Source organism: Pteronotus mesoamericanus, unplaced genomic scaffold, assembly GCF_021234165.1.
Source record: "Pteronotus mesoamericanus isolate MK-2021 breed Mesoamerican mustached bat unplaced genomic scaffold, CSHL_Meso_final contig_78, whole genome shotgun sequence".
Lineage (NCBI taxonomy): Eukaryota > Metazoa > Chordata > Mammalia > Chiroptera > Mormoopidae > Pteronotus > Pteronotus mesoamericanus.
Window position 1 is genome coordinate 21,244,441 of NW_026555258.1, and position 288,358 is coordinate 21,532,798.

Sequence of the window (288,358 nt, forward strand, 5' to 3'; positions counted from 1 at the left end):
CCAGCGGCTCCCCCTGGAGCCAGTGCCGTGGGCCCTGCGCTAGGACTTTTACCTGCAGCTGCTGCCGCGCCCCCCACCTCCCCAAAGCAGAGCTGAGGCCTCAGGGCAATTCAGATCCCTGGGCTGCGGGACAGGTTAGTGTCTGTGTGATGACTGAACAGTGAACTTCTGAAAACAAAACAGAAGAACAAAGCGGGGAAGAAAATAACCCACGGTCATATTTCAGAATCCTAATTTCCTACGCGCAGTTGCTAGGCAGCTTCCTGCTGTGTGCATTCCCCGTGGTCTTGAGAACTACGACGACCATGAGGGAAGCAGGTGTCAGGGAGGTGTGCTCTGTGGTCTCCAAGTTCTCTGGAATGGAGGGGCTGTTCTCCTTGGGGGGCCAGAAGTGGTACAACTATCCTGAGAAAGAAAATTAAAAGGGACTGTCTTCTGAGCCCTAGTAGCCCAATTCCACCCCCAACCACTCACTACACCACAAGAAAAAAATATGGTGGTCCTTAAATATCTTAGGGATGTACCTTCACATAAGTCAGGAAACTGGGTCACGTGGGCTTCTCCCTTTGTGTTATTCAGTAGGTCACTGGAGCCACTCCTGCCTCCACAGCCATGTCTGTACCCTGATTAGTCCAGGCCAGAACATCGCCACCCAGGTGTCTCTGCGTCTCCAGCCTGGGCTATTTCCTCCAACACAAATCTAACTCTGTCACCCAGTGGCAGAGGCTGCCTCCTAGCCATCTCTCTGGACCAGTGCCAAGCCCAGAGAAGGTGCTGCGTTTGTGGTTGCTGAATGAATGAAATCTCCAGCACGATACAGATTTCCAGCCTCCGGGCCTCTGGCCCAGCTCACTCATACTACAGATGAGTGAACTCAGAAGCAAATTGGGGAAGATATACAGCTTCCCAGTTTGTGATCACTCAATGTCGGGAAAGGTCTTGGACATTTATAACCTGAAGTTTTACATTGTTTTCAGGTTCACTGTCAACTCCCCTCCTCCGCCTTCGGTTTCCTGCAGCTCAGTCGGGATGTGCTATTACTTGTCTGCATTTAGACCTGCCTAGAGATGCCAATGGCTGTGACAAGTGCCCCCAGCCTCAGAAAGTAATATTTTCTTTCGTTTGGGACTGCCAGTTAGGGTCATCTTGATTACGAGCAAGAGATCTACAATCTAACTTGAGAAAACCAAACCAAGGAAACGATTTACTGGAAGAGTATAAGTGAGTTCACAAGGATAAACCAAGATTCATGGCAGCCTGGAAGATCTCGTTTGCAGGAAGCTGTGGATGGGCTTCTCATACCGCAGCCCCTGGGATGAGCTAGAGCTAATTGTATTCCTCCTTGTGGAACCGTGCTCAGGGCTCCTGGGAGAGAGACTGAGACTTAGACTCGGTCAGGAGTCTCCCCTTGGCCAGGAGAGGGGAGACGCTCTGATCAAAGGTCCCACTGAAACTGATGCTCGGTCCCACAAAGACAACGGTTGCCCATGTGGGATCTGAGTGATGCTATGAAAAGAGGAGGAACAGGGCTCTGGGGAGCCAATGCCTCCCACCACAGAGCGTCTGTGTCCTCCAGGAGGGCTAGAGAAAGCCTGGCTGTGTAGGCCATTCCTATTTAGGGCGTGCTATGCCTTCTTTTCCAGTCGTCTGGGGGCGATGGGGAATCAGAGGGGAGAGATGGGGGAGGTGGCCACAAGGCTTGGAGTGTGGATGAACCCGTGGGGAGGAGTGAAGGGTTGGGTATTCACGATCATCTGAGGCTGGGCAGCAAGTGGGGAAGGATCACCCTGGCTCCAAGGCAGAAGGACAAAGAGGAATACGTGACAGGGGTCCAGCCTTTTCTTTGCTCTGATTGTCTGGAAACCTGAATTCTGTATTGGTCAACATGCCTCCCTGCATCAAACTAATATGAGGATATGGGAGGATATTTTCAAAAGATGACATTCCTGGCCATTCAACCAAGTGAGCTTACCCTTTGGCAACAGTTATAAGATTCTTGTAGCTCAGAGGGATCAGGGTGGGCAGGACCAGGTCCTTTAATGTCTCACTGAGCACCTGCCGCTCACAGCTCCCCACGACTGTGTCCCCAGCTCTTTCTTATAAAGGAATATGATGCAATGCCTTGGTGAGTGCATTGTGCTTTCTTTCCATTTATAATATCCCAAAGGCTTAGTAAAAAAAGGAAAATGTTCTGCATAGAAACACAGATACCACTCCCAATTATAAGCATCAAGTTTGAAACTTGGCGGATCTTCATTCTGAACACCTGGGCCATTCCGGCTGCTGCCAGTGGCTCAAGGAATGTGCATCTATTTCAGTACAGCCCACACAATAATTAAAAGGACAATTTGCTTCTACATAAAGAATCACAGAATGCAACCCCAAACCACATAAAAGCCGTTTCTGCGCTCGCTGCAGTTTGGCTCTCCCCGGCTGGCCACAGTCTGTCCTGGGAATAGTGGCTGCTTTGTTTAGTGACTTTCAGAGGTAGCAAAGTGGTGGGGAACGTCCCCAGGTCCTAGTCCTTACCTTGCGCCATGATTCCCATGGAGCCATTCCAAGCTGAAGTTTCCCACCTGCAAAATGGAAATAAGAATACAAACTCTGCCTTTCTCAGGGTTGTGGTACAGATCAGAATGAAGAAATGTGTGTGAAATCACTTCCAGCAATATAAAGTCTCTGTACAAATAAACAATCTATTGCTTTGACTTCTGTGAACATAACACTAGGATTTCTCCAGAAGTACACACAAAGAGCAGATGGCGTGGAACTCAAAAGTACCTTGGGAGGAGGGGGAGAGAATATTATTTAGAAAGCATTGGCACAACTGTGGGTTCCCCACTTGAATGCAACCTTAAGCTAGGGGCGTGTTGGTAAATATTTAACTGCCAGCTCCTTAGAGGGCAAAAAAGCCTCTGCTCTTGCAAAGACCAATTTCCATGGAATACTACTAACCAGAGCCAGTGTCGAGATATCAACATGGCATCAACTGGCTAGCAAAACTCCTGGGAATTTAACAATTCTCATATTCATTCTCATTCTCTCTCTCTCTCCCCTCCTTTCTCTGCTCCACCCTTCCACCACCACCTAAAGGAGCTGTCTCCAGCACACCACTATCCTAAGACCATACAAAGATTGTCCTCCATCACAGCAGCCTTACCTAGACCTGCTCACCTGCTGAATTTCAGAGTCCGCTGACTGACAACAGCAGAAATTAATAACTCTAAAAGACAACCCTTCTCCTTGCTGTGCATATGAGGGAATTGCAAGAATGAGTCCCTTTCCCCAATGACATTGATGTGGGAGGGTCTTCCTCAGTGAAGGACTGTCTGAGGAGAAGGCGGCTCCCAGGCTAAAGGTCAGGCTGACCACTTGACCCCCAGGACCAGGAAAGGGGAAAGTGTCCTCAGGTTTGCATGTTTCATTAAGCACTTCATGTTGCCTTATACTACAAGCACTGTAGTTCAAACGATCAGCAAATTATATGACTTTCCCCCTAAGGAGAGAACCATGGCAATGCAATGAGAACAGTGCTGTGGTGGAGAGATACACAGAATGTTCTAGAATAATTCATCCAAGCTGGGAGATTGGGGAAGACACTGCAGGTTTTGCATATAAAAGCATGCCTAGTGCTAATAAACAGCCTTTGTACAGTGCTGTGGAGCTTGGGGACACTTTCACATCTGTCACCTTGTTTGATCCACACAGCAGCTGGGGAAGCAGTGAGTGAGGACTCACATACCTCCCTCCTCCCTTCCTCTCTCTAGTGGGCAGAGAGGCAGGGAAACAACCTCAAGTCTGGACAGGGATAGCAAGAATGAGTTGTAGTACAGACACTGAGCCAGCTGATAGCAAAAATTGAAATTTTATTTTGAACTTTTGTATTGGTTGTTGCTTCTTCCTAAAATTAAGAGAAATGCTCCAGGTTGGTGTCTAATTGGCATTTGGCTGCTTAAAGGTCTCTGGAGGTCTAACTGTGGACTAACCATGGAGTAGGAGCACATTTAGAAATGGCCATAAGTAGGGCATTTCTTTCTCAATTTCTGGGAATAGTATAAGATTTTCTGAAGGTGCCCGTATCCTTTTTGCCGAGAGCTATACCCTGGAGTTCTTTCAATGTTCCTGCTGGTGTCTTTTGGAGCACTTTTTGTTTTCGTTTGTCTTGACCTCTTTAGGTGATTGAGAAGTGGGGATGCCATGCCCTGCGTCTCAGAGAGCTGTGACATTAGTGACATGCATGTGCGTGTGGCTGGCCGGCACCTGCGCAGTGAGCAGCAGGCTGCACACTCCAGTTACTCTTTCTGCTGCCCTGGTTCTTCTGCACTACTTGGTGACTCCAGAATCACACAGTTGGTCAGTTATTTGTCGTCTTTATCAGCAACCACTTGACAAATTTCTCCTGGAGGATCGTCTCAGAGGCAGCTGGAGTATTACCAATTTCTGCACCGTTGGGACCTGGATTTCTAGGTGGGCTATGATATCAGGACACAGGAAAGTGGAGGGTCTTTCAGATCCTAACACTGACTGCCTGCGAACAACTAACAAGGCAGTTGTTCTGGGTGTCCTGAACCAATGGGTCTCTCTCTCTTTGTCTCTATGTCTCTGCATATGCAAGATGCAAGACACAGGGATCCAGCCCAAATTCAAATCCTTCAGACCCCCAGGGATTCCTCCTCAGTGGTCTTATTGAAGAGGAGTCTCTGGTTTCAGGCATGAAAAACAGGGGCTTAGGGGAGAAGCCTTGGTCCACTCCACACCAAGTGGAGATGCTTCCTGAACAAGTCACTGGGAATCTCCAGATGGGAGATGATTTTAGCCCCCAAAGCCCAGCCAGGGCAGGAGTTACTGCAAAGGAGAAATTCCTTCTCTCATGCATCATTCAATCAATTTTTCTGGAAATTTTGACAACACACCTAGACCAGCTTGGACAATGACCATGGGTTTAGGAAGAATAGAAGTGGACAGTCCCTGCTTCACTTGCCTTCCAGCCTTAACAGTCCAGGTTATAGCACTTTTCAACTGAGTCATTTGGGAATAACAGCCCATTGACATTGTCTCTATGTAAATGAGACCCTGGACCCACCTCAAACATGGAAAGAACATGTGTGGTTTTGTGCTTGATTTGGTGAGAGGAAACTGAGTTTTGAAGTCTGACTCTAAGCCTTGGTTTTGGGTTGGCCAAAAAGCCCATTTTTCCCCTCCATAGAGTGGCTCTAGGCATGCTTAGTTGTCTTTAACTTCATTCAAAACAATTTTGTTAGATTGTATTGTGACAGCTGTCGTATCAGAGTGCACTTAAAAAAACTTATCAAAATTGGTGAAATTTTTGTGCAGCCATTTTAATATTAAAGATGGAAGAAAATAGGCAACACTTTTGGCATATTCTGCTTTATTAGTTCAAGAAAGGTAAAAATGCAACTGAAGGGCAAAAGAAAGATTTGCAGCGTATTGAAAAGGTGCTGTGACTGATTGAACCTGTCAAAAATGGTTTGTGAAGTTTCTTGGTACTATTGACATTTTGGCCAAATAATTCTTTGCTGTGGGGCTGTCTTACACCTTGGAAGAGGTTTAGCAGCACCCCTGGCCTCTACCCACTAGAAGCCAATAGCAGGAGACAGCCAACATACTCAAAATATCCAAATCAATAAAGTTATTGATGAAAATGAAAAAAATGTACCTTTTATTTTACGTAAAAAAACGTCATGGACTTTCTGGCCAACCCCATAGTAACAACCTCTGTCCTGCCACCCCAGTGGCACTCTGGAGAGGGTCCCGGGAAGTCAGCGCGCTGCAGTGTCTGTACACTGTAAAGTATTGTACACGGAATGAGCAGGCTGGCCTGAGTCCTCCAGTACCATTCCTGAGCAGTGCTTTTCCTACTCCGCTGCGATAGAAGTGCTGTCCAGATGAGAGCCGTGCTGTGAGGGCCAAACTCCTAAGTGCACCTATAATATTGTGATTTATATATAAGAAATATATGTCATTGTTCCCCATCCCAGTTTCTGGCACAGAGCCCCTAAAACCCTTAGAATTTCCTAAGTGATGAGAGCAGTAAAAAGGACCTTTTATTATGTTAATGAGGTGACTTTTGAAATACCCCTAGGTCCCCTAAGGATAGGGATTGACCTCCAGGAAAGGGAGAGGGGCCGGAGGTTAACTTCAATCACCAATAGCTGATGAGTTCACAAGCATGCCCCTGCGAGGAAGCCACCATTAAAACCCCAAAAGAATGGGTTCCGAGAGTTCTCTGGTAGGTGAATCCATGCAGGCACTGGCAGAACGGTGTGCTCAGAGAGGGCACAGAAGCTCTGCCCCCTTGCCCCATAGTTTCCCCTGTGCATCCCTTCCAGCTGCCTATTCCCGAGTCATATCCTTTAATAGTAAACTGGCGATCTTGTAAGTAAATGTTTCTCTGAGTCCTGGGAGCCACTCTAGCAAAGTAATTGAACCCTAGGTGGGGAGCCATTGAAACCTCTGATCTGTAGACATTTTGGTCAGAAGTCCAGGTAATAACCTGGTCTTGCAAGTGGCATCTGAAATGGGGGGACGACAGCCTGGCAGGACTGAGCCCTTAACTTGTGGGATCTGGTGCTTGCTCCAAGGAGACAGCGGCAGAATTGAGTTGAATTGTAGGACGTCCATTCGGTGCTGGAAAATTACTTGGTGTGGGGAAAACCCCATACATTGGCATTGGGAGCAGAAATACAGCATCTCAAGCAGTTTTTACATATGGGTCATGTGGAAGAATACCAGAGGCTTGATGCTCACAGGAGATTGGAGTAGTAAGAACTATTGGGCAATTGTTCCTTAGTCATCCTCATAGCAAAGGCATTCAAATCACGGTCCCTGGCAAGCTCTTGGAAAGCTGGTATTGAGTAATGAGTTCTGGCTCCTGCCAGCTATCATTGCTTGGTACGGGCTAGCAGTCCAAGCAGAAGGGTTAGCAGGCAGCTTGAGCCCAGTGGAAAGGAGGTCCAGGCCAGGGTACCCTTAAACAAAGTGTAGAATCGTACTCTAGAACACGGACTACCTCACTGATTGCGTTTGGTACAGGGCAAGAGTGAGAGTACTCCTGTAAGCCTAGGGACGATGTGTCCGAGTCTGGGCAGCCGCCCAGGGAGGGTGCAGGCCAGCTCTGGGAACAGCTTTTGGAGACACGGTGAAAGACAGTCTGCGTGCAGGGCCTCTGGCCGGAGGGAGGCACTGGGGCTACCAGGGGACCACCCTGCTTCTTGCCCTGCAGATGCCCTTACCTGGACTTCTACAGGAGGAAGTATGGGAAAGGGAGAGAAGACTTTCCATTTACCGAGCACCTACTGTGTGTCAGGCTGTGCCAGTTGCTTCATATGTTTGATGTCACTTAGTTCTTCTAAAAATTCTAAGAAAAAAAGCATTAAGTCGCAGTGAGGGGAGGAAGGCCTGAAGCTCAGAAATACTGAACAACTTCCTCAAATTATTGAGGGAGGGAGACAGCAATCCAACCTGTGTTTCTGACTCCAAAGGCATGGTTTTATCTTCTCTGTGAAGGCTGAAAGGGCTCTCACAAGCTTGCAGACGTGGTTTCTGATCATAGAGAACATTGGAATCACAGGAGTGTAGGGCATTTAAAAATTAACCATACCCATACCCCATCCCTAATGGTTCTGTTCTCATGGATCTGGGATGGGGCCTGGGCGCTGGTATATCTTAAAATCTCCAGATGATTGTTAAGATGCAATTGTTTTATTTAGTTTTGTTATAAATCATGTTCAGAAAAGCTTCTAGTTCATCTAGAGCTAGCATAAAGTATTCTTCCAAGGGGGGATTTATTCATTCATTGACTTACTTATTCTTTGAGGAGATCTCTAAGACGACAAGGGTCAGGAGCAAATAGAATTGATCTGTAGGAATTCGTCTGCACTTGGGATGTGACAGGGCATCCAAATGGGACTGCCAGCGGGGTGCCTTGGGAGACGAACTAATACTGCCTCTTTTAAAATGACCTAACGGTGTGGCAAGAAGTATCTGAGAACACTGTGGTTTTTAAGAATTAAGTGCACACACACAAACATGCTGAATCACCATTAGTGACAGGAAGTGTGGGCCAAGGAAGTGGTTCCTGGTTCTTGTCAAAAGGCAGGGAAAACAGAGGTGCTTGGAGTTGTGAAATAGTAACAGCAGACTTCACTGGAAATATTTGCATCAGTTATCCATCCCTGGGAAATATTTTTCCGGCCCTCTCTGTATCATTTTCTTCCTCCCCGCTTTTCTTCCCCTTAGCCTTTTCTTGTTTCCTATCTGCTCATGTGTTGCTGTCTGTCGATGATAAACAAGACCAGCACACACACGCACACAGAATGCACAATAAGAAGGAACGAAGTTCTTTTTCTCTTTACTCAAACTGATCTGATTGTCTCTCTCCTATCTATAAACTTCCCCAAGGCCCTGCTTTTGCCCATTAGAGTGTTGTGGTCGGAAGCGGGAAGCTGGAGCCAGACTTCGGGTTTGAATCCTAGCTTGGCTCTACTGTACTGTGTTAAGCTCAGGCAAGTTACTTAGCTTCCTCTTGGTTTCAGAAAGGTAATAATCGTTACTATCTCATAGGACGTTTGAGTGTTAGAATTAATACATGCAGAACACTTAGACGTGCATCTGGAACACATGAAGCACCCAATAAATGTTGTTGCTGCTATTGTTATTGCTGTTGTTATCACCAAGCCTTCTCTTGTCTTTGCTCCTCTGTCCAGTTTACATTCCAGCCACGTGGAACTACTTGCAGTTACTAGGAATTACCATTCTCTCTTCAGCCTCAAGGCTTTGCTTATGCTTCCATTTGGTAAACCTTTTCATTTTGTCAATTTCCTATTGATATTGTAACAAATTATCCCAGGCTTAGTGGCTAGAAAAAACACCCATTTATTATCCCCCAGTTCTGGAGGTCAGGAGTCCAGCGTGGGTCTCAATGGCTGACGTCAAGATGCCGGTAGGGCTGCGTTCCTCGGCTCCTTCCTCCATCTCCACAGGCAGCGCTGGCAGATTTGAGTCTTCACGTCACATCCCTCTGGCTGTCCTTCCACATTTGCATCTCCCTTTGACCATGGCTGGACAAGAAATGTTCCCCGCTTTTAAGAACTCATGTGATTTTTGGGGGACCCACCTGGATAACCTAGTCCAGTTTTCCTGGCTGAGTTCCTTAATCTTAATCACATTAGAAAATTCCCTTTTTCCACGTAATGTTACATATTCACAAGTGCCAGGGATTAGAATATGGGTATCTGAGGGTGGAAGGAGCATTATTCTGCCTACTATACCTATTAAATTCTTGCTATCTTTCAAGGCTCACCTCAAATATTACTTCTCCTGAGCATTTTCTGATTCCTCAGGCAAGGAATTTGTTTGTCCTCTCTGTACTTTGAAAATGTGCCATGTTGCTGGCTTTATCACTATGTTTTGCAGTAATGGCTTGTAAATGGCTGACCCCATGGAGCTCTGAGAGCAGAGACAGGGTTTCATTTATATTTTTACTCCCCGTGCCTGATATGAGCCTCAGTGGTGCTTGCTAAATAAATGAAACTTCAATCATATGATTTCGTGCTTCTCTGCCAATGGAAATGGTACCCAAAGCATGAGGCAAAAAGTCTGGTTTGATATTTCATGGCAATATTTAACAGCTTTTTTGTATCATACTTGGTGTATTCATATCTATGGTCTTCATCTTGATCACAGTCTTACACTGAAGGCAACCAAGTCACCATTTAGCATTTGAGAAAACTAAACGCAGAGAAGTGCCTGGTCCGGTCATTCCTACAGCTGTTTGTTGACAGAGGAGGGAAGGATCTAGGCCCCATCTTCAGATCTAAACCATACGACTCATCAATTCTGTTTAGCCCGAAGAGCAGTACTGTAATGACGACGTATTTAATCTGGGAGACATTTTCACGTTGGAACCTCCTATGGCTAAAAGTCATTAATTTGGAGCAATCAGATTGGTGGGGCAGTAAAAATAAGTAACTGGGAGAGTACGTACTTCCAGTAATGACCAAAGGAACGTGTCTATTTCAGACTCCTTGTGTATAAAAATGGTTATTTCACAATATTATATAATTCAATTATATAAAAATTTAAGGATCTAAGTACTTTGGGTGGACAGAGGAAGCAAAGGTGAACCAGACAGCAGTTCTAGTCTAATGGGAATCATATGACGGTAGGAAAGCTCAAATGCACATGAGTGTCTACAGTACAAGATGGTGTGGCATCCATGAGGAGGCACAGTGCGGTGCTATGGGGCATCAACGCTAGAACAGGTGTCATAAAAAGTCCTTCACATACCAGCCTTCAGAGACGAATAAGAATTTATTAAAATTGAGTAAATTTATGTATTTTTAATTGTTTAGAATTAGTCCCTTTTGGTGGCCATTCAAAAAATTTTCTCCTTCAAGCAGGTAAAATATCAACTTAGTAATTGTGTTTGTTGTCATTGGTTTGCTTGTTAATCATTTTTTTTTCTCAAAGATAAGGCAAAATAAAATTGTCAGTCGCTGTTCATATTATGAAATTCCAAAGCAGTGGCTCTCAGATGGACGTCAACCGCATGGCCAAAGAGCTGTCTTTGCTGAACAGGTAGACGTTTGGTGATCACCTGAGTGTGCAAAATATAAAACCACATAACTGAGCCTGAAAACAATACTCTGAAAACTTCTGTTGCTCACCAAATGTATTGAGATTGACAAGTGAGGATGTGGTCTTACATAGGAAAAGGAATAAAGCGTTAGAGTTATCCAGTTTCTTAGGCTGTACTGAACATAATGGTGACAACCTGTGGTAAAGAGCGGGGACGAGGACCATCACCTGTGAGGACTACGCCCTCCCCATCCCTCCCCCTTTGCATTACACAGAGTGCTGGGCAGTGCTCTGGGCTCATTCGCTTTCAAGGATCTTGGCCTTACGTGGGTGGTCCTTCTCCATACCCTTCAAGACTCTTCTCAAATGTCACTTCCTCTGTGAAGCCTTCCTGGGAGCGTCTGCAAAATGAATTGCTTTTTCTCGGTGCTCTCACAGTCCCGTGCTGATTTCATCATCTCATTAGCCCTTTTTGAATCTGTCTTCCCCGCTACAGAGTTCCTCAAAGGTAGAATGGCCTTTTCATTTCTGTATCCGCTGATTCTAGCCATAGGGCATGGCATAAAGAGGATGCTTAATCAATGTTTGCTCAAGTAAATTATATTATGGTTTAACATCATCATCCCAAAGGTCTGCCCAGAATGCCGCATTCCTTTAATAACCATTTATAAACACAACTATGCACATACACTCCCCGCTGTGTCATGGGATTTCAGAAGCTGAAAAATCGTAATTAATGAGACACAGATAAACAAAGCGTTAAGTGTGCAGGATAGACAATCTGGAAGCCAAGGAGAAAGGACTCTCCTTTCCACTTCACTGACACAGACCTACTCCAGGTGACCACATGTGGGTCATATCTGTCATTTTGACCAATGTGCTTTGTATTTTTATGATTCAATTATCTTTGTCATAAAAAAGAATGCAATTACAGAGTGACTCCTGCCTCGCTAAATCAGAACTGGGCTGGACTCCAGGGGTTCGTTTCTTGGTTACTTTTTTGGAAACACGTACCATTCTCTCAAAGGAGCTTTCTAAATGCGTAACTTCCCAAACTTCCCTATGAAAATCTATTTAACTCCTTTATCCCTACCAGTGCTTTTAGGGACACAAGTTCAATGACACTGAGTAGCAGATGGAAATGTGCTTGCTAATATGGAAACAGTAGCCGGATGCAGAAAGAAGCATGGTTGGAACAGGTTTACTCTTCGACTCAATTTAAGTGTCAACTCCACTAGGAAATATTCCCTCACCCCAAAATATTCCCTCATTGGTTGACTCCTTCAGCCTCTTGGGCTTGTTTTTCTCTAAGCCTAGGATCCTTGGGCTTGGATCCCCAGTGCCAAGAACAGAACCCAACATATGTAAGGCTCTGCATAAACGAATGACAAAAAAAAAAAAAAAAAAAAAAAAAAAAAAAAGATCAAGTCTGGGTACCAGTAACTTATAAATCCTCTTATCACTTGAGGTTCTGTGTTAAGATGCTATAGAAACTAACTGCAGTCAACCTAGGTCAAACAGAATTTACTGGGATGAGAAACTGTAGCTAACTGCTCAGACCTGCAATGGGGGGAGGCTCTTGAGAGACTCCAGGGAAGAGGTCAGACAACTAGACAGACCTTCAAGTCACTGCCTTGGGAGGCGGGGGGACTACTAACCATTTTATTCAGTCCTTATGTGACTCTGCTTAAGATTCAAATTCCAGGGAGAATGAAGGATCGGCTTCATGGGGTTTAGGAGAGGTGGGAGCATCTTGATGGATTTATCAGGACTGCATCCAATGGAGGAGAAATAGTTCCCCAAATAAAAAAAAAGGGGGGGGTGGAGATCGGGGAGTGCTGGGCAGGGGCAAACACAGACTTTGAATACTGGGGGTCATGTGCAAGGTCAAGCTTCCGTTTTTCCTGTTGCATCCCTGACCAAGGCAGGGCTTCTCCAGCAACAGGGAGCAGGAATTGCCTTCCTTATGCAGTCAGTCCAGCCTTTTCATTTTTCTTCCAGATCCTCTGGAGCTTACATGTATATTCCTTTCATTGAGCTGAAGTCTGCCTCCCAGAAGGTTCTGCTCACTTTTACCCCTCTCCACATCCTGCATGATTTTCCAGCACAAATTAACTCCTTCCTTCCTAGGGCAATTTTCTGAGCCTTGACCCTGTGCCTTTAAGATGACCTGGCTTCATACCTCCCCACCACACAGCCACTACAAGTACAATGCAATGCCTTTTACCAGGCTGGACCCTTATTACTGCTCACACATACCCCTCCCCCACTTCTGGCCTGTTGGTGCTGTCTAAGGTATGTGCCGTATCTTTTCCTGGCCCTGAGCACCCTTGACTGATTCATGTACTCCAGCCCACCTGTCCCAGCCCTTTCTACCAGGGCACCCTCCCCACCGAATGCTCTCATTCTTCCTTGCAGTCAGGGGTGTTGGCTTGGCTATTAGACAGATCTTGTTCTTATCTGGCTCCACAGCTTACTCTTCCTATTTCCAGAGAGCAAATGCTTCAACTCATTTAAACTCAGTTTCTTGGTCCATAATATGACATAACGCATGCCTTTAGCAGGCTGCTCATGGGTTGTACGGGATGACGCACTTAAGACAATTTTCATGATGCTTTGAAGCTAGGTGCTTAACAGATGGTAGCTGTTACAGTTATCCTTTTAAATATTGATTTTACCATTCTCAAAATTATAAAAGTTATACATGTATCTAGTTATATTTTTTAAATCAAGCCATAAAGCAATAAAAATGAAGGTAAAGAGCCAAAATTAAAAAGTAAAGAATCTTTCTTTTCCTAAACTCACATGTCCTCCCAAAGTTAAGCTCTAGTATACACTCTTCCAGAAAGTGAGTGTACAGTCCAGGGCTGTCTCCTTGTCCATAGCCATGTCTTGCTTTTTCAGTTTAGAATATGACTGAGAAAATTTTTCATGCCAATATGTATATCTCTCTCTTATCCCTTTCAGTGGCTGTCCGATATCCCATAGTACATACATGCCATCATTGACTTAACCATTTCCCCTCTGATGTACATTTCAGTTTCCTCTGTTTTGCACGTGTGCATATTTCACAGAGATTCACTCCTAGGATGGCACTGCTACACCAAAGAATTTGCACATTTTAAATATCAGTGAAACTTAAATTATTTTGAAAATAAATGTTATCAATTATATTCATAACTATAATATACAAGAGTTACTATTTCTCCACACCCTCACAATAACTTGATATTATTAGCAGTTTTTATGTTTTGCAAAACATGTGGACTAAAAGAGGGATGTGGTAGATAGCTTTATGTTTTACTGATTACTGAGTGAAGTTCACTCTCTTGTGTTCAATGGCCACTTGTATTTTCTAGTTTGTGAACCACCTTCTTACATCATTTATCTATTATTTTGATTGGGCCACTTTTTATTTATTGAACTCTTAAAGCTCTTTACATATCTATGTTAAACTTTGTTAATACTTTTAATATTACTATTAAAATATTATTAACATGAATATTTTCTCCCAGTATGTCTCCACCTTATTCAAGTGAATTTTTTCCAATAAAAAAGCAAATAAATTAAGTTATATGTTTTGCTTTTTTTCTTTTCACTTCTATTTTTTTATGTATTATTTAAGGCTTACCTATCCTAAGAATATATTTTCTTAAATATTATTATAGTGGTTTTTAAATATTTGAGTTTTTAATCCACCTGAGTGTATTTTGAAATTGTATTAAGTGCTGTACGTATTTAATGACTGCTTAGTTGCTGATTTAAAATGCCCCTTTTACTTTGTACTAAATTCATACTAAATCATACACTGGAGTTCATTTCTAGGTTCTCTACTCTCTTCCATTGACTTATATGGATGTTCTTGCACCAATATAAAAAAACCCTCTGATATAGCATATATCACATATTGTATAATCTCTCTATATATTACATATTATATATTTCACATATAATCCACACACATGCATGCACATCCAAATTTCAGGGTACTGAGTAAAGACTATGGGATTTTACAGGTAAAAGAATTTATTTGAAATTTAGAAAATCATAGAACAATTTGAAGTGGTGGCATTTGAACTGTACCTTGTTGTGAAGGTTGGTCATAACTGACAAATAAAAGTGCATTCCAAGAAGAAAGAATTGCTTCATCAAAACGACAGAGGCTATGACCCTGTCCACCACCAACCAATAAGAACAAGTGTTGTAGCGTGGTTGGAATATGAGGAACGCTCGGAAAGAGAGATGTTGGAAATGAAGTTGAGAGAGTCAGATTGGGGCAGGATCATAGAAGCCCCAAGTCCCAGCTGAGCAGAATAAGTCATCTTGATTCTGGGGGCAATAAGGGGCCCTGGAAGGGTTTAGCAGTAGTATGACCTTACCTGTGTTTTAGAAAGATGATGATGGGTGACAGACTCAAGGAAAGCCAGAACAGAGATGGAGAGAACAATCAAGTCATTGTTGGCAGAGTTTTAGGCAGACGATAAACAGGCCTAAAGAAGTAGCAAAGAAAAATTTCAGCATTAATTTGCTGAGCATTTTCTATTTCCTTCCTAATACATGGTATTAAAGAAGCTGCTTGGAAATTGCAGGACCCAAAGTCTTATATTTATGTAACAAAGTAGCAAAGGCAACTTTCCCACTTTTTTGTCCCCTAAGAGGCTTTCAAGGTACTTAAAGTATTAAAATTTGTGCAGTCTGATTATAGCTGAGTGTCCTTGCAAGTTTTGTTGTTGTTTTTATTCCTTTGTTTTGTTCTGTTTTGTTTTTTGAGAGCAGCTTTGGCAAGGGCCACTCTCTTGCTCAGGGTTTCTCAGCCCCAGCCCTGCTGACATTTGGGGCCAGAGAGCTCTTTGTTGTGGGGGCTGAACTGAGCATTGATATTCAGTAGCATCCCTGGCCTCCATCCACTAGATGCCAGTAGCATCACCCAGCCAGCCAGCAGATTCACTGCAGACATCTCCAAATGTTCCCTTGGCTAGTGAGCCCTTCGAGTCAAGTTCTCTTTCCTGACAAATTTTGTTTCAGGTCCAAGAAGTTAGAAAAGCTGAGATGGTGGACAGCCCTTGAACTCTGACATTGGCACTGACCCAAACCCACTACTTAGTAACCAAGCTTCATGCTCCTCACTAAGAAAATGAAAATAATAACTAATTCACAGGATTATTTTGAATATTAGATGAGATAATGCGTGCATAGGACAAATGCAGTTCTTGGCTCTCTGTCGTTGTTTAATAAATATGTGCTGACTCATATGCAATTATCCTCACTGCTTCAATGAAATTTTTCTTAACTCAAAGGGAGACTCTTATCTTTGCCAAAAAATGCTTTTAAATGCCCACTCTTTGATACGAGCTAAATCCCAGGCTTCAAGAGCTTGCTCCTTTTTTTATAGGAGCCCCATGAAGAGTGTTGAGTTGATAACCAATAACCCGGGTATAAACCCATGACCAGTCAACGTGGGGGAGCCACCTCCATGTCAATATCAGAAGTGATATTGTTCTGAGTAATGCCATAGCAACCACCATAAACCAGCCGCAGGCAGAGCGGCTGAGGTGGCTCTGTTAAGATCAGAGCCTCTGGAGTTTTAAGGATGAGAATGTGAAGAACTGAAAGCAGTGGGCCTTCATCCTGCCCCTAGAGATTCCAGATGGTATTTTCTTCAGAAGTTTTATATGCATGTGACTCTACTTTTCCCTGTTCTGTGGTCCTCCTAAGTCTTCTCTCTTTACTAAGAGTTGATTCTTTCTCCCCAACTTTTGTCCTTTTCCCCTCACTGTCTATAGGAAATTCTGCATTTATATTATGGATTCCATTCCCTGCTCTCCTTTGTGGTTTCTCCATACCATTGCCCCCTTCTCTACCTCTCAACATCTTTCTCTTAACTTCACATTGCATATATAGTATTTACTTATTTAAAAAAAAAAACCTAATCTTCCTGTTCAGAATTTTAAAAGTAGAAAAATTGAACATTAAATTAAATCTCTTTTCATATTTTAATCCCATTTTAATAATATGTACGTTTTTAAATCTTCTGGATCCCTGAGTAGGAAGATTTCTAGAACTCTGATATAGTTCTCCAATTTCTTTTATCACTGCTCTTCCAGAAATCTACCAGGATTGTTGTTAAGTTTTTCTTAGCAACTGTGGGGGAAGGGGTGATTAGAGCGCAAGTATGTGAAAAACACTGGGTATTTAGATACGACTGCTGTTTCAAGAATCTCTGGAGAGCTTGGTTACTGTTAATGAGAATAGAAATGGAATCATTAACACTCACCTCAGCTGGATTTCTGCTCAAAGAGAAACAATTAACACCACTTCCCTCCAACACAACTACCCTTTCCTTCTACTTCCTCATTCCCTTTGCTTTCTCTGAGCCAGACTTCCCAGGACCCTTTCTCTCTTTGATCTTTGTCCTGCAGCTTCTGATGGATGGTGGATGGTAGATAGTGAACAAGGTGCTGGAAACCAAGGGCTGATAATGATCTTGGATGAGAGCCCAGGAAAATCACCTTATGCCCATAGTAGGCACTTGTTATGGGATTGAATGGAGGCCACACAGTTGCCCCACAGCCGTGGGTGGAATTTGTATCTTGAAACAACTCCCCGTGATTTAATCTTTAGTACCTTGTATAACATGTATACATACCAAATAAACACAACGCAGAAGGATTTCAAAGAGGCACCGGCCTTTGCTGTTTTCATAGGTTGATCAAACAAGGGTGAAAAATAAACCAGAGCAATGGTAAAGTTTGCTTAGGAAAGTGCCCACCAGTTTCACAGGAAATTTTACTGGTCTGGGCCAGGCCCAGGGCTTGGGCTTTTCTGTAGAGACACTGCCCACCCCAAACCTTATAGGAGAAGAACCAATACACAACCAATAGCATGGGCTTGCATGAGTGACCTCCATTTTTGGCACCCAGGCTAGATATCCACCCCCCATTTGTGAGAACTTCTTTATTGCTCAGAGGAAACCCACTTGCTTCCTTCCCATTGATCTCACAGCATTTTGTCTGCGCCTAGTTTATTGCTCTAAATATGCTGCCTTGTAATGTGAGCTACATGTTAAACCTGACAAGCTCAGGAGAGGCCCACATGGCAGCCTTACCAACTTTAGGTCATGGCAGAGACCTAAAGTAGCCACATACGATGGTCTAAAATGAAAACTCCATGGCTAAAAGCAATTTCTTAGAAGATAGTCATGTCCTAGGTCAGTACCTTTCTTGACAAACGTCAGTCTTTACCTTAAATGTGCCTTTCTTAATTGTCTTTTCGCGTCTACGATAACATGCCTTTGGAAAGTCAGGGCAAGTTTCTCTTCCCAGACACCTCAGAGCACAATGTCCCACCAGAGCAAGAGACCACAGAGCCCCTCATTTTGTCATTGTTATCACATTAATTGTTAATTGTTAACTATCCTGTGCCCACCTGTATCAAAGAAGTATGCATTTTATTCATTTTACTTTTATTCAACCCCAGAGATTTCCCTGCTTTGCTTTTTCCCACCTCCCTAATCTACCACCAATGAATTTCATGTAACCCCCTTACACCTCCTCCTTTGATTGTAATGTATAAAATGAGGTGCAAAAATGCCATTCTCTGGACTGTTCTCCCAATTCATTGAGATTTTGCTTTCTGGCAGGCAGTTTCATCAGTTTGGCTCAGATAAACTCATAAAAATTCTTACAGGTTTGGACATTCTTTTTCTTTTGTTGACAATCCCTTTTCTTATCTCTTCCAGTTCCTTGAAGGCAAAGACAAAAAAATGTTGTTCTTCTCTCTATCTGTACAAATTCTAGCACCAAGTCCAGGCCAGACAATGACTGATCAAACAAACAAACAAACAAACATACAAACAACCTCATATGGAGGGCCAGACCCTATCTACCATCTGTTTTTTAAGTAAAGTTTTATTGGAACACAGCCATACTCTTTGATCAAGTATTAACTATGGCTGCTTTCCTGCTACAATGGCAGAGTTGAGTAGTTGCAACAGAGAACATATGACCCTCAAAATGTAAACTATTCACTATCCAGCCCTTTGCAGAAAAAGTTTGCCAACACTTCGCTATGGCACCTAGCCAGCTGAACAGTCAACCAAAATGTTGTCACGAGAATGTTAACTAGAATTAGAGAAGCCAATCTGGAGTATCACTGAAATGAGACAGTCCATTCTGTCTTTTGTCATAAAGACCTTATCTTTCACATCAAAAAACCTGGAACTCATTCCTCTTTTTCTTTTTCTGCATTACGTTTTTGTCCTCATTTTCCACCTGTGTTTTTCTTTAAAAAATGTTTTTTTCTTTCTAGTCATGTAATACGATTTATCCACTAAATATTATTTTTGAAATATCCTTTATATCACAGTAAATAATACAAATAACACCAAGTGAAAAAAAGCAAAATATACAAATTGACATACAGATTCCAGCCAATGTTTTCCAAAAGCAATGTTCAGAGACAAAAAGGGAAAAAATCCACTACACGGTCCGGAGTGGTTGCTCCTATAGAGCTAAGTTTGAATGATTTTCACTCTTTCCTTTGTACTCTGATATATTTGCAATGGTAATGAACCTATCCGATGTGCCAGGTGTCTCTGATTTAAGCAGTTCTGAATTTGGTGCTTCTGTTCTTAGAGAGACACTGTCTCTAACAGGCTCTCCCACATTGCTACATGTTAGACTCACTCATCAATTCTACCTTTGATTCATTTGCATCATATCTGTGAAACTGCTTTGGGTGAAAAGTCTCTATGTGTGTACAAAATTTTGTTAGCTCTGTTTTTTTACAATCTTGTAAAAAAAAAAATCAGGTTGTCCCCAAAGTCTCATTTGTGATGTGAATTCTACTTATCAGATCTATTTAAAAAGACCGATTCCACTTTTCAGCTCTTTCCTTTCATTAAGCTCTTTCTAGTCCAGATTTCTGCCTTCCTCCAGGGGCTAAAAGAGAAAGTAGCATATAGAATGTTGGGGAGGTGGAAAGACATTGAGGTGCAGTGCCTCCCAAGGTGCGGTCCAGCTCCAGCTCTGCTACCTCCTAATCCTGTGACCACGGGAAGGTCACTGCAGCTCTCAGAGCCTCAGTTTCTTCATCTGCCAAATGGGATTACTAATAATGCATTGGGTCACAGGGAGGATTAAAGTGAGCAGTCTTCATATAAGCACCTATGTCAGGCTAGTAACCTAGTTCATGCTTGATAAATGGTTTTCTGTGGAGGAAAAAAAAAAGAAATGATTTTTAATACAGTGAAAGTGCTTGTTATGAAAGGAAATGCAAGGTGCTTCCAGTGGAAGAGCCACAAGAGGAAATGATACTTCCTGTCTCTCTGACTCAGCCAAAAGCAGGAAGAATCTTCATTCACATGCTCCACTAATTACACTCTGTAATCTCTTTGAAAGAGCCCTGAAAGATGAATCAGGGGACCCAGGCCCAGCTTTGGCCCTAATTTGCTGTGCATTCTTAAATGTTTGCTCATCTGTAACATGAAGGCTTTAGACAAGTATCTCTCTAAGTTTTTAACTTTCAATACAATGATGCTATAGATCAAAAGATTGCAAACTTATGTCTTATTGACCAAGTAAGCCAATAAAGTTTTAAAAAATATCACCTCTACTCTTTTATATCTGTGATTCCAGGGACAATCCTGGGAGCTGGGAAAGGGGAGTATTATAATCCATGCAACAGAGAAGAAAAATAGACCCATGGTCCCCCAGCCAGACCTAGATATGAACTCAGATCTGTCTAAGACCAACCTTCTGCAAACTTTCTACTCCACCAGAAAGAACACATTTCAATTCTGGTTGTTGACATTAGATGATCTTGTTTCCAGTGAATTCTTAATTACTTTACCCACATACATTTCATTTGATTGTAGATCTTCCTCGTTCTGCTCTAGGATTTGCCAGCATGGGAAATTCATTTGCACGGGGTCATCCTCACAATGTCCACAGTCTTGATTTTATTAAGGGGAGTATTCGATTGAGAGGCGCTCACACAGAGTACAGCCATTGGCGTCAGGAGCCGAAAGAGCAAGCTTGGGAAAGGCTTCATGTTTCACGGCCTCAGTGGAAGCTGGAGGAGAATTACCCCAAACAGCACCAGCACTGGGTCCACACACGGGAGGGGCAACTGCTCTACTAGGAAGTAGCCTGGACAGGAAGCTCAGTGCTTGGCAACTTGGGGCAAGCTGCCCCCTCCTCGGCGTCTCAGTGCCCCATGAGCATATCTGTAAAATAAATCCCCAACAAACTTCTTCTTGACTTGAACCAATAAACTCATATAGCTATTCCCCTAAGAATTTTTTCCTGGTTCATCCAAAAATGATCATAGATCTTTCTCTCTATCCTGCATCTTAGCCTTTGTTGAATACATTATCTACTTTTCACATGTATTATTACTATAGGTTTACTTACCTATCTATCTCTTCCACCAGACTGTGAATATATATATATATATATATATATATATATATATATGTATGTGTGTGTGTGTGTGTGTGTGTATCACACACACACACACACACACACACACACACACACACACATATATATATATAGAATATATATATATTCTGTCTGCACTGTTCAAGTCCCCTCAGTATTCCAGTATTCAAACTTTGTGTTTGCTATATTATACCCTGGCAATATCTTCACAATGGCCTCAGAGACCTTGCAGGGCCTCCCAATCTCTTAGCTCCCTGAGCTTCCATCCTCTGTCTCTGCATTACTCATTTCACTAGCCTCCCTGGCCCCCTGGCTATTCTGCTGACACACAGGAGGCCCACTGCTGGCTTGGCTGTGTAGGGAACAACTCTCTTCCTGGAATGCTCCTCCCCCAGAAACCTGCAGGCTCACTTTCTCACCTCCTTCACGTCTTTGCTCTAATCTCACTATCTTAGTGACGCCAAAACTTAAACCTTCTATTTAAATCTGGATGCCCTTTCCATGCTTCATATTTCTTCTCTTCCACAGCATCTACCACCTTTGAACGTACTCTTCGTTACTCTCACTTCAGTCTACCATCTGTCTCCTCCTCTAGAACGTAAGCTCCATGAAAGAGGGATTCTTTGTTCTGTTCACTGGTATACCCCACCTCCCTCAAAAAGTACCCCGGCACTTAGTAAATGCTCACTTATAGTTGCTGAATTGAATTAAATCTAGCTATCTACTTTTTTTCCTCTTTCATCTATTTCAGTTCCCCAGATCAGTCAGGCTGAGCTCTTCCAATGCTTCGGACCTATGCATTCCAGCTGGTCACTTTGATTATCTGCTGGTATTTATGTAGACATGACCTTAACGATGTAGAATCCCCTGGCATAGCTTTGTGCACAGGAAGCGATTAGTCCTTTAACAATATAAATCTCATCAAGCTATTATACAGAAATTGCTTTTGCCTCTTAAAAAAAAAAAAAATCTTGTGTCTCCTTATACAATAGTTTCAAAACTGAAATTTCAAAATGGATGGAGGCATTCCAGACCCCTCTTCCCTGAAGGTGGGACAAGCACCCCTTAAGTGGAGAGTATGGGGCTGGAGCTGAAGCCCCTTGCAGTGGGCTCATCTTTCCCACTTTCATTGTCTTTCCACCTCTACGAGTCATAAACTACACTAATCGCAACTATAACAAAACTAATAATTGCTTCTTGGAACATTGTGTAACCATGGAATGTTGCCATGGACCTCTGAGAATCAGCCCCTAATTCTACTCAGAGTGACTTCTCAGGGATTTTTACTTGCCTGACTTTAAGCTGAATGTTTATCATTTTCCTTTTTATTGTTTCTGGCTCCTCCCAGGCCTTTGAAGTTTCTGAAATCTTTACGCACTTGGCTGGTCTCTATACACCACAGGGTCTTCTCCTTCAAAGAGGGCACCTGGCCAAGAGCAAGGAATCGGACTCCTCTCTTGGCTGTGTCTATAAAACAATCAGATTGCTCCACAGCCTGCCATGTGAAACATGAGCTGTGCTAAGAGTACAGATAAAGCAGTGTGTTCCAAGGAGATTAGAATATCCCAGTGGGATTTGGGTGAATGGAGAGGGAGAGGAGTGAGTCCTCCACAGGCAGGGTAACCCGCTCTTCTCCAGACTGCACGTCTACAAGGAAGGCCAAGGCCATGGACTCACTCCCTCTCCGTCTCATAACCACTCTGATTTGTGAAAAGTTACAGGACGGCATTTTCTATGAAACTATTTGTTTGTTCTCTTCCATACTATTTGGTAACTGCAATCAATAGTTATCCTTTTCATGGTCTAGGCAATCCCAGGTCCCAAGGCTTTCTCACAGGGGAAGAAGATCCTCATGCTATTGTCCTTATTCTTCCTCAGAGTAGTGAGATTTCTTCACTACCTTCCACCCCTGCCCCCCAGGGTTTTTTCACTCTTTTGACAATTTCTGGGAAAAGGGATAGTCTCTAACCACTCTGCCATGACCCTGGGTAGCACAGCTCAGAGCCCAGAGTGAGCATTTGTATTGAAGAGAAAACTTACCATATTTTTGAAGGTTAATTCTCATGAGTAAGATCTGGGCCAATATAAGCTTTATTCTTTCAAGAACTCAGTCAAAAATTAGGAAGCTAAAAAAGTTGAGGTGACTGGCCTCACATAACTCCAATGCCAATTTTTTTAACACATTTTTTTTTAACCTTCATGGTGTATGTTTGTTGTCCCTTCTACATCACCCCTGGAGCTCAAACTTAGCCTCCCATGGAACCAGCAGCACCAACATGAAATTTGTGTACCTGGTAGGAATGATAGGAGGAGACATCCTTCAGATAGAGTCAGGTGAGGCAAATGCTGGTGGGGCTTAGAGTGTCACATAATGCAGTGTGAGTGAAGAGATGGCAGGGCCAAGCCTGCCTGGGACATATCCCAAACCTCCAATAATATCATCCCATACAATGAAAGCTGGGTGGCCCACACAACTGAGGAAACTCTACCTACTCAAGACAAAGGGAATCTACCTGGGAGTAGTAGAATTCTGAGCCTTTGGTTTTTCCAGCATCAATCCCTGTCACTCATTAGTAGGGACTCAGGATGGAGACTTATGAGGAATATGTCAAGTGACAATGAATGCTCTCTTGTAGGGAAAAGTAGCAAATGCCCAAATGTCCCTTCCAAGCTCATACTCCAGTTAGTTATGGAATCACTGATCCCCAGGAATTGAAAAGGTCACCTAGTTGATTCCCTTGCTCACACAGCTGACACTGGAATCCCAGTTACAATGTCTCTGATACGAGCCCCTTGCATCTCTCCATCGATGGTAAGTCTCCGATCCAGTCCTCAGAGATAGCCAAGTTTATAAGCATGCACGATATTTTCCTGGACTGTTTAGATTATTAAAAAGTGTGATGATATGGTCTGAATGCCCATTCAAATGAATGCCCACTCCCATTTTGATGGATACTGTTCAAGTAAATCTTTTTTAAAAAATTTATTTATGGATTTTAGAGAGAGAGAAAGAGAAAGAAAAAAGAAAACATCAGTTTGTTGTTCCAGTTGTTTATATATTCATTTGTTGCTTCTTGTATGTACCCTGACTGGGGAATGAACCCACAACCTTTGCATATCAGGACGATGCTCTAACCAACCAAGCTACCCGGCCAGGGCTCAAATAAATCTTTTGAAGATACTGTATAGAGGCTACTGTAAAGTCTTGCTTACTGAGCCTCTGTGTGCATTTGAGCTTAGTCATGTCCCCTCCTTCACTAGGGTGTTTTATCCAAATGGCCATCAAGACCAACCAGATCACCTCCCAAAAGAAGATACTTTTATGAGCAAACCTGGAACATGTCTCCCAGTTTTGTAGATGCTGCTTCTCTTGAAAGGCAGTGCACCTGTAGATGAAAAATTGACCGTGGAAAACTCCTCTGCACAAATACAAACTCAAATAAAGCTGCTTTTACTTTCTTTATAGTAAACAACCCAAAGTCCAGAGAACTATCAAATCAGAACTTTTATCTCTGTGGGTATATTTTTATTTAATTTTCTAGTAACAACAACTAGAGCCCTGGTGAACCTATAACATAATTAGGAAATTTCAAGGCATTGCCATTTTGGTTTTTATGAGTTTTAATAGCCCAACATTAGGTTCTGTTTTTTCTCTCTCTGTCTCTCCTCCTCTCCCTTTCCTCCAGTAAATAAAAGCATATGTTTATTTTCCTTTCTCCCTATATCACCTTAAAAAGCAGAAGAGAGAAAACCTGAAAGAACAAAGCTCTTAAGTCAGAACAACTCTCATGTCTTTGAACAGAATTGACTGTTTCCTCTGACACCTGCACGGTGGTAGCCTCCCTGGTCCCCCTTCCTTCCTCCCCGTAACTGTGGCCCTGCCAAATCCCTTCCTCTATTCTCTCCACCAGCCTCTGCATCTTGGCTTAAGAATTCGTTTCATTATTTAGTTGTCTACTGTTCCCACATAGACAAAGAAATGAATACAACCACATTTCTGAGCACTTACTAGGTATCTGGTATCTTCCATCCATCATCTTATTTTAATCCTCACAGACTCCACCTCCTTACCCTGTGAAGTAAAATTATTTGTCCCATTTTAGATACAAGAAAACTGAGGTACAGAGAAGCTCAGTGACTTTTCCAAGAACATGCAGCCAGGAGAGGAGCAGAATTTGACATGGGACTCATGTTCACCTATGTCTAAGTGTAATAATTTGTCCTACCCTAGTTTCTATATGCTTTGGGTCTTCAAATTCCATGTGAACACTGGAGAATGTTAAATCTTTCTGAGACCTCCTCACCCCTCCACTGGTGGTCCAACTGTGGAAAAACTCATGTTAAGCACATAAAATCTATAAAAAGAATCAACAACATATACTTGGAGAAAAAGAAGTTGCCATCTTACTTCCTTTAGAAATGTCTGTTGATACACTGGCATTAACATCCACTCTGAGTGAGATAGAAAGAATTCTTTTTATGATTTCCACAGAGTGATTTTGTAACACATGTTTTTAAAAACATTTTTAAATATATTGTTCAATCAAATGACAACCCCGATGGTTTGCAACTCAAGATGTCACGGTGGTGAAATATTCATTAGTCACCTGCTATAGAAGTCAGTGGAATGTGCTGGGACACAGAGTCTGTAAAAGCGAAGAGAGTCTTGTTAATCTGTCAGGTCACATAATGTACAGCCTCACACTATGACACTGTCATCAGGAAAAACGGCTTAGATTGTGTGCCTCACAAACGCAGAAACTGGTTTTTGGAAGCCTGACTTCTCATTGAACGCTCTTTAAAGCTGAGTTAATATGTTTCCTACTGTTATAACAACGACATGTGAGTCACATATGTGGTTTTGAGATTCCTAAACTGGATCCATACAGCTGCTGATGTAATCAGAAATAACCTCTGGGTCTCTGAGACTAGAAGATTCAAGAGGAAAGCTGCCCAGCTAATGGAATTGCTGATTTTCATTAGTGCAATCACCAGCATTCCAGCATTCAAATCTCCTTGGGAAATTATTCATCAATACTCTGTTTTCATTTGGAAAATGTTTTTACGACCAAGGCAAAATATGTCTGGGATTCAGCCTGTGAACTTATCTTGACTCACCATGTGGAGGTAGACTGTTATGGGGGGAAAAACCCTGAGGTTTACATGTCAGGCCGATTCATATTTGCATTCCAGCTCTGCCCCTTACCAGCTGTGTGATTTCAGAGAGGTTACTTAACCTCTCTGAGCCTCGAGTCTCTAAACTGGGAAGTTATTCCTATCTCACAGCATAGTGAGAATGAAGGTAGACATAGAAAAACACCTGGTAACCTAACAGGGCACAGTGCAGACAAGGAGCTGTTAGGACCCAGGTTTACCCATAGGGAGCCTGGCTTGACTAATCCTGTGTGGCCCAAAGACCTGTGTGGCCAAGACAGGAACCTGCACTAGTTCTGCGCCGTCCAGACCCTGCTCCTCTCCCAAGCCCCTCACCTAAGGATTCATTCAAACATTCCCCAGGCCTTCACAGGAAGCAAGAAGAAAGGGAGAAAAGGTAGAAAAGGGAGGTAGCAGTGTTGAGCCAGCTCTTGCAAGAACAGTCTTTCCTATGGGAATGCCATTTATTAGTCATTAAGATTGCAAAGCAGCAGGAGTATGCGACTGAGAAGTCTGACCTTCAGAATTCCTTCGAGCAGCTCTTTGCATTAGAAAAAGAAGGGGGAACGTCAGCTGTGTAAAGAGGGTCATGGAAATGCTGCAACTTCATGTGGGCAGAGGTCTGGGCAGTTCTGAGAGCTGCGGATAGTTCACTGAGCAGGAAAGAGGAGGATCCTCATGTGGTACTTCAACCGCTCAAGGAGAAGGGAGCGTGAAGGATCTGCTCTGAGGACCACATCATAGTACTTGTGTCCTCAGTCTTCTTCCCATTAAAAGCTTTTGCTTATGTGCCGTGTATTATTCTGAGCTTCACTCTATCACTACGAGTCAGGAATCCCCACTGGAGAGCCGAGAAACTTGAGGTATAGAAATGCTATGCAACCTGATAATTCTCTGAGATCACGCTGGAGAAATAGCCACATGATGCCCAGTGTGATAGGTGTCCCTTGGTTTACACTTTTCCTTAATTGCATCATGAACTTGGGTTATTTCCTGAAGATCTAGGGAAGGGCATAGGATGTGATCCAGTTCATAAAGCCCTTTCATGTCTCAGCGGTTCTATTCCAACAGAAGCAAGGTTGGGGGGGCGGGTATGGTGGGGAGGAGGGTAATGGGGAGGAAATGCAAAAAGAAATGATATGTTGCATAGAAATTCTGTAGTGAAACTCAATGACATGGGGTAGCTATGCCCTTAAAAGTTTATTAAAAAGAAATCAAGAAAAATCTGTAAGAAACAATAAGCATCTTTATCTAATCAAAGGCTGATACGCAAATGAGAAATTGCTTCCTCTTTCTAATAATAATAATAAGTGCTTATCATATTCTAGCAGCAAGCAGTTTACATTCATTATCCCCTCAATCCAATGGAACAGATACTACTATCCTAATTTTTTAGAAATGAAGAAAAGAATTGAAGAAGTTAAGTAACTAGCCCAAGGACACTCAGCTGGCATGTGGCAGAAACAGGATCTGCACACATTCTGGTGCCAGACATGTGCTCCTACTCTTAGCTGCCACCTCCCAGAAACTGGCAGATCACACACATTTTTTTTCACTGAATTATGAAAAAAAAAAAAAAAAAAGCACCTCATGAGATAGGAATTACTCTAAATTCTCAGATAAGGAACTTGAAGTTCAAAATCCTTATGTAACTTACCCATGGCCACACAACTAGTCAGAGGACTAGTCAAAATTCAGGCCCAGGACTTCTCTGTGCCTCAGACTGTTGCTCCCTTACTATCTGGCATTGTAATTCTTCATGAGAAGAAACTGGGTTAGGACAGAATTTATTCCTCCATGAGAAAAAAATCATACATTGTACAAAGACTTACAGCAAATGGGACCACACCACTTGCTGTCAAAATACTCATTCACTCAGCTGTGAGCCAATATTTATAGAGTATCAGGTATGTACCAGGCATTGCCGAGTGCATGGAGTACAGAATGAGCAAAGAATTAAAAGTAGGTCTCTACCCTCACAGTGCTTTTTTTGGGTCCCATGTACCTTCTTTTCCAGACACACCCAATATTAGTGGAGAAAGAAATCCAGCTCTATATCTCAGTTGTTTCCTACTGAATTTCTCCTGAAAGCCCCATTGCCTTTGAGATAGCCTGGCTGTTTTCAGAGGGTTCTACAGAGCTGTGACCCCAATGAGGCTGGTTTTAGTGACATTTTGACAAATTCTTTAGATCCCTCTCCGTCACTAGGCTGGATCAGCAGTACGTCCTAAGGAACTCTGGCTGCAGCCAATACCAAGCAGCCACCTCTGAACACAGACACGTGCCTCGATGTCATTCTGAGTGCAGGCACCTGCACAGGAAGTCTCTTTGGGCCTTTCTTGGAATGGCTTCATTTCTACCGGGAGATCACTTTGCTGGGCCCTGTGGATGAACTGCGTACGCGAATCTCCAGCATTTCTGCTGCCGGGAACAACTGCCAAAAGGAGATTCCTTGGAGTGGTGACGAGAGTGTATCTTGTTTATTTGTCTTCCCTGAATGCAGGGAAGGACTGGAAAGAGGCGATCAGATGGGACGACTGGCTGTTAGCAGTTTCCAGCTGCCTTTGCCAGGCCCAGAGAACTATGACCTAACCTCTGCTTCAAGGAGACTACAAACAAATGTAAACAATCAGTTTCCAAGGCCGGTGTCCAACTCCTAGTGTCTTGGTCCCCTCTGCATTGTAATGTATGTCTCAGTATCCTGGTAACTGCTGAGAGAGGCTTTCGAAAGTTGAGATGAGCAGTCCAGATTGCAATCTCAATAGAATGCAAGGTCCACGTGTGCACATCATTTTACAGTTAACAAGATCCTGCTATTTCCAATGCCTCACTCAATACCCATAATAATGTGGAACAGCAAGCTTTGCTATTCTCATGTCACAAATGAAGAAACTAAGAGTTAGTGGCAGAACTGGAGCTAGATACTAGGTTTATCAACTATTGGAATTATTTTTCATCTTCTGCTTTATCATAAGGTGAGTGCAATAATAAGAATACCTTCCTTGAAAACTTTTTTGTAAGGTCTAGAGATTAAGCACATTAAATAGTGCATATATATCCACCATATATATATATGTATATATATATATGGCATTTAGCTCTTTGCCTGGCATAAAGTAGTCCCTCAGTGAGAAATAGTTTGTTGTTTTGTTTGTTTTAGGTAAGGCAGCATAGTATAATTGTTGAGACACGGTTTCTGACCTCAGGTCAACTTAGGGTGATATCATGACCTTTGTCAAGTTACTGAACCTCTCGGGTATTGGTTTGTTTATCTGAAAATGGGAATGATACATTGAAAATGGGAATGATACATTTTAAAAAATGGTACAATTTTTAAAAACCAAAGGTTTGAATGAGAGTTGTATAGCTAGACAGTAGGAATTTGCTCCACAACACTGAAATAAAAGAAGCAAGCCACTACTTTGATGAGGCGGAGTTAGGGGAAACTCTTGTCTCCTTCCTAAGCTGTGTACAAAAATCCAGGAGTCTTCCATGATGTCTGAACGGAAGAAAGAACTCTATTCTTAAGTCCATAGCTATTCACTGAGATGTTAAAATGAACATGTTTCCATTCACAAATAGGGAACTCTTTGTCCCTGTGCTAAGTGTGAGCATGGGACTATTTTGCAAAGGTCCCCAAACTGACTCTCAGTGGCCAGTTCTGTGGTATCCATGTACCACTCCATGAGAAATCCTGGCAGCATCGTGGGATGCTGTGTAAGTTTCTGTCACTCACGGGACTTGCCACAGCATGCTCCCCTACCCTAGGCTTTAGGATAACATTTGCTTACCTTGTAGGGCCAGTTTTGCCTCCTTCTCCACACCAAATACCAACTTCTCTCAATGAGTCCCTCAAGCAAAGGGAACAGGTGTTAGGTGTCTTTTAGATGCCTTATCTTTGAATGCTGCAACACAGAAGGCTTTAATAATTCTGTCAAGGAGTAATGCTCTAGACACATGTTTTGAGCCTCTTATCATGGAAAACACAAATTAATATCCAAATATGTTTTTGCCAGTAATAATATTGATAATAATAATGATAAAATAAGGGGAAAGAGGAAAAGGAAAAGAAGAGGGAGTGGGAGAAGAAGGAGGAGGAGGAAGAGGAGTAGAAGGAAAAATAATATATGTAGCATCAACTATAGTATGATATAGTATGGCATATCGTAAGCACTTAATAAATAGTAGTATAACTATTGCACAATTGCAGTTTTATATTACTGGTGCTGCCCCATGATGCTTCAGTACTTCCTTTCCATGCCTTGCTAAAATATGGAAAGGATCTTGGAGTGAGAAATTGTGATATAGAAAAAGGACTTTGTCAGATGATCAATGACCAGGTTCCCCAAAATGAATAAAAATGAGATCTTGAAATCTCATCTGGGCCTTTATTTGTGAACCTACCTTACTTTCTTAAAGTAGTTTGACTTCACTCAAAAAAGAGAATGCAGCAAATATTAATGTGGGGCAATATCATTTGTGCAAATACATAAATAAAATGAGGAGATCCAAACCAGTAGTATCTTAAAAGAATAATAAACTCTGACCAAGCAAGGTTCATTCCAAAAGTACAAGGATGGTTCAATACTGAAAATGTTGATAACTGCAACCATCAATACATCAGATGGTAAAGGAGAAATAATAGATCATCTTGATGAAATTTACCATACTGACATGATTAAGCTAGAAATAGTACAGAAGGAGTTAAAGGATGGTTCTCATGTGGTAAAGAATATGAGAAGTTAATTTCAAACTTAAAAATTAAACACTGGGTACATTACCATTAAATTCAAGAATAAAACACAGATGTCCACTATTACCTGTTTATTTAACTTTGTTCCAGAAACTTGAGTGAAATAAAGTACATAGAGATAAATTATTAAAAAGTAGATTTAAGCCCTGGCCAGAGTAGCTCAGTTGGTTGGAGCATTGTCCCATAGACCAAAAGGTTGCAGGTTCAATTGCTAGTCAGGGCACATACCTGGGTTGCAGGTTTGAACCCCACCTGAGGCATTATAAGAAGGCAACCAATCAATCTTTCTCTCTCACATCTCTCTCCCACTTCCTCTCTCTGTAAAAGCAATGAAAAAAAAATGTCCTCAGGTAAGAATTTTTTTAAAAAAGGAGATTTAAGAATCAATTATTTTCTGTTTCTTAAGCCCAAAAGAAAAAATACTAAAAACTTTCCAGTTTAGAAGGATTACTGGCTACAAATAAATACATAAAAATCAATAACTTTTTAGTATAACTATAGTAAGTAATAAAAATATTAATAGAAAAAAGGTAATTCATTTTATCTATTTATTTTTACAGATTTTATTTATTTATTTTTAGAGAGTAGGGAAAAAAGGGAGAAAGAGAGTAAGAGAAACATCAGTTTGAGAGAGAAACATTGATTGGCTGCCTCTTACACATGCCCCAACCAGCAACTGAACCTGTAATCTAGGCATGAACCCTGACAGGGAATCAAACCAGTGACCTTTCAGTTTGTGGGACAATGCCCAACCAATTAAGCCACACTGGTCAGGGCAAAGATAAATTCATTTTAAAAATCAAATGATGTCTTTTGCCTCTCTTATTCAGTATATTACTGGAAGTCCTAGCCATAGCAATCAGACAAGATGAAGAGATAAAGCACATCCAAGTTGGAAAGGGAGTAGTAAAATTGTCTTTATTCACAGATGACATGATTCTGTATATAGAGAACCCCAAAGATTCCACCAAGAAACTACTAGAACTAATAAATGAATTCAGAAAAGTAACGGGATACAAAGTTAATATTCAGAAATCGTTTACATTTTTATATGCCAATAACAAACTAACAGAAAAGGAAATAAAGAAAACAATCCCACTTACAATTGCTTCAAAAATGATAAAATACCTAAGAATAAACCTAACCAAGAATGTAAAAGACCTGTACTCAGAAAATTATAAGACACTGAAGAAAAAAATTGAAGAAGATACAAATAAGTGGAAGCACATACCATGTTTATGGATAGGAAGAATTAACGTCATTAAAATGTCCATACCACCCAAAACAATCTGTAGATTCAATGCAATTCCTGTCAAGATTCCAATGACTTATTTCACAGAACTAGAACAAATATTTCAAAAATTTATACGAAATCACAAAAGACCCCTCATGGCAACAGCAGCCCTGAGAAAGAACAATGTGGGAAGAACCATGCTACCTAATATCAAACTGTACTATAAGGCCATAGTATTCAAAACAGCATGGCACTGGCATAAAAACAGATATATAGATCAATGGAACAAAATAGCTCAGATATGAACCCACACCTTTATAGTTCATTAATAGTTGACAGAAGAAGCAAGAACATACAATGGGCTAAAGATAGTTTATTCAATGAATGGTGTTGGGAAAATTGGATAGATATGTGCAGAAAATGAAACTAGATCACCTTCTTACACCGCACACAAGAATAAATTCAAAATGGTTCAAAATGACTTAAATGTTAGACCCAAAATCATAGAAATCCTGGAAGAAAATGTAAGCAGTAAAATCTCAGACATTGCTTGTACCAATATTTTATCAGATATATCTCTCCAGGCAAGGGAAACAAAAGAAGAAATAAACAAATAGGACTACATCAACTAAAAAGTTCTTGCACAGCAAAGAAAATCATCAACAAAATAAAAAGACAACCCACAGAATGGGAAAACATATTCGCCAATACATCTGATAAGGGGTTAATATCCAAAATTTATAAATTACTTACAAAACTTAACACCATAAAAACAAACAACTCAATTAAAAAATGGCCAAAGGACCTGAATAGACGCTTTTCCAAAGAGGACATACGGATGGCCACTAGACATATAAAAAGTGCTCAACATCATGTATCATCAGTGAAGCAAATTAAAACTACAGTGAGATACCATCTCATACCTGTCAGAATGGCTTTCATTAATAAATCAACAAACAATGAGATCTGGTGAGAATGTCAAGAAAGGGGAAACCTTTTGCACTGTTTGTGGGAATGCAGAATGGTGCAGCCACTGTGGAAAGCAGTGTGGAGATATCTCAAACAATTAAAAATGGATCTGCCTTTTGACCCAGTGATCCCACTTCTGAGGATATATCTGAAGGAACCCAAAACACTAATTCGAAAGAACATAAGCATCCCTATGTCCATTGCAGTGTTATTTACCATTGCCAAGATATGGAAGCAGCCCAAGTGTCCATCAGTAGATGGGTGGCTAAAACAACTATGGGACATTTACACAATGGAATACTACTTAGCCATAAAAAAGAAAATTTTACCCTTTGTGACAGTATGGATGGGCCTAGAGGACATTATGCTGAGTGAAATAAACTAGTCAGAAAGACAAGTATCATATGATTTCACTCATATGTGGAATCTAATGAACAAATGGAACAAGGAAAATGGGGACAGACTCCTAAATGGACAGCAGGATGGCAGCTGGTGGTGGGGGGAGCTTAGGGGAGGGAGGGATTGAGCAAAAAAGAAAAAGGACTCATGGACTTGAACAACAGTGTGGTGATTGCTGATGGGAGGGAGGTATAAAGGGACCAAAAGGTGATGTAAAAAAATACAATGAAGATAACAAATAAATAAAATCAAACAATGTCAACCATCTAAAAATAAATGTAATAAAACCATATATAAAAATCCTCAAAATTGTATAGATATAAATGTAACTGTATACAGTTACTGTGTAGATACAGCAGTAACTGTATATGTTTTAAAAGAAAATATGGTAGTAAATTTTAATTTCTGTGGGTTTGGCAAAATCTTCATCAAATCTATATAAGTATGACACCAAAAGCACAAATGACAGAAGAAAATAAGATAAATTGGACTTAATAAAAATTTAAAACTTTTGTGCCTCAAAGAACACTGTGAAGAAGATGAAAAGATAACCCACAAATAAAGAGAAAATATTTACAGCTCATTTGTAAATATTGACAAGGAGCTTATATCCAGAATATGTAAAGAACACTTACAACTCAATAAGAAAATGACAGCTCAGTTTAAAAATGTAAATGATCTGAATAGACATTTCTCTAAAGAAGCTATGCAAATAGCCAATATGCACATGAAAAGATGTTCAACATCATTACATGCAAACCAGAATCACAATGAAATACCACTTTACATCTACCAGGATGACGTGTGTGAGAACTGATTACTCAATTACCATATCAGGATAATGTCAACAGATGAGGTTGAGCTCAGTAGATGTCTCAAACTGACATATCAAAAAGCAGCATAAAAATTTAATTTAGAAATGTAAATAACAGTTAAAGTAGTTGAAATGTCCAAATATGGGATCAGAACTGGTAAGTAGGGACAAAGAGAAAGAATTACTATTCTTTACTCTAAGATCTTTAGTCGTAGTTGATTTTTTTTAAACAATTATATTGATGCATAACATAGTTGACAAAATAAAAATTGGGATGATACTCTGTACTCCGTAGGACTGCAATGTGGATGAGAAAATATACGGAAACTCCCTGCCTCAGGCTGCCCGATCAATAAATGCAGCGACGTGCCCCACGCCTTGCTGGCACACCCCAGCCTGCAGACCTCCGACAGGCCTCCGTGTGAGTCCTCGTGCTCGCTGCAGTTGGAATTTGTTGCTTTGTGCACATTTTTCTCAGGGAAGACATATAGAAGTTATCATGGCCTTTTCTCAATATATCTGCTTTATAGAACCATCACCTTTGTCTCTGCCTGTCCCCTGACATTCTGCCTTATATAATCATATATTTAGTACATCTAAACCTATGGCTTCACTAACCCAAGGGGACACTTCCATAAGCTCTGAGGCATTGATAAAATAAGAATACTTTGCTGCCAGTTGGTGCCAGACAGCTGGCAATGCTGAATCCCACCCTCTAAAGGTGCCCGTGCCCTCCCCAAGGAGTAGCTTCAATGACGAGTTTACATGCTCAGTGCCCAGTTCACATGCTCAGACTCCCCTTTCATGGTCTGTCTGTCACTGCCTGTCCCTGAAGGATGGGAAGTAGATGGCCACGAGTGGCTTCCAACTAGCCCCGTCGATGTTCCTTTTAGTTTGAGAAAGAGCGAGGTTGAGCCCAGAATGGTTTTTGGCAGATAATGGCGGGATGAGTCAAGGCAAAAAGCAGAACTGAGCCATGGTGAACTTTAGTCACCAGAATGGCATTTGCTGTTCAACAAACATTTATCGAGCTGTGCTGTGGGTTGCTGTCTTCTCATGTGTCACCTCACCAAATACTTGTTACCCCATGAATAGGCATTCTCTCCTTATTTTACAGATGGGAAAACAGACACAGAGATGTTAGGTAACCCCGTTAGGCCCGCAGCTTGTCACTGCTAAAGGCAGGATTGAAACTGTCCTCCAAATAATTGTTTCTTCCCTGTTACAGCTACTTCTGCTTCAAGTAGCAAGTGCATCAATGGATCCTGCCTATGGTAACCTGAGAAGGTCTAAGGTTAAAGAGCATAAGGTTTGGAATGTTAGGTTTGTGCTTTTCTTAGGACACTATCACCCCAGCTCTAAATGTTTTTTCATAAATTCTGCAGTGAGGTACTGAACACTTCCCATGTGCCTGGCGCCATGCTGGTGCTAGAAACACAGAGAACTAGGACATAGTCTCTGATAACACCATAGCCTTAGAGAAGAGCAGAGGATAGATATATCTAACCAGTGTCTACCAAATGGGAAAATGCAAGTGTAGCTGTCAGCTCCCCCCTTTTTTTTCCTAAACCAAATAGGCTTGGGGTCAACCATGCAGAGTGGAAGAACGAAGACACCTGACCCAGCAGTCTCCTCTGCAGATCTTCACTGTAGACCTCAGTGTAGGTGGGGCCCAAACCTGAAACGGGACATATGGATAGGTGTCTCTTTCAGGTTGCAAAGAACAAGAAATTAGGTTGCTTCCAATACAGAGATTTTTGTGGAAAGATACTCGGCAAAGTAGGGAAGTTCCAGAAACTGGCAGCTGTTCTGCCAGGCCTCACGGAGAACAGCACAATGATACCTCATGGCACGAGAGACAGCAGCAGCCTAGAATTTTCATCCTCCTTAGAAGCTGTCATAGCGCTCCTTGTTCTGGCGCTCCTTATTCCTGTGCCTCCTTTCTGTTTCCCTATGTCCAATTGCTTTTCCCTCTACTCACAGGTTTCTCTACTACTTTTACTCTTTTTCACTTAGTTTTCTCTATGTATCACTTTCATAACTTTTCTAGAGAGATCCTGACAGTGTCCCTGTATCAGCGTATAGTATCGGCAATTCCTGTAGGGCAGATGCTCAAACCAGATTCTCAAGGCTGCTGCTCATTCCCTGATGTCTAGATTCTAGCCAGAAAATGAATCTTTGGTCTTACCAGTTGTCACTGGGGTAGAGGAATCCCAGTGCATAGAGAATCACAAGTTATACCCAAGGCACTGCAGCCTCGTAAGCAGTCAGAATCCCTGGCATTCCCGTTCGTCATACTGCATCAAGGACTGGCCTCATCGCCTCTCCTTGTTAGTTACCCAGCCAAGGAATCCAAAAGGATCCCAAAGTCTCAATGAGATCCCACCATGCCTTGCAGTCCAGCCAAGTTAAATGACCACAATTTAATCCATATAAAGTAGTTCTCTATTTGTTGTGGAATGGACCTAATGCTAAGAAAAAGAAGCAGCCATCTGGCTTTTTTCAATCACTGCCCTTCTTTCTGGTTCATCAGGATCCTAGTTTCCTGTTTTTTCACCATATTTTTCATCCATCTCTTATAAAGAAACAAACCTGATTTCTCATGAACTCATTTAGAGTCTTGGCGTCCATTGCTTTCCTAAGTAACTCACTCCACATGTTTATCTCTCTTGCCTGATTAAGTTCTCCTGGAGGACCTGACTTTATTTATTCTTTAGCAAACATTTCTTAGCCTGACCTATGAGCCAGGTGCTGCAGTGGGATTCGGGTACAATCGATTGCCAGCCTCATCAATATCTGTTCTTGCCAGCATCACTGCCAGTCACTTAGCATTTACCAGGGGGCAGGCACAAGGACAGGCACCTCCCAGCCATGTATCATTTAATGGAAATTGACTCCCAGAGAATCTGAGTGAACTTAAGAAGATAAGATCAACTTGCAGCCTTTGGAATTTACAGGTGGCCCACTCAGTGGGAAGGGCAGACTGCCCTATGGCTTGGATCTGCCCCACTAATCTAAATATGATCTGACTGCTTTTACTATGCCAACCTCTGTCGGAAACGACAACACGGTTCCTTTCATAATGATAAACGAGGTTACTTTACAAGTCTCCTCCACCCCTGCCACTCAAACAGCAAAACACGTGGGACCAACACAGGCCATATGAACCCACATGCTACATCTTCAGGGTGCATTTTATAAACCCATGGGAATAATGGTCCATATTTTTGTGGTACCTCATCATTTGTTCTGCTCTCATGCATTTCGTATTTTAACCGCAAAGACTCTTCGTGTTCATTAAGGTCAGGCATTGTTATTTCCATTGCTCCCCTGATTTATGTGTTCATTTATAGCTGCATTCATTCAACAAATATTTCCTGGGTACCTCCCCTGTGCCTGCCCCTGTACTAATCAACAGAGGAACATGGTGTGAATAAGGCTTGTAAATCTCTCAAGAAGCATAATCTAGTGGTGGGTACAATTCCCCACGCAGGCAGTGACTTCTGAGGGACTGGGTGTGCTACCGTATTGTTGTTGTGACTGAGAACACAGGGAACTGTGCCCAGGGAAGGCACGATGGTTTCAAAGAGGAGGCAGAATCAGAGGGGCTGGGATTCACAAGGGGATACCTCGATGTCAGGGGAAGGGGTCTGGACTTTATCCTGACCCCCAAGGGACATAGGCTCAGAGCGATAACAGAAGTTGCCTGAACTGCAGGGATGCTCTCTACCAGTCATGGCCTTTCATAAAAGGACAAGGTCATCCAGGAACTTCTCCAGAATGCACTGATAGGAGGAACTATGCGAGCCACAGCAGGTCTGATGGAAGAGATCAGGTGAGAAGAAATTCACTATTTGCTAGTGTGCTTCGCATAGGAACATGATTTTAATCTCATGTTAAAAATGAGGAAAGATCCAGAAATCCTGATTTCAGGCCCGGGTTTTACCTCTGGTCGAGATCTTGAGCAAATTGCTTTACTGATTGGTGCACCAGTTTCATCCTGGATGAAGGATGGGAATTAGGGATTAATAGAGGTATTAATAATACGTGGAAAATGGCATTGGATATTCCAAAGGCAGCACAAAGGCAAGGCTCTTGGTTTGTTGGTTAGGGGATGCTGACAGAGCACTCCGAGGCCCATCTAAGATGAGAAAACTGATGGTGTACAAAGGTGAGATTTGGGGAGCTACAGGGGAGAGCAGAGGAAGGAGAAATGGACTTGGGTTACAGCTGGGAGTCTGATCCCTGTTTACCAGGTGAATGTGGGTGTGTCTCTTCATTGTGGCCTCTTTTCCATGTGGGGGGGAAAAAAAGGGGGAGCATCTTTCCAGCATTGAATGTCTATGAGCCCATAAGACAGAGAAGGCGTTAATAGCTCTGAAGATAGAAGAGTAAGTAAGTGGAGGGGGAAAAAAGCAAGTTCTGTGCACATTTACACAGCATTGGAATTCCTTTCTGTTTCATGCAGACAGTCAGTTGGTTAGTAGAGGTTTACAGGAAAGCTGAGGATCCATTTTCTCTCCACCTGGGAAAAGAAAAACCCCTGTTGCATTTAGAAAAAAAATAAATCTTCTTTACATTTTCAATTCCCTGTTTGGGTGATTAGCATCCCCCTCTGTCTGGCTGTCTCAGCTGGACACCAAGCAATCATTCCAGTTGCTCCCCCGCCCTCCTCTCCCGACTCCAGTCCCCAAGCCCTGTGGATTCTCCCTCCCTAACCACTCTCCAAAATGGTACATCTCCTTCCTCTCACTCTGGGTGCTTTGGTCTCCTCCCTCACCAGTTTTCACCTGATCTATCACAATTGCCTAAATGGACTCCCTCTCCCTCCTGTCTCCACACACCCACACTATCAGAGAGATCTTGCATTCACACCACTTGTGCCTACCTCACATCTTTTCAACCCATCTTTCCTCCAGCCACTGCTGGGGGTAAGGAGTAGAGCATGTGAGGCACTGTACCCAGGCTGCACCAACACCTGGCTCACTCACTGCCCTGGGCTATCTGCCACATCATGTAGTATGGCATCCATGGGGAACCTGCTTAGCACTGGTGCTAGGAAAACTATGAAAATTCAATGGAGATAATATCCCATGGAGCAGTCCTTGGCCAATGAGAGAGGGAAGCAGATGGATCTCCCACCTTCAGACAAACAATTCTGAAGCACCTCCTATATGCCCCTTAGGGTGTCCCAGCAGGATTAAGCCCCCATAGTGATGAGGAAGACAGCAGGAAGGGAGGGAAGGAAAAAAGGGAGGGAAGGAAGGAAGGGAGGGAGGGAAGGAAGGGAGGGAAGGAAGGAAGGAAGGAAGGAAGGAAGGAAGGAAGGAAGGAAGGAAGGAAGGAAAGAAGAAAGGAAGGAAGCTGAAGAATTAAAAACCTGGCCTGCAAGACAAAGACTATACTCCTCACATTGGCATTCAAGTTCCTTATAGTCCGATGTAAGGTAAGTGACTCCTTACCTTTCCAGTCATATCTACTTGCTCTAGAAGGAACTTGAACATATAACTGCCATTGCTTTTCAAGAGTGCCATGCCATCTCACATCTCCTTCTCTTACCCCACTGAGCCCTCTGCCTGCTGGACTCTTACTCCTCTTCCATCTCCCAACCCAATGTCACCTTCACTGCAGTGCTCTCTCCAAGTGCTCCCCCACCCCCAACACATATCCACCCCCTTGAGTGGCTCATGGCAATGCCTTCCCAGCCATTACCATTCTCTTCCCACTAAAGCACATTGACTGAGCTCTGACAATGAGGCTTGAGCTCTGAAACTGCTTTACATCAATTGGCTCATTTTATCTCTTAAAAGCCTTTTAAGAATACAATCATTATGATACTGAGGATATAGGTCCAAATGGGGAAACTGAGGCCCTTGGAAGTTTGGGAGCTCGTGATAGTAGAGTGTGTTCCTGTGATTTGCACAATCATGTGATTATTTGCATGTTCTCTGACCAGACCTAAGTGCTGTCAGGGGGCAGGGATTGAGTCTTATACATCCCTGTGGTCTCCTCAAAGGAGAGCCCAGCATGGATTTCAGCACATCCCATCTTACCCCACCCCGGGACTGGACTCTGAGCCTCCTTTCTGCTTCCCAAGTTTCTGTGTTTCCCTCTATGTGAGAATAATTGTTAACTTTTCTTGAAGACTTACTACAACTAATTTAATTCTCAAGTAAGCCTATGAGCTTCTTTTGTCGTCATAGCTTGATCATGTTGCATTACATAATAGGCTCCACCTTTTGTGAGAGCCTCTGAAGGTCTCAAGAGGAGGGTCCTTCTTGGCTTTGCCTCTGTGTCCACGGCCTCCCACCCAGGGCTGGGCACAGAGAAGTGCTGTAACAGTGCAGGGCAGGGCCATTGGGATAGGCCTGTTAGGTGTGGTGGCCTAGTGTTTTCCCCAGCTGGGCGCAGGCCCTGTGGCCCTGTGGCCAGCCTCAAGGCTGACCTTCACATCTCAGACCTGCGTTTGGATCTGGCTTCTCCCAGGAGCTCAGGTTTATAAACAAAAAACAAACAGAGAAAATAAAAACATTATCTCATTGGTGCTTGAGTCAACTGCTCCAGATGTCTTGGGGGGGAATGGAAAGGGGGTGCTGCAGAGCCAGCTGGAGTCCAGCACTGCCTAAAGTGGGGCTGTAGCCGGGTGCATGTGCAGTGAAGACGACTCCTTGGGTTTGAGCGTTTGTAATCAATGGGGCTGCCTTCACTGACATCCCTGCCCCAACCCTGACCCTTCCAGTTGGCCACGAAGGATGCCTGCCACCACCTGGGCATCCAGCTGGCACTTCTGAATCCCTAGAGGAGGTCCAGGACAGCCACTCAGTATGATAAATGGAGCTGTTGAATTAGGTACCTTGTCTCCATCATCTCATTTCATACCCACAAATTGCCAGCAAGGTCAGGTTTACCAGACCCTCTTGACAGATGGGAGGCTGAAGCCCAGCAAGTTAAATGATGTGCCCCCAGTCAGGAGCAAGCAAGTGAATCTGGACTTTACCCAAGGTCACTTGCCCCTAGCTTCTGAGCTTGTTCCAATCACCCCCACCCCAACCAAGAAGATGTAATGACCTCAGAGCTAATAGTGGACTTAGTTCTAATCCACTCTGCTGATGACATTTAAAGATGGTAGGGGAGACAGTTAAGAGAAAAAGTCAACTCGTGTTTCCAGAACCCATGTTCCTCCTGTTGTTGAGTTACAGCAGAAAGAACACTCCCCTGGGGGTCAGGGAACCCAGGTCTGAGGACCGGACTCCCTTGCTACTAATGTTCTCTGTGCACTCAGCTAAGTCACCTCTCCTCTCTGGGCTGTAGTTCCTCTGATTGTGAGTGAGTATATCTGAGATGAGCCCTGACCCCAGGCAACCCATATGACTATTACTTCCTGTCCCATATTAGGTGTTCCACATTTTAGAGAAAACTTTGACACTTTCACCTCTTCTAAACCATCCACAGACACAAAATGTCAGTTCACGCAACCCCCACAGAGCAAAACTCAGAGCACAGGGAGGTTCAGCAGAGCAGCCTTCTGGCTCTGCCCATGCACATGGATTTTTCTTTCCTCCCAACCATGTTGCAAAGACACAGAAACTCCAAGGAGAACTGTGCTCCATTCTCCTATTTTTCTCATGTGTTTCAGGATTTGGCTCTCTCTCCAACATTTTATTCTCCAGACGTGATTCAGAGCAGAAGTTCCAATACATCTTGACATTTTCCACCCAGTCTGAAGGTTCTGCATGCGGACCTATCCTGAGGCTCTCTTGCTGTTTATTTGGTAACTAATTAGAGCTGGTAGAGGAACAAGTGTAGCCTCAAGGTTATTGCCAAGACCAACAGCATCCAATTCTAGTGGAGGTAAGAGGAGGTGTGACAAAGTCCAAAATCTAGCAGAGGCCAACAGAGCCAGGCCATGTTGTGGCAAGGAGGGGAGAGAAGGTGCTGGGATGTATGTGGGACGGGCCAAGGATTTGGGAGGAGGGTACCTTGCAGGAGAGAAATCTAGCTGGACTTAGAAGAGAATTTAGACAATGTCATGAGCGATAATTTCTCCTCTCCCTTCTGTTTGCTGACATCACATGTCTTGGATTAACCCCAAGTTGTACCATGTGTGAGATTTTTTTTTAGTTGGGGGTAGGCGGGAAATCTGTCTTTGTGGGTCAGGCCAGATGAATGGAAGGCCTTTATTGCTACAAATATTCAATTCAATAATTTCATTTGCACTTGCTGAATGAGCCTCTTCTCTGCATTGATAGCATTGATGTAGAGGCAAATGACTTATGGCCCCTCATCTTAAAAAACTGACCAGACAGAGGAGAAGCAGATGGGGAAATAGACAGGAGGCTCAGTGTGAGAATGAGATGACAACATGTTGTGTAAGCTCTAGGTGACACAGAGGGAAAGGGACCTGGCTCTGGCTAGGGATGTTGAGAAAGGCTCCCTGGTGGAAGAGGCATTTGTGATGGGGCTTGAAGGCTGAGTGGGGAATAATGGAAAAGAAAAAGCACTGAGGGATTTCCAGACTCTGCACTGTGTAAAACTGAGAGCAACCCCTCCTTGAGTTGTATACATCTTTTGTCTTGTTCTAGTCCCAGTGCTTAAAGTAGCTCACCTGGGTCAGGATGCTGCAAGCGGCTACAGGCAGAGGATGGGTGATTAGAATACTCTAGACTGAATGAGAAGACAGTGCCCAGGTCAGGAAGAGTCTCATTATCAGGCTAAGGACTTGGGATTTCCTACTCTAGATCCACAGTGTCCAATGAGGCGGTTACTGGGTACACAAGGCTATGCAAATTGAAGAAAATGAAAAATTCAGTTCTTCAGTGGAACAAGTAATATTTCAAGTGCTGAATAGCCACATGTGTTTAGTGGCTACTGTGTTGGACAGTGCATATATAGACCATTTCCATCACAGAAAGTTCCACTGGGCAGTACTGCTTTAGACAAAGGGAACCATTGAAGGTTTATAACCTGAGAAGTAAGAGGGTCAGACCTGTGACATCCGAGGTCTGTCCAGAAGGTGTCCAGCCATGTAATTATGAAAAATAGAAGCATTTATTGAAGAAGAGACAAGATACAAGAAACATTGTACATGGGATAATCACACCTCAGTCCCCTTCAAAGTAGGCACCTTGGGACCTCACACAGTTCTCCCAGTCATTATCAGCTGCCTCCTCATATTTTCCTGAATCTCATTGATAATCTCAAATCTCTTCCCTTTCAAAGGTGATTTTAGTTTTGGGAAAAGCCAGAAGTCACAGAGTACCCAATCTGGGCTATAAGGGGGCTGATTCACCTGGGTGATTTGATATTTCACAAAAAAAACCCACATGAGACATGATGCATGAGTGGGTACATTGTCGTGATAAAACTGCCAGTAACCAGTTGTCCATAACTGTGGCCTTCTAAATCATCTGAATAGTTTCTGCTGAGGAATATTCAAGCTTAACTCAAAATTTGATGCAAATTCAGTCCTGTACTTGCTCAGTCATTTTGAATGCAACGACCACACAATATACATTCTCACTCAATGGCGCCCAGTGCTCCCACTGACTAGTACAGCAATGTCATCATTGTTCATGCATGTGCATTCCTGTCCACTCTCCTTGGCTGCCAGGTTACATCGATATCATGCAAAACATTCTCTTTATCTACCACAATAGCCAGACTTTCTCTGGACAGGCCCGTATAAGGGTCTGGCTGTAGGAGGAAGAGAAGGCAGACAAGTCATCTGGGGTTCTTTACTGTTAGTCCAGCTGAAACTTGATGAAGATGGTGAAGAGAAGGGGATGGAGGATAAGTGTGATCCTTCTATTTGTACAGGTGAGCCTTGATGAGGATGGAGCATAGAAGGGGATGGTCAATGAGTCTAATCCTTATTTCTCCAGGTAAGCTTTGATGAGCATGTAGAAGAGAGGCAGAAAGTGGCAGGAGATTGGCTTACCTTTCTATTAGCCCAGGTGAGGTGAGGTGAATATGGAGAAGAGAAGAAATTCAGGGACGAGCTCTTTTAACTGGGAGACCACGTCCTTTCCAGGCCTGCTGCCTTCTAGAGCTGATGAAATAAAGTGCTCCCCCTCCCATTAGGGTTCAGGATCTTCTCCATGGCTACTCTCCTTCACAACTACAGAATCCTGAGGCTCAGCCACATCTGCTGGGACTCAGATGTAGACTGTCTGTGTTCAACTCTCACTGTAGCACTGGTTAGCTGTATGATTCTGTGAAGGTTTTAAAACTCTCAGCCTTTGTTTCTTCATGTGTGAAGTGGGATTGATAACGGCACCTACATTGTAGACTTATTGAGGGTCAAAGGAGATAATATTTGTAATATACTTAAAATGTAATCTGGCTATCAAAGTATGCCTCAAAATAGGCATCAGCTGGTGTCATGAGCAAGAAGCAGTGTGGTCTTGGGGTTCAGAGCATGGACTCTGGATTGTTTCTTGTTTACCAGGAACCCAGCTCAGTCACTCTCTAGCTGGTAGCTTTGGAAAATATATTTCAAATTCCCTGTGCTTTCATTCCTTGATCTCAGAAACAGGGCTAGTACTAGTACCTGCCTCATGAGGCTATTGTGAGACTTCAGTAAACTCATGGATGCAATAGACTTAGAATACCACCTGGCACACGTGAAGTGCCCCTAAGTGTGAACTCTCCTCGTTACTATTAGTGTTACATTACATCAGTGTCTTTGTGGGTATACTCAGGGAAGCAGGGTGATGTTCTGGTTCTCTCATATCCCACTCCTCCCGTGTAGACTCCCTCAAAATGTGGAAGAAGTAGGAACTTGAGTTAGAGATCTTTTCCATGAACCTCTCAGTCCAAGTTTTTCTTCTTCCTCTTTGTATTTCCAGGAGCCTATCCTGCCTCATATTCCAAGTTTCTCAGAGTAAAACACACTACAAGTAGGTCTTGAGGGGGGATATCAAAATCATTTTTGTTCTCTTCTTAATAAAATCTACTTTCTGAGATTCTTGACTCACTACAACCAGGGGAAGATGTTAAAAAATGGACACAACGCTGCTCTTCTCTTTGTATTATTGTTGGGGAAAAAAATGTAATGCTTTCCCAGGGGAATGAATGCCTTCACCTACCTGGGGTAAGAAGGTTCTGTGCAAAGAAATGTGGAAAAGAACATACCCTGATTCATTTCAGAAGTATACTAGCCTGTGACGCATGTGTCTCATGAGTTCATACTTCAAGGCCCAGTGTTTCAGGTCCAAAGTCTGGACCCAGGATGAGTCAACATGCCCCTTCCCTCTGCTCTTTGCAGGTTGGTGAGGGGAGCATCCCTTACAAAGGGCTTATCAGTAACCTCTCTGAATTTCCCCTGGGCCTTTTCCAAAATGACAATCTCAGATAGACATCATGTACATATCAGAATCCCCTAGCACATGGCGCACATGGCGCACATGGCTAGGGAACTGCTGAGTAAGGGAATTGACAATGGTGTTTCATAAAACCCTTTGATTCCTATCACTAATCACCCTGCATTCTTCTCTGCATGGTCGTGCATATAAATCAGATATGATTATGCCATTTACCACTTCACTTCTGTCAATCACCCTGACATGGATTCCAGGATACGTTCTTGCTCTCTCTGCACCAAGGAGAGCTTGTGGGGACACTGAAATTAATTTGAGGTTACTGACCCCAGAGTGTTTGTGAAGGAGAGGCTGGCCAAGGAGGTATGCCTGCCAGGCATGAAATGAGACCCTCCAGCACTTTGTACAGACCCCCTCACTTACTCCAGGCCGCAGTTCAGTGAGATGGGCCTTCTAGTCCTTGATTTACAGGAAAGGACACCAAAGCTTGGAGACCTGATGGTGATGCAGCTTGTCACCATCAGGTGAGACAGAGCTCAAGTTTGAATCTGTATGTCCATACCCCCAAGGCTCTGTGCTTTGTGGAATGTCCCATTGTGCCTTCTCCACAGTATGGAGGAGCCCAGGGAGTGAATAAAGCCAGAAAAGTCAGAACTTTTTGAAAATGTACTATGTGCCAGCAATGTGTGAGGAACTGTGTAAGGGTAAGGAAGACAGACATAGTTCCTGCCCTCAGGAAATGGGAATAAGGACAAAACACAAGCCATCCCAAATGATAGAATAGTTAGAAATTGATCATTGACATGAATGGATTCAACATGGAATTAATAGTGAATAAATGCCCACGTGTCTATGAGGAGGGTCTTGCCTTGCCTTGTCCAGCTTCTGGTGGCTGTCAGCATTCCTTGGCTTGGGCCTGTGCAACTCCAGTCTCTTCCTCCATCCTCCCATTGCCGTCTTCTCCCTGTGCATCTCTGCATTCTCTCCTCTTCCTATAATGACATCCATCATTGGCTTTAGGGCCCACTCTAAATCCAGACTGTCGCATCTTAAGATCTTGAACTTAATTATATCTGCAAAGGCCCTTTTCCCAAATACAGTCAACTTCACAGTTTCCAGATGTTGGGGCATGAACATATTTTTTTTTGGGGGGGTCACTACTTAATCCTTTCAGTGGCCAAGAAAGGACTTTCTGAGATGGAGACATTGATGTAGAAAAGTGTGGCTTGGAAAGAACAGGTAAGAAGGACAACTCACCTTGAGATTCTGAAATAGGAAAGACCTGTGTGTGTCTGAAGAGAAAAAGAATGCAAGCGAAGCTGAGACCAGGGCACAAAGTGGGAGAGGGGCTCGAGAAGACCTTGGAGGGCCAGGTAGGAGAGTCCCGAGTCACAGGTGGTCAGGCCGGAAGGGGTCTCAGAATGACTTGCCCCTGCCTCCAGTCTCATTCTCTGTCCAGAGTTCTCCCTTTCACCTGCCCACTGTTCTGGAAGACTTAGTCTCAGTGCATGACAATAGCCCCAGGGCCTAAGGTGACAGTCTGCACTGCAGGAGGAAGCCCTTTTATGCTACTGAAGTGTGTCATCCTGCTGGAGTGGCAGCAGTTTCATAGTGCCATAGCGAGCCTGGATCTCAATGCCAACTTCTAGTTTCGATGTGACATGCCCCATCAGGCCCCACTGGGAGCTGTTGGCTTATGTCTTTGAACAGCCCTGCCCGGCTGGTTTCAGGCCACACAGGCAGCTGTGGTGTTCGGGTGTGAGCTCAGGCCTGGAGTCCGGGGAGCTGAAGGAGGTTGAATCCCACCTCAGGCTCCCACCAGCTCTGTGTCCTGGGGAGAGTCAGGTAGCTCCTCAAAACTTGGGTTTCTTCACCCATAAAATGAAAATGACAAACCCGGTCTCACAGCAACCCTGTTACACTCAAGTAAGAGGATGTGTTTGAAAATGTTTTATGAATTATCCAAGGAGATGTTACCAACCGCACTGAAGACCTGGGGGTCTCTAACGACCTCTGTGGAGACAGGGGGTGCTCAGGGTTCCACCACATCCCCTCCGAAACTTGTATACTTCTGCACCGAAGGCCGTGTGCCACTGTCACTCCTCAAGGGGTTAACACACATCATGTCCCATCCAGATGTCATCTTGGAGCAAGCTCCCGAAATGGAAAGAAATGAAATTCCAATTTGTCTCCCTATAAAAAGCAGCCCGCCTTTGAAACTTGACCCCGTGGAAAACCTACTGAATTGAACCAGGAAAAGGAGAAGAAGGAAAGAAAAAAACATGTGAGTAATTAATCAGCATTTTGTCCAACCTAATTTGGTTTTAAAGGACATTCATCAACACCAACATACCTGTCCAGGCCAATTCGGGGAGCCCCGTGAGTGGCCGTGTGGACTTGACCTCCCCGCTGTCTGCAGTCCACTCATTTGCAAACTGGTTTCAATGAAGGTAACAGTTTGCGGTAATGAGAACCATATGGGCTGGTGGCTGCTGTCAGTAAAAATAGCCGACATGGCCTGTGTGGCCAGATACAACCTCAAGCTAAGAGTAGGAAGACAAAAGCTGTGTGAAGGAAGGAAAAAAGCTGTTTCAGAGAACTAGAGACAGGAGCCCTCCTGCCGGGGAGGAGGTGCCAGGGACTGGGACACGAAGCCTAGGGACTCTCAATGGCAGAGGCACAGAGACTTAGTGTGAAACCCCAGCCCGCCCCAGCCTGGTTTTCCACACTCTCATGGCCCAGTTGAGAGGGAACAGGGAAGGCCGTTGGGAACAGAGCCAAGGCTCAGCACACATGCAGAACTGTGTAGAATGTGTGCTGGGCACAGAACCCCTCCTACCTAACCACCCCGATAGATGCTGGAGCCTGAAGGAGAGATGCACGGAGGTAAGGCCAGAAAAACAAATTTAAGCATAAATGTTAGGATCCTTTTCAAATGTATCCTGTTTTCTAGCCTAATAGAGTATGGATTTGGATATTGTGAGACCTGATTTAATCTGACCATAAACACATCACTTGTATAGACATAAGCAAATTATTTAATCTTTTGAAGTTTCAGTTTATTAGTCTGTAAAATGGAGATAATATAACCAATGGTTGTTATCATGCTCTGATACTTCTTTTAGTAGAAAGACCTGTTCATTCATTCATTCATTCATTCAACACATATTTATCAATCACCTACTAGGGTCCAGGCATGGTTACAGAGAAATAAATTAGTGAATTTATTTTTAAACCTGCTTTCACAGAATTTACATTCTAGTTGTAAGTAAAATACAGAATGTTGGAATGTGAAAAGTGCTACGTACATAAACATAGTAGGGAAGAGGATCAGGAATTAGGGTGCAGTATAAATGGGGTAGTCGGAGAAGGCCTTGCTGAGAAGGTGATATTTGAACAAAGAATGAAAGAAGTGAGAAAGCAAGACATGGGGCTATTTGGAAGGCTAGTACTGAGAGGGGAAACCACTTGAGTCAAAGTCCCAAGCAGGGGAGAGCCCAGGGTGCTCAGGGGCAGCAAAGGGACAGACTAATGTGGCTGGAGTGAAGGCAGCCGGAAGTCAGAGGGGGATGAGGCCCAGCCATGCTGGCCTGGGGGGCTAGCATCGGAACTTCAACTTGACTGTGTAGGAGTGGAACATCTTGAGAAGGTTTTGAACAGAGCACTGAAAGGATTGGATTTATTTATTTTTAATAGGATGGCACCGGCTAATGTGATGGGAAGAGTAGAATTCTAAATGAGTAAGTGCAGAAGCAGAGAAGCCAGTCAGGAGGCCATTGCAAGAATCCAGGTAAGAGCAAAGGATGCCTTGGACTGAGATGATAACATCAGAGGTGGTGGGAAGCGGTGGAGTTCTGGAATATATTATAAAAGTAGGGAGAGCCTCCAGCATTTGCTGATAGTTTGAATGTGGGTTTGAGAGAAGGGGAGTTAAGAAAGACTCCAAGGTTTTGAGCTTAAACAACTGGAAGGAGCTGCTATTCACATAGATGGGGATAATTATAGGTGAAACAGTTTGGGGAGGGAGGATGGGGAGTTTGGTGTTGTACATGTTATGTTTGAGATGCTTATTAGCCATTCAAGTGGAGGTGTAGAGCATCCAGTAGATGAGAATCATAAACATGTAAATGGTATTTAAGATCATAAAACATTAGATCATCATGGGAGTGAGTGAAGATAGAAGAGGAAAGGTAGAGATGCTTCTCCATGGGGCATCAAGATTTACAGAGCTTAAGATCCTTCTACACAACATCCCCTTCCAAATGCATGAGCTACAACAAAAGCAAATATACTGAGTATCTATGTAGACATGAAACCTTCCAAGATAAATGGCCCTATTATTATTTTATATACAAGAAAAGTAAGAACCAGAAAAGTGAATTAATTTGCTCGATGTCAGCTAGCTAATAAAAAACAGAACAGGAATTCAAATCCAGGTGTCTTGACCCCAATTCTTGTGCTCTTTCCACTATAGCCATCTGCCCAGTGCCTTCTAAGGTAGACATGCATCTTCGTCCTCAACATATTTGTCATGCTTCTCCAAGTTTGAAATCAAAACCAGGTCATTCTAGCAGTTAAATTCTCTTGTTTTCCAAGCTGGAGGTCTTGCCAGCCTTAGAAAGTAAAAACATATTATGAAAAACTGTCTTTGGCAAAAACCAAAAACCAAAAAAACCAAAAAAAAAAAAAAAGAAGAATGACAAAAAAATAAAAAATAAAAAAAAAATTCCGGTCTTCCATTTTTCCCATAGGAACTCACTGTCTCCTAGACTCTAAATCATCTCTTCTGTCACTGGAGGAGGTAGATATAAGGCAGATACAAGCTTCTCTGTCTTCTAAATTAGGCACATGGGAGGGATAGAAAAAATAGTGATCTATGTGGGGGTCACCAAGCGATTTGTGAATGTGACTTGGAAGAGGTCCTAGTTATTTTCTACCACTCCATTTCCCTAGGGCCTACCTAACACTGCTTTATACCCTGTGTGCAGAAACTGGCAAAAATAAAATAATATTTGAGAATTTGTAAAGCTCTTTTAATCCACTCTTGATGTAAAACACTTTCTGAGATAGCTATTGTCTATGTTAACTTTAATTTTAAAGATAAATAAACATGAGTTGGAGTAATTAAATGATTTGATTAAGGTTACTATCAAACAAAAATATGCAATTTAAAAAATGTGATTATAGTCACTAGAAAAAGAGTCTGCATTTATTTTTAAAAATGCATGTCACTTGGTGTTTACAGAGCCTACAACATTTAAGCCCAGTTCTGTTTTGACATCACTGTTTTCTAGTGTGGTCCAGAGTCTCATCTGCATCTTCCTTCTCTCTTTTCTGTTTGGTTACTATCACTCCTTCTTGAGAACCACCTTAATGTTGTTCCGTTCAAAAGAATGGCCTGTGTCTTTTCAATCCTGGTACCTCCAGTGCCTTTCTGGTTTCCAGGCATGACAAATGTTGGCTAGGCTGCACTGAGCTGAAATTGGTGAACTGAAGAGGAGGAGAAATCAGGTTATAACTGCAGATTGGAGTAAGACCACACGGGGCCTTGAATGCCAAGCTGAGTTGTGTGTCTCTCCATCTATAATTAGCAGGTTACCAGGGCCACCGCTTTGTGTAGCTCCCAGTTTCTGCATCTCCATGCTGGGGTAGCTTATAGAAAGAGGGGGCTTGCTGAGTAAATAAAATGGGGATGAATGTTGTCTTCCTCACAAACCTCAGAAAAACCCATACCAACATTTTTTACTGTTTTTGAAAACATGACTTTATTCTTCCTCTTCCCACTCACACCTCAGGTCTTGTCATAGCTTCAGCCAAACAAAATCGATTCAGACAGAGCCATTTCAGGCCTGTCTTAAGTCCAAAGTAGGGAGACAGCAGGAGATGACATTTGATGTTTTGAGGTTTCCTGCTCAAATTTAAGACCCAGCAATTCCGTGTGGGTTGTTTGAATCAGATGACCTGGGAAGGAGTGTACAGTTCCATTCAACTCATCCCATATTTGTTAGCTGTGCTGGAACCAGGAGGAAGAGAGAGAGTTATTAGCTCCTGCTCACATGGAGCCTCTGCCTAATGGGAAGGGAAGAAAGAAAAATACACAGATAAGCACACAGTAATGCAGGATGTGTGGCTAAGAAGTGACGGTAATGTACTATGTGGACTTTCAGACCATATGCAGTTGGGGGAGGCAGAGCAGAGAAGACTTCCTGTGGCAGTGAGTATGAGACTGGCCTTCAAGAACATGTAAGATTTTGACAGATGAAGATCAAATGGGAAGGAGGTCATTTTCATTGGCAGGAATAGAGTGGGTTAAGTGAAGGAGGCAGAAGGCCCCAGGGAGATAGATTCAGGGAGCAGTGGCTATTTATTTGTATTTCACATGAGCTAGGGAGGGACCTTTGTTGACATTTTCTGAGCCCCATATTGAGGGAAATGAAGCCTGGTTGATTCTAAATACTCTGAGTTTAGGAGTCAGGGATTGATTGACTGATTGATTGATTGACTGATTATAAGGAATTGACTCATGTCATGATTATGGAGGCTGAGAAGTCCCAGGACCTGCAGGATGAGTTGGCAAACCGGAGACCCAGGGAAAGTCAATGGCGTAGTTTCAGTTTGAGTGTAAAGGCCTCAGAACCAGAAGAGCTAATGGTGCAGTTTCAGTCTGAAGGTCAGCAGCCTTGAGATCCAGGAAGAACTGGTGTTTTAATTCAAGTCCAAAGCCAGGAAAAAAAGACAAATATCTAAGCTGGAAGATGGTCAAGCAGAAATAATCCTCTCTTACTTAGGGAATGGTCAGCCTTTTTGTTCCCTTCAGGCAGGCCCTCAGCTGATTGGTTATGCCCACCCCAAATTAGGGATGGCAGCCTTCATTACTTAGTCTACTGATTTAAAATGTTAATCTCATCCCCAAACACCTAATATGCTGTTTGACCAAATATCTGGACACTCTGTGGCCCAAGCAGGTTGACACATAAAATTAACCACAACGATGAATTTTATTTAATAGTTTTAAATGTTTACCCCCTTCTTTCTTTAGAGATACGATGCATAAATTCTCCCTAAATTCGTTTTCCAGCTTTTTGGTTTTAGGTTTGGTGGGGTTTTTTTTTAATTTCTTGGACTAGGAAAAAAAAATTTAAGAGGAAAATAATCGTAAGGTTGTTGACCTTTTATTCTTTCAAGTAATACAATAAAAAAGAATAAAAAATAAAAAATAAACACATCTTCCATCAATTATCATATTATTTCATAAAAAGATGAGAATTTTAACACTCTCTACCCTCAACAGGAGGGTATAATCTCATAAGGAAAAGCATCTTTTCCAAGGACAGGCAGTTGGCAATCTTAACACTGTCATTTTAAAGAATATTTTTATAATTTTAAAATAACAATGTAAAATTATATCTTATCATTTGTGTTGTAGATAGTATTTTTGTGACAGAAGTTGTCAATCAAGATATATGCATGCGATGTTACAATACAAAGTAAGCTTGAGTCTCCAAGTAGTTTTGTCACTTCATTGTCACTACTGTCATCAAAAATAAAATTTCAGGGATTTATTGATGCGCTTGGAAAGTGTACGCCCCCACTGCTTCACTCTATGCTTAATATCTTGGGCACATTCCAAGAAGTGGGTGAGCGACTCACCTTCACCATATCCAGGGATTCTCCTTTCTTTTCCCAGAGCTTCGAAGAAAACCCATTGCAGTAGCTGGGAGTTTGGACAGCGAGGGTGGGAGGGAAGGGTATGCCAGGATTATTTTCTTCATGGCACCCACATCAAGGGGCACTTTATCTCCCTGGTAGCCCCACATGGAGCCACTGGGAATTTATCTGAGTGGGTTGTCATGGACTTGACCTAACACAGGCCACTACTTACCAAGCGTGTATATTTGTGAACCACTAATTTGGCCTAACCTTCTCACTTTCCTTAGGAGGAAACTGAGACCCGGAGGCATAGAAATCAACCCTACCTGAAACAAAGTGTATTAAGGACACCCCAGAATTATAGAAATCAGCCCTGTGTCTCTCTGACTGCCCATATAGCTTTGACTTTTGATTCTAATTCAGATGACTATCTCGCTTATCTGTTTAATGCCCCAGTAATTTGGGGGCTGGGTCCTTCCTCTATCCTGAAATTTATCACATCCTCACAGATACACACAGACATACACGCAGATACACACACACACACATAAATGGCATAATTACAGAAAAAAAAAAAATCCTGTCCTGAAACCCACCTGAAGATTAAAACCCTGACCTTAACCCAAGTCCACGGGACCTGGAATCCTGCTGCCTATTTATGGATATCGCTGTATTTGCCTGGATACTACCAGTAAGCATCACTTTTAAAAACCAATTTCAGGCCAAATTTTGTGTCTACCAATCTGCATGAGTGATCTCATTCATAACTCAGAAGACCCTATGAGATTGAAACGAGGTGCCCATTTTATAAGGACACTGAAGCCTAGCAAGCCTCTATGCCTTTCCCAGAGTCACACCACTGACAGAACGCAACTGTCAGTCCTCCTGCAAGGTCCCCGGGTGTCCTCGGCCAATGGTCCATGCTGTCCAGGACCTGGTGTATGGTAAGCTCACAGAGAGCATTGTCCAGATGAAGAAAGGAGTAAGTAGCTTCATTCTCCATTTGAAGATGCTGTCCCCCGACAACCAGGCCACCTCCAAAGTGATTCCTAAAATGTCTTCTTAAATGTGAGCCACAACTATAATTACAATCTTCACACCGACGAAGGTGTGCTGGTTTGTTACACTTTAAATGCTTGGCGTAAGTGAGACTTGAGGCCCGGTGAAGTCCCTAGATCCCTCCCTTCTGGCCAGGGGCCAGGACAGGCTCCCCTCTCCTATTCTCACACAATTTGAAGGGAAATGCCGGCCCTCACATGGACCCCTGCTGCACTTCATCTAACTGGATTTGGCTCATCGTTCCAGCCAACTGAGATCATTTAGAAGTTTGATTTTGTCATCAATCATTTTTTCTATCCCTCCCAGCTGTGTGTCAGCCACAGATGTGATAAGCGGACTTTATACATCTCTGTCCAAATCACTGGTACCAAATATTAAACAGGGCTAAAGACAGTTCGCAGCATGCCTCTGCTGTGATCCCAGGGCATTTGCATGGGCCTTTAGTCCAGCCTCTGTCCCATGACATTATCAATTTTTTTAATCCTATATGCAAGTGTCTCAAGAGTCAAGCCTTTATATTAATCTTTTAATCTTCATTCGGTACAATGCAGGCCATTGGGGTGGGGTGGGGGAGTCAAGTGTTTACTGACCAATGCAATAGACAGAGGCATTGATTTGGTGTCAGGAGGCTCAGGTTCAAGTCATGGGTGTTGCCCTTCCTATGGCTGAATATAAGCTGTTTATCCTCCCAGGGCTTCCGTTTATCTATAAAATAAAGGTACGAGTCCCTGCAGACAATCTTATTCAATTGCTCGATGAAGTGATGGATATAAATGTCCTTGTTCACTCACTTCTCGCTTTTAGGAACACATTTCTTAAAGCTGAAATTTATTTTCCCTCACCTTCCCATCAACACCACCCTCACCCTGCTCCCCTCCTTCTGCTTCCCTGAGAGTCCTTCCCTGGTCCCTAAGAAGCCATTATCACTTCCTCTGAGCGCTCCACAGCCCTCTGCAGGTCTTCACTAGGGCACTTATCTCCTATGTTCCCAACTGTCTGGTTACTTGTCCATCTTCCCCTCTAGACAGTGGTCTTAGAAGTCAAGAGCTACCCCTTATGTATCTGTCTCTGGCACCAACACAGGGACCTAGGACACACAAGGCCCTCTATAACAGGTTTATGGAACAAATATGAGTGATCACAAGCTGCCACGTCAGCTCCATTCTCGCTTTAATGATGGCTGCAGGGGATGTCGTGGCTGCAAAAGCCTTTGTTTGGGCCACTGGAAAGTGACACCGTGAACATCGTGTACCAGGGCTGGATATTCCTGGTTTATCCTGGGGTGGAGGCAAAAGTGGGTCCGATGACAAAGCCAGCCCCCAAACTCTATTAGAACAGGTGTCATGTCTGTTTTGCTTACCACTGTCACAGGGTGGGTTCCTCACAAGCACACTCTGCAATGGAGATTTGCATACAAGAAATTTCCTGGAGAGTCCTCGGGATCAAGCCCTATGGGAGAGTGGGGAAAGCAGGACCGAGCAGATGGGGAGTCAAACTGCAATGCAGTGGCCATGAAGGAGTTGTTCCAAATTGAAACGTTAGGGTCGGGCCTCTATGGATACATTGCCATTGAGCTTGGATGAAGGCTGCCTCCATAAGGGGTGAAACCTTGGGCTGGGAAGTTCTCTTTCAGCTGAGGCCTGAAAATGCCATTCATGAGGCCCCAAAGAGGGATGCAGCAGAAAGCCACTAACATTTGCAGCTACTAGAAACACAAGAGCCTCGGTGCTGGGATGGGAAGTTTGTTAATGTCACTGTGCCCAAGAGTGTCTGTCTGGCTCATTGCAGCCCTTCCATGAACACTTGTTGCTTGAATGGAGGAATCTGGGCCAATCTCAGTGGAATCCCATAGACTCTCGGTAGAACTTTAAACACACCTTCACTCCATGAACCTTTAGAGTGTCCAACTTCTCCATCAAGGATGTGCAGGTGCTTTGCTCAGGGATGGATCCAGGGTACAGGCAAGTTACTAACCCTCCATTTCCTTACCCATCCAATGAGGAAAAGAATTCAACCACACCCAATAATAAGATATCATTCATGCATATCATATTGACAAAGATTTTAGAAAAGATAATGCTCAGTGCTATTGAAGGCAGATAATACAGGTTGACTATTTCATAGTGGGTAAGTGTGGGGAATTGAAATAAACAAGTCCAAGGAGCAATTTGGCAACAAACATCAAATCTTTGAAATGAATGCATATCCTTTGACCAACTTCTAGGAATTTATTCTAAGGAAAGCAGGAGAAAGGTACATTAAAGTTTATTTAGCAAAGCATGTTGACCAGAGCAAAAATTCATATATATGGAAATAACCTAAATGTGCATCAACACCTATAGGCCAATAATTGTTTAAGTAAATTATAGCACACCTGTATGTTAGAATACTGTGCAACAATGAAAAATTAGGCTCGTGAATTTGAGGCCCTGGTACCCCAGAAAAGTCTTTGGTAGGCATAGTAACATCACAGCAGTCTCTGAAGGATGCCTCTAAGCTATCTCCGTAATCCTTCCTATCTCTTCTCTCCCACTGTCCTATCCAGGTTCAGACCCTCATACCTCCTGCCTGTACTACCATACCAGCCCCTTTTCTGCTCTTTTGTCTCCCGGATCCTGGTCTCCTTCACCCACCACACTGCAGCTAAGGTCATAGTTCCACTGTACACCTCTGACCTGGTCAGCCCCATGCCATTGCCACAGGGGACAGCCCAAGCTTCCTGGTGTGGTGCATGAGACCATGTGTGATAAAACCTCATTCTAATTCTCCAGGGACATCTAATTCTCCACCATTTCCCAAAACACAACCATGGCCCCATCCAGGCTGTATTACATTAGTTTCCCAAAACTCCATTCTTTTTTTAATGCCTACATGTTCCCAGAATATTCTTTTCCCTTCTCTTCATCCTGAAAACTCCCATTCAGCCTTTCCAGGCATTCTCTGTGAGGTTTCCTTCTCTCTACTCTCTATCCCATGCCCAAAGAGGTCTATTGGGAACCCTGCCGTTCTTCTAATGTAGGTAGTTCTTTACACATCTGTCCACTCCATTGGACCACAAGGTCTTCAAGGAGGTATCTTATTCACCTATGCAACATTGCCACTGAGCACATGCCCAGCACAGTCCAGGGGTTTGTTAACATTTCCTTCAATGAATTGTCTCAGAATCATGCCCCACAGCATAAAGCAAATCATATCTACAGTTGCCCTGGCTGTTCTGTAATGCTGACTTCACTAAGTCCCCAGCCACCCAAGTGATCTCTCATCATTGTCATCTGGAGGACAGGGGGGCTTTACGGGAAAAGCAGAGCCCCTCAATTACCAGTTCTGACAATCCTCATTTCAGCTCATGTCTCCCCATGCAAACAGACAGTCGACATGTGATTGGAGAAGAAATAGAAGTATGTTTCTATTAAAACCATGTTCCTTAGGTTGTCACTCTGAATTTATATCCCTCTGGCCCTTGCCAAGTTGGCTCTTGGCTATACTCTGTCCTAAAATGAGAGCATTCTTCTTATAGCCCCAGGAGATGCCTACAATGCCTGAAGATTGAAAACAGACCTTGCAACATGGATTTGGGATTTGTAGAATCCAAATCACCACCATCCCATATAACTTGCCCCAGATAATCTAACTTCCCTTCACGCTTCTGATTTGAGCTTCGCTAGGTAGAATAGTTCACTGTTTGAATGGTAGTCCTGCTACCCAAGATGATGGGCAAGAAACATAGTTATAGTAAAGAGAGTCAGCCAGCTCAGGGTACAAGAAAATGCCATTCATGACCAGCAGATTTTGGCCCTTGGGCAGAACCAACCATCCCATATAGATGGGCTATATGCACATCTAAGTGTTTCAATAAATAGAAACAAGAACTCATTGGGTACCTACAATTTACAAGGCCCTTTGCTGGATCTGGTGAGGGATGAAGGGCTGAGCAAGAAGACCATTGCTCTTAAACCACTCATTTCTACTGAAGAGAAAGATTGGGCTCTAAACAGCCATGGCTTACTGAGTAGGATAAGTGTTATAGGTCATAGAAAGTGCTGTCTGTGTGCTGATGGGTAAAGTGGAATGGTAGAAAGTGCGCAGGTTTAGCAGTTTCAAGCCCCAGTGAAAGTTGAGCCAGTTGCTTTCAGCAAAGTGCTGCACCTCGTAGAGCTTCAGTTTCCTCAACTGTAAGATGGGCTCCAACAGCTACTTTGCATAGAAGGAGTTAGATGGGGATTAAATGAAGTGGAGCATGTAGTTTCTCAGCTACAGTAGTCCTAGCTTCTCTCACTTTCACAGTTACTCAGAGCTAAGACCCAGTGACCCCACAAATAACCCAGGGTAGATACTCATGGTCCCAAGAGGAAGTGTCAGGAAGGAAGACCAGACGGCTGAGGTAACAGTCTTTCCCCCATTCTTTCACTTTTCAGTGGTCTTGTGCCTACATGTCTATGGACTTAGCAATGCTCTCTCTGACAGGTTAAATGCTTAGAGTCATTGGTGATTTATCTGCATGGTAGCATCACAGCAGTCTCTGAAGGATGCCCATAAGCTCTCCCCCTAATCCTTCTTATCTCTTCAGTCCCACTGTCCTGTTCAGGTTCAGACCCTCATTGCCTCCTGAGAAATGGAGCTGGGCTCACTCAGACTAGGAATGAGGGAGCATTGCCACCGTGGTGGCTTCACTGTTGAGGCACCCAGCTCCTTGCCAGGCCTCAGAGTACATGAGAGGAGGAACACAAACAGCAAGCCAGAGAAGACATGGCCTTCCCAATATCGAGGCTGCCACCCCAGCCTGCAGTCTTATGCGATACAATCGAGCCCGAGGAATCTTGGCTCCATTTACAATATCTGATTGTTGGAATGCTCAGGCATCTGACAGAAATGTGTATGTCAGTGAGTTTATGTCTCTGTGCCTTGTTTCATTTTATATGCAAAGGGAAAAAAATTCCCAAGTCTCCCTATAAAGAGTGGAGATGCCCACTTTTCCACTTATGGTTCTTTTACCCAAAATACAACTCAGTAGAAACACCATTTTTCTCTTTATAGTTAGGCTTGCGGAGTTTAAACACAACATGACAGGTAAAGGCTCTGGATCAGTTAACAGAAGACTAGGAGTCAACGTTGCCTTAACTACATGTAGGCTAGGGGACTTTGAGACAACCATTTAAATCTCTCAGGACTCAGTGTCTTCCTCTTTGAAATGGGCACTATAAAATCTACTCCACTGGGTTGGTTTGTTGATTACATAAGGTAGTATATGCAAAGAATCTGGCACATCAACAAATGTTAGTTTGTCTTACAACTCCTTCCCTATCCTTTAATGAGTTAGAATTTCTCTTTTGCAAAATTAAGCTCTCCTGCCTCACCCTGTCTTACCTCTGAGGGCTGATTTGAGACATTAACATGATAGTGAAATGAATGTGCTTTGTAACTGGAAAGCACTGAGGCAAAAGAAAGCCTATCAGGATGATTCCTTCTACCACCTTGGGAATAGCCCAGGAGAGGAGAGTATGTCCTTTTTGAAGACCCACCCCTTCAATCACCTCTCAGATCTAAGGGCCACTTTAGAATAGGCTAGACTGATTGATCGATTAGCATCAAAGAGCTGGAGAAAATGTTCAGGCTCCAGTTGCTGTCAAAGTCAACCCACATTGGCTACAGGGCCAGTGCCCAAACCCTTTGAATGCCACACAGCCTCAAAGAAATAAAGGCTGGCAAAGCTTGACGCCAGCTACATGATTAACTGGACAAAACCTAAACACTCTAAGCCATGAGATCAAAGGAAACACTCTTTCCAACAAGTAAACCCTCTTAGAGAATTGGAACATGATTCATCATAACAAGCCACTTCGGAGTCAGGCAAGCAGACCGTCCCATGTCTGAGGAATTAGATGCAGGCCTGTCCCAAAGAGAGAGGAGAATGAGGGGGTCATCTCTAAGGGTCTTAGTGTCTAGAAGCAAAATGGCCATGACCTGAGGTCGACATCCTGAGAAAGTAACCCCTGGATCTACAAAATAGTGAGATCCTGGAGGGTAGGGGTGCATCTGAGTCAGCTGACGTCCCATTTCTGGTTTGGGATCTCAGATAGTTGGGATCTCAGGAACATAGTTTTCCATGCTTGTGTCAGAAAGTCTTCATTATTAACTCAAGCCAAGAGTTAACTTAGCCCTAACTTGCCTATTAAAGCTCCTTTTCCAGCACCTCTCCCTATGGCTGGAAGGATAGATGGATGAATGTAAACAAATGTGCTTGCAAATTTCTCCTGAGATCATCCAAGAGGCACAAATCAATCGGACCAGAGAGATGACTGGGATTTAGAGCATTACTACTTTTCTCTTTTTGGTAGGGATATGTTATGGATTGACTAGATCCTCAAAAATTCATATATAGAAGCCTGAACCCCAGTGTGATAGCATTTGGAGATGTGGCCATTTGGGAGGTAATTAGGGTTAGATGAGATCATGAGGGTGGAGTCCTTGTTTGATGGGATTAGTGTCCCTACAAGAAAACACACCAGAGAACTAGTTCTGTCTCTCTCCCTCTGAGCAGGTACTGAGGAAAGGCCATGTGAACACACAATGAGAAAGTTACCGTCTATATACCAGGGAGAAAACTCTTACCAGAAACCAACTGTGCTGCCACCTTGACCTTGGCCTTCCAGCCTCTAAAACTGTGAGAAAATGAATTTCAGTTGCTTAAGCCACCCAGACTGGGTATTTGGCAGCCCGAGCTGACTAAGACAGGAAGGAAAGAGAATTCTTCCCCTAGCAGTTGGCATCATTGTTTACCCACTTGTCTAAGCCAGAAACCTGGGAGTCATTCTTGGGCCCTCTTACTCCTTCTGTCTTCCTTACCTAATTAATCACCACATCTTACAAAAAATTCTCCAACCTGCTTTTTATTCTGTATCAGGACTCACCAGGTCCTTTCCATGCCCTGGAACTGGGCACTAGTTCCAAACCCGAGCCCTTCTCTCAATGGTCTCCCTGCTTTTGAGAGAAGAGCTGTGCCAACCTGGCCTTCATGTGAACATCAGAGCCACGTTACAGAACTTTACTTGGTGCTCCCCTGCCTAATGCCCTTTCATTGGCCCCTGTTCACCCAGCCTTGGCCCTTTAGCCAAGCATGCAAAGGCATTGGATGACCTGCCCCTACCCATCTCCCAGCCTCCCCTCTCATCTCATCATGCATGCCCCCCATCCTCTGCCTCACCCCACAGCTTCAGCAGGCTGTGCCCTCTCACACTTCTGCACTTTCTGGATAGACTAGAGAACTTCTCACAGCAAACTCTCCCTTGTTCTCAAAAACTCAGCTTAAGTGTTTCTTCCCCAATGGAAGCTTCTCTTTCACCCTCCCAACTCCTTTCTCCAGGGTTCGGGACATCCTCTGGGCTCACATAACATCCCCAGCTTATAATCATCATGATGTTTATTACAGGGTATTTTAGTTGACCAACTGCTTACTTGCCTATCTCCCCTTTAGAACCAGTGTATGAGTTTTCTAGGGCTGCCATAACAAAATACCATAGGCTGGGTGGCTTAAATAACAGAAATTTATTTTCTCATGGTTATGGAGACTGGAAGTCCAAGATCAAGGTTTTGGCAGGGTTGATTTCTTCTGAGGCCTCCTCCTTGTCTTGCTGTCTTCTCCCTGGATGCTCACAAGGTCTTCCCTCTGTGTGTATCTGTGAGCTAGTCTCTTCTTCTTGTAAGGATACCAGTCCTATTGGATTCAGGACCACACTAATGTCCTTGTCTTAACTTACCCATTTCATTAAAAGTCCTATCTCCAAATACAATCACATTCTGAGGTACTAAAGTTTGAGACCTCAACATATGAATTCTGGAGCGGGGGGACCACATAATTCAGCCCATAATAACCATCCGTCAGCTGCTTAAGAACAGTCTCATTCACTGTATCATCAGGCCTAGCTCATCTCATAGGTTATGGCAGATGTCTCAGGAGTTAACTGTGGAATTAAGATAACTCCATGAAATTCAGAGCCAGTCAGAGAAATGTGCTCTCTCTGCTGAATGGAGGCCAACTCTGAAGACCTCTCCTCATCTCATTTACTCTTTGAATCAGACAAGCCAATCAAATGCTAAAAAGTTGCCAAGATACATTCTTCGCAGAACTAGAACAAATAATCTTAAAATTTGTATGAACTACAAAAACCCTCAAATAGCCAAAGAAATCTTAAGAAAGAACCATGTGGGAGGTGTCATGTGTCCTGATTTCAAACTATACTACAAAGCTGCAATAATTAAAACAGTAAGGTACTGGCATAAAAACAGGTATATGAGAGAATAGAATAGCATAGACCCCAGAAATAAATTGTTTATATGGTCAAGTAATATTTGACAAAGGAGGCAAGAATGTGCACTTGGGTGAAACAATCTCTTTATTTTGGGTGGGTGGGTCAGTGGAGAGCAACTGGCGAAAACTGGGACAACTGTAATAGAACAACAATAAAATATTCAATTTAAAAAAAAAAAAAGAGGATTTCCCAATCAATGTTGGGAAAACTGGAGAGGTTCATGTGAAAGAGAGAGAGAGAGAAGGAAAGAAGAAAGAGAGAGAGAGAAAGAAAGAAAAGGAAAAGAAAAGAAATGAGAAGAAAAGAAGGAAAAAAACTGAACCACTTTACATAGAAAGGCCTGAACATTGATATTTTTTAAATTTCCCCAAGTGTCTTAATGGTCAGTGTGTAGTGCTACTAAGACAGAGAAGAGAAATGGTGACCTGTATCAGCTGGTGTGAGAGGCAATATTTGTACTGACTTAGGCAACAATGAGAAGAATTTCAGAAGTTCCCATCTCTGAAGAGATTGGAGTACTTAGCAGATGGGTAGAATAGATGTATTCACTCATTCACTGTGCCAGGCACTGTGTTAGGTGTGTGATCTCTTGGGGTCACGACAACAGTCCTATAAATGTTCTCCCATGTAACAAGTGAGAGATGTGGACTCAGAGATGGGAGATGACCTGCCTAGCATTGCATGCTGGAAAGAAGAGGTAACGTTAGAGCTGGGCACTGACTACAGACTCCACACTTGCAGCATTATAATGTGCAGAGTAATTGACCGTCTGGGGCTGGGCCCAGGACTGTGGCATATAGTAGGTACTCCACAAAAGCTGTTGAAGGAAGGATGTGAATCAACACTTATTAAATGTTCATGTGTGATGGTTACTGTGACGTGTTTGTGCAGTACCTCTAATCTCAGCTGGGTTTGTACAGAGAGTTGGAGAGGTTAAATAATTAGTCTTTTTGAATATGTTTCAGGATCTGAAGAAAAAAGCTAATTCTTCTTAAGGATTAGTAGAAGATCAGACAGCTTACTTGTAGCTGATCTTGGATTCCAAACCCAGAATTCTCTGACTCCAAAACACGTGCTCCCTCCTCCCTACCCTCCACTTCCCGACACATGCATTTAGGACTTTGTCAGGCATCTTCCTGGTGAGCCCTGCACACAGCTAATAGAAACTTCCTCTTTTTCTGTGCGGCTGGGTCTCTGTCAGAAAGGGCTGCATCTGATCTTCCTGTGGTGTACCCTCTCAGCTACCTGGAATCCTGAATTCTGTGTCAAGAGTGCATTCTTAGGAGAGAAGAGGTGTGTGGTTGCATGTAACCTGTACTCTGCACAGGCTGCCCTTCTTTTGATTATGTGGTTGCAAATGAGGAGCTTGAGAAGGTAGCCCTGGTTCAGAGCAATTTCCAAGGCCAGGCAAGGCTCAGAGTGGGAAATTATCTCTAGGAAGCAACTAAAGTGAGTGTGTTTGGGGACAAGCAGTGGGGGTGACAGTGGATGTTGAGCCCAGGCTTTGGAACCTCAAAGATCAGGATCTTTCTTGAAGGGGAGCTATAAGCCAGGCGGCAAAAGACAAATACCATATGATCTCACCTATAAGAGGAACATAATGAACGAAACAAACAAATAAGCAAAATAGAACAAGAGGCATGGAAACAAGGAACAGACTGACAATGATGGGGGGAGGGTAGAGGGGGATAAGGGAAGAAAGAAGAGGAAGGGTCTAATCAAGGAACATATATGAACAACCCATGGACATGGCCACAGGGAAGGGATTGACTATGGGAGTCGGAGGTGGGTGGGGCAGTGGAGAGCAACAGGGGAAAACTGGGACAACTGTAATAGAACAACAATAAAATATTCAATTAAAAAAAAAAAAGGACAAGCAAGCTCATGTAGCCTCCCCTCCACCTGCTGGATACTCACAAGGACCAACAGCCAGCAAGGCAGGATTCTGAGTGAGGCTGCAGGCACCAAAGGGGTTTCCCCTAGGAAGCCAGAATAACCGAGATTTGCAAAGTTAAAAATATGAGCCCAGATGCGGAAGGCACAACCTAGCCCTCCAAGTGAGTGATTCATAGCATGGGAGGGCGGGTTGGCTCTGTCCTTTCAGTCTCAACTTCCTTCAAGCAGTTCCTAAGGAGATACCTCTCTTCTGAAAGCAAGAAAAAAAATATTTCAGTTATCCTTATCCCATGGCTCGGGTAGTATGTCCATCGACCCCAACCAAAAGGCAAAGATCTGTTTTATAAATGGCAACTCCCTTTGCTGGGAGAATGGGCCGCTACCATTTACACCATGGCACTTGTGTTCACTGGGAAGCACATAAGGGTGCTGGACATAGCACCAACTTCAGAGTTAATATTGTCTGAATTCAACCCTGACTCCGTGCATGATGCTGTGTCATATTGAACAAATTCCTTTACCTGTCTGAGCCTTAGCTTTATCACCTGTAAAATGGAGGCGATAACAATAGAAGCTAAAACGTACTGAGAGCTTTGATATCACGTCCCTTTGAACGTTAGAAGCACTCTAAACTCAGCCATGCAGCCTCATCACCAACTTGTACACCACATAGTACCAGTGCCTCAAGGCAGCTGTCCACAGCTTTGATGGTGTACATGGACTTTTTATATCAGAGGTCTCATTTGATTTTCAGAATTGTCCAGGGTGGTAATCCCAGTAGGGATGAAGTTTCCCATTTTAAAATGAAAAAGTGATGCCCAGAGACTTTGAGTGGCTTTTCAGAAATGGAAAAGACAGGGCTGAATCCAGGTCAGAACCACATTGCTATGTGCCAGGCATGTGCCTTCCAAGTGTCTCATTTATTTATTTTTAAAATTAATTTATTTATTTTTCCAAATACATTTGTCTCCGCCCCCCGCACTTTCCCCTCCCCCCCGCCCTCCCTCAATCCTTCCCCACTTTGGCTTTGTCCATGAGTCCTTGCTATATGTTGCTTGACTTGCCCCTTCTCTTCCTTTTCCCCCCACCCCTCCCTCCTTCCCTCTTGTCTCTGTTGGTTTCTTTTTCTTTCAGTGTTGCTGGTCTTATTTTCCTTGCATCTTTGTTTTGTTGGTTCGGTTCCACTTATAGGTGAGATCATATGGTATTTGTCTTCCTCCCCACCGGCTTATTTCGCTTAGCATAATGCTCTCCAGTTCCATCCATGCTGTCGCAAAGTGTAGTAGTTCTTTTTTTCTTTCTGCTGCGTAGTATTTCATTGTGTAAATGTACCATAATTTTTTGATCCCATCGTCTACTGATGGGCATTTAGGTTGCTTCCAACACTTGGCTATTGTAAATTGTGCTGCTATGAACATGGGGGTGCATAGGTTCTTTTGAATTGGCGTTTTGGGATTCTTGGGATTGCTATGTGCCAGTCATGTGCCTTCCAAGTGTCTCATTTAATATGAAGAGTCAGGGTTCTCAACCAGGGGCAATTTTGCCCTCACCCCAAGGAACATTTGGCAATTCTGGAGATGATTTTTTTTCTTACAGCTGGGGGGTCGGGGGGGTATTGCTTCTAGTATGTAGAGACTAGAATGCTCTTAAACTCCTGTAGTGCGCAAAACAGCCCTCTTCAACAAGGAATTACCCCCCAATGTCACTAGTGCCAAAACTGAGACACCGGATACAGAGTAAAGCAATCAGGCAAGTTGTTCCAATTTTATAGCTAATAAAGCTGAGGTTTAGAGACTAAGTAACTTCCCCAGGGTCACGTGGTTATGACAAGGTAGAGTGGGAATTTGAAGCCAGACAGTTTGAACCTACACCTATCTTAGTAACCACTAAACTATGCTCTCTCTCTGAGGGAATATGGGTTGAATTCATTCATGTCATAGAAGGTACTGAAAGTACAGACTGCCTTCACGTTCCTTCATGTGAAGAAAGCACTTCATTGTAGCGAAGGCTTTTGAGCACATGAAGGTTATACAACTTGCCCAAACAGAAAACTTAACCATAGCCTAAACCAGGAGCTTCAGAGTGGGGCCTCTCACTCCGGGGTATCTTAGGCCTTTATTTCTTTTATACTAAGTAGTATATTTACTTTTCTCCAAAGGAATGTGCAGCCTCTCCTCGAAAATGTCAATGTTCTTAGTTGTAAATGTTCAAGGAAATAATAAAAACAAAGGACTCACAGTGATTATAGCTGAGAACACAACACTGGGAGGAGGAAGATGAGCCTGGCTCCCCAGGGCACATGCTCTCAGGCTCAGGTGACAAGGCCTATGCCATCTGCCATTGGGGACCATGGCATCTTGTCTGTTTGCAGTGGATGGAGCTGGGGGTTCATGCAGGTCCACCCATACCTCCATGTGACCAGAGGAGAGGTCCCCTCTCTCTGGATCCCAGACCAACTCTACTCTCATTTGTGAAATAAGGGGCTTCAACTAGATGGTCTCTGACCCCACCCCAGCCTGGTCTCCAAAGTCCTGGCCTCCACATCAATAATTGGCAAACTTTTACCTTACCCACTCCCATCTATAGATGGGAAGCATTCTTGAGTATGTCCCAACTTGTATAAAACTCCATTATGCAGGTAAAGATATACATAATCAAAGACACTATCATCATCCTTAATTGCCATATCCTTTAATGAGCCATCTGCAATACGCAAGCACTTTGGGGTTGTGGGTTATGTTCTGTGCCCAGCCCAGGACCTGTGATACCACTGTTCTGGGCACAAGCGCACCTGGAACTGCTGGAGGATCTCCTGCCCCAGAGCTTCAAGGATCTTGAGGAATAGTCTCAGGTGTGGTCAGTCAGGATAGGGCAGTCCTGGGGAGGCCCAACATGGGGTCCTGGTGGATGCAATGCCAAGTAGCAGCTCCAGTGTCTCATTTCACATGTGTCAGATACCTATTTTCATTTGTGGCTGAGTCCTTTAGTGGTTTTTTCGCTGGCTGAAGGGCATTTGCTCCAAGGATGCCTGCATATCATACAAATTGTAATGTCATCATTATTCTGAAACCCTCAACATAAAGGAGTTTAATTATATTTGAAATCCATTTGCATGATTATAAATGAATCAATATTTACCAATATAACAGGCAGATCTGTTATATTCTTTTTTAAAATTTTTTCAAATAAAGTGTTTTATTCTTTTAATTTATTTAGTGCTTTGTTAATTAAACCAGATCTATTTTGAAGTTAAAATGAACAACTAAAGCTTAAACTCAGCGGATTTCATATAAAAAAAAGGATTTATTGACATATATAACATCTTTTTAAAAAGTTGGCTAGTGGATCAATGCTTTAACATTACTTATAATAACATGCCTTGCAAAATGTTTGCCTTTTATATATGAAAACATTAGCACCCTCTATTGTAGCTTCTTTTTGTGTGTTAGTAAAGAAGCTTCTCTAATTGCAATTAGTAATTAATTAATTAGAAAATTTTAGTATTTCCTATGAGTGTATTAAATTTAGAAAAGCTCTGTTCAAATTGAGAACTAAAGTTCAAGAAATTTCTGAAGAAACATCCAATTTTTCTCATTCATTATAGACTGAACATTGAAAATCTTACTGATTATTCTTATTTTACTCTTTTAAAGGGATTCTAAAGGTTTAGAATCTTATTTGCCATAAGAAAATTTTAGTTTCAACTGTAATAAGTGTTAAATGGTTCTATAAATTGTTTATAATCTGAATTACCTCTGTAAAAAGTTTCTGGCTTATGGTCAAAAATGTAAAGGACAGTCATGAAACTGTCACGGTTGGGGTGGTACAGTCATTTCTAGTAAGAGGACTGACAGTTTTAAAATTTACATTAATGGATGCAAGCTCAATTCGTCGTTGGAAAATTTAAATATTTATTTGGGAGTTTTAAATAGAGTCAATATTTAATATGGTCCTTAAACTTTGTGTTTCATCATAATTCTGTAATGTAAAGAAAAAATAGTAATTTTTTAAAATCCAGCTTATATAGACATCCTAACGCGCCCTCAACCTGCCCTAGCAGACCACACAAATATTCTTATTTTCTCTGTGTGCTATCACATGGAAGAGTTTGGGAAGCACTGTTATACAGTATAGACTAGGCCTAGGCCTCAATTTACTAGCCATATTTATGTGCTACCACAGCCATACTGCAAACTCATTGGGGTGGGAAGTTGCTATTTACTCATCTTTAGATAACCAATGATGTCGCACACAGGGCTTTGAACTGAGTACTTTAAATTTTTGTTTCAGATGTTTCCTCTCATAGATAGTTTGAATTTGTAAGAACTACAACCATTCATTGAACAGCTACTATATCCAGCACCATAGCCAGTCCCTCCCAACCATTATCTAAGATATATCTAAAATATCTATATATCTGAAAGCCAATAATATAATGAACCATTAAAAAACATTGTTTGTTATCCTTACCGCAAACTTATTGACAGATTAATATTATTGTTCCTTTGTTACAAATAAAAAAAGTGAGACATGGAGAGAATAAGTCACCACCCAAGGTCACACAACAAGCAATGTCATTTTAGGCTCTTAGTACTTAACTGAACGGCTTAGATTAGCATGTCTCAAAATACACAGAAATCAGACAAATTTAGGAATCAAAGACCTAAAGAATCCTTCTTACAAATAAAAGATAGAATATTTCTATAGATCTGATAGACACCAGGAAAAGCTATATTTAAAATCTGGGAAACATTCTCTACCTTATCATAACTTTTTTTTTAAAACAAGAAAGGGATAAGAGGGAGGAAGAAGAAGAGGAAGAAGAGAGCTCTTAGAGGCCTGAGATGAACGCAATAACATAAACTGAAATTCTACCCATCATATGCTCAAGTCACGATTCAACAAAGTTAGGTGCAAATCACAAGGCTAAATAATTTTTTAAAATCTAAAGTTATACATATGTCAGTGAAGTAATCCAAGAACATGAACAAGATTTTTGATGACAGAAGACACAGACCACAATAGCCCCACTTCCTTTTGTCTGATGGCACCCTGACCTGATTTGTGGTCATCAAAAGCACACAACTGGCCATCATTTTGGGTGGAGTCTTCACTAAGAGGGAAGAAAAGGGTAAACATTTTCCCCCTAATCCCATCAGTTGCCTTTCCAAAGGTCCTGTAGAGCAGCAAGGCAATAAGAGTGTACCATTTGCCTGGGAGGCTCTCAGATTGACATGACCAGGAATAGGTAAGGAGGGTTCTACAAGAAGTAAGTCTGATTAAAACTTTGTGTTAGGGGAAGACTGAAGAGATGTTAGGAAATTTTGCATTTGATCCGATCAGTTTACTACTGTGGGAAGGAATAGAAATTCTAGGTATCAGATGAAGCTGGTGTCCTAGATTTACACTGAATCTTCTAGGAAAATTTAAGCATGGCGCTGGTGTCACAGAGGGTGGAGTATGATTAACAGTGAGCCAATAGCTCTAGAAACCTGACCAAGAAGATAGCATGAGGAAATATATTGGTGGTAAGACATAACTTCTCTAAATGTCACTAACAACCTGCCTCAGAGTGTAATGCATGGTATGTCTGCAAAAAAGTTACTTACCCTTCCTCATTCATGGATAGAGGTCAAGTAAATCATGGAAAGAAAAAATACTACTTGAAATAGCTTTAGTAACAATAAGAAAGCAAAGAAAAATATGATTTAAATATATCCCTTAGTGATTTAGGAAAGAACCAATAAACTAGATAGTGTCTGGAATAAAAGAGAAAACAAAATAAATTTAAAAAAACATTAATATTAATAAACTAAATGAAACACTGGTGCATTAGTAATGGTTGTCCAGAAAAACAGAACCAATAGGATGTGGAGAGATAGAGATAGAGATAGAGATAGAGATAGAGATAGAGATAGTGATAGAGACAGAGATAGCGACAGAGATAGATTTATCTTAAGATACATAGATACAGATGGATTTATTTTAAGGAATTGGCTCAGGCAATAGTGGAGGCTTGGTAAGTCCAAGATCTATAGAGTAGGCCAACAGGCTGGAGACCCAAGAAAGAGTTGCAGTTCAAGATCAAAGGCCATGAGCTGGCAGAATTCATTCTTGCTCAGAGGAAGTCAGTCTTTGTTTCATTAAGACCTTCAACTGATTGGATGAGGCCCACCACATTTGAAGGGTAACCTGCTTTACTTAAAATCCACCCATTATAAATGTTAATATCATCCAAAAAACACCTTCAAAGAAATAGCCAGAATAACCTTTCACCAAATATCTGGGCACCATGACCCAGCCAACTTGATACATGAAATAAACCATCACAACGTGTTTATGAAACTAATTTCTCTGAAGGGGTGTCCAATGCATGGCCCAGGGACTGCATGCAGCCCAGGATAGCTATAAATGCGGCCCAATATAAAATCATAAATTTACTTAAAATTCTGTTTTTTGATCATCAGTTTTTGTTAGTTTGTGTATTTAACATGTGACCCAAGACAACTCTTCTTCTTCCAGTGAGGCCCAGAGATGCTAAAAGGATGGATACCACTGCTTAGAGCTTTATAGCTCTCATTGCTCATTGACAGTCATTATTTCCTCTAACCCACTCAATGCACTTTTTATGGAGTAGCAAACTGAGGCAGAAATGTCGAGGGGTAGCTCTCCAAGCACAACTAGTAAGTATCTTGGCCACAGTCCCCTGACTCCTTCCAGTGTACCACCCTCATGGTGGTGCCAACACAGAGACTCAAACCCGTCCTCTGACCCCAGTGCTGTCCTGCTTCCCTGGGGTTAGGCTCCTCTTTAAAAATAATACAAAAAACAGATACTAGTGTGAGCCTATCAGCAGAAAGAACTTAGTGCCCTTGTTGTGAGTACACCTTTTTATTTTTATTTTATTTTATTTTTAGTATTGAGTACATTATTACCTCTGAGCAATGGTTTTGCTAAAACCCTTACTTTCCTTATGAGGGAAGATCTGGCCTGGTCCTGAAAGTCTTTTCTTTAAAATAGACTTCTTTTAAAAATCAGCTTTAAACATGGAGATTTTATGCAATCATTTCAGGGAATATTTTTTGTTCAGTGCCTCTATTTTGTCAAGGAAGAAGGTAAATTCCCAGTAGAAGGTCATAGGAAGCCTGACATAAAAATGTATGTGCTGTAGGATTTCATTTATGTAAAGTTCAAGAACAGGCAAAACTAAAGTCAGCACAGTGATTGCCTTTGGTGGGAAATATTGGAGGCAAGGGGCACACAGGTGGCTTCTGGGTGCTGGAAATGGTCTATATCTTGATCAGAATGCCAAAAAGTCACTGAGCTGTACACCTGAGATTTGTGAGCTCTATTGCACGTTCTGTCACTTCGTCACTTCTCTATTTTAAAAACTAAATGTTATACTGGAAGAAAAATTGAAGAAAGGGGAGGATGCACTGGAAAATCCTTGTTTCTAGCATGGGGCTGGTAAGTGGACCCATGAGCAAAATAAGAACATACCTGGTGGACTTTTGTTGAAGAGGAGAAAATAATCAGGAGATGTGGGAGGCGATACCACAGGATGAGGACCTTCTTCTGTTCAGTAAATGTTTGCAGAGCAAAGCCCAATTCCAGGATGGGATGGAGGGAGGAAAGGAAGTGAGGAAATTTTGCTTAACATGGGGCAACTATAAATATACTATTTCCTGAATATCCTGGGAAGGGGGGCAGTACAAAGCCCCTACCTTTTCTTAGGAGCTTTGTAAGCTGAAAAATGAAGTGAAATATGACCTATTATACTAACAAGTTTTGGAGAAGGCAAATTGCATTTTACTTTTAAGGAAGATTTCCAAAAATCTGGAACAATCATATGTCTATGAGTAGATTTGGTTTCCTATGGGATCCTTGAGGAAATGGTATTTGGGATGACTGATGAGCCAAAGCAGTTACCTATGTTTTGGGTAGAAATTTCTGATATGGTGAAACCTCTTGTGTAAACAGGTCATGTCCTTGACCTCAGAGCCATTTCCAGAGCAGACATAGATGTCTATTTACATCCAGGAATAAAAGAACCAATAGTATTCTCTTCCCCGCCCCAGCCCCCGCCCCCCAGGGATCGTTCTGGGACCCACAAAATGTTGCTGCAGGCATGGATTTCTAGATGTTTTCAAAGAATTGCTTAGGTTTTGGTGAAAAGTCGATTCTCCCAAATAGAATTGTCTTGGATTTTCCAGGTCCATGCTCTGGATGTAACAGATACCGGGACCTCTAAGTCACACTGCGTGCTGTGTGCAGGGTTTGACTCATTGGAAGCAGAGGGAGCTGGCCAAGGCCAGCATGCCCCATGGCCTATGGCCCAGCAACTGCCTTTAATTGCGCTCTGCTGCCAGATGACTTGGGTGGGGGAGGGAGGGGGGGTGGTCCTGGTCATGGCCCCTGTGGATTCGGAGAGGGAATGATTCTGACTAAGAATGACATACACAGTTTCTGAAGAACTGTGCTCTGGGCCATTGGGGCCGCCAAGCTTGTGGAACTAACAGGAACTTCACTGGCCTTCTTATGAGCAATGTTTGTGTGGCTGGGTCCTTCCTGGTGAGGTAAGGAGTGTGTCAACCTCCAATCATTCTCCAACCACACTGCCAGCCTAGGACATTGACCACATCTCCAAAATCCAAGACATAAGAGTGTAGAAAGAACACAGCGACCTGTGCAAAATTAACTTAGCAACCCTCCTCTTCCAGAATGTTCTCTGTCTCTTCCCCTTCTAGCCACTTCTGTTCTCCAAAACCTGGCCTCCCTCCTGTGTGTTCAGTTATAATCTTTACTTCCCTTCCTCTAAACTGGCTAAAGCTTTATATTTTAGCTGAGGTCATCTTTTTAAATATGGAAACTAATTTCAAGGGAAAACTAAGAAAAAACTAAGAAAAATCCTTGAGATTATCAAACAGTAGAACAGGGGAAACAAATACCCATGCCATCATGTGATGAGATGTGCAATGTAAAATCATTTTGATTCAACAGTATCTTCTTCCTCTATTCCAGGCACTGCGGAGAATGCTTCAGAAAATCAGGGTGGAAGGGAGGGAGATGAAAATGGATGAAGCACTGATAATAGCCAACGTTTATTTAACATTCTCTTTGTGTCAATTTATGTGGAAAGTTTTTATATGTATCAGCCCATTTAGTCCTCTCATAACCTTGTGAGGAGGGCCCTGTTGGCCCGATATTACACACTGGGGCTTAGAAGTCTCAAAAACTTGACAGGACTGACCAACTTGTTTGTAGGAGAGATTTTCTAATCCCAGAGCACTAACTTGTACTGCCAAACCCTTCATTCATGTTATCTTATTCTATCATCATAGCTAACTTGCAAAGTATGTTGTATTATTCCTGTTTTATAGGTGGTGAAACCAATTCAGAAATTTCAAGTAACTTATCTAATTTCACATAGCTAATTAACAACAGAAAAAAAAATGAACCCGAGCTTTTCTATCTTCAGAATGTATGCACTTTCTACACAACCATGGGTCACATGGCCCAAAACTAAAGAGCTCTTAATTTACTAAGAGTATTAAGACACACAAACAGCTGTGATAAGTGTTGTTAGAAAGACAAGGTATGGCAGAAGAAAGGTCACATCTGGTTGAGGGGCAAAGAAAGGCCCCCTGGGGAAAGTAACATTGATATAGTTGAATTAGATTGAAAACTGCCCCACATCTCAGGGGGACGAGATTGCCTTAATCCCCTTTAGCCTGACTTTCTAAGTGAGGTTCCTAATTCTAATTTTTTTTTTATCCAGCCATTTGTTCCAGTAGAAATCTTTAGCAGAAGGATATCCAAATAGAAAAAGCTTCTTAGAAGGAATGCATATGGAATGGGGATAATTGTTTAAAGAATGTTAGACAATGGTTTCCATACCATAAAAAAGCAAAAACAAAAATGATTAGTAATAATAATGATAAAGTAATAATTATCACTTTGAGCTGTGATGGCATCTTTCACCCAACCACCTTCTGCTGAAGAGTCAGCCTCATCATCAAAAATGAGACTGGCTCCTCTGTCCCAATTACCATCTCAAAATGGGGAAGTGGCTTCCAGGGAAGCCTAAACAAGTTCTTGCAAATGGGTCACTAAGTCTTAGAAAGAAGATGGGGGAAGGGCTCCCAGGATTCTCTCCCTCTGAGCTTGTTTTCTTGTCCTCCAGAAACAGCGTATCTGTTTTCAGTGCTTGCTTTGGACCAGGAACTGTGCTGGGTCTGGGAGGTGTGATGGCCTCAGTGGAAACGAGGCAGGCGTGTCGTTGTACCAGATATAGCCTCCAAATCTCTGCTCACAGTGAGGACCTCCTGCCTCTTGCACAATGCAAAGGTTACATAACTCACATTTGAGCAACCTAGAATCGTGCTTCAAGTCAAAGGTTTCACAACTGCATAGTTGACTTCCAGCCTCCTGCATTGCCCTAGGGTCTAATTCTCAGAGGCTAGAGAAGAAACCAGGTCAACTCCAAGAATTTGAGAAAACAATAATCATGCGTGAGAACTCACTATTTGAAGCCAGGGCTGTTGGTGGAGTGGAGAGAGGTTGAGAGTCAAGAACATCTTCACAGAGGGATTCTTGAGCTGGGTTTTAAAGGATGAATAGGAAATGTACAGGCAGGCAGAGGAGGAATAGTTCCCCCAAGCAGAGTGAAAGCATGTGCAAAGGTATAGAGGCATGAAACCAAATGATGAATTCATGAAACTATAATAGTTTCGTAGAACTAAGCCCTAGCAAGTTCTCTTATATTGTTCTAGCACTGAGAATCCATGCAAGCCCACCTTTAAAACTCAGAAACTTCTGAGACGCTCTGCAAGAGTCTATTTGCATGAGCTTCCATGGCCTCTTAGAAGACACTGTGAAACCAACCCATCAGACCGACTCCGGCCTCCAGGACTATCAGGATTAAAATACTAGTTGTGGAGATCATGAAGGTTCCCCAAGTTCTGCAGGGGTTCCTCAGGTCAGCCTGGAACTTATGTTGGATTGGAAAAGACAAAAGAAATTGGCCTAAGATCAGAATGCAGGCTGATTACTGGTGAGGGCTATTTCTGAAACTGTGCTGTTGAAGTGCCCTCCCCTCCAGCTCTAACATGAATAGGAATCAAGTCAATTGAGAAAGGAGACCAGGTGGGAGCCACAGTGGATGCAAAGCACTACTGACATTCCTCTTGAGAATTTGGGAAAGGCCATTCTCAGGACTTCTTTCTGTGCCATTGTCTTTGTTGCTGTTATTCAGAAGGAAGTCCCAATCCCTGCGTCTGCTCCTAATTAGGTTGGAGACTTATTTACAAACCCTCCCATTGATTGGATGTCATCTGAAACCTACGAAACATGTTAACGTCTCTGCTGCAATACTGAGCCCGGAATACCAGGCCCAAAGGCACCACATGGGGACTGTTGTCATAGCTGGTGTTTATTCATTAATAATAATGGAAATAATCAATAATAACTAACATGTGGATATTGCTTTGCCCTTCAAACAAGCCCTTTTCACATATAAATTTTCTTTGTCACATATAACATCAACCTTGAGTAGGAATTATTAGAAATACCTCCATTTTACAAATGAGGACATTTAGCCTCAATGAGATTATAGAAATTGCTCAATGTCATATAGATAGTAGGAGTCAAAGCTAAGATTTCAAGACTGGCTCTTTAATGCCTCCAAAGAGTTTTGGCTTTTCAACATGTTTTTACTATTAAAGTCTTTTGGGGCTCCATAAACTAATACCCTTCAGTCCTAGGCCTAGTGCTGCTAAATGTCCTGTCATTAGACTGCCCTCTTGCTCAAGTTCAACTGCTCATCTTGGTGTGAGAGAAAAGCACAGTAACATTGTGTACTCAGTGATCAGGGGCCACATGAATGAATGCTGGATATCCCTGAATACTCACAGCAAACTCCCTGAAATCCTTCTGTCTCTGAGTGAGACAATTGTGCTTTTCTTGTTCACCACTATATTCCCAACACAGTGCCTGACACTTGGAAGACATTCAATGTGTATTAATTGAACTGGGATGAGTACCTTTTCCCTACTGCTTAAAGAAGGAACCTGAAACTCAGAGGAGCTAGGCAGCATGCTTGAGATGACAGAGCTGGTGAGAGTCAGAGTAAGAACTTAGACACAGGCTACCTTTGGCCACAAACCCCACTCTGCCTTTTGCCAGGAGCCAAAATTGCTTGGCAGTCTTTCTAGCTACCAACTTTTTCCTTTTTTCTGAACTAAAGAAAGTTGATGAAATTGCCCAGCTTGAAAGTCAAAGGGTGGGGTGTGTGTGTGTGTGTGTGTGTGTGTGCACGCTATTGTGCTTGGATGGGGTGAGGAGGCTTTACAAAAGATATAGGAGTCCTGTCTAAACATCATTTGCTTTATAGTCAGGAGATTACATTTATGAGACTCTCCTGGTGGGAAAATTTCTAGGATCCCGGTCGTTTTGCCTACTTCTAGATAATTCTGCACATCTTTTCATGCTCACTGGGATATTTACCTCATAGTTAACTGAGACTACCTCCGTTATATTGCCTGGATATGGCCTTTTCTTACAAACTAGACAATCCTTGAATGCCAAACAAAGTTAACATTTTAGTGTATTTAAGACCAAGCTTGCTGGGATTACGAAGTGAAAAATACAGATTTTACCATGGTGATGGGTCTTTCATCCTTGGGGGTAAGAGTGTGTGTGTGTTTGGGTGGGGGGTGCCTTCTCCATCTCAGAGGCAGCAGACATCTATGATTAACTATACAAAAGTGCCAGTTTGATGATAAAAGCTGTACTTAGCATTGACTCCTCTGCTATAGCAGGAGTCTGGGGGTGCAGCTTTTGAGGATTTTTTTTTAATGGAAGCTTTTGTTAACATAAGATATCTAATTAACTTAGGTTTTGAAACTACTGACATGCTGTGTCTTCAAGAAAGACAGTTATCAAAATAGTTTTCATCTAACATAATTACCCTAAACCTACTATGGAAGGAAGAATGAAAATGTTTCCTTTTTAAAGAAAAGCCAATGTATTGAATAACACGGAAGCATTTTGTTGTGGGATCCCTGTCTATGCAGTTGAGGCCAGATCAACATACTAACCAGCATAATTATCATATCCAGAGTTTGTCTCGGGAAATGCCTTCCAGAATAAGGAAAACACAGTGTCTGTGCCCACAAGGATGACTTGGCTCCCCCCGAGGATGAAAGGCTCCAGCTGCTCTGCAGTTATAATCAAACTGGCTCTCCCCCAGCCTCCTCGGGCTCATCCATCACACAGTAATAACAGAGTTGCTGGCTGCTCATCTCCAAAATGGTGTTTAGGACATCAAATGCTTCAACTACCACCTATGTGCATGATGACTCCCAAGTATGTCTTTGACTCAAGTCTTCTTCTTCCTCTCCCCTAGACTCCAAATCAAGCTAGCTATGGGACATTTGGACTTCCCTCCACACTGTCTGAGGCAATATCTCCAAAATCAGACATACCTTGTTCCCCTTTTTACCTCCCACTATCAATGAACTCTTTCACTCAGATCTCCTGCTTTACTCACCCCACTATCCTAACAGCCACTCACAACCCTTATTTTAAGGGTCAACATGATTATTTTTAGTAGACTTTATATTTTAAAACAGATTTAGATTTACAGAGAAACAGAGAAAGTAGTACAGAGTTCCCATATACCCCATAGTCACTTTCCCTGCTGTGAACATCTTATATGGGTATGGCACATTTGTTACAATTAATAAACCAGTAATGATGCATTGTTTTTAACTCCACACTTCATTCAGATGTCCTCAGATGTTACCCAATATTCATCCAGGATCTCATATGGGGTACCACATAACATTTAGTCATGGTGTCTCCTCAGGCTCCCCTTGGTTGTGACAATCTCTCAGGTTTTCCTTGTTTTTGATAACCTTGATATTGTAAAGGTGCACTGGTCAGATATATTCTAGAATCTTCTTCTATTGAAATTTACTGATATTTTCTTGTGACTAAACTAGGCTTATGGGTTATTAAGAAGAAGACTGGAGAAGTTAAGTGCTGCCATGATTTTTAAGGCATTGTTTGGACATTGGAGAGTGTTCGTCACTGCGTTCATTTGGCAGAGGAAAGGCTAATACGAATGCTGATGTTTCACTTATTAAACTGAGTCATAAATTTTCATTTTCCTCTTCCTCTTAGACTGGGAATTCTGTGATGGTAGAGACTGTGCCTGATTTATCTCTGTATCTCCAGAATCTGGCACTGATCATGAAACCAAGTCAGGGCTTGATATATATTTGAAACTTTGGTTCATTTCCTCATCTATGAAGTGGGGTAATAGAATTTATTTCTAAGAATTGTGGGTGATTAAATTAAAAATATTGAAATACTTGGCCCAGGGCCTTGCACTCAAAATAGTAAGTACTCAAATATGTTAGCTGCTACCATTTTTGTCACCATTATTCAGATCTACCTGTTATGCAAGATATCCTGGAGACCCAATTCACTGTGATCCACTCCATATCTAAATTTAGTGATCACATGGAAACAAGAAGGGTCAAGCTCAGCTTTACACTTTATTACGTTCTTTTCTATAAATACATGTTGCATTTCGTTCACTTTAACGGGACTACTTGGACTTGTCTTCACAATGGTCCAAGAGAAACGTAAGGCATGGCTCCTACTCTCCAGACCTTACAAACTGACTGTCAGATAATAATACAGGGCAGCATTTGATGAGGAGCCAAGCAGAGGCAATGTGGGCGTGGGAAGTTCCAAGAAGGGGCTGTGCCTGTGTGGGCTGTATTGTTGCTAAGATTTGAGATGTAGGTATTGAATGATGGGTCAGATTTGGATGGTCAGAGAGAAAGGTTGGAAAGTTATAAGCAAGGATCTGGAAAGAATGAGTATACAAAATTCAGTGCCTGAGAAGAGTCCAACCTGCCTCGTACTGGGATTTACGCAGATAAGTGTAAGAGGTGGCAACGGACAGGACATCAGACAGAGCAAGATAACAGGATGGGGGTGGCTTGAAACCTGGCCCAAAGAGTAATGGAGAGCCACTTATATGTTTGAGCAAGGGAGCAACTGGATAAAGATGGAATTTTCAGGAGATAGTCATGCTTGCAAGAGGCATGAATAACTGGAGAGGGTTAAGATGAGTGGTGGAAAGATTAGCATGCTAGTTTATTCATTCTTTTATCTATTCATTGGTCATTTATACACCTGGAAAATATTTATGGAGCTCCTTTAAGACTCTGGGCATATGGAGACATATAGCCTTGGTCCCTACCCTCCGGGGGCTCAAGGACTAGAGGGAGAAAGATTAAAGAAGTTTCTGCTATAATCCAAATTAGATCATAGTGAAATCAAAGAGAAAAGAATAAAATAATCTGTGGGAGATAGAAAGAAGAAGAATAGATAGATATGTTATGTATCTGTTGTAAAAATAAATGAAAGTAATCATGGTTCAAAAAGTAGGAGGAGAATCCAATAGGAGAGAGGTCAAAGAAGGGGATAATCAATGATGTCAAACATTACTGATACAAGATAGAAAACCTGCCAAGGGACAATGACATCCAACAACAACAATGATAAACAACAACAGCAACAACAATAATAATTTAAACAATTACTGTGTCCCAGACCCTGACATCATTCTAAGGCAATTAATATGTTTTCTCATTTTTCTTTGTGCCTAATGTAGCATAAGATGCCTAATTCCCCATTTTCAGTCAGTGTGCTGCCAAAGGCAACTGGTGCACCACAGAAATTTTTAAAGCATGCTCTACCTGATTATTTAGTCAGGGGTACTGACCTCTTGTTCTCAGATTGTCAAATTAAAAAATGACATCACCCAACACAACAATAGCCATCTGATATGAATCAATCAAAATTATACTTTCTTTTTTGGCAGATTAGTAAAATATATAATATATTTTTTGGCATGCTGAAAAATTTTAGTAATTAGTTTATATGTGCCGTGAGATGAAAAAGGTCAAAAATCACTTTTGTAGGCCAAACTGGAGCGCTGTTAGAAATATGAGTGTTTGGGTAATTTAGCTGGGGCTGGAATGTTAAAAATGGGGTTTATAGGTTGATAGAGTAGTCGTTTCCTTCCTCAGGTTAGAATCATTGGTCTGGGTTAAATGATTGGTCAGTCCTAGACAGTAAAATCCTGTTTGATAAGATGCCATCCCTTTGTCCTGAATAAGAATGCATTTCTCACTTATGTGGGGTTGGGTGTAACCTGAAGGTTCTTCAATCCAAACTCTCTGACAGACAGAACCTCTGAGCAACAGCCCAACCTTTGGGAGATTGGTCATTGTTTTCCTAAAGCACTGATATTCTAAAGTATACTACAGGAGAGGACATGTTCTGATCAGGGACAAGATTCAGATGGGGAAGTTCGGAGGGGTGGGTGGAGGTGGACTGGAATTCCAAGAAAAGTTATCAGTGCACTTGTTCTTTTTCCCATGACATCTCAGATCTGCTTCGTATCCATCCAAAGACTGAACACGTTTTAGAAAAACGGGGAGATTTCTGCTGAGAGACTTTCAATTTGGGGAACCAAGTACCTCTCAGAATGCAAGCAGAAACACCGTATCAGGAAAGGTTCTTAAGATTAGTATATTGGTGTACTTCAAATTTAGGCTAGGACTCACTAATTTGCTCATAAACTGCATGCAGCAACTTTTCACACACACACACACACACACACACACACACACACGTGTTGCTTACTCTGTAACAAATGTCTTCATAAAGAACTTTCAGACAGAAAAGTATAGAAGCCAACTGAGAAAAACAAATAAGCACTTTTTTAACTTAAAACTCAAATTTTTAAAGGAGCAGCAGGAATTCTGGTGCTAAAATAAACCTAGCAGACAATTCCTTTATGCCAGTAAGCCTACATCCTATTCATAGGGTTTACTCAAATGTAAAACAGGACTCCAACTTCCTCTAAGTCACAGACTTCGTTCCAAACTCTTCTCCACACCTGGGAGGCATGGAGCATGACACAGGTATTTATTAGGTTAGATTTGTTCAGGGCCACTTAGGCAGGGGATCCAGGATTCAAACCTGGTTCTATCCGCCCCTAATTTCTTCCTCTCTACCCGGTGGCCTTCTAATAAGCTGACATTGATACATGTTTAATGAAAGGTCACAGGCAAAATCAGGTTCCTTCAGAAAGCATGAACCTAGTCTGGAAGCAAGAAATGGGACAGCTGTGGAAATATACAGTTAAGTGAGAAGAATCAACACTGGTGGGTAGCTTGGTTAGAATGAAGGAAAAGACTAGGCACTTCAAGATGTTTTCCTTGTCCTTTCAAAGGCCTTTTTGCTCTTCACCCTGAATTTCCTGTATGTACATCCTCTTGTACATGGTGTTTCAAATCATGTCTCCCCAGTGCATCAGGACCTGAGTTACATAGAAAAGCTGGTAAGGGCCATACTTGCAGGGGTAGTAAGAGCAAGCTTGGTGGGATGTTCTGCTCTAGCCCTCAGAACATTTGACTCTTATAATAAAAGACTTCAATGCTGGCAAGAGAGAGGTATATAGGAAAATGAGTGGAGAGGCTGCCGTAGATAAGAACACACAGTGAGGAGAATGGAGACCTCTGTGATCAAAGAATCTGGACCCCTTAGAGATCTGCCTTGAGGGTACAAGGGAACCACTGGAATTTTCCACATGGCTCTGGGAATAATGCCTCAAGAGTGAGATATGTGCCTTGTTCGGCCTGGGTCTGGCTTAATTTACTTCTAGTTATAGATCTCCACAAAATCCTTGAGTGCACAGTAGAGTTGAAATGGAGTCCCATCAGTACCAGGTTCTTGCAAATGAGAATCCCAAATCCCTTTAGCCTGCTTGGTAGTACTCTGGGATTTCCACAGCTTCTAACATCACCTCTACACACGCATACACAGATTTTCCTGAACCTTACTCCTCCCTCTAAAATCCCTTGGTCCTAAAAGTGTAGCATATTCATCAACAGTTGACTTGGGATAGATGGAAGGAAAAGAGGACCACGACACTGTAATTCAATTTGACAAAAGTCAATGTATAGCCATTTTTACTCAAATGTTTGTTTAGCACCCTAGTGGGCCCTGGTTTGGTGAACCAGACAGGGTTTCTGCTCTCGAAGAGTCACAGCCAAACTTATAAGCCTCCAGGCTAGTGTTTCTGACCTCAGAGTCACCTTGAGAGCTTATGAAAATACAGATTCCCCTCCCAGCACTTCCTTTTGAAGGAGGTATTTTGACTATATAGTGTTTAACAGTATGAGGATGCCAGCTCAGCAATATTGAGTGGCTTGCCCGTGCTACTAGAATTTTAATCCAGCTCTCCTAACTAAAGTCCAAGGTTGTTGGAAGTTTCCAACTTTGGAAGAACATTTCCATGTGGCCCATATGGAACTGGGGCAGAAGTAAATCAACCCTGGCCCATGGGAACCAGCTGTGATGTGTTATAGGTTATTGACCTAAACTTTGGATCACAGGCCTGGCTCTGCTTCTTACTAACTAGGTGACCTCGGTCATATTATCCTCGGCCATGCAGCTCCTCAAGCCATGTGCCTAGGTGTTTCCCTTGACACTTGCGTCTCACTCACTGTCCACATGTAATGCATTCTCACTGGCTCCATCTTGTAAATATCTCCAAATGTATTCATTCTTCCCATCTCCACCACTCTTACCTTAGACCCGAACTACTGCAAGAACTCAGTCGATCACTCTCTTCCATTTTTGCCATTCATCTTCTCCCAATCCACCTTCCCCACAACAGCTTGATTCACAGTATTTCAGAACCTGATTCACAGTATGTGACTCTTTTACTTATTAACAGCTTCCAGTTTATCTTGGCATAAAACTAAATGTTTTACCAAGCTCCCCAATACATTATCTACATCTGTAGACTCACCTCGAGCCTCTCTCTGTCTTGCTTTCTAGGCTTCAGACATGAAAGTGTTTCTGTCTTTCAAACACCCCATGCTCCCTCTGCTCAGAGGCCTACATATAGTTTGGTCCTTCCTAATTCACCTACTCACCTCATTCTTCAGATCTCAGTGTATTGTCATTGCCCCTGGAGCCTTCCTCCTACTTCTTCCTCACCACTAAATCAGTTCCTCTTGTTACATACTCTCACAGTTCCCTGTACTTACCATAGTTTGCAATTATAAATCCCATGGTCATTTCCTGTCTCACCCACTAGAGTGGGACCTACATCAAGGTGGAGACAGTGTCTGTTCTCTCCACCACCACCTTATTCCTAACAACTGACCACAGAACCTGGGATGTAATAAAAACAATAGCAAAGGGGCTGCTAACTGCTGCTGATGCTGCTGACACTCATGGCTAATGGTACTGAGTGACTAGAGCATGCGCTCGTTCTACTTCTAAGTGTTTTACTTGCCTTTGTTCTCTTAAACCGTGAAACCCTGATGCATTAGGAGAAATTCCACTAATGAAGGAATGTACCTCATTTCTCTGTGTCTCATCTTCCTTATTGACAAAATGGAGAAAGTAATATGTGAATAAATCCCAACCACATTTGAAGTACTTTATATTTTCTCTAATTATTTACAAATGAAAGACTAGAACATTTTCAAAACTTTCTGTGGGTTTTAAAAATACGTGCGTGCATATATCCTTTACCTTATTCTAAAACAGCAGTTCTCAGCCTTTTTTAAAAAAATATCGCCAACCCCACCCTGCCACAAAAAAAGAAAACATACATTCAATGTAAATTATCTCTAATGAGAGAAATTAGTAAGCGTCCTTTGGGTAGGGCTGAACTCCATAGGGCCACAAAAATTGTAATATCTACCTTTTATTTTTAACATCCAAAAGGCAATTTTAATCCCTTTGGTAGTAACCTCACTGCTCCTCCCTTTGAGAAAATATTCTGAAGGAAAGAGAGGAAGTGAGAGAAAGAGGAAAGGAGGAAGGGAAGGAGGGAGGGAGGAAGAATGAATAGAGGGAGCTGCAGAGATCCCATGATGGAAGATGAGGGTTTGAAAAGCAGATGAAGTCAAGTTGCAAGAAAGCTACTATCCAGGTGCTTAGTAGAAAAAAATACATAACTTCTTTAAAGCCAGCAGCAGATACTGGGAGCAAATCACCTTCAGCCATTCCTCCTTTAAACTCCCAGATGTCATCCTGAGATGTTTCGCCGTGAGAGCCACTGGGATGCAGGTAAGGTTGTATGAAATGCTCAGGCAAGGAGGGGTAGGGGAGCTGATGGCAGGGCAGCAGATAAGGAAATAACTGGGCCACAGCCGGCTCCTGTCAGGGCTGTACTGCAGAGGACAGCTCTTCCACGGAGACTGTCCGCCGAATTCTTTGCATTTAGGATTTCCGTCGTCTGCAAAATTCATTGCGACCAGTTTAACAGAGTAAACTTGAGAGGCAGAAAGAGCTTCATTTTAAAGATAGCTAACTACTTAAAATGAAAATCCTCTTTTCTACTGACTTTCAGTACAAGGGAGGGAATTACAGTTACTGTTCTTCCTGAGGGCAAGGGGTGGTCTATAAAAGTCCACTGATACTGTTATTTTCTCCTCTGATCATGTCCATGCATCCAGCTAGAGAGAGAGAGAGAATGGTAATTCCTGTGCTTTCTTGTCTCAACACCCAAAGAACTCATCCCCTCTAACCAATCACAGGGATGACAAAACCATAGTAATCCACCAAACATGTTAACACATTCTCATAAGACCTCAGCATGTTTTTAAAGCCTGTTGTGAAAGAGCAGTGACAGACAGGCAGGACAAAAATGCGTTGACATCACTTCTGTGCTGGGCCAAGGTGCAGCTTTTACCAACGAGACAACAGGCCTGTCCTAGCTGGGCCCAGAGCCACAACAGTGCCGAGGAGGCTCTGTCCCCACAGCCCTCGCAACAGCTGGCTGCAGTCAGAGGCAGCTGAGCTGAGGGCCAGGGAGACCTCGCTGACCTCCTTGGTGGCTGGAGAAATGACCTACACATGCTGCAGGCAAACATGCTTGACATCCCCCAAGCAGCTGCTCTTCCTCCCCTTCCACAAATAGCATCAGACTCACCTTGCTCACCTGCCTGAGACAGGGGCCACAGTGCCGTGCAGGCCCTCTGTATCTCCATGGACCACTTAACAAAAACTTCCCCAACAGTCTCTCTACTACTTTCTCCCTCTCTCCTGTCCACACTTTGCATGAAACCCGTGGCCTTCCTAAAACAAGCTTAGAATGTATAATTCACTGGCTTAAAAATCTCCACTTGTCCCTTGTTGCCAAGACTCATTCTTCTTAACCTGCAATAGTAGAAACTTCTCATACCAGCCTCTGCATTTCTCTCCAGTTTTCCCTCCATCCCTTCCCCACTCCTCACATGTGCCAGCCTCACAGAATTCCACAATATTTCTGAGACAATTAGGCCCTTTCACAGCTCATGGCTTGGCATACGTTGATCTCTGGACCTCCAAGCACACATGACATCTCCTTTGGGGGAACCCCCTCTCATCCTTCAAGATCCAAACTCAAATGTCATTTCCTCAGTAAAGCCTTCATGGAATCTTCCTTGCCACCAGGGATAGAGGGGATAATTCCCTGTGTCCCTATGTCACTTTCCAGTCACCTCTATGAGAGAGGTAGTATAGCATAGTAGCTAAGGAGATGCACTTCATAGATTAACAGGGTTCCATCCCAGCTCTGCACATTCTAGCTTTTTGACCTTCAACCAGTTAGCTAATCTATGTCTCAATATCCTCAACTGTGAAACAGGAGGAATAGTAGTAAGTACTGCATAAGATTTATTATATGGTGACAAGCACCTGAAATACTTAGAAGTGTCCACTCATTATAAGTGCTCAGTAAAGTGTTAACAATTATTACTATGTCCACTAAAATTTTAATACTGTCATCATCTGTTTAGGTGTCTCTCTCTTTGTCTAGAGAAGAGGGTGGGGACTGAGTCTTATTCATGCTTATATTCCTGGTGCCTAACAGTTCCACGTAATAGGCCCTCAATAAATGTTTATGAAATACGTTTATTTATTTTCTAGGCAGTAAAATATCCCCATGACTCCAGAGATTATATCTCAAGGAACTTTATTTCTTCCTTTTGTTCCATGGAAAGAAAGACATTATGTAAATCCATAAAACACTCTGTCCTGAAGAGAGATACTTGAAGTCAATTTCATGAGTCCCTCCTTGAAGCAGGAGTCCGGCATCCTGGTCAGAGTTGTGGTTCCAGCAGGGCTATGTATTGCTGGACAAGTCACTGTCATTGATGTGCCAGGCACTGATTTAGGGGCTGGGACAAAAGCATTGGATATGACAGACACAGTTGCTATTCTCATGGACTGTCACTGAAAGGAGATAGTGCATTATACAATAAGAGCAAAAAAAGCAAAGTTGGATAGCAATAAGTGCTATGATTGAAATGAAACAAGAAAACATGTTACAAGTTGCCCAGGAAGGCTACATTTGAAATGTAGGTCAAGGAAGTCTTCTGTGAAGGCTAACAATAACATTTGGGCTTGGATTTGAGATCTAGAGGAAAAACGTTCCAGGCAGAGGTGGCAACCACTGCAAGGGTTTGATGTGAAACTGAACGTGGAGTGCCAGCCTCACAGAATTCAGAAGGGATCAGAAGGAAGCCATGCCTGGAACTTGGGAAGGGAAGGAAGGAGTCATACCACCTCAGGTCACTGAGGAAGGCAGGGGCCCTACAGACCAAGAGAGGGCATGTGGGTTTTATGCTAAGTGCATGAAGTAGTCACTGGAATGTTCCCAGCAGGACAAGAATAGAGTTTCTGTCGAGAGAAGAGATTATGAGTGAAACAGAGGCAGGAGTATAAACCATGAGACCAGTTAAGAGGCTGTTCTATTAATGCAGGTGAGAAATCAACAGCTAAATTTAGATGGCGTCTGAAGAGAAGGGCCAAATGAACCAAGGTCCTGATTCTGATCAGTTAAGTGTAGGGGTGAGAGGGGGAGAAGAAGCAAGGATGGTTCCTAAGATTTTGCCTAGAGTGTTTGAGATAGTCCTATTGGCAACATATTCCGCACCTAGGAATACTACTTCAGTCCCTACACCAAGTGACATGGATAGGTGCAGTTATTGGATGGGAACAGCTGGGTAAGGCATAGACTGCAGATAGGAGATTCAAGACTTCTGTCTTCAAAGTGTTAAGTTTGAGATGTCTAGTAGATATCCAAGTGGAGAAAACAGAAAGTTGGACGCACAAGTCTCAAATTTAGTGGGAGAGATCAAGACGGTAGATATGCAAGTAAGAATCATTGGCATTTAGATAGTATTTAAAGCTATGGGATCAGGTGTGATCACCTATGGAGAGCATATAGTTGAAGACGTAGAGCCTCAGAGTAGAGGCCTGGGAAGAACAGCATTTGGAGGTGGAGTGGTGGGGACCAGCAAAAGAGACCAAGAGGAAGCAGCCAGTATCGATAGATGAACTCTAGAAGAGCATGTTGTCATGGAAGCCAAGAGAAGAAAGTATTTCAAAACAAAGGGAGTGGTAATCTGGGTCAAATGCTTCCGAGAGGTCAGCTAGGAAGAGGGTTGAATTTGGCAACATGGAAGTCTTTGGTGACTTTAAAGGGATCAGTTTCACTTTTTATCTTGAGTCGTTTATCTATTTAAAAAAAAGGGAAATTGTTTTCAAGCATTTTAAAACAGAAGTGCTCTTCCCTTAAGATAAATTATTAAAAGAATCTCAAAATATTAAAAAAGAATAAAATCAGGACTGCTGTAGTTGAAGCAGGGACTTCAAGAACTAATCTAGTCCCATCTGCTTGCCCTTGCAGTTGACCCAAAGGCAGCTTTGGAAAACGCTAGGGCTCCTTGGAGAGAAGACCCAAAATTGCTGGTCTGAAAGGTCTGTAAAGGGCTCTTTGGCCGAGAGAATTTAAGTGGGAAGATGTGGGTAGATCTCAGTCTGGCTGAGTAGCAGGCCACACATTGACTAAGAACATCCTTACCTGTGCCGTGAAGAATACAGCATCTCAGGATTTATACGCAGGAATGCCTGGGAGCTCCTATAATCACAGTTCGTTCTAGTTTCAGCTCCCACTTCCTTCCAGAGTAGGCCACTGGCGCACCCATTCAACTGGTTTGCCCGGATCCTGCCACTCCGCCACACCTCCAAAAAGCATCCAAAGCCCTTCCTTTGTTGCAAAATGATTCAGTGTTGTTTCCATAAAACGTGGGGACCTGAGCCTATGTTCACACACGCAACCTGTGTGTACTGGAAGATTTAAAAGGAGACATCCTTTAAGGGAACAGGCCGCCAGAATAAATTCCTAGTCGTTTTAGAGGAACCGCCAAGCATAACATCTGCACAGTCCCTGTTCTCTCAAAAGTGCGCTATAGCCCTCTTGCTCTGTTGGAAATAATCACAAAAGGAATGTCTAAGTATTGCTAGTGGGAGAAGAGGAATAAAAGGTCACTTGAAGGATCTTTAGAAGTTACCCAATAAACTGACCCGAATAAGGTAAAATTCTTAATTCCCGAGAGTGCCTACTTTGTGTTGGTCACTGTTGCTCAGCCTGGGCAAAGGTGAGACAGATGCACAAAGATAAATCCTTCAGGATATTCCTTTTGCTTATCTGAGTTGCTCATCTTCCTTCAATTCTAAGACAGCTTATATCAGACTGTTCATTAGCATTGCAGGATTCTCCCCTGGAGCACACTCCTGCCCACTGCCGAAACAGGGGATTGAGAGTGCTTACATCGCAGTGGTATAGCAAGTCCCCCGACATTTATCTGCACAGACACTTGACAGTTTACAAAACTTTTTCTTATACATTAAGAGGTGGAACAACCCTGGCTGGTGTGGCTCAGTGGACTGAGTGCCAGCCTGTGAAACCGAAAGGTCACCAGTTCGATTCCCAGTCAGGGCATATGGGTTGCAGGTCAGGTCCCCAGTTGGGGGTGTGCAAGAGGCAATTGATCGATTTATCTATCTCTCACACATCAATGTTTTTCTCCCTCCCTTTCTCCCTCTCTTTCCCTCTCTCTAAAAAAAAAGTAAATAAAAAAAATACAAAAAAATAAAAGTAGAGCATTCTTTTCACTTGTTTCATATACTCTTTATGGCTTCCTATCGTTTTGTGGTTGTCGTTGCTACACTGTGTTTGCTGCTACCGTATTAGCCTTACTAGGGTTGTTTCACTGTCATTCTTTGTTTCTCAGGCATATATAACCTGCCTCAAAAACGAAGACCTGACATACAAAAGCGTCACTGAGGGCCAGGTGCAAAGGTGGCTCTTCCAGGACTCTATGCAAAATTGCTCATGTCCATTGGCCACTGGCTCATGGCTAGTGTCGAGAATAGACAAAGCAGTCAGGGGAGCTGTTAACAGGGAATGGGGTAGAGGTACACAAATCATTTGATCTAGATAGCACAAGTTCAAAGAATCTGTACGGGGAAAGATAGTTGGAGTTTTAACTCTCTAACCTCCCCATAATCATCACCCACCCAGATGAGGCTAGATCCTCAGGCTAGATGATGGCCCCCAGGCTAGCACGTCAGCATGGTCACATGCCCAGAGCAAGTGAAACTGAGTGATCGAGTCTGGGAAAGAGAGAAATCCTACTGTGCCCTCCTGGGAGCCCGAAGAGTGAGCAGACAGGGCTTTTAAGTGATGTATTTACTCACAATACCTTTGCTTTGAGCTCACAGACAGCTCTCATCTGTGACATACTTTCTTTCCAATTTATACTTAACCATTCCAGAAATATTATTATCTCACCACCACCCTATGGGGATCTATATATTAACATTCTCAGTTTACATAAGTGACATAGAAACATTAAGTTATGTGAGCCAGGTCATGGACACTTAACAGAACCTGGGTAATTCCACCATCTGGGTCATACACAAAACAGGAGCAGGGCTGAGATTTGAACCTGGGTCTCTTTTCCTAAAGGACTAAAACTGTCCCCTGACATCCGTTGCCATGTGTTTAGATCTTGGGTTCATGCCTGGAGTTTTGATGTTTGAGCACCCTTCGCCTTTCATCTTTTGAAGATTTTGTTGTGAAGATATTACTCTTGGAAAGTACCTTGTTTGGCAAGTTCCCATGGCCACTGGAGCTCCAGCCTGAGGGGAAGCACTAGGAAAATATTTTTGATGACTCTGGAATAGAAAGAAAGTACACCATTCTGCCTGGATTGTGCCCAGAAAACCCTTCACAAGTGTTGTGGGAGCCAGGGGAGGGGGAGGGGGGGGAGGTGTCCAGATCCCCGGGACGGGAAGTGAAATGCCTTGTGTCTATTTGAGGTTACCTCTGGTCATTTGTAGCCAGAAATTAATGGACCACAGATCCTAATGCAACGATGATAGAGATCACACCAAGATTTTCATCTTAATCCTTGGAGTTGAACAAACATCAAAAAGCTCGGCAGGTTGGTTCAGATTATTATGATAATGATTAATAAGAGGCTTGTTTACAGAGATGCTGTCTCCATAGTTTGTCATTGCCTCTATGCAGGAGACTCTGTTGTGTGAAGATGACAACAACAACATTAAGAACTGAATGAGTTTCCCCCAATATATTAATCTCTCCATAATCTTTGACCCCAACACTCATCCTGAACACCTCTGTAATGTAACTTTCTTTTACTCCACTGATTGATTCAAGAGCCATTTTGTCCAAGTAAATGGATACAAGGAGAAATTTTCATAGAACACTGTATTATATAAATTTCCAATAGAGTATAAACATTGTGTCAACATAACTTGTATCTCCTTTTCCCTCTATGCCCAGAAAGCTCAGGAGATAAAACCGCATGTAATTCACCTTTTTACTTGTAGCACTTAGCCCAATGTCTAATACTAGTAGATGCTCAATAAATGTTTATAGTGTTGTTAAATTTATGATGTTATCACTACAAGGAGCTTTCTGGCACAATCCCCTTATTTTACAGAAGAAAAAAGTGAGGTCCAGAGAGTGGACATGAATTATCCAGGGTCACTGGGCTAGTGACTGCAGAAGACCTGAGGCTAGAAACATTGTCACTCAACTATCCTGCCACTGCTCTTTCTACACTATATATTAAAGCCTAGAAATGACAGGCCATTCAAAGATACCAGCCTCCCAGGAAATCTGCTATCAGAAAAGTATGAACATATGACCCAGTGTAACCTTGTTGCCAAATCTACAAGCCTCTCTGATATCCTCCCAAGGAACAACTCAGCAGCACTGGTTCACTCCTGGGATGGATTATATCAGTCAGGCTTTTAAATCTGAGCCAGAAGGAGTAAGAACATATTCACTAAAGAACTGAAATCAAATGAAAGCTCATAATTTCTTTATCATTTCTGGGGAATGGAAGGGATTCTAAATAAAGACGTAGATTAGCGTTGCTTATGACATTAGCAAGTAATGAGCAAAGCACCAGTAATTATTGCCGTTGTTCATTCAGTAACAAAAGGAGAGTCTCAAGTGTGGAGAGAAAAAAAAGGGGGATTTCTGGGCAATTATTCATTCATTCAAAGACCTTAAATAAACTCTTGTCCTTTCAACCTGATCAAACCAAAATGATCTTCAGTTATCCCCTAATGCCAAAAGGGCACGAGGAAGTCTCATGCCCTGAGGATTGGCCCGGTGGTCCTCTGTCTCAGATCATTATGACTGTGCTAGGGGCTGATAGCCTGGTCATTGGCCCTGAGCTCAGAATGATTATTTCCCTAGATGGGTGGATTTATTCACAACAGTATACTTTCCCGCCAGCCTCTCCCTTGCAATCATGCAAGGGAAGAATATGGTGAAGCAAATTGGATGAAGAAAAGAATCAGGCTCATGAATTTGGCCACCTTAGCCCCAGAACCTCCTTGGCCAAGACTCCACAGTGGGCTCTTTTCTAAACGCTGCCATGTATCAGTCACTGTGAGGAGCGGGTGGTTCAGGACCAGTAGTAGACATACTGGCTGGTCAAACATGTCTCGGGTGAGTTTTTCTGGAAGGAAGGCAATGACACATACCAACTGTTCAGCAATTCTTATGGGATACATCTCAAACAGGCCCACAGTTGATTTAATTGATGAAAATAAATGATTAATGTGATGAAATATTGAATCATTTATTTGATTTTTAAAAATGTAATTATCTTCACTCTTACCAGAAAAGAAAGCAGCATCCTATTTGCAAGAGACCAGATATAGAAATGAGACTGTCTTGGGTTCCAATCCTTGGTCACCTATCTAGGTGATCTTAGCTAAATATTTAATCTCTCTGAGTCTTTGTGTCTTCATTTTTAAAATAAATCACAATTTCTCCACTGCAAGCGTTACTCTGAATATTAGCTTTAAAAATATTAAGAGGATGGAACATCAAGAGGACATAATAAGTATTTCTTTGCTTCTCTTTCTCCTGAAATCTTTGGTTCATGTTCTTAAAAAAAAAAAAAAATCAAAGTCCAAAACTAAATGGATTCGAATGTGCACTGTCATTCTTTGTAGTGCCTTAGCCAAACTGAAAGATGATTCCATGGTTAATGAAAACAGGTGATTATAAACAGCATGGCACATTCATGAGCTAGGCAATCTGTCCCTTAGTGTGATGGATCACGCTGCTCATTTTATGAGAAAACTCCCCTTGCTGCTAATGAACCCCAGATCAGACTTGGTTGTGAGGCGAGGGTGTGTCCCTGAGAGCCCCGGGTCATCTTCTGTATGTGTAAAGGGTACTATCCATTTGGCTGCTACCACACCCAGCCGGAACACCTGTGAGCTTTATGGGGTGAGGTGATTGTGTCTCCATGTGTGGTGTGTGTCAGTGTCTGAGTTTGTGGCATCTGCTTGATCGTCATCATATTTTTGTATAGATTCCTCAAAATGTAGCACTTGGAGCGTGGCCCTCTTTATGGAGAGAGGGGCTTGGGATAGTCCTAATAAAACCAATAAAATATCCTATTACCTGCTTCCTTTTCCCCGGCCTTTTAGAATGGGCATGGCAATTTCTCCACTGCAAGTGTTACTTTGAAAATTTAGCTTTAAAAAATATTTCAAGTTCAAGTGCTTATGTATATATACATGTATGTGTACGCAGCATTTCAAAAAATTACAGTGAATTCTTTATAGCTTCCTGAAATATATAGCGTTCCTTTACTCTGTCACACCTTGTATGAGCTGGTATCTCTGCCTAGGACACCGTATAGTCTCTCACACCCACTCATTCTTCCGGAATCTGCTGGGGTGGTACCTCTTCTCATAGACTTATCTGGCTTCTTCAAGGTAGGCTGGGACATTCCTGTTCCTATTCCACCTGAACATTTTTTTAATTACAGCACTTTCACATTATAGGTTCATCACCTATACCAACAGTGCATTTCTTGAAAACCTAGAGCATGTTTTATTTATTTATCTCAGCGTCCACAATGGCCAGCACAGGAACGACATTCTGAGAATCTCATATTGAGCAAACGAATGGATGGATGGATGAATAGATAGATGGGTAGGTGGGTGGATGAATGGATGGTTTCAGGCCCAGGGCCAGGTCTAACACTGGTGACAGCCCCAAAAGACCAAAAGTTTTGTAAGGCACTGTGGGGTCTTGCTCAGCAACCCCTATAGCATTAGGACTTCAGAGAGGAAACAGCTCCCTTAGGCAGGTGCACTGGCTTGTATAATACATGATAGTGGCTAATAGATCAAGTAATTTGTCCACTTTCCTGGAGTGAAGTTTTCAGCTTGGACTCAGCTCAGCTCAGAGAGTTGAGTGCATGATGCTGCACGTCTCCTTCAGTGCAGTTAAATTAAGCTTAATATCCGATGACTCAAGAGTTTGCACACCAAGGCTTGGCACTTAATATTGTAATTACCCCCTTTTGATTAGAACTGCCTTTCATAAGCAAATCGACGCAGTGATTTGACAAGCTTGAGGAATTGTGTTTGGAGCTCACCCTACGAGTTCCACAGGGAACTATAATCATAGTAATTACTATTGAAGCAAGATTCCAGTTCTCGATGTACCAGGAGGTAAGTGAGTAAGAGTCACACGCTGCCTCCTTTCCCATCTCAGGATAGGCTGGAGGGCTGAAAACAAGGAAAGAGGGTGGAAGTAAACACAGGGTGATCACCACTCGGCCCACAGGCTGCAGTGTTTCTCCTGCGACAGGGCTCAGCCTCTGGAGATTCAGGACTTTGAAAAGAATTTTTAGCTGCTATGTACGTGCATGTGTGCGCGTGTGGGAGGTGGCGATTAACTTTTATGAACACATAGAGAAAGCAGACATGAATCCACAGACTCTATCCTTTGAGGGGCTCCCAAGCTAGTGTTAAGCTGAACATAGAGACTAAAACTAGTTAGAAGCAGGGTCTGCAAAGACTCAACAGGCTTGGTGTCCCAGTCAATCTATAGATAAAATGTTCCCTGAAGGACAAGTTCAGAGCACCACTGGAAGTGCCCAGAGTGTTCTGGGCTAGCTCTTAAGGACAAATGCCTGGCCAGGAACAAGAGCCCTAGTCCAAACCACAAGGGAGCCTTATAGCCACAAAAGCATTCAGCTTACAAATGAGCAACGCTGCCCTTCTGCTCCATGGCCCTTGTGCTGGCTTCCCTGGGAGGCTGGAGCAAGTTCCAAATGCTAAAGAGGCCTCATTCCCAGTGGGACTCACAAGGGGGCTCTGAGGAATGGTTATTTCTTCTCTTTGTCTGGTAGAAATTGTTTATGTTGGGGGCCCCCTACTCTCTGGAAACCCGATCGCTGGTGCATAAACCCCACAATTATGGCTCCCCACTGTCCATACTTTATGGATTCCCTCCCCCTACCTTCTGCTTTTCCCTCCATCATCCACAGCCTGAAAATTCATTTAACAATTAACAGCACAAGAAGGAAAATGCCAGAAGACCCAGATTGCTAGCAGATGCTCAGGGGGTGCTGCAAGAGAAAAGGCAGTTTGAGGCCAAGGTTCCTTTCCCTGCCTTTTTAAAAGTCTACACAGAGTCAGGTGAGGCAGAGCACACTTCCATTCACTTACTCATTTGACTCTTTTAACAAATATCTTTTGAGTCACAGAGTGTGCCAAGCCCACCACTGGATTCTGGAACCTCGTACTATTAATAATGAACATTTATTGAGTGTTTACTATATGCAAGGCACTATTCTAAATGTATATTTTTAAAGAATCTTCAGAGCCAAGAATCAAATACAAGCAAAAGCATTCTTAGAAAGTCACAGAGGTAGAATAAGCGAGACGTAGAAGAGATGGGCTCAGGGAACAAGTTACAGAGACAACAGAAGGACCTTTGGAGCTCAGTGGGGAGAGGAGGGGGGCAAGGAAACTGCACCTGGGGGAGGGGAGTGGGGAAAGGCACGGGCTTGCTCCATAGAGGGAGTTGCTAAATATTTTACATTTAATAACATATTAGCTCAGTTTTCATAACAGCCCTATTTTAAATCCTCAAATGAGGATAAAGAAAACCAGAGAGGTTAACAATTTTGCCCGATGTCACTCAGGTATTAGAAAGAGGGGTCAGGATTTGATCCCAGGCAGTGTGATTCCACAGCTGGAGCCAGAAGTCAACAAATTTTTTCCTGTAAAGGGCCAGATAATAAACATTTTAGGCTTCACAGGCCATCTGGTCTCAGGCGCAATTACTCAACTCTGCTGTTGTAGCATAAAAGCAGCCATGGACAATAGGAAAACAAATGAGCATGGCTGTGTTCCAAGAAAACTGTTTATGGTCACTGAAATTTGAATTTTATAGAATTTTTGTGTCACGAAATATTTTGTTGATTTTTTTCCTCAACCATTTAAAAACATAAAACCATTTCTACATCACACGCCATACAAAAAACAAGTGTTTGACCAGAGGTGGTTAATCCCTGGCCTAAGTTATGCTATCTGTCCATTCGTGAGTAAGCAAGAATTGTTATTCTGGTGGGAGAGACAAGAAGACTTGAAGCCCTTTCAAGAATCCTTTTATCTACGCGTGTGCTGCCTGCTATGCCTGATTACACTGCCTCTCATCCTCTCTCCTCCTTCTGTCTAAATTCCGTGTGTCTTTAACACTCCAGCTTAGCACCAACCGCTTTCAGGAAGCTTCCTTTGACACCACCCAGCCCCTCCTCTGTTTTCCAGCCTTCTGTCCTGTCCTGTCGTTGCGTTCTGGGAGTGAGACAGTTGGCTCTCTGCTTCTGGACAGCATGTCCCACCCATTCCTGCTTCCCTGGATTCTGACCTAGTCCCTAACACTAGTATCAACAGATATATAATGCATGTTGTGGAATTAATTTGTAGGTATGGGAATCTCAAGGAGGGTCAATGGAGAAGGGAACTTTGGAACTCTGGGTTGAATAAAAGAGTTCTCTAAGCCGATCAAATGGGAGGGTTATTCTGGGGGGAACAATGAACTGCACAGGACCAGACAAGAGGCAAGGATGAGGAAAACATGGCATGTGCAAGGAAGCACCAGTTTTTGGAAGAAAAGCCAATGGCAAAAGATAAGGCAGACAACATCTGTATTGACAAAGGTCTGATTCCTGCAGGACACGGGAGGACAGTTGGAGTTCATTGAGCATGGAGGTGACGTGCCCGGATTTGTTTTAGAACAAGGGTCAGAAAAACAGAGCCCCTGGACCAGCTCCAGCCCAACATTTCACAGTTACAAAGGGAGGGTGCTGGAGATGGAACTCAGGGGTTTGTGAGCCCTAGTCTCTGTCCTCTTTCCCTCTTCCAAACTGCTTTCCCCCGTCCGGGGTCCTAGACCTGGGCTTGGTCTGGCTCAGTTCTTCTGGGAGCTCTGCAAACCTGAACCCAGTCCCAGTTCACACTGATGGACTTGACCTTGGGGGAGGAGTGAGGGTCAGGCTGTATAAGCCTCTGTAATTTTGTTACTGAATGCATGGTTGGTGCACAAACAAGGCTCATGGTCTCTATGCCTACTCTGCCACAGATCTCTGGCATTTACCTGTTCCTCCTTGAGACTTTGAGCTCCCCAGACAAATGAAGAATTGGGCTACATGCTCCAGAAGGGCCCTTATCATGATAAGGTTTTAAACACTGTAGGGATTCCTTACACCATATTAAAAATACCTGTGCCCCAAAGATTTATAAGCAGTGATAGTGCTGAAAATGGAGGAAGCAGAAGAGACATCACTCTCACCCTGAAGACATAGAGGTGAGCCATGATACAGGGCTTTAGAAGAGAAAGGAGAATCCACACCCGACTACTCACTACTTGGAGGAGAGGGAGCTTGTTAAGGGAATTTAAAGCCTACTGTCCTAATAACCCTTTGTAGTTCTTGGCGCCTGACTTTTCTTGAAGCTCAAAGTATTTTGCAAACATTAGCTCATTAATCCTGCCAAAAGCCTGTGAAGTGGGTAGGTGTGAATGCCTTATCCCCATTTTAGAACCTTGAATTTGAAGGGCAAAGGGGCTGTAGCCAGTGGCTAGTGCAGGGCTGGGGAGAGGCCCCAAAGGCTGGACAAAATTGAATAGTAATATTTTGGGGGTTTTTGTAAATCATTATTCTACCAGAGGAGTAGCGGATGGTGGGAAAAGCATGCCTGAGCTCTGGAACCAGCCAAATTCACATACCACGACAGCTGGGTTTCTACAACTCTGTGAATTTGGGCAAGCCCCTCAACTTTTGTGAAATTCTATTTCCCTTTGGAAAAGGGGCTGATGATACCTAACACTTCACCAATTCATAGTCTGGGAAACATAAATGCAAAATTTATCTCAAAGTCATTTGATTATTGGAAGTTTCAATAAATATATTTAAGAGATTTTGCTTAGAGAGGTTCTTATTAAAGTTCAAACACTTGTGCTCTGGCACAAGTTAGATGGGTTTGGTGGTCCAGTGAGTGATGTTCAGTACACTGAGCTCAGACAGAGAATGAATGGGGATATAGTGGTCCAGGTGGGACAGTGGAAATAGGAATGAGGTCCTGGAGAGAGCACCCTTGGCCTTGTTCAGAGAAACCAACCAACCAACCTGAGTTCAGTTGTCTAGAGATAAAGCTAAAGAAGGGGCTCATAACACACTAAGTGGGAAAAGGGTTATGTAGGTGATGGGGAGTCCATTTCTCCATGGAGCCTCGGAAGGCCTGAGTAGGGAACCAGCCTGGTCAGATCTACAGTATGAAGAGTCCATGCCTCAGCAGAGAGAGCCAAGGACTTGGAAAGTGGTGGGTGAGATAATCCCCTGAGGTATAGAGTGAAAAATTCTATGACATCTCCCTAGCTATTGTCTAACACAGTGTTTTAAAAATTATTTTTGTTTATATGTTTAAAGGCAAATAAGCAAATAATATATTTCTAACATAGTGTGTGTGTGTGTGTGTGTGTGTGTGTGTGTGAGTGAGAGAGAGAGAGAGAGAGAGAGAGAGAGCATGCACGCTATATAAATTTTCTTACTAATGGGGCATATGATCTAAGGTTTAGAGGCCACTCACTGCATGAGAAGGAGAGAAACTGATGCAGAATCTCACCTGAAAGTTCCTTAAGGCCTCTGAGAGCAAGTTAATGGAAGCCTGTATAGAACAGTGGTTTGAAAGGAAATAGAAATGAAAGAATATAAAAACCCTATTATACAGGAAGAAAAAAGCAGGACTTGGTAATCCTTGGTCACAAAGAGCAAACAATTAGAGAAGAGGGAAGAGGCAAAGCTGACTGGGAGGTTTCAATCCTTGACCAAGAGAATGCTGGCACCACCAAGGAAAGTGAGGAAGGGCAAAGAGGAAACTGGCCGGAGGAAAGGTGAAGAGGTCCGCACAGGCCAAGTGGGATGTGAAGTAACGGCAGGAGAGAGGGAGAAGTTGGAGAAATGAGGCTGGGGCTTGGAAGAGATCCCTGCCTAAAGGCAGAGGATAGAGGGGCCTCCTGTGGAGACGAGTGGAGGAATGTAATCTCCCAGGGAAGAGAGGACGAAGAGTCAGCAGAGTAGGAAAGAAAGTTCTTATCCCTAACTAAAATTCAGTGTTACAGAGCCTGCTGTCAGAGGTCAGCTGCCATTTCATGTGATTTCAAGTTCATAGACTCACAGAATATGAGCTGGAATGGCCTCTAGAGACTTGTCTAGTTTCTGGTTGTCTTGGTTTAAATAGCTTTTTAAAGTCACAATGTTAACATACCCCAAATGTGTCAGTGAGAGCTTTTAGTTGCCAACAACAGAATCCATACTGGCTAATTTAAGCAGGAAATGGAGTTATCTAAAGATATTAAGAAAGCTATCAGAGGATTCTTAGGAAGGCTGAAGAAATAGATTTGAGGCTGTGCTTCCAATCTATTTAAAACCATAACATGCTGGACTATATAGAAGTCAAGTACTAATGGAAGCTACATCATCGATGAACCTTGAAAACATTATGCCAAATAAAAGAAGCCAGTCACTAAGGACCACATATTGTATGATGCCATTTATATGAAATGTCCAGAATAGGCAAGTAGAAAGCTGATTAACAGTTGCTTAGGGCTAAGGGGATGTGAAGTTGGGAAGTGACAGCTAAGAGGTATGGAGTTCTGTGGAGAGGTAATAAAAATATTCTCAAAGTCATTGCAATGATAAACACACACCTCTATGAATATTAAAAAAAAAACAACAAATAAACATGGAATTGTATACTTTGAGTGAACTGTATGGTATGTGACTATATCTCAATAAAGCTGTTAAACACACACACACACACATACACACACCCCATAGAAAGGCAGATGGGAAGAGTCATTACTATCTCCACTGCCAATGCCAAACAGGAAATGCCATGAACTTAGCTTTATTGCAATCTCCACTCTCAGCATCGCTGGTGCCACCTCTGCCTCAGGGACTGAGCCAAGCAACCACTGGCTCTCCTGAAAATAATGTCTTTGCTCTTACCCATGTAAACACATGGAAGGTCTGGGACGATTCCACTTCTTCAAAAGGCTCACTTAGTTTGAAGTCCTGCATGAATCTGTCTAAAGACGAAACCAAGAACACATTGTGTGTGTGTGTGTGTGTATTACCTAGCTGCAAGGGACTCTGAAAATTTCAGTTCTAATCACTCCATTGGGGATCAGAAGAATGATCTAGAGAAAGATTTGTCAACAGATGATGGGGCCTTAACCCATGTGGTTCAGTTGGTTCGGCATCATCCCTCAAAGTGAAAGGTCACCAGTTTGATTCCTAATCAGGGCACATGCTTGGGTTGCGGGTTTGGTCCCTGGTCAGGGTACATATGAGAGGCAACCAATCAATGTTTCTCTCTCACATAGATGTTTCTCTCCCTCTCTTCCTCCATCCCTTCCCCTCCCTCTAAAAACAAATAAATAAAATCTTTTTTAAAAAGGTGACGGGAAAGGAAGGATGAATGGGCAGAGCACAGAGGATATTTTGGGCAAGTGAAACTACTCTGTAAGTGTCTATATATTTGTGCAAACCCCTAGGATGCACAACACCAAGAATGAATCCTAATGTGAACTAGAGACCTTGGGCGGTAATGACATATCAATGTAGGTTCATCAATTGTAACAAATGTACCATTCTGGTGGGGGATGTCAATAATATGGAAGATATGCATGTGTGGGAGCAAGGGGCATATGGGAAGTCTCTGCACCTTCTGCCCAATTTTGCTGTGAACTTAAAACTTCTTTAAAAAATTAGGTCTTTTTCAAAAAGGATAATGGGCAGCCATAAATACAATGAACATCCACTATTAGACTATATCATAGAATCTCAACAAAACAAATTAATGGAACTTGGTAGCTTTAATAGTCCCCCTAAGAGGTCTTTAACTCTAGAAGTAAAAAGCAGCCACATAATGAATAAAGAGTGGACAGGCTGGTGACGTGGAATGACCACAGGCTTTGGAACCCACCAGCTCTGGGTGTGAAACCCAGGCCTGCCCCTTATCAGTTGTTTGGTTGCCACAAGTCACTTAATGTCACTGGGTCTCACCTGGAAAACGACAACAATGCCTGTTTCACAGGGTTTTATTTCTCAGACTGGGAGAATGAATGCTAAGGAAATCTTAGCTTCTGTCGATACAACAAGGAAAACAAATGTTATTATTTCTATTAACTTTGTTAGACCGCACTCAACTGTTATTCTAATTCCTATGTTTTCAGGATCTTTAAACAATGTGCTGTTACTACATTTTCTTCCTATAATGACCTTGTTCTTTTTAAGTTTCCTCTTGCTGCTTGTGGGAGATTTAGAAACTCAACTATGTGAGAACTGTAGAGAAAAAGCACAAAAAGAAAAGGCAAAATGTTAACAGTGAAATATTTTCCTTTGTCTTTCTACTTTTATGACTTTCCATTTGTTTTCTTCTCTTTTAATAGTGAGAGTGTTTTGTTTTTTTTAAGCAGATATAAGTAATCAAACAAAACAGAAAGTGAAGAGAAAAGCCCTAGGAGCCTAGCCTATAAAAGAAGAACCAGCAGTTCCTTCTCCATTAAGTACCCACGTCACCTGCCTCATTAGAAGCCTGCAACCTCATCTCTTGGACCACCAGCTCCAGGTGGCACTAAACCTCTCCTTACCTACTCATTCTATCATGGTATCCCAGATACCACCCCTGGTCAGAAAATAGGGGAACTCTTCACATGTTTTTCAGAAACTCCTAGGATTCAATACCCTTCCCAGGAAGTTTATTGCATGGGGTCCAAGTCTCACGTTACTCTTGGGTTATTTAAAGCAGGATGACAACTCTATTCTCCTCATTCCCTACCTAGAATCCTTGTCATTCTCCTGCTCCTTATGAAATCTGACCCTCAAAGAACTCATTTACCATATAGAGTAAATAACCAATAAACATGGTAGATCCTTCAGGGTCCCCAGTAATGGTGATACCACTCTCCTGATTGCATGTTCCGTATCTTTCTGATGCTCAGTGGTTCCTTAGCTTCTGATGGCTTTTTTGGCAGACCTTCTTATATTAAATCATAACCACCTGATATTTGGGTAATATTTGAGGATGGAAAGGACCAAGAAATGAAAGGCTAATATGTTAGGGCCCAAAATTATTCAAGTAGCCATAAAGATAAAAACATGTACTACAATGAAAGAGAAAAATAATTTTTCTATGTTTCCAGCTGACTTATATATTGCTTTTCAGAAATACTTGTTTGATGTATTTCACCATGTTACTGACTTGCTTACTGTCTTCTCTTGGCTCCCTATGTCTTTTGCTCTCAGATCACACTCCTTAGCCATTAAGACCTTTTATGTGAGAATCTTCCCTGCTTCTCTAACTCTCCCTCTTGCTTCCTCTGAGACTCTTTCATTCTCTGATATGACTACATGGAGGACTCCCTGCCTCCTTCAGGGAAAAGCAGAAGCTCTCTCCTGTTTGTTCCCAAAGCACAAAGGCTTCTTTCAATAGTCAATCGACAAGCATTTGCTGAGGTCCTACTATAAACCCTGCACTGTGCTCCCATAATCCCTTACATTCACATCTCACTTATTACAGCAAATGTCACTCTGGGTATCATTTTTTTACCTGTCTAGAAGGTACAGCCTGGCAACAGCCAGCCGTATGGAATATTTGGTTAAGACAATGGCACCATTTCCTCTTTCGCCAGGTACACCCAGCTAGAGTGACCTGTGCCCTCTGTCTCTGAGCCCAACCCAGAACAAAGAGAGCCTTAGATCCAGCCTCAGGGAACCCTGGGGCACATTATGTACTTCAGGGCCCACTGCCTGTCATCCGTGCTTTTCCCTTGTGCATTAGTGGACACCATGTGATTGGGATTCAGGCTCAGTTTCCCTGACAATCATGTTATTTCACCATTGCCATGGAGCCTAACCTGCCATGTGGGTCTTTACAATCTACCTGCCCCATGCAAGCCTCTTACTCCAGGGGCTAGAATTGTCTCAGGGAGAACCAGTGGTGCCTGGGATTCTGCTTGCCCCGTTAGGGACCAGGGCCCTCTCTGTTAGTACTGTAATTGCCTGCTTCAAAGGCCTTAGCAGCTGCATCCTCAATGGAGCACCATACTTGAGAATGCTTAGCCCTTAAGCTGAATTGAACTTCCCTATGGGACTGGCATGCCCCTTTGGACTGTGGGCTACTTCCTTAAGTATCTCCTCCAATGAGAAAGGTAGGCTGCCCCTGGCCTCTGTCTTGCCCAAGACACCTTTTCCTACCCCCAAGAAAATGTACTCGATAAGAACCAATAGAAAGTTTTGAGTTGAAGGTTTGCCATGCCCCAGGGAGAAACCAAGATAATAGGGAAAAGGGTAATTAAAATAGCCACAGAAAGGGACTTCAGTAGAGTTTCATTAAAAGGATAGGAGGGAACATAAGAAGAAAGAAATCTGCAAATGGATATGAAAAGTCTAAGAGAACAAAAACATCATGGACTCTGAGTGTCTGCATCTTTTTAAAAAAGGATAACCCACTACACTGAAGCATTTTATGGAAATTAATAATATTAGCTAATATTTATTGAGCACTTAGAATGGGCAAGGAATTCTGCTAAGTGTTTTACATACATTTTCTTACTTAATCTTTACAACAGCCTTATGAAACATGTTAAGTTAATAACCCCACTTTTTAGAAGAAGAAATGGCTTAAAGAAATGAAGTAACTTGCCTTGCAACTAGAAACTAAGAGAATGTCCATCAATAGGAAAATGGTCGAGTAAATTACGGCTTCTCTGAGCCATGAATTAAATCATTACAAAGAATAAATTCAAACTATCCCTGTTGACTTAAGGAAGGGATTTTTCTAGAGGAGTTGAGAAAAAGAGGGAGACACAAATAAGTGTGTATACTATGGTCCCACATTTGTTTACCAATGAAATAAACCTCTTATCTGTATATGTGTGTATATATTTATGCATATATTTACAGAGTAACATGCATAGTATAATGCTACTTCAGAAAACATATAGAGCCCTATGTTTGTACATTTATGTTTTATTATGTGTGAGTGAGAAAAGAGAAAGTGATGGAAGAATTCTGTTGACATTAGCTATGTGGGAGGGGACAGAGGAGTAGGTAGGGAGAGATTTGGGGTTATATATTTTTGCATCATAACAAGCATGTATTGCTTTCAGAATCTGAAACCATCAAATGAAGACAATGATTTATAATAAATAAATATTTTGCCCATAGTTACATACTCTGCATCTCAATGTAAACAGTGAAAGAGAGGGAAAAAAGAGTGGTCTGTATTCTAACAGTCCTGCCTGCCTGCCCCCCAACCCCAGCACACGAGGGTTTGGATCCACAAAAGGTTTTCATGGACCATCCTCAGCTTCCCTCTCATGTAAGATCATGATAATTAAGATATATTTTAATTATGATTTTTCCAGACTCTATAGGTCATATGACCAAGGCCACATAGCAGGTACCAGGAGAAGCCTAAGTGCAGCCCACAGTTTTGTACTCCAAATACAGTGCTCTCATGTTGAGAGTCTAAAATTACATAATGAAGAAACATATTTTAAAGTACAACTTTTAAAACTGTGTAAGAATCAATCTAGTTAATATAGTGAAAACTTCTAAAAGTGTAATATATCATTTTATAATTACCCCTTAGCTTACTTTTTGTCCATCATTAGGGTTAGACACCGTCAGCTACATGAGCAGTGGGTGCTTGATTATAGCCTCACACATTCATTCAACAAACATTCATTGAGCACCTAATATGTGCCCAGCACTCAGTTAGATGCTAGGTCAGCCTTATTTTCTGAACAAACACTTTCCACAGGCTTTTGGCCAAGAGCAATTAGTATGTTCCTCCAACATTTGTCCTTTTAAAAGTAAAGAGACTACTTCGTTAAACTTGAAAGTTTAGTAAACATTAAAGACTTTTTAATTTTAGAAGGTCTCTGAATCAGAAAATACAAGAAGGAAGCATCATTTACAGAAAGAAGCGTAGACTGCAAAAAGGTCTGGCATGAATGAACGTGAGAGATGGCGAATAACACTGGCATCTTTGATCACACATTATTCCAAGACACTTTCCATGTGCCATTATAAGTGCTCACAGTAACCCTAGATGGAGGGGACTGTTATTATTCAGTTTTCCAGTGAAGGGACTGTAGTTCAGGGAGATAGGAAACAATTTTCCCAAGGTCACAGGGAAAGTTTTGGAGCCAAGATTCAAGTACAAACTTGTCTAACAGGAAAAATCATGGAGTTCCTTTACTACTTGGTCCTGCTTGCAAAGGAGATTGTTCCCGCCAAGAGCACATCAGGTGTACGGGGCCAAAGTGAAACCACCAAGGTGGTTGAATGTGTCCACCCCCTGGGCCATGTGCCCAGATAGAGGTCTCTTGTTAACAATAGAATAGAAACCCTGACATGTCCTGGTATCCCCTCACCTGCAAGGAGCCACTCTTGACCTTGTTCTGGCACTGTACACAGGTTGTTCCCACACTAACTAAGTGGCTTTTTTGCTTCCTGATTTGTCAGCCTTACACTTTTCTTCAATGCAACCATCAGTCTTCTTAAAATTCAAATCAGGTGAGTTCTCTTTTCTGCTCAAAATACTCCAGTGAATCACGAGTCTTCTATATTCCACCCCCGCCTCCTTGACCTCCTAGCTCACTTTTTCCCCTTCACTGCCTTGTCTCTTGGCCCTTTTAGTGCATGAAGTTGGGTATCCTGATTTTTTTTAATTAAGTAATCTTTCAAAGAATTGTTTTCACTTGCTTTTGTTAGAGAATTTCACATGCATGTGCAATTGTAAGCCTCCCTGGGGGTCCACAGAGACTCCGGGCTCATTCCAGTCTGAGGCTTTTGCCCTTGCTGTTCCCTCAGCCTGGAATGTTTTCCCACAAATATCCAAATGGCTCACCTTCTTCCCAGCATCAAGTGTTGCTCCACTTCATCTCAGGGAACCCTCCTCCCTCACTGACCACTTTATTTAGCACTGCACACCCCTTTGTTCCAGAACTTGGTATGTCTACTTTACCAACATTACTTACCACCTTCTGATATTCCAGGTCATTCACTTACTTGTGTTGTTCATTGCCTTTCTCCCTCTCCTAGAGTATAAGGACCATGAGGTCAAACATTTTTTTTATTTGTTTACTGATGTATTCCCATCACTTAGAGCAGTGCCTGACATGGAGCAGGCAGTCCCCAGACACTTATAGAATTGAGGAATGAACCCTCTCCCCAACCTACTAAGGGTGACTGTTATGATCCCCATTATAAAGCTCAGAAACTCAAGATCATACTTTTATGCATAAAGTCAACCACTGGACAGTGCCCGAGCTGGCATTCAAAACCATGGTGATTTGCCAGGGAGGAAGGGAGGAAAGAGGAGAAGATGGAGGCTGCCACTCCCACACTGGACTCCCCCAGCTTCACACTCCCCACCAGCAACCCTAACCGCCACGGCCTCTGCCTTCTACAGTGACAGCGGAAAAGTGTGGAAGCAAGCAAGTGGGGACATCCTCCACCTTTGCCAGCAGCCCTTGCCAACCGTCTCCAGGAGCCCAAGGCTGTCAGCCTGCTCCTAGAAAGGAAATCAAAAAGAGATGCTAACAATACATGAGAATGTTACAGGCGTGAGCCCAGGAGCTGAAGAACTTTGAGTCCCTCACATGAGAGTCTTTATACATACTTAAGGCCAAATATGAAAATGAACAGCTGTGGTAAGATAGCCTCAGCTCTGCTGGAAAGGTTCCTATTTGCCCATCATGAAGTGCCCACTGCTGGGGCCCCCACACAGCCCCACCTCCCTCTGACATCAAACACGACCTGGACAGTGAGTACCGAGCAGTGAGCACTCTAAGGCAGAAAGTCAACCCCGCCTCTAGAAGGTCATATGTGTGCTTGTCCATTCCTTAACTTTTTTTAAAAAAAATGTGGATTACATTCCATCTTTTCTGGAGGCCCTATGCTAAGCCCCAGGGACACAGTATGAAGCAGACTGTCACTTTCAGGGTGTTGGCTTTCTAGTAAGGAGACAGACACAGAGGCAATCATGATGACTGAGACAGAGAGAGAGAGAGAGAGAGAGAGAGACAGAGGAGGACCAAGCAGCTGAGGGATCCCAGCTGTGCAAGGCTCCCCGAAAGATGACAGTGAAGACAGAGGTTGCCTTTGGAGCACACAAGTTGGCAGGACTTCAGAACGCTAAATTAGGCCCTGAGCCTGCAGCCTCCAAAGAGCAAATGGGGAGGCTCCTACAATACACATACCTGGAATGGATCCTGAGAAGCAAATGGCCTACAGGTCCCTGTTGTAAACAAGGGGTTAATGATTAACTAGAGCCAGAATGTCTGCTCTGCCCTGTCCTAAGCTCAAGGAATTCCTCACAACAACAACCTTGCTTATCATTTATTGGGCCAACCCCTATGTTACGTACTTGTCGTTCATCATCTAATTTAATTGTTACAATAACTATTTCACAAAAGAAGAAACGGAGATTCACAGAAGTGAAAGGCTTTATGCAAAAGCCTCAGAGCTGAAGACAGTGTGAGAATCCAGGGTTTAGATCTTAAAATCCAGTGCTCTTTCCATAACACAGAGCCCTTCCTCCTTCCACTTCATGCTGACATTGTTCATAGACGTGTGGTTATTCTTAGCTGTCAAATCAATGTCTTGGAGAAGTTGGAGCAACACCTGCTACTATGGGCCAAAAAGGAGACCAATAGAATTTTTGTGGTTGGAGTGACTCAGGTTTAAATTTCGGCTCTCATTAACTCCACTTGCCACCTCAGGGAATTTGCTTAACTTTCCTGCTGCCTTAGATTTTCCTTCTGGAAAATGGAGAACACTGTATTGTTGTGAGGCTTCAATGGAATGAAGTCCATCATATAGCCTAAACCTAGCAGGTCTTTCTTCCAGAGAACTCTGTGCTAAGTGTTTCTGACAAGGTTCCACTTTGGGAGACAAGTGAAGATAGACAGTGACTACTTGCCAAGGGGTTGTCATCATGTCCTTCTTCAGTTAATTTTTTTTGCCATAAATAGGGAAACGAAGCACTATCTTGGATCTATCGTTCCTGGAAATGAATTTATTTATTTATTGTTAGGACATTCTTTACACTCTTCCCAAATATCCTTCTAATGGTTATGGTAGACCTAAAGGGAGTGTGGACCACTGCCCAACCCTGCCTCCCAACCGAACTGAAGTCTCTATTTCTTGGCAGTGTATCAGGCATCAGTTGCAAGCCCTTCGCTGCCAAAGGTGTTTGGCCCTGCGTAATTACTAAGGGAGTGTGATGATTTCCGGCATGGGAAATACAGTGTGAGTCCCACTGTAATTACTAGGGGACCCACGAGGTATAATTACCAAACAGGCGGCACAAATGACATCTGCTGGCACCGTCAGATCAGTCTGCACACTTGTAAAACAGCATCTGTCAAGCCCTTTTATTACATGAACTTGGGTATCCTAATTGACCTGATTTTTTTAATGAAATTTTTTTCTTTTTAAATGATTATAGATTCAGTTGTAAGAAATAATACAGAGTTGTAAGAGATAAGACAGAAAGATCTACAATGGACCTTTTACCCAATTTCCCCCAATGGTAGCATCTTTAAAAATTATAGTACAGTACCACAACTAGGAGACTGACATCGGTAGAGTCAAGGTACAAAACATTTCCACCACCACAAAGATCCCTCGCCTTGCTTTTTTATAACCATACTCACTTCTTTCCCCACACCGTCCTTAACCCCTACAAACAATTAACCTGTTCTCCATCTATAATTTTGTCATTTTTTTAAACGTTAGATAAATAGAATCAAACAGTATGTAACCTTTCGGGTTAGGCTTTTTCTCTTCGTTTGGGCTTTGTCTCTCAGTAGGATACTGTGACAATGCATCCATATTGTTGCACGTACCTCCCTTTTTATGTCTAAGTAGTATTCCATGGATTGGATGCACTGTAGTTTGTTTAACTACTCACCATTGAATGACGTCAAGGTTGTTCCCAGTTTGGGGCTATTATGAATAAAGCTACTATAAACATTTGTCTACAGATTTTTTTGTGTGAATGTAGCCTTCATTTCTTTGGGAAAAAAATGCCCAGGTATACAGTTACTGGGTCATATGGTTTTTGCATGTTAGATTTTTAAGAAACTGCCAAATTGTTTTTCAGAGGGCTGTACCATTTTTACCTTCCCATCAAAAAATATATTAGTGACCTTATGAGTTTCGCCACATCTTCTATGCATGCCTTTTGTTTTCTTTTGTTGGTTTGTTTGGTTGGTTGGTTGGCTTTATTGCACTGGCTAGAACCTTCAGCAGCTTGTATATTTCATAAAAAGAATTGGGAAGTAGTTCCTCCTCTTCTGTTTTCTGGAAGATGTTGCATACAACTGGTGTTAATTCTTTAAATGTTTGGTAGAATTTTCAGTGAAATCATTTGGGACTGGAGGGGTTTTCTTTAGTTTTAAATTAAAAATTAAATTTATATAATACTTATACAGCTACTAAAATAATTTATTTTATATTGAGTGAGTTGTGATCCTTTGTATTTTTTCAAGGCATTGGTCCCTTTCATCCAGTTGTCAGATATGTGTGTATATTTTGTACTATTATCTTCAAGGTCTGTAATATCACTGCCTATTTCCTTCCTGATATTGGTATTTGGATTTCTCCTTTATCTCTGCTATTTCTCTTTTCTTTCTTCTTTTTTTTTTTTTTGCTAGAAGTTTGTCAATCTTATTAATCTTTTCAAAGAACTAGCTCTTTGTTTCATTGATTTTCTGTTTCTGTTTTCAGATTCATCAGTTTCTGAAATTGTCTTTGTTATCTACTTCCTTCTACTTGCTTTAGGTTTATTTTACTTTCACCTTTTCACATTCTTGAGGTGGAAAGCTAGATCAAGACTTTTCCTCTTTTCTAATGTATGCATCAACGCTATACATTTCCATTTCAGCATTGCTTTAGCTATGTCCCACAAATTTCAATGTATTGCATTTTATTTGAATTCAGTTTAATGGATTTTTTTTCCATTTCCCTTGAGAGCTCTCTTTTGGCACATAGAAATGTGTTGTTTAGTTTCCAAGCATTTGGAGATTTTTCTCATACCTGTCTGTCATTGATTTCTATTTTAATTCCATTATGGCAAGAACACACATTCTGTATGATTTCTAATATTTTAAATTTTTTGAGGTTTATCCTATGGTTCAGGACATATTTTGTATATGTGCAATCTGTGTTATTGCATATTCTGTTGTTGTTGCAGTGAGTATTCTGTGTCAATTGCATCATGTTGAGTGATGGACATTTTCGTGCAGTGTTGGGTCCTGTGTTGACAGTTGTTTCAAGGACTCCAGTGACGTGAATTTAGATTTTTTTATTAATATCCCACAAGTCCCTGAGCTTCTATTCTTTTTTTTTCAGCCTATTTTCTCTCTGTTGTTTAGAACAAAGATGATGTTAGTTCTTTCTTTCCAATGTAGATGACCTTTATTTTTTCTTCCTGCCTAATGCTTGTGACTTAGACTTCCAATGCATGAACTGTTAGGAATAAAAAAGAATATTGATATAAGGGATTTAATAAAGGTGGAAACTCAGAGAGACTGGTAGAGTCCTAGAACCAGTTTTCACTTCAATGGCATTTGCCAAGCCTGATGCATACGAGCATCATTTTGCTACCTTGTGGCAGGTGAGTGACAGAAGATAAGCCTAGGTCCCTGAGGAGTCTCATCTGAATCCATAAAACCAAGCCCTCAAATGTCTACCCCCTCATTGTGTAGGGACAGAAATCAACTTGGTCTCCATTGCCTCAAAGAGGACTGCAAAGAAAACTTTATGTCTCCCATACTGGTACCCAGTGGAGGTGTGGAGGAAGACCTTCCTTAAGAGTTAATAACTACAAGCCACCTCCCATGGGTTGCACATTTACATGGACCAATTTTTACATGGAATTGCATTCAGTAACAGCTCTGAAATCCAAAATCCTTAAAAACTAATGCAGACCTGTGCTATAGTGTACTCTAGTTTTTCTTAAAGGAGTCAATGCAAGGATTTGGAAGAATCCAACCAAAAAAAGCAAAACCCTCTTTAGAAATTATTTCCTTTTCTCTATCTCTCTCATTCTCTTCCCTTCATTCCCCACCTGGGTATCTCAATGCCATGCTGTTTTCACCTCCATCATTACCTTCACCATTGGACTCTTCTGTCCTGCCTCTTGACCAGCAGTGACCACCAGAATTTCTTTCACCATATATGGTCTATGCTGAGCTGATTCAGGCCAACTAGAGAATAGCCAGGCTCCATGTTACGGGTCCTCTCTCCTTCAATACAAAGGAAAGAACACAGAGCACCAGGAAGAGTGAGGTTCTTCACTCTTATTCTTTAATTTTATGCTGAACTCAATTTTTACTTTGTTCTACTACAAAATCTAAGCTACCATGTTAATGGAATAACCCACACAAACCAGCAGTCACACAGACAGACCTACACACCTCCAACATTGAAGATCATCCATGTGCCTCTGTGAACAGTCTATTGTGGGAACATAGGGTCAACAGCCATGAAGGGAAGGGACATTTTACCAGGCTTCTTGAGGGAGAGGAAGAAACACGCATCACTGTGAAATGCTTTGCTATATAAAGGTATCCCGTGGAATGCAAATGGACAAAAGATGTCCCAACAACCCCATGCCACTTTGTGCAAATTCCAGAGTACCAGGAAATGTCATGTCCAGAAATACTTGCAATTATAAGAGATAGTAATTATTCCTACACCAGTCATCCTTGGAATTACAAAAATTCTTATTGTTGTAATCAATCAGCTTCATGATGACATGGATGCACTCCCTCATGTGTTTTCTTTCTTTAAGGCCACTGGTACCTCAGATGAGCCACTGCAAAAGTATAATTTTGTCACAAGAATATCACACAGAAAGTGTCCTAAATATCAGATTCCAATTCAACCAGATGTATTGAAAGTCTACTCATATACAATCCTTACAACAGCCATGTGAATAGGTTGCATTTTTATACATTTTATAATACATATAAGTAAATTATGGTTCCAACAGGCTAAGTAATGTGTCCAAAACTAGATATCCGGTAAATGTAGTATTTGAGATCACAGACTGATCTCTCTGACTATGCTCTTTCCACTGACCAACTGGGGAATTAAAGCAGGAGAAACAAGGTCTCTTACAAATGGGGAAATTGTGCCATTTCAGAACTTAACCATTGTGGTCAAGGTTGTGGACCAGATTTGGGGCAATTAGCTTTTCTCTCTCCTAGCAGCCTAAACTCTAAATCTTTCCATTATTTAGCCAAATTGGTCACAATAACAACAGAGTAAGAATTTGTGGATGGCAAGCAAAATTAATGAGAACATGTATATGCTATTTCTGCATTAAAATTTTTCTATTCATATTTATTATCTATTTTGGATCTCCAAAATAGAATAGGATAGGTCTTACCATCCTGACTCTACAAGCAAGGAAACTGAGGCTTAGAGAGAATATGTGCTGTGAGTGCCCAGGGCCACACTGCTGGTAAGTGAAGAGACTAGACCTGAAAGCCAGAGTCTCTGACTCCAGGCTCAGCATCCTTCCTGCTGCCTCAGAATAAACCCAGACTCTTAAAGCCCATAGCTTCTAGAGGGGCAGTGGGAGCATCTTTGGTGGGGAACAGACCATAAATTGATATCTTCTCAGTTGAGTCCATGTTGTCCTCCATCACCCTGGTTCTCATCTGGTTCCTCATTCATTCCCTTCCCTGAAGCACATGCCAATTGAGCAATGCCAGACACCTGATCTCCCAGATCCATTTCCTCAGACATTTGCCAATGTAAGATGTAAAGGCTAGAGCCCCACCCAAGGAGCATGGGTGAACATGTGCTGGCTGTCCCCATCACCCATGACCACTTCCATAACTCTACCCTAATTTTCCTAGTAAAGTATTGTGAGTGGAATTAACCCTGAATGCTGACTCCCTGAAAAATCATCAAAATAACCAGTTTACCAGACAAAGCTCAGTATATTTTCATTGACGTAAGGGAGAACACTGCCATGATAGAGTTATAGCAACATCACAGGGCAAAGTTGGGATTCTCATAAGATTTTAGAGTCTGGTTTCAGATGGGCTTTCAGTAAGGGGTGGCTTAACTAGAACTAGCTCATAATATAATAGTTTGGGAATTGTAGACAATCAAGGGCAGAGGCAGAGCTTCTAAGAGCCTTGGAGCGAAAACTGTCATCTGATGCTATTTAGTGAAAATTCCAAGTTTGATGTTCATTTGTTTATTTGTTTGTTTTGGTGAGAACTAGACTGTTAATTCCCAAAATAAAGTAAACTTCAACTTTTATCTTTCTGGGTAAGAGTTCCCTGGAAGAACAAAGCTGCATTGATGAAGACAGTGGAATAGTGAAGATGGTCAAACAAAAATCGGGTTAATGTGGACAATAAACTGTGGATTTAGGAGGATTCGGGTATGAATCCATCCCAGGAGTTTTCCCTCAATGACTTAAATGATTCAGCATAGCCTATTCCCCTGGTTAATGTGATTGGTTCAGCAGTGGACACAAAAACCAAATCAAACCAGTGGAGACCGATGGAGATTTGTCATGGAGCTATATGGAAAGCAGATTTCCCAATATCTACTGAATTCGAACCCTGGAGCCCGTAGCCCTACACATTGTTGGCAGTGACCTTGCAACCATAGGACAAAGTCTTCCTGGAAGAGAACCAATGCAATGGGAGAAGGACTGAGAAAGAAGAGAGGGAAAGCAGGTTCTGGTCTAATAACTCACCTGAGCCACTGAATCAAACCTCGAAGCCAGCCCTGCTGGAACTGCATATAATTATGTAAACACTGTGTTTCCTCTATAAGCCAAGCCATTCGAAGGCAAATCTACTATTACTTGCAATGCAGAGTGCCTAATCCTCAGCACATAGTTGTTACTCAATAAATGCTCAATCTAGCCAAGAGAGCTCTAGCTATTACTTTGCTACTAACCAGCCAAATAACCCAAGTAAATCATTAATCCTCTCTAGGCCTCTGATTCTTCATCTATAATACTTCAAGACCATGAGCTCGACTCTAAGCCCCCAATCAACTCCTAGATTTTATTATTCTGTATGTTATCTCTCTACAAACTAGAACGAATTAAAGTGGAAACCTCCCCCAGGTCCTGCCACATGATTCATCAAGCCAGTTCTGGAGAGATGATATACTGGTATTTGATACCAGCTTGGGTTCTTGGTTGTGATAACAAACAGGACTCTGACTTGGTCACCACTTGAGCAGATTCCAAGTAGCAGGTCAGATTTGGGAAGCTGGCTGGATAAATATTAGCCTTTGTCACAACTCAAACAACCCAAACTGCCAAACCAAAGAATTCTTGGGGAGGAATTGTGTTCCCTCTTCCGCTTTGGAGAACCAGAAATCACATTGCAATTTTGTCACACTGCCCAGAAGATAACTCTCTTTGCTAGCTAGTAAATAAAGGTGGGCACCATCCTATATGTTTAAAGGTATTGTATGCCCACGCTCACTGTCTCCTTCAGGTAATGAGGAGCAGGGTTGGATTAACAACAGGTATTGCCAAGAAATTTGAGGTGGGTTTTGCCTCTGGCCAACCAGAGAACTCTGGTCATGGGAAGGCCAGTCCAAAGAGTCTGAGAATTACTAAAAGATATTGCAAAAAAAATGTCACATCCAGGGGAAAAAAAAGTTTGCAACTTCATGTTCATGGTAGAATTTCTTCCCAAATGTCAAAAGCTGTGTGAGCATAAACAACAGGAGCTTGAGAACTGAAGTAATCATCTGGATGATTCAAAATGTTTTCCCCTAGCCCTGGCTGGCGTGGCTCAGTGGATTGAGCATCAGCCTGCAAACCAAAAGACTGCTGGTTTCATTCCCTGTGAGGACACATGCCTGGGTTGCGGGTCAGGTCTCCATTTGGGGTCTTGTACATCAAGGTTTCTCTCCTTGTCTTTTTTCCTCCCTTCCCATCTCTCTATAAATAAATAAAATCCTTTTTTTTAAGTTTTCTCCTTAATTATTCAATTGAGACAAAAGAATTTTCTTTCTGAATGACTAGACAATCATCTTACTTTTAATATCACATATTTGTACAGTTCTTTGCAGTTTTCAAAGCACAGCCCTGAGCAACTCTTGTTCAGGGTCCGGAACACCCATGGTGATGATCTAAGTGACAGGGAGGTGAATTCTAATGCCACTCTAGCATCACAGGCCCTGGAAAGTCCGGGGCCTAATAGGGAAGATTGTGTCCAGGTTTCATCGAGGAGGGGGCGGAGAGAAGCAGAGAGAAGGGAGGGTGGAAATGAGTGCCTGCATGTGAAACAAACTTACTTTTTATGCACAGAGTGTCGAATAATCCTTTTGGATAGCAGTCAGCTTTGGGCCATAAATCACCAGGGCCATCCTTTCTTTAGAGAGATATCAGAGACAAGAAAATATTAGAAGGAATGTAAATTTTCTGGAAGTCTGAAAAAGATGAGTAAGCATTTCTTTTCTGGTTTTTCATGCAGAGTACGTAGCTGCTCTCCCTCCTGAAATAAAACAGGACTGTCAACCTCACATGCTTTGCTTACAGTGTCTGGAAAGTGTCACTTGTCAGAGCCCAGGAGATACGCACCCCCACTGCCTCTCCCCGTGGAACTGGTGACAAGCAGCCGTCCTAGAACGGAGATTGGCAGGCACAGAGGAACACGTGTGAGCCCTGTGAGAAGCGAGGCCGAGATCACGTGGCCGGAGAAAGAACCCTTCGCAGCCACAGGCCTCTCCGGTCAGGACACCCTGATGCTGAGAGGATGAGGGGGAAGACAGCGAGAGCGGTCAGAGCCGGAGGGGCCACGCAGGCGCTCCACACGGACCCTGCGCGGGCGGCTCCGGCCCAGCCCTGCTCATGCTTATTCCAAGACTTCAGCAAGTTACTTCTCCCTTCTATGTTCAGAAGTCTTTATACATATGACAACAAAGTAGACGGGTTCCGCGTAAAGATCCATTCCATTGGGAAATCCCTATCACCCACCAATCAATTCACTCCAATGCACGGTCAGTGAATACTTCTGAGTGCTTGGCCCTGGGCTACGTACTAGAGTCACGCACGGGCATTACACCCAGTAATGCCCTCAGGAAGCTCCTCCCATTTTAGTGCCTAACGCAGACCAAACCAGGATCTACGTTGAAAAAAGTGACGATACATAAATGTAAAATGGAAGAGATGGGGGGTGAGGGGTGAGGGGAGGGATGAACTCGTCTGAAAAGTAGGGGGGAGGAGGTCAGGGAAGACTTTGGGTTGGTGGTCGGGGTGGGGACATGAGAGCTGGACTCTGAAGGACCCAGGAGCGTGTTGGCGCAAATGAAGGCTGTGGGGAGAAGAGCGCGGCAGGCGTAGGATACGGGGGAACACCCTGCTGTGGCTGAGACCTCGCCCCTTTCACGCCACTCCGTTGGGTGACATCAAGGAAGAAGAGCCCGTGGGAGCTTCCTATTCTGGGCTTGGGGAAAGATGTGTGAGGCAAAAAGCAGTGAGCAAAGACCAAGGGTCCTTATAGCACCACTGCTGCAAAGAACAGGTGGGGAAGGGGGAGGTGTCCTCTTAATCCTCTCCCTTTTCACTATTTTATGCAACTTCCTTCCATACAGACTCCTATATATACATTGATGTACTGGACTCCACTAGCGTGTTTTTGTTTTCCTTGCCTTTTTTAGCCTGGCTCCTCCATCTCCCTCTCCCCTCTTCTCCATCACTGTCTCTCACCTCTGCAGCCTCTCCCCCCAGTCACCTCATGTTCACAACCACATGAGTCAGGGACGTTGCCGGAACAATACAGAGTGTTGAAGAAGACTTTAATTAGGGGACAATTTTTAAGGCATGAGTGGGATAAGGGGGAAAAAATAAGCAAGAGACGGTGATGCAAGAGCAGATAGGCCACTGCTGGAAGAGCCAAAAATAACCAAAAACAGAGAGCGCTCGTATGGAGGTCCCTGCCAGGCGCTGTGGTGGCATGTCCCTCCAGCCACCGCCACTGAAAGGAGCCAGGGGAATATGCCCTGACTTCTCGTTCTCCCTCCTTCCCATTTAAAAAAAAAAAAAAGTAAGTGTTTACTGATTTGAGAGAAAGAGGAAGGGAGAGAGAGAGAGAGAGCCAAGTAACAGAGAAACATCAGTTGCTTCCCATATGTGCCCTGATGTTCCCACAGGGATTGAACCCACAGCCTAGGCTTCTGCCCTGACTGGGAATCGAACCCTCAACATTTTGGTGTACAGAACGATGCTCCAACCAACTAAGCTACACCAACCAGGGACTCCTTCTCATTTTTTTTTGCTGGAACCTCCCATGTGCCAAACCAATGAGAGGCCAAAGGGCACACTGGACTATAGACACAGCCCCTGAAGGTCAGGCCTCAGGGCACATGGCTGGTTGGAAGGGTGGGGAATGGATTTGGAGACCAGCAGACAATACTCGGCACAATTTAAAGTGCACTCTTTCTCCACATACAATTCACTAGAGAACTATATATTCATATACATCATACATGAGATTTTTCTCATTGTTTCACAAAAATAGCATCATATTGCACACTTTTGCTTATCTTGCTTTTCTCATCCAACAACATCTCACAGACAAATCCTCCAAGTCATCCTGTAGAACTGTGCTATTTTTTCTTTTTAAAGAGCTGTAAAACTTCCCGTAAGATGACTGTATGATTAATTATTTGGTAATTCTCTTATTTCTCTGTTTGGGTTTTTTTTTGTTTGTTTGTTTGTTTTTAGTATAAATAGTGCTTCAAAAAAATATCTGTATATTCATGTCATTGTGTATTAGTGTTTTTTCTATTCTGTAAATTCCCAGAATGGAGATAGTTTTGGTTTAAGAGTGTATTTGAGAATCTCTGTACCTTCGTCTCAATTCTGTTGTAAATCTAAACCTCCGCTAGAAAAAGAGTCTTTTTAAAAAAAGAGTACATTTGAGTATGTGTAAGTATAAGTATTTTTAATAGAAGTTGTTGGAATGCAATTGCACTATATCCGTCTTTCAAGTGCTCAGGAAGAATAGGCAAGGAGAGGAACCGAGCCAAGAGTCCCCATTCACATGTCACATGTTCGTGCTCCCGGAGGCCATCCCTGCACAGAGATTGGGGGAGGTGGCAGGCCATCCCTGCCCCCTGCCCTGGATTGCCCCTGATCCTGGTCTGTCCCTCTTCATCCATACCCCCACTCCATCACAAAGACCACAAACTTTCTGAGTTTGGATATTGTGTCTGAGTCTCTCAAAACTTCCACCATCAAACGTGGAACCTGCAACATGTTACACTTTCTGTGTTTATTAAGCAAAAGAACAAATGAACCAAACAAAGGTGGCAAGAACCTTTCAGTTTCTCCTCCACCTTCCCAGGCTAAGGAAGGTGGCACAGAGGTTCTTTGTCAGTAGAGCGTGTGTCACTGAGTGGAACATTCTCTATGGTCCACTTCTTGGGCCCTGAGCTTGACAGATAAGGTACAAACGGCAAGTGGAAGAAGAACATGAAATGATCACAGTCCATAGATTAGGCCTTTCCCAGATACATGGTGTTTGTCTCACTCTCAGGAAAGAAAATATAAACAAAACTACCACTTATAAGAAAACCTCTGGAAAGATGCCTTGCAAGAAAGCATAGTTTCAAGGAACAATAAGAGAAGGCCTTGTTTCAGCCTCTCCCATTTGGGTTCATTAACTCCCTTCCTCCCCTCAGACTACTCACTGCAGAGCACGTGTCTCAGTCCACCAGCTAAGGAGGTTGACAACAGACGTCTCTCCTCAGAGTTGATGCTCTCAGAAGTAGGAGGAAATGACAAAGTAATGATATTTCTGCTCTTCACAAACAGAACAGATTGTTTTGCATGATTTGAGGGTTTTGGGGTTTTTTTTGCATTTTAATATTTTTCGGTTCGGTGTCTCCAGAAAGCCTCGCTACGTGGTGTTCCTCTGGGAAGTGCATTTGTTCTTTTCGGGAACTCTCAGAAAAGCTCTCAGTGGGTCTGAGTTGAGGCCATCACATGTGGGGCTAACAGAACACAGACCTTTACTAGGGGGGCTGACCTTTGACGCACTCACAGGCTGGGACTGGGCCTCCACCACCTTGCACCCCTTGGGTCCCTGGAGAGAGGATGTTTGGGAGAGGCAGAGAAATCCCTAAATGTGTTGCCATCCATAACAGGTGAAGTTGGAGAACATTGGCCTAAAAAGAGGCTCTCAAAGAGTCACATTGTCTAGTGGGGCTGATATGTGTTAGGAGTGGGGAGGGGTCAGGATGTGCTGGTTGGGCTGGATGCTTCACCAGAACTGGCTGGAGGCAGAAAAGTCAGAGGGAAAATCTCAAATCTCATCAAGCAGGAGAACCAAGGCCATCGTTGGGGAAGGAAGATCAAGTTCTAGTCCAGGGTTTCTCAGCCTCAGCACATTTCACATTTTGAACTTTAAACTAATTTCAGAAGTGATATTCTTTCACACATGCCATATTCTATTTTCCAGAAAAAAAGTCACCAAGTCTATGGGAGGAGGAGTTTACATGGGAGTTAATGCCAGGAGGTGGGAATCACAAGGGGCCATTTCAGAAGCTGCCCACCACAAGAAATTACCAGAGCACCTTGATCTTCAGAACCATGGCCACAAGGAAAAGTTTACCCCTGTGTCCAGGTGAGGACTATGAGGGCAACTGGAGCAGATGGGCTGAACAAAGAAGAATGATAGTGTCTGGCTCTTCCAGTGTCACCGTGCTTCACTCCCTCTGGCTTAACCTCCATCACAGATGTTACGTAATGCTCTGTCTCTCCTACAGTGTCTCATTCATTCCTTTATACCCGGTGGCCAGCCTAGGGCCTAAAACAGAGCTGGTGCTCAGGGTCTGTTGTAAATGAAACTGAACATACATTTTCCATCTGCTGTTGTAGCAAGAAGAAAGGGATAGCACTTTTCCCATTCGACTCAGCTTTCTTGGAAGAGAAAATTTCCTACCGTGTTTAAGTAGAATTAGACATGAGCTGGGTGGGGCTCCGGCAGGCAAAGGTATTGGGCCCTTGGTTGGGCACAGTTGGGCTGGCTTTTCCTGAATGGGACAAAAAGGACAAAAATACTGGACAGGAGTGTCTTCATTATTGGGATGGCTTTTCCTCTCAAAGGAGCAAATGTTGAATGTCTAATGTGTTTTGTTTTGTTTTGCTTTTTTTTGGAGGAAGTTCTTCTATTCATGGAGTTTTAAGCAGAGCAAAAAAAAAAAAAAAGAACAGAACAAAAAAAACAAACAAACAACAACCTCTTTGAATAATTACCCTGTCCCATTGTGGTAGATACTTGGATTGGCATTACAATCTCCATTTCACTTTTCTTATATTTGAAGAGACTGAAAAGCCAGTAGAGGTACTCTTATGATCTGAAGGAAAGGAGTGAAGTAGAGGTCATTTATTTGGCTTCTGGTTGGGATTAGTACTTAGGAAAGTTGTAATTGATTGATTGGCCATTTATTTATTTATTTTGCAGCACAAAAGGTTGCAGTGTTTCTTCTCCAGGGTCGGGGATATTGACAAATAGTGGTGGTCATGCCGGTTCCTTGATCTGACTTCTTCATCCTGCGTTGCAGCGTCAGAGAGCCATTCTCCTCCCTCTCGCTGCTTCTTTGGTGGTAATTCCCACTCAAGACCTACCTAGTGCCAGTGGCACCTCAGAAAGCGTAGCTCTCCTGGTGGGTCAGTTCTGTAATGCTTGGAAATCACCAAAGAAACCTAGTCTAGAACCTGCTCCTTCAGCCTTTAAACTATTTTGTAAGCATATGATTGTTTATTTTAAATCCTATCCTGCTTAAAATACCTAGACTGATTTCTATTTCCTAAAATTAAACTGATAGATACATATTTCATCATCTGAAGTCCACTACTTTAAAGCCATCCCTTTTGGACTCAAAGCCATTAACTCGCTGATGTCTTGTGCATAAACCTAAATAGGAGGCATTCTAGGAAGTGCAGAGTTTAAGCTGACGGCCCAGCTTGAGGGCTAACTACCTTTCCTAAGACCTGCCCCCTGGACTTGTGAAACAATTTGCTTTCTGGTATTTTCTAACTGTGAATGCCTATGCTTTTGCTCAGTTGTCTATATCTTGAAGGCAGAGCACAGATTGTGATGGACTCCAGACTTCAGTTGCCTTCCCCAAAACACTCTTCCCCAGACGGATAAGCAGCCTGGAGAGGCTGAGCCACCCCCAAGCAGGCCCACCAGCTACTCCCACTGCCCATGCACAGGACCGCATGTTTCTGCTTTCAGGCATAGGAAGGAATCTGTCCTGGTAAGAGAAAGCAGTGAAATCAATCAGAGCAGGCAACTCAGTCTCCATTTTTACCTAAAGCAAAGTTGTACCCCTAGTTGCTTGGAACACTTGTAAATACTTAGCATGGACAAAACTTTAGCTGTCTAAGGGAGTCAGTGGCCAGCCAGACCTGAGTTCCGGTCCAGGAGCTACCACTTGGGAGAGATGTAACCTTGTGCATGTCGTTTAGCCCCTCTGAGCCTCAGTTTTTCATCTGTAAAGTGGAGCTACCATTTTGCAGAGTTAGTGCAAAGACCAGATAAAAATCTCCTCACAGATTCATAGTAAATGTGAAATAATGGTGGCTCCTTTCTATCAACTTTATTCTATAAGAACATAACCCATCACAGAATCCAGTTCTCACAACATCAGAGCTGGAAAGGGCCAGAGTCGTGACTGGCAGAGAGTTGGCAGGCAATTAATATTTGTTGAACTAATGAATTAATTGTTGAAGAATGTAATTTAATAATTTTATAACTGGAGCAACTTGTCAAAGTCATGTAACTAATCAGTGACAGGACTGGAGATCAATGTATAACCCTCAACTCCCAGCTGGTATTCTCTGCCCGGACACATTTCTTTACAAAGCCATATACAGTTCTCAGAATGATTTGTAGGCAAAATAGCACTGATTTATGGAAAGCAAATCATAAATTATTCTCAAATACTCATTTCTCAGCATCTGAGACTCATTTTACATGGAGCAGGAATTCAGATTTCCTATTGAAAATCACTCCAGGGACCAAGGATTAGAAAGCCTATTTCCCCAAAGCAAATATTCCCCAATTCTCTCTATCAGATGCTAAGGAAGACGCTGAGAATGAAGCAAAAGGAGAGCACCGGGTGCTGGAATGCAGAGGGGAGGGAGAGAGACCTTTTGTGCTGTGTGCTCTAACAATCCTTCAGAAACTTTCTTCTTTCGGGAAATGAGAGGAGTGAAATCTGAGGTCTGGACAAGGACATCCTTAGTGATACAAAAATATTGTGAGTCGGCAACCCAAACTACCATGATTCACAGCAGAAAGTCCCATGAAGCAAATGAAATCACGGCCGAGAAAAAGGAGACAGCTGAATCTGAGAAGCAGTTCTGCAGACACTCTAAAAGGAGGAATCACAAGGTTCAGAGAACGGGCAACTCTAGAGAAGATTGCCATTGATTTAAGTGAAAACAGTCCAGAAGTTTAAGAATAATAGGATCGTTGGACTGGCTTAGTTTCCTGGTCCATACTCCACATAACTCTTCTCCCTGCAACTCCCAAGGCAGATTCTACTCTTGGATGAATTAGGCCGGGTGAAGAGAACAGGATTCTTGCCCATAATTTTTTCAGCGTATCTAGTTGATTTATCTGTTGATACCACTGTGTTATGGCAGTTAAAACACTGCAACATTAGAACAAGCTGGAACAGACTTCGGGCATTCATAAAAGCCATATGAAAACCACATGTAGGAGATGTGGGAGAGGCGGTTCAGATAAGAAAGTGGATGCAAACAATTGCAATCCTTTGCTTAAAGCTGAAATAAGGGAGTGTTTGGCTGTAGAACTGTAAACACTGCGATGGAATTTGGGGATCATCATCTTATAGAATCCTGGAGATAGATGGAGCTGGTTCTGCTTTGGGACAGGTGCTGGGCAAAGCCTGTGGGAGAAACACCTTTTCATTCTCCTCCTAGGAGGACCCCTACTGACCAACAGGAAGTTTGTAACATTCCTCGTTTCCAATCCCACCCACTTTGAATATGTGCCCTCTAGATCTTTTCCGGAGAAGAAATTGGAACCTTTTAGTCATTCTCTGGCTAGGGAACTGGACTTGTCGTTTTCTTAGGAGCTTGCCAGGATGGATTTGGTGTCAGAGAAGGAGCTAGAATCTGTTAGTTCTTAGCTGTGTGACTGTGGGTACAAATCTAAATCTCTCTTCAGATTCCTCATCTTTGAAATATTGATAATCACTCACTCACATGCTTCAAGGAGAAAATGTGAAGATGTTTCTTCAACTCCACAGTTCAGATTTACTGAAATTTGTGGAATGTATACAGTAGATCCTTGAACAACACAGGTTTGAACTGCATGGGTCCACTTACACACATATTTTTTTTTTCAATAAATGTGTACAGTACTGTAAATGTAATGATTTTCTTATACTTTCTTTTCTCTAGCTTACTTTGTGGTAAGAATACAGTATATAATACATATGACAATCAAAATATGTGTTCATTAACTGTTTATGTTATCGGTAAGGCTTCTGGTCAACAGTAGACTATTAATAGTTAAGGTTTTGGGGAGTCAAAAGTCATCCCAAATTTTCATCTGCTCGGGGAGTCAGTGTCCCAGCGCCCTGTGTTGTTCAAGGGTCAACATTTTCATATGGAAAAAGCACACCTCCTTATAGAACCCCAAGACCTGGACATGGGACTTGTGTCCACTTTAAGATCCACAAACTGAAGCAATGAGTCTCATATATTTTCAATACTGAAAAAAAAAAAAAAAAAAAACCCACAAACTTTCCATTTCAAATGATCACTAACATTGTAGTTTTTAATGTACAATTGGTAAATGAGATTATTTTAAAGATCATATTCAAAACAAAAATGCAAAATGTTAATTGTGTAATTCCAGGCTCCCCAGAAATGAACCATGAATTAATCCTCATTTAAAAACACTGGCAGGGCAGTTAAGAAGCAGATTTTAATCCTGGCTTTGCCATTTACTAGTTGTGTGATTCGGGGCAGGGAACATAATATCTCTAAAGCCTCATTTCCTCATTTCAGATTACTGGGCCCAGAAGTACTGAATAAAGGTGAGGAAACCTCTTGGAATCCTACTCTGCAAACAAAATCATATGGGAAAAAAATTCTAGCCAAGAGGGTCTTAAAGCAGAGCATCAGGGCCACCTGTGCCAGCTTGGGCACATTCCTCATCCACTCTGAGCCTCAGTTCCCTCTGGGAGGAAAGAGGGATCTCCCTAGCTGATCTACCTAGCAGAGCCTCCAGGAGGATCAACGCATGGATGGGAAGGAGCCTGCTCTGTAAACAGGAGAATGCAGAACAGGATTTCTGGAAACAGGAGGCTTCGTCATTGCTCAAGGCTTAGAAACCACCATCCCTATCTGGAAAATCGAATCCATCTTGAGGTTAGAGCTCTGGTTTATGATCCTCTGCTTCTCGTGCCAGAAATGAGCTCAGCCGAAAGTGCCATTAACTACCCACTGCTGGGGTGGGTTCGCTGTCAAGATCTTTTTTATCAGTCAGCTGGCTGTGAAAAGCCAGATAGTGCTTAAACACACCCATTACCCACAGAGCCCAGCAGCCCTGCTTCCAAGCACTCTGGCAAAGCCCTCCCCTGTCAGGACAGGGGGGGCGAGGAGAGGAAACTCTGATAAGATCATGAATGGATTCTGTTCTCCCTCCTCCGCTATCCTGCACACCTCTGGCCCCAAGAGGAATAAATGAGAAGTGAGGGGTACCCTGAATGGTTACCTACTCCTCTCTCCTTCCTCCTCTTGCTTTTTCTCCTCTACCCCTACCACGGAGGCAAATAAGATGATGAATTAGGCTCCATTGAGAAGAGCCAAAAGCAGTCTCTGTCCAGCCTCCTAGAAATGATCTGGGGGTAGTCGGATAGTTGGCTAACACTGTATTCATTCATGTGTCTCCTACGTGGCCAGGAGGTAGGCTAGGGGCTTTTACACATCATCTCTATTTATTCTTCATGCAGAGACCCTTTCAAGTATCTTGCTGCTGGGTCTACAGCATGTATTCTGGCTTTTATTACCATGATTGTGGCTGCTCACACAGGAACCCCTAAGTAATAGGAGGTCCTATTACTAAATGCATCACCCCCAAAAATGCTGTGCCCTTGGACCCTCACCTTAACGTGCTTTGAGCCGCAGCTTCCTCCTGTTGAACATCTGCCTGTGTGTAAGGTCATTGTGGGGTTTCACTGAGATAATGCACCTGGGAAGGTTGTCTTTGAAGTTATAGAAAACACCGTAAGCTCCTCACTCAGACTCTAATTTATCTTCTGAATGAGGCAGGCATCACACTGATATCCAGTGAAGAACTGGTGAGAATACCCAGTGAGTGACCTAGTTACTGAAGCCAGCCTGACTATATCCGCTTGCCTAATACAGGACAGCAAGAGGGTAGAAATTTGATAGTCCACCTTCACCACATGAACTACGATACAGAGTTCATGTACCTGCCTGACTGGTGTGCCTTCTAGCTGTGTGGCTTGGGGAACTAGCTCCTTGAAACTCAGACTCTTCTCTAAAATAGAGCTGGTAGCTGCTACCCTACCTCATAGGACTGTTGTAAAAATTAAGGGAAAGTATGTGAATACATTGGCTGGGTACCCAGAATGTTGTGGAAGTTCAATGGGTGCTTATTGCTTCATGTGTTACTCTTAAAAACTTGGTTAGGTTTTCACGCATCATGCATAAAATAAGGAGGGCTTCACTTTGCATGTGCTGATCTGTAGGGGAACTGTCACCAGAAATGCTGCTGAAAAGAATGTCTGTCCCCAAGATAAATATTTAGAGGCCAGTCACCAGTAGATATTCTGCATTTAACCCGGAAAGGGTAAGAAACCCAGGAACATTGCTGTGTTTAGCAAACTACTTGTACAGCAGGTCTTTCTATGATTAATAACCAAGTTTCATTTGGATTGTTAGCAATGGCATTTTCCAAAGGGAATTTCTTGATGTAGAGATGGGTCTCGCTGTTTGGCCCATCTAGCCAGTACCAGTGGATTGTCAATTGTCATCTGTCCTAGGTATGGAACAGACATCCAGCCAGATGAAGTGACTGACCTAAGAAAGCAGTGTAATCACTGAGTCCAGGAACAGCTTCTGGGAAGATATTCTTGCTTCTCCGCTCACACTCTTCTCGATTTCTAGGCAAATTATGACCTTAATTTTTTTTTTAATCCTCACTCAAAGATATGGTTTTTTTATTCAAGAGAAACATCAATGTGAGAGAGAAATGTTGATTGGCTGCTTCCTGTATGTGCTGACCAGGAATCAAACCCACAACCTAGGTATGTGTCTTGACCAGGAATCGAACCCACAAACTTTTTGTTGTACAGGACAACATTCCAATCAACAATGAGCCACCTGGCCAGGGTGGCAAATTGTGACTTTAAAAGGCAGGCAAGTTTTACCTAGGTAAAGAACACAATTATACTTCCTGATCCTCAGACTTAAGGTTTTGATTGTGATTTCAAGATCCACGTGTTCCTTTCAGTCCTCTGTCTTTGGCTCATTCAGATGTTTGAACAAACAATGGAGAATATAAGCAAACAGGTCAGACCAGGAGAAGGACAATGTGCTGTAAGAGAAAAAATTTAAAAACTAAGCATGGGAGGAGATGAGGCAAGAGGAGTCAGCATTTAAGATAGAACCTTGAAAAATGGGTTAAATTTGGAAGTGTAGAAATGGAAGAAAAATGCATTCTAGGGCCAATGGAATAACATAAACAGAGACAGGAAAGAAGTACACTCAAAAGATTTTAAAGAGTAAGAAGTTTGATGCATTTGGACTGTGTAGTACACCCTCTATACACACAAATTAATTACTGTGCCCTTGTTCATGGAAGTCTTTTTGTAGTGGAGGGTGGGTAGAGAACCAGACTATGGCAGAGGCTTCTGGTGGTCACCCTTATTTAGCTTTTTCTTCTGAACACAAGGGATGATTCACATCTCCACCACCCTCGTATTAGGCAAGGCCATCTGACTAATTCTGGACGATGTATTGAATGTGGAAGTGGTAAAGGTCACCTTCTGGCCAAAACAATTGCCAATGCAGTAATGTCCAGCACTTATTTCCCTCTTCACTGAGATGGTTGTATTTTCCAGATAGTATCACTACAGGACAGTGGAGGCTGCTTACATGTGGATCACAGAATCATTCCATGGAGAGTAAGTAGCTTAGAAAGTCTCCTAGATCTAAAGTGAACTTTTCATAAGCCATTGGGATTTCAGGGAAATTTGTTATGGTAGCATAACCTAGTTCATCCTGAATAATACAGAGTTTCTGAAAAAATACCATTATCTCCTGATGACCACTCTGGACCTAATATGTCTACTTGCTTCTCTGAGGATACTAATCCTAAGCATCCTTATGATAAAAAATAAGATAGCTATTTCATGTGTACCAGGCTTCTGGCACAGTTAGACACCTTCCTCATTCTAGACAGAATCTGTTCAAGATAGCAACATTACCAAGGGCTTTGTGGCTTTATTTTGAAGTAGTGATGAAAGAAGTTATATTTGACAATCCCTAAAGCAACACTCATGTTTAAATAACTTGAACAATGACCTCATAGCAGCTTTGCATAGTAATAACTGCTACCATTTAGTAAATTACTGAGATTCAACATGTCAGTGGACACCTTACAGCCCTGGCCAGTTTCACCCTTACACTAAACCTGCAACATTTAGATTAGTATCCTCAATTTACAGATAAGAAAACAGGCTCAGGAAAGGACTATGCCTTGCTCAAGTTTACCTGCATAGTTAGAGGAGAGCTAAGACTCAAACCCAGATATGTTTGACTCTAGATCCAAACTCCTTTGATGGGACTATCTTGTCTACCAAAGCTCACAAGAAGGATAAATAAAAATAAAATCTTTCCCAGAATTGTTCGGCTTTACTCTAACAAAGGGAAAAAATAAAATGAGACAGATAGTACTAAATATTTATTTTTTTCCTCTACATTTCCCAGCCTCTCTAGCAATTAGTTTGGGGCCATGTGACTAGTTTTGGCCAATGAGCTGTGAGCAGTAGTGACATATGGTGTTTGCAGGCTGAAATAGTTAAAGGCCAGTGTGTTTCTTCTATCCTTCTCTTCCCCTGCTTTCCTGGGAGTTCATGTAATCTAGTTGGCGTGACTATAAGATGGAGGAGAGCCTCTCAACCTTCATAAGAGTTTGTGTTCATAAGAAATGAGCCCTATCATGTAAAGCCAGTGGCAACTATGTTTACAGACTTGTTTTGGTCATATCAGACCAGATGGCACTCAATTAATAAGGCTCATGGAACATTTTGATCATTGGTCCTTCTGTGACCACTTTTATTTGTTATTTATTTAGTCAATTTAAACAATGTACACATTCATGAAACCACCTCTCAGAACTAAAACTAAGACCTTGGCAATAACCTTCATCTAACTAAATAGTGTTTCTACCAACTCCTTTGCCTACCTTTCCTCACACATGGTAACCATCACCCTAACTCCTCTATTCTTCATTCCCTTACTTTTCTTAATATATGGTTTTATTGTAGCTATGTGTGTTCCTAAAAGCTGTGGGTGTGTGCATGTATGTATACCCACAGTCTCTGTCCTCCCATTGGAAAAACAGTCATTGTGAAAATCAAATCAGATAATGTAAGTTGAATGCTAAAAATAGGCCCTGAAATAAGTTAGATGCTCATTTAAATCCTAGTTTTCTTATTATCCTTTCCTCAGCAGTCAATTTTCTCAGAGACATTTTGGTAAAGGAGAATTGTCACCGTATGATTGGAAATACCTAAGAAAAATAATGTAACTTACTAATGCAATGTAACTAATGAGATGGCAGGCTCCATATCGGAAAGAAAAAACACTTCAGGTCTGAGAAATGTTTTGGATTTCTAGAAGTTTGTTCTGGCAAAAGCAGAAACTCAATCCTTGCCTGGTTAGAGCAGCAGCTCACAGGGGATCTGACACTGCATCCCTTCTGGATGAGCCAGGGGAGCTGTTCAGGGACATCACCTTGGGGTAAAGTGGACCATGCCAGTTAACCCTCGTGCTACTGCAGAAAAAGAAATCAACTTCAGATTGAAAAGAGACACATTTCCAAGTGTGAGATAGAAGACTTTTTAAAAGAAGGTAGCTCAGAAGGGTGGGAAGATTCCCTGAGATTTAATCATGATAAATACTAAGCTCTTTCAAGGAAGGACATAAATATTGGGGGCAGCTAAGGAAGCCAACAACCTGCCTAGTACATTATCGAATGAGCTGACTCTTTAAAAGCAATGCAGATACCAGGGAAGAGATGAGATCTGCGGGACCCATACAAGGATTATTCAAGCCTCTGAATTCTAGTCCGGGATCCTCGCCACCACTCAGTGACTCAGGTGAGTTTCAGTGCCTTTGATGAGGGAAAGAGATAATTACATCAGTAGATGGAGAACGTTCAGTCACAGAAAAGATCAGTCTAGGGCTGGTCACTGTCCAATATGGTAGCACCTGATGCAGGTGGCTATTTTCATTACAAGTAATTGAATTTTTGAAATGAAAAACTCAGTTCCTTGGCCAAGTTGGCCACATTTCAAGTGTTCAGTAGCCACATGTTGCCTGTGGCTACCATATTGACAGCACAGGGATAGCACTTGGCCACCATCGTGGCAGAAAGTTCTGATAGACAGCAGAGAGAGCACAGAGCACCAGCAACCGCAAAGCACAAGCTTGAAGCAAGTGCTGGATGCAAATAAGGTCGGCATTGGAAAGGAGTACCTGCAGCCATGTGGTTGCTATTTTCTATATTTGCCCAGCCCCAGCCACACTGGCATCACATGTGCACCTGAGAATAAAAGTCTATGCATGAAACAGAAAAACACAGGTGATGGAGACATTCTCCTTTTACCTTTGTGACAAGCCACCAAGCAGTCAATCCACCCGGACCATAACTGGCCCAGAACAGAGACTTGGTTTAAACCCTCCATGCATAATTTTCAAAGGAGCCCTTTGGACTCACTCCCCAGGGAATCAATGTTGGAATCACAGAATAATGGTGGGTCTGAGACCTATGAGTGTCTTAAATCTCCAGCACCTCACCACATTCACTTGGGCATTTTCTTAGTCATTGCTTCGAGTGGGACAATTTTATACACACACACACACACACACACACACACACACACACACACAAACACACACACACACATAATCACTGGTCAGAGGGACAATTTTATACACACACACATACACACACACACACATAATCACTGGTCAGAGGGACATAATAGTAGTATACCTATATATCAGAATCACTCCCAGCTTGTCGAATTCCTTCTCTGCGTGAAAATAAATGACAACTCAGCCTTATAAATAACTTCTCAAGCAATACTACAACAGGAGAATTTCCAGGTAGCTACCATGGCTACCAAATGCCCATTCCCCCTTCAGGGACATCCACTCTCATCAAACAGAAGAATGGTAGAGCCCAAGGGGGCTCTTAGGCTAATCTAGTCAGAACCCTTCATTTCCCAACACAAATTTAGGATCAGATTTACCAGCCAATGAGGGCCAGAGCAAGGATTCTTTCAGGATTACCAGGATGCAGGAGTCCATGTGGTCAAAATTATTTTCAAAATAATTCTTAGGTATTATTTACCGCTCTAAATGTATCACAGGTGTATGGTGATTGCTAGAGGTTACATGACATACCCATAGTCATCTAAAAATGCTATTAAAATACTACTCTTTTCCCATTATACATCCATGTGAAGCCAGGTTTTCTTTATACAAGCCAGCCAAAAGAGTACGTGGCAACAGATTGCATAAGGAAGCTGATATGAGGACTCCACTGTCCTCTATTAAGCTAGGTATTAAAGAGATTTACAAAAAAAAATGTAAACAAAGGCATTCTTCCCACTGAACATTTTTAGACTGCACATTTATTGTTCATTAAAAATTTTTATGTTAATATACGAGTTTATTATTTTTATTCTTTTTTTAGTTTTGCTTATTGTTTATTATTGAATTTGTAGGTATAAACTTTTTTTCATTCTGACATTATTTATTTGTCCTTTATCACTTTTTTTAACTTATTTATTTTTATTTTTATTTATTTTTTAATCATGTTCATTCTATTGCAGTTGTCTCAATTTTTCCCCCTTTGCCCTCCTCCACCCATCCCACCCCCACCCTGACTCCCACAGTCAATTCCCACTCTGTTGTCCATGTCCATGTGTCATTCATACATGTTCTTTGTCTAGTCCCTTCCCCTTCTTTCCACCATTGTCCTCTTTACCCTCTGGTCACTTTCAGTTTGCTTCATGTTTCCGTGCCTGTGGTTTATTTTGTTCGTAAGTTTATTTCTTTGAATAGGGTCCACTTATAGGTGAGATCATATGGTATTTGTCTTTCACCAACTGGCTTATTTCACTTAGCATAATATTCTCCAGTTCCATCCATGTTGTTGCAAAAGGCAGGAGTTTCTTCTTCCTTTTTTAAAAAAAAAAAATGCAGATTGATTTTATTTATTCTTTTAAATGTCAAAATCCATTATAAAATATTAAAAAATTTAAATCCACTATAAAGTCTCAGCAATTAAAACAACATGACACCCACACAGAAATAATCAAGTAGATCAATGAAATAAAATGAGCATTCTAGAAGCAAATGTATATATCTATCTAACAATGAAATATATGATTAAATTGATATTTCAAATCAATGGGGAAAATAAGGCTTATTCAACAAATAAGGTGCATGGACCAGTATTACTTGAAATAAAGCAAATATAAAGCCCTATTTCACACATTATACAACAAATATTCAGGTAAGTTAAAAATCAATATGTAAAACCTAAGGAGTTTTAGGAGAAAATACACAATAATATTTTTCTTACCCTGAAGTAAAATATTCAAACCCAGAAGCTATAAAGTAAAATATTGACAATATGACTATATTAAACATTTAAGGCTATACAGTAATATACACATTAAAAAAGTTAAAGGACAAGTAATAGAATAAAAAAGTATTTGCAACACATCTAAAAAAGGGTTAATAGTTTTTTTAGGGAAAAAATTCTACAAACATTTAATCAAAAAATGGATAAAGAATACCAAAAAGTCATTTAAAGCTTTTTAAAAATAATAGAAATAGGCAAGAAATATACAAAAACAGGTTTAGCTTCAACAAATAATAAAATAACACTTAAAATAACACATCATTGTCACAATCAGATTAATAAGTATTAAAAACATTGGTAATATCAAGTATTGGTGACTGTGAAAGGGACTGGGTATTCATAGACTCTTTTTTCTTCATCTTCTTAAAACAGTCCCGTTAGCATATCTTGCAATGATGGTTTGGTGGAGGTGTATTTTTTTTAGTCTTCTTTTGTCTGGGAAACTCCTTATTTTGCCTTCCATTTTAATTGAGAGCTTTGCTGGGTAGAACAGTCTTGGTTGCGGCCTTTGCTTTTCATTACTTGGAATATTTCTTGCCATTCCTTTCTGGCTTGTAGTGTTTCTATTGAGAAGTCAGCTGCTAGCTGTACAGGGGCTCCCTTGTATGTTACTACCTGCTTCTCCCCTTGCTGCCTTTAGCTTTCTCTGTTTTTCTTTGATATTTGCCATTTTAATTATGACATGTCTTAGAGTGGACCTCACTGGGTTCCTCTTGAATGGGACCCTCTGTGCTTCCTCGGCTTGTGTGACTTTTTCTCTCCTCAAATTAGGGAAGATTTCCATCATTACTTTTTCAAACAGGTTCTCTAACCCTTCCTCTTCTTCGTCTCCTTCTGGTATCCCTATTATACAGATATTATCACATTTCAGTTTGTCCTGCATTTCCCTAAATGCTTCTTCATTCTTTTTGGGTCTTTTTTCATTTTCTTGCTCTTCCTGGGAGCTTTTTTTTTCATGCTATTCTCCAGCTCTCTTATTCAATCCTCTGCGTCATCTAGCCTGCTTTTGATTCCTTCTACTATGTTCTTTAATTCAGAAATTTTATTCTTCATTTCTTCTTTGCCTCTTGTTGACAGTTTCTATGTCCTTTTTCATGCTGATATAATTTGCAGTAAGTTCCTCATAGTTTCCCATAGTTTTCTGTAATTCTCTCTGAGCTCACTGAGTTCATTGAGCTTCCTTAAAATGATTGTTTTGAACTCAATATCTGAGAGTTTACTCGCCTCTATTTCACTTAGTTCTCTTTCTGGGGATTCCTCCTTTCCCTCCAATTGGGGGGTGTTTCTTTGTCTTCCCATTATTTGTGAGACTCTTCTTTTTTGCTTCTACTTCTTAAATTGATCTGTCTTGACTTCCTGACTTTGTGGTGTGAATTTCTATGGTAGGAGACCAGTTTTTACTTTCTGGATCTGCCTCTGATGATGTCAGATGTTGGCCCTGTGTGACCTTAGACAGTCTGTTTGAGACTTCCAGGAATCTACAGTCTGTGGCAGTCTCCTTCAGTTGTTAATGTAGTCACTCTGCACTCCGCAGTCAGGCTTAGACACCACAGGGCGGGACAAAGTCCCTCCTAGGGGCGGGGCTACTGTGTCCTCTCACACTGTTGCTTCTCAGGGGAGTAGTCTGCCAGAGCAAGATGGCTGCTGCCATATAGGGGATGAGTCAGCACCGGGATCCCATTGGCTACTCTCTCAGTTCTCTCCCCAAAGCCTCCATCGCCAGTCTCTCCTCAGGCGTCTCTAGCCTACTCTGCCCCAGCCTTTGCCGGAGACCAGCGTAAGTGGCTGCAAGTAAAAATTTATGTGTTTTCCCTTCAAAAGGATCTTTGCGTCCCCAGCCGCCTGTCTCTGGCAGAGAGCAACCCTGCCACTTTTCACAGTTGGTTGTTATCTGTGTACTTTTTGGGCTCTGGCACTGTAGGCTGGGGATCCCTGCTTATGGTTTAGGCCCCACTCTTCTCAGGGGGATCCAACCGACTGTTTCAATATCCTTCTTGTGCTGCCACCCATGGGGGCCCCACCTGCCTTCTCAAGTCTCTATTACACTCCTTGCCAGTTAGGTTGTGCTAAAGCTGATTGTTTTCTCTATCGGAGGTCATAATGCTCCTCTCTTGTTATTGTTCAGTTGTTTGTTCTAGGCGATTTCTGCACAATTTAGTTGTAATTCCAGATTGGTCCTGGGAGGAGATCAGTGTGACTTCCATTCACTCCTATGCCATCTTGATTTTTCTCTATTATTTTTATTCTTAAGTGAATTAATAATTTTCTAAATTCCTCAGTTTTAATTTCTAACAAGGTAAATATTGGTAGCTTTATATCAACATAAAACAAACATATTTGGAGCCCTTGATATTTTTTAAGAGTTTAAAGGGATTTGGAAACATATGCTTGAGAGTAGCTAGTTTAGGAGAAACAAAAAAGGGGAAGAATTATGAAAGTGTATGCAATTTATAAAGGAAATTGGATTGATTTTTATGGGGCTGAAGACTGAATTTGTTGAATTTATTCTAAGTAGACCCAAGGGATACAAATAATGAAAGGAACTCATCAGTAAAAGCCCAAGAAGTGGATTTCAGTCTAATAATAAGAACTTTCCAATGGCCTGAGCTATGCAAAGATGAAAGGGCTGCCTTGATTGGGAGTGAGCTTCCCATTCCTGGAGGCATGTAAAGAGTCCAGCAAATTATCTAGTAAGGATGTTGTAGAGAGGAAGCCAAATACCAGTGAAAGCTGAGGTTGGGGTGGGATGAGATATGTGAAGAGCCTTCAGATTCCTTACAATCAGATTATCTAATTTGAGGAAAGACGTCAAATGATTTTCATACAAGTCAAAAAACTTTGGGCCCAATCCTAACACTCAAATTTCTCCCCTGTCACTCCCCTGTCACTGAGAACTAAAAGGCATGTTTCTCACAAGTTGCTTTGTAATAACCCTTGACATTTACATTGGGCCTTGTTGTTGATAAAACTCTTCCCTCACCTTATTTATTATGATCCTCTCAACTGCTCCATGAACTAGATAGGACCTTGCAGACAAAGTTCTGAGAGGCAGTGCAAATGGCCCCAAATGATGCAGCTGGTAACCTAGGAGCTAAGTGATCACACCCAGGTGTGCAGGCTCAAGGTGTCGCCCATCTCTATGCAGCCTGCCCTCTTTTCAGATATTACCACATCTTTTGGGTGGCCCTTCTGCTCACTGTCAGCCATCCCTCCTTGAGCAGAGATCCCATCAGATTTTCCAAGCCAGCCAGGGCTAGGCCTGGTAAAAATGTGAATGGGAGTGCACGGGACAAGAAAGGCGGCAGGTGGTTTTCCTAGGGAGACAGGAGTGAGCCAAGCCACACGCTGGCAGTCATGGGGCACCCATGGGACAGCCATGAGCAGGACAGTAGCAGACCCCTGTTAGGGAGACTGAACTGGAGGCAAACCTGTCAAAATTGGACCAGAGCTTATAAAGACAATTTTTTATTAATTAATTTATTTTTCCAAATACATTTGTCTCTGCCTTCCCCCCACCACTTTTCCCTGCCCCCTTCCCCCCTTCAATCCTTCCCCACTTTGGCTTTGTCCATGAGTCCTTGCTATATGTTCCTTGACTTGCCCCTTCCCTTCTTTTTCCCCCACCCACCCTTCCCTCTTGTCTCTGTTGGTTTCTTTTTTCTTTCAGTATTGCTGGTCTTATTTTCCCTACATCTTTGTTCTGTTGATTAGGTTCCAATTATAGGTGAGATCATATGGTATTTGTCTTCCCCCACTGGCTTATTTCGCTTAGCATAATGCTCTCTAGTTCCATCCATGCTGTCATAAAGTTTAGTAGTTCTTTTTTTCTTTCTGCTGCGTAGTATTCCATTGTGTAAATGTACCATAATTTTTTGATCCCATCATCTACTGATGGGCATTTAAGTTGCTTCCAACACTTGGCTATTATAAATTGTGCTGCTATGAACATTGGGGTGCATAGGTTCTTTTGAATTGGAGTTTTGGGATTCTTAGGGTATAGTCCCAGCAGGGGAATCACTGGATCAAAAGGCAGTTCCATTTTCAGCTTTTTGAGGAAATTTCACACTGCTTTCCACAATGGCTGCACCAGTCTGCATTCCCATCAACGGTGTACTAGTGTTCCCTTTTCTCCACAGCCTTGACAGCACCTGTTGTTTGTTGCTCTGTTTATGATGGCCATTCTGACCAGTGTGAAGTGGTATCTTATTGTGGTTTTGATCTGCATTTCTCTGATGGCTAGTGATCACAAGCATTCTTTCAAATGCCTCTGGGCCCTCTGTATCTCTTCCTTGGAAAAGCGTCTGCCTAGGTCCTTTGCCCATTTTTTGATTGGATCATTTATCTTCTTGGAGTTAAGTCGTGTGAGTTCTTTATATATTTTGGAGATCAAATCTCTATCTGAGGTATCATTAGCAAATATATTTTCCCATAGGGTTGGCTCCCTTTTCATTTTGCTGATGTTTTTAAAGAATTTTTAAAGAAAGATTTCCATTTTGATGATTTTCAAACATCCTGATTACCAAGATGCAGGCTTGTGAACTGTAACTATTTCTAGATTAGGGGCAAACTTTTTTCTCTAAAGGACTGAGAGTAAATATTTTAGGCTTTGCAGGCCCAGGGGTCTTTGTTGCAACTACTCAATTATGCTCTTATAGTTGAAAGCAGGATTAGATGATGTATAAATGAATGAGTGTGGCTGGGTCTCAATAACATTTTATTTATTGACACTGAAGTATAAATTGTGTATGATTTTCATATGTCACAAAAAATTTTGCAAAAACAAAACTATTCTTCATGCACAAGCTGTACAAAACTGATATACTGTGTTTGGCCCGTGGGTTAGTTTCCCAACCTCTGTTCTATGACAATGATTCTCAAACTATATATGATATATAACCTGTCCTTTTAGATTTCCAAGTTTCTTCAGTTAGATACTTTTGCACATTGCCTACTATAAAAGGAAAAATAAAATAAAAGAGCTAAACAATACAAGTCCTCTGACGATGGATACCAACATGTCTACTGTATACCCTCAATGTCTGAACTTAGTCATCAGGAGCTAGACCATGTGGTTATGTGACTAACACCATGGGGGACCCTATAAATCTAAAGTAACTGTTTTCTTGGTCTAAAATCAATTAACCCATCCATTATTTAAATCATCATCTAGTGTTTTCAAAGTTCTTCAGGTTTGTGGTATTCATACATAGGTAAGCAATGCCCCTCACAGTCTTATGTACCTGTTCTTAATGAACATTTTGTTGCCACATAGGGGTTGGTGAAGACACATTAAACTGGGAACTGTCATTCTTTCACAGTAAACATGGCTGTTGGTGTTTCTCTGGCTCTGCCCCTAGATTCTCAAGCCCCTTCAGATTTCTACTGGATAACAAGGAGGTGCTACTCTCTGCTCTTCACCTCTTGCCTTCTCTGGGACCTCACTTTGACATGGGACAGAGCTCCTATCATTGTCATACCTGTGACAGAATAATGTCTGTCCTTCTTCTCTGGAGACGGCCATTTATATATAATTATTGATATGTTTGGGTTAAAATCTATCATTTTTCCATTTATTGGAACAAGATGGGACAAGATGCCCCATCTTGTCTCTGTCCCTTTTTCCCCCTTTAGTATTACATTTTATCTCTTCCATTTGTTTCAATTTTAGTGGTTGTTGTAGGGTTTAGACTATATATCTTTGTATTAACTTATCATAGTCCATATTTGGCAAATATTCTATTATTTCACATTTAGTGTAACAATGTTACAAAAGCATATTTCCATTTCTTCATTTCTGTCCATGGTTCCTCACTGCTAAGAAGTGACAGGTCGTTACTGAATGTTGCAAGTGTTCAGCAACATCTTTGAACACTAGTTCAGTGTTGTGACTAGTTGGAACTGCAATGTCTCTTGTGTGAGCTCTGGAATTGTTTAGTTTTTGCTTCTGGATAGTTGTGTGTGTGTGTGTGTGTGTTTTAACCTATCCTCATGAAGTTTTACCCTTTACATGTGCGTATTTACATTTAGTCAAATATTCAAAGTGAAGAAATAATCCCTTGATAATTGAAATTACACCTGCAGTGGCTTGGGGATCTTTGGGGTAAAAGAAACACCAAATGATAGGTTGGTCCTAGAGTAACCATTCAGGGTCTACAAGGGCTCTTTTTTCGGAACACACATTGAGTGTTAGGACCTAAAATGCAATTGCAATTCCTAAGAATCTGGTTTTAGTTGAGAGGCTTGGCCACCCAAGGACAAATCTAGAGATTTAAATCACATCAACCAACAGTCGTTGAGCTCTTGATATGTCCCAGTCACTGTACTCAGCATCCTAAACCATAGTCCTTGCCATGACCTGAGGGAGAAAAAGACACCTAAATGAGTAAACATATAATGAGGTTCTGTGATCACTGCTACTGGATGGGGTATAATTAAAGCCTCAGAGAAGTTCAATTTTGATTGAACAGGGGAGCCATGATGACTTTAGAAAAATAGGAAGCATTTGAGGAAAGCTTGTGTACACAAACAGAAGTTCTCAAAAGATAAGGGCAAAAAGCATTTTCAGCCAAAGAAACTGTGTGAAGAGGAGCACATAAGCATGGAAGTATATGAAATTGTCCTCCTCTGCACTCAAATGTAAGTTGTGGAGTGGAGGTGTTCTAAGAGCTGATATGAGAAAGGAGGGCAAGACCATGATCATGGAAGCTGAGTGGGTTGGACTTGAACTTTAGGACAGTGGAAAGATTTTTCTACAGAAGAGTGATTTAGCCAGATTAACATTGTAGAATGATGATCCTCAAATCAGGAAGCTGTATGGCAGCAGGAATCCAAGGTGGAAGACATTGTCACTCTTTGGGTTAGGGAAGGGAACACAGACAGAAGAGAGAGTTTACCAAGGAGATAACCCCCAGGATGAGACTGGGTCCATACCCTGATTACAAAGAGCACATATGTAGGGCACTGTCAACAAGGGCTAATGCACACTTAGGCCCCGAGTCCCAATAAGGATCAGGAGCATGCTGGCGTCTGAGAGATATCTTTCTGCTTGGAGAAACTAGTGTGGTGAGCACTGTATTTTTCTGTCACTTTGGAATATGGATGAAATAAATATGCTTAATTCTCATTTTATCTTTTGCAAAAAAATTAATAAAAATAATAAAGTATAGCAATTCATACTTTGCTAAAGAGCACAGATTATGCAGCCTGTACTTAGCCTTGACCCCACCTCTTACCCTAGTGAGTCCCATGTGAAAAACTGGGAAGAGCAACATCTATCTCTCCATAGTAAGGTACAGATGAAATGAGATGGGTTATATGTTTTAGACCTATTGTGTGGACCACCCCAGGTCTGCTCCTTTCTGCCTGTCCCTCAGTGAAAGCTAAGTCCCCCAACTGCCACCACCACAGTCACATGGTCCCCTAACATCAACAGTTACCTCAGTCTCCCTTCCATAGCAGGGGCCAGGCTTCAGATTGCTTATACTGTGCCAGCCTCAGTAAAAGCCACTGCAGCCTAACCTGGCTCACTGCTCTGGTGCCCCCAGTGACTGCCAGAGAGGGGGAGTAACACAGCCCAGAAATGTGAAGGTGTTAATGCCTCTGGGAGGGATTTTGTGCATCATTAGAGTCAGGAGACAGGAAGGAGTGCACCAATTCCGAATGGTCTCTTTCTGAGATTTCCTACATGGCCAAGCAACCTACTATGTTTTTAAAAATTTTTATTGAATATATTGGGGTGACATTGGTTAATAAAATTATATAAGTTTCAGGTGTACAGTTCTGTAATACATCATCTGTATATTTTATGTGTGTTTACTACCCAAAGTCATCTCTTTCCATCACCATTTACACGCCCCCCGTCCCCTTTACCTTCTTCTACTTCCTCCCACCCCCAATTTCCCCCTGGTAATCGCCATACTGTCGTCTGTGTCCATGAGGGTTTTTGTTTGTTGGGGTTTTTTTTTTTTGCATAATCCCTTCAACTTTTTCACCCAGCTCCCAACTCCTCTCCTCTCTGACAGCTGTTCTCTGTGTCTATTAGTCTATTTCTATTTTGCTTGTTAGTTTATTTTGTTCCTTAGATTCCACATATACGTGAAATCATATGGCATTTGTCTGTCTCTGACTGGCTTATTTCGCTTAGCATATTACTCTCCAGGCCCCTCCATTTTGTTGCAAAAGGTAAGATTTCCTTCTTTTTAATGGTTGAGTAGTATATCCACTCATCTACTGGTTGATACTTAGGCTGCTCCCAAATCTTGGCTATTATAAATAATGCTTCAATGAACATAGGGGTGCATATATCTCAAATTTGTGTTTCAGGTTTCTTCAAACAAATTCCCAGAAGTGGAATTGCTGGTCATTAGGCAGTCACATTTTTAATTTTTTGAGGTAATTCCATGCTGCTTTCCACAGTGGCTGCACCAATCTGCATTCCCACCAACAGTGCAGAAGGGTTCCCCTTTCTCCACACCCTCGCCAGCACTTTTTTGTTTATTGATAGTAGCCATGAGGTGATATCTCATTGTGGTTTTAATTTGCACTTCTCTGATGATTAGTGACATTAAGCATCTTTACATATGTCTACTGGCCATCTGTATGTCCTCTTTGGAGACATGTCTATTCATGTCCTTTGCCCATTTTTTAACTGGGTTGTTTGTTTTTTTGTGTTGAGTTGTACATAGCCTACTATGTTTTCTCAACAAGCTATAGCCAGTTCAATGGTGTCATCTTGTATTTGCTTTTGCTCTTTCTCTGATTCATTTCCTTTTTTTCTCCTCACTTTTGTTTCCCTGGATTATACTCCTCAATGAAATGTCCCCATATCAGCTTAGCCTCTGACTCAACATTCTAGGAATTCCAAATTATTTTAGCACAGACTATTCTGGGTACATACTTGGTCCTCAACTCATGTCCTCTTTCTTCCCTCTTAGCTATATATTTCCCTCTTCTTGTACCACATAGGTTTTTGTGGGGCACAATTGAGATAATACATGAAGAAGTATTTTGTGAACAGCAATTATGCTGTGCAAATGTAAATCATCATTACAAATTAATTGACACAACTGAGCTAACCAATCAAGTGGCTTTGCTTTCACATGGTGAACAAGGTATACTTGTTCTCATTCACAGTGAAGGAATGATATCTGTCACAGCTTTTACTAGCTGGGCTACCCTGAGAAAGTGGCTTCTCTTCCTCATCTTTAGAGATGAGCCTCAATTTCCTCATCTCTAAAATAGGGATAACAATATCTAATTCATCTCAAAGTTATGAGGTTTTAATAAAACCATGGGTGTGAAGTTGCTTTGTAAACTCTAAAGTATTATGGAAATGAAAGGGGTATTGTTACTACCAGAGAGGTAGCAGCTCAATAAATTCTTGTCACATAAATGACTGCTTGTGAAATAAGAAAACTAATTCAAGTACTGTCCAGTTTTCTTGATGTAAATGAAGCATGCACCCTGGTCCTCAATATGGAAATCCCCCTGAGAATTTGGAGCAAGCGAATGGGAATCAGAAGCCTTATACTTGATTAATGTATTAGTCATTAATTCATTGTAAATGAATTGTAAATGAATTGTAAATGCAGCCCAAATATAAGGTAGGAATAACTGTTTTTGAAGGGGTAAAATATAATCGAACCACTTATTTACTTGACATAGGAGAGTTGACAACCCCTTCAGGGAATTAAACTTACTATCATAACTTATATTTCTTGTTTTTATACCTTTTGTATCATATCAATATATTATTTAATCTCCCCAAACATCTTATGAAGTAGGTATGAATTTCCTCATTTTTAGTTAAAGAAACTAAGGTTTAGAGAAGTTTGGCAACTCGCCTCAAATCCAAAACTAATAGTTTTGTGGAACCAGTATTTGAAACGAGATCTATGTCATTCCTAAATCTGTACTTGTTCCTCTACACCAGGCTGTTGTCTGAAAGTACTGTCCTCCCTCTTATTCCTTTTCAAATTGTACTCTCAGCAAAGCTAGGTGCCAGACCACCCACAGGTTAGGACTAGGATGGAATTCCGAGCACCCCTACATCAAACCCGTGCCACTGCCCCTGGCTGTCACCTCCCAAGAACTGTTGTAGGACTAAGTTAAATATAAAGAAACACCTATTTAATCTGAAGTTTGCTGCAAAAGAGCTTAACAGGAATACCAACCAATGAAATAAAGAAGAAAAGGCCAAGATTTAAAAGGCCACTCAGAAAGGCAATACAGAAGTTGCAAGAATACATGCTGAAAGTGCAATCCACCAGAAGAACCAAGCAATTAACCTCCTGAGAACAAGTGCTAGGGGGGATGCTGTGGCAGGCAGAGTTCAAACTGCAGTAACAATGGGCAAGGTAACTGAGTCAATGGCAGGTGTAGTTAAGTCTATGGATGCTAGGCTAAGGAGTATAAACCTTGAAAAGATTTCAGCCCTGATGGATAAATTCGAACACCAGTTTGAAACACTGGATGTTTAAACACAATAAATGGAAGGCACAATGAGTAGCACTACAACCCTAATAACCACCATAAAACCAAATGGATATGCTGCTTCAAGAAATGGCTACTGAAGCTGGCCTTGATCTCAGTACAGAACTACCAGAGTCAGACAGGATTTGGTGGCACCAGTGTTGCTTCCATGGAACAGAATGAACAGTCACAGAGATTTGCTCCTCTATGGGATCAAGTATAATTTAAAGAACTGGTGCTTTTGTTTACTTCACCTGCTTCTGAAATATTTTATGTGTATATATAGACAAGTTGCACTCCAGCTACTCTAAGAACAGCATATATTACAGAATGCTTAAACACTATCTATATAGAATGTTTTCTTTTGTCATGCTGTACTTTCCAATACTCTAAGAAATTCCAAAGAGTTTCCACCTTGACAGATTTTACAGTTTTGTATATTATGTTGAAAAGTGTGGGGGACTTTTTTTTTTTTGTAAACTAACAATAAACAAATGAATTTGAAGACAGAGACTATCATTGTCTCTTACTCCAGGGAGCTTTGCTGAATGCTGAGATCCTAGCTGAAGCAGGGGAGGGATGTGTTAATGTTAGTTTTTTTTTGACCAAACTAACATTAGTTCATTGAATATGAAACATCTGCCTCAAAATTGCATCAAAAATTGAGCAAGAAAATACTACAGAAGAAAATATAGAATAAAGGTTTTAATTTCTTTTTAATTCAAAGTTGTTTTAAGTCTGCAGTCACAAGTAATGCATAAAAATAAAAGCAGGGAAAACATGTTTACTTAACACGCTTACGTAGCCAAAACATCTCATTTAGTGGCATGCAATGGACAATATTATTTTTTGTGCCTTATATTTTGTGTTTGTTTTTGCTGTTCAAGCACAGATGCAGTTGACTTTTGTTCTGTTTTCATCAGCTTTTAAATTTAGATTATCATCATTGGAACTTTTATCTAATAATATAATGACTATGATTTGAATTCCTGAAATTAAAAAAATATATACGGATAATTTTCAATATAACTAGAAAAAAATCTACAATGTTAAATAAATTAAAGTTTGCTCAATTTTTAAATTTTTTCTTTGCTAAGTATCACTGTTAAGAGTCAGGGAAATTTAATCCTTTATATTTTCAAATGAACTTGAAACACATTTTAAATGATCCTGCTATTTCTACTCTACTCTTGGTACACCGTATTTTAAAAGATCAATTTACATTTCCATAAGCTTGCTGATTGCTTTTTGAGAATATTAGCCTATATTTTTTAAAGCAGCCAATAAAAAATAACAAAGAAAAGAAAATTGAATCAACTCAAGTTACAACTACAATAAACCCTAGTTAAATGTGTTTGTTCTTTTATCTCAAGCAAAAACTGTTTAGTAACTGGAAGAAATGAAGTAGAAATAAATGTTAGAATAAAATGTTTTGCCTAGCCATGCAAATAACTTCCAGACCAATAGAAGCTGGTGTACAACATAGGGCATGGGAACACAGAAGAGTTCTAAGGTCCAAAAAAGACTAGACTCTGGAAGGTTGGAATCCGTGGGGGAAAGCATTTTATGGCCAACTGCACTACTTTCCGTCTTCCTAGAAATATCTGTTTTACCCACCTAAAATGAACAAATGCCTGTAATTTTCCCCTATACCAGTCCCAAATGTGGAGAAGTGATCAAGTTATATTTTAGCTAGTATACTACTAACCTAGGTTAAGTAGGTAAGGTGTTTTTCCTTACTTACTGCATGATTGATCCATGAAAGAATTTTAGTATTTCATTTAGTCTGTTGAGCAGATCTGTTTAGAAAATCTTTCCATTGCTAAATTGTGAAGGCATTCAAAGTGCAATTAGGGAGTCTTCTTTGCTAACTATTCACCACTCATAAATAAGAGTGTGTAAAAATGAAGATTATTTTCACTGGTTAATGAAATGAGAAATTATGCTTTTGCTAAGTTTCAGTTAAATCTATTTAGTTTTCTTGGTATTTGACTATATGGTATGCCCTCAATGTGGTAATCTTCCATTTTGTTTATAATTAATGCTTTGTCCTTTTTACTTAAAGGGTAAATTTGTTTATATCAGAACATGCCTGGGGAGGCATAAAAGAGATTACTGACTAAAATATCCATGAAATAGTTATCTTATTTTCCATTGGTGGGAATTGTAGCTATTGTTCTTTTGAATTCAATTAAAACTGTTAATTATTGGGGGGTGGGGGACAAATTGTACTCTCCAAAATCTGTTTGACACCAAAATGAGTTTCTAGAACCCCAGGGACACATTGATTATCCATCAACCAATAGTGCCCAAGAAAAAAATATATGGCGTTGCTTTCTAGAGTTTGCCAATTTCCATGGCGTAAATGTTCTTATCATGGCTGAGTCAAGCTAGCAATTCAACATCAGTGAATGCAAAGTTAGAAAGAGATGCACACAACCCACCGTCACAAGCTGGCACGCGCTGGATCCAGTACATCCCTCCCCCGCTTCAGCTAGGATCTCAGCATTCCACAAAGCTCTCTGGAGTGAGAGACAATGATAGTCTCTGTCTTCAAATTTGTTTGTTTATTGTTTGCTTACAGTTTATTTGGAAAGAAAGCATGCCCAATTAATAGAACACTCTAACAGAACACTATGGAATATTTTTTTTAATATAATTTATGCTAACACTCAGCTCAAGGAAAAGCTAGAGGTGAACAGATTAACTCTAAAGCCAGTAGCAATATAAACAGGATAATTGGAACAACTATAAAACATAAATTTTTTAAAATCATCAAACTATTAAAGTGTGTGTATGTGTGTATTTAGATAGATAGATAGATAGATAGATAGATAGATAGATAGATAAACAGGTGCAACCCTTTGGGGAAGCAGTAGAGTAATAGGCATCAAATTGTAAGATGCCCCTATTTTTGACCAGTAATCCCATTCATAGGAGTTTATCTAAGCTACTCGTCCTATTGAAGAAAAAACCAAGTGAATAGCCATTCACTGCAGTGTTATCTACAAAAATAAACAAAGAAATAAAGAGAACACTCGCAAACTGTCTCAATATCCAACAATAAGTAATGGTTAGCTTAAGTGTTTGTGGTACACTAATAACAAGCTTCCCCAAGATATCCATGTCTTACTCTCTGGTGCTTGTGAATATGTTACATGACATGAAAAAAAGGGACTTACTTTGCAGATATAATTAAGGTTACAGACCATTAAATAAAGTGATTACCTTTGATTATCTAGATGGACTCTAGGCTATTATATGCACCCTTAACAGCAGAGAAGATTCCCTAGCTGAAGCAGACAAATGAGGCAGAGGGGAAGTCACCGAGATTCTAATGTGAGAAGGGCCCGATGCACCATTGCTGACCCTGAAACAGAGGGGCCTGAAGGCTGAAACTGGAATGAGGCTTCAGGGAGGTGAGGGCTGGTCCCTGGTGGCAACCAGCAAAGATGCAGGACCTCAGTCCTACAGCAAGCAGCAGGCAACTGAGTTCTGCTAATAACCTGGATAAACTCGGAGGCAAATTCTCCCCAGGTAAGAGCCCAGACCACTGACATTTGATTTTAGCCTGTGAGTCTCAGGCTCTTGGCCTATAGAGCTGTAAGATAATACAATTACATTGTTTTAAGTTGTTAAATGTATAGGAATTTTTGTGACAACAATAGAAACCTAATACAGTACCCTTCATCCATATGAAGTAACATCATATTCATACTTTTAAATGATCATTGTAAAGATCCTACAGTAACACAAAGAGCTCTTCTTGGGATGAAGTTAAAAAAAATGAAGATTGCTACATGAAGTCCTATGACCTCTCAGGCAAAAAAATATATATGTATGCAAATGAAGGCCATTACAAAAAGAGAATATGCAAAGGTGGAAAGAACTAGGATTTGGGGAGGGACACTTCTTTAAGTGTCTGAGCATCAATGATGGGCAGAACTTGCATGGACCTGCCTTACAAGATCCTCACTTTTTCCAGAACAGTGGCATTCCTCAAAGGGACCAAGGTACTCAGGAGCTGCAGCCAAATCACTGAGACCTTTTCTTCACCTACAGAAACAATGAAGTCAATGGATAGAGTCTTCTCAATGCTAACTTTCTCTGTGATCTTTTCTTTTTTAAATCTGTGGCACCTGCTACCACCTGGCCAACATTCACAGCTTCCAAACAAGTGTACAAACACAAATGAATGTGAAAGGAAGACTTGGAAAAGGATGATCAGGTTACCTTTGGCAGCGCTGTTTCTCATTCATGGCCGTGATTTTCCTATTGCCTGCTGATGATATTTTCTCATCTGGGATTTTTCATTTGTTTGAACTGATAGAATTTAAACTTTCTTTGCCTTTCAGAAACACTTGTCTGCAATCTTGGTTGCTAAACAAACACTGGTGATTCCCTCCACCTCACGCCAACTGCTTCAGGAAGGAAGAAGGGGATGGTGGGTTCAAACTGTGTCTACAATAATATGTTCCAAGGTGAACGGAACTGACTCTAACAGAAGGGAAATTTCTATTTATATAAAATGGTTCAAAGATTGTATGGGGTCCCCACCTACCCAAGGACTAGGATAGGGACTTGTGTGATGCTGCAAACCAAAGCTGCCTTGAGCTGCTTATTGTTGGAGTAATGTATACAAAATGACAAAGGCAAGTGGTGTCCACTATTGGTGTCTGATGGAGACTTTAGAAGTGGCCACTTTCACTTCTAAGTCGTACTGGAGAGTGATGTGTGCAAATCATGCATGTCCAGGAATGAATGATCAAAAAAGCAGTGATTACTAACTTATTATGGGCCCAGCACTGTGTTCAACACTTTGCTTATCTCATTGATGTCCCCATTGTACAGATGAAAAAGCTGAGACACGGAGACAGAAGAGTGACTTGCCAGAGTCAACACATAGCTTTCCCCACACAGCTGTCTCTGCCTGACATTTCCATTGTATCACATTACCTTTCAGACACCAAGAAAGTGAGGAATCAGGAAACTGAGTCTATTAAGGTGTGACTCAGCACACTGGGGATGTCTAAGTATGAAGAAGGGACACCTGAACAGTCACAGAAAGTGGCCTCAGATTTCAGAAGGGCTGCCACAAGTAGAAACAAGCAGGACTCTTCTATGTAGCTCTAGCTTTGGTGATAAGTTTGGTGGGAAGTCTGGGGGAGAAGTAATGAGACATGAAAGTACCTCTAGCAATGACAGCTAATCAAAATTTCAGTGGGAGTTAGGACCTGAATTCCCCAGCAGGGGAGGGATCAAGCAGAGCCTGCACCTGCAGCTCTCAAGCTCACACCATAGGAGGTGGATTTCTACAGTAGGTGGGAGGTCCTTCCCACCTGGAAGATGCCATGAGCTCATGAGTTCTGATTCCTCATTATGTCTACAATTTAAGGGAAAGGAAGCTAGCATTTCCGAAGTCCTCATCTGTGCCAGGTAATACGCCAGGCCTTCCTCATATATCATCACATGTAATCCTTACAACACCCGACTCTCACCTTGCCAGATGGGCAACAAGGCAGACCTCACTTATCTCTACATCTACACATACAGATTCAAATGCATTGCAGTCAAAATTTGCAATGCCTCTTTCTATGACAAGTGCCAGACAAAGAGGATTGGGGATTGAAGCAATAGTCCAAGCCACCAGCTACCCTAAATGACCTGTCTCCTGGCTCTTGCTCCACAAAGGGCCATTCTTGCTTCCAGGAGAACATCAGTTTAACCCAGCGGGCAGAAAGAGAGAGGAGGGGAGAAGCCAGTATGTGAGCACAGTTTTTCCTAGCCTGAGGAATGGAGATGTTGAAGCTCTGTGTTTGTTTTCATTATTAAGATTGGTATTTTATTTGTGTGTGTGTGTGTCAATTAATTGATGGAGTGCCCAAATGGAAGTCATCTTTCCCAATAGATAGGTCTTGCTCCAGCCAAAAATGACACAGAGGGATACCGAGTCAGGGGATTCCCAAGACAATTCCTCTCTCCCTGGAAACCGGGCAGACCCTTACCCTGGCTCTCCTTCCTGTCTTCAGTCCTGCTTTCTCTCCTGGCAGCTGGCCTGTGGCAGCCTGGAGATGCAGTGAGATGGCCAAGGAGAATGGAGGGAAAGTGCCTGTGTAGGAAGCACCCCTGTGCAGATGTGCAGAGCCACATAACAGCAGAGAATAGAAAGAGAGAGAGCTGGAAACAGAGGATGAGAAAGCAACAAGGAGAGGCTGAATGAGACAGCAATGGGGAGAGAGGAGAGAGCAGTGGGGGAGGAAAAACAAGAAGACCAACCATAGTAAGGGCCAGAGGCCAAACAGATGGAGTAAGGCATGAATGTCAATTAAGAGAAAACCCAAATAAGGAGGAAATGATATGCGAGTGTTTGAGGGAAAAAGAGACCTCTGGAAGATAAAGGGAAGCACTGTAGAAAATTTTAAAGTAGACCAAGAAGAAAAGATGAAGAAAGAGAAGAACGATTATTGAGTGCCAGGTAGTTGGAATTCAAAGCCTACACCCTTTGCCACTCCACTATGCTCCTTCCCAAGCATTGTACCAAGAAATGGAACCAATATGAACCTTGGGTCATGGGGCAGGTCTATGGTTCAGCCTGCCCACCTGCCCCAGAGTGCCAGGTCTTCCCCCTTGGACCAGGTGGACCCACCACAAAGGCCGATGTAAATGGATCCTTCATGATTAGGAGTCCTGCTCTCACTTCTAGCCATTTTCCACCAAAAATCAGAGCACTGACTCAGACAGTGCAGTGAGGGTATAGTGAGGATGTAGTGAGGGATGACTTCTCCATTTAAACCTAGAACCTGATGAGAAAAGCATTATAAGCAAGTGGTGGATACAGAACGCTTGTCTGAATTTACACCTGGGCCACCTATTGTTGTTTGGTCAACGTGACAAGCACTGCTAGTCAGTGAGTTTTGCTCTGGATTTTGTCTAAGCTGGAGAGCCCCCTTGCCCATGAAAGGAGGTGAGGTTCTTCCTCAGACTCCTCTTTTTATTGAGTACCTCCTAAATGGCTGGCTTGGTCTCATTTCAAACACACAGAAATTCCTTGTAGGGTATTCAGTGTTACCATCCACACTTGCACTGAGAAATTAAGGCTCAGAGAATTCAACTTACTTGCCTAGATCTGGTGCATTGTCATCCAAAAGGATCCTTCATCTTGGTGCTAACTTGAACAAAGCCATATAGGGAAAAATTTAATGGGTACACGCAGAAAACGATTTTATCCTTTCCTGCTGCTCTCATAACAAGGTCCCAATGAAAATTTCCTTCTCTCCCCTCAGGTGTCTGAGTGAACACATATCAGTCCCATAACATTTTCAGGCATTCCTGGATAATAAGTTTTCCAGTTACTTTAATTCACAAGAATGCTCTCATTTGAAAAATTAAGAAGTCCTATCCAAGATAATAACACTACAGCTGAGCTCTCTACCTACAGTTCAGACCTGTGGGCCCCTTCCACAATACTGAAGAAATGTTCTTAGTTTTTCTTGTCATTCTGGCTTCAGGCAAAGGGTTTCAGACATATTATTTCTACACCAATACAAATCAAGCAACCAACCTCACACGCTAAGGGACATACATTGAGACCTCCAGTTCCTTGAACCTTCTTAGCATGTTCTTAATGCTAAGGCTTAATGGCACCTGGCTTATATCTGGGAGTACTTGGTCGCCCAAGTCCCCAAGACAAAGACTAAAGAGTCCTGTTTTCACCTCTATTGGTGAAATAGATAGAAAAACTATCTATTTCACTATAACTGTTATTTATTGGGCAAGTTTTTATTTATTCTGCTTAATTTAAGTCAGAGCTCTTGATCAAATAAGAGCTGGCATATATACCTTCATAGAAAGGTATATGTATAGGTCACTTGATAAGTGTTTTGATTCAACACTCAGAGGCTCAAGAAAAATTCCTCATTAACTCTGAGTCACAGAGGCAGGCACTGGCCATGTTCATGCCAGCACATTCTACAGAAAAGGACGTTGTAGCCAAGGGATCTCAAGGGTTATGGCCCCACCCTCGGGGTTAGCCACATCAGGTATGGATAGGGGGATAGGTCGAGCTATCTTAGCTGCAGAAGATATCACCCATGCAATCACCCTTGCTCCAATGTCCTGCTCAACAGGTAGACTTCTGATTATATGTGCACCATCTCACTCCAACACCGCAGTCACCAACGTGGCTGACAAAAATGTCATATTACAGTATGACAGTGTGTCACTCTGCTGTGCCAGCTCAGGTGGGCTGGAACTAGACTTCCCAGAATCTTGGCCAAAAGAGGAACTTGCATGGGATGAGGAAGACCAAGGTGAAGCAGCAGCTATCACTTCCAGAAGTTAGTCATGATAAGATATGACAGCAGACAGATGCAGAGGTTCTGTCATGGGTCCCCAGATCGGCCTGCTCCCCTACATGCTGTGTCCCCAGGATCACCACAGAATGGTGGCTGCACAAAGATAATGGCCACATCACCCGCACTACACCCACAACACATGGAAAACAGAGGCAGTAGGCCAGACACACGGATGTCATGGCTAGAGAAAAACAAAGTTCCGAAGTTATGAAAACACAGAGGAAACCTATTCTTTAATAGCATGGAGCATGTGGTAGATATTTTTCAGAGTAATTGGAAAAAACAGACCTTAGGAAAACTATATAACTGATAACCAATCTGGTATTTAGAATGATCTGTAAACAGATTAGCAGGCTGCCAATTTAGTTCATTATAAAGACCTGAGAAGAAAGGGCACGTAGGCTCAGCTAGGGAGAATGATGAGGCCCACAGAGAAAGGTCCATGACTTTATGCAACAAAAAAGGAAAACCTGCACACAACCTGTATAAATTCTACTCACCTGGTGGCTGAGGCTTTTTATCAATCCCTTACTGAGGAGCAGTTTGGAAGATAGCATCTAAACCCCATTTTTAAAATGTATTATGCATATGCGTCTATCGCTGATATGAAGAAGCCTAATGCAGTGACTAACTGCATGGATTCTGGGGAAGATTCCCCAGGTTTGAGTACTGCCTCTGCCACTTCTAGTCAGAAGAGCTCAAACTGTCTTTCGGTTTCCTCACCTGTAGGATGAGGGTAATAGTAGTATATATCTCACAGAGATGCTTTGAAGATTAAATCAGTCAATATTTATTAAGTACTTGGAAGAATTGTTAGCACATAATAAATGCTGTATAGGTGTTTATTATAGAGGAATGGATTTAGTTTTCATTCCATAGTGCAAATTCAAGGGTCCTAGTAAAATCTTTCTGCTATTTTCCTCATTCTGGTAGAGACTTTCTCTCCACCCCTACACCTGTGAATTGTTACACATAGGTACTGCCCCCTGGGCAGCTGCATAGTCCCTGGGCATGGGACTGAGGTGAGCAAGCCCAGGTAAGCCACCTCCCTGCAAAATTCTGCTTTGCAAATACTGATTCCCGGCCTTCATGGCTGAAGTTCTTAAGTGGAACCACTGAGTCTTCAAATTTCTCTGGGTGTTCTGCCAAAGCCTGGTTTGAAAGACCTTCTCTCTCTCCCGTACTCAGTGGGGTTCTGACTCTGGGTCCAGCACAACTATCAACAGTTGGAGGCTCCTTACTCCAACTTATTGGCAAATCCCAACTGGTTCTCCTGGGAATCTTAGTGAACCAATCACCTTCTACTTTCCTGCCATGGGGCAAGTTCAGGCTGTTCCTCTGGGCTTGAAGCTGTGTGTTCTCATCTTATGATTTCTTCCCTGTTGCTTTAACATCCTTGTTTAGCCACCACATCAAGGCTGGGAGATGGTCTCCCCAAAGAGCACACTGACCCCCTTTGTCTCCTCGGTCTTTATTAGGTCCTGAGGGAAAGGGCAGACATGGTTAAGAAGTAATGAACATGAAATTGGAGAGGCCCTGTCCTGCCCCAGGCCTACCAACTCCGTGGCAAGGCATCTACCATGGGCCTGTGTGCGCCTGTGGTGTTTGGAAGGAGTGGAAGGGAGGATACAGGCCGCATATTGTAAGCCTCCTTGTCACAGAAAAACAGGTGGAAGTTGTCAGTGTTCACATGTGATGAGTTTCATTTCACACATTTCCTTAAGTTCATACACTGGCACCTACTCATTGACAAATAAAAGATCCCTCCCCGTGTCTCCTTTTCAGAGCCCTCACCAATGAAGATTCATTGCCTCAGAAAAATTCCCTGAGAACCTCCTTGGCCAGGCCTTGAGGAGACAGACATAAATCCGACATGGCATGTGACTCCTGGGTATTCATAGCCATGTTGAGATAAGCGCAAATAGACAAACCATAGGTCAGCTGGTGGATGCTAGAAAGGGGGTGTCCAGGATGATGGCAAGTGGATGAGCCCCCATCTTCTGCTGGGGGCTCAGAGAAGGCTTCCTATGGAGGCAAAGGTGCACAAGGGGCTTCCAAGCAGAGATTTCCAGGAGGCTGGTGGATGTTCCAGCCACTGCTCCACCAAGCGGTCTTGACCAGGTATAGAGATGGAGTCCATTACACAAATGTGCTGCAGTGGTCATTGGCATTAGAAGAATTGAATGCCTGACCCAGAGACAGTTGGAATGAGAAGAGAAGGCAGCCCAGGTGAAGCCTTTAGTCCAAATACAAACTAGTACTCACAGGACGTCTGTAAATTTATTACCAGCATGCTTGAGAATAGATGGGAGGAAAGCTCCCAGAGGAGGCTGAGGCCCTGCTGGTCATTTCTTCACTTTCCAGGGGACAAGCCCTAGACAGGAAGTAGCCTTTATCCCCAGGATTGCCCTTTCCACCAGCCCCTTTCTCTGGGGAGTAACAACAGCTCTGGGACAGCCACCCCCATGGGTCAGCTCATCACCCTCCCTCCCACGCCTTCTTTTAGCCTCTCCACCATTGACAAACACACTAGCAAGCACACGGGGAGTTGGTGTCAGGTTCCCCAGTGACGGGAACTTCTCTGCCTTGGTCCCAAGGCTCTGAGTGGAGCTCAGAACTCAACTGTCCCCAGAGCTCCAGGAATGAGAACTACTTCTCCATTCCAAGCAGCCCCCTGAAGCCTAATTCCTTGTCATAGGAAAGAGGAAGAACAGTCTGAGGCTCCCCTGCGGTCTGTTCTCCCTTGAGGTCTGCCCTCTCACAATCCCTGCCAGACTGCGGGCCCCCCAAGGGAGAAGCTTATCCACTCACCCCTGGATGCCCAGAGTCCAACAGGAAATGCCTCAATGGCTGTAGGGTCTTTGTTCTTGGCTCCAAGAGTTACAGCAATGATGTGAATTCTGTGCTTCCCAGACAGGAGGGTGTGCGGAATTGAGAATTATGCCCCCCTCCCCAGTAGGAAGATTTTTCCCCCCCATGGGATGACTCTGAAGATACAACATTTGCAGTGTGTGAGCCTTTTAAAATAGAACACTCAAAAGGGTACGAATATAAACACTCACCTGCTTTTCCAAGGACATAAAATAGCTTTTAGAATGACACAAAGCCTCCTTTCTGTGCATATTTCACTCCATAGGGCACTTCCTAAATGAGCTGATGAATCTGGGTCCAGAAATTCTATCATGTGACTTAACCAGCTCTTTTTTTTTTTCCATCCACCCTGATTGAAGCTGAAACATTCCAGGGAAACTTGCTTTCCAAAACTTACACCTCTCCAGAGAGGCAGAAAATAGCTCACTTTCAAATCCACTGTAGAGATTTCACTTAAAAAATAAAATAAAATAAAATGGAACCAAACACTCCTGGCATCTAATCTGAGTACAAATTGAAAACTATACTAGTGTTTACATGGTTTGGGGTTTTATTAGGAAAGAGTTGCCTGGCATTAATAACATGAATAATATGATGTTTAGCTGGAATGGAATTCCCGCTCTCCATTCTTCCAGACTCTGGGGAAATGAGAACACCCTGTCCATGCTCTGGGCTTTCACAGGCTCATTCGAGGAGGAACTGCTGGATTTCAGGCACAGATGAGAATCACAACCACCATGGGTCTGACATCATGGATTTACAAATATAAGACCTAGGTGGCTTCCTGTACCCCTGATACGTGGATATCATCCATCCCACTGTATACATGCAGAAACTGAGGCTCAGATGGATTAAGTTCCTTGTCTAAGAAAACCAAACAGGCAGGAGGTAAGGAAACAAGAATTTACATCTGAGTTTGTCTGCATTCATTTGTTAGATGCCTTGATTCATCCAACTGACTCAGTGGTTCTCAATGTGTCTGTGTTTGGGAGAGAGAGAGAGAGATTGATTTTGCTTCCTGAGGAGACATTTGGCCATATCTGGAGACATTTTGGTTGTCATATCCAGGGGTTGCTACTGGTATCTAATGGATAGAGGCTACGGATACAGCCAAACATCCTACAACATACAGAACAGCCTCCTACAAGAAAGAATTATCTGGCCCCAAATGTCAATAGCACAAGGACTGGAAACTGTGAACAAACTCTAAGTGCCAGGTGAATACCAGTGCAAATTATATTTTTGAAGGACACAGAACAGGTATTTGTTCTCACAGTCACACCAAACAAATGAAAATTCCTTGGTCATGGACAAGTTCTGTCATCAGTAGAAAAGGATACCTACATTTTTTTTTCACGAAAATTATTTAAGGGAGAGGTGGTTAATTGCAATTGAAATATTTGAGGAGAAAATCCTGTCTCTGAATTACAATGAAACTTTCTAATTCTGAGGATACTGTAGTATAGAAGTCCTGGAGCCCAGCCCCAAAGGCATGGCTCCCCCTTAGAGATTTCCCAAGGAGACCCCTGAGAGGCACTGGGAAGTCAGGCTCACTGGTTCTCAGTGTATCATGAGGCCTTATGCAGCTAGGTGAGGGGTGGTGTTTTGAGCTGCTTCTTTTGGGGATCACCCTTCAGAAGCCCCCAAAGCCAGAGCTTGATGAGTTGGCGTATCATGCAGGAGTAGGCTTGACAGAAGGGAGGGAAGGAAGGAAGGAAGGAAGGAAGGAAGGAAGGAAGGAAGGAAGGAAGGAAGGGAGGGAGGGAGGGAGGGAGGGAGGGAGGGGAGAAGGAAGGAAGGAGGGAAGGAAGGAAGGAAGGAAGGAAGGAAGGAAGGAAGGAAGAGAGAGAAGGAGGGAGGGAGGAAGGGAGAAAAGAACCACTGTGGAATCATTAGAACCACACCCAAGAAGTTTCCAAAAATCCAGGATACAAAGAAGAGGTCAGGAACCAATAAATCATGGAAGGGGATAGAAAGAAGGAAACAGGCAAGAATGAACAGGGTTTGTTGTGAATATGACCCAGGCTTGTTGTGTAGGGGAGGTCTGTCTGCTTATTTTAGAGGTAACATAAAAGTCAGATGAACACTATATAGTTCTGCTCTAACTCTGGAGATGTATCTAGGTCTCCTTCCTGAAGCCCTGGCCTTCTCTGTAATCTGAAAGAAAAAAAACCTCCACCATTTGGGGCCAAAACCCCAGCACTGCGTTCAATGCCACATTGGCCTGGCAAGGCCATTAGAGGGAGGAATGCACCCATGTGCTCACACTCAGCCAACCTCAGCCTACCTCAGCCTTTGTTTGCACTTTAGCTCTGAAAAGTCCCATCCTCAGCTTCATGCCTGCACATATAGAGACCATGGAGAGGAAACAAGACCAAAAGGATGTGATGTGTCTGCGGTCATGTATGCACAGAAATGCAAGGAGGATGTATTTCAACCCATGCAGGGCCTGCAGACCCTGGGCAGAAGTTGGTCTGTGCCATACTGTATTTAGCCTGTGCTCTCCAATTTCATCATTGCTGGCTCAAAATGGGCCTGCAATTTTCATTTCTTTATGGGCTTAAGTAATCTATTGCAAATGTCACCAGCAGGCCGTAATGCATTCTTGCCGAGGAAACTGTTCTTTCTGTTCAGTAACATTCTGGTTGAAGATTTGCCGGGCGGGTAACTGTTTTACATTAGCTATAATGGTGTTTACATTGGATGCATCGATGTTTAAATCACTGGACAGATTTGTTATTAGTAGGGAGGCAGTGGCATTGTTTAGTCCGAGTATCTGGCTGGGTTGGGAGGCGGGGAGGGGGCTTCTATTAGTATTGATAATATTTTACAAGAGACCTTGCAGGGATGTTTATAATAATAGCAATGCTGTTTATCTTACCAGGATTATGTTGAAGCAACTTTAATTGTATTCATATTAAACATATTTGTGTTAGAACTGATGTAATATGTTTAGCATTAATATGAAGGTTGCTAAGTTGGGGGCTTTTGAGATAGAATTAAAGGGCCACGAAGACAATGGGACATATGGAAAGCATTTGGGGGGTTTCTGTTCTTGTCTAACAAGAGGGATTAGTGCATTTGCCGAAATACAGTATAAGATGTACAGTGGGCTGTAACGCCAGCATCTGTTTCCCTTACGATCGCGTTCTCTTGGCTTGTGTGTGTGCGCGATTGCTCTGAGTCCGTGCATTCTCACCAGCTCCACCAAAGCCCACATGTCAGGGATACTTCAGATGCTTTGCAGCTGGCTGTCGCACCCAGAGATGTTTCAAAATGGATTTTGTAATGGCTTATAAAAGTCCCACATTGTGCACTGGCGATTATGGAGTGTGATATAGTGTGCACAAGAATGTTCCCAATTCCCTCCGTGCTGTATCCATCAATCTGGCTCTATTAGGCTTGGCAGGATAATGGCCGGAGTGAGGCTCTGGACTTTATCTCCAGCTGAAAGAAGCGTCCTAATTATCTACTCATCAGAGCTACCCAACTCCTGGCTCAGGGAGACCACTGCTAGCTCAGGCCCCAAAATTCCAAATCCTCACAGTCACCATCCAGGCCCACAAAGGTCAAGATACAAGACTGTGTCCAGCCCAGCTGAAGAATCGTGGCCTCAATAAATCCTGGAAATCCATCTGGCTCCCCAGCTGGAGGGACTGCCCAGTTAACCCATCAAGGCTCAGTTTCCTAGTCTGACCCCTTCCAGGCGAGTCCATTTCCCTGGGCCCAGGTGACTTCCTGAAGCTATGTGGCAATAGCTCAGACCCAGCCCAGGAAAGTCAAGAGCACTGGCTTTCTGTAACATAAGGGTGATCTCTGCATCTCCATGCTAAGACCTCTGGGAGGATTCAATGGGGAAACATGTGACAGCACCTAGCAAAGGAACTGAACATGTCGTGCACTTACCATTCGTCAAATTAGAAAACCTCATGGAGCATTAGTCCTTTACAGGAAATGAATGGTTTGCTTGACAGAGATGTGTCTATTTTCTAATAGAATACTCAAATAATATTTATAAATACCTTTCTTTTTTACATAATACTTCCCACAAATATTATCCTGTAGGTTTGTATTATTGCCATTATTATATTTTCATCCCCATTTTATTGATAAGGAAATTAAGACTCAGAGAGAAGAGATGATCTGTCCATTTGCTTATGATTATTTCCTGTGTGCTGGCCACTTCAGCATAGACTCCCCATACCACTGTGGTTAACACGTAGCTGGGAGTGGAGCAAAAACACAGGTTCACCACCTCCACGTGTCGTTTGCTTTCCAAGACACTGCACTGTCTGCCTTCCAGAAAGTTCTCAGGATGTCTGCAAATGTGGGAGGAAGTTGGAAGGGAACACATGCATAAGTAACTCTAATGTAAGGTGCAAAGGGCTCAGGAGATATGGAAGACACTGTGGTAAGATGTGAGAAAAGGGAAAGACAATGCCGGTTGGATACAAAGACCTCACAAAGGAGGTGGCATATGAGCTATGCTTGGAAAATCAGTAGAGCTTACTCATGCAAAGGGAGAGAAGGGCAGACTAGGCAGAGGTGACAGGGTGAGCAAAGGTCTAGGGCAGGAAAGCAGGAGGAACACGTGGGGAATAGCAGGTAATATTTTCCTCTGGAGTGGCAGGTCCCCCAGGCTGCTGATGTGTAGCTGATTAGGGCAAGCTGACAAGCTAGGTTTTTCCTTTAAGAAATAGGGATCCAGGGAATGCTTTAGAGCAGGAGCAGGACAGACATGATCAGAGTTATGTTTTCAGATGATGAAACTGAAAACTTTGGATGAAGCAGACAGGAGGAGGAATAGGGGCAGGCTCACAAATGTCAGAGTAATGGAGGCCAAGGCAATGAGGGTTGTCGTGGGGGTGGAAAGTGACAGAAAATAGGCATGCCAGAGAGACCACAAGTAGAACTGTGACCACATAAGACTGTTTCCTCACTCTGCTCTTTGGAGGGACACCAGCAACAGCTCAAATGAGAGAGGCCCAGGAGCAAGCCATATGGCAGCAAGATTCAGCCCCTGTGGTGTTCCTCAAGTGCTGGTAGATGGTGTTTCTGTATCTCACCTTGCTTGAGATAAATAGACTTTAGAGGTTGTATGAATTTGCTCAAGCTCCCATAACAGTGTACCACAGTCTGGGTGGCTTAAACAACAGAAACTCATTTTCCCACAGTCCTGGAGGCCAGAAGTTCAAGATCATGGTGTCAGCAGGGTGGATTTTTCTAAAGCCTCTCTCTCATTGCATCATGAATGGCCATCTTCTGCGTCCTTACCATGGTCTCCCCTTTCTTCCTGTCTGTGTCCAAAGTTCCTCTTCCGAAAAGGACACTAGCCATACTGGATTAAGACTCATCTTAATGGCTTCATTTTAATTACCTCCTTAAAGACCCTGACTCCTATTAAAGTCACATTCAAGGTACATATTTTAAGGAGACACAATTTAACCCATAAAAGATGAATGTATGGTTTCCCCTCACATGCCTACTGTCGTGTAAGCCCACACCAAGCCACAGAAAAAGAAGACAATTTCCTAGACTCTCCTCCATGGCCCGAGAAAGGACTCATCTCCCCACCAGCAGCAGGCAAAGCCAAGAGCGGGAGTGTGGGTAGGATCTAGGACCAGTCTGCCCTGGTTCAAATCACAGCTCTGCCACTGACTAGCCACATGGCCTTGCCAGGATTGTTTATCTCTGTGCCGGAATTTTCTCATTCGTAAAATGGAGTTAATGGTAATCTCTACGTGATGAGCTTGTTATGAGGATTACTGACCATTTGTACAGATCTTCGATTTTGCCTGGCACATGGTAAGTGCTCAACATATGTTAATTATGGCATCCATTAATATTCTGGGTCCCAACAGGGATGGAGGTGGTAGAAACTTGAAGGCAATAGGTCAAGAAGGGGTTTACCAAGGAGAAATAAGGTCTAGAGCTTTCATCAGCATTTTACAAAACCCACAGGAATGTGTGCATGAGCTAAAGAAGTCCAAGTCCTTGCATTGGGGTCATTAGAGAGATCATGTATTATAATTTATCCTGAGTGCCTGGTAGCACAGACCAGGCACGGATAGGAGGACAGGGCTGGGTGCTGATCAGGCTGTTGGAAGAGGGGAAGCCTGTACAAATCATTGGAACTCAGAAGAGCCTGAGGCTAGACCATGTGATTTATAAATACAAAGCCACACTGGTGGGAGGGGGGACACAGGAGATGAGTGTCTACGTTGCGCATCCAGTCAAATCCTGCCTCAAATGTTGTCCCCCACAGAGCCACGACTAGGTGAGGCAAGTGAGGCACTGACCTCAGGCCCAGAATTTAAGAGAGTGCCAGAACTCAGTAATCAAGAGAAAATAACATTTTAATGCAATCCCTTTCCAAATCAAAATTAATACAAAAAAATAAGTCCACAATGAACAAAGTGTCAAAATTTCAAATAATGGCAAGATCAGACACTGCACCTGCACAATGGCCTCGCCTGCCTCACCCTAATTCTGGCGCTGGATCTCCAAAGTTCTTCAAGAGTCTAGCCTCACTCTCTGTGACCCTGAACTAGGTCCTTGTCTTCAGCTATTCCTCATGTGAAGGCAGAAATAGTCCTTCTATTTCTGAGCTATGGAACCAGGGCATTTTGTTTCCCCTCATCTGTAAAATGGAGTTAGCATCACCTGGGTCACAAGACTATTGTGACGCTTAAGATACAAGAGGCTGACAAGAGCCATTCCCTTTCCTTTCTCCTCCCCCCTCCCCACTTCTTTCCCCATAGACATGCGTCTCCTAAACTCTAAGGTAATGGGCAGCTAGCAGCTTGTCCCAGGCTAATCCCCTGAACCTTTCCCCAAAGCCCCCTTTTTTCCCCTGACTTCCCAGTGGGCTAGGGCAGCTCCACATAGGCTCTCTTGTTGCTTCTTCTATGCTAAGCTCTTCCTTGTTTTGCTGTCACCAGCTTTAATAAATGAATCCTCATAGTAACAAAAAAATAAAAAATAAAAAAATAAAAGGCTGAATGTGTTATGGCACCTAATTCAGTGCCTGGAACATATACTCAAGAAACATTCACTGGAGCTAGAGAAATCATTTAAGATCTGCTTTAATGGGGTTCACACATCCCTGTGTGTGGAAATTGAGTGGGAAAATTGATATCCAGACTCAGGAGGACATCTTCCCAGATGGCACAGTATAATTAAAATGCAGGCATTTATCTTGGACCTTAAGAAGGGAAAAATGTGTGTCTCAGGTCTAAATGGTCCCTCCAAGCCCAACAAACCTCTATAACTTGGAGCACCATTTTACAGAGGGGACAGATGAGGCTCAGAGAAGACTTGTACACTGCCCAACAAGCACAGAGAGACAATCAGGCAGAGCTGGGGACGGCGGCCAAGGCAGTAGCCTGGGTATCAACGCTGAGCATCAGAGCTGTGGCTGGTCCTCACAGAAGGGGTGTGGTACTCTGTGCAGGGTTGGTGCTGATTCTAGGAGCTGGTATAGGGTGGAGCATGGACCATATGGGGATACACAGAGGGATAGCACACCAAGCAGGGTCTTGCCCCAAGGTGTAGAGAGTTAACCGCTATCACCCAACACCCCTCTCTCTGCATGGGATGACCAATGTGGCCTTGCTTCCTGGATGCCCAGGAGAGTCCCAGTTCATACCTGTTGTCCTGGCATGACTGTTAGTAGCTCACACCTTTTACAAACATGTGTTAGTCTGGATAGAAACCTAAAGTATCACCCTAATTCCTAATTATAGCACCTTTCAGGCAGAAGACACTGAACTGCGGATTTTTCTCCTCCTCCACCAGGAAATCCCTTCCACCAAACTGAAAGCTGCCCTGCGACCAGGTCTGTGTCCTCTGTCTCTTTCCCCAGTGGCTGGCCCAAGAACCATCTCAGAGTAGACACACTCAAAATACTGGCTAAGGGGTAACTAAACTGAGTAAGCCAAACAAATGATCTTCTCTGCTGCTGAGCCTGCCTTCCCTGTACTCCCCATAAAGGCATTCTCTCCTGGTCTCTGACTCTCCCGAGGAAGGGACAACTGTCTCCAGAGCCACTGTGCTGGGTGTGAGTCAGAGAGAAAAGCAGAAATGAAAACAAGCCAGAAAGCAAAGAGGCCCTGCCTGGCTTGCAGTTGGAGTGAAACAAGTGCTGAAGGCACACCCTGTGGAATGGGGATGGGGTTACACTCTTCCCACTGCAAGGGAAACCCCCAGCCTTTTTTCTCAGAGCATAGCAGCAGCCCAGACTCCCTGCACAAAGCGTACCCACCATCAGGCATTTAGTTGAGAAAACCACGCTAAGTGTGAGGACCGTGGGACCCAGAGACAATGGCCAGTGCCTAGACTGGGAAGGGGACCTGTGCGGCATCACTCTGCTCCTAAGTCTGACCTTCCTGGATTCCACCTTGGTTCTCCCAGGTGCTCCCCTCCCTATGGAAAGTCCTCCCAGTTTGCTGTCTTTGCCCCTACCTTGGCTCTGAAGGGGACCTGCCTCACTCTCTTGGCTCACCATTACATCAATTTCCTCCCCAGACCTTCTTCAAGGCCACCTTTCCTTAGATTGGTGGTTCTCAGACTTCAGTCTGTCAAAATTGCCCACAGGGCCTGAGAAGTAAAGATCACTGGGTCTCCCCATCCCCAGAGTTTCTGCTTCAGCAGGTCTGGAGTAGAGCCCAAGAATGTGCATTTTTTTACACATTCCCAGGAGATGCTGACACTGGGGACCTGCCCTCTGGCTGCACATTAGAATCAGCTGTAGAGCTTGTAGAAGGTCCCACACTGCAGTCCACACCCTGAACCAACTACACTCAGATCTGGCTCTGGGACCCAGGACATCAGCATTTTTTAAGGCTGCTCAGGTGATTACAAAGTGCATTCAAGGCTGAGAAACACTGTTTTCCAGAAATCTAATTTTCCTGGGCCCTTCTGCCAATCATAGTTTCCCATCTAATCGGAAGTGAGCAAGTCCCCTTTTTCCTTCGTGTGTGCTCAGCACGGTTTTTCCCACCTCACCACAAGGTCCTTCCTCTCACATGTAATCCATCTTCAAGAGGAGGTGGGTGGGGGCCGGCAGCATCAGAATTTGTGCCACCTTCACACAATATTCTTCAACTACTAGTTCAACATTTATTTAATGGGACTGGTGAAAACATGTTCTCTTAATACAAATTATATTCAGAAACAGGTTCTCCTGATAATTCATTTCCATGGCCAAAGGAAATTAAATGTTCTCTTTTAAAAAAATAAAATCCCATTTTTCTGTGGTTCTGGAACTCCCTTGAGTTGTCTTTTGTGATTTTGTGAATCAGACCAACTTCTTGGGAGGACTAATAAAGGGTTTAAATTTAGATAGTAAAATGAATCACTGACATAGAGTACACCACATCAACATGCTCTTGGGTTTCATAGTCTCAGCTGACAGTGCTTGCCTGAGCATGTCACAAAAATACGCAGCTGAACTAGGCAATTGATGGTAAGGCTTTTTTGAAAAAAAAAGTACTTCCACTCAAAGGCGTTTTGTACTTGGATGAGAGAGGGACCAATTTACATTTTGCCAATTATGTAAAGTATTACACACAGAGGTTCTAAATAAATTGGCACCATAGTTCCAATTCATTCTCAGGAAATTTGGCCTGCGAAGGATTGATGCCCTGGGAGGTGGTCCAGCTGGCCTTCCCCTCAATCCGCTTTGGCTTCCAAGTTATTCTTTCCATCACAAGCATTCACAGAGGTGGATACGATAACCATTTCTGCTCACCAGAAGAGCTGGCTCTTACAAAAAATCAAGGAAGAAAAATTTCCAAGCTGGAGGAAGTTAGCACCAATGCCCCATGCAATTAAGAGGCTGAGTAAGCTGAGACCTCAAAGGTGTTGATTTGAAGAATGAATGTCATGTGGGAAAGGAGAGACTGAGTTCGGAAAGCTGTTTTGGAAGTTTGGTTTAGGAGGGGAAGAGAGGGATGAGACAGAAGGCTGGTAAGAAGGCAGGGCCAAAGGGGGATTTTGTTTGTTTGTTTGTTTGTTTTGTTTTGTTTTTATCAGATTAGAGAGACTCGAATTCCTATGTATAGGTCAGGAGGACTGGTACAGGCTAAGAGATAAAGACGGTACCGGTAACACATGGCATTTTGTAACTCAAAAGGCAAAGTGGGGGAGGTTCTCAGTGAAATGTACCAGAAGTTTGCTTCACTTTGATGCCTTTCTGTGCGATCACTGCCTTTTCCCTGCCCCCTCCACCCATCAGCTTAGGAGGACTTTGTCTCACAAACTCCCATGGAAGGTAAACATTCCTGGGTGACAGGAGGGTCTATCACAGGAAAGGTACTTCTTGGAGGGTCTATCACTGGAAAGGAGACAATTGAGTCATAATGGCAATTGTTACAACGGGATTTCTAAAATCCTATTTAGAGTAGCTTTTAAAAATTGTGTTAGTTTTGTTTTGTTTTAGTTTTTATTGAGTTAAAAAAATTCAAGTGTACAGTACTAATCTCAGCATAGAGCCTGTTGAACTTTTACATATTTATAGGCTCATATAACTACCACCAAATCAAGGCATAGAACACTCCCAAACTCCCTAGGAGGCTCCCTTATGCCCTCCCCAAGTCAATACCTCACCCCCAAAACCACTGTTCAGACCTCAGTCACTGCAGATTAAGTCTCCTGTTCTTGGACTTTATAAAAACAAAATTACACATAAATGGCTTCTTTTGATCTACACAATGTCTGTGAGATTCATCTGTGTCCTGGCAAGTGTCATTATTTCGTTTTCTTCTTTATTGCTCTGAATTAGTCTATTATATGAAAACACTGAAATTTATGTAGCCTGTCTTCTATTGATAGACATTGGATTACTTCTGGTTTAGAGCTTTTGAGAATCAAGGTGCTGAGAGTGTCCTAGAACATGCCTTTGGTGGACATACTTTTTTCTCTTGGTGTTATTTCTCGGAGTGAAATGGATAGGTCCTAGGCTGGTATATGTTCGGCTGTAGGAAATAAGAACAACAGTGTTTTGAGGTTTAGGGGCTTCTCATGAACCACAAGATAAGGCCAGAGATTTATAGCACATGGTACTTACCATCCATTCTATTGCCCTTGTCTACTTCTCTGACCTTACCTTTCACCATGCCCTCTTGCACCCTTCCTGGTAGCTACCTGAAGATCATACATTTCCCCTGACCTTCTTAGTTGCCTGGTTCCTGCAGGCCTGTGCCCTTGCTGTCTCCTAAGCTCACAATGCCTTCTTCCTCTTCTCTATTAGAGAAATCCTGTTGGCCACTGAACCAATAGACCAAAGTTACTCCATCACTGCATCATTCCCCAGACTTTTCCCTTCTCCCCTGTCTGTAACATTTTCATCTGTGCACTCAAAACTTTACATTTATTAGCTCTAATCACTCTGGGTTGAGATTACTTGGTTATGGGACAATGGCTTCCTGCAAGTCAGGACCTGCATCTTGGTCACTCCTCCATCCTCAAGTCATGCACAGGACTTCACAGGAAAAAGGGTCTTCATAAATACTTTTCAGATTTAATAAGTGAACCAGAATTTAAATAAACAAGGAAGATGGCCTATCTTTTTCCTCCCCAGAGATATAACAATAAGAGGTGAACCATCCAGTTTCTATAATATTTCAGGTGGAACTGCTTGTCAGATCTGCAACAAATAGTAAAGATGAAAGTAGACCAGAGATAGGAATGGGTCTAAATGACCATTTCCTTCTCTCCTCAAAGGAATGCATTTTCCAAACTCCAAAGGGCGTGCTGGTGATTCAGACCTTGTCTATGTCCCCTAACACCACACACTCGATACCAAGTGTTATTTATTTCCTTTTTTTTGGCAAATTGTCCAGATGTTTCCAAATATCCAGATGTTCTCCCTGCTATAACCCAAACAACTCTGTGTCTTTGTCACATTTTATTAAGATATCATGGAAACAGAGCTTGGATTGAGTTGAAAATTCAGTAAGATGGAGCTTAGGGCAGAAACTTTGACTGACTCAATGTGCTTTAGAGGTTGCCTGAGACATGTGGCCCAGAGATGAATCCAGAAGACACATCTGAGATGTGCAAAGTCATTAACACCCAACTGTTCCAGAAGCTGCCTGGTCCGTATGCTTCTGTTGATCACCTGGTTATGGGACAAAGCACCTGCCTTACTGTTCCAATCCTTCTCAGCCAGGCTAGATGACCGACCCCCAAACTTACCAAGCACTTTAAACCTCTAATCCTGAGGTTAGACTCATTCCTTTGTCTAAAATGTTTTTTCCTGGTTCCTGCCCAGCCCATCCTTCCAATACCAGCACCCAGTGAAAGTGACCTTTTGCTCTCAATCTCCTCTCTGCCTAAATCCTTCCAAGAATCTCCTCAAATGTCCGCTCTCTACAGAGGGTGATCTCATGCTCCCCAGGTACCAAGTTCTCCCAACATTCTACCCTCTTCTTTCCTGGGGTTCACTTGGCATTTTCTGTATTTTATCACAACTTGCTCTGCATATATTACTGCCTCCCACAAATAGTACCTGTTTGAAAGGCATGATCTAAGCTGCTATATATTTGCATTCCCTAAGGAAAATGAAAGTCACTTAAAAATATTGATTGAATGTGACAATTTCAATTCACGGCTTATGACCATCATCTGCATGTCCTGAAAATGAGGAACAGCAGAAAAAGCTCTGGATTAGGAGTCATGCTGACCTGAGTTCCATGCTGGATCTGCCACCACCGCCTCTGTGTCTTAAACAAGTTGGCTCACCTCTCTGGGCCTCAGTTTCCCATCTGTAAAGTAACAGTGTCTCCAAAACCGGTGTAACAAGATAGCTGTTAAGGCAGTTAAATGGAGATGCCCAATTACGTCAACATTTCTATTTCCTATTTCGGGCTAGAGATGAGTGATTATTTTCGAATATACCTTCTTTGTTCGGGGGAAGTCACCTTCAATATACAGATTCGACAGAGAGGGAGGGTACAGCAGAATTGAATATGTCATTGTGTGGAGGACTGGAATTCAGGCTGACTGATTTCTCTATCCCCAGTGCCTTTTCTGGCCTGGCATGGGAGAGCCCTAGGTCAATGTTTAGTGAATGAATAAAGGTTTTATCCAGCTGAGATTCAGGAAAGGCATGGACTTTGTTTCCAGAATTGGTGACAAGGAAGAGGCTGGCCTTTCAGAACTGAAGCATTCAATCAGAGAATATTTATCAGCTAGACTGAAAAGCTGACTCACTGGAGAATTAGACTTGGGCTTCTTAAATCATACTGTGGCTCAGGCAGAATTCCTTCTTGAGTCTGGGTAGAGCCAAGCCTCTCAATGGAGTCAAGTGGCTCCAGTTGTTAGGAGCCTGACACCATCTGATCATCTGACCGGGTCCCTTTTAAGGGCAAGTCAACGACATATTTCCTAAGGGCCCCTTGAACTCGAAAGCTTCCCTGGTGTCTGCCTGCCTGCTCAGTGGGGCCTCCTGACCTCTCTCCCTTCATCCATTCTCTCTCTCCTTCTTCTCCTTTACCTCCTCGATCACACAATGGCGGGTTACACAAAAGCCACAAATTCCAAGCTATATGTAGCATAGAGCGGCTGTTTGTCCCAAAATACCACGTCGCTGACTACAGCAAACACAAATTACAAGCTTTATCTAATCACAGTTATGTGACCAGTCATTTTTGGTTTCCAAAAATGATGGTAAGTGGTGTGTTTCTGCAGCTGGTGGTGGCACTCGCCTGGGTTTTAGACCTCGAGTGCACGCAGATGCACATGGAGATGGGCATCCCAAGTGACCGGTTCAGAAGGGGAAATAAGAGAGGGGGGAGAGGAAGTACGGCTCCCCAGGTCAACAAAGCCCTCTGGTTTGGACCTCAAAAATAAACTATTTAAAATCACCACATTGCATCGCGGCGACCACACCAAAGGTTATCAGTATTCATCTCCTTGGCACACAGTTTAATCATGTAGAAGATGACACCAAAATAGTCACCAAATGGCCACACCAAGAACTGGAGGAAATGAACCTTATTTAACAGTCATGAATTTTGTTTTGGGTTTTGGTTTTTTTGCTGCCTTTACTGCTCACCAAGAGTAGGTGCAGTGGTATTGAGGAAAGAGCCCTGGGCATGGAGTTTGGAACCCGGGTTGGCTTACGACCATGACCCATGACCTTGAGCACATCGGCCCACCTCCCTGAGTGACCTCATGATGAAGGTGAGGCTTATAACACCACCCACCTCCCCAGGGTGATGGGAGGGTAAAATGAGGGGGACTGTAGAAGTGTCAACCACGTATCTGGCACAGATACGCCTGGATAAAAAGGACTGAGCCATTCACTAAGACCTGGCTTCTCAACTTTCTGCATTGTTTCACCATAGCTATTTCGACCGCTCCTTTACCCCCATATGTGTGGGCTTTCATTTGCTGGGAACCAACGGGAGAGGGGCCCAGCCTCTCTCGTCATGTCTCGTGGCTTCAGTTTTCTGCATGATGAATTTGGCCTGCGAGTCAGTGTCAAATACTACCACTCAAAATAAACTGGTGTTCCACTGAGAGTCAAGGGCACATGTGCTCAACTCGGAAGGCACTCCTCTGTATGCTTTAAATAGCCCCAAGATGTGCTTCAGTGGTTCTCTCTGCTAAAGCATAAACGCACTGAGGAAAGCACAACCCTGTAAGTGTCTACAGCCCCCACACCAGATAAAAACTGCACAGGGCCACTGTTTCCAGGGAGTGTGAGCTGTCACCATGGGCCTCTTTGGCAACAGAGGACTAACTTTCCAGGGCCAGCAGAGGGGAGAAGAAGGATGGACAATTCTACCCACATCTGAAGAAATAGCAATGAAACAATGAACGGTCCGAACTCAAACTGACTCTCACTTCCCAAAACTATAAATAAGTCAGTGTTTTTTTCCCTTTACTTTAATTCCACATTAGTACTTCTCGTGAATGAGTCCTTTAAGAGAAAGAACAGGAATTTGAGTGTCAAAACTCTAGCTGGCTAATGCTGGAAAATTCAACTCTCTGCTCACTCCAGAAAGAGAAGGTGTTGAATGAACCATCAAGGCTCCTTTAAGCTCTAGCATTGTTCTGTACTGAGGCCAGCTGGTCTTGGAAAATGGGTTGGAGTAAGAGCCTTATCTAAAGGGCCCCAGTCAGTATGGCTTGGTTGGTTGAGCATCTTCCCACAAACCAAAAAATCGCCCATCGGGGGCACACAACTGGGCTGCAGGCTCGGTCCATGTTCGAGGCCCCTGCAGAAGGCAACCAGTGGATCTTTCCCTCTCACGTCAATGTTTCTCTACCTGTCTTCCTCCCTCCCTCCCTTCCCTTCTCCGAATCAAAAATAAAAATTAAAAAATTGAAAAGGAAAAGAATCTTACCCAAAGAACATCATTGTTTTTTTAATCTGCCATTATACCTGTTGCAAGCAGATTAATTCTCCCACTTACCCCACTAGATCAGTAATGTAGTTAACTAGAAAGATCATTTTTCAGCCTCTATCACCTTAGAAAAGGAATAAAACTCTGGAGATAATTTGATTGAAGGAGCAGAAGCGGTGCCAAAATTAGTTGATTTCTGACTTTAAGAAGAAACCCTGGAAAAAAAATCACAGTGATGATAAAAACTGGCATCTGCAGAGTCCGCTATGTGTCATATACATAAGGGTTTCACATCCCTTATTCCATTGTATCCTCAGAACAGCCCTAGGGTGTAGGTGCTTTTTATTACCATTTTATCAATGGTGAAGCTGAGATTAGAGATAAAGTAACTTGCCCAGAGTATTTCTCTGTTTCTGCTAACTACTAGGAAGTTCAAGGTTAAATCTGATCAAATACAAGTGCACAGAGGTTTATACTTGTGGTTTTGTCATTCCAAGCTCATTTTCTTTCCTCCTGCCCCTACTTTCCTGTTTTCTTTCCCCCCTGCTACTAACTTATTTATGCATTCTCCCTATAGTATAAAGCAACCTTAAATCCTTTCTGAAAGAGACGAAGAGTTGTCAAGAAATAAAAGAGGAGCAGCCAGGTAGCAGCACAGCTAAGATGAGAACTCAGGTCCCAGGTGCCCAAGCAAGCTGCCGTCACATGTCCTCTCCTCCAGAAGGGGCTGTTTGCCTGGAAACATGCTTTTGCAAAGGTGACAAGTCCACAGGAGATCAAGAGCAGACTCCCAACTGAAACTACCACAGGTTGCTTGGATTCCGGCTGAGGGTGGGTGGGAGGCAGAGGTGGAACTCATATCTGGAATCTTCCTATGGAAGAACTTGACCCTTTTGCTGAGAGGCCCAGAGAGTGAGGACCCGAGAATGAGGACACCAGGAGTGGATTCTGACTCTTGGTAGAGGCAACCCTCAACATGGCTCAAAGAGCTTAATTGTCATAGCATCTGTTTAGGAACACGGAATGGCTTTCAGAAGCCATAAGCCACAGGGTAGCACCATGTCTGCCTGGAAAGACCCATCCACAGTGATGCAGAGCTTTGCAAAGGAGTTGGGCACAAGATAAAAAGGCAGTAATTGATAGCATCCTGCATGTCAGCAAGAAACAATTGGGAAAACGTACAGGGGCAACAGAATCTATTTATAATACATATAAATTGCTGGCAAGCTTAAGAAGGTCGAATGAAGCTATACATTGTGATTGCAAGAAAAGTTAAAGGAAATGAAAATTAAGTGCCCCTGTGGTGGCAGACATTGTGCTCAGTGTTTCACATCCTGTCTCTTGTTTAATGAGAATGACACCCCTCTGAAGGAGGCCCCATTATCTCTCCGTGGTGTAAGGCTTGGGGTGGCTAAGTAACCTGGACAAGTGAGCAGGTGGCAGGACTAGATTCACACCGAGGGATGGTCCAGTTGCAAAGCCCTGCTCTTTCTACCTTGCTACACCACTCCGAAGAAATGTCTCAAGTTCATTCCACCCTGACTCACCCAATAATGGTTGTGTATCTTAAAGGGACACCAACCCAAGTATCAGATAGTCTCCTTTTAAAACTTACGGATATCTAAAGCTCATAGGAAATACAAGGGGGAACCCAAAGAACAGAACTTATTTATAAAAAATTGTATATTTATTCTTACATGTTTAAACTTTAGTCACCTTCAAAGGACTTTCCATTTGATGTAGCACATCTATCCAGACATTTTTCCCACTGCTTACAACAGTGTTTGAACTTGTCAGTTTTGATGCTTTTTAGTGCTTCTACCATTTTTTTGTTTCACCTCTTCCACATAGGCAAAATGTTTCCCTTTGGGGAATTTTTTCATCCAGGGAAACAAAAAAGAGTTGCTCGGGATGAGATCAGGCAAATAGGGAGAGTAGGGCACAGGGGTCATGCTGTATCTTTGGTCAAAAACTGCTGAACACTCAGCGCACTATGGGCAGGTGCGCTCATAAATCACCCATTATGAAATGGGCAAGTGCATGGAAAGAGTTTCCAAGAAAAATTCACTGAAGCCCAACACAGCCTCTCACAACAATGCCAGCTGGTGCACTGACACAGATGGGTACCTGGAACACTCACCTAGCAGAGGAAGCATGGGCTACAGGGGCCCGCCTTCCAGAAGATAACTCAGGGTTTCTGGGTCCCCCCTCTTGTAATATATATAAACCTCATAAGAAATATAAGTGCATAAGAATTTGCACCAAAAAAAAAGCTAGAAAAATAAGCAGACCTACTAGGAGTTAAACCAAATTATAAAGCAGCAATAATAAAAATTTATAATATTCAAAGAGTAAATAACATGGATTTTTATAACAGAAAAAGGTACATAAGATTATTTAGTATATAATCAAGTAAGCATTGAAACTAACTGGGATAATCAACTCTGATTCAATCAGTTATTTCGTGTAACTGGATCACAATTTGGAGATAAATTAATTTATTTTATATAACATGAAAAAATAAACTTCAAATAGATTAAAAAGTAAACTATTAAAATGAGCCAAAAAATAACAGAAGTAAAACAGAATATTTAATTGCAGATTTGGAGAAATGTTTATTTGGTACATAGTAAATAATAGTATAACTTCCAAAGGAACAAAAAAAGAAATTATACTATATAACAACTTATCTTCAAAATAATATAACCTAGGCCCTGGCTGGGTAGCTCAGGTGGTTAGAACCTCATCCCAATACACCAGGTTTTCAGGGTTCAATCCCCAGTCAAGGCATGTACAAGAAGCAACCAATGAATGCATAAATAGGTAGACCCTATCTCTACCAAATCAATAAATTTTTTTAAGTTAAATAAATAAATAACTCTCTTTAATAAAAACAACTGCCATTATAGTAAAAGTAAAACTATTTCTAAAAATATGGCACAGGTGATTTACTTTAATGCCTATGATATGTGAGCAGCCAGTACAAATAAGACCCAATAGAGTAATGGGTAATAGCAATTAACTTAGGACAATTCTACATAGGAAATAAATATGTTTTCAACCTGAGAAAATAAAAATATAATGAAGCACTATTTAATACATATTTTCTGATGGCACTATATTTCAGTTTTGTTCTTTAAGAAAACAGTACAATAATGTATAACAAAATTCTTAACACAATTTGTGCTCTATGAGTCAGTAAATCTATCCCAGAAATTGATCCAAAAGAAATAACCCAAAAAGAATAAAAAGTTATACACACAGTTCTTTTTATGGTCTCTACATGAAGAAAATGGATGTTAGCTGAACCTATCCTGGTAATCGTTTCACAAAGTACGTAAATCAAATCATATGATGGATGCCTTAAACAGTGATAGATGTCAATTATCTCTCAGTAAAAGTGGAAAAAAATGATAAACACAATGATATTCTCTGTGATGTTATTTAAATGAGTAGAAGAGAAAAAATGTTAAGATCATTCAAATTAATGACCAATACAAAAGTGAAATGAGGAAATGGTTGTGGTATAACGACCGGATGGAATATCAGGCCGACATTGTAAGATGATGTAACAATAATGTTGTGTGACGGAAAAAGGGCAGATCTCAAGGGTAAATGTGGACTGAGGTCACAATCACATATGCATGAGTGTAAATGGAAGAATGTTGGCAAGGGCCACTGACAAAGGTACATTTTTTGAAAGAGGAATGTGATGAATACTTTCCATTTTTTAATTCCTTTCCATGTTGTTCTAATGAAGCTTTAACAGTAACTTAAAATCTTGTGTAAGCAGACATGATTGAACACCCATGGGACGCCTGGTAATCTGCTAGCAGACACTTCAGAATGTTCCTTGTGAGAAAGCCGCTGAACCTTCCTACCTAGGATAGGAGGTACCCCTTTACAGAATACAGGCAGAGCTTTGCTCCTGGGACAGGCAGATGGGACGGAAAGACTCTCAGTCCTTTTCAGCAATATGTGCCTGTGTTGGACCTGGGGCTACTATAACAAACTGGATGGTTTTAAAAATGAAAATTTATTCCCTGATAGTTCTGGAGACTAGAAAGCTAAAAATCCAGGTGTCTGTAGGGCCAGGACCCTCTGGGCTCTGGGTAGACTCCTTCTTTGCCCCTTGCTAGATTCTGGTGGTGGCCGACAAGCCTTGGTGTTCCTTGACCTGTAGCTGCATCACCTGGCATTCTCTCTATTCTCTCCTTGTGCCTTCACATTATCTTCTTATAAAGACACAGGTCATATTGGATTAAGGGCCCACCCTAATCCATTATGATTTTATCTTAACTTGACAAGTTGCATCCACAATGCCTCTATTTCCAAATAAAGTCATATTTTGTATGGTACTGACTGGGAGTAAGAATCTCAACACATCTTTTTGGGGGATACAATTCAACAGTGTCTAGTCCAGGAACTTTCAAATATGACCTGCCCCATCTCCAAAAAAGTCTAGATGTTTATAAGCCTTATTCCTCCACTTTCCTCAATTCTTCCAACAACATGATATGGGTAGGAAGTAGGGCAATAAAAATTTAAATTTCATGGTAACCATTTGGCACATTTTGCACCCAACCCCAGATACTTCTTGCTGGAGTTGCTTTGGAGGAGAGATTTGAAGGGTGACTTAATTAATGACCTCAAGGAAGGTTTTCAAAGGAGCTCTCTGACTTGGGGATTGAGAGTTAGTGAGTTCTATGGTGCTCTAATAGTCTCTCATTCCTTGCTCTGGCCTCAGCAGCATTTAAGTAAAGTCAGCATGAGATTCACCCAAGATTTATGGCTACTGCAACTGATTTTTGTCACCCTTAGCTTTGGGGACTAGAGAGGCTACAATGTGGGGCAAAAGCCAGTCAGAGAAAGACAAATACCATATGATTTTGCTTCTATGTGGAATTTAAGGAACAAACTGAACTAACAAGAAAAATAGAGACAGACTAAATAGAGAGCAGGATGACAGCTATGTTAGGGGGAGGGGGGAGGGGAGGGAGATCAAGCAAAAAGGAAAAAGGACTCATGGACAACAGTGTGATGATGGCAGCGGGGAGGGGAGGTATAAGGGACCTACATGGTAATGGAAAAAATAAAATAAAAAATTTTAAAATAAAAGACAGCAAGGAGTCATCGCCATGTTGCCTAACAGCAGTAGAGACAGAAAAGAAGCAGGACACTCCCAAATTCAGAAAGCCAGGACATGTTCAACAGAAATGCAGAATTGTTTAAGGGTGACTTAAATCAATATTAGAGGCAGGAGATTCTCGAGCTCCAATGGAAATAAAGTTTCTTCACTACACTCTGTATAGTTTCCCTTGACTTTCTTTCGGAATTGATAAGATCAAGTCCAAACACGACTGCATGTGTTCGCAATTTGTCCTCAAACAACCTCCTTAGCTTTATATTTTATTCAAACCTAGGTGCTTGCTTGATGTTTCCTTAACATGTCTTCTGACTTAACACACCCACTGCTTTGCATGTGATCTCCATCCCACGGGGTGCCTCTCTGGCTTCCATGCCTAGAGAAGGGAGCAGCTCAAATGCCCGCTCAAAGAGCCCCCCACCACATGTGCCTATGATCATTTTCTATATTTTCTCCATTCATTAAGTTCATTCAGTATTTAGTCAGCCATTGCACATCTATTTGTTTGTTTGCCAAGCTCTCTCTCTGAAGGCTCTTGGGAAGAATTCTTTCTGCTTGGTAGCTTCTGATGTTGGTTGACAGTCCTTGGCAATCTTTGGCCTCCAGCCATGTCACTCCAGTTTCTGCCTCTGATATCCACTGGCCTCTCTTGTCCCCTCTCTGTATGGCTCTGTGTCTCTGTGTTTAATCTCCCTCTCCTTTCTCTTATAAAGATATCAGCTACAAATTTGGGGGCCATATTCTGTAAAGAGTAATTCTATATGACTTCATCTTAACTTTTTTTATTGAGATATAATTGGCACACGATTAAATATTTATTGACTGCTGACAATATGCTCAGGACCATATGAACATGTGAGGGATAGACAGAGGAGTAAAGGTAATCAGTCTGTGAATTCTCAGGCAAGAGAAGAGTTTGGACTTGTGGATGAAGAGTTGCAGGTTCAAGCAGAGAGCTCTATGGAATTGACATAAGAGACAGATACCAGGCACCTTCCACAACAGGAGCATTTGGGAGTCCTCCGTCATGACAGCCAGTATGGCTCTTTATTCCCAAGTCAGCCTGCCGCCTCAATTTAGACTGCTGCAGCCCGGAGATGACAAGTACCCTTCAGAACGGGCATCCTCACACCTCAGGAAGGAATCCAGAAACAGAAGGCATTCTGGGCCCAGCCTGTCCCCATCTGCAGCAGTGGCCAAACCAGGTGGCCTGAAGAGGAACACAAAACTTCTGCAAGCAGCTCCCCACCCTCCCATGGGAATCCCCAAGTCCCTTCCCGAGGGATACAGGAGCACCCAGCACTTTGCCTTTGACATCAAGCAAGTATCACATCTTGGCCAAGGAGGCAGTTTTCATTTCCCGAGCCCAGTTGAACATTGGAGAAATATTCAAACTTCAAAAGCAACAGGGAAAGGCACTCATCCCTGGTGCTTGTCAGGGCCTTCTGTGCTTCTGTTAGATTAGAACTTTTATTTCCTCCTCTCTCCTCTATTTTTGATTGCATATACTTCCTCTATTTGCTGCCCCAATGGTCCAAGCCACCCCCTGCATATCACTTCCACAAGAGAAATAAGCAGAGGTAAATGAACCACTTCTTCCTTGGTTCTCCTTCAGAGCTCTGCCCTTCCCTCCACCACTGCAAAAGGCACAGCTCATGGCAATGGCCACTGTCCCTGTATTTCTCCACTGCCCCCAGACTGTGAGGTTCCCAGTGCAGAGACCCTGCCTTGTTTCCTCTTTGTCCCCTAAGCAGAGCCTGGTGCAAAGTACTTACAAGGTTTTACTGTATGGATAGAATAAAATGAAAGCTGGATATGCCTGTAGGTCCTGATGTTTACCTTGATTTCTCACTTAAAGTCTCTCTGGGTGAAAACCAATGGGAAAAGTACATCTTATAGTCTATCCCGTTCTCCCCAAGCTGCAGAATTTCCTACTTCCAGGCTGTGTTCAGTGAACAAACTGGTGGGCCATGAATGAATGAATGAATGAGTGAGTGAATGAATAAATGAATGACAGGAAGGAAGGACTGTAACATCTCTTAGAAATAAGCTCAACAAACCCTCAATGACCAGATGACCCCTGAAACCCAAGGTCTGGCAATGAGTGCCAAGGCAAAAATGGAAGTCTCCAGATTGTCAGGCATAGCACTTCCTTCCACACACCACCTCTTTATCCAAATGTCTGTGCAAAGATGTCAAGCAAATAGAGGGTCAGGTGGAGGGGCCATCCTCCAGCTGGACGCTTTGCTAGTCCCTCCCTCCCTCCCTGTCTATGAGCTCGACAATGCCCAGGTGTGCCACCGATTCTATTCAGGACACCTGCAATTTCCCAATAGGATCCCATAACATTTGCAAAAAATCATCTGAAAAAAAAAATATTAGAGGCACATGTATGAATAAATGCAAGGAGCTCTGTCTTTCCAGTCGCTTTGCTTCCCTGGCCCAGGGCCACCCCAAGTTGCTGCTTCCTCCTGCTCAAGGAGACAGAGAGAAACCTGAAGTTCCTGAGGGGAGTTGGGCCACAAATGCAGGAGGAACACTTTCCTCACTGATATTTCAAGACTATTTCACAATCGCCAAACCACCGGCCACATGCAATCACTGGCTGAAGCAAAAAGCGCAAGTTTGGATTGTGTGTATGTGTAGTCAAACACAAATAATAAGGTTTGAAGGAAACTCAGACAGCCAACAGAATTCCTTGTAATGGCAGAGTGGGTTTTGGCCAAAAGAGTGTGTTTGGGGCAGGGAGGTGAGACACTTATTCAAGTCAAGAGCCAAGTGTTAAGTCAACAGATACAGTGGGAAAAAAGATCTCCCCAAACAAAAACGTGATAACAGACACAGAATTGTGTTTTTTAAAAACACAAATAAATAAATGTTAAATTAAAAGAAAAACTGGAAACAGTATTGTTTTTATCTTCTGCATTTAATATTTTGGGTGGTATGATGTCACAAGTTAAAAAATCAAAAAAGAAGATTTCATCAAGATGACAAAAGCAAAAATTAAAAGGTTTTTTTTGTTGTTGTTGGCTCATTCACTTGTTTGTTTTTTCAATGTATTTGCTAAAGGGATAGAGAAAACAGGATACCTCTAAGGTAGGGCTGCCAAATAAAATACAGAACCCTTAAATAAATTTGAATTTCAGATATATAAAATAAACATTTTTTAGTACAATTATGTACAAATATTTCATGGCACATACTTATACTAAAAAGTATTGGTTGTATATCTGAGATGCAAATTTAACTGGTGGGCTTGTGTTTTGACTTATTAAATCTGGCTACCCTACTACGAGGCCTTCAGGCAATTGTTTGGGTACTTTATTTTGGAAGACCATAACCATCTCCACACCTCCTTCAACCTTTCCCACAATGTCAGACCTGGAAGCTGATCTAGTCCAATGTCCTCATTTTAAAGATAAGGAAACTGGGGTCAGAGAGAGGAAGTGACTTGCTTAAGGTCACACAAAGACTCAGTGGTACAGCCAGGACACAAACCTCAGGTTGGTTTGCCACGAATGACAGAGCCTCAAGTCACCATAGGGTCATCTACAAAGGTCCAACCAAAGTTCCCACCACTCCAGGATCACGTGGATATAAAAATAATCAGTCTAAAATCTTTAGGCCCGTTCCCTTAGAAATGGTAGGTTAAAAGCTTACAAATCATGAATTTCAGCACTTTTTCAATGCCCAGGACATTTCACTCAAAAGAAATTGTACATAAAACCCAGTGTGTAAAATAAATTTAAACTAAAACAGCTCTGGTTGGATCAGGGTTAGGGTGGCGGACCCCATGGCCTTCCCTGTCTCTTCAAAAGCATCCCAAAGTCGCATTCATGGATTCTCTTGACCACTGTGCGATGCCACAAGCCCTGGCTTTGCATTCAGAAACATCACCCACACTATCCTTGGGCCAAACACTCACTTCTCTGAGTCTCAATGTCCTCATCACTTAAACAGAAGAAAGAAGAGTCACTAATACCAAGAGGGCGTTGCATGCACTAATATATATAGAAGGGCATTGGATACTGTGGGCCCTGCACCAACAGGCATTCACCCAGCTGTTTGCTTTTATGTAAATGAAAGAAAAATTAGTAGAAAACGGGGCGGGGGGGCTATTTGTTAGCTCTATTTTTGCTCTACTGTCAAGCCATTCCTTTTTATTCTTTAATATCCCTCCTCTTGAGATCTTAGGGATGGATTCTGACAGGTCTCTGTGGCTCCTATTCATGAATTCTGAAGTACAAAGCAGTCAGATTATGATCACAGTGTTTGTGGAGGCTGGTCAGCAAGCCCTAGGGCCCATTTTTTGGCCTTTCCAGGCAACCAGGGCCACATTCTGCAACCAGAAACTTTAGCTGCTATGACTCCTCAACTTCCCAGTCTTTTAGGTGTGTTTGTGAGAAGTCTAAAGCTCTTGGTTTCTGGGAAGACACATGAATGTGTTAAGAATATCTGCTACATACGTAATCCAAAGACTGGGTTCACATGGAAGGCCATCCTCGAACCCACCTGTCAAGGGTGGACTTGCCTAGAGCCACATCCCTTTTTGCTGTGTTGGCTTCCTCCCAAAACCATTATTTGGCCATGAGCTTTTCACACTTTCCCATGTTCATATCTCTTGGATCTTGTCCTTCATTTCAATTCAACATATGTCATTCTCAAACATTCTGAATTTTAGGCTCTTCCTTCTTACGAATACAACCCATGGCCTTGGGGAAATCCTGAGAAGCAAGAACCCAGGGAGTTGGCTTGGACTAGTATGATAAACCGTCTGTAATTCTCGAGCAAGTCAAGTCTCCTCTTGTGCTTTAGTTTATACAAAAGGGCACAGACTTGCCTGGCACACCAGGAGACCTGAAGAACCTAAAAATAACAGGCATATGCAGAATGATCTGTAAAACACTATTTAGACGTCAGATTTTGTATTCCCACTGGCAGTTTGAGGCTTTAATCAATTCTATAGTCTCCCATCCTAATGCCTATTAGAAAGAAATCAACAACAAATACTTGATCTCATTAAAGTGAATTACTAATACTAGTCAGATTAAAATATTTGGTGAAATACACAAAAAAAGATTGCCATTTCAAATATGGCTCTTTGATGCCCTGAACCTTGAGATCTGCCCTTTCCACAATAACCTAGTGGGTATGTTCTTCTAAATGAAAGGCCTACTTGGTCAGTATTCTTTCTCTGGTGCTGGTGCTGGTCTTTCTCTGGTGCTTTCATTTGGCTGCTGGGTTAGGACCAGTATAGCTCAGTCTCCAGGGTGACTGGGAGCAAATATAATTGTGCATGAATTTGTTTCTTCTCAATAGGTCAGTTAGCCAGGACTTTGTCAGGCTAAGGATGAAAAGAAATAAATCCAGAAACCTCTACCGACAATCCTGTGCCCTGGCCCCTTTCATCTTTTACAGAGCCATCCCTCCTGTATGAGGAGTCCTCAGTTGTTTTTTTCAGAGGCACATTTACATTTGAGGGTGAATGTAATAAAACTCCACTGGCATTCACACTTTGCCAGGGCATGGAGTACCCAAAGATCTGTTCTTCCTACATGTACTATGGACGTGGGATGGGAGAGTTCACTGGGAAACTTTGAGGCAGGGCGCATGACATGACTATTTGCAAATTCTTCGAATTTTGAAGTAGAGCAACTGGACTCACAGAAACATCAGTCCTTTGGCAAAGGGCAAAGGGGCATTTACGAGGATAAGTTGCAAAAAAGAAAAGAGAAATAAAGAACATGGAGCAACCTCAGGCTTGTGTAAGCATTTCCATATCAGGTTCTTAAACTCTGCTAATGGGTCTGTATCCTAGGACACTTGACCTCCTAGAACCCAAAGCCTGTTCAGGGCTGCTGTTGGCCATGCCACCCCCTTGCATTCATTTGAGGTTTGGATGGGAAAGAGTTCTCCTGTCCTTGACCTCATTTGCTCCTCTCTGTCACCCTGGAAATGAAGATATTGTCATATTCATACACCAGATAAGAAGACCAGCCATAGCCTGCCTGCACAAGAAGGGAAAAACCCATTTGCAATTATGAAATAATATTTAAACTACTTAGGGATAAACGGAGTGAAGAAATTTCCTGTCACATTTATGCTTTTGGAAAACAACATTTCCAGAGAGTAAGCAGAACCAAAACTAAGTATTAATTGCCTAATAACCACGATTTTAACTGGATGGAATTTTATGAGATGCCCAAATTGGGCATGCCACGTTTCTAGGCAAAAGGACTGAAGATTGTCATTTTGATTAGTTTTACTCAATAGATTTAGTCCTTTCATTAATCTTCATTAATGGGATGGATAGGAAATGGAAAGCAAAGCCAAAAGGATACTTAAATTCCTCAGAATTAGAGAAATGTGACATGTAAATAAAAGTTCCCTGCTACCCACCCCAATCCCTACCAAAGTCTGTCCTGCTTAGGGAATAAAGTCATTTTTCTCCATTAAGCCAGCTCTATCGAAAATGTCAGCATAGAATTGGAGCCACTGTAGGCAAGGCTACACTGGAAGCGCCTGCAAATAAATTGTTTTGACCTGAGGCTCTTCTGCTTAGAATGGAATGAAAAGGCTGCGCTGGTTACTTGGCACCCACGTAGGCACACACTCGCGGCAGAGACTTCCCCAGAACTCTACAGCAAACACATGGCTTATCCGCCCCCTCACTTTACAGAGGAGGAAATGGGGCTCAGAGGGTGAAAGGCCTTAACTGGCCATGGCAGCTCTGGGGCCGGAATCAAGGGCTGCATTTTTGACTCAGACTATGGTGTGGTGTACAGTTGGGGGCCGGGCAGGGGGACTTGTGTATATTTGTGAATGTGTGTGTGTGTTGTGTTTGTGTGTGTTGAGGTGAGAAGCCCAGGGCCAGAAAAGGATTCTTTGGGACGTGAGACCTAGCTGAGTCTCACATGGTAAACAGAAGTTACAAAGATGGGGCAGAGTGAGGGGTAGAAAATTTCCTGAAAGAGAATAGTTACAAACTGTGAGAAGTCTGGGTGTTGAAGGGATTGCAGGAAGTTCAATTTGTCTGAGGATGTGGGTGGAGATTAGGGGAGAGAAGGGCAGGGGCCAGATCAAAGACCCTTGTATTCATTCTGACTGCCTCGACCTGCTCCATGCTGGCTGCTGGCTCCTGCAGTGTGTGGACCAGTCCCTACCAGCTGCCCATCCCCACACCAGGGCTCTCACCCACTGAGCCCTGTACACCACTGCCACTCAGATCTCTGTCTCCATCCAGATCAGGTCTTCCCCTTGAGATCCCCACCCACCTTTCCCCATCTTCTCTTCCCTAGGGCAGAAGGACAGGCTACCAGACATCAGATATCTAGGGGAATGGGGGCGTCAGCACTGGGGAGACAGGGAGGGAGAGAAGGAGGGCTGCACATTCCCACCCTGTCAAGACAATCACGGCTCAGAGGAGTGCTCCTAGCAGTGGGGACCCCTTCCTCTCTTAAAGGTTTGCTCACAGTCCCAGAAGGGTGGAAGTTAAGGGGACCACATGAGCTTCAGGCCCACCATGGCCAACTTGTGGAGTAAGGTTGAAGCCTGTGGGGTTCTTTCCCAGGGCTTCCCTCCTGCTCATACCCAGCCCTGCAACATTGCCGTCCACCCCAACCCCAACGCAAACAGGAGGGTCAAGTCACACTAAGGGATCTGTATTTAGTTCTTGTGTCATTGGGGTTGGGTGACTGATGAAAGATCCAAGGAGTCCTTTGGAGCTGATGACTGCTCACCACTCCTGAATGGTACTGCCATATAGAAGCAGAATTCAGAAATAGGCCTACCCTTCTGACTTCAGGAACAGCATCACTGTTTTTGCTCGCTGTCTTTGATAGTTTGAAATATTTGTATGGAAGGCATTTGATTGATTTGGGAAAAATAAAGAATTGCAAAAAGCCTGAATTTGCATTGGTTTTATTTATTAGTATTACTGGCTCACCAGAACAAAATGTGCCTATCTCTTCTCAACTCCTTGGTCAATGACATCAACTTGATGGCTTGAAGGCAGCCACAGTGGTAGATACTTCAGATCACCACTGGTTTCATCTCACTCCTGGGAAGAACCACACAAAGCTGATACTTTGAGCAGAAAACTAACTTCTTTTACAGATGAAATCTGAAATTCCAGTACTTTGGAATGGCCTGAAAAGCAAGAGACATCACATGTTAAATAAGCACTCTGCTGACAACCTTAGAACAAACAGACATCTTGTTTTTCTCCAGCACAGAAGTTCTTTTCAGGGTACAATAACAAGAAACCTGAATTTGGAATCAGAAGGCTTGGTGTTTAGTCCAAGCTTCATCATTGATTAGATATGTGTTAGTAATCAATACATCCTGAGTTAGTCTTTGAGTCTCAGTTTCTCCATCACTAAAACGAGATGGACAAGCAACTTCCCACCCTGATTGTGTAGAATTAACAAAATAATAGACATTAAATATAGAGTCTGGGGCAAACATCAGATAGTAAGATGAATAACAGGCTAGAAAATATGGACACCATCTTGTCAATCAAATGAAGAGTTCTTCTCTTCCTTCAAGAGGAATTCCATCCATCCAGCTGGATTTAATATTGCTCCAGTATTTATGTGGCACTTTCACCTGCACAAGCCCTTCTGATCCATGCCCACTCAGTAGAAGAGTATGGGGCAGTCATGGGCAGTGAGGGGACTTCATTGCCTTCCTTTGCCCTCTCTCCTGGTGGGACTAGTGATGATTCCCTGGGGAGCTGTCACAGCCAGATGTTGGCAGGCATCACACATGACACATGACACATGGCAAGCTCCAGAAACTTTTCCAGCTGTAACATCTTTGATCTCTGGGAATTCTCCAGACTCATGAAGAAACAAATCTTATAAGACCTTTGGAGGAAGAATTATCTGTTGCTGGAAGTCTTAAAAGAATGAGTTCTAACAGAAGGTCTGAGGGCAGTGTTCTGGTTATTGTCGTTGCACAACAAATTACTCCAGCACTTAGTGACTTAAAATAACCATCTTGGTATACCCACATATTCTGTGGGTTGGGGATTCAGAAAGGGAACAGCTGGGAAAACTCAGTGGTGGGGCTAGAGACTGGAATCATTTGGAAGCATCTTCACTCACATGTCTGGCAAGGACCTCAGCTGGTGTTGTTGTCAACCAGAGAGCGTGCACATGTCCTCACCTTGTGGCCTGGGCTTCCCCACAGCATGGCAACCTCAGATTTTTTATATGTCAGCTTAGGACTCCAAAGGCAAATATCCCAGCTCCAAACGAGGAAGCCCACCCCGCTTTCCAGTCCCAGCCTTTTATGCCCTGGCCTCAGAAGTCACTCAGTGTCACTTTCTGCAACGTTCTATTCCTTCTGAGCAAGTTAGGAGCGCCCATCCCTCCCCCAGATTCAAGAGAAGGGGAATTAGACTCCACCTCTTGATGTAAAAGTGCCAAAGTTCTAGAAAAGCATGCAGAATAGATCATCGCCACCATCCTTAGGAAATACAGTCTATCACAGATAGCAGCAATTTCTAGTGCAAGGCCTTCACCTCCCATCTGTGTAATGTGGACAGATAGCTACAGCTTTGATGTCTGCTCTTGACCTTTACAGAGACCAGCTCTTCTCCAAGCCCAGGGCTGGGTCCAGTTCATCATTCTTTTATGATCTTTCCATTAAGAGGGTTTTGCAAGTAGCTTAGGGGTCCAGAGCCATTGACTTGTTCATATGACATCTCTCATCCACATGCTGCTCCTGTCATAAAACAGGGCCCAGAAATGGTTAAGTTGGAATCAATAGGTCATCCAGATCTTGTAAAATGTAATAATAGTTTGAAAAAACACTTAAATAGTGCTTCTTATGTGCCAGGTATGGCTCTAAGATTTTCAGAGATGTTAACTCATTTAATCCTCTAAGGAGCTTTAGAAGGAAGGGCACAGTGATCCCCATTTTACAGATAAGGAAGCTGAGGTACAGGCAGCTTGAGTGACTTGTCTGTGATCACTCGGCTAACAGATGGCAAAGCCAAGGATTGAACCCAGTAGCCTGGTTCCTAGACCCTGCACTCAACCAGTACACCACTCTGCTGCTCCCAAGGAGTAGGGAGCCCTGGTTACATAAGCAGGCTATGGGGGAGGGCCAATGGTGATTCTGCCCCCTCCTTGAGCATTTGCAAGTTCTTCACTCTTTCTGGGTGTCTGTGCCTTCATCAGTAACACAAGGAGGATGAACTAGGTTTCTTAGGGTCTTCCTGGCCTGATGTATATGCTCTGTCTTCACAGGTAGACTAAGCCAAAAGCTGAACCTTTTATGATACAAGCTTTTATAGTCCTCTAGAAAGAGCTCAATGGAGACTTTCAAAGCTAACTGAGGACCCAAAGTCCTGGGACAAAATGCCATAAACCAGAATGCAACATTTATTTTGAGTCATCCATCCTAGGAATGTTTGCTGAGCACCTAACAGATGTCATGTTTAGCCAGAGGGGAGCACTGCAAGTAGGAGATACTCAGGAGTGGGTACCCCATCCCAGCCCCCCCACCCCCTACCCACCAAAATACAGAATCAAGAATTACAAGGGCACAAGAAGACAAGCATGACACTTGGGATGCCATGAGCAAGCATAACCATGGGGTCTGACTGACTCTCAGTGGAAGATCAAAAATTGTACAATTCTCATGTTGTGATCCCGGCCAACTTGTTTTCTGGGGCTGCTCAGAGGTCTGACTGAGAGGGAACCCACTCATGAGACACAATGTTCCAGGCCACCCTGTCTGTTCATGACATCGAATGCTTGTTTGGCCTACACTCATTGGCCAGCCGATAAAATGAGGACAAATGACCCCACAGTGGTATTTTGATCCCCTTCATATTTCAGTAGTGTGAGACCAGTGTGACAACAAGGACCACAGCAAAAGCCTTCCTCTCTGGAGAAGGGTCATCACCAGGTGCCTCCCCACCTAAAAAAAAAAAAGGACAGGAGGAGGAACAAGGAGGCCCAGCAAGGTGGGCCTGCAATAGAGAAGCAGCAGGCCAGGAAGAGGCTACAAATTGGATCCCTGCAGCCTGAGCTGCCTGCACTTGGCTCTGATGCCTGAACTGACTGCCCCATCAAAAGCCAGTGCAAGGGAGAGTTGGTGAAAGGTAAATGCCTTCCATTTGCTCCGCTCAGCGGTGCTATTAGCAGCACACGGAAAGAATTTGGGTGTCAGATTTTCATCCCAAAAGCCTCACTCAGATAACGGGGTATTTCACTTACATAGCAATCTGCTTTTGATAGGATTTCCCTCCTGTTTTTAAAAACTCTTCCTGCTTCAACCCTCGCACAAGCAAAGCTTTGCTCTCTTTCTTCATCTCTTCTCTCTTCCACCTTCGCAACAATGGTGGAGGCCATTTTCTGAGTTCCTGCTCAGGAGAGGCCCCTCCCTACCCTTCGTATTTCTTTAATAACCTTTGACATCAGTCTGATCAGTCTGCCCCTCAAAGAGGAAGGAGGTTGTGCAGGTTCAGAGAAGCAGTCACTGACCCAAGTTCACACAGCTAGACAGTGGCAGACTGACGGAGGGCCTGGGGTGAAGCCTCAGGCCCCACTCCTCCCTGCTGCCCCCCACTCCCCGTAAGTACTGCAGAAACTCTAAGTCACCAGCTGCTCCAATTTATAATTCCTTCACTTAATTACCTAATCACTCACTACAGATGTGTTAACATTGCTTCGATGATGTTTTCAGGTATTTGACTTCTCTAAAACATTTCATATTTTCCCCAGGAAGGTAATTTTTCCACGTTTAACACAGAGTCAGAGTTTTATTGTTGTTATTGAATACACAGTGGGGTTTTTGATGATCTGCTTGTTTTACTCGGTGTCACTGAGAACTTGCTACATCTACTTCAAGGGAATAAAATGATACCAGAATAGATTTATGGAAAATGAAAACAGGAACTGGCGAAGTCAAAGTGATTTCACAATTATTGGCTAAAGGAGTTTGCAACATTCGGATTTTAGTTGCTTTATTATTTTTTGTTCTGTTTCAGATGAATAATGAGTCTGAATTTAAGACATTTTGAACATGCTACAATACCACATGCCTAGTCCTGAGGAGGACAAGGAGGAGAACTCTGAAAAATCCAAGTATTAGAAACTTACATCTCGCATGAGGACTGCTAAGCTCCTATTTCCCCTAAATTGGAAAGCTGCTGTCTCTGTAACCTCAGCAAGCTTGAGCTGCCTCTCTAGAGAACAGAAAGAATAATATCCCCTTTTAAAGATAAAACACTCTTGCTATGGTCTAGGGGCTACCCCTCTGCTTTACAGTCTATTGACTAAGGCTGCTAAGACTTTGAAATATCTCTGAACCTCATATTAGTACTTCTGGATCCATATTTACCATATTTGCCAAAAAGGTTGCTGAGAGACTGATCTGTCACATATAAGACTAGTATGTGAAAGAGCTTTAAGTTCTGCATGACCTAGTGAAAGGGGGCGATCATTAGAGCCACTGCCATGATCAGGATCCACAACATAACTTACCGTGCAGGCGCAACCCTGGCAGTACCACTTCCCATGATTAAATGAAAGAGTTTCAACAGAACTGTTTCTAATCTGGTCCTGGCACACATATCACCCATGGTAAGACTTTATTTTTATGAGTGATTCCAGGAGCTGGTGATGACTCAGTCAAGAGCTTAGCTTAAACTGACATTCGATACTGAAGGGGAAAAAAAGAAAAGATTTGTCATTCATTCTTTCATGCATGCATTCATTCATTCATTCAACAAACCTTGAATGCTTTTTATGCAGCTTTCAGATAAAAAAGGACTTAAGTATTTTAGAAACACTACTTAACCAGGCTTTTCACAGGTTAAATAATCGTATACCAAGAATGGATGGGAAATTGCTCTGCAAACTGTTAAGGCCATAGAAAGGTGAGACACTGACTTTATAAATCATTTTGAGCTCTTCCGTCAAGCAGGTCCCAGAGGTTCCTCTCGTTCACCTTTGATCATCTAACTTAGGTCTGCCTGAAGAGTTTAAAATTGTCAAGCATATTTTAAAGCTAGGAACTATATTTTTCTGTACCTTATCTATTTCAGTGTGGACCCTCTCCAAGTCTTTGTAAGCAGCAAGATTTGACAATTAGTGGAAATGGAGTGGAGGGCAGAATATCAAAGATGCACATGGGCCTTTTCCTGTGAAGGCGCCTGAAGGCGAATCATTTACCTTTGCCATGGCCTAAGGTTCCCAGAGGGTCTCAGTTGAATCTTCTTAAAAGACTAGGTTCTGCCACCTGACTTATTCAACCACAGCTGCACAGGCTATGCCTTCTTAAGGGGTGTCTGTGGGTCTCTTGGGCTCCCTCTCCTCACCTGGGCTTTTCTCCCCATCCAGTCTGTCTGCTTCCTGGGTGAGGACAGAGATAGACTGGGAGGAGTTCCTAGCAAGCAGGTGCTGGGGTATGCTGCTCTTCAGACAGGTACCCCAGGGTTGGGGAAAAAGCTCTTCCCTGAAAGGACACTGGGAACTGGGGTAAGTAAATAGAGCATGAAGAGGGCACACAGTTTTCTAAGCTTTAGCAGGAGACAGGGGGGTGCAAGAGAAAAAGAGTGTGTGCTCTTTCAGATTATGTGGCAGGTGCATATACTGAGCTTGTCACTTCATGGCTCAAGCCACTTAACCTCAGTTTATTCATCTGTAAAATGGGGATGATAATAACCTTTCCAGGGTTATTGGGAAAACTAAATGAACTGCTGCCTGTAAAGTAACAAGCATTATATCTGTTCAAAATAGGGAGCCTGTGAATAAGGTTGAAAACTCCATGGCCCAGTACAGGCTTGGTCATGAATAATAATGCAGGCACGCGGCAGCATGAGTGGCCAGTGTCTTCCAGGGCAGTGGGGACAACAGGAGATGAGCCCACTGTCAGGGAAGCTTCCTGCTCTGGCCTTTTGCTGTAGCTCCCTGCCTGTCTTCCAAACTCCAAAGCTTGTTCTCTGCACCATCTACCTCCCACACTAAGAATCTTCTCCCTGTCTTCGTTCTTCCTTCTCTGCCAAGTCCTTGTGCAATGGTTATCAGACAAGAGCCCGCACCATTGTCCTCAGTGAGCCCTCCTCACATCCCCCGTGGGTGGCCGAGCTCAAGCCTCTTCACCTCTCTCCTTGGTTGCAGTACTGCCTCTTCTGCAGTTTCCGATCCTTCTCCGACCCCTCACCCTCAATCTCTACTATGCACAGATCTCATCAAGCCTCCTGTTTAAGGTCCCAGGAATGGGATGCACACACCTCATGGAGTAGTCAGCTGATCCACTGAGTGCAGAAAGACAAACGTTAGAATTTGACTTACACACATGTTATGTCTCATTCATTTTAACTTCTATTTGTGAGTGTGTTTTATCATATAGTTTGACCTAGCATTTATTGAGCACTTACTATGTGCTGAGTCCCGTTTTATTTATTTTATTAATGTACACAATCATCACAATAACTCTGGGTTAGCATCTCCATTTTAAAGATGGGGAAACTGAGGCACCTCTCTGTTAAGTAATATTAAAGAGAAAAACCACAGGCCCAAAATGTGTCACTCAAGCTAAAAGCCTATGAAACCAAACCAAGATGTAATAGCTAACCTAATCTTAATCAACCATACCGGAATTTTCTGGTCAACATCATTGAGGTGATCTGTCTTGTGGGCCCTCTCCATTCCTCCCATAGAGAGAAGAGACAATCTGCATTGTCAAAGCCTTCACGTGTTCTGTTTTCTTCCAGTAAAAAAAAGGATGCCCCTGCCCAAAAATAATCCTTTCTTTCCTTTTCTTAATAGCTCCTTTGCCACACCCTTCTTCCTGTAAAAAAAAAACTTCCATATTGTACAACCCCTCAGAGCACCCTCCTAACTGCTAGATGGGATACTGCTTCATTCATGAATTAGTTAATAAAGCCAGTTAGATCTCCAAATGTACTCAGCTGAATTTTGTGTTTTCACAGTAATTCACCCATAGTCACACAGCCAGTAAGTGGCTGAACTTGTGCTCTTATAATTATTCTGGTATCATAATACATGTGCATAATTTATAATTAAATCAAAGTATACAAATTGGTAATTTGTGATCAAAAAAAATTTTTTTTTTGCTATGGTTGTACAATTTTAAAGGTTTGGGTGAAATCAATACTCTTCACCTTGGCCTTCCAGAGTTTCTGCGATCTGCCTACCCTTGCACTCTTCTTTCTGGGGTCTTCCCTCCCATTACAGAAACTAAAGTCTTCGGGCCTCCAGGCCTTTTCTGGTGCTGTTAATCTCTGACCAGAAGGCCCTTTCCTGAATACCTGTCAGCAAGGTGAAATTTGAAATGCAGGAAAAAATTTGTGCTTTCATGAGAAACTGTATTGTCTAGAGGATACCTTCTAGATTATTTGATTGACGCTGTGGGGAGCTATGTTACAATCCTGGATAGTGTAGATAACTGATAGCCAAGCAAAATAATTCTTGTTTATAGACATGCAAATTCTGTTCTATCCACAGAGGTTCAATTCGCTCCTCTCTCTCTGTGAAAGAAGATAGTTTTGCCTCTATTTGCACATTCATTTCAATATTCCTCAGCTACACCTGTTATCTGCCTGGTTCCCTCATTGATTAATGAATTCAATGGAATGTTTAGCATGTGTCTATTTTCTATCTATATGAGGATCATGACGTTATCCCTGTTTGAAAATAATCATCTAGTAAAAGTGAGGTGCAACCCAGAGCCCATGCTCTTTATTTACATTTCAGTCACTCAACAAACCTTCCCTGAACAGCTACTTAGGTCCTGGGTAGGGTGTTTGGGATCAGGGATAACTGCCATCAACTCAGGCTCATGGAAGAAGCATCATGACACAGAGAGACTCTGTGGGATTAAAGTTAGGAGAACTTAGCCCCAGTTGGGAACATAGAGAAAGTTTCCTGAAAATCAAGGTAATAATTCATATAATGAGTTAATCCCATTACAACAAATACTAAAATTTTATCTAAAAGCATTAAACAAAATGTGATTTTATATTGAATATTATATACTTGAATTAAGTAAAGTAAACCTTGGCAACATCTTGTTTCTCATGAAATGCATTAGTAATGATATTTAGCCTGTGCTGTGCTATGCCCGAAATAATACTTTACCAAAGTATTTGCCAAAGGAAAAACACGAGTATTTGTATCCTTTACCAAAGAAGGTGTTTTCAAGTCCCAGGTACAGAACTGATTAGTTGGAGTTATTCAAACAATAGTTAGTCATCAAAAAGCCATCCCCATGAAAGGAATATGCACACCTACACAACAATGGGACCATAAAGCTTTCCTGACACCAGGAAAAATTTGAAATTACAGTTGTGCCCTGTGTAACAATTTTTCGGTCAATGATAGATGGCATATATGACAGGGGTCCCATATGATTGTAACAGAGCTAAAAAAATTCCTATTGCCTAGTGACATGGTAGCTGTTATAATGTCATAGCATAATGCATTACTCACATGTTGTTGGTGCTGTTGATGTAAAAAGTCTACTGCCCTGCCAGTTGTATAAAAGTATAGAACATACAATTATGTTCAATACATAACTATACTATACTTTATATCATTATTTTAGAGTTTACTCTTTTTACTTATAAAAAATGTTTACTGTAAAACAGTATGCCATGTTATGCTGACAGTAGCCTCACACATTTTGTGTTTACAGTGTCCCGTATTGTTTCATTTTCGCTTGTGGTCGACTTCATGCTGTGTTGTTTTGTACAGTAACATGCTGTATAGGTATGTAGACTACAAGCAATAGGCTATATCATATGGCCTAGGTGTGCAGTAGGCTACACCATCTAGGTTTGTGTAAGTACATTCCATAATGTCCCCATAATGACAAAAATCAAGTAACAACACATTTCTCAGAATGTATCCTTGTTATTAAGCAGCACATGATTGTAAAGGTAAGACACACATGTATTTAACTGAGCTTTGGATTGGTTATTCACATGCAGGTCAACTGATTTTATTCATCTTTGTATTTCAAATGCCTTGCCCCATTCATTTGTTCACTCATTTACCCATCATTCATTCATCCTAAAATCTGTACTTAATGTCCTCTTGGATCTATTAGAGCTTTCTATGTTAAGTAGGTATATGATGAAAAAAGATTCAGTTTGTGTCCTCAAAAGGTTTATCATCTTATGGATGAGTATGGGGAAGGAGCCCACATGTAAATATCTATAATGCAATTTAATTTGTGTTAATAGGTTATATTCAAAGTGCTAGGAGAACAAAGAAGACTATGATAATTTGTGAGATGTTGTGAGTAGGCAAGAACTTTCCACCAAAGGAAAAACACGAGTCTAGGCTGGACTACAAAGATTGGAAATGACAGCTCATTCCTGCTTTCAGAAGTATGGGTGTCAAGAGCACTGTTAAAAATAATTTTCAAAAAGCTAAAAACATGGCTTCTTTACAAATATAAAACAAACAATTTCAAAGATTTTGTTCAACTCTTTAATTAAGGTGTTAAAAACAGTTCAAATAAGAATGGAAAGAGCTAGGTATTTGTGGACGGTTTAATTTTTTTTAATTTAGGAGTAAGATTACAAATAGGATATAAAAGGGACTAATGAACAATAAATTTTGGGTTATTGACAGAGGAGATCCTGACCCTGTTGTATTTATCCCCAGGTTCAGTGAGCTGGGCTAAATATCCCACAAAAGACCTGTTCACCTTGGGATTTAAGGATCCCTCCCATCAAGTTTGCGATGGACCAAGAAACTGTTAGATGACAAACAGTCTCAATCTGGTTTTGTTCCTCATGTCCTTTCCTCCAATAGTTTACTTGAGGAATGTAATAGAAGTTTGCATTTAAAAAGCCTTTAGGCATTTGGTATTTGGAGAAAAGGAGCACACCATATTTTAAGGTCCATGGTGTCATGGTGTCATAAAAATTATCTGAAACTTGGAAGTAGGCAACAGAGCCTACCTGAAGGGTGTTCTTTCTTCCAGGGCTATTCTGGGCTTTTGCCTTTGATTGGCTTTCTATTGAGTGGGTTATTTTCTATTTTGTAAGGGCTGAGGTTAGCTTTGTAGTTCTTGTTGTGTTTTTTGTTTGTTTGTTTGATAGAGTTGCAAAATTTCTGACTGTATTAAGCTCACATGGTTCATGCTGCAATGACATTAATATTATAGTCAACCCTTAGGTTCTTGAATGTCTTCGTTCTCAAACAATTCGGTTCTCAATCAAGTTGTTCGTAGAACAAAAGCCTCATTGTCTAACAAAAGTTTAGGTCTTGATTCTTTACCCAAAAACACTTCCATGCTGATACCTGTATGATAAGTCACATATCTCTCAGATGACAAAGGAGATTCAATTTTTTAACAAATTGTGTCTTGATCAGTTTTCCAGAACAAATTAAGTTCAAGAACAGAAATTCTTAATGTATTCCAGTGGCAATGGGTGTATCCAGTTAAGAGTTTTTCCTGATCAATAGTAGCAGCAGTGGCAGCACCAGCAGAATGAGTTGATTTGCCAAATCTCACGAAGAACTTTGAGAAGATTCAACCAGCACATAAGAAAGAAAGAAAGTGGTCTTTTAAGAAACAAAAAAAAGTTTGTTTTGACAGAGAAGTAGTTTGGGGAATGGGGGGACTATGGGGCCAAGTGATGTGAAGAAGTTTGTGTGTTGTGTTAACCAGTATTGAGATTCTCAACATTGGACTTGAATGAAAGACCAAGGATAACCCCTAGCGGGGTCTAAGCCAGAGAGAGACACTCCGTTCCACACATACACACAACTGCTCTCAAAGATTGGGGTCAAGGCTCTCACCAGGAGGCACGGGAGTATCCAGAGCTGGATGATGGGGGTTTGGGTATTTCAGAGAAATATTGACGTGGCAGAATTCACAGAGTTGGTAACCAATCCGTGTAAGGAGTGGATGAGGGGATGAGAATCTCTGTTACTTTTCTAATTTAAGTGTTCAAGAGGCAGGTGATACCATTTAAAAATAAATAAATAAAAGCAGGTTTAGGGGAAATGGCTGAGGATGGTGAATTTTGTCTGAGGTACAGTGAACGCCAAGCAGGAGTTGAGAAATCTTGATGAACGGGACACAACTCAGAGGGCCCGTTGGGTTGTATTTTCTATGATGGGTCTGCCTTGGAACAACCTGTACCCTTGAAAGTACTTACACTACTCAATCCTGTTAATTTTTTTACCCATCCCCCTGTGCGGACAGGGATGTATAGTACAGCCTAGGAAATATAGTCAATAATATTGTAATAAGTATGTATGGTGCCTGGTGAATACTGTAAATATTGGGGCTGGGGGGACACTTTCTAAAGTCTGATAGTCTATCCATTATGATGTACACCTGAAACTAGTACAAAATAGTATTGAAAGTAAACTGTAACTGAAAATTTTTAAAAAAATGTATTTATAGAGGCGGCACAGTCTGAGGTTCACAGCACAATTCTGGCAGGATGTGACACTTCTACTGTCCTTTTAGACAGTTACTTATGAGGATTTGAATACCTCCTGTATGTCAGGCATGTACTGGGATGCATAGGTTCCTCAGACACACTCTTTGTCTTTTGAAGGTTCATAGTATCCCAGGAATTAGCAATAGCAGACAAGAATGGCAGGTGGGGAGGAGGGTGAGAGAGTCACAGAGAGGAGCCCACTCACCTCCTAGCTGGAGGCAGCGGTTCTCTCCAGGGGCACGAGGTCAGCTGACCACAGGGTTTATGTGCTGCCTCTGTGTGAGACCAGAAGTCACTCACAGGAGGAAGGGGAGAAAGTTAACTAAAAATAACATGGTTTCTGATTTGAGTATTTTGCAACATTCTTTGGGTCATTTTAAGGAACAAGTTAGTCCCTGTGTTCTTGCAAGACTAGCTTGGAAATCAGCAGCTGTAGATTATTTGAGCCACAAAATGTTTAAGGCCTGAACGAGGCTTCTAGAAATCCTTCAGACTTTGCTTCTCCCTGAAAGAAGGAGAAAACTTCATTTTCCTTCTCTATTTTTCTCTCTCTCCCAGTCTCTCTCCACATGTAACTACCTCTCCTTCTCTTCTTTCTTTATCTATGAAACACAGGTACAAAGAAATACCCTGAACGGATCCCTTTACTCCCCAGTCAATATCATAATATCACCCAAGCTTCAGGCTCAGGTTCAGGTACAAGGTGTCAAGCCATTTAAAGGCTGTGTTGGGCAAATATTACCGCAGACTCCTGAGAACAATCAAGCACTGCAACAGATATTGAAAGTGGGGTGACATACTCTCCCCATCCTCATAGACCCTCTTGTAGCAGAAAGGGTGTCAGCTGGGGAATTGGGGACCTGAGTTCTGGCTTTGCCACTTAACTACAAGACCTTGAATAAGCCATTTCCCACTATCCCTGTGGTCCTGGGTTTTCTTTGTTATTATAATACATGCTTTGCCATCCTCACAGGCTTCTTTTAAAGATCACATCATAATGCAAATAAATGAAGTTTCAGGAAGTGCTATTCAAATATAAGATGTTCTTGTTACTATTATTATTGTTGTTACCACCATATCCTGTCTGCCAGGAAAGGAGAATTTATGACGTGATCATCCCTTTGCACTTGCACCTAGAAAAGATAAAACCACCACCCACAAGACTTTGTTTGGCCCAAGAAAATTTAAATGCATAGTATCCATTGACCCAAAAACATGACACATTTTACATTATGTTCCTAAGTAGCAATTTTCCACAAAAAAAGGAACACTGTCCCTTGGCTTGAGGGTTTTAGGTAAGACTTACTTATTTTCCCCTCTTAAAGAACTTCTAAGGAGTTCTGGAAGCATCATTATCCTTGAATCCATTCGTTTCCTACTAATTACCCACAACAGCACTTCTGGCTAATATAATAGGCTGTAACATTCTGAAGAACACTGCACATTCATTTAGACGAGTGCTCTGGGGGATGTAGAGAGATCACAGAACATGAAGGAGAAAGGACTGCAGAAAGTCCCCATCTCATCCTATAGGGGTTCCTATCTAACGGGCAGTCCATAGGAAACAAGGTTTTTTACAAAGGGGAGCAAATTTTTCATGAAGAAATACTTTTTGTGCAGAGCTAGAAAGTTCTCCACTGTCTCTAGCACACACTGCTGGGCACAGACGCTCTCCCACCATCACCACCCTGGAAAAGACCCCATGCTCCACTTACATGGGAACTAAATGAGGTCCCAACATTCCAGGAGTTTGCAGAGCATCTTGGGTAATTGCAAAGAGAGCTATTGACCATCTACCTCTGCTCCTTCTTATGGGAACTTCTGCTCGATTTCATTTTCAATCAACAAGAGTGACTTCATTACTTCAACGTCATTTCAATAAGATTGGTCCATCACTCTGTGCCAGGCACATTGCCGTAGGCCCTGGAGAGACGGGATACACACACAGGTGCCTTCTAGTGTGTACGGATTGACTGAGGTCAAGAGAAGATGTGATCATTGAGAATCCTTTCTATTTTCAAATTTTCAAATTTTTGAATGCTGCACATCTAGTATGTTTGCTTCCATTTGTTTGTTTTTCTGGTTGGTTGGTTGCTTGTTTTTGAAGTTTGTGGCCAACCCATAATCATATAAGGAATTAAGAAAGAATCAGGTTAATGTGACCTGTATAGATAGAGAAACCGGACAATTAGAACTCCCCAAATCTGCATAGGAGCCAGAATGTTCTGTCCTGCTGCCTATAGTGGTCAGATTAACCTAAACCCATCAAAACTCTAACTGTCTTCAGCCAACTCAGCAAAGACTTTAGCCTGCAACATAGGGGAAGGCAGAGCAAAGAATAATAAATACTCTGATAAAAAAGAGTTTGGTGAGAGATGAAGAAAAAAAACCATTTTAAGTGAGGGTTGGGCAAAGTCTTGCAAAACCAATATGAGGGATACACAAGGGAATCCTTCTCAAGGTTGAATTGGTGACTAGACCAATTTTAAAAAAACTGGCATTGATTAGCGAGTGTGACTATCTGGGCTATTTGGAGCTTTAGTTTTCATTCCAAGAAACTGGCAGCATCTCTCACCACTGATCTCCCCAAATTGATGGATGGTAGCAATTATATAGAGTTATTTATGTAATGTGTTGTAATAGCAGCACACGTTGGCTGTCACTTTGACCCAGACACCCCCTCGCCCAATTATGAAGAAACCCCATTGCAGAGCTGCCTTCAACCAGGGGCCAGAGCAGGGGGAAAAAAACTTTTTACTCCTCCTCTCAAGGAAATAGGAACTTTGAAGGCCTTCGAGAAAATAATGCCTCTTTGGTAGGAATACTTAACAGTATTGTTCAATCTTAATTTGTCTTTGTGATTTATCATTCCATCTGGGCATTTATTCCTGCCTGTTCTTATAGCAAACAAAGATTATTAATTTAAAAACTAAATACCATTCTTTCATTTAATGGATGTTTAATGACTGAGTATTAAGTGTCTTGTCTCTAGGGAGGTGCAAAGCTGAACTATAGCTCCTGCGTTCTGGAAGTAAAGTGTCTAGTGTCTTTAAGATGAGAGCAGAAATAATAGTCTTAGTAGTCACGGCTCTTCTTTATTGAACACCTGCTGGGTACCAGACATTGCTCTAGGGGCTTTAACACACTTTGCCTTATAACACTGAGATGTGATCATCTCTTCTGTCCTCTCGCCTTTGATCATTGATATCTGTACTCTTCCTTAAGTGCTGGATGTGCTCCTGACTCAGGGTCTTACACTGTTGCCTCTACCTAGACTGTTCTTGGCTCAAAAATCCATGTCTCACTTCCTCACTGCATTCAGGTTTCTGCTCAAAGATCCCTTTTTCTGGCAGACCTTTGCTCACCATGCCAGGTAAACAGGCAGCACCTTCACTCTTACCTCACTTAGTTATCATCAGAGCACTTGTCACTCCTGATAAATTATAGATTCCCTCCTAAAATTTACAGTAAGCAGGGAGTGGTGATAGTTGCAAAATGTTCTGATATATACTAAAACACTGAATAGTACATTTTAAAAGGGTGAATTTTAAAAAATAAAATAAACGGGTGAATTTAATAGTATGTGAGCTATATTACAATACAGCTGTTTAATAAAATAATAGAATGGAAATAGTTTATTGTCTTTTTGTCCCCCTCTAGGTGACAAGCAGGATTTTGTTCTCTTCCTGATTATATCCTCCTGGTCTAGAGAAGCACTGAACACAGAGTAGCCAATCAATAAATATTTTCTGAATAAATGAACGTGTGAAAAGAAGAAAAGGAAAAAAGCCCACTGATTAGCCACAAGGATGTTAGTAGTTTTTATTTCATCAGTTGTGAACAGTTTCTTCCAGAAGTCAGATCAGGATAATGTCTGGCACAGATTGTCTGTCTCTCAAAGAATCAGCTGGGCTTCTAAATTCCTTTCTTCTCCTTCTCCTCCCCCTCCCCTTCGTCTCCCCTCCCCGGTCCTCCTCTTCCTCCCCCTCCGCCTCTTCTTCCCCCTCCCCCACCTCCCACGTCCCCTCCCTCTCCCCTCCTTCTCCTTCTCCCCTCTCCTTCCCTTCCCCTTTCCATCCCTCTGCTTCACCCTCCTCCTCTTTCTCCTCCTCACGTCAATTGTGATGCCATGAAACTGAGAAATAAAAAGGACAGTTAACTGACAGACATTTCCAGATTCACACAAGGGTTCTGCCAACTGTAGTATATGACCTCAATCAATAGCTTACTCTTTTGAACCTCAGATTCCACATCTGTAAAATGAGGATCATAATATCTCACTGAGTTCTTATGAAGATTGAATAACAGAATATACATGGAATATTCTAACAAATTCTAGATGTATAATAAGCTACCAAAAAATGTTTTCATAGCTGCCAGAGTATCAGTGACAGATCTTAAAGATACTTAAATTTAATTTGCAGGTGCAATAGCCTCAAAAACAAGATGGTAGATTTTTTGTTACAAAGCAAGAATAAACTGCTAGGACTGGCCTTCCACTGAGTATTTAGTTGTAGCCCCACCTCACCTCCCATCTCCATGAAAGCCGGCCTCTGCTATACCATGGGCATTGCTCAGTGTGGCAGAGGTGGAAAAGCGTTGGCTTGCCAGTCAGATGCACCTAGGTTTGAATCTGAAATTGTAACCATGAGCAAGGAGCTTGATCACTTTGATCATCAGTTTCCTTATCCATTCAATAGACTCACATGGAAATCTCCCTCTCTCTCTCCTCCCCCCCTCTTTCATTGAAACAAAGTGGAATGAAGTAACAGACATGCAAACATTCCTCATAATATAAGTGCCTTCTATTCCCTACCCCCGCTTGCTGGGTGTCAGTTTTAAGGACTGTTCAGAAGTACTTTCATTCATTCAATAATTAAATATTTAATAAATACCTACTCCGTGCCATCGTGGGCTTTGAGAAAACAAGGGATTACAATCGTGCAGTCATTACCCTTACAGAGCACAGAGTCTCTGCGCAGGGTGACCTGCCTGTGCTTGGGCCACATTCTAAGAACAGGGAGATCTGGGCTCTGCAGGAGCAAGAAGCCCACTAGTCCTTCCTCTCCTTCCCTCTCCATGGTCCTAGCACTCTAGGAGTTTAAATTCCAGGAAGGAGGAAACTTTAGTCTCGTCCCCTGCTCACGCAAATGAACTAAGACAAACCATCCCTCTAGTTCCCTCTGAGTGTTCTGGATACCTTGAAAAGATGAAATTGGATTTCAGGCCTCAAAACCCTATGGTACAAGCAGCTGGGCTGCCAATAGACAGGGCCGCAGTCTCAGGCAGCATCCAAGGAGCTCCAGATCCATCGGACCCCTCCCCACACTTGGAAAGAGTATCCAGCTACTATTAGAATGATAAAGAATCCCCATGGACATACCATGTCAGTGACCTTGCTCTGTACCACTGAGCTTTGCATTTCAGAAAAGGAGTTTTTCCTTCTTCCATGGACCAATAGCCTCATTGGAAACAAATGTATTAATCCTCATGGGTGATAAGATGATTCAAAGCTCACAGAATGGGCAGAATTCGACTCCCTTACTCTCCATCTAAAAAGTCCTGTGCAAATCCCAGGGCACTTTTATTTCTTACCCTTAATCCCGATTTAGTGAAAGAAACACATCTTTCTTTACAGGAGATGCTGCCCACCTGTGGTCCTTGTCATCGGCTTTAACTATTTTGGCCTTGAGAGACGACTTTCCAAGCTGTCACAAGACCCAATTCCTAGGTCATGCCATGTGCCCATAAATTTAGATGCTTAGATCTGCTTTCGGAATTCATGCTCACAGTGTCTGGAGATAACATTCGTCACATGCATCAGTTTGTCTCTGAAAAACATTAGATTCTTTTAAATCTAATAACAAATTATTTTACAACACATCACCACATGCATCATCTCATTTAATTTTATAACAAACTGATGAGGTAGGTATAAGCTTTCTTAGAGAGGAAGAAACCAAGACTTAGTCATTTTATGAGACATAAAAGCAAGACCAAAATCCAGGTCTTCAGATTTCAAATCGAATATTTTTCATCTAGTGTACAACTGCCCGGCAACATTTTCATGGAGCCTTCTTGGAAATTATATATATATATATAATATAGAATATAATAAAGATACATATGATTGTTCTTATTTTGTGTGCAATAATGAGAAACCGAGGTGCAGTTTAGCCATGATTCAAGAGAGAACAGCACTCACTTCTTTCTCCACCCAGCTTTTTGCCATAATCATGGAAATTTAAAGCTTTTTTTTTTATAAGGAATTTAACTTTCTTTGGAATGCTCAGTCTCCATCTGAAAAATTGGTATTGGTTCTGTTTTCTACATTTGTACATGAGTCACTTCAAGGCTGGGAGAGATTGCTGGAGAGAGAAATGAACTGGGGCTCCCAGCCACAGCCAGAACCACTTAGGAGGAGCAAGCTTCCGTGGGGAGAGCCCACAGAGCCAGCAATCCACTGTGCCAGAAGAGCATACACACACCTTTTCTCTTTCTTCATGATTTTAAGCAATAGATGGTTTCTGAAGAGTTGCATGAGATCACACATGCATTGAGTCACTCAAAAAATAGGTGTTAAGAGAAATAATCTTTGGGAAGGGGGAATATATAATTGTCTTTCCCCCCACTTCTCACTTCATATTTCCTTGTTCATGATTTTTCCACTATTTCCCATCTGTCCCCATTCTGCAATATCTTTCTTTACCTATTGGTTCCTGACTTTCCTAGAATGCATGGTTGCAGAAGAATAAAACAAAAAACTGAAGTTATCACATTCCCGCTTTGAAAGTTTCACCAGGTTTACATACTCAGGAAGTCAGTGTTGTACCCTTCCAAAACTCAGCCCAGGGAAGAGCATCCCCCACAGAGCTGAGGGACAACAGAGACCAGGTGCCCCGTAATCCAACCTCCTAACCCAGATGACGACATGTGTGGAAGAATCTGGAGGGATGTGCTGCAGAACAAAAGACTTATCAACAGCCCTTTGAACACTCCTTGTCTTCCTAGTTCCCAAACACACTAGGTCAAGGCGAAGGAGCAAGGAGCAAGGAAAACAATTTCAAGGAGAAGAAGAAAATGCCATGCTCACTGCTACCTTACTGCCTTACCATCATTCAGGATCATAACAGATGCCCACCATGCACAGCAGCAGTTACAGAAGTGGTGGGGGGCGGGGGGGTGACCTTTAGCCCTTGCATGCACAGTGATATTTAAGCTTCTAGCCAATCCTTGGGAATTTCAGAGTGAGTGTCGCAGGGGGTTGAGGATACAGGTTCCAGTCAAATTGCCTTAATCTGAATTTCAGCTCCATCCCTTATTAGCAATTTGATCTTGAGAATAATAACAGTGTCAGCATCACAGGATGATAGAGATTAAATGAATTAACATGTGTAAAGTCTTTGGGAAAGTCCCCAGTGCAGAGTAAGTACTTCCTAAATGTGAGTAGATTAAAGTCAAGTAGTTCTCAGGAAGGTGGGATGGAACCCAAAGTCTTAGCTGTTAGGATTTTCCTCCTTGTCCTTCTTCTCCAAGAGGCCCAAGTCCTAAACTGATTCTTTCAGAGGAGTCATCGCTTGGATTAATCAGCCATTGGGTAGTCCTTGGTAGGAGTCTGGGGTAGAGGAGGGATGACGTCCGAAGTCCCTGCTGTGTTTTCACCCCTGTAAATTTCCTCTCCCTGTATTCTACCATTAACTGTGACTTCCTTTTCCACTCCATTCCCCGATCCTACTTCACTGAGAAGCGAATGCAGCTTTCTCCACTTTGCAACCTGAAACTGGTATCATTTAATTTTCTTTAAATATTCCAGGGCCACAGCGATGGGGGAGGGGAAAGCATTTCCATAACACTACACTTCTTTCTACTAAGAAAGATAGCCAAATTCAACATGCACACACTTGTCTTTATTTAAAACCTCTTCCATAGTATATCTGAAATCTCTGACAGTTTTTTCTATTCAGTGTTTAGAAACAGCTTAATCCTCTTTCTAAAGAAAAGCTTCCCTAAGGACCAGCAATTCACTGCCAGTGTCAAAACGAGGTGAAATATGGAAATAGCTTTAAGCAGAAACACGTCTTCTCAACTTATGTTTCCTACACAGCAAAGTGTATCAAAAAGAACATGGACTGAAAATCAAAAGACCAGGACTTTCCAGATCATTGTTTCCTCTATTTATGATTTGCTATGTGACATTGGGTAAAGTTCTCTCTCTGGACCTCAGCTTTTCATTTTCAAACCAAGGAGTTCCAATTTTAGAACAGTGGTCCTCCCCCTCTCCCTCCCTCCCTCTCTCCCTCCTTCTTTTTCTTCCTTCTTTCCTTTCTCTTCCTCCTCCTCTCTCCTTTTCCTTTTCCTTCATCTTTTTCTCTTTCTTTGTTTTCTTTCTTTCAAGCAATAGAAGCACACCCCTCCCCCCATTAAACGAAATGCCATCCAGTTGGCCAACATATTAAACATGAAGAGGGGTAAGCTCCTTATTTTGCTTTCCCTCTTTAGTCTCCTTCTTGCCTTCAGAACTGCACATGACAACTAACTAGCAATCTAGGTCACCTTAGAACCCAGTTTTTAAAAAGAGGACACACAGAGTTATAGGATGGGACGCCATACTGTCCAGGGCAAAGTGCATGCACTTTGGGATGAAGCAGACCTCAGTCCAAACCCTTACGCACGTCTGCTCTTACGAGGGTGTGACTGTAGATGAGTCATTTTACACAAGCTGTTCCTTGAGCCCTAATTTCTTCATCTCTAAAATGGGAATAACAACATTTCTCAGGATTAAGTAGAAGAATTATTAAAGGATGAGTTAAATTCCTAGTGTATAGTAGGAGCTCGAGAAATATAATGGATGGCTTATTACTGAGAAGACCAAATGTCCCATCCAACATTTGTAGTCCTGGCGTAATTACTAATAGCACATACTTTCACTCTTAAGAAGGTTTTGGTTTGGACAATAAATTATATGACTATTACCATCTCCTCAAGTCCCCTCCCTGTTTTGATTCTGGGGCTCTAAAAACATGCAGGAATTTGTTGGTTGGGTCCTAGAATCCCACAAGGGGTCACAAACAATTTTTTAATGTCAAGGCATGAGAATGAAGTTGGTGTTATTGCAGAGGTCAGCAGGCAGGTCACAGACAAAGAGGAAACATTTGTTTTATGCTGTTATACTTTACCAGCAGAGAGGTCCCCTCAGCCCAGTAACTGGCAAATTCTATGGGCAAACACCTTTGGAGTCAGAGGAGGCAAGTGTGCCAAAGAAAGCCAGCACCCCCGACCCCGGAAAGCCAGCTTTTGCTCTTGTTAGGATGATATGTGTTCTGAGTAAGCATATCCCTCATTCATTTCAAGTCTCCTGCATCCCCTGGGTTTCCTTTCCTTGGTGGACACAGGCCTACATGATTCACTCACACTGTTGGGAAATAAAACACTTGAATCGTAAACTTAGAATTGGGAAAAAGAGAACACTGATCTTAAGAGTGTATTCAGAGTGAACACTTATCACTTTGGCAGGCTCAGCAAACATCATTTTGGAGTGTTAACAGCCCTTAATAAGGACTCTCATAGCTGTTAGTTAAACAAACAGGCCCTAAGTGGAGGGAGGCAGTCAGTGGCCCATCTCCATATTGATGGATTCATATTGGTGTTGGCCTCTGTGACTGGTGGGCATTCCATTCCCAGCACCTTCTGAGAGCTGGTGGAGTTTGCCACCCTGGGAAACTGATTGTTCAAACCCTAACTGAAACATGTAGTTGTCAATAGACCTTATGCCACTTTCAAATGTTAGAGTTAATCTTGGAGATGGAATTTGGATGTTTAAATATTGGCATTGCTGGAATATTGTCATGACCTCTAGCATCAGTGGAGCAGAACGTTTAGAAAAATTAATGAACTTTTGTGCCTATATCTGTGAATTGCTGCTCATCTCCTTGGGAGGGAGAAGGTCTTGTGTTGGTGGGAGGGACAGGCAGCATAAAAATTGTCATGCAAATGACTGTGCTGTTGCAGACTTGGATCTTCTCTCAACGCTGGGCTGCCCTTAGCTTCTTTTAAATATCAGGAAACTGTTCTCGCCTTTTTTTGTTCACAACCAATAATAACTTCACCTGTTCTCCCAGGTCCTCTCCAAATACTACTCACCTCCTTCTGGAAGTTGTTCCTCTTGCTTCACCTTCCCTAACCCTAGTGGGAAATTATCTTTTCTCCTTTGAATTCCCAGACAAGCCTCAGATGCATATGAGCTACTTGAGTTGCATGTAATCAATGCAGGTACCTCTACTCCAATGATTGGAAATCCTGGCTGCATATTTAAATCACTTGGGGGTCATTAAAAAGAATGTTCTCCATATAATCCTTATAAGCAGACAGAGTTGAGAACCACCACTTTTTTCCCAAAGAAATTCTGACTCTGTTCCCCTGGGGTAGTGTCTAGGAATTTTCATTCTTAACCAGCATCCTGAGGCAGATCTCCTAGCTCACACTTGAGAAGTACCTTTGTCTTCTAAATGGGATCCAATCACTAACAGATTAATATTGCTTTATAAGGAGAATCCTTTAGTCTTCTAAGCCTTATGATGCCATTTATAGAAACAAAATTTGAGGTAAAAGTTGAGGCAGAGATGAGTGATTCTACTTCTTAAAAGAGGGAGGATTGAACATGAGGCTGTGGGGGGAGGGGAGTGGGTACCGGGATGGAGGAAACTGGAACCAGCAAGGCTGGGGAAAAGGGAGAGCAGCAAACCCACGACCCTGGCGTACGGCCATGTCCCAGAACCAACTTTGAGGAATGAAAATATTTTAAGAGAATGTTGTAAATTGTTTGCTCCAAGGTGTGCAAAGCCATCTCCCTCCTCCATCTCCGCTTAGAATCTTGGGTAAAGAGGTGCTGGAAGCCATCTCCACGATGGCCAGGGTGGAAACAGGGAGAGGACGAGAAGTGGCAGAGTAAGAAGTGAAGGACAGCTCACATCTGGCTTACATGTGTGGGCTTCATTGTGAACATAGCCTGTTACACAAAACAGGTGTTCAACAACTATTTGTGAAACAAATGGAATAACTACCGGGAAAAAGCTCCGAAGACCATGGTTCCTACAGCCACAAAGGACTGACAAGGATAGAAAGAGAAACAAAGTGGCCTTTCCTTTATTAGTTTGCAAAGGCATTCCTGACCTCCTCAATTTCAAATTGCATGGACAAATGTCTTCCAAGAAAGAGCAGGCAAGTTGAAAGCTTATAGAATCAAAAAAACATTTCCTGTGACATTGGTTCGGCTTTGAGAGTTTGGCTATTGTTACTGTTTTGGAAAATTTGGGGGGGAAAAAAATTTAAACAAGGTATTCAAAATAATGGAGAAACAGCTCACATAACACCTATCCTGATGTGCACATTGATCTAAACGCAAGTAGAGCAGGGGACGTCCATATGATCCCCAGCTGGGTGAGTGACAATTTGCCCTGACTCCCATCTGTTCTCAGCCAAAGTGACAGACATAGCCTGGGGTTTCTACTTACAGTTCAGATGGGTAGAGCTCAGCAGCAACTCTTCTCTTCTTCTGCAAGTTATTTTACTTTGCTTGGATGTTATTTGTACATACGTTTATTTGCCCAGCATCCTTACCGCTTTTGGGCAACTCTCTTCTTTGTCTGTGTCATGCTAGCAAAGCTACTGATCTCCACATCTACCCACACCCCCTTCCCGATTCCAGGGCTGAATACGTGAGTCCAGATCAGCCAGTCTCAGTACCCTCTGCCTCTAGCAATAGTGACTGTCCAGGTGAAGCTGTCTAATCAAAGCAAGGCCAATCAAAATCATGCTTCAGTTGATAAACCGGCAACAGAAACTATTAAGCTGGAAAGCATGAGAACCTGGAGCATAGGATAGGCCAATACCCAGAAGGACACTGAACCAAGGGTAAAGAGAGGCTGAGGCCTGATGTCACTGTTGGAACCCCTGAACCCAGCTGTAGCTAAAGGTAGTCATTGCTGGACTTGCCAGGCACACAAAATTTTATTCTTTCGTTCATTAATGCTTAGGCTAGTTTTAAGTTGGGTTTCTATAACTTACAAGGGAAAATATTATCATGAATATAAATGAGTCTAAAATGTTTTTATATTCAAGTTCTCTTCATGAAGAGAAATGGAATAATCACTGTAGTTATTGACTGAACTGCCATTCAGAGCCAGGGCCTGAACCAGGACAGTAAATATCTCTCATGTGAATGTCCCACTAAACAAATGAAGACATCTGAGGCTCAGAGGTTGCTTGACGTTGCAAAAATCACTGAGCTCATCCATGGAGAAGTCAGAGATCCTACTCTACATCTCAGCGTACATTCATTCCACTCCATGCTCCCAAAGGAAGACTGTACATATAGGGCAGCCTAATTAATATTTAGAATTAGCAATTCTTTTGTGCTCATTTAGTTAACACAGTACCAGCAATTTCCTGTAATGCTTCGCCCTCAGCACAGTTCCTTCTCTCCTATGCAAGGCTCTAAGTTTCCAGACCAGGTTCTTGAGGCAAAACCTGGCTCAAAAACCAGCGGCAAGGCCGCCCTATTGGTTGCTTGGGCTTCATGTGCCATGTGCCAAGCAGTCAGAAGAGGCTTGCTCTGCAATTAGCACCCACTGAGTGAAAACTAGGGGTGGGGGACAAAGAGTAAGATGGTGAGCTTCATCCAGGACCAGCCACTTTCTTGGTCTACAGTGAGCCCATCCAGCCTTTGCTGAGGGGGAAACTCAGAAGTGGGATAGATCTGATATATTGGAAATAGTGGGGAGCATATCCAAGCTCTTGCCCCCTCATATCTGACTAACTTTGCTCATCCCCCTACTCCCTCTCCTGCTTCCCCCTAGAAGGGGCAAGAGGGCAGTAGCCCAAGGAATACATTCTAGAGACCCATTAATGAGATTTTTCTTTATTTGAATATTAACTCCCATTTCCAGTTGTGAAAAAGGCATGGTTTCCCCTTGGTTAAATGCCACTCCTAATGCTGGAAAATGCCTGCACTACCATTCATTGCCTCTGTGACTCTGGACAAGCAACATACTCTCTGAGCAGCAGCTCTCTCTTCTGAAAATGGGGATGATGCTGCCTAACCACGGTATCAGAAGAATTTCTCAAGGTGACATGCCATCACTCCTCCTGGTGCCTGGCATGTGCAGATGCCCCCTAATTATCAATATTGGCGGACTTTCCCAGGAGTGTTCATGGTAACAAATTTAATGCATGCCAGGCCTTCACCCCTCTACCTAATCTTGAGTTGCTGCCTATTAAATAGCCATCTTCCAAATGGGGCAGGAAGTGAGAGATGGCCTTCCCTATATTTCATATTTCATTACTCTAGAATCCCAGCAAATAATGCCCAGCCACAGTTGGATAGATGGGACAGAGCCATCCTAATGCCATAGAATTAGGCAACTAACCCAGCCTAATTAACAATTGTGTGAACTATTTTGATGCTAAGGGTAACTCTGGGTTAGTTGTAAGCTTCATGGTAATGCAAGAAATATTTTGGAAAGTATGGGCAGAGGTCTCAGGTTTCAGATACTACCCCCGACCTTCAACAGATGCCCCAGGGCCACAGGTTGGATGCAGCAGATGAGACGGATATAAGAGGCTCCAAATCCTTTCTAACATCATAGCCTTTTATTGCTGAACCTCCCATTCTGTCAAGGTCTAGGTAGGCACCTCACAAGCCTACCTCTGGGGTGGAAGGGTCACCCAGCCTCTAGACAATCCCAGGGGTGCTGAAGCTCAGGGAAAACTTATTCTAGAACTTCTGCGCTATTTCTTGTGTGGACTAGAAAGGCAGGGGTCAAGGGAAGAGTGGCTGCCTCTATGAATGTTTCTGCCAAGACAGGAGCAATAAGGACAGTGATTTGCAATCCTTAATGTATGTTATTAATCACTTGGGGATCTTGTTAGAATGAAGATTCCCATTCAGCAGGTCTGGAGGGGGCTTTGAGAGTTTGAATTTCTAACAAGCCCCCAGGCGACGCTGATGCTTCTGGCCCAGGAACCACATTTGAGACTAGCAGGACTCTAGGGCATAGGATGTTCATAGCAAATGTTTGCTAATTAATTAGTAATAGATAAATTGATGAATGAATATACAAATGAATAAAAAGGGAGAAAGTAGATTAAGATGGAAATTCTATTTTCCAAGGCTAGACGGGAGTTACAGACTATGCCTCCAGACCTCCATACTTGGCCTTTGTCTTCCCTATATGTTTCTTTTGATTCTTTTTTGCTTTGTTCTCTCTCCTTAGTGATGAGGCAGTAGAAAGGTCAAAGTCACTATCTCTGGTGTAGTCTCTGAGCCTCAGTGTCCAAATCTACACAATGGAAATTATACCGTCTATCTCACCATTCTTGCAAGAACTAAATGGCTCAAAAAAGACACTAAAGAAATGGTGGCTATTGACTATTATTCATATTAATTAACTCGAAGTGATAACAGAGAAAAATATTACTTGTATATCTATGTGCTGGCACTGTCCTAAAGCATGTGAGGTCCATAGTGTTATGCCAATTTTACAGACAGGGAAACTGAGCCTTAGAAAGTGTAAGTGAATTTTATCCAAGCTCACAAAGCCAAGTGAGTGGTAGGGACTAGTTCTGTGTTATTCTGAAGCTGTATTCTTCTCCCCAACCCTGTATCCTGCCTTTGCTCTGTGCCCTGGTTATGGGCAACATGCCCCATTTGAACACAGTACTTCATAGTCAAAGGCTCTGGGTATGAGCTGTCAAGGCTCTGATTCCAATCTACATCCAGGCTCCTTTCTTGGCTATGGAGCAGACAGCCTGTTTACACAACACAGGTCTGGGATGGCAACATCCTCAGGGTCTGTTTGTCTGCTTTTTGCTTCTTTCTCTTCTCACTCAGACCTTTAATGAGTCAGTGATGGTCAAATCCAAGGACAGCGTGTGCCCAGCTCAGTCCAACTTACCGGGAAGGTGTCTAAAGCCCCAAAGGTCACTGGGTAAAAGTGTCAAAGCATACAGACAGATGACCTCTCATCTCCTTGCAGGAGGGAGCTGTTTGTTGAGCAGAGGGCTCAGGGCCTCCTCTCCAAGTCCCACACAGGCCCAAGTCACCACCCCCGCTTTCCAACCACAGATGTTTTCTTGCTCACAGCCAGGTTCCAATTGGGGCAGGATCTGCCAGATTGAGCTCTAGAAAAGGCTGAGAGGAAAGAAATATGACTCTGAAATGTTGTTTTCACCACTCTAAATCCAACTTCCTGATCCCCAACCCAATCCCACCTCAGTATTGCCCCACCTGGCGCAGAGATGGCTAACTGCTCCTAAGAGATTCCTTCTCCCCTTCCACAGCACGAAACTATCACTGGGACATGGTTGCCATGTCAGTGAATCCATTTCCCAGCACCACTTACCTTTTGTGGTGGTCATGTGACCACTTCTCACCAATGAACAGATGTGATGTGTCTCCCTCCTGGGACAAGGCATAGCTTCTCCACCCTCTCTTTTTTTTTTTTTTTTTTAAATCCTAGAGAGACAAAAGCCACAGCTAGAACTTGCCTGGGTCTATGACTACTCATGTGGACCTGGGGACCAGGAACACTCACATAGATAGCTTGGTGAGTGAGAAATAATGTTTTATTATTCTGATGCCACTGAAACTTTCAGATTTGTTACAGCAACTAAGGTAACTCGCGTCAGTATACTCTAGGGATGGGAGAGCAGCATAAACTTTGATTGGACCTTAACACTGTGCTCCAGACATCATCACTGGAATCTCATGGAACCTTCATACCATTCTGGCAGATAATCGTCACCCCCATTTTAGACCACAGAGACCTTGGTTCTGGGATCTTAAATCATTTGTTCCAGATCATACGGCTAGGAAGTGGCAGACATAGATGCAAACATAGATGGAATTTGTAAGCAGTCTTTCCTTTTGCCACCTCTAAACAGTGTGATTCTGAATATCCATCAGAAAGAGCATCTTCCCACAGCTGTCCCTAGCCATAATCCACCATCTGAACTCATTTATTGGTTTATAGGACTCCTCTCCTGCAGGCTCCAACTTGGGGTTCAGGAAAAATGAAGACAGGGAGGGAGAGTGAAAGCTGATTTCTTACCCCTCTTACCTGGTCAGCCATGGGACAAACAGAGCCCTCACAGGGGTAGAAATACCTCTCCTAAAACTTCTCACCTAGATCTGGCATAGACCCCAGAAGGTAGCAGCAAGTTTGGTTGAAGTCCCTTGGGAGTGGAATATAGTTTGTTAAAGTGATTATTAAAACTTGCTGTTGGCAGGTCAAATTAAATAGTGTTCCAGTAAATTTCCCCATTGATTGACTCAAAGTATTTAATTTAAAATTTGGAAAGGTGGCCAAATTTTAAGGTGTGAATTATGCTGCACTGAGATTCGATGCAGGCTTGCCAAGGGCAACTCTAAGAGTTCTTATAACACTGGCAATAACATACTCAAGCGGAAAAGAATATCGAGCTTGGGGTAAGAAGCTGGAGGCCCAATCCTGACTCCCTGGCTTAATGCCTTGAGCAAAATACAACCTTTTAGAGTCACAGCTTCCTCATTTCTGAAAAGGGAGTGAGGACAGGAAAGGTGCTACCCTGCCTTTCTTACAATGTTTCCAGGAGCTTTCTCTATCTTTTTCATCTTCATGGTCAGCATCTTCAGTCTTCAGCAATCATACCTGAACTATTACAATAGGCCCCTGGGGGTGGGGGTGAGGGAGAATGGCTCCAATGCCTTCTTCTCCTGCTCCCCTCCTCGTTGTGGCCAGTAAGATCACACCCAAGATTCCCCCACCATCCTTAGGATAAAATCCAGTCTCCTTAGACTGCCATCAAAGTATTCCATGATATAACCCGGACCTTCATTTCTATTGTATATTCCTTTACTCCGCTCCTTCATCCTACACTTGATCCCAATGACAAGCCTCAAACTTCCCTGTGTAGCTTCTTGCTATTTATTACTTTTAACTCCCCTGATATACAGTTCTCTATGCTGTTACAAGTTCAAACCTTACCCATCTTTCAAGGCTGATGTCAGTACAACCACTTGGAGGAAAACGTTCCTGATGTCCACAGCTGAGATTCCATCTCCCAGAAGTAGGATTTATTAGGCACTGATGTTTCAAATGTGTTGGTTTATTATTTGATCCCATTTTTTATCTCCCCTCCCAAATCCTTTGGAAAAAAAAACATCTTTTTCAGCTCCACATTCTCCAGCACCTAGAATTGGGCCTGGTACAAAGTTGGTATTTTGTAAATTTACTAAGTTAATTTAAAATCATAAGTCAAGAAAAGACTCAGAAAGGGCAGTTGATAAGAGGGAGAATTAGAGTAAGCCATGCTGCGGTAATAAGTAAACCCTTATACCCAGGGCTTAACACCATAAAAGATTACTTCTTGCTCACCTCACAGGCCCTCATGGGTTAGGCAGCTCCCCAGGCAGATTTCCTTTGGCCAATGATGCAGGAATGCAGTTTCCTTCCATCCCTCAAGGGTCTCTGCATCCTGTGTGCTTTGCTTCTAGCTGTGCAGATATGGTTGAGAAGTCATGAGAGTCTGCATAGGACAATTTACAATATGGCCAGGCTGGAAATGATGGACATTCTTCACACTTGAAGTGCTGTCTATGAAACCAGCAACAGTGTCATTTCCTGAGAGCTTGTTGACATGCATAATCATAGGCCCCATCTGAGACCTACTGGACCCAGGCCTGTATGTTAACAAGAGCCCTAAGTGATGGGTGTGCACATTACTGTGTGAAAAGCACTAGTGGAGACCATTTCTACACATGTTTCATTGGCAAGAACTCAGTCCCAAGTCTCAAACTGATGGCTGAGAAAATTTATCCTACCATGATGCCTCGAAAGAGAAATTGGTTTTGCTAGCCCTAGACACAGCCTCAGGCAGCGTGTCAGAGGGAATGGATTCATTCCCACTTCCAGGTCACCCAAGTCACGAGGGAACTCCGTACCTCAGTCACCCACTCTGCAGCAGCAGGGGATGGGTGGAGTGTCTATGTTTGGCTGAATCAAGGACAGGCTGTTTCAAGACAGCAGAATCCAACAGAAGGACAGGGACTTCCAATATATCTGAAGGGAGATGGAAGCTAGGTGAAAAGGCACACTAAACAAAAAATTTTTTCAGCAAATGAATTTGAAAGAACATTTAAACAGTGTATTCTGAAGACAAGAGCTCCCTGCTGCTCCCACCAAGGGTCCTCCAACCAGTGCAAAGGCTATAAGCAGCTCAGTAGCAGGCTGGGAAAATCCATTGTTCATTTTCTGTAAAGTTTTGACCTGTTAGATCCAACTGTTTTCACTATTTTCATTGGTCATTGTTTCTGGTTCTCATTAGTTGAAATTTATTTTAATTATTCTGTGAGTATTTTTTCCAGAACACAAGGATTTAAGGTTCACATACTTTCATCTTTTCTTTATGATTGGCTAATTAACCAGTACTGAGTGGGGGGATGAGGAGTGTAGGAAACTTTAAAAATCCTTTTTCATGTAAATGTGTAGACCACTTAACAAGAACACTCAGAGGTCCTTAGTAATACTTGTACTAGATGGTGTTTTACTTGGGAAATCCTGTTAAGTCTGCTCTGATCTTTTTAAAGCATTGCATTAAAATAAAAAAAAGAAAACATAAAATTTCATAACATGAATTAGCTTCATCTTGCATGTGCAACACACACAAAAAAATCAACCCTGAAGCAATCAAAATTTCCCCATCAACACTGAGTATATAGCATTTATAGCCAAACATCCCTTGTCCAAATATATTGTACTTTTATTTTTTAAACCACAGGGGAATAAATGATTTAGAAACTCAATAGGAAAAGAAAATAAATCCTTGAAAAGTATGTATCATGGAAAGCATTTCCAGTGCTGAGTATAAATTGGCATTTTATGTCCATTCATGTGATTTAATATTATGAGTCAAGATAGTGTTACATAATTCACTCATGAGCTGCAAGGGTGAGTGGATAAATGTACATGTGTGTGCCATCAGTCATGGAATCATTGCTGCATTGTTAAAGGGCCATATATCCCTTGTCTTCCTTTGGCTTTCATTTGAAGGTAGGCCACCCCTCTTGACTAACCATCCCTCTCATGGCTTCCTCAACTGGATTGAGAACTTACAAATCTTTCTCTCCAGAGTCCAACATGCTCTTGAACTTCATACTTTCGGAACCAATTCAGTGTTGGACACCCCTATTTCCAGAAAGACGTAAATTTGTCTATCATAAAAGTATCTTACCATAATCTCCCAAAACTTTTTACTTTTCTTGTATTTTCTAAGCATTCAAAATGTTTGTTGAATTATCTAGGGCAATAGAGTCATTCTTAATTGTCCCCATTTTTACCTCCGCAAGTTAATATGATCCTTTATATACATTTATGTTTAGCTCACTTTACCCCCCCCCACAAAAAAAATAAAGTGAATTTTTAAAAGTCTACAGTATAGTACAATGAAAAAGGTCAAAGAAATCATGGGAATGGAAAATAATTAGAAAAACTGAATGAAGCCAGAGGAAGGCTGATTCCCAGCACTGTGGAGCAGGCAGTTGGGACACAAATTAGGCTGCGAGTTTTCCGAAGGCTAAAGCAAAGTGGGAAACACTGATCAAGGATGTGTGATTCATAGTGTCTGTCAGATTAAAGGAAATATATTATTTCCAGCTGTTCAAGAGGAGCATGATTTTATTATATAACAAAAGCAACGCCAGCAAATGAGAGCAGTATGGACTTTCATACAAGACTTAGGCCAAATGGAACCTCCTCAGTTGCCTATCTTATCTATTTTATAATTAGATACTTGACAGTGGACTTACATAAATACCTTGATGAATACTGAAATTAATCTTTCCTTGAGGACTCTGAGAAAGAGTAGAAGTGGGCAAATAATTATCTTATGTCCATAGTCTTATCTGTTTCTCTGAGTATGTGATTCTAGGGAGCATCCTAAAATGAAACATTAATCCTATATAAAGTATATTTTACTGAAGCGGGGTCCTTTGTGGTCTGGCTTCAATTTCATCTCTTCGAACCATCAACGCTGCACCACTGACTGTTCCTCACACACAGCCCTCTCCCCGCTCATGCCGTTGCTTGCGCTGCATCCCCTACAATGCATGCTCTTACGCTACTGCTCCTCTGCTTCAGATTCCTGTCCCTCTTGTACAGCCCTCAACTCATCTCTAAACTTCTCCTGACTCCAGGAGTAGGAGCTCCCTCCTTTAGCATTTATCCATAGTGTATCAAGATGTCCCATTTAAGGGGCTGCTATGACATCTAAGTTAATATTTATTGAGCAGTTACTATGCGTATTAAGCAAGCACTGAGCTAAATGCTTTAATATAGATCATTTTTTAATTCTTATGTCAGCGTTCTGAATGAGAAATCAGTAACAAAACTTGGCAACCTTAAACAGTGAGCATTTGTTATCTCACAGTTTCTGAGGATCCGGAATGTGGACGTGGCTTATCTGGATGCCACAGGCTCAGGGCCTTTCATGAGGCTGCAGTCAAGCTGTTAGATGGGGCTGTGGAGTCAGCTGAAGGATGAAAATATGGTTATTTGTACATGGAGAGTCATTTTACTATGCTTTTTACTTTTGTGTATGTTTGACATTTTTCATAATGAAAGATAAAATAAAATCTGAACATGCATAAGTTATCTAAGTCAGGTTAGGAAGAAAGACGAAAAAATAGGGAAAATACCTCAGTGAATGCCCACAATACCTCTTTAGAGGAAGTTTTAGTATCCCGGTTTACAGGTGAGAAAACTGAAGCTCATTGGGGTTAGAAGATTCTAGAACTGGGATTCATAGCCATGTCTGTTTCACTCCAGAGCCAACATTTTCCTCACTATACACACTAACATATACTCTACACCTATGATTTTTAGGTTGCACTGGATTCTGGGAATATATGAGGTTACATTCTTACCTACCTTCTGATGACTGTCAGCCTTCATCATCCCCCACCTGAAGTCTCCTGAAGTTGCCTGGGATGTCTCATCTGTGCTTAGCACATACTGTGCACCAAGCCCTGGGCCTTAATATAAATTCATCTTCACAATACTCCTAGTAGGTGGGTATTGTTCCCCTCTGTTTCCAGAAGGAAAAAGAGACTCAAGAGAGATGAAGTCATACCTCAAGTCACATAGCTAGATGACGTGGAGTTCTGATTTGAAGCGAGGGCTGTAGAACAATAAAATGATTGTTCTCTCTGTAAAATGCCGTTGTTGAATGGTAATCCTAAAGAAAATCTAGAATGATTTCACTTATATGTGGAATCAAAAGACCAAAATAAATCAACAAACAAAATAGAAACAGACTCACAGATACAGAGAACAGGCTGATGGTTGTCAGAGGGGAGGGGGTCGGGGGACTGGGCGAGAAAGGTGAAGGGACTGCAAATTGGCCCTACAAAGTTATAAAATAGACTTGGGAGTATAAAGTACAACATAGGGAATATAGTCAATAATGTTTTAATAACTATGTATGGTGCCAGGTGGGTACTGAAAATATTAGGGGGAACGCTTTGTAACTGTGCTGTATACCTGAAGCTAACACAAAATAATATTGAATATAACTGTAATTGAAAAAAGTCTGTTTAAAATCTGTACTAGCATTTCAGTAGCCTGAGCTGTGAGCCCCTTTTCTTGCTGATTACCAATGAGATCCCTCTCAGACTGCTTTCCCAATCTGGCCATGGTCTTCACATCTGTAAAAAAGAAACCAGGTCTCTGTATCTCTTAAGGTAGGGTTTTCAAACTTTAGGTCAGACCCACTAGCAAGTACTGCAATCAAATCAACAGGGTCATCACAGGCATTTAAAAAAAGAGACAAAAGAAAAGAATAAAACCCAGCAGAGTAAAGACGAGCATTGTTTCATGACAGATAGATATACACACAAACATATATAGGTATGTGTGCATGTGCATTGGGTCATGATATAAGATCCATCTGTCACTGTGGGGTGTTCTCAAGTGGGGTGCTGTCACTGCTTTAAAGAGCGTTTCAGACTAGGTCTTCAGGCTGAGTTAGATCTGACAATTTGCAAATGCAAACCCACTAGTTGCCTAGAAAGAAGAGAACTTTAGAATCAGACAGACTTGAATTTGACTTCTGGTTCTGACTTTATGTCCTTGGGCAGGTCATTTCACCTCTTTGGACTGCAGTTTTATCATCTGTAAAATTCAAGAACACTGTCCATTTTATATGATAATAGTAAGGCTTAAACAGGAAAATATAAACACATAGCACATGGTAATGCTAAAAAATGCTAATTATAATCATTATTATTCATTTTAATATTTTTGTTATGACCATTATCTTTATTTTTAAATTAAATTGAAATTACTTGCTTACATGTTTTTTTCTTTGCCATTATATGTCCAAAACAGTTTATTTAAAGCGAATTGACTATGTTGACAGCACCTTCAAAGTCAGAAGTCAGACCAGAAGACAATGCCACAGCCCCCAACACATTTATAAAAGGACTTTCATTCAGTTAAGGGCTCTTGGAAAAAAGAACTCATGGTCTTGGAAGGTAGTAATGAAGACTAAGTACCATAAGGCATCTTCTCATTACAGGCAGGATCATTTTTCCTCCCGGTACCCAGGTCACATTCATGGGCACATGATCTGGGTAGTCGCCAGGAGTCCCACACTCAGAAGGGCTCCATGTTGGGTATAATGCTCTGTCAGCGCCATCTTGAAATTAAGAATAATTTTGTCCTTGCACATTTGTTTTGTAAAGTCTGATGGGACAAGGGAAAGGGGTAGTGAGGAAAAGAGAAATGGGCAATGTATGTGTCCCCCATTCCCTGACACCCACGCACATGTAGTGTTGGTCATGTTTTATGAGCTCAAAATTTCAGGAGATGCACAATGTGTGGGTGTTCAGTGAGGCCCAAACAAAGTGTAAGGTCAGAGCATCATTTCCACAACTGAGTAAGCTGGGGGGATAGGGTGCCAACCCTGCTAAGAAGTCGTGCTTTTTATTGGAACCAGAACTTGTTTCCAGTGACCAAGCAGCCCTGCCATACATTTTAGCTAACCACTTACTCGTCAGCGAGCCAAAGGTGGAGAATGTTGATAGAATGTGCACATATCAAAAAAAAAAATGAATTAAAAACAGCTGAGTTCATTTTGTGCAGCATTTACACTGTTCTGATAAGAATGAAAGGTATATATGTGCATAAACTACAGAATATAAATTTTGAATGTAACCTATAGTATTCCAAAGATCATTTTGCTGATTCCACATTGGAGTTTGTCAGTGGAATTCACAAATAATTATGAATGCAGTCACTTCAAGGAAGTCAGAGCAGGATTTTACTAGGAGCACTCTTCCTTCTTCCTCCTCCCCACCCATTTCTAACTACCTTCTGTCTCAACAGCTGGCTGGTGGCCTTTTGCACAATCTAATCGGTGACAGGCGCCCAGGCCAGCTTCTCCAGATAGTGACCAGTTAATAGCAATGTTGATTTGGGGGCTAGTATTTGGTAAAAAGGCAACAGGGCTAATATTTCTTTATTGCCACGAACTCTAGAATGCTTGGGTCCTTTATTTACTTGCCTGCTGGTAAATTTTTACAGCCTTGTTCTGCCAAATATTGCTCTCCTTATTTCTGAAACACAACTTTTGAACTTTGAACTGCAGTAAAATCACTCTGGTTCTTATGAGTTGATTCTTCTTTGTAAAACTACCATGCTTTCTTCTAAGGACATAATTATAGCAAAGTTATTTTATATGTTATAACCAGTGTTCAAAATCCCCTCAGGCTGATAACCCATAGCTTGGAAAAGAACAAAACAACTAACGTTTAAGGCAGTCATTTTCAAATATGGCTGCGTGTTAGAATGAAGTGAGAAGCCTTACAAAGTAGGGGTGCCTGGGTCTCCCCTTCTACAATTCTGAAGCAATTGGTCTGGGGTACATCCTGGGCATTGAGAGTTTTCAAAGCTTTCCAGAGGCAATTCAACATACATACCGAGTTTTGGAACTGCGTAGAGCCACTGCTTGAAGATCTCATTTGTTTAAATTCAGAGGAAAAAGTCCACGCAGCTAGCTCAATCAGAATATCAGCCTTCGTATCCGTAGGAGCCCCTGCTCTCTGACAGGCCTAGTCCCAGGCCCTTCGGGAATGGCAAAGATGAGTAAGATAACCCCCTAGCCCAGAGGAACTTGCAGAATAGAGTGCAAGTAAGGATGTCAGCAAGCGAGTACGAGAGAAGGGAGAATGTTAGAATACCTGGAACAGAGAGATAACCAGGTGCCCCTGGGATATCAAACTTGTAGGTTGTCTCTGGAAGGGGACTTCCTGGACACTGTACCAATGGTACAAGAAAAGCAAAAAGGACTACACAGCAGTGAGCTTGAAGCACAGGAAAAATGTCTTTTTGACTTTATGTCTAAGTGACCAACACAATGCTGGCACCCTACAAAGTAGGGGGTTATCAATGAATGTTTGAAGAACAAATGCATGGCCTGATTTGTGCATAAGATGCTTAGAGGATCCAAATCAAAACAATTGGAAAGTTATGTCTGAACTAGATCCTGTAGGCCTGGAAATTTCTTGAGCTGAGCAGTTCCATCATCTGAGCTGTTCACTGGGAAATACATTTGGCAATAAATGCATATGATTCTCTGGTTGGAGAATAAACCTGAAAGTAAAATAAGAAGCAAAAGCCTAAGAGAGGGCTAACAGGGACCTGAACAAGGCCAGGGAAGTGGAAAGTCATGCTAAGAGATTGTTCACTGATGTGCTTAGGAAAGAAGCCTTACTTGGAGAAATCACACCCATACCCTCTCTTACCCTGAGAGCCCGTTGTCACCTAATCTGACACATTAGGCAGAATGCCCAGAGATAAGCATCTTCTCCTTGATCCTTCCCTATCAGCCCCCTCTGCATTCCCAGGGCCTTGCCTATAGTAGTAACAGTAGGTTCCATTTATTGAATACCTACTATGTGCCATGCTGTAGTAGACACATTGGGATGTCTGCTCAACTTTGACAATGTACCCACCGCCCCAGCTGAAAAGATGAGCAATGGAAGAGAGGAATGGAGTTTGAATTCTTCCCCTTACTAGTTACTTGGGCAAGTTATTTAGTCTTGCAGTACCTTTATCACCTATAAGATGGGAATAATAGTGTCTACCTCATTGGGTCGTTGTGAGAGCTGATTGAGGGAGCACATGGGGAGATTGTACAGCAATGCCTGACCCAAATAAAAGGCTTTATGCCATGTCAGCCTGCCCCCCTTCATTTCCCTCCTCCCCCTGCAGACAGCCAAGGTGCACACGGACTGCTCCAGTAAAAAGACAGCTAAGTACACCCTCTGCCAGGCCTGCTTACCCTTACTCCAGGAAACACGGGGCTCTTCAAAAGTGAGAGCTTCAGCTCATGGAATCAGAGCAAAAAGAGGGCCAAAGAGGTTCTTCTATCCCAGATTTTGCAGGCTGAAAGAACCCTCCAAGGTTGTGGCAGTCAACCTCCCACTTTACGGGATGGGGCACCAGGCCCAGACAAAAGCAATCATTTGCTCAGAACTGCCAGCACATTTGAGTACTCAGAGACATTCCATTAACCAAGCAGAAGGAGGTGGGAGGCCACCCAGGGTATGGTGTGTCCCATCCAGCTCCCTGCCCAACCCAGCCCACCAGCCCCAAAAGAGAAGGGTTATCTTGAAGAACAGATCCAGTGCCAACCCAGGAGGCTGTTATAGTTCCCTCTAGCTTTAGGGGCATAGTTGCCAAAATACGTCCTTAGAAAACTCTCTCCTGGAAGACTTTTGATACAACTGACCCAATGTGTTTGACTACCTCCTGTGGGCACTCATATCCAGAGACTTTATCCAAATTTATCTTATCTTTTTCCCATATAAAATAATCATCTCTACTCATAAAGACAATACAGAAAAGGTTTGATTTGATTTCTTAATAGAAATGCACTTTTTAAAAAATAGCTATCAGTCATCAAATGTCAACATATACTAAATAAGAAAGAATGAGGAAAGGATCAGAATTAGCAATTGCTCTTTCCCCAGAAGATTAGATTAACCCCCAAATCCCTAAGTTTGTCCAGACTAACCATGATGATTCATTTCATTTGTCAGCTTAGCTGGACCATGAGGTTTCCAGGTATTTGCTTAAACATTATTTCTGGGTGTGTGGGTGAGAATGTTTCTGGATAAGATTAACATTTGAATTAGTAGAGTGAGTAGAGCGGCTGGCCCTCCCTAACATGATAGGCCTCATTCAATCCACTGAAAGCCTGAACAATACTATGCTCTGAATAGAACAGAATTCACACTCTCTGCCTGACTGTCTTTGAGGCGGGACACTGATCTCCTCCTACCTTTGGACTCAGACCCCAGCTAGAATTTATACTATTGGCCCTATTGGTTCTCAGGACTTCAGGTTCAGACTAGAACTTACATCATCATCTCTGGGTCTCCAGCCTACTCACTGCAGTTCTTGGGACTTCTTAGCCTCATAATCACATGAGCCAATTCTTAGTTGTATGTAGTAAAATTAATTTATATATAATTTTGATTATATATATTAATTAATATGACTACTTGGGCTGTCATAACAAAATACCATAAGCAAAATACCATAAGCAAGGAAATCCAAGATCAAAGTGTCTGCCAATTTGGTCCCTGGTCAGAGCTCTCTTCCTGGCTTCCTGCCATCTTGCTTTGTCCTCATGTGGCAGAGAGAGAGGGTGAGCCAGCTCTCTGGGGTCTCTTCTTATATGGGCACTAATCCCATTATAAAGGTCCCACCCTTATGACCTCAGCTAACCCTAATGACCTCCCAAAGGCTCCGTCGCCAAATACCATCACATTGAGGGTCAGCGCTTCAGCATGTAAATTTTGGAGCACACAAAGATTCAGTTGATAATAGCATGTCCCCCATTTCGTAAATAAGAATGTAGAGGCTTGGGAAAGTGAGGCAATTTGCCAAGTCACCAAACCTGTAAGTGTAAGAGTCATAACCTAGCCAACCTGTCTTCCACAACCACTGTTCTTTCTACTATAATCATTTTTATTTTTTAGCCAGCTATTCTAACATATAGCAAGGACCTCATCTTTAGAAATGGCCTGTAAAAATATGAAAAGTTGCTCAACCTTCCTAGTTATCTGGGAGTACTAATTAAAATGACAGCAAGATTTCATTTTTCACTCATCAGATTGGCAAAAATTAAAGACTAATAATATCTAGTGTGAGTGAGGGAGGGGGAAAAGGGCGTGCTCTTAAATACTGCTTGCAGGAACACACATCAGTGGACTGTTGGGACGGTAATTTGGCAGAATCTATAAAAACTTTAAATGTGCATTCTCTTTGATCAAGCAATTTAAGTTCTTGATATCTACCCCAGGGAAATACTTTCACATGGGTACAAAGGGGTGCAAACTGCATTCTCTGGTAACAATGAAACATCATAAGCACTGCATTTCCCATTAGTAGAGAATGGCTGAAAGAATCTTGTGCATCTGAACTATAACAGTTGTGAAAGCTTCCCAAAGAATGTGGCTAATGTGTATATTCTGACATAGAGTGTTTTATTCAGAAAAACGAGCAAGCTGGGGAACATCTATAGCATCACTCTATTGATGAGACCCCAGAAAAGCACCATGATGTCTATATTATATGTCTATATGTGTATACTAAACAAGGATACATACACAAAAGGGAAAAGAGAGCATTTGTTCCAACAATGTGTTGATTGAGATTTCACAGAATACATTCTTGTTATTGTTTGCATAATTATAACAAATAAATATGTAGATAAAAGTATAGAAAAGAAGGTCTTTTCCTCTACAATATTTCCTTTTTTAATTTTTTTCCTCTAAGAATAACCTCATGGGGTAGACAGGGTAAGATTATTGCCTCAACATTCTAAGTGAGAAACCAGAATGAGAGGAGAAACTTGTCTGGGTAACAGAGGAGGTTAGTGACAAAGTCAGGTCTCGAATGTAGGTTTCTTGACTCTAGTTTCAATGCTCTGTGGACTGTACCTCCTGCTTCATTCAGCTCCCCAGTCTTCATTCCATCTTGCCCATGGTCAAAGAAAGCCATCAACCTATTCTTTCATGAGAACCTCTGACTCTTAAAGAGTTGTAAGGCTTCAAATATCTTCTTCTCCCTCTTCTTTTTGAAAGCACCGCTGGGCCTGGGGGCCAGCATCCTCCGAATCTCTACTGGAAACCTGCAGGTTCAGTGCTGCAAAGCTCTCGTCTGATGTTCTGTCCGATTTCCATCCAAATAAATCTCATTTTGCTGATGTCTGTAAAGTCTGACTTTATAGCAGAGAGCTCTCCTGGAACTCTGTCTTTAATAAAAGGGGAAAGAAGTGAAACTACTAATTTAGTTTCTTTAAAAGGCATGTATTTTCATGCACATTAAGTCCATCTGTTAGTGAAATGGATGCCTTTGCACAGCGTATAATTTGATAAAACCCAAAAGAACTCAGAGCTCCCAGCTTGAAGCAGAAATAGAGAAAGTGGCTGGGAACCTGACTAAAGTGGAGAAATCCACCAAACACTATTTTTAGAACTAAAAACTGATTTAAAAAAAAAATACTCATTATAGAGAAAGATTAGTGTTCTTAGTGTAAGAGCCTCTCAGCACATTTGAACTGCTTTAGGGACCAAGATCAAAGGGGCCACTGTCTCTGCAGCTCATTCATTGGGAATATCTTTTTCGCAGCATTGCGCGACGTCTGAGCACCTCGCTTCTGTCTTCACACTGTCCAAGGGCTCCCCACCGGCTCAGAGACCTTGCCAGCACGAAGTGTTTTAAAATTTGAAATGTTGACAACATTGAAACTGGCATTTCACACTAAAAATCAGAACTTTCACAGAAAAAAAAGTTAGGAATCAGTATTCTGATTCTCTTGAAAAATGAGAAGATCTGGTCATGTTGGGTCCAAATTGCTACACGGCATTAACAGGCTGATGCTGAGTCATGAAGGCATGATATAAACACATTTTGCTTCTGGGTTTGCCACAATCCCCACCTGTACCTGCCCGGCCACTATGGACACTTGAAGTTTGCAACACCTGGTCTTGAGGATTAAAGTCTAAACTTTTCAGAAGGGCATTCAAGGTTCGTCACTATCGGCTTCTGGCCAGCCTCTCCATCTTCATCCTTTCCCAGTTCTCTATTTATTTAGTCAATAAACCTTCATTGATTGCTAGCAAGTACCAGGCTATGTGCCAAGTGGGTATGAAGATGAATAAAATGTATGTATCAGTCAGGGTCCCAGCAGATGGCACACACAAACTAGAACAATTCAAGCACAACTGGTGGAATAGGAGTGGAACCACAAGGATAGTGCAGTACCCTGATCCTAGAAACTTCTGGACTGTTAGTACCTCTAGGCCTAAAGGAAGAGAGTTATGGAGAGAAGCTATGACCTTCTGCTGAGAAGGCAGCCAGCCCTGCAGAGCAAGAACTATGAGAAAGACCACCTGCCCTTACTATCCTCTCTACCTCCAGTCTTCTGAAGAGTCTCCTCCATTGGCCAGAACCAGAAGCAAAGGGCAAGGAGGCCTCTTGAGGCAGTCCATAGAGGTCAGCTTCCTGGACAGAGAACAGGGCAAACAGAAGACACTGAGCCAACCCTGTTCTGCCCTTTGAGGAACTCACAGTTTCATGAAGAGAAAGGGAAGGTCAACAGACAATGCCAGTGCAGCCAGGGAAAGCACTACTGTATTAACGAGATTCATGGCAGGCTCTCAGAGCTCAGCAGAGACAACCACCCAGGCAGGGAGTTGGGAAGCCTCCCAGGAAATGGTAAGCTCAAAGTTGAGATACAAATGACTGAAGAACAAGGAATTAGCCAGATGGAGGTGAGGAGGGAGAGGTAGAATGTCCTAGGAGAGGGAGCATCCCAATGCTCAGGCTTCATGGACACCATATGCTCAACCCCTGGATCACTTGAATTTCCCCAAATGTCTCTCATTCTTTTACAGCTTTGTGCCTGTGCACAGACCCTTCCTCTGCTGGGAGAACCCCATCCACCACTCTTTGGAGCAAATGATCCCATCCTCATCCTCTCCAAGCAATTCCACTTCTATATGTACCCACTAGAAAGGTAAACATACAGCCACCAAAAGGCAAAATTAGAATGCTCACAACAACAAATTCTCACAACAGTACTATGCATAGTAACCAAATGTGCATCAACAGAGAATGAATCAATGAATTATGACTCAGCCACAGGAGAGAATGCTACGCAGCAATGAGAATGTATGGTCTACAATTATGTACAAAAATATGAAAGAATATCACAAATATAATATTGAGTAAAAGAACCCAGATACAAAAGAGTAGCTCTCACAAGATTCTATTGATAAAAATTTCAAAAACAGTCAAAATCAATGTATGGTGTTAGAATTCAGGGTAGTTACCTCTTAGGAGAAAGATAGTCACTATAAGGTAGCACGAAGTAGGGGAGGGTGTTTCTAGTAATGTCCTATTTCATGAGCTGGGTGCTCACTGCTGGGTTCATGAACATTCATTGAGCCTGTATGCTTATGATAGGTATACTTGTCTTTATGTTATACATTAAATCACCTCCTCTGGCAAGCCTCTTCTGTTTATTAAATAGCAAGGGCTTCAAGTCCAAAGTGTTCAGAAAACCCTCCCATTACACTCACCCAAAACACTTGAAAACCACTGAGGAAGGAGCAATGTCTCAGAAGCCTCAGACCTGCCTCGATTTCCCTGGCAATCCTGGACAATTCCTCTCCACTCTCTCAGCTCTATCTACTGCTTTAAAATGATGCTGGGGAGTAGATGTGCTTCTAGTTCCTTCTAGCGATCAGAGGTTTTACAGGCATCAGAGATCAATAGGTCCTGAAGCATTTTCTGAACTTCCTTGCCCATCCTGGACAGCCTCTGCTCATGCACCTTGCAATGGCTGCATGTATCAACTGAGTGGCTCCCAACTTTAGCAAGGAGGGACGCTGTCACCAGTTTCCTCCCATGAACTCAACATAATGAAAGAGGATGGATTTTTTTTTAAAAAAGATGTTTATTGTGTAATGATGCATTTATTTTAATCAAGATATTTGTACATAGCTGCCAACCTGACCTTGTGATCAGCATGAGATAACTACTATCTCTCCAAAGGGTTATGTAATTCCTGCTCAAAGCACAGCAGCATGATCAGTTACTTCTCTGGAGAAGACCTCCTCTCTACCTAGCAGAAGCTCAGGGTAGGATCTCCATTATTAAATTTATGAAAAAGACATTCACTCAGGGACCCTTATTTCTTTTTCTCAAACTGATCAGGATGGGACCACTAGGTCAGGGCCACTATATTACTTCCTCATCCTACATACTGAAGAGCCTTTGGGTTTTGCCTTCAGACATTTCTTGGTACTGCTTACCTGACTTCTTTTCAATAATGATCTCAGAACAATATGGCCATTGCAATGATAACTAAGCCAAATGAAATGAAATAGGATCATTTTAATAATACTATGACTGGCGGTCATTTATGTGTACCTCTTACATGCTCTGCCACCCTCCTGGGTATCTTCTATGGGTTCATGTGGGCTGTGAAGTCAGACAGCAAGGCTTAAAATCCCACCTCTGATCCTTATTGATTCAGTGACCTTAAGTGAGCAGGTCTTTAATCTCTGAGTCCCCATTTCTTTATCTGTAAAATGGAACTCTTAACATAATTAGGTCATTGAGTTATTGGGAGGGTAAAATGCATTTACTCCATGGAAATTCATGGCCTGGTGCTTGGCACATGGGAAGTGCTCAAAGGAGTCTGCTATTAATAGTAATTCTGCTCTTTTCACAATAACCCTTTCAAAAAAAGCATCCTTATCCCCATTTTGTAAAAGAAACACAGAGGCTCAGAGACTCGCCCCAGATCACACAGCAGTTGCACAACAGGCCCAGGCTTTTTAACCCTGGTTGTGCTTGACGCCAAATCCTGATCTCTTTCCATTAGTCAGTCTTTCAACCCTGCAGATGTTGTAACTGAACGTTTCTATAGTTGTTTCTAGTCCCTTATAACCATAGATTATTTTTGAGAGAAAGGATATTTAATTATCTAATTAATTATTTAAAATAAAAAATAAAATAATTAGGTAAGACTTCTGCCCTTCTCCTAAGAGCTCAAATTTTCCCAAGTTCATACTTTTGTGGACCCATTTAAGATTGTCAGCCTTAATTTTACAACTGTTGCCAAACTCGTTTCAGGCACTAGCTAAAGGCTCAGAGAGTCCTGGCCAAGCTGTGGGAACTTGGACACCTGTTCTCCCTTTTAAGTGGGCCTCAGTTTCCCCTTACAGAGAACAAGGAGTCAGTGGAGCTCCCCTAGTCCCTGCAGCCTTGATTTGGAAGATTCTCTTCTGACATCATCCCAGGTCTTTATATACACGTGAGCAGCTGAGACACAAACGTTTGGTTCCTGCCCTGTCTTCCTGAACTGTGTCACAGAGGGGGTGAAAAAAAAAGCCTTCCAACATCTGTTTTCATACCAGGGCTGGGAATTCATTCCTGAAACATTTTTCATACCTGACCAGAAGGGCATTTCATCACGAGGAAGAGGATCAGTCCTTTGCTCCCTGGTCTCCTCTGCACTCTGCTGATAAGACAGTAACGAATGTGCTGATACGTGCTTCCAGGAACCGGAGCTTCTCACTGGCAGGTGCCAAAGCCCAGTGCCCACAAGGGCTGCCCAGGCGAGCCAGCCAAGTCACTGTCCTTGGGGCTCTCTTCCCAGCAGCACCTCCTTCAGGCCCCTGCAGGCAGAGATTGGTCACTGGCACAACCACCAACCAAATGTCCTTCTCCCCAGCTTCTAGCTCCCTGGGCCGCTTGCGGGGGAAGGACCCTCCCTGCTAGTTTCTGAATCTCCCAAGCATGGGAAGAATTCAATATACTCTCAATCCCACCAATGGCTCCGCGAGGCTCTGCCACTCACTCCCAGTGTGACCTTGAATAGGTTTCTCTTCTCTGGACCTCCATAACAGCTAATATTTACACAACACTCACTCTGTACTAGGCATTGTTCCAGTTACTTTTAATAGGAATCAACTCATATTTAAACCACTCAACAACCTTACATCTTGTGTGATTAGTTTTATTGTTACCCTATGTTACAGATGAGGAAACTAAGCCACTAGTAAGTTCACCTAAGACCAAACATACCCAGGATTTGAACCCAGATCCTCAGGCTCCAGAAGGGCTCTTGGTTACTCCTTGGCCAGGAGTGCTCAAACACTGTGGTCTCAGGACCGTTTTACAGTCTTCGAAATTATTGAGGATCCCAAAGAGCTTCTTGTTTCCATGGGTTATATCAATCACCATAATTAGAAATGAAAAGTGAGAAATTTTTGAAGACTGAGAGCACACAGCACACGTCCCATTAGTCATCAGGTCTGTAGCATCATTACACATTAAGTAGCCTCCAGAAAACCCTCTTGTATGCCTATGAGACAATGGCAGTGGAAAAAAAAGCCATCTATTGAGTGAAAAAGATGCCATCTTAGTACAATATTATTACAAAAATAGTTTTAACCTCAGGGACCCCCTGAAAGGCTGTCCAGGACTCTGAGGGCCCCCAGACCACTCTTTGAAAACTCATGGGCTGCACTGCCTCCATCGCCTTGCTAGATCATGTGCCCTAGGAGGTCTTCCCTCCCCTTCTCACAGGGTATTGATGCGGTGAGTAAATGTTTACTGAGCACCAACCCTGAGTGAGGCACCGTGCTAGGTGCTGGAGTCCAGCAAGGATTAACAAACACACCCTGCTCTGTGAAGCTTCCAGTCCAGTGGAGGAGACAGACTTTAAGGAAAAAAAAAATTATTAGAAAAGAAAAAAATAGGACACGTAACAGGGCCATAAATCATAGGCACAACAGTCTGAAGGGTCAGGGAAGGTTTTCCTAAGGACTTTGAAAACTGTGACTCTGCTTTGCAAGAAGGAATTGTTGGCGGTCACCTAATGAGGGTTTGGGTTGTGTCCTAGCCTCCACTCTTGCTCCTTCTGTTCCCAAAAGCACCCCGTTAAACCTTTTCAATCCAAAGACTCTCACCCTGGGGCTCCTAGCTAGTCCAGTGTCTGGTACCAACACAATTGCTCAAAGGCCACACGTAGTGGCAGGGAGTTCAGGAAATGAAAAGAACTTTGCATGTTGAACTCCATGCTTAAATATAGGTCGTTTCAAAGAAAGTCTGTAATTCAAAATAGTCTTTGAAGGCTGCATGGTGTTTTGTTTTTTGGGGTTTTGTTTTGTTTTGTTTTGTTTGTCCTCTTTCTAAACGCAGAGCCACAAATGCAAAAAAACAGCTTTACTGTCTTCAAGGCAAAAGTCTCGGTGATTCAGAGCTCATCTTTGCTCATCATATTTCTCTTTTAAAACCAAACCTTCTTTCACAAGGTCCCCTGGAGTGTTCGGTAGAAGGCATTTTGGGCCGGGGGTCAGGCCCTGGGTCTCATCCCAGTTCAACCACTGATTCGCTGTGGGCTGTTAAACTAGTTTCTTCTCTTGTTTGGGACATGGTTTTCACATCTCTGAAGTGGGTGGGGAGATAGTGAGAAACTTCGACTATATCAATATTTCTCAAAGCATGGACACAAAACAGTGCAGGACACCTATGGGGGACGTCAGGAGTCACATGCTAAAGAAGAAAATACCTTCATAAAACAAGTGATCGTTTTTCAATTCTTCTTTTATCCTTGGGATTACATGTCAAAGAGAAATTCCCCTGTTGGTGCCTGTGTGTCCTCAACAGCTCTCTACACTTGCTGCCTAGGACTAGGATTCAGCAAGCAAGAACTAGAATTTAATTTCATTATTTTGTTATCATTGTACATGTGCCTTGGTTGCACTTTAACAAGTAACTCTATTTTTGTTTTCTTTTATCATAATGACATAAAGTTTCTTTGCAAATAAATTCATTTAATTTTTAAAAGTGCATTGGTTTTTGTTTTTTGTTTTTTGTTTTTTTTTAAGAATGTAGACATTACAGGAAGCACGAAGCTACAGCAGCATTTATGGCCAAGTCAGAGAACTCCATGGGCTGACGTCTGAGGTCACGTCCCTCATGGCTCTAGGAACAGCCCCCACTTGCTGGCTGTGGGTAGCTCGGTCACAGGGTGTCCTCATTCTCCTCCCTTCCCCTATTGCCCATGCTACTCAGACACTCAAGTTGTGCTGAACAGATTCTGGACCAGGGATAAAGAAGTCCAGGTTGCTTGAGAATTTTGTTCTGCCACAAACAGAACAGCAGGTCTCCCCTGCAGGAACAATCCTTCAAACAGCAAGGGGAGGGCCTGGCAGTAGTTTGAGTTGTGCTCAGAAGAAATGACCACAATCATGCATCTTGGACGGTATAAGACTTTACAAGGTGCTTCCTTGCCATATGAACTCAGGAATCCTCCCCACACACTTCCAATTTATGTCTGACTTCATTTTACAAGTTAGAAAATGGAAGCTCAGAAGCTGACATGACTTAAGAAGCTATACATCTAGAAAGAGATGGGATGAGGACTTTAAATCTGCATCTTTTGTCACCAACGTTCATGTTCATTCAACTACAAATGATGCTAAAGAAGTTTTGGGAATGAATTGGGAAGATGAACCCAGATATTTTTATGGCATAAACATCCCAATCTATAAATGTACTATGTAAATAGTCCCTTAATTTGGAACATGTATCTTGTATCCAGAAAATAAAAAACCTTGTAGCTAAACATTGGTGTACAACTCCAATATGTTTATAAGATAACTTCTTAAAATTTTTACTGGTGTTTGAAAGACTCTATGTACATCTTTAAGGCTCTTGACATGTACTGACACATATTATCAAAAGACCCTTCAGAAAAGCCAACTAGTCGTGCGGCCCCAGCGTGACGGAAAGTGCCCACTCTCTCACATGCACCCTAATTCTGAGCACTTTACTTAGATTTCTCAAAATAAGAGAAATGGCACTCCAGTGTTTGTATTAGCATTTCTTTGAGTATTAGCAAAGTGTAACACCCTCCCATCTGCTCATGGACCATTTAGATTTATATTTGGAAACTTGATGCTCAAGCTCATTGTTGACTTTTCTAAACACTCTATACAATTAAGGATGATGGAACCAATCCCAGAAGCTCTCTGGGCCCTGGTTTTCCTAATTGTGAAATGGGTTTTAGAGAAATTGCTCTCAAGACCCCCTCAATTCTAATCTTAACTGGGACAGAGGCAACATCAATGCAGCAGAGCCGGGGGACACGTCATGGACTGGAATCTTACCCCCACCCACCCCTTCCCACGTATCCCAGAGAATGTGGTTCAGGCTGCCAAAGATGGGCCCCCTCTGCCGAATCAATACTGCCATTCTGCTTCCCCACAGGGACACCCTACCCAGGGTCATTCATTGAGGGAGTGATTGTCTTTTGCATCCATGTTAAACAAAATTATTTTTAATTTAAGAAGTGATTTTTGTTCATGTTACCTTCATTTTTAATTACTCCTCCCACTTCTTGTTTCCCTGCCAACCCCAAACCTATCCTTGGAAAACAGACATGCAGAAGATGGACTTTTCATGGTACCTTAACCATCTCCATGACAACCGGAGGTGATGCTCTTGATGTGTCTCCAAAAGAACATATCCCCAGCTAAGAAGGAGAGAACTACAAAGGTTTAACAGAAACTTTATATCTGCCTTTACCAAAAAAAAAAAAAAAAAAAAGTAACTGGAAAGATTACTTTCTTATTATAGACTCCCTTTAATGATGATTATTAAGTTAGAAAAAAATTTGTATTTTTATCTTGGGAGGGTCTCCGGTTAAGATGAATTTTTTTTCGTTGAAAATACAGGAAGTTGAAATCCCTCCAAACTGATCATTGCTTGAAAATGAATATGTAAGCCTCAATGGTAATAAGGAAAGTATTGGAAGTGCATATCTTAATGCTCTGGGGAGGCTCAGATAACACATTTTATTTCACATGTCTTCCAGGAAAAAAAAAAAAAAAAAAGGAGGAGCCGTGCATTTTACCCTTGGCCTTTCTTTATGTCCCATGCCCCATCCTTCCAGCTAGACTGACCTACCCACATGTCACGCTCACGATGGGCAATGATAGTGAACTGCGCATAGAGCTGCTCAGGAAGATCGCGGAGAACCCCATCTTCTAGGTGCTCCCTGCCCGCTCTCCCTGCGTCTGAACTCCTGGTTCCGTTCACTGCTCTCCACTGGTCTGCACAGTGGCCATGCCCTCCTGGCTGCCTACTCTATCATTTTTAGCTTAGCCAAGCCTGGTGTTCTAGAAGCTCTTGATGTCCCAGTTCTCCCAATTCCCACACCACCTCTCCCCACCCCGACCTGAACTCTAAGTAGAAGGGTGTATGTCAACCCATTCCTCATTCCATCTGTGGAGCAGGGAGCTCTGGCAGAGCTGAGTGTGGGTGCTTTACTAAACCATCGCGTATATGTGTTTGAACCACATTTTTAGTTTCCCAATGTTTGGTCCTGTTGTCATCCTGGCCAGAAGCCATAGCAAAGGGAACTAACTGTGGCCTACAGAGGAGGGGCAGGCCAATGAACAAATGGATTTGGATGCTTCTCTTAGCCCTCACCCCTAACCTTGCTTGAGCCGGGAGAGAAAGAGGGAGAGTAACATCTATTGAGCACCTAGTATATTACTACATACACACAGCCTCAGGCAAGTCACTTCACATCTCTGAGCCTCAGTTGCCCCATCTCTAAAATGGGTATAATGATAATCCATATCTCAACATTACCATTGAGATGACAAAGTCGAAGGAGAAAATTGCGTAAAGCACTGAGTAGGGTGCCCTTTACTTAGAAAACACTCAAAGTTTGCATTGTTGCCACTATTATTTATTTTTATCTTAAGGATTGTTACAGGGCCCCTGTATGCAACTCTTTTCATGTTATTTTAAAAAGCCTCAAACAAAACCCTGCATTGTAGTCAAGTTATTGCTACCAAATGTCTAGGTTGGGGTTGATGTCATTGCCACTCAGGAGACCACTCTGAGCCTCAGTTTCCTCAGCTGTACCCTGGTGTCATTGGACACCGCAGAGGGAGGATTGGATTCTTCAGGCGGTGGTGAAAAGTGACCAGCCCTGGGCTGAGCACAGAGGAAGGCTCGAGAAATGGGAGTTCCCTTTCTTTTCCTGCTCCCCCTGGGAAAGTGCCGAAAGAGAGGTTAAGGACCTGCTAGGGCTTCTCTGGCCACCTGACCGGAGGGAGAGCCGGGTGGAGAGCAGGAAGGGGGTGGTGTGGTGTGAAGCAGGTCAGTTTATTTCCCCTCTGTGACCCAGCAATCTGGAAACAGACACCCTGTCTGCCGCCCATCCAGCCCATAGCAGCTCTTTCCAGAACAATGGCAGGATACAGGCCTGGGCTCGCCAGCAATGGGATGCAGGTCTCTGGGCCAGGCTGGGTTGGCCTTGGCCAAGCAGGGCTTGTCTTTGGCTCACAAAGAGCCAGCAGGCTCAACATCAAATGAGGGGACCCCTGGTACAGTCTGGAATTTTCACCCGCTAGTTCCCAGGGAGACCCAGGTGTTAAGCCTGAGGAATTTGGGGTCTGGGGAGACCTGGCAGAGAGACAGGGAACGGGGCCCAGGGGCCCCGGAACACTGGTTTGAGGGGCTTCACACCCACAGGTCCTCTTTCCTCGCACTCTGGGTGGGTGCTCAGATTCCTGGTGTCCCCTGTGGAATCTTTGCCAGCCTCTACGCTACTCCTGATGACACCATAGTAAGCTGCTATTTTTTAACTCCACCTCTGACATGACAGGCATAATGTGAAGTACAGTCAATCTTCATTATTCCTGAATCCTGTATTTGCAAATTCACCCATTTGCTAAAATGGATTAGTAATTCCCAAATCAACACTGCTGCTTGCTTTTTTTTTTTTTTTTTTTTTTTCTTTTCCACTTTCACTGTCATTCACAGGCATGCGCAGAGCAACAAAAATGTTTGAATTCCTGGACACAAATGTTCCCAGCTGGGGTAGAGCAAGGCAATCAGCTCTCATGCTATAAACAAGGGTCCCTCTTGCGGCCTGTGTAATGCCAAGTTTTTCACATTTGGGGGCTTTTTGTGGATAATTTTGCTTTTTGAAAGGGCTCCCAAGTGTAGTGCTGAAGTGCTGTCCCTTGTTCTTAAGCACAAGAAGGGTACGATGTCCTTACAGAGAAAACATGTGCATTACATAAGCTTTGTTCAAGCACGAGGAATAGTACTGTTGGCATGAGTTCATGAATATTAATGAATGAATGATACATATTAAATAAAATGTCCCTAAACAGAAACACACATAGAAGAAAGTTGTGCATTGATCCATCCATGGAAACACTGTGATAAGAAGCTCACAGTAACCTAACCCTCTATTTCCCTTGGGAGCAATGGCTTGATATTCACTAACTGTTTTTGGTGACTTTATAGAAGATAACGCTTGCAAAAAGCAACAGTTGGCTCTATTTGTTATCTCATGTGATCCTGCAAATAACTGCAAACGAGGTGAATATTATTATCCTCCTGTTATAGATGTGGGGATTAAGACAGAGAAAAGTGGACTTTCTCAAGGTCACCCTGCAGAGAAATGGTTGAGCTAGGATCACTCCTGTCTGCCTCCAACACCTGCATCCTGCCCACCACCCTGGGCCGTTGCAAGGGTGTCTAATTCCCAGCGGACCAGTGCGCCTGTCACACCCACAGGGACAGAATGTGTGAGCAGGACCAGACTGCTGAGCTACAGCCTGGTCCTCAATTTATGGGGAAACTAAGGTCTGAAGGGAGCAAGTATTAGGCCCAAGGGTATGTGATCTCAAAGAGGCCCAGGGCAACATTTTCTGCATTCTTGGTTCTTACCAGCTCCTTAGCCTCTGCAAAGTTGTCTGGGCTTCTAAGACCTCATTTTGTAAGTTTCCCATGAACCTTTCTTTGGGAAAATACAGATTTTTAAAAAGGAAAACTAGTATTTGTCAAGCACCTACCATGCGCCAGGCATTTAATTCTCACAATGCTGATAGGTCCAGAGTATTATTCTTGGAGTTGTCTTGATGGAAACCCTGCCCATGCACCCTGAGCACTGACCTCTGTACTGCAAAGGCTACCTAAGGTGATGGGAACACGGGACTTTCTTTTTTCCTGGGCATTTGAGTATACTTGGCCCACACACAAGGCACAGAAGAGGGGCAAAGAGTTACTGCCCCTGCTGCTGCACTCAGGCAATGAGGGTGGCGGTGTTGTGAATTAATCGTCCAGCTTCCTCCATGCTTGGTTAGGAGGACCATGACCTCCAGTCATGGTCCACACTGTTACCCACAGCTCCTCAGGGGGACGGAGCTCCAGTCACCCAAGCCCTTATCTGGCTTGATACTGTTTCCTTCCCCTCCAGTCTCAGATCTCCTCCTCTTTGGCATTTCCTGGGATCTCCTCCCACTCAAATAACAGCTTTCCACTCAAGTGAACAACGTGCCTGGAACACAGAAGGTAGGTGGTACAGATGGTGACTTAGTTCCACATGGGTCAGCATGTCCTGCTATGTCTTTCTTAACACAATGCCACCTCGAGGAGAGCAAGAACTAATCTGAGGTGCATGGGTGACTTAGAACAAGGGAGATCAACATGAAGAATTTACCACCAGAGAGTGACAAACAGTAGGTGATGGCCCTATGCCATGCCACACAGTTAGTTTTCCAGAATCAGCTTCTGAGCAAAAGATTAAAAAGAAGGAAACATTTTTATGTAGATCTATTGTGTTATACTCATCTTGCTCAATGGCTTTGTCAAGGTTTGCAGACATTATTTCTTTGACTCCTTTTGGTATGTCTAAGTAGATTATGACAGATGAGTCTCAGAAAGGTGACGTTGCATGGTGGCACCATGATTTGGCATGAGGCTTATCCGACTCTGACCTTTGCTCTTCCTTGACCCACTCCACCTCTAAGACTTAATGTTTTACTCTCTTAGGGGCCAGGGAACATGGTAGGGCTGCCATGTCTCTCCAAGTTCAGTTTGTGGGCAGCTGCAGATGCTACCAGCTTATGTAACAGACATGCCTGTGTGGCCCTACAACCCTTGACATGAACTAGATTCTCCTAGAAGCAGATTACTGCTCTGCTTACTTGTCAGAGGAACCTGTATTAGTTATCTATTACTCTAACAAGGTGCCACAAAACGGGCAGCTTTAAACAAACACAGGCATTGATCTCACAGTTTCTTTCCATGGGTCAGGAGTTCCGACACAACTTAGCTCTGGCCTGGGTCTCACAGACTGTGGTGAAGGTGCCTGCTGGACTGTGTTCTCATTGGGAGGATCCAGTGGAGAAGACTGTGTTTCCAAGCTCAGTCAGGCTATAGGCAGAATTCATTTCTGTAGATGTATGACTGAGGACTCCAGCTTCTAATGGCTGATCAACTGGAGGCCAACCAACACAGGTCCTGGAAGCCACTATGGTTCCCTGCCACATGGCCCTCTCCAGATGGCAGCTTGCTTCCCCAGGGCCAGCCGGAGAATCTCTCCCTCCAGCCCACTGAGATAGAATCATTAATAATGCAACCTAACTCTGGGTATGTCATCCCATCATTTTTGACATATGATAGATAAGTTTATTATTTGTGCCACCATCATCATTTGCAATATTATTAGTCATTATTTTTATTATAAATTCAGTATTCTGAAATGTAGCTAGGTCCCATTTACCTAAGAGTCTCCCAAACTTCCCTGTGGAATAAAACCCAAGTTCCAGAGCCTGACTCCCAAGCCTGGCTTCCGCGTGGTTCCACCTTTGCCCACTCTTGGCAGTTCCCCTATCCATTGTGCCCAACTCTCCATCCCCTTTCAGCACATGCAGCCCTTGTGCCTGGCCTGCTCTTTGCTTTCCCTTCAGTCAAGTTCATGTACACATCCTTGCAAATCTATCAAGAAGATAGTCTTGGCTCTCCCAGGGCCCACTCAACTTTTCCCTCCTCTGGGCTCCAAAGCTCTATGCATGTGCTGCTTCTGTCTACCACTAGTGATGCTCCATCATGTCATTTCATCAGACAGTGAGTTAAGTTCATCTCTGAATTCCAGAATTTGTTACAGACTAGGTCCTGATAAGTCATGCTGAATGACTTCATAATCACTATGCTTAACAGCCTCTTTTCTTATATGGTCTTTTAACATTTACAAAGTATATTAAGCCAATGCAGGCAAGTTTGAGTGAAGACATTGGGCAAAAGACAGTGAACGCCAGCAGGATGACCCCAGAGGCCCAGAGCAGCTCAGAACTGAATGTCCTCTTCCTGTAGACTGGCAGGCTCCAGAAAGCTGCCGTGGCCCCGCTGAAGAGCCCTCGGCTCAGCACTTCCCGTATTCACTGCTGCTATTCTCGGTGCTCCTCTTCCCCAAAGCCTGCTTCCATATTTTCAGGTCTTTGAATGTTGCAGCCAAACCACTGCTGTACTTCTGAAAGCAGAACCAAACACACCACCGGCCACCGCTCCTCACTGACTTCCTGCTCCCGGGGCTCCAATCCCAGCCTCCTGCCCCTTCCTCTGCTCTGCAGGCCCCGGCCCAGGCAGCCACGTCCATTTTCTGTGCCCTGGCCCTGCACACTACCCAGCTCCTCCTTCTCCTGCCCCCGCCCCCCGCCACCCTTCGCCCTCCTCCAGCCAGGCTCCCTGGGACCTTGGCCTGCTCTTGGAAGCCCTGCTCCTCACCACTCTCCTCCTTGTTGAACCACTTCCCCATTTGAATTCTTTATGTCCCCTCCTCCCTTTATTCTGGGGAAGCCTGGTCCAAAGGCCAGTTGTGACTTTGTGGGTTAAAGGCCAGTATTAAAAATAGGAAGGAGTTACCATTTCTGTCACCCTACTTCCTTAGCCAGGAAGAGGCCGCAAAGGTAGCATGAAGCAAGGAAAGAAGCTGCTAGAAGTGGCTGCGCCAGCCAGACCTCCCCTCCGCCCAGAAAGCCCACCAATGGGCTCAGGGATGGGTGTCATCTTCCAGTGAAACTGAAAGCATATGAACTATGCCCTTTTCATAGATGATTGCTCGCAGTTTTGAATCTAATTGAAATCAACAGAAGCAAGACCGCATGAGCGACAAGCTACATAAAACCAGGACAAACCGCGCAAGACCCGGTGAGGCCAAGTGTCTCCTAAAACTGAGAAAGATAAGCTCCTCTACTTGGGATGACCAAGAGAATAAAGTCAGATAATATTTAAAGTGACTAGCACAGCATATAATGCATAGAAATCTCTCCAAAGAAAGCCAATTACCTTCCCCTTTAAAACTGCTGTTGCTTCTCTCAGCGGAGGGCCCCATGGGAGGCTGTCAGGTTCTGTTGAGCTGCCCTCGCTGGAATGCACATCAGGGCGCTGCCATCTGAGGCCTCTTGCAGGCCTGCCGCCAGTCCAGCTGGGGTGGTGGTAAGTGGCACCGAGCCAGCGTCCTCAGCAACTTCAGGAGCTGCTGAGACGGGGTGACTTTGATGTGGAGCCAAAGGAAGACGTGTTGCAATTATCTAAATTATTTGAGGCCCCCACAAAACTCAGAGAACTACAGGTCACTTGCAGATTTTTAATTTCCTGCTGTTTGCCATCATATCAGCTAAATTTTTGGTTCCTCAACAAGTCCTGCAGTCCCCAACCTTGGTGCCTCTGCACCTGCGTGAGTCCTGCCCTAGAATTCCTTCTCATTCTCTCTGTAGCTGCTCAGAAAACTTCCTTCTGCATGTTTCAGGTCTCAGCCCCATGGCCCCTCCTCCAGAAAGCCATCTCTATCCATGCCTCCCCAGGGTTCAGTACACATGGCCTTTATCCCTCTCTGCTGTAATCACGCATTTATGTGCCTGAGGCCCCCCAAAAATGTGATCTCATCGAAAGGAGTGAGCAAACTTTGCTCCTATTCGTGACTGCTGCTCACACAATTCCTGCCACAGCAAGGTCTCAAGAAGTTTGTTGAAATGTACTCCTACAGCAAAGTGGTAATGGAAGGAACCAAAGTTTTAAAATCTAAAGGACATCTTTTTGAATTCTAGCTCTTCACCTAAATAACCCATTGGTTTGAGTTGCTTAACCTCTCTGCCCCTCAGTTTCCATTTTGTGAAATAGAACAATGAGATGAATCTCAGAGAATTGTTTAAAGGAAACACACAAACACACGCGTACATTTCAGTGGGATTCATTGCCACTACTCAGGGGTATTGAACTTAATGTCTTGATCTCAGCCTCTGCTATGCTCAGGCCCTAAGTCTGGGGAGTAGTCAACTCAGCAAGGAGACCAGACTACATGAAGCCTTCTGAGCTTCCCTCCAAAGGACAGGCCATGCCTTGACCCCTGGCCAAGGTTAGAGGCCTTCACACAGACCTCAGCCGGATCTTAACATCCCCATACAGCTTAATGTATGCAGTGGCACTAAAAGCAGTACATCCAATGGGCCCTCACTTGGACAGAAGCCGACTCCTACATTCAGATTCTGGCCATCATATTAAGAAACAGAAGGTCAGCTGGGAACCTCAAAACAGGACTGGTTTTCCCAAAGCGCAAGCCCATACGTCAGGCCAGGAGCCTTTTCCTGTCTTTCAGATTTGCACCATGGGTTGAGTATTAGGATAAACTGGGAGACACTGTGGTAATAACAACCAACCTCCCAAATCTCAGTGGCTTACAGTCACAAAGGTTCCTTGCTCTCGGACCCAATTTGATGGGTTTTGAAGACTCACCAGGGCAGCTTCTCTCCCAATGATGGCTCAGATTGACAACACAGTGCTTCCATGTGAGTGTGGCCAAGGAAGAACAAGTACCCAGGGCCCGCTCAGCAGGGACACACCCCACCACCACCAGGACACAAATGTGTCTGTTCATTTTATGTCTGTTAACCCTCTTAGACTGTAAGCTCCTTTAGAAACAGAGCCACACCTCTTTTTTCATTGCTGTATGCCTGTTTCAGAGGAGGCACACAATAAATATTTGTTGCATAAACAAACAAGAGAACTAATACACTTATCATTCATGTATTCCTTAGCTAGTGCCCTGAGTGTTTCCTCCACGCCAGGCTCCGGACTGAGTGATGGGGACACAGCTGGAAATAAGACTCAGCCTCTCCCCTCAGTGAGCCCCCCTCTGAGGGAAGTCAATGTACAAAGGAAAACTAATTCAGTGCAGATAAGAGACTTCACTGAAATCCATGAAACCTGTTGTTGAAGCAAGCTAAGGAAAAAAATAATCTTCCTGGGAAAGCCAGGAAGGATTTAATGAGGAAGTGATATGTGAGCTGGCTCTTAAAAGATAGGTTGTGCTGAGTAGAAGGGATCAGAGAGGAGAGACAAGGGCACTAGCATGGATGGGGGCTTGGCTGTTAGAACCAGCCTGGCATGTTTGGGGAAGGGAGGGCATCATTCTGTGTGTCGTTGTGCAGTTGCATGTAAGACGGGGATGATGAGCGCATAGATGGAAAGAGAAGCATGCATCGCCATGTCATGGAGGACCCAGAGAGCATGGATGTCAAGCTAAGGAGCTTGAATTTCATCCCTTAGGAAATGGGAGCCTTTGTAAGGTCCTCATGAGGGGAATGATGCAGTCCCCTAACAGGGTCTGGGAGAGTGTCCTCTCTGCAAGAGAAGAATGTGTCAGCAGGGAAACACCTAGACTCATGGGACAGATCAGAACACAGTCCTTGTAGACTGAGCCTCCCAGTCCCTGGGAAGTAGGTGCCCTTGGTCCTGGTTCTGCATCAGGAATGTCCTCTGATGTCAACAGATGTGTCTTTTTTCAAGGTGTTTACATGCTTATATATGCATATCATGAAGTATTTAAGGTATTTTTATATTACCACACTTTGTGGCAGATAATGCGTACTTTTTTGCCCAAATATTTGAGGGGAAAATAAGGATGCACATTATACATGGGTAGTACTAATTCCATATCTATATAAATGTTTTTAATTCTTTTGTTTATGCTTATGCGTTAAAACATAGGTATACATTATACACGGGAGTGCATTATATATGGCAAAACACAATAATTTGTGTATAAAACCTCTCTGAGGAAGACAGGCAATCGATGAAACTGAGCTCACCCAGAGTTTAGTATTAAAATTACAGATGACAAGTTGTCACTTTTTCTACAGAGAGCTAGAAGCATTGGAGTTCATGACCCAGTGCCTAGGTACACAGGGTCAGGTATATAAACAATGTTTAATGCTTTCTAGCTCTGTAGGGAAATATTCCATGAGAGATCTACCTCATTTTGTCAATGTCACCATGAGATGACCCGGTAAGTTCCTCCCTGCCCTGGCATCCGTAACACTCAGGTGCAGAGGGACTAAGGGACCCTCCCCAAGGTTGCAATGCAGGCTTTGAAGTCTGGTGCAGACCCATCTGAGGTTGGTTGGTGTGTGTTTTGCTGGTTTTGCTGTCATAAGCAACATCACAGAAATCTATATATGGAGCCACATTGACTATTCTGTAGTAAAAATAAGCAGTTAATTATACAGATATAATATTATTTTCAAATCATGAATATAAAAGTTGTTTCTAAGAATTATTTTATTGACTTTATTTATAAAGAAAAAAACAAGACCAACATTCTTAAGTCTAATGCTGGTCACTGCTCAGGTGAAGTCAATAAGAACATTGGTGTTCTCAGACTGAATGGGTTAGGAGGGGCAGGTGATCATGAAGGACCCCTCAATTCTGACTCCAAATTACAGCATAAAGAGTCGCTTTCAGCTTTAGTTTTAGTCCTAATCATGAAAGATGATGGATTTTCACAGAAGCAGGCAGGGCAAACCATGGTCCAGAGTTTGGCTGTGGGATTCAGCAGACATCTCAGATTATCACTGAGAACTTTCTCTGAGCAGCGACACTGCGGTTTTCAGCTTCATTCCTCTTATAATTGAGTCAAGCTGAGCCAGGCAAGTGCTTGATAATCAGACCCACCCTCATGAGCCCACTCCAAGGACACTGTGAGAACTTGGGGACAGGCTGGCCTCTGATCCAAATCTGTAAATTTCTCCTGGATTTTTAAATTTCATTTATGCCATTTGTCAGTCAGGGATCTCCAGAAAAACAAAACAAGTAGTATATATGGATCCATCAAACTATTTATAGCTGTGTATAGATACGTGTGTGTGTGTGTGTTTGCGTGTGTGTGAGTTTGTGTGTGAGTGTATGCCAATAGACCTGATATTTATAGGGCAGGCTAGAAACTCAGTCAAAAGTTGATGCTGCAGTCTGAGTCAGAATTTATTCTTTAGGAAACCTTAGTTTTTGCTCTTAAGGCCTTCAACTGATTGGATATGCCCCACCCACATTATCAAGGGCAATCTTCTTTACTTTCAGTCAAGTGCTTGTAGATGTGAGCCACAGGTACAAACTACCTTCACAGCAAAACATAGATTAGTATTTGATAAAATAACAGTACTACAGCCTAACTATGTTGACACAAAAAAATCAACCATTACATCGAGTTTCTGCCATTTTTTCAAAACATATGATTGATTCCACTGGAATTGAGGCACGTTAGCTACAGAAGAACCATATTTTTTTCAGTTGCCATAAGCTCAACCCATCTGTGCAAATTAGCAACACTCTCGGTTGTTGTTGTTGTTTTTTATGGTAATTTGAAGTTCAGTGTGCCCAGATGTCTTGTCACATCAATTAGGAAGCACAAACTTGTGAGTCACAGAGGGTCTGACAGGAGGAATTTTCAAATCCCATGAACAGGTTTTTGTGACCTAGCCATCTGATCACCCTAAAGTACACCCAATTGCCATGCTCGGCTTCACCTTCTTCCAAGTCCCCTGTGACCTGGACATGACTCAGGGCCCAAGAATGAAGAAAATAGTCAGAGTCCCAATCACTTCCTCCATCCCATCCTCAAGCTCGACTTACAAAGCAGAAAGTCTCCGAATGAATGAGGAAAGTGGAAGCTGAGCCCAGCAATCTTCTTTTCAAATGTGATTGAGCAGTTGCGACATTCTTTCCAATCTGGGTCAAAGGAGTTCAGTTTTTCTGCCTTTAGCCTGTGTGTCTCAGATGCCAGCTTGGCAGGTGGACAGCCCTGCTATTTCTTGTAGGCTAGCAAATGCATACAATTCTCAAACCAAAAAATGCAAAAGATAGTAAATAGCAAGTTTCTGAAGAGAATGCGGAGCAACCATCAAACACTGCTGATAAAAGTATAAGTTGGTGAAACCACTTTGAAAACCTATGTAGCAATATCTCCAAAAGCTGAAAACACCTTGGTTCCCTGCAGTCCCTCTCCTGGGTTTATACCCAACACACATGCACACCCTGGACTGTCCACAGCAGTGCTATTTATAATAGCCCAAAGCTTAAACAACACAGATTGCCACAAGCAGTAGAATGGATACGTAAGTATATTCACACAATGGAATACAGCAACGAGAAAGATAATCTGTGGCTACAGAAGAATGTCATAAACTTAATATTGAGCCAAAGAGACCAGACATCAAAAAAGGACATATTATATGATCCCATTGATAGAAAGTATAAAAACAGAACTGATTTATAGTATGGGAAATCAGGAGAATGGTTACCATTGGAGGGAACATTGTGATAGGAAATAGTCAACAGGGGGTTCTTCAGTGATTGATAATGTTTGATTATCTATCACAGCCTAATAAACTATGCCCCAAATTAGAGGCTTAAAACAACAACTATTTCTTTATATCTCATGACTTTGTAGGTCAGGAATTCTGGTAGGGCTCAGCAGGGGGATCCTTTGCTCCATGTGGTTTTGAGGGAAGGCACTCAGTGATCTTCAGCTGGCAGATGGACTGGTCTGCAGGGTCTAGAAAAGCTGCCCTAACAAGTATCTAGCTTCGACAGCAATCCCCAAAGCCTGGGCTCCACTGGGCCTGTTTGCAGACATGCCTATATGTGGCTCCTTCAATATGGCAGGGTCAAGGGAGTTGGATATCTTACAGGGTGGTTCAGAGTTCCTAGAGTTTTCAAAAGACCCAGGTGAAAATTGCAAGGCTTCTAAAGATGTACCCTTACTGTCATTTCTGCTTCATTCTGTTGGTCAAAGAAGTCACTAAGCCAGTCCAGATTCCAGAGGAGGAGAGGAGATTCCACCCCTATGGGGAGAGGACATGATGTCCACAGAGGGAAGGAATTGATAGCAGCCATCATGGAGACAAGCTAGCACATGATGTAATGTTCTGTTTCTCCACTCGGTTGTTGGTTACAGGCTATATTCAGTTTGTGAAAATTGACCAAGCCATATATTCAAGATATGTGCCATTTTCTATATGTATGCATGCCAGAGACCAAATAAACATTTAATTTCTGTCCCACCCCAAACTTCACATGTTAAAACTTAATCCCAATGTGATATTTGGAGGTGGGGTCTTTAAGAGGTGACTGGGATTAGTGCCTTTATAAAACAGGCCCCAGAGAGCTCTCTCACCTCTTCTTCCACGTGAGGACACAGGGAGAAGACAGCAGTCCACAAACCAAGACGTGGGTTCCCAGCAGACACTGAATCTGCCAGTACCCTGACCTTGGACTTCCAGCCTCCAGAACTATGAGGAATAAATTTCTGCTGTTTAGAAGCCACCCCGTCTATGGTGTTCTCTTATAGCAGCCTAAAGGGACTAAGATAAAATGATTTTAAGTTTTTTAAAAAAGTTTAATGTTAAAAAGAATGAAGAAACGGAATAACCCTGGGAAGAGGCTGATCCCGCTGGGGCTCTCCTGGGCTGTGGTGAACACTCCTGCTTCGCTGGCATCACATGCCCTTCGTCAGCCCTGTGTTCGCAGGCTACGTGGGTATGAACACTCAGGTCCCTTTCCCTGTGAGGTCCTCAGTTTCAGTGAAGAAGAAAACCAACGACTGCCTCCCTGGATTCCTGAGAGGGAGGTAGAGGCAACCTGAGAGGAAACTCCCAGCATATCATGGATTTTCAATAAATTAGCTTTATTTTATTTCAAGCACTGCCTTGGTCTCCCAACTCCTCAGCTGCCAAGGAAATTAGAGTAAGACTCCCTAGAAGGCCAGATAAGGGTCCAGAGCGGACTTTCCAGCCCCTCCCCATGGTCTTCACTTTGCACGTCAAGAAAGGGGTACATTCTCAGGCATCTGTGCCTTTGGTGGCAGGGGTGGAGGGTGTGTACATCTGCAAAAATTAAGTTTCTTCCCTGTGATTTTTCAAAAAAATTATTCCTTTTCCTTCTTTCTTTTTCTCTCTATCCTGCTGCTTGCACCAAACTTTTTCTTCCATCATTATCTTAGCACAAAATTCTAGAGTGTACTTTGAAAATAGGACCAAAACACTGTCGGATGACTGGATAAAGAAAATGGGATATAGATGTATGTATGTATGTATGTATGTAAATGGATAGATAGATGTGTAAAAGTATATATGTGTGTCTATATAGAAGTATGTATGTGCGTGTGTCTATACACACACACACGCCATGGGGGCTGGGAGCCTGGTTTTGAAGCTGGTGAAAACATTCTGTAGCTGGCAGAACGACACCAAAGTCCCCAAGCAGAGTGACAAGTGAATCACCTCGACTCATGCTTAGTCACTGCAAGGTACTTTCCACACAGACACATGGAGATGGTTACCAGAGCACTGTCTGCTGGCTGCTCTCGAATGAGCTCAAAGAAAATGTTGTTGTAACCTTTACTTTGGAGGGGGGAAAAATAGCATCACTTTCCCTTTCCTTTTCTTTTTTGGAGAGAGAGTTTTTGGCAAAATAGTTGAAGTGGTTGTTTTTGTTTACCCTGGAGAAAGTTTCCAGATAGCCCTGAATTCTGAGCTTTGTGCATGCGGCAAGCCCTTCCGAGTCTTAAGCACTTAATGTCTAAGTGTGTAAACAACCCCCATAGAGATGACTGTCACGGGCCATCCAGATCACAGGGCCTCGCATCAAGCTCTCTGATCACCAACAGAGCCGGCCAGGCTTGGAGGAGTTAGAGAGCCAGGGGTCCAAATCCACACTCTGATCTATACTAACAGCATAAACTAGGACAGGGTATTCCAGCTTCCTGACCTCTACTACCTCTTAATTAATAGTGATGAGGATTAGTAATGCTTACCCACAAAGTGATTATGAGAATTAAATGAGGTGATATGGAGCAGCACCCCAAACACTGCTTGGCACTAACGTAGTAGTTGATTAGTTAAAATGAGTTCACCCCTCCCTCCTCTCTCCTGATCTTTCATTCATTATTTCCCTTTCCACTTTTCTCTTTTTAAATTCCTTCTCTTCCTCTTCTTTCCCTCCACTCCAAACATAATCAATTCTCTCTTCCCCTCTCGGCTGTCTGCATTATGTACACATACACACACACACATGCACATATGTACATATATACCTATACATGTCGGGGGGTTACCTTATTTCAAGTCTCAAACCCCCTCTGTATTCACAGCCATCCCTCTGGCTGGTATAGCCTTGGCATGGTGGCTGTTGAAAACCAGCCAAATTCTGGTTAAAAACACTGCGATTCTTGGCCAGACTTTCTCTCCTTACAAACAAGGATGATGTTTCAGGCACGGGAAGTCTTCCCATTCATTTAAACCCGGGGGGAAAAAAATAGCAACACCTCAGTGTGTGGCCTTAGGTGGACAGCGATGTGAGGCTCCGGGTATCGACAGAAATAAATCTGGTGTTTCTGAAAATTGTGAAACATGTGCAGTGAATGTGTCATCCCAGCAAAAGTGAGTCAGTCCCCAGGCCTGGGCCCAAATCTGGCAGTGTTTGCTTTCTAAATAGAAAGTATATTCCTGGCCAGCCTAACATTAGCAAACTGGTGGTCAATGAGAGTGGAAAGAGAGAGGCAGAAGAGGAGACATGCAAATCTATACTTTGCAAGAACTTTTACTGGAAAAATGAAGTTTTCTTTCTGTGATTTAAAAAACATATATTTCCTTTTCCTTCTTTCCTTTTCTCTCTACCCCTCTGTCTGCACCAAACTTTACCTTCCAGTATTACCTTAGCACAGACTTCTGTAATGGTCTTTGAAAATAGAACCATATAGAGATTGGAAAAACAATACAAAAGATCAATGAAACCAAGAGCTTGTTCTTTGAAAAGATAAACAAGATTGACAGACCTCTAACAACAGACTCATAAAGAAAAAAAAAGGGGCGGTCTGAATAAATAAAATCAGAAATGAAAGAGAAGAAACAATGGACACCACAGAAACACAAAGAATTATAAGAAAATAGTACAAACAACTACATGCCAACAAATTGGACAGTCTGGAAGAAATGGATAAATTCCTACAAACATGCAATCTTCCAAACTGAATCAGGAAGAATCAGAAATCTGAGCAGGTCAATTATAATTAATGAAACCAAAGCAGTATAAAGAAATTCCCAGCAAACAAAAGCCCTGGACCAGATGATTTTACAGGTGAATTTTAGCAAACATTCAAAGAACTAATACCTCTCCTTCCCAAAAAATTCAAGAGGAAAGACTCCCAAGCTCATTTTACAAGGCCAACATTATCCTAACTCCAAAAACCAGATACAGACCCTACAAAGAAAGAAAATGATAGGCTAATATCCCTGATGAACATAGATGTCAAAATCCACAACAAAATATTAGCAAACCAGCTTCAACAATACATCAAGACGATTATACACCATGATCAAATGGGATATATTCCAGGGATGCAAGGTTGGTACAATATTCACAAATCAATTAACATGATATACCACAAAAACAAAAAGAAAGATAAAAATCACATGATGATATCAATAGATACAGAAAAAAATTTTGATAAAATTCAGTACCCATTTATGATCAAAACTCTCAGCAAAGTAGGAATAGAGGGAACATACCTCAGCATAATAAAGGCTGTATGTGACAAACCCACAGCCAACATCATATTCAATGGGCAAAAACTACACATGTTTCCCTTAAGATCAAGAACAAGACAGGGATGTCTGCTTTAACCACTCTTATTCAACATAGTGCTGGAAGTCCTAGCCATAGCAAACAAACAAGAAGAAGAAATAAAAGGCATCCAAATTGGAAAGAAAGAAGTAAGCCTGTCATTATTTGCAGATGATATGATACTGCATATTGAGAACCCTAAAGATTCCACCAAAAAAACTGCTAGAACTAAGAAATAATTCAGTAATTTGTAGCAGGATACAAAATAAATATCCAGAAATCAGTTGCATTTTTATACACTAATAATATACTATCAGAAAAAGGAATTTTTTTAAATCTCATTTACGATTGCACCAAAAAATAAATAAATAAAATGTTGAGGAACAAATTTATCTAAGGAGATAAAAGACTTACACTTGGAAAACTATAAGTCAAAGAAGCTATAAATAAATGGAAGCATATATCTTGTTCATGGATAGGAAGAATTAACATCATTAGAATGTCCATACTAACCAAAGTAATCTATAGATTAAGTACAATCCCTGTTAAAATACCAATGGTATATTGGAACCACAAAAAAACAAAAAACAAAAAAACCTGATTAGCCTCTGCAATGTTGAGGAAGAATGACAAAGTTGGGAGTATCACACTACCTAATATAAAACTATACCATAAGATCATTAATCAAAATGACGTGGTACTGGCATAAAAACATATATAGGTCAATGGAACAGAATAGAGGGCCCAGAATAAACCTACAGGTATATGGTCAATAAATATTTGACAAAAGAAGCAAAACCATACAATGGGGTAAAAACATTCTATTCAATAAATTGGCCTGGGAATATAGAACAGATGTGTGTGGAAGGAAGGAAGGAAGGAAGGAAGGAAGGAAGGAAGGAAGGAAGGGAGGAAGGAAGGAAGGAAGGAAGGAAGGAAGGAAGGAAGACAGGGAGGGAGGGAGGGAGGGAGGGAAGGAGGGAAGGAGGGAAGGAAGGAACCAGACCACCTCATTACACCTTATATAGGAATAAACTTAAAATGGATTAAGACTTAAATGTAAAACCCAAAACTATAAAACTACTGCAAGAATATACAATAAATACTTTGATATCACTCTTAGTAATATTTTTGCATATATCTGCTTGGATAAGAAAAATAAATAAACAAATGGAATTACATCAAACTAAAAAGTTTTTGCACAGCAAAGGAAACCATCAAAAAAATGAAGAAACAGCATACTAAATTGAAGAACATGAGATATCTGATAAGGGGTTAATATCCAAAATTTATAAAGAACTCATACTATTCAACATCAAAAAAAACAAACAGTGCCAATAAAAAATGGGCAGAGGGCCTGAATAAACATTTCTCCAAAGATGATATAAAAATGACCAATAGACATATGAAAAGATGCTCAGCATCACGGGAGGGCTTCTGAGTTGACCTTGGGTAACGTGCTTCATTCACCAGGGCCTCACTTTCTAAATTTTGTAAAATAGAGATGGTAACTCCCAGCACCAGGCAATGTCAAAAATGTGGTTTGAGGAGAAACTCTGAGAGAACCCCACCTATAGGGCAACCATTCCCAATGCCCGCTCATCAAGGTTGAGTGCCCATATTAAGGGCAGGCTGGGTGTGATGGAGCAGGCTCTTTTCTTTAAGGCAGAAGCTTTCCATTGGGAGCTTCCTGGAAGCATGCTCAATGCTATTGCCATTCTGCATTTCCAAAGCCTGTCCGTAGTCTCCCTAATGAGATAATCTACTTAATGCCCTGGTGATGTCAAGTGCTATTATGCCCATTTCCCAGATAATGGATGTCCCATTGGAGGTGGGAGTGATTGGCAGGGGAGGTCTTGGCAGAGACTAGGACAAAATGCAGAAGTCTGAACTCTGCACTCAAGGTCATGGCCCTTCTCCAGGATACACTCTGACACAGGCTTCTCAGGTTTACTTAACTCCAGCCCTTCTCAGAGTCCTTTCTCTCCAATAGCCATCTTTGTGTAAAGAGCTGAAAAGCATTATGTTCCAATTAATGAAAAAAGACACTCCATAAAAGGGATTTGTATGAGATCAAAAGGGTTTATAGCTGGGACAGGCCTGCAAGCTTTGAATGCTGTGTTTTTCTGGCATGTGCTGTAATTAATACATACGTTGAATATTATACATAATGTGCATATTAGTGACCCAATGCACAATTCCTATGCTAATGATATTAATTGCATATTACCTAGGCTGCTTAATGAACATTACATAGGTTTTTAATGAGTGTAGTTATTATAATTGAATTCAATTATATTCCTGCTATGCATATGAATTCAATAGAAGAGCTGTATCCCATAGTGTCCTGGCAAAAGGAAACAGGTATTCATAATCGAGGCAACTTGTAAGCTGGGGTAAGGGGAAAGGAGAGGGCCTGGGATGACGTGCTTGGCTGAGCCCTTTGTGGGGCCCAGATGGCAATACAGAAAGCAGGGTAAACCAGCAGGCACGTATTCACAAACACAGGCTCCCCTGCTGCCCCTTTGCTGTGGGTTTAGGACAGGGTACAGGCCTGGTGCCCGGAAGCCAGCCACACCTACGCTGTAACAGGACACTTTCCTCCTGGCTGACCCAAAGCCTGAGGGTGATTGCATCACTTCCTCTGGCACCACGGAGACCACGTGACTCTGGCATCTGGGCTGGCCAGGGATGCTGGCACAGGAGGCTCCAGACCCTGCGTTGCTTCTTTTCTCTAGAATCTGTGTCTGGAGTAGAGAGGCAAAGCTGACGGAGCAGCTGCTGCTATTACTGCTGCTTTGGTAAGCTCAGTGCTCACACCCTCTAGAACACGCAACCCTGTGTGCTCAGAGAATCAAGAGGCATCACATTCCATAAATCTACCTTTCTTTATCTATTCACCCTTTAGTATTGTGGTCCAATTTCCTCCCTCCCTCCCTCCCTCCCTCCCACCCTTTCTTCCTTCCATACTGGTTTTAGGTTAACCAGCTAACTACTAAGCTAACTACAGCTTAGTAGTTAGACAACCATATACTTTACATAACATTCCCCTCAACTTTTCCAGTACCCCAACTGGCACCATACATAGTTATCACAATATTGTTGACTATATTTTCTGTACTTTACTTACTTCCCCATCACTATTTTGTAGTTACCAATTTGTACTTCTTAGTCCCTTCACCTCTTTCACCCAGTACCTCAACCTACCCCTCCTTCTCTGGCAGCTACTAGTTCTCTCTCTCTCTCTCTCTGTAATTAAATGAGTCTATTTAATTATTGGTTGATTTATTTTGTATTTTAGCCTCCACATATAAGTGAAATCATATGACATTTGTTCTATGACTAACTTATTTCACTGAGCATAGTACCCTCTAGGTCCATCCATGCTGTCACAAGAGGTAAGATTTCATTCTTTTTTATTGCTGAGTAGTATTCCACTATATATATGTACCACAACTTCTTAATTTACTCGTCTATGGATGGGGGCTTGGGTTGCTTCCATGGCATGGCTATTGTAAATAAAACTGCAATGAACAAAGGTGCATATATTCTTTCAAATTAGTGTTTTGCATTTCTTTGGATAAATCCCCCAAAATGGGATCATTGGGTTGTAAGGCAGTTCCATTTTTAATCTTTTGAGGAAACTCCATACTGCTTTCCACGGTGGCTACACCAATTGCATTCCCACCAATAGTGCAAAGGGGTCCCCTTTTACACATCCTCACCAGCACTTGTCATATGTGGACTTATTGATGATAGCCATTCTGATAGGTGTGAACTGATATTTCATTGTGATTTTAGTTTGGCATGGAGGAGACCGCAGAAAATGGACAGAGAGACCTACACCCTAATTCCTTGTGACTGGTTTCTGACTTGGCACCCAGCCTCCCCACCTTGGCTGAAATAATCAGTCCCTGACAGCTCACCCACCTTTTTCTCCTCCCTATCTGTTGCTATCTGTCGGGAGAGCCCTGGGGATCCTACCTCTAAAGGATTTACCAACCACACTTTGTTCCTCTCCAACATTCATTCGAGTATTCATTGACCACCCTCTCTAAACCAGGCCCTATGCTGGACACTGAGGTGAGAAACATGAGCATACCGTAGCCTTATCTTCAAGGAACTCAGTGATGCAGTCTTAGTTCAGGACTTGGCTCCCTATTCCTAAACTGCTAGATGACCTATTGGACTCTTGGCCTTGAATCTAACCTATTCCCGATACAGCCACAAGAATGTGCTTTCTAAAATGCAAAGTTGGCCCTGTACTCACTCCCCTATTTGAATCCTTTCATGGGTTCCTACCACTTACAGAAGAAAGTTGAAACCCATTTACCTGGCACTTAAGACCCATCAGGATGTGCCTCTCTCTTTAGTCTCCTCTTCTTCACCACCTGCCTTACACATCAAGATCACCGGATTTCCCACAGATTCTCCCCATTCCTGCAGTTTGGCCCACAGCTCTTTCCATTAAGAAGTAGAGCTGATTTCTCTGCTCTTTGAATCTCAGTTGGCCATGTCACTTATCTTTGGGACTTTAGCAGAGGTGAAGCAAGCAAAGGCATTGGAGTTGCACTTTCTTGCTGCTGACCCCGTTTACCACCATATCCACAAGCCCAGCTAGGCTCTTGAGGATAAGGCCCACGTGGAAAGATATCCCAGCAGAGGTCCCAGGCAAGTGGGTAATACCAACCTAGACCACCCAGCTATAGCTAAGCTGGCTCGAACCAGAAGAATGACTCGGCCAACCTACAAAATCATTTTTGAAAATGATAAATGCTGGTTGTTTTAAGGCACTAAGTTTTGGGCTGTTTTTGTTACACAGCAACAGCTAACTGATACAAATTGACAAGTGTGCTTGCTCTTTGTGCTACTGTGTGCTAGGGAGCACACTGTTCCTTGGTCTGGAGTGCAGTGCCTCCTCCTCCTGGGCCTGAACACACTTCTGTTCTGCTCACTGGATGATAAGATTTTTACCAGGCAGAGAAAGGGAGAGATATTTCCATAAGAAAAAGAAAATAAACAGAAGTTTACACTGGATATCCGTGTTGTTCTCCATATTCTCAGCCTCTCATACTCATTCTCCTGAGTGGGCAAGTAGATCAATGGCATATGTCCTTTTCCTTCTCTCAACACCATGAAACACAGGGTGTCTCTCAGAACACAGACTGAAATCCACCTAACGCCAAGGCTGGGTCTGCACCTGACTCGGCATCCTCAACACCACTCTCATCCCTCACCCACTTTGTTTCATTCACCTTTGTTTTTCTCAATGGCCTAGGAGAGCACTTTGCCCTGTAGAGGTGCTTGGCTCATCACTAAGTTCCTTGAAAAGACCCAAATCAAAGCCACCTCCTCCAGAAAGGCTTCCCTAATAACCCCAAGCAAAGTTGCTTCCTCTGCCCACCTAACCCTCCCAGGTCCCTTTGTGCTTAAGTTACTTCACAGGGATCATTTATTTCCCTACCTATCCTCTACTGCTCCCCCTCCCAGCACACAAACAGTATGAACCACCACAGTGTCTTTTTTACCTTGTGTCCCTCCACAGTAGAATCTCAAAAAGATTGATCAAACTAATTAATTAATCCATCCCCAAAAGAGCCCCAGGCAGTCACGCACAAAGAACCAGCAGTCTGGAGTCAGACAAATGTAAACTTAATACCTGCTTTTTCATTTTCAAGTAAAATGACTTGGGCAAGCCTCTTGAACTCTTCAGTCACTCTCCAGGGAGTGAGGGGGTTCTATATAAAGTAAAAATCATAATCCTTTCCTCACACTATTAAGGATTCATAAGATATTGTACCTAAAACACCTGGCCCAGAGGCTGCCGCCTGGTAGACCCTCCAGTCAAGTTCTGGTCGTCTTCTCCCTTCTGTCCAGTTACCCGCCAGCTCTCCTGGCCACAACTCTGGAAAGGTGAGGGCCTCTAACAGCCAAAGGGGTCCAGGCCCTGGCTGCTGCTTGGATCATAGATGGGATCTCCCACATCACATGGGTGTCCTGAGCTGGGCAGAAAAGGAACCTCTTGCTTGCCCAGCACCCACTTTGCCTGGTGCTGACATGTCTTACCTCATCTTTCTCCTCTTTGAAGGGAAATGAGATGGTGCCTGCTTGTGTGATTTGTGAACTGTAAATCAGGATGCAAATTTTCGTGGTTACCTTTCTATGAGGAAACAAAGGCCTCAGGGAAAGAATTTACCCTCACCTCTTACCCACCTTCCCAGGGTCTGAAACTGCAGAGGGCAAAAGGCTCTTCCTGGCCAGGTTTGGTATTGCAAGTTGTGCTGCAGAGGAGGGCTGATTCATACCCATTCATTGATTCCTTTACTCATTCACACACATACACACACACACACACTCATCGATTCACTCATGTTTATCTGTTCACTAAATATGCATGCAGCGTGTGTGCTGTGCCAGGCTCTGTGCTGCGAGCAGGGTGAAGGGATCTGTATGACTCAGTTGGTCTCTGCACTGGAGGAAATGAGTTCTCAGTTGCCCTCTCTGCTGAGTGTGTGCACATCTGCAGGGAACAGGCATGAAAGCAGGTCGCTGCACTGTGCCAAGTGCCTTCTCAGCCTGCCCCAGGGACTCCAAAGACAGAATCGCCTTTTGTGTGAGGCTGGAGTGTGGTCATGATGCGCTGATGACAGGGGTGAGTGCAAAGAACCTGGGATTGTGGAAATCTAGGAGGCCAAGCCAAATATTGGGTTGGCCAAAACGTCTGTTAAGTTTTTTTCTGTAAAATATAAGACACGTTTTTGCATTTTCACCAATAACTTTATTGATTTGGGTATTTTGAGTATGCTGGCTATCTCCTGCACTGTAGAACGTTGATTGTGTTCAGTTAATGTCTCAGTTTGATTGCTGTCAACTTCAACTGGTCTAGCGAACGGTGAAGCATTGTCTAGTGAGAAATCTCCAGCATGAAACTTCCACAACCACTTTTGACACGACCGATCGGTCACAGCACCTTCTCCAGACACTGCACAAACCTTTGTTTTGCATTTCGGTTGTGTTTTTACCTTTCTTGAAATAATAAAACCTAATATGCTGAAAATGTTGCATATTTTCTTCCATCTTCAATACTAAAATAGCTACACAAAAATTCACCAATTTTGATATTTCCTGAAATGCACTGCTGACATGACAGCTGTCACAATACAATCTAACAAAATTGTTTCAAATGAAGTTAAAAACAACTAAGCCCACCTTATGGAAAAAAACAAATGAACATTTGGCCAACCCAATACTTACTCTTTGCCCCAGGCAAACAGAAGCCACAGAAAGCCTGAAAGCACAGAGCTGACAAACGCTCATCCCACTCCTGCTGCAAATCCCAAGCAGTTTGACCTGCCTTCTCTGCTGCAGTCCCGCCAGTGGCTAGAGTCAAAGCCATTGACGACCCAACTCTATGAAGCTTTCCCTGAATGACTTAGGAAAATCACTTTATCCCTTTGAACCTCAAAACAGGAAATACCGGTACTATTGTCCCTCCTCAATGAACAGCTCAGCCATACTTTAAAGCAGGTATAGCTCAATGGTTAAGGTGCAGGCTCAAAAGTCTGACCCAGTGCATGTGCAAACTCTATTATTTGGGGATGGCTTAATCCCTTGGGTCCTCAGTTTCCCCACTTCTAAAATAGGCATGATCACATTTCCCTTGTAGCTGTGTGAATTAAAAGAGAAAATGCATGTAAAAAGATCGGCACAGCGGGTAGTAAGCCCACAATCCATGACATTATCCTCATCATTGTTTTCATATCTTTATTAGTGTTGATGGGATAACTGCCTGACAGTTGGGATTCTATCAGAACCTAAAGTTCATTCCACATTCTTGCCTCACATACTCCCAAAGATCTCAGGCCAAGCCCGTATTCCACGCCCTTGCAGCGCACCCCCCATCCACCCAAGGTTCCAGTGTGCATTTTGAGGAGGAAACAACTGCCAAAGAAAATCCAACCACACGGTTTTCCTATCAAAGAGAAAAATTAAAAATGCAAAACACTTGCTGGAACACACCAGCTTGGGTCCCAGGGACTTCCTAAAAGTCTGAGGGCCTTTCCACAGCACTCCTGGCCCATGCCTGCCACCAAGGTATTTCCCAGCACACATTGCTGGCGCCCCTAGCCAGGCTCCAGGAAGAGGGCTGGGGAAGCTCCTGACAGGTACAGATGCGCCCAAGGCCAAGCTGTGCTCGCCTTCCCAGCCTCAAAGCCCTGCAGGGAAGGTGCGGCAGGCTTTGGGCTGTGTCCAGGGTTCTGAGGAAGAAGCCTGTTTACCTCCAGAATAGAAGATGTAGGCTTCTCCCGCCCTTGGCCTCCTGCTGCTCCTCTGGAGAGGGAAGTCCCTCCTGATGAACCAAACAACCTACTCTGCTATGTCTCCCAGCCCTGGTCTGTTCTCCACTTGGGCGGAGGTGAAACTTCACCCCAAGTGCCTCCTTTTGCCGTAGGGAAGTGCACCTCATCCTCACAGCACAGAGGAAGAAGATGCTGAATCTCCACTGGGGCTCCGAGCACAGGAGCTGCTCAGATTCCTGACCGGGCCCTGGGAGCTGGTGCTGCAGCCCCGAGCACACAGTAGGTGTTCCCCAAATAATAAATGATTAAGCAACTTATCAGATTCCTGAGCAATTCGCTGCTATATTATCTCATTTAATGCTCACACTACCCCTCCAGAGTAGGTTCTTAGTCCCACTCTCCAGACATGTTGTAGAACCGAGGCCCAGAAAGGCTAAATATGTTGGCCAAGGTTGCCGGGGTAGAAAGTGATGATGCTGGGACTGGAACCACGTCTCTCTGACTCCCAGGCTCTCCCTCTGCAGCCCCTGCCTCTTAGAAAAGGGGGATGTGGGTCTCCACATTGAGAAGGCTTCAACTTCCAGGCTTTGCCCAGAGAGTGCTGCCGAACACTGCTGAACACTGCTCCAGGCCTGGGGTGGATGAAGCCAGAGCCTTGATCACCAATGGCCAGGGCCCAGCCTCCTGATCAGGAAGAGAGTTCCTAAGGGAGAAAATGCAGAACAGGATAAAGGAAGTAGCATCCACGATGAGCCAGAGGTGGGGAGGGACAGAGGGCACACCATAAATGAAATCAGCGAATCAGCCTAGAAGGGCTTTCACATCCAGAGCTGTACAAATGCCAGGCACTAACTGCCCTCACTCAGTAGAGGTCAGGAGACCTCCTGTGCAGGAGGAACCTCTGCAATCCAGATCGAGGGTGAAGAGCAATAACAATAAAAATGAGAGCTAGCATTTATAAATTGCCTACACTATCCAAATACTCTGCCGGGCATGGTACTTGCATAATTATATGTAGTCCTCACAACAACTCCAAGAGGTGAGAGCTATGATCCCATTCTACAGATGAGAAAACTGAGGCTCAGATCACATAACTGGCCCCACAGCTGATAAGTGGTACAGTGAGGATTTGTACCTGCATCTGACTTAGTACAACTCCTGTTCTATTTCCTAAGCACCAAAGGCTACAGGTGCCAGGCAGGTTACACAAATGAGGGAAGCGTGGTAGGTGTAATAGGAAGTAGCAGAAGCTGGAGAAAGCTCGAGAGCTCACTCTCTGTCTAAAGGCGCAGCTGCTCCCCGGCCTCAGCCGCTTCCTGCCATTTGAGTATGTACACACTGCGAGGCCAGGTCTTCTCACTTCAAGATACACCAGATGTAATTTCTACTTCTGGGTGTAAAATCCAATATTTAAATGTTCAGGATTAATTTTTAAAATGTAGAAACACTTGGCAGTCTCAGCAAAGCCTGTCTGAAAGACAGATATGGCCTGCGGGTCACCCTTTAGCAATCTCTGTATTGCAATGTGGGCGGTGGAGAGAGAGCACCTCACCCCTAGAGGTGCTCAGCCATATTCTGGACTACTGACCGAGGTGTGGTGAAGAAGCAGTTGGAGGGGAAGTTGCTGGGAGTGGACCTGCAAGATTCCAAGCCTCAGACAGCATGAATCCATGAACCAACAGAGTGGAGACGGGCACGGGTCCTATGCAAGGAGAATGTCGTGGGCAAAGGTGTGGAGCCAGAGTAGTCCTTTCATCCTCATTCACTCCAAAACCTTCCACAGCTCCCCATGGTCCCCTTACCTGGACATTCAGATGCATAGCTCTGCCTTAAACCTCTGACCTAACCAACCATTAGAGTGGATCTAGGAAAGGCCACCTTCAGTGCTCCCTGGTCCTGCCTCCTGATCCTCCCCACCTGTCCCGGCCTTGAATCTCCTCCTCCCCAAGCCACTTGTCCAAACTGTCATCCCACTCGTAGTAACCGTCCAAGCTGAACGACCACAGCAGATGGCTGCCTGGCATTTCTCTTTTCTCCGCAACGAGTCCGTAACCCGCTAGTGTTCACTGCACCCATGTTGCCTGAAGATCTGTATGCTAGGCCCTCTGGCTACCACCATGGGCAAGACAGATGTGGTCTCTGCTGCCCGCATAGTTCCTTTGAGACCACGCCCTTGTCAAGGCCAGTCCCAGCTATGCAGGAGACTCAGCAAAGACACGCTACATGGAAGCAAGTGCTAATGGGATGGAGATAGCTTTGACACCTCCCATCTCTCTCTCTTCAAACCCCTGCACTTTTTCCACCCCACAAAACCCCAGCCCTGTTGATTCTTCTTTATTATTTCTCCCAAGCATTAAAAGAACACAATTGAAAAAAACCCTTAGGAACCTAGGAAGAAAGTAGTCAAAAGGTGGTGTCTTTTTTCTTTTTTTCCCTAATGTTCTCACTCCCCTACCAACCGTGGCAAAGGCGCATTTCCAGACACACTCCTCCTGAAACTGGAAGCTGGCCCTGCCTCTGCTGTGGCAGGCAGCCTTGGGTTGGCTGCCAGGGCCTGGGGTGGAGTACAAATAGCCCCATCCCCCGCTTTAAGGAGACCAAGAGCCAAGAGCTCAACCCTGGGCACCCAGCCAGGTTCCCTTCAAGCCAGGGCCTAAGCACATGGACCCTAATCAACTAAAAAACCCCCACCCTTCCTTCTGCAAACACCCTCGTGGCCAGCCACAGGGCGGGCCGACAGGCAGAGCTGATCTGCCTGACCTCCCTGCCTGGCCCCACACCTAAGGAGCTGGCTCAGGACCTTCATCCCTGCCAACGTCAGCTGGATCATCGGGGAGATTTCAGCTGCCCCCGCCCCCACACAGGGAAAGGGGCTGCAGGTTGGAGGAGGATGCTGACTTGGCAGGACACTGGTCCTCACTTCCTCCAGGTCTCTGCTCAAACGCTGCCTCCTCACCTCCTCAGTTACATACACAGCCCACCCCCGTCTGTGCCCCTCACCAGGCTTTCTTGTTTCTTTATAGAGATGTTCTACCATTTGATACAGCGTGATGTATTCGTTCATGGGAAATTCCCTAGAATAAAAGCCTTATGAGGACAGGGACCTGTTTGTTCCGTTCACCACTAGTTCCCAAGTCCCTAGTTCTTGGCAGATGCTCTTCCCTGCTGACATCTCTCCTTCAGAATTCCCCCAGAATGGTGGCCTCACAGCCTGGCAAGAGAAATGACTTTAGCTACCACTTTTTATTTATTTACTTACTTATTTACTTACTTCTTACTTACTTCCTTACTTATTTTTAATCTGCACCCGAAGATCTATTTTATTGATTTAGAGAGAGAGAAGAGGGGAAAGAGAGAGAAACATCGACGTGAGGGGAACATCAATCAGTTGCCTCTCATACTCACCCCAACCAGGGATTTAACTCGCAACCTGGGTATGTGCCCTGACTGGGAATTGAACCAGAAACCTTTTGGTGTATACATTCCAATCAACAGACCCATCTGGCCAGGGACAGCTACCACGTTTCAAACTACCATTTGACCGAAGCCTACCAACATCAGGCAGTACAGACATATGATCCCATTAATCTTCTCAATAAATCTGAGGTCCGTGTCATTGTTTTGACTGTGGCTTTCTCAACCTTGACACCAGTGACATTGGAGGCCAGAGGCATTGTAACATCCCTACTAGATGACAATAGTACCCACCCTTTTGTGAAAACTAAAAATGTCTCCAAACACTGTTCAGTGTCACCTGCAGGCAAAATCATTCCATTTGAGAACCTCCGTGTTATTCTACGTGTGAAGAAACTGAGGCCCAGAGAAGCTAGGTGTGTTGCCCAGTGCTTTCATGGAGTCTGGGATTCCCCTGGGTCTGTCTTGCTTTAAAGCCAGCATTCTCCACCAAGCCACCTTCCCGTTGGTAGGGAAGGGCTGTCTGCCCAGGGAACTGTCACTGGGAAGACCCGGAGGCCTCTGCCCAGGCCCTGCTGGTGTCCCAGCAGAACGAGGCCTCTAACGTGTGAGCGGAGCCTCCCCAAACAGCCTGAAAAACATTTACTCACACTCTGGCTGTGCCTGGGAAACATCATCAGTGATAAATCATATCTCTTAATTATCTGTGATTTCTGCAGCAAGCCAACATTTCCTTTCATGATAAATATTTGCTCTGAAATTCCTTCTTCCCCACCCCCCCCCTGCTCCAAAAAAAGAGAGAAGCAACAGCACGGGCAAGCCCTGGGGCTGGTCTCCCAGGGTGAGCCCGAACGTCTCTGGTCAGCCCTCAGGTCCCACCCAGCCCAGCCAGAGCAGGGAGCTTGCCCGGGCAACACTCCTCCCTCCATGTTTTGAGATGTGAAATCCTCAGGTTTCTGTGTTGTTTGGGTTTTTGTTTTTTGTTTTTTCAGAAGGGTTTCTGAATCCAAGACGTTCACTCACTCAGATGAGACCTGCTCGAAGTCACTGTGAGGGAGAGAGGAAGATAGAAAGTGAAACGGCACAGGGCCAGGGGTGAAAAGGCCAGGGTTCAAGTCTACTCAAGTGTGAAGCAAGAAAAGTTACTCCACCCTTCTCGGGCCCCTCTTCACCATAGGGAGAGTGTCCAGGCATCTCCGCCTCCATAACTGTTAGCTCTTCACCCTCTGGGAAGAACACCTTCCATCGCCTTCTAATTGGATACACTGGAATACGATCTCTCCTCCCCTCACTCCTCCCTAAACCCTCATCAGGCTGAACCTATTTATTTGCTTTTTTAAAAAGATTTTATTTACTTATTTTTAGAGAGAGGGGAAGGGAGAGAGAAAGAGAGGGGGAGAAACATCGAGAGTGAGAGATACATCAACTAGTTGCCTCTTGCACACTCCCAACTGGGGACCTGGCCTGCGACCCAGGCATGTGCCCTGACTGGGAATCAAACTGGCGGCCTTTCAGTTTGCAGGCCGGCACTCAATCCACTGAGCAACACCAGCCAGGGCCCTATTTATTTGTTTTTAAACATGACTTGCACATGTTACTGTCTTTATCGTGAATGGTTTTTCTTCTTCCCAGAAAACTCCTATCACACTTGAAACCCGATGTCAATATCCCTTTCTTCTTCAACCTCCTGCCCAAACCAAGCACATCCCTCCTTCTCTGGGATCCCTCAGCAGCTTGTACAAACATCAGTTGAACTTGGTACACTCTCTTAGGGATATTTGTGTAAGATGAGCCCAGGGAAAAAGCTGAATCAGCAACAGAGCAACTGGAGATTGCCTGCTGAGAAGTGAAAAAATATTCAGGTTATTTTTTTTCCAGGGCCTTCCTTTCTGCCCAGCATGGTTTTCTTTGGTTCACTAACATGTATGACTTTCATGGATGCATCCTCCAGATTAACTTGCAGAGACGCTTTCTAGTACCCAAAGGCCATCACTCTATTTTGTCCTAGATTTTGAAGGAGGTGACACAGCCACGGCTTCCTATAAAAGCCATCTGGATTCTGGTTACAGTCGGGTGCCACTATCATGGAGCTAGGCTCATTGAAGGCACTTGAACCCAATCAGTCTCTTTCCTCTTGGTGTAAAAAGGTGGAGGGGCCAAATTAGGGTGCCTGGTCCACCGTGACACAGAGCACAGAAAGCTGGTGCCTACCTTGGCAAATCAGCCTCCAGCTATAAATCCTCACAGGGCACCTGAAACCCAGATGAGACCAGGGATACTCTTCTTCTGGTCCGATCCTGGGGAGGCAAGAGGAAGTCAGAGGTCTACCTCAGGTGCCCAGAGCTAGCTTTCTGTCCTTCACTGCTGTCCTAAAATGTCACGCCCCACCCTGAGAGAATGTACGCCTTCTTGAACTTGCGTGGCCAGTGATAACCCAGGTATGAGGTTCCTTGCAGGGCTGTGTTTGCAGCTCTGCAGACATTTTGCTGGCATACTGGAGAGGATGCAAAGGGGCACCACTCCTTTTATGTCTCCAAAGCCCTGAGTTTATTAAATTGAAAATGTATTTGGAATGTTGCCCCATTGTGATCCTTCAGAAAGTGGCTTCATGCCCCATGTACGAGTTACTGGGATCTTATGGAGTAGAAAACCCAAAAGCTTATATTTGATGGTAGAGGATTAGACTAAAGATGAGCATGGGTAAGTAACTTATGTTCATCCTTAAGGTACTGAATGACAAATTCAGGAGGTTGGTTGTAACTCTGTAGACAGTTGGAAACCCAAAGAGTGACATGATTCTAACCTGGTCTCCGGAAGCTCTCCCCTGCCATTCATGGGGGCAATGCCAAAGGGGTAGTACTAGAACCTCCACTTCTGCCCTGAAGTTCAAGCCCCTATATCCATATGCACTTGGATGTTGCCCAGGTACCTCTAACTCAGTGGATTCATACCAAAGCTCATTACTGCCCCATCTCCCCAGGCTCCCACACTCAGTCCCTTTTGCTCTGGTTTTTATCTCAGTTAAGGAGCCTGGGGAGGTGGGTAATGGACTTTGGCGTGAGTCTACAGAGTTAGAGGTACCTGGGCAACATCCAAGTGAGTATGGACATACAGGCCTGAACTTCAGGGAAGAAGTGGAGGCTGGAAGTCCAGCATAGGCGTTGTTATTCAATTCATAGAAAAAGGTGCATCTGCCAGAAAGAGCAGAGAAAGAAAAGAGGAGGCCTGGATCAGAGCCCACAGGCTTGCAGCCTGGAAGGGAAAGTCAGGAGGAGAAATTTCATGCAAAAAGAAAGAGGACTCAGCACAGTAAGAGAGAACTAAGAGATGAGAGTTCGGTTGGCAGAGGACCAAGTTAGAAGTGGAAGTACAGTACCTGGCACCTGGAAGGTGTTCTCAATATTGGCAATTTTTTTACCCACTGGCACTAATGTGAACAATGACAGCAGTCACTGAGGTATTGAACTTTTATTAGACCAAATGTTAAGCACTTTCCCTAAATAGTTTATATAATCTTTTTAGCCCCTGGGAAGCAGGTACTATTGTTATTTTAAAGATAAGGTGAGTGAAGCACAAAGGAGTTACTAGATGTGGATAATGCATACCCTTGTTTACAGATGGAGAAATGAGCACAGGGTGACAAGCTAGAGTCCGTATCAGCAAAGAGGGCAGCTGAGCCACTGGCAAAGAAGTGAAGAGTGTCGCAGGGCTAAAGCCCCAGCTCCACCTACCCACTGCTGCTGCAATGCACGGGCACTGGCTGCTGCGAGTTCAGAGCGCTCTGCGCCAGACAGCCCAGCACATCTTGACTCCAAGTCAAAGGGCTGAATAAAAAGCTGCCAAGGTCCCCTGGCTGCCAGACGGTGATTGCAAAATGACTTCTGATGATTTAACTGTAAATGAATCTGAAACACACGGACGGAATTTCTCTTGAATGACACATTAAGTTTTTCATTTAATTAAAAAAAAAAAAACAAGGCTATGTTGAAAAATTGTAAAGAAGAAAAACAAGGTGGTAATTATGTGGGGGTCAAAGGGTATAGAAGGCGGGAGGTGGTAGAGAGTGAACACTTTCCACTTCACCCAAGTGCCAAGCAAGTGAGAGATTTTACACAGGGTTATGAAGGTCTTCTGCCTTTTGGGGGGGGGGGGGGGCGCGGGAGGGGGGCAGTGCACACACACGCAAGCCTCCTGAAACTGATGGCCAGTATGGGGACATCCAGTGACTGCTGAAGAGTGGCAGCTTGGGAAAGGGGAAACCACATATATAAGGTGGACTCTGTGTGTGTGCATGTGCCTGTCTGTAACTGCTAGGAAAAGAAGGACTATATATACACATTTATATATATATATACACACATATATGCACATACATATGTACATGAGCCATCTTCTCTTTCTATGTCTATAAAAATGTATATAATTTATATGAGTTAAAGAAAAATTCTATATATAAAATTGAAATTCAATACATCTAAATTTTTTTATTTTATTTGTAAGTTTAATGACGGTATATGATTTGCTTTTGTACGCAGCAAGTCCAAGCCCTAAGCCCCGAAAGTACAAGATGAACATTCTCATAGATAAAAGCAAACTAATGTTTCTGAAATTCCAAATTTTAATGCATTTAAATTTAAATTTTATATATAGAATGGTTCTTTCTTTCTCTAGCAGGTACTTGGAGAGATCTTTATTCTTATAGCTATATAAAGAGATGAGGGTTCATATACATGCATGTGTGTATGCATGTGTGTATATGTGCACGCATATATTATATACAAATAATCCAAAATTTGAATGTTTCATATATGTTTTAAATAGGCATATTCATTTTAAAATATATGTAGTATAAATATGTACATGTATATGCATGTATCTTCTAAAACGAAACACAGAAGGAAGAGAAACCTGTAGGAAAGCAGTGGAAGTTTGGTAAAACTGACCTGGCGCCAATCTCAACGCCTGGGAGTTGGGAAGGTCAGAGGCGACTATTGGGATCTTAGGAGCTGTGCTTCCGATGGCCTCCAAGCCTGTCTGTTCAACTCAAGATCATAAAGGAAGCAGGCCCCGTCATCAGACTAAGCCAGACACATGGCTCTCACCATGCAAAACAGGGAGCTCCCACCCCAGGACCCAGTGGTCCCTCACATTTTCACACCTTGCTTCTCCTATGACTGGGTATTTCCAAACCATCCACTGCATACAACTTCATCCCCTAGAAGTCACAAATGCAGGCCAAGAACCTCCAAAGGGGTGGAGAGAATCTCCCAACTTAAAGAAAAACAAAAATCACCTTTTCCAGAAAGAGGCCACCAGCTCAGAAGCTGTACTTTCAAATTATGAGGAGCCCAGTATTACCATCCAGGCTTTTTGATGGTGGTGGTTTATTTCGAGTTTTTCCTCCCCAGGAAATTCTACAATCCTGTGCTGTTTTCATTTCTCTCCTCTCCTAACCCCTCAGTGCTGTTAGGAAATAGTTTTGGGAAACACTTGTTCAAAACACAACAGCAGAAAATGGGTTAGCAGCCAATCCATTTTTCAAAGGAACTATTTGGCAGTACTGAGACACATTACCATGCTGGTACGAGCCTCAGCTGCAGGGTTGCAGATGTCAGAATTGAGTGTATTCAGAAATATGCACAACTGGAATCTCCGTCATAATGCCTGGCCCTACTGACATTGCAAAATGCTGGCCGAGAAGAGAAACACCAATGGGCCACAGGCTTTTCCCTGAGCTGAGGTACAGCTCCACAAGCCACAACTCAGTTATCGATAAGGTCTGAAAACTCCTTGACTCAATCAAAATAAACTAGATATCTCCTTGCATGTCTCTGTTCAAAATGACTTTCTTTTCTGAGAGCCCTAACAGCAACAGGATATGGGAATCTATGCCGAGGCTGCTGTCGGATGGGTATGAACCCTGCCAGGAATCTGCCAGTTCTTCCAGCACACAGCTAGAGTTAACCCTTGTCAAGGAGCAGCAGAAAGTGATGATGCACAGCTGCCATCAGGAGCTCAGACTCAGGAGCCAGACAGTGTCACTTCAAACCTCAGCTCTAACACGTACCTGTTATGGGGCTTGGGACAAGTGACTTAAGCTCTCTGGGCCTCAGTTGCCCTACCTATAAAATGGGCATGACAATAATTGTACCAATGTTGTAAAGAAAATATAAAGATTAAACATGATAAACATGACAAAGAATTAGCAAAGTAAGTTTTCAACAGATGGTAGTTATCATCTTTGTTGCTCTGTTATTAGTTTCAGCTCACCAAAATCAAAAAGGAGGAAAAATGTGCTTTGCCTAAATGGGCACTAGCAAAAATTTACTAAGAACTATGTATGTGCATTCCTTCGGTTAAGTACCAGAAGGATAGTCTTACCCATGGAGACTACGCCCAAAATCACAGTTACTTATTTCATCTCCTTACTAATTCACTGATTTATTCATCCCTGCATTCATTTAGCATTAGCACTGAGGGATGGCCGTTTGAATAAGATGTGGTTCCTACAGTAACAGGATTCATATTCTAAATAGGAGGGTCCACAGAAGGTAGGGGAGGAACAATGAGATCTGACTTGAGGAATCTGGGAAGGCTTCCTGGCCATGTCATTGAACTTAGACTTGAAGATGAAGAGGGCATCAATAATTATAGAAAGAAATATGTGCAAGGAAAGAGGTCAGCATCGAAGCTCAGAGACATAAGAAAGGCTCACCACTGAAACAGAGAGCAAGTCTTCAGGACGCTTGGGCTGTGGTACTTGTCACGAGCCATGTGAGAACTGAGACCAGAGATGTAAACAGGAGTCAAATCATGAAAGAGCTGAATGTTCTGCTCATGGGGTGTCAGTCCCTCCTAGAGGCAAAAGTTGACCTAGAATCAAGGTCAACTTGATTCTGATTCCTACTTGTCATCAGTCATCACCTGTCATAGGCTACCTTCCCAGATGCCTCTTCTCACCCTTAGCCTGTTAGTTACCTTCAGCATTCAGGTGCGCTCACCAGCCCCTTTGTCTTTTCTCCATCAGGGTCTCCTCGAAAACAGCATTTACAACAGTCTTATACATCATTGTACCCCCAGTGCCTGGGGTAATTTCCCCGAAAAGCACTATCTACTTATCAGAAAGATCCAAGCAGGGAGCCAGCAGTCTAAGCACATAACCCATCTGTCTTCATCATGTAGATATGTGTGAGTGCTGAGTCTAAGGATCCCCGGGGTGAGCTAGCACATTTTTTGCCAGAGATCCGTGGATCTACAGGTCAACTTGGACTGTTCCAGAGTAACTAGGGTCAATTGCCCATGGAAAGGGACCTTAGGGAAACTTGCATAAGCACAGCTCATAGAAAGCAGCCTCTTGGCCTTGTTTTTAAAACCCAACTTTTCAGCAAGCAGGGACCCAGAACAGAATGGGGAAGGAAAAGAATACTGATTAGAATACCATGATATTCCAGGTGCTGTGCTAAGGCTTTTACATACAGTCTCAGAAGGTATGTAGTAGTATCTCTCTTTTATATCTAGGGATCCTGAGGCTCAGAGAGGCCAGCAACTTGCCCAAAGCCACACAGCTAGTAAGAGTTAAAGATGACTTTAACCCAGGTTGGCTGACTCCAAAGCCCATGCTTTGTTTTTGAATCACACTGTCCCTCTTCTTCATGTGATCATGGCACCGCTCCAACTCCCATCACGAGACATCCATTTCTCAAAGGAAATCTTAAAATGTTTTTTTCCACTATCGAAGTTCTTCAGGGAAATCGGGAATCCCAGGATAAAAACTCTGCCCATGGATTATCTTAAATTGTTTGTGTTTCCTTAAAGAATGCCTGGCGCTGCCAACAACTCCGGTCTGGTTTCCAGTGATGGCCAGAGCTTGTTCAGCCAGGAGGCTCCAAGAATCGATTGGCTGTGGTCTCGCTGACGGCTGACGCCAACAGATGCTATCAATCAGAAGTTGCCATCTGTCCATGACGTTCAGCTTTACAGGGGCCTCCAGAGTTCCCCGGCCTGAAGAATCAGGCCAAGCCCTATCAGGGCTCTGCCATAGCTAATCCTAGGCACTGGTGGAATGCTAGCCTTCTAGTGGGAAAACCTCAGAAGGCTTTGGGGTCCAGGATGTGCTTAACCAAAGTGGAACACAAAGGGGTACAGTGCTCTTCTGGAGGCCAAATGTATGGCTACCCCCTAAAGACACTAAATGTGTAGGAGAAAGGAGAAGACACAGGTTGGTTGAAGAGAGCATTAGCAGGGAAAACACCAGCTTTGACATGACTTGGACTAGAGAAACGGGGACTCTGTATCCTGGCTGCACTGTGCCACGCCTAGGGGAGAAAGGATACTGGATTTGAGATTGGAAAACTGGATTCACCCGCTAAACTCACCTCTTACAGGTTGGATGACCTCAGGCAATCACAGAGCTTTCATTGCACCTTAAGGTCTACATCTAGTAAATGGGAATAACACCCAGTCACTCCAAAGAATTCTAGTAGGGATGAAACAAGATAATGATGCAAAACACTTAGCATGGAGCTTGGCATCTGATAGGCACACAGTAAATACCAGTTCCATATGAACCTCACCCCTTACTCTGTAGTGGCATTACATCACTTATATCAAGTGTTTTTCTGATATAGCTCTTGCATGAGAAAAACACTTGAAATACAATCCTGAACCAAATAAACACCCCTTAAGAGGCATTTCTTTTGCACAAGTTGTGATCTGCTTACAATTCTAGTCCTGGTCACACACGCCAGCTTGCTCACTGCCTTACTTCTGACTCTTATCTGGTTTCTCTCTAGTGGGTAATATCTGCCTTGGCCTGACTTCTTGTTGTTATATGTACAACCACAGAAAACACCGTTAATGCCAAAGCATACTAGCTCTTTCCTGGCGACATGTAGCAAAGAGAAGGATTTCTTCCAAACTCAAGGGTCATCCCCTAACTGATGAGTCAGCAGGATCCTGACATTCCTCAGACTTATATTGTACTTTCCAAGATTCTCATATGTGTATGCATACATATAAGTTTGCTAAAAACACTTCTGCAATTACCTTGGACTTCTGTGAGTTCAACAAATCATTTTGGGGCTTCCCATGATTTGGGGCTTCCCATGATTTGGGGCTCCCCGTGATTCATTGGCCAAGATGAGTAGGAATGCCCTTCAAGAGATTTCTAGATTGTCTTCAGCTTGCTGTCATGTCAAGGGTGTTAATGGTCATGAAAAGGTAAAACTTCCTGTGGGGATTTCAGTAGCCAAGGACATCATCTAAGGAGTGTGACAAAAATTCCAAACCAAAGTAGATACTCAACATTACTGTCAATTCAGTTTGCTCAGACTTGATATGAGGACTTTGAGTGGTAGAGTGGTATTCCTATAGTGCTGGTAGAGTCTGTTTTGTTGTTGTTGTTGTTGTTGTTGCTTTGTTTGTTTATTTCCCTTTCAGCTATAAGATGCTCTTGGTCAGAGTGTCCATAACTTTGACTCAAAAGAGTGAATTCTCTAGGAAACATGACCAAATCTAACTGCCTTATCATCACTGCCATCCCCATGCCCACCTCTAACTACCTCATACCCTCAACAAGTTTGCATACCTGCTATGCCCCTCCATACTCCTTATACTGATACTTATGGCCCTTCACAACCTAGCTCCAGCCTTCCTCTCTAGTCTCTTCTCCAATTTTTCCTCCTCCCCAGTAGCTTCATTGATTAATCAGACTAGAGCAACCTCAGAAACAAATGACCTCCAAATCTCAGTGATCTAACCAATACATATTTTTTTCTAGTTCACATTAGAATCGAATGGGTAGTTGACTGAACACCACACACTAGTTCAGGGACCCTGGCCCCATATGGCTTATGATTCTACTATCCTCTGGGTCCTTGAAATTCTTATCAGTAAGCCAGAGGAATGGGAAACCAAAGAGTATGGGGATTGTACGCATTTCACTGGCTGGCACTTTGTCACATGGTCCAGTCTAACTGCAAGGGAGGCTGGGAAATGTAGCCTAGCTGTGTGTTTAGGAAAAAGGAAAAAGTGGTTGGTGAACACACACATTGTCCCTGCCACACAGACCAAGTAGTGTGGTATCGCCTAACAGTTCTGTTTCATGTTCCTCTATAATTTCCAAGCACTGTACCCATGGCCTCAACCTTATATTTCCCCATCCTGACCCAGGTCAGTGCCATTTTCAGCATGAGAAATTCTCTTTATCCTTCTCCAGAAGGGCACAGCATCCACCCACACTCAGACAGTTTGTTTCCCTTTCCTCTGTCCTTCCCATCATCTCCCACAGCATCACTAGCCATCACCATGGTACACGACATCTCTCTGTTGTTGCTTTTACCTCCTCACTAGACTGTGAACTCTGTAACAGAAGAGACTATGGCTATTCATGTCTGCAACCCCAGGCCCCAGCACTAGGCCTGGGGCATGCTTGACATTCTGCAAATATTTGCTGAATTATAGAAAGAGACCAAAAGACGTGGTTTACTAACACTGCATGAGGTGGCGTCTGTGATGATTAACTCTCCATTCTGAGACCTGTTCAGAATAACCTCAGGAATAATGTCATTTAAAGGAGACCTCTGAAAAAGTGTCTTGAAAAAGAAGTGGGGATAACCAAGCATTATGATGTTGGGAAAAGTTTATTACAAGGAACAACTGGCTGGAGTGCCCAGAGGACCGTCTTCAAGGGCCCCAAGAGTCTGAGACCAAAAGTATCCATTGGGAAGAGAAAAAGCCACCAAATGGCAAGTGACAGGAGGAGCTATATCTGGAAGAAACTATACAAAAGCCCACCCTACCTCCACTTCAGGGGATGAATGAAGGAGGATGCTCTTGCACTTCCATAAAGAGGAGCGGGAAGATATGAATCTCAGTCTGCAAACTCAGATGAAACGGGAAGGACACAATATTTTACACAAATCAACTTAATATTGATTCTGAGCTCTCTCCTACCAGGAGGGAAGAAATCCAGTGCCACCTTTCATCAGGATCCCTCCATTTCCTGAGGCTCAATTAGTGTCTTTAGCGTCTCCCTTTGTACCAAGGTGATATGGAGTTCCCTTTGGGGCTATAAGTGGCTTATGCAAAGCACTTCCTCCTGAGACCCTCCCTGCCGCTGTCTAGACAATGTGGTCCCATTGGGTCTAACACCCTGCCATGTGGCAATGGTTTGTCTGACTAGGAGAGCCCAGGTGTACTGCCAGCCTTCTGAGTGAACTGCCAAGCTACTCCCCCTGAGGTCTTGCCATCCTTGGGGTACTTACGGGATCACGGTACAGGTCCCTCTGTTCAGAGAATCCATAGAGACATCCCTCTTTATCAGAGGGAATCTCTCTTCCATCTGGGGGAGTCCTTTTATCCTCAAACTCTGTATCCCTTGGTCACACCAGAGGCTTCGCTTCAACTGTCAGGATGGTTTTATCCAGCCGAGTAGAGATGTGCCCTCATCTTAAAGAAACTAAGTTGAATTAATTGAGATATTTTAAGTCAGAAGATTTTATAGAGGATTCTAGAATTGTCTCTTCTTTGAAAAGTTTGAAGATGTGACATCATCCGGGCCAGATACATAGCTGACTGTTCGGTTCAGACAGAGCACGCGTTCTTTATTTTGCCCCCCCCCACTTCACTAATTATATTGACACCCAGCCTGCTTCCTCTGTGTTTCGCTTTTATCTCACCTACCTGAATCTTGCAGGGGTTTGGTTTTTCACCACTTAACTTAGTCTACAAACCTCTAATCATGAGCCTCCTGCTATAAAGCTCCAATACGAAGAAGGAAGCACATCTACCTACTTGAATGGCGGAAACTGAAAGAGAAATGAAAAGAAAACAAATCCAGAGAGATAAAAACAAATTAATATTTTAAATTACTCTGCCTTCCAAGTATTAACTATGATCATGCTAGGGGCACCTAAACATTTTCTCTGAGCTCCTCAAATCTCTCAAAGCCTATCTCCTTGAAATCAAGGGGAGTGAGAAAAAGTTCAGATACCACCACCTTCCCAATGTGACAAAAGGACCGACCACCACAATGAGACCCACATTGCAGGGAAGCCCAAGGGCTGTAGAAGGACTTTACAGGGTGTTGTCTGGTCGGGGAAAGGAGGGTCTCACTGTCTATAAAGGGCTACAATAGTGCCTGGCACACCCTAGGCATTCAGTCAATGGGAGTCCTCATTATGTTAAAAGTGAAAACTCCATAACCTCACTTAATTCTCATAATAACCCTGTAAGACGACCTGTGCTACAGGTAGGAAAACTGAAGCTTCAGGAGATGAAGTCCTTGTCCACAGTCCCAAAGCTGGTGAGGGCCAGAGAACGGATTTAGGTCACATAGTCTAGCTGGAACTCTTTGCATTATTGCCATCAAGTGAAAGAACCAATGACTCCAGTGCGCTTGGGGGAGGGCACCAGCCAGGAGCCCTTGCCACTGGCGTGAGAGCCTCCAGTGAGAGGAAGCATTGATGAGTAGCCTAAAGTGGGAGTTAAGAGCATTGAATCGAGCTGGAGGACTTGGGTTCAAATCCCTGTTCTCCTTCTTTCTACCTGTGTGATGTGAGGCAAATTACTTAACATCTGCATCCTTCAATTTCCCCTTGACAGTGTCCCCATTGGAGCTAATGATAGTACCATCCTCACAGAGTTGCTGAGTGTTTCGAAGGAGCTGGAATTTTCAATGCACTCAGTATAGTGCCTGGTACATAGTTAAGTGCTGTGCAGGTGATTGTTGACAACATGTCCTTGTGTCATGGCCAGGCAAGGTCACACGTGCACCTAGAAAGTGATACTGCTCAGCACGTGGCTGTGCCTTCCCGCAGGTCCTTGGGACGGAGGTTGTCCTCTGGAGCGTTTCCCTCTGCAAGGCCCCTGTGATGTGCCAGGTCTCTCCATCACCACAGTATGAATTACCCAGCCACCAAAAGCAGACCCAAAGCAGGGCCAATGCTCATTGTTAATGCTCATACAGCATTCAGTTCCAATGGCTCCTTTTCAGCTTGTGTGACAGGACTGCCTTTGCAAACGAGAAATGCAGGTAGAGATTTTGAAGTGTGTGAAATTCAGCAGCTCGAGGGGCAGTGGGAGAATCTGGTGGGAGCAAAAGAGAAGGTGCAGCACTTTGAGGCAGGGCAGATACGGGGCATCTTGTCCGGCATCTGAGGGCTGAGAGCAAGGATTGCAGGAGGAGAATTCAGCAGGCTTTGGCACAGTGGTACATTGGCAAGCATGATGGGTGGCGGGAGGAGGGGGAAGAGCCTTCCAAAAGCAGACGAACGGCTGCAGGAAGAAAAGGCTGGAGAAATCCTGGGGACATGGGCAGGTGGGGCTGCAGGAGCTAATGTAAAGGGCAAGGAAGACGTGGGGGCTTGGCAAGCACAGGTCTCCCATCTGCCTGTCTAGCCAGGAGCTCTAGTAGGTTAGACGTCGAAGCAAGGTGTGAGGCATCAAGTTCACAGATATTTGAGACTCAGATCTTCCATGTGTTAACCTCCAGAGACTATTGCCTCTGTGGGACTCTTCATTTCCTGGGAATGTAAATTTCCAACCATTTGTGTCCATAAAGAAAAATAATCTATTAAAAAAAGAGAAGGGTAAAAAAAGTATTGTGTTTGAGAACATGGCATCTGGGGGATTTTGTGGTTAGAGAAGAGTGTGAGTTGTTTTTGAAGAAATGGCTTTCAGATACCAGAAGTTCCCCCAAAGCATGATGTCCTAGTGCCCAAATGCAGTTGCCCCCACCCCCACCAAGCTGCTGCTACTGCTGCCATCTGTTTGTGGCCGAATACAACAGCCAAAGACCTTTGATTTTCCCTCCAAACAGCTCTCTGACCATCCCACAGGGACCAAAAAGCTGAGACTTTGTACCTGTGTCATGTGGACTTGAACCTTGTGTCCCTGGCCTGACCAGAGATGTCATCTCTCCTCCAGGATGGAGTTGGAGTTGATGTGGGAATACAAACAATACAACAAAAGCAAAGGAGAATCAACTACTGGGCCCCAAAGCCCTTACTATGTGCTTCCGACTTCATGTCCATGACTGCATTTTACCTCCACAAGAAGAATGATTCTATAAGACGGAGGATCCTATCCACTTGTGCCAGATGAGAAAACCAGCCATGTGAGGGACTTGCCTGAAGTTTCATCACCAGTAACTAGTGGACAAACAATTTGAAACCACATTGGCTTAACTCTAAATCCTGTGTTCTAGACTCTTCCCTTAAAGACTTGGAGAACAACTTTGGAACTCAATGTGTCTAGCCATGGCCAGGTAGCTCAGTTAGTTAAAGCACTGTGCCAATCCCTCAGGGTTGTGGGTTTGATCCCTGGTCAGGGCACACACAAGAATCAACTGACAAATGCATAAATAAGTGGGAAAAAAAAATCAATGTTTCTCTCTCTCTCTCTCTCCCCGCCCCCAACTTCTTCTCCCTCTAAAAGTCAATTAGAAACTTTTTTTAAAAAGAACCCAATGCATCTGAAAAGCCTCAGCTGCTTACTACCTTCTTTTTTCTTTTTGAGTATCGAACATTTATTGAGCACCTATTATGTGCCAAGCACTATTCTCAAACCACTCCAGGAGAGATGGACCACATAGCTCCACTTCACAGGTGAGAAAAACTACCAGCCAGGTGACAGAAGTTGTTTCCTTGGCAATGCCCTCTGCCAGACATAAGCAAATCCATGACTCCGAGGAAGGAGAAAAAGAGAATGGACTGAGCTTATCTATAACACATATATGTTTTCGCTCTTTCTCTCTAGCTAACCTTACCTGTCCATTCCACTGGACACATGATTGTGGACAGAAGCACATTTGACAAAGCCTTTCATCTTCCTTTTCCAAATCCTCCACACGACAACTCTTGTGGCACCCCAAGACATTACCTACTGTTCTCCCATTTTTCCAGATGGAGAAACTGAGATGAGGGTATGAGTCTGAGACCACACAGGAAGCAAAGCCCACAGCACCCAATGGAGGGCCTGGAGTTCCCGACTGAGGGGCCTCCGCGCGAGCTCAGCTATTCCCCCATGCAGACCCCACAGCCTGAGAGACAAGCCATTAGGCCCTTTACACATGACGATGAGAGGTGTGGACGCTGCTGCAGTGAAGCAACTGTGGGCCCTTCTCAGACAGTTCTGATCACAGCCTGTAGAGCTGTGTCACATAAGTTCAAAGCCCAGGAAGCTTGCCGAGCTGCGGCCATGAGCGGCTCCATTTTCTCCACCCAAGGAAAGAGGTAGACCTTCGTACGCGGAGCTCCTAATTTGACAAAAGTGAACTTTCAAACTCCAAATCTAGCCACACAACTTCTTTCCTTAAAATCTTTGAAGGCACCAGGCCACTCCAGTTACCATCAGGATGCTGTCCAAGCTGCTTTGTCAGACTTCAGGAACTGGTCTCAGCCTGCTTCTCAGCCTCATCTTCCTCCACTCCTCCACACACACGCTGTGTTTCCATCAGGACGAGCGGCCCACCCATCCCAAAGCATTCCGTGCGGCACAGTGACTCAGACTTTTTGCTGCTGCTCTTCCGCCTCTCAGAAATCCGTAGCCTCCCTTCTACAACAGGAAAACGTATCCTCAAGTGTCCAGATGGATGCCTGGGCATCCCCTCACCCCCGACACCACCCCTAACACTCCACCCAACCACCATCCTTACAACGCAACAAAATCCACACCCATCGCCCTGCTGCTCCCCTGCCTCCCACATCACACACACACAAGCGCAGCTCTGGCATTTGAGGCTGGATTTTTTTTTTCTTTATTTGCCTCTCTTCCCACCAGACTGTGAGCCCCCAAGGGCAGGGACTGGGTCCAGTCAGACTCCGATTTCCCATCATCAGCATGGAGCCCAGCAGCGGGCTCCAGCTCATGAGTCTGCTAGATGGCTGGCCCAATGGTTCTCTTCTCATAGATAGACTGAGATCAAAGATATTTTCCTCTTTGCAGAACCTACAGGACTAGTACTGAGAGAGGGAGAGAAGTCAACAAAGTGCCTTGGATACAGTGGTCCTTTCCCTTGGAATCAGAGTCCTGGTTAAAGAGTAGAAGTGACTCATATTAGCATTGTCTAACATGACTCCCTTTTCTGGTCTGCTCTCACAACCACCCACATCCGACCTTTCATCAAGTCCACTGGTAGGGTGCCCTGATAAAATACATCTTGGACCCAAGTACTTTTCACTGTTTCCACACTAACACACTGGTCCAAGGCCACCCCTGTCTTTCATGTGGCTTGTTACTGTTGCAACCAAATCGTTCTCCCTGCTCCCGACTTCGCGCTCCATTCATCAGCCAGAGGGTGGTTTTTCACAAACTGAAAACCAGATCATGATTTTCTCCTGCTCAAAACCTGCCAGTGGCTTCCACTCCCACTTAGAATGACCCAAACGTTTTCCCACGGCCTGCAAGGCCCTCAGAACCCAGCTCCGGCCCCATCTCTGACCTCACGGCCCCATTCGCTCCCTCCCTCATTCTACTCCAGACACAGTGGCCTCTTTGACATCCAAAGCATGTCCCAACCTTTCCCAACTTGCCACCTTTGCGACAGCTCTCCTCTCTGCCTGGAATGTTCTTTACCCAAAATCCAATGCTCCCTACTCTTCATTAGCCAAGAATCTTCTCCAATCTCATTTCTTTATAGCCGGTTGGCTTGGTCACCGGATCTAAAACAGTGTGCCCCGTTCCTCCATCTCCTTCCTCTGTTTTTCTTCAGAGCAGTTGTCCTCCCCTGCAATTATATGTTGGGTTCTCGTATCTGTGTCTCCCTCTGGCACTTAAATGTCAACTCCATGAGAGACAGTGACTTGGTCATCATTTTACTGCTGAAATCCTAGCCTCTAGAAAAGTGCTTAGAACATAGTAGGGACTTAGTCAATATTTGTTGAATGAATGGACAGATGAAAGAAAAATGAATGTGTTGTGAAGCTTTGGACGAGCTTCTGGATCTAAACTTCACTATGTACTGACAGGATGACACTTCACAAATGATGTAACTCTAAGACTTATTTGCCTCACATGTACATTTTAAGGATTAAGAAAGGGGGCAAGGAGAGTGTGGTTATAAAGTGGCAACGTGAAGGATGCTTGTGGTGTTGGAAGTGTTGCATATCTTGAAAACAGTGACAGAACACAGTGACACAAACTACACATGTGATAAAACTGTGTACAACTAACTACACACACACAGATAAGTACAAGTAACACTTGCACAGAAATATGAATACAATTGGTAGACGGTATCAATGTCAATATCCTGGTTGTAATATCATACTATAGACTTGTAAGATGATGCCATTGGGGGAAACTGAGTATACAGCATCCCTCCGTATATTTTTTACAGCTATATGTGAATCTACAGTTACCTCAAAAATTTCAATAAAATATTAAATTAATTTAAATTAAATTAATTAAGGGGGTATTCTGTGCATTGAAGCACTCAGCTCACAGCATGGCACATAGAATTTACTAAATGTGAGTCCCTGCTTCTAAATACTTGTTTCACCTTCTATTGGCTCTTCATGTTCTATCACTAAAGTGACTTACGTGTAGCTGTTAGTCTCTGCTAGCCCAGTCCACAGCCCTGACTGAATATATAACTTCAGGCTTCACCTTGCTCTGCTGAACATTTCTGATAAGGATGCACATTCCACCAACAGGCATGCTGTTGTACGTGCATGTGCATGTGTGTGTGTGTCAGAGAGAGAGAGTTGGTGGGGGGAGAAAGTTTAAGAGGTATATTGAGTTAGGTGGGAATTAGGGAGTGTCTCCTGGTGGAATTCCTGTGCTTTTTCCTAACCATTGCCAAGTTGTTGCAACAACTTCAAGAGACTTCCATCTCAAATTTCTGCCTTGCAGTGGAAACCTTGGTACAGAATCCACCATAGTCAGCCAAGGCCTGCTATCCTGCAAAACTCTGACATATTTCTTACCCAGAAACAGAGAGTCTTGACCTGACTCCTGACCTATCCACCAAAACCAGATCCCCTTGAATTTGGTCAACACATCCTTCCTGGGAAATGTAAATCAAGTTTGCATCTACAAATTTTCTTTTTGGTTAGATTTTACTCAGTTTGACACTGATTCTGGGAATCACTGTATCCCACAGTGAGGTCTATGATAAAAGCTGGAGAGTTCTCTCCCTCCAGTTATACCTGTTTCCATCTCTTCTTTTTCCCAACAGCCTAAAACCGAGACCCCAAAATTCCCTGATGTTAAAGTACCCAAAGTTTCCCAAAACTGAATGTGAGTCAGTCTATCTGATGAGTGCCAACTGTTCAGAGAACAATAAGACATATTTTCCTTCCTTGAGGCTCCTACAGATTCATGCAGAAGAGGTAAGAGAGAATAGACTATTTCAAAACCTGGATATGGACATATTACAAGATGCTACAGGAGGGTACAAGGAGGAAGGAGAAGGTGAAGACATCAGGGGAGGGAGTCTTAGAGCTAAGTCTTGCAAGATGTGCAAGGACTGGGCAAGGACACCAGGGGAGGAAGTACTTTTCTTAAGGGAAGTGATCAACAAGTTCTAAGGCCTGGGTCAGCACAGCTGTTTTTGGAAACACAAGGATGTTGGTACGGCTGGCGCATAAATGCAAAGGATGAGCATCCAGAAATGTGGTTGAGAGAAAGACAGGTAAAGACTAATCATGGAGATGGCTTTATCAGGAGCTTGGATTTCTAATTTAAAAACAAATGAGGAGGAGGAGGAATTACTAGCATAACTCTTAGACTGAAAAAACCAATAACTTGGACAAAGGTTGTCTGGAGGTGTCAGTAAGACACAGCTGAATTTTACCTGGGTGCTGATTAACATAAGTCACTTGACTTCCCATATTACTGGTAGGATATTGCTTAATAGAACTGGTCTTTTGGATTGCCAGGACATAAAAAGGTGGGAGCCACAGGTGAATGTCTATTGCTCCTTAGCTATAAACTCTCGCGAAGAGAACATCGGAATGACTCATGGTGAAAGCGCTTCGACCATGAAGCGCATTCTCAAGGTTTCATTGTCGTCATGAAAAAGCCATATCCTCGTGGCATTCAGCCAGTACATCCGGGCATCTGTTCAGCAGACGCTCTTCCCTCAGAATGGGTGCACTTGGCTTCATTATTTCCTGGATCACTGCATGTAGAGGAGGAAATGCAGTGTAGGCACACCTGTGTTCACATCCCAAGACTATTCTGCACTGACCGTTTCATCAGGGGCTAGGGACTCCTGAGCCTTATTTTCCCCATTGGAAATACAAAAACAGTCACCCTTGCCTTCGAGAGATGTTAACTAATAGAAAGCAAGGAAAGCACCCACGAAAGAAGACATTCACAAAGAGACAGATATGTGTTACTATTGTTGCAGGTCAAGTTCTGTGTTCAGCCCAGATTTTAAAAGGGGTGGAGAGTGAGGCACTGGGCACCTCAGAGAGCCAATCATGTGGCTATACATCATTCCAAGGCATGCGGTGGCTCACCCAAGGAGGAGCTGGCAAATAGCTGGTCTTCTTGGCACGAGCATCTGCCTTCCTTGGGCTGTTTGGCTCACAATTCAGCTATGGGAATGACTGCCCATCACCCAGATGGCACTTGGGTCACTGTTAAGGAGCTTTTCTAGGGATCTGTGACTGGAAGGTTGAAGAACAACCCTGGGAAGAAAATATTCACACAAGTCCACTTAGGAGTCTAAAGTTACAATCATGTCCCTTTCCTGAGGGACAGAAGCAAATATCACTCAAGTCCATTGCAAATGAACTTACCCTGGAAAGAAAAAGCAGGGAATGGAGATTAACAGGCAATAAGTGGCTGCAGTCCATCAGTGTAGACCACCTCATCTTGGGCAGAAATTGTCTAAACAGCATCAGCCCTGAATCCAGTTTAAATCCTTATGTTGGGAAGTATAATGGGACTACAGAGGCCTTCTGCTTCTACCTCATAAGAAAGTGATTCTTCCTGCCAATGGGGACTCAAAAGCTCTTCCTGGGGTTGCAGTAGAGAATAATTACACTGAAACAGGGCATATTATTCCAGAGAGAATGCAGACAAGTATTTAGATTGTAAAAAAAAAAAAAAAAAAAAAAAAAGAGGCAGCTCCCCACAGCCACTGTCAGCAATTAAAGGGGGCAGGCAGATTTTAGAGAGCTCCTGAGAGGGAAAATTCAGCTGGCATGAAAACCAAATGAAACACTGATTTGAAAGAATATATGCACCCCTATGTTCACTGCAGCACTATTTACAAAGCCAAGATTTGGAAGCAGCCCAAGTGCCTCTCAGTAGATAGATGGATAAAAAAGCTGTAGTATATTTATACAATGAAATACTACTTGAGCATAAGAAGAAGGAAATCCCACCTTTTGCAACAGCATGGATAGGTCCAGAGGGTATTGTGCTGAGTGAAATAAGCCAGTCAGAGAAAGACAAACGCCATATGATTTCACTTATATGTGGAATCTAATAAACAAAAGAAACTAACAAACAAAATAGAAACATTTATAGATACAGAGAACAGACTGACAGCTGTCAGAGGGGCAGGGGGTTGGGGATAAGTGAAAAAGGCAAAGGGATTAAACAAACAAAACAAAACCCCTCATATACACAGACACCAGTGTGGTAATTACCAGAGGGAAAGGTGGGTGGAGAGAGGTAGGAGAGGGTAAAACGAGGATGCATGGTGAGGGAAGGAGACGTGCCTTGGGATGGTGAACACACAATACAGTATACGGATGATGTATTATACAGTTGTACACCTGAAACCTATATTATTTTATTAAACAATGTCACGCCAATAAATTCAATTAAAATATTTTTAAAAATCAAGTGATAAGAGGAAGCCATTTCAGAACTCCTTTGAGGAAGTCCTTAAGAAAAGATTAAGATTATCTAGGATTAGTAATAAAGACTCTGAAGGAAGAAGCAGGCATCTCAGAATCCACTGCCTAGGATAAGATGGCATAAAACACACCAGGGGACAGCTGGGCAAAGAATCAACTTGGGATTAGAGCTGTTACACCAAGACTGTCCTCAGCCCCTTTAACCTGGGACAGATGTGGAGGCACACAGCTCAAGTCTCATTTCAGGAAAAAACTTGCCATCAGCCACAAGGAAAGAAGGCAGCTGATAGCCTCCAGCCAGAACACTCAGCTTTCTGGTCAAGGCCACATTCTTCCTGAGCACCCCACAGCCAGTGACTAGGTGCAATGAACTTGACCATTGACACTCAACGGGAACTCCTTTAACAGGTAACCTTTGCTCCAGAGCAACCAGTTAAGTTGGCAGAGACTTAGATCAAATTTGTGGTCTGAGGCTCTCCCTGACTTGGGGCTCCCTCTTTCCTTTTGTCATACAAGTTACATTTACATCATGGTCTGAAGGCTTTCTGTGACCAATTCTGCTTCTTCCCCCTGCCTTATGCAATTACCCGCATCCCCCATGAACTCTTATACTCTTAACTCCATCTCATGGGCTGCTGCCCAAAAAACCCAATGGAAAAACATGTTACCTTATTTAATATTATTAACACCTTACAAAGTAGATGGTAATAGCCCAATTTTATGAAGTAGGAGATTAAGAATCAAAGAAGTAAATGGGAGAGCTGTAATTCAAAACCAGGTCTGCTTGACTCAGGAGAAAAAAATTAGGAGACAACATTTCCTATTGAAATTGTCAGTAGACAGAAAAGTTTCTCTTGTGTTATCTTTGTCTGAGTGAGAGAAGACAAAAACCCAGAAAAACAAGATAACTGTTCTTTTGCTCCTTTGGGGATTTGTCTGGATCAGGGGGAGTTCTGTGTAGAACTCTAGTCACTGAGGCTTTTGAGAAGGAGCTCCTGTCAGTATGACAATTGCATTTCTGTGCATGGAGGCAATGTGGTGGCATCTACAGAACCCTTCTCACAGTAATATTTTTAAATGCATAAAATTAAGTGTGTCAGATGGCAAAGGAAAACAATTCCATTAAAATAAAGCTATCAAAATATTTTTTTTGAATCTGCAATGTGGCACTATATGTACTTCTTTACTGATGCTTTAAATAAGATTAGCAGCTGGTCTCAAAGCAACATGATTTCAAAGTATGTTTGTACTTAAGAGATATTTTAAGATGTCTACCACTCCCGTGTGACATGAAAAGTTTATAATTTATATTGCTGACAACATCACAGGTCATGCTATTATGACTGTGCCTTGCTGCTCACATTCATAATTGAAAATGTGCTAAATTTCAGTTAGATTAGTGAAAACAAAGATGTAATTTATTCCCATGTAAGTTTATGAACCCTAGATTAAGAAGTCTCCCAACAAATTCTAGTAATACCTGACAAACCATGAGACAAATTCTAATACACTCACAAATTTTATAATCATTCCCAAAGAGGCAATGAGCTTCAGGAGCCACTAAGGGACCCCCAAGAAAAGTTCTGCCAATTAACTTTATTCATTTTTATGATAGGCTAAAAGACTAATAGATTGGGAAACACTGCCTGTAGCCATGTTATGTCTGAAAGGCCCTTGACCCAAACATTCATGATATTTTGTAGCTAAGATAAAGAGATGTGAGCTGGACAGTAATGCAGTTGGTTGACTTCCTCGTCAGTTCAGCCACAGCCTCCAAAAGGTCAAAGCCAAGCTTGGGAGCGTGTACACATTGCATCCTGGAGGACCCAGCCCTGTGCTCTGGCTGCTCCAACAGTTTCTTGCAGAGTCTTGGATAAGGACCTAGAAAACCAGCTGAGCCAATGCTCAAAAGACATGAAGCCGGGACGCTCGGTAAATCCTCTGGGTAGCAGAATCAAAATCCAAAGTGATGCTGGGGAGCCAGAAAAAAATTTCCCTCAAGAAAGAATTTAGTAAGAATGGCAAAGTCAGGCACTGAAATTTACATGTATAACTGCTGGTGTAGAGAATGGGGCAGAAGAGCTTACAGAGGGATATGTAGGGCTAAAGGCTTATGGATGCTACGTCTATCAGAGGTGTAAGCTTGTGCTATCTTTACCTAAAAGCTGTTGTCCAGAGTGAGGGAGGTGAGAACTCTTTCTCTTCTCTAAACTAGATGGCCCAAATCCACAGGTGGGTTGGGTTGGGGTGTGTGCTAAGAGTCATACTCAAGGGACTTGTAATAAACATGATTGCCCTTGGCAGAGAGCCAAAGGACCCAAACTCCAAACTCTACAGTATGGGAGTAGTTGTTTAAGCCACCAACCGCTTTTAGTCTGATAAACAGCACTTTTGGAAGGCAGGGACAGGGAGATAAGATCATTTTCACCAAAGAACATTATGTAGATCTGGGATCAGAAAACATTTTCTGTCAAGGGCCAGATAGTAAATATTTTCTGCTTTGTGGACCCATAGCACATCTGACTTCTGTCACAGCTACACATTTTGCCATGGTGTGGCCGTGTCCCAATAAAATTTTATTTACCAAGACTGGTGGAAAGTCAGATTTGGCCCATGGGGAATAGTTTGCCAACCCCTGATGTAGAAGGAGGAAAGTAACATTTACTGAGCGTCTACTCTGTGCCAAACATCTGCACGCTATCTCATGGACTTTTCCTAGAACTCCTCCAAAGTAGATACTCTCACCCATTTTATAGACGGGAAAACTAAGACTCCATATATTCCTATACTTATATATAACTTAATAACTTCCTGTAGAAGCTACTAAGAAAACATGGCCCAAACCCCACAGTTATGTGATAGCCCTGGGACTCTAACAAGGTTCCATCACAGCACTCCCTTGATATTTGAGGGTAGGGAGGGAGAATTACTTCTGGCATAATTCATCATCCTAGAGAGAACAAACAGTACATCTGTAAGGACCACCAAGCTCCAGAAGCATGCGGAGAAACACAGACCCTGATTCCAGTCATGAGGAGGAGACCTGGGTCACTGGGTTGAAAGCTGTGATGCAGTGACCTATGGTGCCCCCTCTTTATGGGAACACACCCGCTAAGGCTTTTTCACATTGTTTCAAGTATTTTTTTTAATTAGATGATTCACTAGCCACAGAGATATTTTCCACAGCACTACTTACCACAGTACTTCCTGCCAAGCACAGGGTCAGAGGCAAGGATCTCTGGATAGCTGCAGCATCAGGGTAAGAACGATGCAATAACATCTCTGTCCAGACAGAATTGCTTTCCCCTCCCCCTCTGCCTTCTCTCCTCTCTTCTCCCAGTACACCCCTTGGAAGCCTCCCCATAGCTCTCCAGCCAACATCTGGGTAGTCACTCCCTCCTCTGTCCCTATCCAGGCTGCCATTATCACACCTCCTTCTCAGGAAGAGCATCCCAATGGCCTGCAGCGCCCATCACTCGTCACTGTGCCCCAGTGTTCTGGGTGCGTGATAAATAGATGGACACAATCAACATGTTTCATTCAGCTTCACTTAAACACACCTCCACCAAATCTGTTCACCTCCGTTTCCCATTTAACTTCCATGGCCATCATTTAACAAAGTAGCCTCTGTCTGACTTCGTAGATGGGAGAAACCAGGCTCTGAAAGGTGCCTAGATTGAGGCAGCCAGCAAGGATGGCGGCTGCTGGACGCCAGGCCTGATCTCCCCACGCCCCCTGAGCTCTGCATTGTTTCCCCACCTTGGGCCAGGAGGAATAGTGCCGTGCTGCCAGCCTGCACAGCCTTTCTTTAGTGATTACTGGAGAAGATTGATTTATTTTTTTTCTGTTTCAAATCAATGGCAACTTCTAGATCAAACTGAGAGTAAACTAACTGGATAGGCCAATCGTTCCCTGGACCAACTCTAGTGTTTCATTGCTAGAATCATCTTCCTCAGGAGTATTTACTCACCAGCATCTTCATAGACCCAAGACAGTATGAAGAAGAAAGGAAGGGTTTAGGTTAAAGCCTGGTTCTGTCATTTATCGGCTGTGACCTTAAATATTTTGCTTAATCTCCCTGGGACTTGATTTTCTTATCTATAAAGTGGGGTTAAGAACATCTACTTTGTAGGCTTGTGAGATTAAGAGAAAGCATGGGCCAGGAAAAGCATTTGTAAAATGTTCATACAAATGAAATCGATAGATAATAGATAGATGATAGATAATGATGATAGATAGATGATAGCAGCATGTAATAATAAACTTATTTTGAAAAAATGAATGGTAAGAGCTCAAGAGAAGGAGGAGTAATGCTATCCTCATAAACACCTATCCTCTTTCTGGAGGAGGACCTGACACTCAGAGCCATTAGCTAACTAGCCTAGTGGCACACGGCAAATAATTGACTGGGTCTTATCAAGCACCGTGCACTTACACCATGCTTGTCATGCACTGGGCACTCAATGAGCTTTTGCAGACTAATGAACTGAAGGAATGGTAGGATGTGGTCTGAAAACCAAGCAATGTAATCCAGGAACAACATTCTTCGGTCTTCTTCAGGCAGAGCCATTCTTGCTGCATTTTATTGGGATCCACAGTCTTTCATGGGTTTTAGTGACTCCAATGGGAATCATCTCCACAGCCCGGAGAACTAGCAGAACTCACTGTCTATGGCCTTCTCAAGTAAGAGGGGCTATAGCTCAAGAACACAGGGATTTTAAGTGTTCTGATTTAATGTTTATGACTGTTCTTAAGTAAGGTAAAGTTCCCCCTTGCCCTGAGAATATTACAGAAATAGAATCCCACTTAGTAATATTTAATAGGCCATCAGTTCTCATTTGGTTTCGTATTATGGAACTAGGTTGAGTTCTATAAACATGGAAATCCATGTTAGTATAACGGAAAGAGTATTAGACACAGAATTAGGAGAAATGCATTCAAATCTCAGGTCCTGGGTGAACTCTTGACATGAATCTTAGCCCTTTACCTCTATTTCTTCCTGTATAAAATGGGAAAATTCACACTTGCCTCTCCATTATAACAGTGAGGGTTAGGTGGTATCATTATGTCAAAGTGCTTAGCCTGATGTTTAGCACATGAAAGCGTTTAATAAATATTTACCCATTTGAGAGAATGTTCTTATTAAACAAGCATAATAATTTTCTGTACACTTAGTTCCATCCTAGCATTATATCTGGGTTCCTAAAAGGCACTTAAGATATGAGAGACTTCCTGTCAAGATGGTGGCATAGGCAGACATGGCTCGCCTCTTTGCTCAACCACATCAAAATTACAACTAAAATATAGAATAACCAGCACTGGGAACCATCAGAAATCGAGTTGAATAGAAGCTGACAACTGCGGAATTAAAGAAACCACATCCATCCAGCCTGGCAGGAGGGCCTCATACACGGAATGGGCTATCCACCCACATGTGGTGGATAAAAATTCAGGAGGGATATATCAGAAGCAAGGAGTCCCAGCCCCATACTAGGCCCCCGAGCCCAAGATTCCAATGTCAGGAAGATAAGCCCCCACAATTTCCTGCTGCAAAAACCAACAGGGATTGGGTCAGTGGAAGAAACTTCTGGAGCCTCAAGCAGCTCCTCTTAAAGAACCTACCCACATACTTACCTACTCAGACTCACTCCCTCTGAGCTCCAGCGTTTGTGAAAGGTACCAGTGGCATACAAAGAGAAAGTAAAGTGTCTGGCATCAAGGTGAGCAGAGGCCATTGTCCCTTTTCTAAACCTTCTCCCCAACAGAGCTGGTAAGCTGGTGCCATATCTGAGACTCCATCAATATGGCTAACACTGTTTGACCCACCTTGGAGATCCCTAGAGACTCCACCCCACCCAACTTAAAGGCCCACCCAAGCTGCTTTTCCATATGAATGAATGGTCTTGGCTCCTGCTTCACAACTTCCTAAATGCTCTCAAGCAATAGCTAGCCTCAGTGAGTCCCAGGCCTGGTGCTAGCAGCAGCCAGCCTAGACTCATAGGTTGGCTTCACCTGAGCATCTCCAAGCACAGGGCAATTAGCAGCCATCTCAGATTGTTTGCAGTTCAGGCAGGATGCCCCAGGCAAAACACAGGTGGGGGCTGACCTTGGCCTGCACCACCCAAAACACCCTAGGGCCAGTGCACTCAGGGACTGTTACAGACCACATCAGAGCACCACCACGCTGCCCCTGCACAGCTGATCCTCCACAGAAGGCAGAGATTGGTGGTAAGTGGTCACAGCCAATCCTTGCAGCTGACTGGCCTGGGTATATCCCTCCCATTGATTAGCCAACAGTAACCAACACTCAACTACAAGAGGAGGGTGTACTCAGTCCACATGAAGAGTGCACCTCCAGTACCCAGCTTGGGTGATAGGTGAGGCTGTGCCACTGGACCCTACCGGACACCTACTACATTAGGCCACACTACCAAAACACAGAGTCAAAGCAGCTCTACCTAACACATAGAAACAAACACAGGGAGTCTTCCAAAATGAGGAGACAAAGAAACAAAGACCAAACAAAAGAACAGATCAGAACTCCAGGAAAAAAGCTAAACAAAATGGAGATGAGCAATCTGGCTATAAGGATGCTCAAGGAAATTAGTGAGGACCTCAGCAGCATAAAAAAGATCCAGCCAGAAATGAAGGAGACACTAATTGAAATAAAGAACAATTTACCTGGAAACAACAGTAGAGTGGATGAAGCTGAGAATGAAATCAATGATTTGGAACATAAGGAAGAAAAAACAACCAATCAAAACAATAAGAAAAAAAAAAGGAATCCAGAAAAATTAGGATAGTGTAAGCAGCCTCTGGGACAACTTCAAGAGACCCAATATTCATATCAAAGAGGTGCCAGAAAGAGAAAGAGCAAGAAATTGGAAATCTATTTGAAAAGTAATGAAAGAAAACTTCCCTAATTTGGTGAAGGATATAGACATGCAAGTCCAGGAAGAACAGAGAGTACCAAACAAGATGTATGCAAAGAGACCCACTCCAAGACACATCATAATTAAAATGTCAAAGATAAAGAGAGAATCTTAAAAGCAGCAAGAGAAAATAAGTTAGTTACCTATAGGGGAGTTCCCATAAGGCTGTCTGCCGATTTCTCAAAAAAACTTTGCAGGCTAGAAGGGATTGGCAAGAAATATTCAAGGTCATGAAAAGAAAGGATCTATGGCCAAGATTGCTCTACCCAGCAAAGCTATCATTTAGAATCGAAGAGCAAATAAAGAGCTTCCCTGACAAGAAAAAACTAAAGGAGTTCATCATCACCAAACCATTATTAAATGGAATGTTAAAGGGACTCATTTAAGAAAAAGGAGATCAAAACTATAACAATAAAATGACAAAAATTCATATCTATCAACAATTGAATCTAAAAAGCAAACTAAGCAAACAAGAAGAACAAAGACAGAATCATGGATACGGAGAGCAATTTGATGGTTGCCAGATAGGAAAGGGTTGTGGGGGAATGGGTGAAGAGGTGCGGGAATTAAGAACTACAAATAGGTAGTTACAGAATAGCCATGGGAATGTGAAATACAGTACAGGAAATGGAGTAGCCAAAGAACTTATATGCATGACCCATGACATAAACAATGTTGGGGGGATTGCCTGAGGGAGTAGGAGTTGCTGGGTGGAAGAGGGCAAAGAGGGAAAAATCAAGACAACTGTAATAGCATAATCAATAAAATATAATTTAAAAAATAAATAAATAAATAAAAAGGCACGTAAATGTTTATTCATTCAGTGGAATACTTACCCAAAGACTGGGATAGTGGTTGCTTAATGAATATTCATTCACTCATTTGAATCCTGAACAACACTCAATAATTGTTGGTGGAATCCACATTGGAAAAATGGAACTTCATTCATTTAATAAGGTTTTGCAATCCCCCTAAATATTGTATATTGTTGCCAGTGCTTTACAAAGTGAATCGACCATTGCTGAAATGTTCTCAGCTTGCACTGTTTAATAAACCATTGCAAGCTATTTTCCAAACATATAGCATTCCATGAATGTGCCATAATAAAACTGGTGATGCTAGATACTCACCCTAGACCCCAAACAAATAGGAGGAAAATGAAGCACATAAATTAATTTAAAAGTCAACAGAGGATCCAGCTTCACAGACACAAATGCAACTGAACAATCCTTCCTATGTTTGCCTAAAGATCAGACCCCAAGGAACAATTGCCAAGCACAACTGTAGGCAGACAATCAGGAATTAGAAATACATACATGCAAGTGTATGCATATGTAAGAGAGAGAGAGAGAGAGAGAGAGAGAGAGTGTGTGTGTGTGTGTGTGTGTGTGTGTGTAAAATCTTCTTCTAAAGGATTTGTCTTTAAAGCAATTCCCTTGGGAGAAATGGGAGTGGCTTTTCATAGTGTAACTTCTCCTTTTAGAGACCACTTTCTCTAGAATGACCAGTAAGCAAAGACTTTAGAGAAAGGAGGGAGAGGTGCCCTCAACAGGCATTTGGTGTCTCCAGTTAATCAGTCATCCAGGAAAGAGAAACAGACTGTATGATTTTTTTGCAATGTAGATAACACTGAAGTTTGGTTCTGAAGAGTGTGCACGAGTTATCCAGGGAGCAAAGGTGGAGAAAGAGCATCCTGAAAGGGAAAATGGCATTCAAGGTACAAGGAGTTTGATGTGGCTGGGTGTGTAGGGCCAACGGGTTAGTAACAGCAAGTGACAGTGAAGCAGTGGACCAAGCCGTGACCTGGAAGGAATGCTATGCTTGTATCTCTCTTATAACACATCACCTTTTGTCTTATTTTAGACTTGGTTGCGTCTTGGGATTTTTTTCTCTCCTTCCTTTTTCTAACCTGTAATTCCTTGAG

At 42.9% G+C, this 288,358-nt stretch overlaps 1 pseudogene; it reads left to right on the forward strand.

The window, feature by feature from the left end:
• The first annotated feature begins 4,197 nt into the window (after positions 1-4,197).
• Positions 4,198-143,126, forward strand: LOC129079118 (charged multivesicular body protein 1B2-like; annotated as a pseudogene).
• The last annotated feature ends 145,232 nt before the right edge of the window (positions 143,127-288,358 follow it).